Source organism: Dipodomys merriami, unplaced genomic scaffold (genome assembly GCF_024711535.1).
Source record: "Dipodomys merriami isolate MVZ:Mamm:240054 unplaced genomic scaffold, mDipMer1.0.p SCAF_114, whole genome shotgun sequence".
NCBI lineage: Eukaryota > Metazoa > Chordata > Mammalia > Rodentia > Heteromyidae > Dipodomys > Dipodomys merriami.
In genome coordinates, this window is record NW_027202427.1 from 2613603 (window position 1) to 2880057 (window position 266455).

At 56.1% G+C, this 266455-nt stretch overlaps 2 protein-coding genes across 9 annotated transcripts; one reads left to right on the plus strand and one right to left on the minus strand.

The window, feature by feature from the left end:
• Positions 1–19672: 19672 nt before the first annotated feature.
• On the plus strand, positions 19673–86818 carry LOC138822731 (glutamate receptor-interacting protein 2-like). Of its 2 annotated transcripts, none has more exons than XM_070015641.1 (24): positions 19673–19727; positions 65137–65214; positions 65335–65470; positions 65965–66110; positions 66628–66714; positions 68909–68984; positions 69499–69644; positions 70276–70423; positions 70528–70697; positions 71319–71441; positions 72576–72725; positions 72875–73058; positions 73375–73520; positions 73875–73955; positions 75025–75091; positions 75173–75318; positions 76551–76695; positions 78621–78760; positions 79190–79369; positions 80105–80279; positions 81146–81251; positions 82539–82682; positions 84018–84164; positions 85977–86818. In XM_070015641.1, exons 1-24 carry the CDS (start codon positions 19673–19675, stop codon positions 86133–86135), a joined length of 3135 nt encoding a protein of 1044 aa, XP_069871742.1. In that variant the 3' UTR covers positions 86136–86818. The 2 variants fall into 2 exon arrangements, with proteins under 2 accessions (XP_069871742.1, XP_069871741.1); XM_070015640.1 differs by lacking the exon at positions 19673–19727 and adding an exon at positions 59739–59776.
• A 2231-nt stretch (positions 86819–89049) lies between these two features.
• On the minus strand, positions 89050–172478 carry LOC138822732 (sodium- and chloride-dependent taurine transporter). 7 transcript variants are annotated; one of them, XM_070015648.1, is made up of 15 exons: positions 172460–172478; positions 146764–146807; positions 125328–125567; positions 123365–123499; positions 121879–122113; positions 116035–116167; positions 110151–110285; positions 109155–109258; positions 108908–109032; positions 105430–105542; positions 102295–102432; positions 98097–98199; positions 97509–97609; positions 94920–95090; positions 89050–92738 (listed from the first exon to the last, which is right to left on the minus strand). In XM_070015648.1, the coding sequence occupies exons 3-15, from the start codon at positions 125554–125556 to the stop codon at positions 92598–92600; spliced, it is 1863 nt and encodes a 620-aa protein (XP_069871749.1). In that variant the 5' UTR covers positions 125557–125567; positions 146764–146807; positions 172460–172478; the 3' UTR covers positions 89050–92597. The 7 variants fall into 7 exon arrangements, with proteins under 7 accessions (XP_069871749.1, XP_069871747.1, XP_069871748.1 ...); XM_070015646.1 differs by lacking the exon at positions 172460–172478 and adding an exon at positions 160429–160468; XM_070015647.1 differs by lacking the exon at positions 172460–172478 and adding an exon at positions 160162–160453.
• Positions 172479–266455: the final 93977 nt, after the last annotated feature.

A 266455-nucleotide genomic window follows, 5' to 3' on the forward strand; every position in this document is an offset into this window, starting at 1 on the left:
TAACTAGGATTACAGGTGTGTGCCTCTAGCACCTAGCAAATGTTGAACATTATTTAAAAAGCACCTACTATGTGCCAGCCTCTGTCCTAGGCACTCAAGGCCAGCAGCGAGTGAGACAGGCAAGGCTCTGCCTTTGGAGGGCTGCCATCCTAGTGAGGAAGATATCATTGTTCATGGATTCCATAACGACTCACAGTTCACACTGTGGTCCTGCACACTCACAGAGGAAACGTAGCAGATCTACAGCTTGTTTTCAGCATGTTCTTTCTCTTTATGGTACACAGAGTAGGGTCCATCCTGCTGTTGCTAATGTCTGAATTTCATGTGCTATTGGGTTAGTCAGTCTCCTCTTGCTGTGACAAAATCCATCAATCCACTGGTGCAGGAGGAAGTTTCTTTTGCTTGTGCTTTCAGAGGCTGCCTGGCCCCTGGGTCCTGTTGCTTTGTTGAGGCAGCATGGCATGGTAGAAGGAAGGAAACTCAGGCCCCAGGAAGCAAAGAGACAGGAAAGGCTGGCACCCCGTTCTCCCCTTAAGGACATGTTCCCAACAACCTAACCTCCTCCCCCTTCCTAAGGACTTTACCACATCCCAACAGCGCACAGCTGGTGACCGAGGGGACACTTAAGACCCAAGTCATGGCAGCTAGGCCGTAGGCGGGGCAGAGCTGGGCTACAGAGGAAGCCAGTGGTGAAGCAGAAGGTATGGTGGAGGGTGGCTGCATTCTTCAGTCAGAATTCAGGGAGTTTGATAGAATCTGTTCTCTATCTCCTGGGTGGATAGGGGAAAGGGAGAATTTGAGCAACGATTTAAAGGAAGTGAGGGTCCTCTAGAGCCATGTGGCTATCTGAGGGAGTAGCATTTTGGGCACAGGAAACAGCATACACGAAGGCCCCAAGGAAGGTACGTGCTGGGAAGAGTGTTCAGAACATAGCACGGGGGAAACGGGCAGTAGAGGCTCCGTCAGGAGGAAACGAAACCAGATGGCTTAGCTTTTAAGGTCTAATTTTCAAGGACTTTATTACTAAGTGAAATTCAGCAGCAATATTGGCTTCCTGATGCACATCCTGCAGATGAGAAAACTGAATTTCAGGGAAGATTTGTAAATGTCCCAGAGAGACTCAGGAGAGTGCTACAGTCCAGACTAAGCGCCAAGTCTGCCTCTGAAAGGCGGGCTCCCCTAGGACAGGGTAGGAGGGATGACAGTACAGGAAAGGCTCCAGGGGGCGATTCAATGAGCCAGCTTGGGGAAGAGGCCTGTATTCCAGGCTGGCGGGGCATCGCCTGTGACTCTGGTGGAGAGTCCCCTCATGTGTTCAAGCCCCTCAAAACCACAGAGCTCCAGCTTAGAGACAATGACTGTCAGGGCAGCAATGCCACTGGAACCCAACTCCATGTTTATCTCCCCACTGAGAATGGGTAAATGTGTCTCACAATTAGAGGCTGGTTTCTGCTGCAGTGATGCCCTATTAAACCAACTTAGAGAGCTGTGTTGGAGATTTATTAAAAGCATCAGGATGCCTGGAACACGGGGTGTCTAAGCAAATCATTCCCGGCCTGTCGAGGGGCAAGGCAGGGAGAGAATCCAAAGCTATACATGCTGGGCCTTGCTCTGCTTCCTCCTTCTCCCTCTCCTCTGCTCTGAGGTTTTTTTTTTTTTTTTTTTTTGGTTGGTAATGGGCCTGAACTCTGGGCCTGGGCGCTGTCCCTCAGTTCTTCAGCTCAAGACGAGCACCCTACCACTCGAGCCACAGCGCCACTTCCGGGCTTTTTTCTACTTATGTGGTGCTGAGGAATCCAACCCAGGGCCTCATGCATGCAAGGCAAGCGCTCTACCACTGAGCCAACTTCCCAGCCCCTGCTCTGAGGTATTTTGAAGATCACAGACCCTGGTAAGTGGAGGGGGGCCAAGGAAACCATGTGTTGATCCTTCCAACATGTCTGTTACAAGAGATTCCTGAGTGCCCATCACCTGCAACATGAGTGATTGTCTTCCCAGGCACGGGGCACCTGTGTAAGCTAATTAATGCTGCCACTGTAGCAGACTCCCACTCACAGATACGCCTGCACCTGTCACTGCCAAACATCAAGGAGCAGCCAGCCTGAGAAAGACCCCGATAGCCACTGAAACTTCCCGAGCGAGGACTGCAGCCACGGAAAGAGGCAAACAGATGGAGAGACTATCTTATCAAGAAACTCAGTGCATGCTAGGTGCCGGTGGCTCATACCTATAATCCTAGCTACTCAGGAGGCTGATATCTTAGAATCAAGTTTCAAAACCAGCCTGGTCAAAAAAGTCTGCGAGACTCTTTTCTCCAGTTCACCAGCAAAAAACCAGAAGTGGAGGTGTGTTTCAGATGGTAGAGCACCAGATTTGAGTGGAAAACACCTAAAGGATAGCCGTCCGGGCTGTGAGGTAGGCGTTGGGTACTCTCCCCATTTCATACTAAGGGAACTGAGGCTCAGAGAAGTGAGCTGCACAGGGTCGCACAGCTGAGAGAGGCAGGTGGAGCAGAAGCTGCAGTTCCTGCCTCCTTGAGCGAGAAGCAGCTTCTAATGTCTACTTCTCCAGCCAGGGTGGCCCTGGCGGTGACCACTGCAGTAGTTTCTCCTTCTTAGGTCTGAGATATTTTATCCTAATTCTGTTAGAAGCAATGAAAACTAATTAATTGCCAGACACCAATGGCTCACACTTGTAATCCTAGCTACTCAGGAGGCTGAGATATGAGGATTATAGTTCAAAGCCAGCCCAGGCAGAAAAGACCGTGAGTCTCTAACCTCCAACTAACCACAGAAGTGGTGCTGTGGCTCAAGTGGTAAAATGCTAGCCTTGAGCTGAAGAGCTGAGGGACAGCGCCCAGGCCCGGAGCTCAAGCCCCATGACTGACAAAACAAAAAACAAACAAATAAACAAAAACTAAACTGTGTGGTTACCCAAACCAGTTGGCTGTGTGTGTGTGTGTGTGTGTGTGTGTCTGTGTCTGTGTGTGTGTGTGTGTGTGTGTGTGTGTGTGTCTGTGTGTGTGTGTCTGTGTGTTTTATATTTTATTGTCGGTCATTGGGCTTGAACTTGGCCTAGGCACTGTCCCTGAGCTTCTTTTGCTCAAGGCTAGCACTCTACCACTTGAGCCACAGTGCCACTTCCAGCTTGAAGCAAGCAGCCTACCACTGCGCACATCCCCAGCCCCTCCAGTATATTCTTTACAAGCCTGTTGGTACAAGCTCAAAGAAAACAGGAAGGGAGAAGGAAGGGCCGAGGAGAAACAACGCGCATGAGCCGTGGCCCTGCCAGCCACACGTGCGTGCCACAGGGGCTCCCTTGGGCTTTACAAACAGCAGGGGCGCCAAGGAGCCTGCATGGCCCTGCTCCAGTGTGCTGTCCTGCTTTCTACGGAGAGTGGTTCCCAGAAGTCTCTGCCTGCCTTGTGTGAGGCCCCTTTCCCTCTTCAGGCCACAGAGTCCTGTCCATCTGGCAGTGCCCAAGGCCTTTTTCTTGCTGCTGGACTTGCTGGCAAATTATCACCCTCGTGGGTGCAGCTCCAGCCAATAGCTGACAACAGCCAGGGTAGCAACACACCAGCGCCCTCAGCCTGCAAGTAGGCAGCTCTGAGCTGTTCCTCCCTAGCTCCCAGGAGTCTCTAGCATTCTGCTCCAGTTGCCCACAGCGGCTGGCAGGGCTGGAGTGCTCCTCATTGGCTGCTTTCCTTCCGACTCTCCTCTTCACCACGACGACCCCTGGCCCTCCCACCACGCTTCTCTTTCACCCTATCTCAGAGTCCACCTCTGAGGAAGCCCACACGAAGACATAGAACTGTTCCTTCAAAGCCCCAGGTAATTCTGTGTTATTTGGTCTGTCGTGGGGCTCAAACTCAGGGTCTGAGTGCTGTCCCTGAGCTCTTTTGCTCAAGACTAATACTCTACCACTTTGGGCCACAATGCCACTCCCAGTTATTCTGGTGGTGGCTGACTTTGAACCATGATCCTCAGATCTCAGCCTCCTGATATAGATCAGCCTCTGATAGCTAGGATTACAGGTATAAGCCACTTGCACCAGGCTGTTACACAATTCTGTGTTGGTTTTGTTGTTGTTGTTGTTGTTGTTATACTGAGGACTGAACCTAGTGACTTGGCGTTTTTCCTTTTTTTGCTCAAGGCTGGTGCTTTACCACTTAAGCCATACTTCTACTTTTGACTTTTTGCTGGTTAACTGGAGGTAAGAGTCTCAGATTTATCTGTCTGGGCTGGCTTTGAACCACAAGCCTCAGAGCTTGGCCTCCTGAGTATCCAGGATTATAGGGGTGAGCTACCAGTACCCAGGGGATTCTAGATCTTCCCTGCCCCCCTAAACCATCAGAAAGTCACAGAATACCAACCTCTGTGCAAACAAGGCAATGGGAAGCCCACAGCTCCAGGGGCAGCTGTCTGGGACTGGCCCCTAGCCACCCCGCCCACAGGTGTCTCCTCAATTCTCCCTGCTTCCCCCCGTGCTGTGTGGCTCCTTGAGGCACACGGACTCGCCCCGCACTAACACAGAGACCAAGCACAACCTCGGTTTATGATTCAAAAACAGTCAGGAAGCTTTGCTTAATATACATGTCACAGAAACCTGTGACACTCTCTCTTCTGACTGACTGGCTTATGTGACCCACATAGCCAGTCAGTGCCTAAAAAGCACAATTTAATGACCACTTATGAAACTCCTCTCCCCTGGGCTGGAATAATGTTCTAGAATTAGAAACTAGAAGGACTCTTGTTTCTTACCTAGTTGGACAAGAGAAACATCTGCAAGTCAGAGAACAGTGTGAGCAGTCCTCCAAGTGACACGTTTGGTTGGCACCCGTGGGCTCCACCGGGCCTTGGGTACCAGGACCCTCATCTCCCTCCAGACTCTGCCCTCCTCACTCTTTTCCCTCGGGCTCCAGGGGTAGTCATGTGATTCAGGGAGGGCCAGTCAGAGGTGTCAAAACCCTGGCTGGCCACAGAGGCTGGTTCCAGAAGGCACTGTGGAGCAGAAAGCTGGGGATCCTGCCTCCTTGTGTGGGCGGTCAAGTGGCTGGGCTCCTAAGGAGCTAGAACCAGATTATAACGCCTCATTCTCTAGAGTAGAGTGGCTCTGTGTGTATCTACTGCGGTACTACCTCTTTGTGGCTTTGAGATGTGTGTCTAACTCTGTTAGAAGCAATGAAAACCAATTAACCTATGTGGTTACCCAAGCCACACAGGAGGCTGGGGTATATTCAGTATATTCTTCATGAGCCTCTTTGTACAGACTGAAAATTGGTTCCATGATCAGCGTGTGACCCAAGCTGGACCAAAAAGACCCACCTGTGAGGTGTTTGCAGGGTTACTGGGAAAGTGAGGGCTCTGCTAAATTCAAAGCTGAAAGGGTGAGGTGCGGACCACGGGAGGGTGTATGGGGTTCCGGAGAGAAATGCCCACACAAAGGAAGCAGAGCGCATAGAGAGTTGGAAGAGGCCTGTAGCAGCTCAGTTCAATGCTGTGTCTAAACTGTATCCCAAGTTAGCTCTGCCACCTGGACCTAAACATGTCCCTTCCTTGTTTCCATTCTAAGCTAATGGCTACCAAGAACCCCTATCTCCTGTAAGGGGTGAACAAGTACAGGGATGGCACGAGAAGAGGTTAGCCTCTTCTGAAAAAGGGGAAACCTCTGGTCTGGGCTCTGGGGGATGAACAGACGTTTGTTCTTTGATGGACATGACAGGGAACACAGTTGAAGAAGAACAAATAACAAGACAAAGGCTCAGAGGTGGTACCTGGGTGTCTGTTAGTCTGGATGGAGCACTGAAGAGAAAATAGGGGCATTCGCAGGAGTCAGACCCCAGGTAGGCGAATGCCAGCTGCATGGCTGAGTGGGACAAGGCGGACACACGAATCACCTGGCACACCTTGGAGGCAAAAGCTCATTACATGTGCACGCTCGTGCTGCCAGGCCCAGAGCCACTCCACACTCAGCCTTCCACTCCCTCGGGTAAGCCAGCGTCCAGCAGTAACTGACCACACTCTATAGAAGTTACTGGGCCCCCACTCCTTGGAGCACCCTCTGGGACAACTTCCCCCTGGGTCTCACCCCAGCTTCTCCACGTTGTCCTTTCAAGCGCACAGTTCTCTCAGTACCATTATAGCAGTGCTTAGACCCTGAAGCCTCCTGGCTCTAGTCCAGTTGGGGGTTAACAGAGACCCACCCCCTAAGTACTAGGATATGCAGACTGGGACAAAAACGCTCTGTGGGCCATGCAGCCGGGAGCTGGTCTCTGGTCTCTGCTCTACCGCCGTCTGTGGTCCAGAACTGCATGGTATACCCTGCGGCAAACTGGAAATGGAGAATTCTATGTGCAAATGTGACAAGGAGTCTCACTGATGACTAATATACACTAATGAAACAAAAGGAAAAAATGCAGAAACCCAGGCCTGATCGGTCAGTATCTGCATCTTAACAAATAACTGGTGACTTACACACACATTACCGCTTGAAAGATGGTCTATATACTGCACAGAATTTGCAGTAAAAAAAAAAAAAAAAAAAACTAGAAAATACCCCAAATCTAACTTCAGTTGGGCTGAAATGAGGAAATTATAAAGAGTTATTGTTTCTCTCCTGCACATTCCAAAATGTAGTTGTATTAGTTTCATAATTAAAAGAATTGCTTATAACTGAAGAAAGTCCAAAACACAAAATGCTATGATGTTATAAAACCAGTAAATTATAAAGCAGGCCCACTTATAGTATACAATTGCTTTTTGTTTTAACTGTTCTTTCCTTTTCCTTTTTCCCTTCCCCACCCTCCCCCCCTCCCTCATCCTTTCCCCCCTTCCTTCCCCACCCTCCCTTCCTCTCCCCCCCTTCCTTCCCCACCCTCCCTTCCTTCCGTGATAGTACCAGAGCTTGAACTTGGGGCCTTTCATTCTCACTTGATCTTTTCACCCACAGATGGTCCTCTACCACGTAAGCCACACCTTGCCTCCAGCCTGGCATTTTGCTGGCTAATTGGAGGTACAGTCTCACAGTCTTTTCTTCCCAGGCTGGCTTTGAACCTTGATCCTCCAGGTCTCGCTGATGTCTGGCTTCTTTCTTTTCCTCCTTCCTTCCATCCCTCTAGGAATGGCCATAGCAGGGAAGGGCATTTTCATCTCCACAGGGAGCTCCGAGAAGCATAGGTTTTATCATAACTGAATAAACATCCCCTCGTTTACTGAAATGAAACAGAACAAATGACTTAAGCATTAAGAGTGACTGCGGCTAGTCCCCCACTGTGGTGATCTCCATTCCTTAGCTCTGCTTCTGCTCCTCCCCATCCCTGAGTTCCTCAATGCTTTAAGCCCTGAAATGACTGGCTTCGGTCACAGCCTCTTTACCAGGTTCCCTTTTCCCTGGCCTTCCGTACTCACGAGTGTCAAGCCTTACAAGACCCTCCCATGTAAACAAACTAAAGCGATGAGCCAGAAAGTGTGTTGCAGGTAACTGAAAAACCCAAGGGTAGGTATAGCTAGATCTACGGTGTCAAATGAAATTGCCAAGGAGCTGCCTGGTAACAAAACTCTCTTTTACCTGATGGCCCCAGGTTTGGTGAGTTCAGGGCCCTTTGACCTTTTAACCTAAGAAGACCTGGCAGAATGAGAACTTCCTTTTTTCCACTTGTTTCTACACAAGTTCTAAAGTTCAATTTCATTGGCTAGACTTAGGTCACATGTGTAGCTCTGACTAATCATTTAAGTGATTGAAGAGTAGAATGCTCTAATTGGCTGAATCACGTCCCACAAGGACTTTAAATCCATGTCCCTCTATAGACTGAGTCAACATCATCTGAGGGGATGCAGATCTGGGTCCTTAAAAGAACTGGCACTGGTGGCTCATGCCTGCAGTCCCAGCTACTCAGAAGGCTAAGATCTGAGGATCATGATTTGAAGCCAGTCCAGACAAGAAAATCCGTCTTTTTTATTTTTATTTTATTTTTTTTTGCTCAAGGCTAGCAATCTACTACTTGAGCCACAACTCTACTACCATCATGTTGGACTTTCCTGCCCAGGCTAGCTTCAAACTGCAATCCTCAGGACCTCAGCTTCCTGAGTAGCTGGGATGACAGGCATGAGCCATTGGTGCCCAACTTCCATGAGACTCTTCTCTTCAATGAACCAGCAAAAAACTAGAAGTGGAACTGGTGGGGGGGGGGAGGGGGGCAGGGGGGAGGCAAACAGTAGAACATTAACCTTGAGTGAAAAAAGCTAAGGGACAGCACCCAGCCCTGAATTCAAGCCCCAGTACCAACACCAAATAAATAAATAAACAAAAATAACACACAGCAACAACAAAAAAGCCATTAAGAAAATGAGAGCAACAAACAATGCCAACAGCAGCTGTTGTCGCCATTTTCCTATGTGGCTCACAACATTTGCTAGCTTTAAAATCTCCTACCTCCCTATAGACTGAAGCTGCCAGGGCACAAACCCTGCACGCCAATGATGCTGTGCATCACGACTGACATGTAGTAGGTGTTCGTCAAACATGTAGTTAATGGATGAGCTTGCTCCAGCTTCTTTAGCCACAACTTTGCTCACAGCCTTTCCCAGAGGCAATCCTGGAATAAATACTAGCAATCAGGACTCCCACTTTGAATCAGACTGGGCTGTTGACACAGCCAGAACCTCTGCCTAGCTGTGCCCAGGGACAATCTGTGCTGTGCAAAGGCCATTCTGCAGAGAAGGGACATCTGGGCCGGGCCAACAGCAGCTAGAAACCGTGGCCAGAGTACAACCCTAAGCTGGGCTGGCAGCGGTCGTGCTGAGGGAAGGGGAGGTGTGGAATGCACTGCACTGTAGGCTGCGCATGTCCAATGGGATGAGCTCAGGCCTGAGGCTGGTGCAGCACACAGGTCTCCCAGCTCTCACCCAACACAGACAGCACAAGGTAAGCATGTCTAGTCTGAAAATCCAAAATCTGAGTGCTCCAAAACCAACACAAATGGAAAATTCCATACCCTAAATATTGTATAACATTACCTTCATATTGTATGTTTAAGGTATATATGATACAAAAATGAATTTTATGTTTAGAGTTAGGTCTAAACATGAGCTATTCCCACGATATCTTCATTGTGCATATGCAAATTTGTCTTAAAAATCAAAATCTGAAACCCGTCTGGTCTCAAGCCTTCCACAGAAAGGATACTCAATCTGTACTTGAAAACGAACCCAGGTTCCACCACCAGCTGGCTATGTGACTTCCAGCAGGCTTCTGCCTCTGGGAGCCTGCTCTCCTGGTGTGTGAAGGGCCTGGTTATCCTGTCTCAAGGGAGAATCCTGGGTGTGTCCCACAGACTTGCCTGCCCCTAATAGATGTCCATACAGCTAAGGTGCATATTCTCAGTGCCTCCCTCGCTGTAACTACCACCAGGGTTTCTCCGGGTTCACTCCACCTGTCCACAGGACCCGCATCTGTCACTCAGAACACAGCACAGCAAGTGGCTCTGCTCCAGGAGACAAGATTGGCCCCGGGGTTTTCAGTATGAACCTAAAGATTCCTGTATCTCTTGTAATGACAGCGCTGTACGCTCAGCTCCAGGGTGCCTGGGACATAACTGGTCAGGAGAGTCATCCCAGAGGCCTGGTTCCACCAACCAGATAGTGGTCCTATACCTTCCTAAGACAGGTTAGTGTCCTAGCAACTGGAAAAAGGGGATACATAGCCTGTTTTTCTCTGGGAATGGACTGGACAAAAGGCGAGTTCCACCTTCTAGCAAAACCCTAAGGAAGGGGATGCATTTGATGACAAGAGTATTCAGGTGCACACCCCACTTCAGCCCTGCAAGGTAAGCAAGCTGATTTCCTGTTCTGGACACTTGGTGGCGCCCTAGTGTCCTTTGGAGTGAAGAGAATGGCACTCTATTTCATCTACCAGATCTGTTCCTGCCCTTGTCCCCCAACTCTAACTCTTCCTTGTCTGATTTGGGCTGTGGTAGCCACCCACAAACCTCATATGTAACCTAACGGCAGGTCCTGGGCCTCTGCCTTCTAGTCCCCATTTTCTCTCCCTGCGTATCAGTTTAGGTAACTGTGCTGCTGACTAGAACGTAATTACCAACCACGTGGTCTACACAGACATCCTCTACCCCGGGGATCCTCTGGGGGGTTGGCCCTGACCTGGGGACTGTTCTGTGTGGCTTGCGTCCTCTACCAAGTATCCCGGGAGTTGGTCATGGCAGAGGCACAACAGAGAATAGCCCGGAGCGCACCGTAACATTCTGGTCCCTGTGGGTGCTACACCCACCGATCAACCCAGTGAGTCCCCTACCCCAGCCTGCTCTGCAGTTCCACGGCAGCTGCCTGGCCCGGGACTTCCAACAGCTCCCTGCACTCTCCCCACTGTTACCAACTCCTGCCCAGCCACCTTGCAGAGCAGACGCCTGCAGCCCAGCCCACTCAAATGACCGTGCTTCACCTACACCTGAACCCCTGCCATGGCTTCCTCTTGTTCTCAGAATGGAGTCCGAGCTCCTCAGTGGGCCCCATGAGTTTCTGAGAAATGGACCTTGACACTTGTCCAGCAGCATTTCTGTCCTCCCACCTGCCTCTCCCCACCTCCATCCTGGCCCTGCCTGAGGCTGGCTGGGCTGGCTCCGCATGCATGCGCAGGCTGCAGGGCCCAGAGCACGCACCCCGCCCTCTCATGACTGCTTCTCGATGACCGTCCTCAGGGGAGCGCCCCTACCCGACTCTTTTCTTTCCCTTCCCACTAGTATGTCAGCTCCATCTCACACACACACACACACACACACACACACACACACACACACACACACACACACACACACACACACACACACACACACACACGTTTCTTAGTCAGTGGGCACCTAAGCTGCTCCTATAGTTTGGCAACTGTGAACAGTGTCTCTGTGACAACAGCCCTCCTCCCTTCCACAGCCCGGGTGAATGCTACCTCCTCTAGAAACCCTCTTTAGTGGATGCTGCTGGGGGCCCATGGGGAGTGAGGGTGGCTGACAGCTCCTGGCCTCCCCCTTGCTCTCAGGACCTCTAGGAAGTGATGTTCCTCCTGTGACTGGGAGTTCCTCCAGCCTGCTTGAGTCAGGCTGAGTAGACTTTTCCTGAAACCCTATCCTTGCTCAATTCTGCCTGCCTCCTTTCCTTCAGGATGCACTTGCAGAAAGAGTCACAGTCTAAGGCTTTGCCTCCAGGAACCTAATCTAAAGCAACACATTTGAAATTCCTTTCCTTCTAGGCCTGGGCTGTAACACCAGCTGAATGAACATGCATGTGTTAAAATGGTGGCCACAGTACAGAAGCTAGAACCTCCAGTTTGACCCTTAAGGCCTGGGAAGAGGCTATCTATATTCACCTTAAACGAGTCAGTATCCTCTAGGTAGAAACAAAGGAGGAACAGAGCTAGCAAACTGTCAGGCATAGTGCTGTATACCTGTGTTTCCAGCTACTCAGGCGGCAAAGATAGAATTGAGGTTCAAGACCAGCCCAGGGAAGTTAACAAGACCCTATCTCAACAAAAAGCCAGTTGCACACACTGGTGGTCTAACTACTTGGGAGGCAAAGACAGAAGGATTCTAGTTCAAGGACAGTCCAGGCAAAGTTAGCAGGAGACCCTATCTAAAAAATCAAACTAGCAGAGTGCTTAGTTGTCCAGCAATCATCGTGAGTTCAAATCCCAGTACCACTGAGAGAATGAGGGACAACAAGAGAGAGAGAACTATCAAAATATGAAGCAAATAAGCAAAAAGAAATAAATAAGCTTGGGAAATGTTAGTTTAAACTATAAAGAGAGCCGGGCGCTGGTAGTTCATGCCTGTAATACCAGCTACTCAGGAGGCTGAGATCTGAGGATCACAGTTCAAAGCCAGCCCAGGCAGGAAAGTCCGTGAGACTCTTATCGCCAATAAACCACTAGAAAACTGGAAGTGGTGCTGTGGCTCAAGTGGTAGAGCACTAGCCTTGAGCTGAAGACCTGAAGGACAGCACCCAGGCCCAGAGTTCAAGCCCCATAACTGAGAAAACAAAACAAAACAAAACTATGAGATATTAGTCTTATTTGAATGGTTCTAAACAAGAAAGGGAGAAGAAAACATTTTTAAAAACCTTACAAATACCCAGTATGAGAGAACACGGAGCAATTGGGACTCACTGGTTGTTCCAGGGAAGCTATGGGTACAGTACTTCAGAAGCTCACTTGACCATTTCTTATACAGTTAAACTTCACTCACCATGTGAACCATCAGCCCTACTCTGGAGTTGTCTACCCAAGAAATGAAATCTAATGGCCACGTACAAAAGAGCCATGCACGGACATTTATATCAGCTTTACTCCTAATCACTAAACAATGACACAACCCCAATTGTCTTCCAATTGTGAATGGCGTGTCAGGCTGCAGCACAAGCACACAAACATTAGTGCACAGGAATGAGAGGCATCAACAACTTGTAGGACAGCTGGGATGAGTCACACGCAAAGTGCTAAGTGAAACAAGTCAGACTCCAGAGAGTGCATTCTGTGTAATCATCTGCCAGCCGGCCTAGAAGAGACATGCCACGGGCCCACTGAGCACCGCAGAGGAGGAATCTAGGAGGACCGCGGAGAGCAGTTCTACGTCCAACTGCGATTACACACGCCCCACCACGATGGGCCAGGTGCTGCTCACCCTTCCTTCCTTCCTTCCTTCCTTTTCTTTGTTTCTTTCTTTCTTTCCTTCCTTTTCTTTCTGTCATGGGGCCTGAACTCTGGGCCTGGGCACTGTCCCTCAGCTCTTCAGCTCAAGGCTAGCGCTCTACCACTTGAGCCACAGCACCACTTCCAGCTTTTTCTGCTTATGTAGTACTGAGGAATCGAGTCCAGGGCCTGATGCATGCAAGGCAAGCGCTCTACCACTGAGCCGCCTTCCCAACCCAGGTGCTGCTGTTTCTACAAGGAACCTGGGATACCATTGCCCTGGGAAGCACCTGGTGGTAGGAGGACAGGAGAGGGCTAGCATGAGTGCTCTGGCTGACAGTGTAAAGGGCAGACTCTGGGACCAGAGAGCTTGCTTTCTATTTCAGAATATTATGGCTTTCATATCCCGGGCTGGGCTGTATAGAGAGCCTCAGACTCAAAAGCAGGTATCCGAGAGCCCCAGTTCTTGTTCTGTCCCACCTCAGTGAGTGACAGAGTCCCCTCTGTCGTCTGCTGCCAACAGCTGCAGACAATAGGGGTTAGAACAAGGTCCTTCCTAGATCCAGGCAGTTGGGAGTCCTTCTACCAAAATTTCCATCTCGCTAGCTACTTTTAGCATAGCAATACTGCAAGGTTGGGGGTATAAGCCCCACTTTCAAGCTCGGAGAGCTGCAGTAACTTGGCTGCGGTAAGATCCATGAACAAAGGTTTTGTCCAGATGACTGATGTATCCACACAAAGCACAGTGCTTTGCACACAGTAAGTGCTCAGCAAATTGATGAGTGACTTGTGAACTAGGACTTGGATCTGGATGAGTCTGGGGTGACTCTAAAGCTGTTGCTTTTCTAAAGCTCCATCTCCAGATCCAGTATCAAAACTAAATTTAGATTATTTCTTGAAAGAGAAAGGGTATAAAAGATGTAGAATACCAAATTCTGATAGCAATAATAGGAGAAGGAAAGGAGACAAGGTCAAGACAATGAGAGGCCAGGCCTAGAGGCAGAGCTCAGAGTGAGGCCTGCACAGGAGTTTGAATCAGATCACAATGGTTGTTCCCAAGCCTGCTGGGTCCTGCAGTAACTGCAGGGCAATGTTAGTGCAGGATTGCAGGTGAACTCCCCTAGAGGGACAGTTTAGACCATGTAATCAATCACCTTCGCACAGCTTTCTCTGAACTTCAGGGGTATCTCAGCAATAAATGATTCAGGAACACATCCTCCAAAATGTGTCTACTTATATATACAATGTATACCACTGTCGGTCTACTTATTACATACCAGTAAAGCTTCTGGCTTCAACTTTTTAGATTCATAAAGGTAACTGGTAATAGGTCCTTCCTCTATCCCAGTGAGGTGGCTCGGCCCACCACACATCCCACGTGGCCAGACCCAGTTCTGCCTGCTTCCACCAAAGGCTGGTGCACTCCCTGGAAAAGCAGTCCCAGGGCAGAGCTCTAGGGCTCCTGTCCCAGGCTACTGGAGCCACAACTACCCCTCCCTTCCCGAAAGGTCCTGGCTCAGGACCTGGAGGCGTGGTTGGGCCCTTTTGGGGAGGACCCTGAATGTGGTCCTCTCTGGTCTTGGCCCTGCCTGTGGCAGGTCTCACAGCCCTCACTGCAGAGAGGCCTGGCGTGTGTGCAATGGGGGTGGACACCCTGGAGCAGAAATGCCAAGGAGGCGGTAGCAGCGGAGGCGGGCCTCCAGGTACCTATCCCAGTGTTCTTCTAATCAACACAGAGGGGATGCCACACAGCGCTCCTGCACGTCAGACACCAACAGCTTTACTCACACCCAGACACTTGACCCTGACACCAACGACATCGCGGAGGTGTCATTAGCACCGCTCCCAGTTCACAGATGAGAAAACCGAGGTCACAGAGTTTAGAGGTAGATTTGAGGCCAGGCAGCTGGTTGGCCCATTGTTGTTCCTCCTTTGGTTTCTATTCATCTGCTACGACTTATTATTGGTTCTTGCTCTAATAGCTATAACAATTTCCTCTAGTCCTGCTCCAGGGCCCCTCCTGCCATTCCAGCCACTAGCCTCATTAGGTATGTGTCTGTCTTCCAATGGGGCTACGTGCAGATGCACCCAGCACAAGTCAAGAACATCACAACTTGAAAATACACCAGACACATCTGCCACCCGCTACAGCCCAGCAGCAGTCCTGGCGGGGTCTATGTGGTTTCCCTTAGTGATCACAGGGCTGACTGGGGGTTGTGGAAGACAGGATCCTTTGCACACAGAGCCTGGGGAAGGAGCAAATCAACCTCTGAAGTATAGTTGCTGCTGACTGTGCATTTCTCACCTCTAGAAAGCCAAAAAAAGTAGTAACTCAGACCATCCCAGGTTGGGGACTATTTGCATATTATTCTCTGGCTGTCCTTGGCATAGTCAATACCCCTACTCACGTGAAGACAAGACTCAGGTGAAGTAGTAGTCTATTGTTTTAAATAATTTTTTATTTAGATTAAGTGTTTACATAAACTTCACAAAATTCAGTATTGTGAGATAGTGATACTCAGTTAAAGCTACAAACACATTTTAACCTTCACAAGGCAAATTGTCATTATCATGGCCTATGTTTATGAATTCTATGAGCTTTGACAATACAACTATCTCTTCCACATTGGGTGGTATGTACATTTCTTTCCTTTTGCTTACTGTAAGCTGTTCCCTCTTTCCCTCTCATTCCCTCCCTCCTTCCCATCGCTGCCCTTGAGTTGCTTAGTTCATTTTCATCAATGTCTGGTGCAGCTGATGGGCCCCTCTGTTGTATTTTTTCCCATTTCCCTGATTCTGTGTCCTCCTCCTAGCTTCCCTCAAATTGTACATATATATATATATATATACACACACACACACACACACACACACACCCCATCTACATACTATATATACCATACATATAACCATATACATATATACTATATATACCATATATATCATATACATATATATACCATATATGTGATATATATACATATACATACACACACCATATACGTGGTCAAGAACATGAAGTCATTTAGAAATTATACCACAAACTGAATGGAGGTCCTTTGTTTCTCGAGTCCTGTTTACTTTGTTGTATCTCCTTGCATTTTGGACAAATCAAGGAGAGCATGTGCCGTTTGTCTCTCCGCTCTTGGCTTACCTCGCTCAAAATGAGTTGTTCCAAGGCCGGGCGCTGGTGGCTCACGCCTGTAATCCTAGCTACTTAGGAGGCTGAGATCTGAGGATCGCGGTTCAAAGCCAGCCCAGGCAGGAGAGACGGTAAGACTCCAATCTCCAATAAACCACCAGAAAACCGGAAGTGGCGCTGTAGCTCAAGTGGTAGAGCGCTCGCCTTGAGCTGAAGGGCTGCGGGACAGCGCCCAGGCCCAGAGTTCAAGCCCCACGGCCGACAAAAAAAAAAAAAAAAAAAAAAAAGAGTTGTTCCAGTTCCATCCATTTCCTGCAAATGCCATTGTTTTGTCCTTCCTAATGGCTGCATAATACTCCATTTTATATAGGTACCACAATTTTTGGACCCATTCATCTGTAGTGGGACATCTGGGTTGTTTCCATATCCTGGCTATTGTGAACAGTGCTTCAATGGACGTGGAGGTGCATGTGTCCTTGTATCCTGGTTCCTGTTGCTCAGGGTAGATGCCTAGGAGTGGTATGGCTGGGTCATAGGGGAGGTCTGTATTTACCTTTCTGAGGTAGTGAGGTGGTAGTCCTTATGAGGTAGGGCTTAGTGAGAGGTGCTCAGGTCATTGGGGGGTGCCCTTGAAGGGGACAGCGGGGTCCTGGCTCCTCTTTCTTTGTATCTTTCCCTTTCTGGTCATGTGGTAAACAGTTGTTCTCTACTAGACATTCTAACACAGGCCTACAGCAATGGGGCTGATCAATGCAATGATGGATCGGGAGCCCAAGTCAACCTCTTCTTTGTATAAGCTGAAGATCTCTGGTACTTGTTACAGTAACAGAAAGTTGCCTAACACATCCCCCAAATATTGGTCTTCTGTTCCTAACTCTTCCAGATTGTTTCTCCTCATTTATTCCTCCCACTGCTACTACAGCTCTTCCTATTCAGACTATGACTTTATTACTATTCTTTTTTGAGACAGGGTCTCAATTCCATACCCTAGGCTGATCTGGAACTTCTCAGCCACTGAATGCTGAGCCACCACAACTGGCTGGTTACTGTTTTTAGTATTATTGTTCTCATTATTGCTTGTCTTTCTATTACTACTTCTGTTCCTCCTAGTGATTTATTATTTCTCTTCTAGCTCCTCCTCACCCCTGCTTTTGCCCTTTGTCCTCATCAACAATATGTCTTCCGTTGCTTTTCCTCATCCCCTTCCTCTGACTTCCCACCTCTGTGAGTTTCTAAAATAGCTTCAAAACTCCCATGAGAGGTGGGATAGAGGGTGTCAGAAAGTAATATGTCAAGGTTTCCAAAGCCAGGTTACACAAGAGATGTAGCTTTTGAAACACTGGCTCTCATAGCCTCTAGACTGCAGGTATTGGGTCACCCTGTGCCCTACCCCATTCCAAACTTTAAGCCTTCCCAACTAATGCCCCTGGTATCACAGAACTGAGACGTCCTGACCCACAGAATTCACAACCATAACAAAGTGGCTATTAATTTTATGCCACGCAAGTCTACAGTGGCCTGTTCTGCAGTGATAGAGAACCTCGTGCCTGTTGTCCACCTGCTTTCTGTCACTGGAGGGGTCCCGGGCCGCCTTTGCTGGGTGCGTCTTGTCCTCACCACTGGGATCTTTGCCTCTGCCATCAGTAATTCCAGCCCTGTCATCACCGGAGCAGCAGGCATCCTAGCTGGAGAGGCCATCAAACTGGGCACAGCCGGGAGCAACTCAAAATCCCACTGCCTGGGGAGACTGACTTCCTTGTCAGAGGCTCACAGCCATTAAAACAAGTTCTGGAGTCAGCACTGTGCAAGCCTGGGCCTGCAGTCCAAGTGCCCCTCCCACACCCAGCCCCCTGGGCCTGAGCCCTACTGCCCAAAGAGATGAATAATTCAGAACTAATACAGGGCGGAGATGTCACCTATCAAGGGTTGAAGGAACATGAATAAGTGATAAGTATATCTGTTAGACTTTGTGGGTGTTGGCTGAGGGTGCTTCGGAGCTGGGAAGATCTGGACAAGTATCAATTCTGTCATTCTTGGTGTGTGACCTTGTGCAACATATACTCTCTCTGGGCCTTAATGACCTCATTTGCTAAATGTGCTAATTATCCCAACCTTGCAGAATTGTTAGGGATCTGACATTATAGTCTTCCCTACAAAAGTGCTATGTGCTTCTACCAGGCACTGGTTGCTTGTAATCTTAGCTACTCAGGAGGCTGAGATCTGAGGATCATAGTTCAAAGCCAGCCCAGGCAGGAAAGCCCACAGACTCTTATCTCCAATTAAACATCAAGAAAAGCTGGAAGTGGAATTGTGGCTCAAGTAGTAGAGCACTAGCCTTGAGCAAGAAAGCTCAGGGACAGAGCCCAGGCTCTGAGTTCAAACAGTAGGTCTGGCACCAAAAGTGCTACTTCTGAAATACAGATTCCATCACTGAATTCCCTCTTTTGGAATACGAGACCTGGCATCCAGCTCGACACAACTGTTAGGTCATTATTTTGACTTCCGGTTTGCAAGTGGAGTCTGAGGCTCAGAGAGATTGGTGATTTTGCCAAGGACACACAGCTAAACACGGGATCCAGGCATAGGCTTTTTACTTTCCTCCCAACATTCATGGGGGTTCTGTGCTTTGCCCTTCACCACCAGGGTCCTATTTCAGTATTCCTGATCAGCAAAGACACTCCCCTTCGTTAGCCAGAGACAGCAGGGAAGGGGTCCAGTCAGACAGGCTGATGACTAGGCGTGGAGGCAGCCTTCACTGAAGTGTAAATGCTTCTGAATATTGTAGGTTTATTGAAAATCTTTAACATATATTTAGACACATGATCCCCTGTTCAGGGTTCAAGTCACAAAAGGGGAGCCAATGAAAAGCGAGTCTATTCTACCGGGCCTGACCTGTGACTCTGCCTCTTGAGGGGCAATTACCTTCTGGGTAATGTCCGTGTATCTGAGAAAATGGGAATGTACAGCTCCCGCTTCTGCATACACTTCAGCCTGCTCTTCCCTTAGCTCGGGTCACCTAGCAATGCACCCCAGAAATGGCTTCCGGCGGGCACATGAAGAATGCTCCGTGGTCTGGGCTGCACACCCCTTCCACACACCTCCCCTTCTCACACAGAAGGAGCGAATAGGACGGCCCCAGGCTGCTCTTCCTCAGGCCTCTCAGATCTGTTCAGCCAACGCTGGCTGTGTGGAACGGACATCAGGTGCAGTGGTCACAACTTAGCAGACAAACCTCCTCCCTCCATCTATACAGACCAGCCCGGCCCTCCCTGAGCCTCCAGGCCCCACCTGCAGGATGACCCCTGGGCGGCTCCTGGGCAGCCCCAACAGGCCTGAGGCCAGAAGACAAGGACGGTTCGGACTCATTCACATCATCTCCAGACAGCTCCCGCTTTGTTCACCGGCGTTACCCACTGCTCTTTTCCTGAGCTCACTGATTCACGCGCTCCTCGACCCATTCCCATTCATTCACTCGCGATTTCCCGCAGCTCAGGAATCTGGCTGTCAGCTGGCGAGCACGGGGCGAACACATCTCCCGCGCGGGGGTGGCGGCGAGGACAAGCGGCTCAGGCTCCTAGGGGCGCCCGTCCCCGCGCCCGCCCCGCCCCGCCCCGCCGGGAAAGCGCGCGCTCCGCGAGCGGCGCGGCTGCTCAGCCGCGGCTCCGGCTGGCTCGGGAGGCAGAGCCGAGCCGTCGGCCGCGCCGCACCCCACCCAGCGCGGCCGCCCATGCCCGGCGCCCCGGGCCCGCGGCCCTCGCCAGCGCTGCGCCGCGCCGCTCGGCTCGGCGGCGGGGCCGGGGCCGGGCCGGCCAGGCCGGGCCGCGCCGCAGGGCGGCCGCGGGGATGCGGGGCTGGCGGAGGAACCTCGCGCTCTGCCTGCAGCGGCTGCCGGACGAAGGTAGGAAGCGACCCGTGCTCGGGGCCGAGCGGGCCGGGGGCGCACGTGCGAGGCCAGGCCCGGGAGCTGCCCGGGCGCGATCGGGGTCGCCGCGGGACACCGGGACCCGGGCGCGCGCGGTCCGCCCCGGGACCGGCCAGCGGCCACGTGCCGCCTCCCTCGCGGCCACCCGGCCGGCCCGGGGCCCCGTCCCTCGCGGCCAGCTTCCCCCGCGGGCGCTCCCGGCGGCGCCCCTGCGGGCACCCGAAGTTGTGAAGCGCCGGGCCGGCCGGCCTGCCGCAGCGCTGCGGCGCTCCCGGAGCCCAGCTCGGCGTACCTGTTGTCCCGGCCGGGCCGCCTTCGCCAAGTTTGGGACTGGTGCTGATTAGCGGCCGGCCGCGGCCCGCTCAGCTGGGGACCCCCCTCCCCCCGCCCCGCAGGCCTGTAACCTTCACGGGCTCCTGCCGAGCGAGCGAGGGAGGCCGGCCTCCGGGATGAGGCCTCCCTTCCCAAGGTCACTCCGCCAGGAGGCGGGCCGGGGTGCGACCCCGACCCAGGGCACTTTTCTGGCATTTTCCACTCCCCTTCCCTCCAGCCTGGATTGTACCCAGACCCGCGGGAGAGGCTCCACCTCAGCCCAGGCCAGCGCGCACGGGGTGCTGTGTGGTGGTGCGGGGTGAGGGAGGCTGGAGAGCCGGTCTTGTCCCGTCCTCTCCGAGCCCTGGCCACTGAGGGCTGGGAAGCCGAGCAGCCACGGGTCCCGGCTCGGACCCCACCAGGCCTTAGCTGTTACCCCGGAAGGCCTCCGAGCCGAGGCCCTGTGCACAGAGCCGTAGGACACAGGCTCATGCTGGAGTCCAAGGAGGCCGACAGGGGCCGGAACTGGAGTGTGGGCTGCCCCAGGCGCAGAGCAAACTCAGGACCCCCTGCAGGAACAGCTGACCAGCAGCCTCGAGGATGAGTGTGGTGCGGAGCAAGTCACCCCCGGGGCTGACTTCCAGCCTCGGACCCAGCAGCTCACACGGGCTGAGGCAGGCTCTGCTCTCTGAAGTCCCCAGGGCTCACTCTGGCCCCTGACCCTGCCACCCACGCGGAGTGTTTGTGCACACGGGTGCCGTGCATGAGGCACTATGAGAGCACATGAGGGGTTCTGGAGGCACCTGGTGCATGTTTGAGACGCAGGTGGGGCGTACATGTGTGACGCACGAGACGCCGGCCAGCTGTTGGGCCAGGGTTGCCTTCTCAGTCCAGGAGGTACTCGACATTTGAGCTTTCCCTGGGGAATCTCAGTTGGGACCGATCCTTGAGCTCAGAGGACGGCTGCAACAACTGTCTGCACTGGCAGAAAATCACTATTCTGAAAGACAAAAACCTCTCGCTTTCTTTGGGCCACAGGAAAATCGGTGCCTGTGGGATGGGTCTCAAATGAGGGGCCCCGAGATGTGGATCCAGGATCCAGCATCCAGTCTGACAAGAAGCTGGTGGAAAATCAGCCAAGCTGAGGGGGTCAGAGATGGAGAGACAGGGCCACAGACAGGGCCGCTCTCAGAGCAGCGCTTCAATCTGCCAGAGGGATGTTTTGTACAAGACCAGCTCCTCTGGGTACCGTAACATTGGGTAGTTTAAGGCCTTGGGGAAAAAGAGCAGGCTTAAAGACCAGTTCTGGACCCTCTTACAAGTGCCAACTTATGTGACCTTGGGTATGTTTTTTTTAAGCTTTAGCTTTGTGGAGTTTTTTTTTTTTCTTTCTTTCTTTCTACCCATTAAGTGGGTAGGATGGTCATGAACAATCTGTACTGGCATAGCCTAGTGCAAGCACCAGCACCTAGTAGGTGCTCTAGAAACATGAATCCTACCATTCCTTCATTCTATCCAGCTCACCTTCAGGCTTGGGGAAATGATTTGGAGCATGGTCAGGGAGAACTCAGGACCCCAGGGTTATGAATGGTCAACACAAATCTCTACACTGCTAGAGTCTTGGGGAATGCTGCAGGATTTTCCCTACTTGACCTCAACCTGGTCTTGCCAATGAAGCTGACTAGAGCAGTAATCATTGCCTTGAGGAGAGATGCATGCACTCACAAGACTGGGGCCCTGTAGTTCTTGCTCCATTAATGCTCTTGGAGTATGTGTGACTCGTGACTTCCTTGTTCATCTTCCAAGAAACTTCCATTGGACCACTGGAAACATGTTATCTTCCTTTCGTTGTATCAAATACTTTCTGATGACTCTTGGCCCCTAGGACCAGTCAGTGTCCACGAACAGTCAGAAAAATCAAGCAGGTCCTTAGTCTCGAGTTGCCTAGTTCTTCAGACAAGAAGCGGTAAGGTGCCCTGTGCTGGAGGATGTGAATGAGGGCAGCAGCACAATCCTGTCAGGGCAGCTGCTTGGACAGTCCAGCTGAGAAGTCGGATTTCTACCAGGAGCATCTCCCACGGTGTACTGACTAATGCTGTCCCTTATGCCAGTCTAACAGACATCTGGAATGTTAGCCAGAAGGGTTAATAGAAGTCTCTTAATAGAGAGAACGGGACACAAAGCAGCATCAAGGAGATGGCTGTGGGGACTGGGGACTCAGCTGTGAACAAGATGGGAGACTTTCTGAGACAGGGGAGACAAAGAATCAGTAAGTCCAAGAAAGTGAACAGGACAGTTTCAAAGACCTCAGTGATAGGGGACCACCTAGGAACTTAGGTAACTACAGGGGAGAGACCCAGGGTAGGGGTTTCTCTCAATGAGGCCTAGGTCAAGGAAGGTGACTTGAACAGGAACTAGAGAATGAGAAGGTCCAGCCAGACACAAGTACTGAGGACAGTGTTGCTCCGCAGGGTGCTGTACAGATAAGGCAGTCTGACCTGTTGCAGGGAGAGTGGAGGGAGCATAAGGAGGGCTACTGGAGCCCACCTCACAGAAAGCAAGCTCACCGCTGGACCTTGACTGCCAGGGCAAATAATGGGTTGTACTCCGTGATGGGCACCTTGATCAAGGACTTGGGCTGGCACTGAAGATGAGCGAGACTGAGCAAGGTGGAGAGCAGCGGGAGAAGCATCGCAGGCTGAGGAATAGCGAGTAAGGGGGCGGAAGCCGGGAAACTAGGAAAAGAGGCTGCCAAAAGGATGACATTGAATGCTGCTGTGGGAGCTGTCCAAGGTGCTGATGTGTGTTCCTGAGCATAGAACTATGGGCCGGTAGGATGGGTGTGTGTGTGTCCCCTGTGATTCCCTGCTAACTGATGTGTCCCAGTGCCAGTTACCTAGGAGACAACAGGAAGACGACAGAGCAGGATTTGATTGGCTACTCACTGGTGCTGCTCAACTCTCTGTCAGAACCGCATGCAGGGATTACAAATGGTCCTTGTAGCCATGCCAAGTGCCCGAAAAGGAGGTGTGATGTTTACTGCCCTGGGTTGTATGTGTTTGTGTGTGTGTGTGTGTGTGTGTGTGTGTGTGCGTGTGCGCGCGCTCACGCATGTGTGCACCTACTGGTACGTGCATGTGTGCATGCTCAAGACTTAAACAAAGCACATCTGGAGCTAATGAGCTCCCTGCTGTGAAACATCTGCTTGCTGCCTGAAATCAGGTAGTGGGGACCCAGATAAATTTAAGAAGAACCAGCCAGACTTGTGGAGGAATCTTATTGGCTTTAGTAACTGCAATGTCAACAACCAAGCTGATTTGAAACGTCTCCTCATATATCCAAAAATGTAAATAAAGCTTGAACGGCAGAAGTTATTTCTCGTGACGCAGACCATGATGTCAGGGAGCAGAATTCCCTGCCCCACCTCCTGAAGCCAGGGCAAGCCAGGGGGTGGTATGAGATCGTGGCTGACTTTTCCTCCCTTCACCTTTAAAACCACCACATCTCTCCTTCTGTGTGCTAAAAGGACAAGGAGTCCACATTCTGATTTTGTTTGGAAAGGGGAAAGAGGGCACTGAAAGGATTCCTGTGTGGCTGGTTCTTCACAGGGGCAGCCCAGGTAGGCTTGGAACAAAGAAATGTAATTAAAATCAGCTTCGGGGTTGCACAAGATTAGCACTGTCCATCTCTCTCCCTCTGCCTCTGCCTCCTACACTGCAGGGCTAGCGGATTATGCAGTTGGAGGAGAGGCAGCAAGGGTTTCCCTGCTCTTGGCTTCTCCGTCCTAGGCTCCATTTCACATCCCTGTGTGAGCCACCTCAGCCTTTTCCTTGTTTCCTGCTGTCTCCCTCACTACTGGTCAAACGTATTGTCCTGGAAACACATCCAAAAGTGGTTTTCATGTGTTTGCACATTGCCCTTTTTGCTCCACTACTTACTATAGGGCACTAACATTGTACATGCCTACACAGGCAAGGCAAAAGACCCAAAAGATGAGCAAAGACCCAGGGCCTTTGTATTCTTTGTCCTCCCCGTTCCTGCATCTAGATCCCCCTTCATGTATGTCCACCTCTGAGAAACCTTCCTTGACCACCCATCTACAACAGTGGTCCTTTAGCCCTGCAGCTCTTCCCTCTCTTCCACTATACAGCAGTGCCATGAGAGCTGGGTCTCTACTCACTAGAACAGTGCCTGGCCCGTGTGGACTGAGTGCGTGAGCTGGGCCTGAGGGGCAGAGCTAAAGCAGAGAATGTTGGCCTCCTAGGAGCTCTATCTCAACCAACCAGATTTTTTTTCTTTTTTTTGGGGGGGGGGGTCCAGTTGTGGGGCCTCAACTCTGGGCCTGGGTGCTGTCCCTTAGCTCTTCAGCTCAAGGCTAGCACTCTATCACTTGAGCCACAGCGCCACTTCCGGCTTTTTTCCCCCTGCTTATGTGGTGCTGAGGAATCGAACCCAGGGTCTCATGCATGCAAGGCAAACGCTCCACCACTGAGCCACCTTCCCAGCCCCCAACCAGATTTTCTGATAAAACCTAAAAATCTACAGTTTTACCTGTGATCTCTTGACTTTAAACTGTTGACTACCAATTCAAATAAAAGCCAGTGTGGGTCAAATGAAGTCAGCGCAGAGGCTCTGGTTTACTTTTGGCCCTTCCTGGCCACAGTAAACTTTTCTCATCACTTTACCCCGCGGGAAGACTTGTTCTGCCCCAGCTCTGAGCCCTTGCTTTGCTTAGGCTGCTGCGCTGCCTGCAGTGCCTCTTCCTGCCATCTTTGGCACTCAGCTGTGACTGTCCCTAAGGCAAGGCTGTTGGTACCACTTCCTGTTGCCCCTTTCCCAACATAACAGAATTAGACCCCCCCCCCACTTTTCTGTTTTAGCTCTTCACTTGTTGGCACATCACTATGTTTGCTCCTTCCCAATGTGGGAACTTTGTCCTATTTACCTGTAGTCCTCAGGGGCCAGCATAGGTGTTCACTGCTCACTGAGTGACAAAAGAAAACAGAGGAGCCAGGCCTGAGCTGACTGTTCTCACATCCGTCCCCTGTGAGGACCCTGTGAGGATGCTGCAACTGAGACAGGGCAATGACTTGTCCTGACCCCCTCTTAGCAAGGGGAATCCTGAGAAGATAAGCAGCCTCCTCCTAGCTTGTCTGCAGCCCCCACCCTTCCTGATCCTTGATCAACCCTTCAGGCCATACCAAGGGGCTGACTTGTATCCTAGCTCAGCTTTTCCAAGCTGTATAACTAAGTAGGAATGACTTTGTCTCTGAGCCTCCCTTGTCTTCTCTGCAAAATAGGAGCATCCCTGTCTGTAGAGTTATAGTGAGAATCCAGAGATGACAAATACCATAGGTGGCCCGGTTGTTCAGTATCTCTGTCCTGGGGGCACACTCCATGACCACAAAGCTTGAGGGCTGAATGTCAATGGGTATCCCAAAGCATGCCTGAGCCAGAGGGAGGAATGTGGGGTCTGTCTCAATTCTTTGGGCAATTCCCAGGGCTACTTGTCTAACGCATCAGGGTCTCATTTACTTCTCAGGAAAATCACAAAATAACTGTCCCCAAATGGACGCTGTGTCAATCTAGTGAGATTAAATGGAATACGTTCTGAAAAGCACCTGTGAGAATCCTCTAGAAAAATGGTGGTGGGGGTGGGCACGCCCTGACAGGTGATACTGGAGCAGAGACGTGGCCCTGAGTGAACGGGGCTACACTACTAACTACAATCAGCCGTCTGGTTGTACCTTAGTGCTTTATGCATCAACTATATTACTTGTTGTGATAACCCTAGAAGGTAAGTACTATTTTTTTTGTCCACTGTGGGTCTTGAACTCGGGGCCTGGGCACTGTCCCTGATCCTCTTTGTGCTCACAGTGCCACTTCAGGTTTTTGAGTGGTTCACTGGGGATAAGTGAGACTTTTCTGCCCAGGCTGGCTTCAAATTGTATCCCTCAGATCTCAGCCTCCTGAGTAGCAAGGATTATAGGCATGAGCCACTGGCACCTGGCTCTTTTTTTTTTTTTTTTTTTAATGGTAATAGGGATTGAACCCAAGACCTTGCACATACTAAGCAAACATTTTACCACTGAGCTACATCCTCTGTACTTGGTTTTTGAAGACAGGGTCTCATTCTACAGCCCAACTGGCCTCAAACCTGAGATTACAGGTCTGTGCCACCACACCCAGCTGAGGAAGTTACTATTCTTTTTGTTTCCTCTCACATTAAACTTTGTTTTATGCAGGTACTATTCTTTTTCTTTGTTTTTGTTTTGGTAGGTTGTGGGGCTTGAACTCTGTCCCTCAGCCCTTCAGTTCAAGGCTAGTGCTCTATCACTTGAGCCACAGCACCACTTGGAGCTTTTTCTGCTTATGTGGTGCTGAGGAATCGAACCCAGGGCCTCATGCATGCAAGGCAAGTACTCTACCACTGAGCCACCTTCCCCAGCCCTGCAGGTACTATTCTTAACTCCACTTTCAGATGAGGAAACTGAGGCAGAAAGGTTACAGACTTGCCCACAGGCATACAGTAAGGAATGGAGCTAGGATTTGCAGGCAGGCAGTGAACCAGGCAGTTTTAACAATGACTAACAATGCAGAAGTAGATGTTTGTATCTTGGTCTTAAGAGTGAGCTCCTTCCCTCCAAGGACTACATGTGGAGCTCTACCCCAGATCTCTGACGGACATTGCTAATAGAAGATATGGGGAGGGCAGAAATGATTATGTCTGGCTCACAGCCAGGAAAACTTATTTCCTGGTAAGCTTTAAGTGAGAGGAGATTTCAAGCAAAAGCAGAGATTTTTCAGCTTTCTTCAGAAGCTCTGGGAGCCTTGAGCTTGCATTTCTACTGCCAGCTGTGAAACGCATTGCCATGGCCCCCACCCAGCCCTTCTACACACTGACTCACCTAGCCAGCCCCCAGGCCCCTGTGTTCCAGACCTTGTACTCACTAACAAAAGGAATTTGAGCTTCACTCTTTTTTAGGTGGCTGAATGGTTTTCCAGAGAGAGAACGATAGCTTCCAAAAGCTCTGGCTAGCTGCTAGAGGGGACAGGAAGCAAGCTGAAGGAGGGGGAGCACAAAAGTGTCTTTATTAGGAGCATCAGCTCAGCACTTTCAGGGTCTTCTTCATATATGCTCTGCCCTTATCACCTTATCAGATGAGGAAACAGAACCTTCAGATGTAGACTTCATGGAGGAAAGGATTAAAAGATGGGGAAATAGTAAGTACAAAGTCTACAGGATACATTACCTGTATGTCACCTTTATGGTAAATTTAAACTAAAAGAAAAGGTGTATAGGACAAAAGAAACCACCCACAAGACTCAAAGCTAAGACCCAGAAGGGAGCAGAATTTATGAGACACATCACTGATAAAGAATAATATCCTGAATGCATAAAGATCTCCTGCAAGTCAATAAAAAAAGATAAGCAATCTAGGGGATGGCACTAGATCTGAGTAGTCGGTTATTAGAAGGAAAAACATAAATGGCCAGAGAGAAGATGGAAGATGGATAGCCTCGCCATCTTAGGGGACTATTCTATTAGCAGCATGGTATGTTCACAGAAACAACAGTATGATATCAGTTAAGGAGGAAATTTAAAAATTCCTAGCTCCTTGCACTGGTGAGACCCTAGGAGCAGTAGACCCTGAACATAAACTGAGCGAGTAGGACCATGCTGGAGGGGACTGGACAGTTCTCTCAGTGTACAAAGTAAGTGCCTCGGCCAAGTCCTTCCTTCCCTAAGTATCCATTCTAGAGAAACACCTTGTACAGATGCATAAGGCAACGTGGACAAGGATGTCCGCTGCACTGTTAATGAATCTAACTAACACTTTCCACGGGAAATGGCATAAGAACTGTAGGGCCACACAACTCAGTCAAACGCCTTCCAGCTGCAGCATCTCCTCCTTCCCTGGGGTAGTCAAGAGTTACCCAGTTGCATCATCCTCATCATGCAGCTGTACAAAAAGGTTACAATCCCATGGCAGGTTATGAGGACAGTGCGTGATCAACGCCACCCCTTGCATCGTCCCCCCCAACCCCACCCCATTACACCCTCTAACACTTTCTTGAGTTTTCTTCTGTGCCTCTGTAACTCTCTGTGAATGCTTTTCTTTCCCCCTTTTTACACAAATGCTGGTGTACTGTCATATGCTCTGCCCTCTGCTCTTCTATCATGAGATACAGGGCACACAGAGGAAAGTGCTAAGAATGTGTGCTTTCTATAAAAGCAGTATAGGAAGTCCCCACTGCTTCTGTCCCGGGCTCAAGCCACAGAATGTGCCTGGCAAGCTCTCCCAAGGACTGTTCCACTTGTGCTGCCTCTTAAGACTTACGTAATGTCACAAAATAGATGAGCTTAGGGCCTGTCACTAAGCAGGATGGAGACCCTTAGCTGAAAGAAGGGGAGCTGGCAGGGGAATGGGCCAGCCATGAGGTGACGGAGGCGGAGGCTCGGGCGGAGTCTGGGCTTCCAGTCTGGAGACTCCTGGCCCTGGGGGACTCACCCAGGGGAAGGAGCCCTCCAGACAAGCCACTCTGCCTTCAACCAAGTGAACAAATGCTTATGCCCCTCTCTTGTCCAGGGACTTAACTTACTGCAGGGTAAGAAATGAAGTCTCTGATGAAACTTCCCCACCAGACCCCCTGGAGCCTGACAGGTATGACTTGCCTTCTGGACGGCAGACGGGCTTCAAGACTGATATCTGGGATGTTCAGTGGGCTCAGCGCTAGTGGAGTCCTGCAGGGCGGGTGAGCAGAGGTAGTGGTATTTCATGGTGACGGTGGGCCCAGGAGGCTCTAAATCAGCAGCCTCCCTCAGTGGGTGTGAAGGGGCTCAGAGAATCCATAGCCAGCAGGAAGGACAGCAGGAAGGACAGTGATTTCCCATAGAGATCACTTGGTCTGGCCTTCTTGGGTCCTGGGGGTGGAACAATGTCCAGAAAATGGGAGGGGTAACCCAAGGTCCCAACAAAGGACAGGGATCTACAGACCCAAGGAGTTAAGACACTATTTTTGAGTACCTTTGGTCATTCTTTTATTCTAAGAATAAACCAGACCTAACATAACGGACCTTCCTCTGAACAACTCTGGATCGAGTGCCATCAATTTTTGGGGGCTGTAACAGTGGCTAAGAGCTTGGTGAACCTTGACCTCCAAGAACTCAGATTCAGCTAGTGATCTCAGACTCCTGAGAAGGGTGGAAAAAGATGAAGAGCTTCAGTTGACATCTATGTTCTATTACATATTGATTTTTTCACTTTTGCGTAGGTTGTATAATGTGCATGATATACAAATGGAGTGAAATGCCACTAGTCCATAAATAATAGATACATATACATTATATACATATATTCCTGCAGAGTAATGCACAATTTTTATTTTACAGATGGAGGTTCACAGACCATAAAGAATCACCTCTCCACAGGGAATACAGTAGTTGAGAGGACTCTGGGCTGGACTCTTAGATAGCACAGGGTAACCAGTATTTACTAAGCACCTACCAGGTGCTGGGCAGAAACCTAGAGTGGGAGGCAGGATGGGTAATCCCAAGTTTTTTTTGATGTGGTGCCTACCAAACTCAAACTGGAGATTAATCCTCCCAGTGTCTATGTTAATGGTGCTGAGAGGATGAGACACTTCATTCACTGTGCCAATTAGAAGTAAGGCCTTTGGGAAGCCACAAATTTTACATAGGGTCATTGAGTTAGGGCCTCCATGACTGAATACACGCACACAGGCGCACGCACGCATGCACCATCTCCTAGCGTGTTATTCTTTGCATAGGCTGTACTCTGAAAAAATAAACTCTAGCCAAGATAAACCTTCTTTATGCAGTTAGCCTGCCTCGGGTACTTAGATCAACAAAAATGTACCAGTGTTCCTTTTTACAGATAAGGAGACAAACTCAGGAGGAAGATTCATCCAGCTTAGTGCTCAGCTGCACTTAGACTCAGCCTTCTTGGTGCAAAGTTTCCTGGCCAGTTTCATGGTTCTTTTTTCTGTCTCTCTAACTTATGAAAAGCTTTTAAAGATACTGTTGGACACTTAACCTATTTTTAGTAATGCAATGGCAATATCAATAAATAGGCACACATCTTTCTAGCCTCTGGCTATCATTTAAAAAAGTAGTTAGCTTATACTAAGTGACTTTCAGATTCAACATGTAATTGGTAGCACTCTACCAGTTGAGCCACAGCACCAGCACCACTTCTGGCTTTTTTTCACCTGCTTATGTGGTGCTGAGGAATCAAACCCCAGGCTTCATGCATGCTAGGCACCACTCTACCACTGAGCTACCTTCCCAGCCCTGATCCTTTTGCAAGGCAAGCGCTCTACCACTGAGCCACCTTCCCAGCCCCAGCACTGATCCTTTTGATATTAAGATAAAGATCAAGAAGAAAACTATGATCAACTTCAACCAATCCATTTTCCAAGGCACAGTGGTATGCTTCCCTCCACATTTTTTCAGTTTTTGTTGTTTTGTTTCCTGGTTTTTGGTTGTACTCAAGTCCTTGGCAAGTGCTCTACCATTTGAGCCACATCCCAGCTCTTTTTTCCTTTTAGTTATTTCCCAAATAGGGTTTCATGTTTATGCTCAATCTGGCCTATTTCAAATTCCTGTATGGTTGGGATGACAGGCACACACAGCCACACCCAACTTTTATCAGTGGACATAGCATCTGGCAAACCTCTTGTCTAGGCTAGCCTGGAATAGAGATACTCCTGATCTCTGCCTCTGAATAGCTGGCATTATAGGTGTAAGCAACTGTGCCTGGCTCATTGTCTGATCTTTTTTTTTTTTGTCGGTCATGGGGCTTGAACTCTGGGCCTGGGTGCTGTCCCTCAGCTCTTCAGCTCAAGGCGAGCGCTCTACCACTTAAGCCACAGCGTCACTTCCGGTTTTCTGGTTGTTTATTGGAGTCTTACGGACTTTCCTACCCGGGCTGGCTTTGAACCATGATCCTCAGATCTCAGTCTCCTGAGTAGCTAGGATGACAGGTGTGAGCCACCGGCGCCCAGCTTTTCATTGTCTGTTCTTGTTAGTATCATACCACACATTCTTGTCTCTGGCTTTTCACTCACTTGGTTTCCAGGGCCAGCATGTCCTCCTGCTTCATCCTGCCCCAGTAAGTAGCATACTGTGCCCCTATAGTTGGACACCAAGGTTATTTTTAGCTCTTTGCTTTCATAAAAATGCCTCTGTGAGACTCCACCTTCCTGTGGCTGTCATCGGCCTGTGATGCAGCTCTGAAGGCTTTCCCCACAGACGTTATTTCTTACACTTGTCATTCCTAATGGCCACATAATCTGGAGGGTTGCTTGCTATTCCTCACGTTCTAGGCCACTTCTCCCGCTCCATATCCATACTGGCCTCCTGCTTTCCCTCTAGGAATGAGGCTCAGACTCTCCAGCTCCTTTGATTTGGAAATCCGAGCTCTGGAGGGAGAGGTTGCTGTCACTGCAGCTGGACCCCAGGCATTTCCAGCCTCCTCCTGCACCCTGGCACTGCACTCGGGTGCTGTGTCCTTTTCTTCTTCGTGTTCTCATTGTCTAAGGAGCATGAGCCAGTCACTGTCTAGTGTGGCTCGGTGGGGTACAGCAATGAACAAGCCCAAGTCTGTCCTTATGGAAAAGGAGAGGTGGCCCCCACAGCAGGGGACCAATGAAGACGTTCAGAGGGAGAAGTGCTGCTTAGAAGACCGGGAAAGGCACGGAGAGGTAGAGGGTGGTCACGGAGGGGCTTCTGGAGTAGAGGGCAAGCGTGCGCCTGGGTGTCTGAGGAAACCGAGGAGCCTCCGCTCCTCAGAATGACAGCATGCGTGAGGGAGGAGCAGGAACATGGGGTAGAAGATGAGCTGAGGAAGGACTCTAGGTTCCTCCAGGGTCAAGGTTTTACCAAGGCGCTGCTATGTGACCTAATGTGTCACACCTGTCTCTTTTCCTGCTGTCCCTTCTGTCTTAGAACTCTCCATGTCCTCATCTGCAAACAGCCCCTAGGGATGGGGAGGGAGCCAGGGAGGCAGTGGAGACAGCATCATGGGCTCCATGTGCTGGCCGCCATAGTCGTCTCTGCCCACGACAGACACAGGACAAAGATTTCTGCCTCCTTCTAGACTTCCCCTGCAGACCCACGGCCGCTCACATGCTCCCACTGACAGGTGCCCTAGGACAATGTGCCCTACTATCTGCAGTCCCTCCCTCCACTCCTCAGCCCTAGAACTGGGGGCCTATGGACCTGTGTTTGCCTGGGGAACTGTCCTGCTGGAAGGCATGGGCTATTTCTGGCCTCCCAACCCCCACAACTATCAGGAGGCTCCAAGAGTACCTGATGGGGCTCACCAACACCAGCTCGAGATACTGAATCAACTAACCTATCTCCCTTCCTTCCCTCCCTCCCCCCTTCCTTTCCTTCCTGTCTTTCTTTCTTGGTCCAAGACCAGGTCTCAACTTGGTACCTGCTGCTTTCACTCGCTGGCTAGCCACCTACCAACTGAGCCATAGTTCCAACCCCCGAATCAAGCATCTTTAGAAATACTCTTTTACCATGAAATCTCCATCATGATTGTTTTGAGTGGGAGTGCCTTCAGGTGCCCTGGAGGGAGGTGGCAGGCGGTCCCTTGGGGACAATCAAAAGCAATTGCATTGGATTCCTTGCACTTAATTTAATGAAAAGGCCCTGCAGGGAGGCAGACGCAGTGAGGCAGGCAGGGCCTGTGGGCTGCGGGATGGAGTGATTCGGGGAGATTTATAGTGCTTCATAAAAGATTCAGCTCAGGCTGAGCTTGGAGCTGCTGGCCGGGCTCAGTGCCTGGGCTTTGAAGCCTGGGAGCAGGGCCCGGGACTCCCCACCACTCTGAAGGCTTTGTGACTGTGAGCAAGTCCTGAGCCCTGACTCTGCAGCACCACTGGACAGTTTTCTCCCTAGCCCACGGCTCTGAAAAACATGTTTCAAAGCAATGCCACCCCTGTAAGTTCCTCTTCCTTGCAGCCTGCATCCCTCCCTCCTAAGGCACTGAGGCTCCAGGAAGTCCCCTGGAAAGACTGGACTGCTCTTAGGGACGGTGTCGTTGCTTGGAGGCGGGGAGGCAGGCACCCTCATGGAGTCCAAAGCCTCCATGACAAGCGAGGACACTGGGGCCTTGCAAGAAGGGTGATCTAATTCACACAGCCCTGTGGAGCTTTTCAACAGAGAAGGGCCCAGAGAATTACAGAACCATCCTGGACCTACAGCAACTAGTGCCAGAGGCAGGGATGTGACACTGTCCTCTCCTGGTGGTCTTTTCCCCTGCCCATTGTTCAAGGATTTGGTCCTCTCTGTCTGGAGCTCACTTGCTGGGTACCCCTGGGCATGTGACCTGCGCTCTCTGACCCTCAAGAAATGAGGACAACAAAACACCCACCCTTCAGATAGCAGCAAATGGCCTAGATTAGTTCCTGGCATCCGTTCCCTCTCAGAAGGTTCTAATGTAGGACTGCTCACACTGGAGAGGGCATCGTGCTCAGGAGCTCTCCTTGTCGCTGTCCGGGGGTTCCCTGGGGCAGCCTGTGCTCCTGAGGCAGAGGAGGAGGAGGCAACTTGGCACAGGCTGGGGTGCAGATGGCAAGCAGCTCATTTATTTACCTCTCCCTATAGATATGCACGGCACATAAATAAAATATCTCACTTGTCCCACTCTGCCAGGATCCAGACAGCGACAGCCTCTTGGTGTGCATCTGACTGCTCCTGTTTGCACTTCTTGCCACACAACCAAAAGTGCTCTGACGCCCAGGTAGGGGTGCTGGGCTTCCCTCCCTGCTGCAGAAAGCCCAGTGAGACTAGACTGGACTGTCCCAGCATGTAGTGATCCCTGTGATAGAATACCTGAAAAAGTCAACTTGGAGGAGGAGGAAAGCTTTTACTTTGCCTGCCAAGTGCAACCTTCCTGGCACACCTCTGGAGGCCCGCCCCAACTCTATCCACTCATCCACTGGGGGTCAGAGCCCTCAGCATACAATCATTCCCAAAACCAAACCAGCAGGCAACCAAGCCTCTCACACAGAAGCCTTTCAAAAAGTCTGGATTCAAACCATAACATCCCCCCCCAAAGATATTTTGGATTCAAATCCTAATGTCCCCCTCCCATCAAAGCTGTTGCCCCAAGTGTTCCTGTCCTAGGTTGGGGTGGACTGGAGGATTCTTGGGACATTTAGACCATAGGGGGTGGGGGGAGCGCTACGTTTGCAGGCCTAACCTGCTTGAAGTTGATGCATAGGTCTCCTAGAATGGTTCCTGACCTTCACGTTCTGCCCACTGAAGTCAGCCCTCCCCTGCCTCCCCTTTTCCTAGAGTATCTGTTCACAGAATTGTTACCCTAGAGCTGAGAGAGTCAGCTGAGAGAGAGCTGAGAGGAGTCTATGGAGTCAGAAACCTGATTCCACTCCTGCTCAGCCTTGGAGAAGTCACCCATATTCTCTGAGTCCGTGTTCATCTGTGAAATGGGCAGTCTTAATATAGTTGTGTGCCAGGCGCCAGTGGCTCACACCTGTAATCCTAGCTACTCAGGAGGCAGAGATCGGAGGATCACGGTTCAAAGCCAGCCTGGACAGGAAAGTCCATGAGACTCTTATCTCCAATAAACTACTAGAGGGCTGGGAAGGTGGCTCAGTGGTAGAGCACTTGCCTTGCATGCCTGAGGCCCTGGGTTCGATTCCTCAGCACCACATAAGCAAAGAGAAAAAAGAAGCCAGAAGTGGCATTGTGACTCAAGTAGTAGAATGATAGCCTTGAGCTGAAGAGCTGATGAGGGACAGGCCCAGAGTTCAGGCCCCACAACCGGACCAAAAAAAAAAAAAAAAAAAAAAAAAAACCACTAGAAAACCAGAAGTGGCGCTGTGGCTCAAGCGGTAGAGCATTTACCTTGAGCTGAAGAGTGCAGGGACGGCACCCAAACCCAGAGTTCAAGCCTGACAAACGACCAAAAAAATAATAAATAAAAAATATATATAGCTGTGTAAGAAATGTTCATTTATTCACCCTACAAATGTTTACTGAACAGGCACTGCCTATACCCTGGGGAGCCAGTGGTGAAGAGGCAGGCCACGACTCTGCCCCAGTGAATTTGACATCAAGTTAGGTAGGCCAGCCAGACATTCTATGAACAGATGCATGTGCACCAATGACAGGCCACAAAATGAAAGTACATGAATTAGAATATTCCACTGACACTCGGGGAAGGAAGCACCTTTGCCCCAGGTGTCAAAGCAGATCATAACGGAGAGAGACTGCAGACCAGTTCAGCCTGATACCAGAGCTAGGGCCACCTTGGTCTGGGGTGGTAGTCACTGTCTTTGGTAATAATCACAGAAACCACCATAATCCCTCATACCTGTGAACTGCTTTTCAGGTTGAGAGCTTCTGCACATGCTCTTGGTCAGCATCCTGTTACTTTAACAAAATACGGGAAGCACGTAACCTGTAAGAGAAACTGTTTCTTTGCTCACAATTGGGAAGTTCTGGTCTAAGATTGTATAGCCCATTGTTTTGGGCCTATGGATAGGTGCAGAGCACATCATGGTCAGAGCATGTGGAAAAGCAAAACTATTTAGTTCACCAGCCCGGAAACAAAAGGGCAGGGAGAGAGGTGGAGGGAGGAACAGGGTCTTATGGTCTCTTTCAAGGTTATGTCCCTAATGTTCTTAAAACAGCTGGGTGCCAGTGGTTCACACCTGTAATCCTAGCTACTCTGCAGGCTTAGATCTGAGGATTGCAGTTAGAAGCCAGTCTGGGTAGGGAAGTTTGTCATCTACTACCCTGCCAGAAGTGGAGCTGTGGCTCAAGCGGTAGAGCACTAGCCTTGAGCAAAAGAAACTCAGAAAGAGTACACAGGCCCGGAGCTTCAAGTCCCAGGATGGGCACAAAACAAACAAACCAAAACCTCAAAAAGGCCCTAACTCCTAGACATTATGGCGAGCAGTGCCACCCTTGGGACAAGCCTTCCAACACATGGGCCTGTAGGGGACCCTCATCACCCAACCAGAGCAACCATCCTCTTTGATCATGTGGAGTTCACAGGAAGCCTGTTCTCAGGAACATTTTTTTAAGCTTTATTGGGGTGCAACATATACAGTAAAACACACTCATGTCAGGGTAGTATAGTGCCAGTGTAGTCTCTTTTCTTTTTGTGATACTAGGGCCTGTCTCATACTTGCTAGACAAGTACTCTGCCACTTGAGCCACACTCCCAGTCCTTTTTTGCATTTACTTATTTAATTTTTTGTGCTGGTACTGGGGCTTGTACTTGGGTCTCTCACTTGGCTCTTTTGCTTACAGCTGGTGCTCTACCATTTGAGACACAGCTCTAATCCAGCTTCTTGACTTTTCTGTCTTGGTTGGCTTTGAACCATGATCTGTGTTCCTGACTCTGTCTTAGCTTGCTTGCTGGTTTACCTACATATACTTTCTCTGGGTCTCTTTTTGTCTTCTGACTCATAATGTGTCTCAATGTCTCATGGATCTCCTAAGAAATAAACACGGACCAATTTGTCTCTTGTTCAATCCATCATGTATAGCAAATAGCAGAAGTAATCAACATAAAATAAAACTGGCATAGGCTAAAACTATGCACAGGAAAAATAGCCATTGATCTAAAAATTGACAAAAGAATATAATCACCATGCCAACTTTAAGTGCTGCAAACACCTGACCTGAGAGAATGAAGCTGAGAGAAATAATGGCCAGACAGAGAAGCCCAAGGGGCATAAGTTGTCTGTAATCAGTATGTGATTAATGAAGCAAGTCTTCATTATACATTTTAATTAGGAAAGGCTTGATATCAATGAAATTGACCTCAATAAAGCAAAAAAAAATGAGAATGGAAAACCATGGACGTGGCTAGACTGCTGTTTAGAGGATGAATCAACAGTCTAAGTGGAAGTGACAAGATTCATGCTAGAAAGAGTCCTCAGTCATCAAAGTTGCTGAGATGTGGACGTTTGTGCCGGACATGTCCTTGCCATCTGACAGAAGAGCCAAAATGTCCTAATATCTGGAAGGAGAACTTGTGCCTGAAGCATTCTGTAAATGCAGAGTGGAAAAACAGGTGTCTGATGATGGTCCAGTACTGCTCTACCACTGGGCTGTGTGCTGGCACACCACATCTGTTCTTGCTTCCTCTCCACCCTCAGAAGTGGCTCCCGCAGCCCACAGGCCCAGCATGGCTGGCTTCCAGCTACACTGGCATTTCCATTCTTGGGGAACAAGAAACAAATGAGAGGAAGAGTGGCATAATGGGTCCGATTCAGCTTACTTATAAGCTGTAACCTTTGTTTGTGATACCTAACCTGATTCTCCTTCTGGAAGGAGGGTGAACGGTGCCCCCAGTCCTGAGGGTAGTGTGAATCGGTGCAGCAGAGCAGGGGCCATGCCTGCAGCACAACAGTGCTCTCAGGACCCGCACTCCCCCTCATTCTTGGCCTTCACCTGTGTGTTCTCTGCACTGGACCCCGTGCAATCACACTGAGCTTCCAGGTCTCACCCCAAGCCTCCTAGACTTGCTCTACTGTACCCTCACACAGCACCAGTCTTGTCCTGTGAGCACTCATGGCCTTTGATAAGGCGCCTGGCCCCAAGCTCCACAGGTCCTGGTCTGTCCCTCTCCCGCAGTAGAGATGCTGGCATTTAGCAGATAATCTGCTGGGTGAACAGTCTGCTCCCTCTCCCTCAAGTGGTGCTGAGTGCCCAGGCATCATGAAAACCTGTCAGTGTCCTCCTTCCTGATAAGGAGTCGTGGGCTTATACAGCTCACTGCCGCCAGCAGCTTCTCACACTGAGATGGACCTGAATGCTGCTCCTCTCCCTTGCCTGCCTCCCCCTGGCTCTGGGGAGACAGAGCCAGCTTCAGCAGATGCACAAACAGATGCCAGCTGCCTCCCTGATGACAGCTTCTTAATTGCTTTCTCCTCATCCGTTTTGTTTTCCTGGCCCTAGGGCAGGCTCCGGAGGCTGCCACTCCCACTATGGGATTTTAGTGACAAAACGCTAACTCCACCTGCCCTCTTTCCAGTACTCCCCTACATCCAGAGCTGCCCAAGGCTGCTCTTGATTGAAACATCGCATATGCATGTGTGAAACACAGATTAAACCCTTTTGAGAAATTTGATTTGAGTGTAAAACAAGTCCTTTCAGGAATGGGGGTACTGGTGGGAGGAGGGAGAGCAAATGGGAGAGGGAGAAGGAATTATGGCCAAAACACTGTGTGCATGTGTGAAATGAACAAGGAAGCTTGTTGAATGGGTTTGAGAACAGGGGAAACTGGAGAGTAGTGAGGGTAAGTCTGATCAAGGTATACTAAATGCATGTATGAATGCTAAAATGAAATAACCTGTACAACTAATTGATTCTAGTAGAAAACATGGGAGAAAAAATTAGAACATTGCCAGCTCCACAGACTCACCTCAAACTGTGTCCCCTACCCTGCTCCACCCAGAGGCAACCTTAGTTCTGATTGTAGGTATCCTCCTCTTTGGTTTTAGTTACATGAATAAGTTTGGTTTTTGACTGTTGCTTAATTTCCTGTATCTGGAATAACACAATGTATAATCTATGTAGCTCAATGACATGTATCTTATATACATCTATTCTGTTGTATGAAAGAGCAGGGCATTCTTCTTCATTGCTGCATAGTATTCTATTGCACAATCATGACTTCTTGGGGGCTGGGAAGGTGGCTCAGTGGTAGAGCACTTGCCTTGCATGCTTGAAGCCCTGGGTTCGATTCCCCAGCACCACATAAGCAAAAAGAAAAAAGCCGGAAGTGGCGCTGTGGCTCAGGTGGTAGAGTGCTAGCCTTGAGCTGAAGAGCTGAAGGACAGCGCCCAGGCCCAGAGTTCAGGCCCACTACCGGACCCCCCCCCAAAAAAAATCATGACTTCTGGGACCCAAATACATACATTTCTGCGTCTCTGTCAAGTGCAACTACCAGGTCATGGGATATGGACATCCCAACAGTTTTACTTCATTGCATCTATGTAATATTGGGGGGAGGGGTGTTGTTTTTTTGTTTTGCCAGTCCTGGGGCTTGAACTCAGGGCCTGGGCACTGTCCATGAGCTTCTTTTGCTCAAGGCTAGTGTTCTAGCACTTGAGCCACAGGGTCACTTCTGGCTTTTTCTGTTTATGTGGAACTGAACTCAGGGCTTTCATGCATGCTAGGCAAGCATTCTACCACTAATCTACATTCCTAGCCCCTATTTCAAAGTTTTTGATAGATGCTGCTAAATACCTTTCTAAAGTAGGTGGTACCAATTTAGAGTGCTATAGTCAGGGCATGAGACTTCCAGTTGTTCCACATCCTCACCAATACTTGTGCAGATCTTTTTTGTATGAATTTGTTTTATGCTTCCCTAGGGGTTTGGATTCACTCGGAATGAGGCATCAGAATCGTATGCCAAGCTTGAATACAGACCTAAGCTGGGTGTGGTAGCATATGCCTATAACCCAGCACTCTGTAGGCTGAGGCAGGAAAACTGTGTTTGGTATATATCAACGCTCTGAGAAAAAAAGGATGCTAGGGATATAGCTCAGTGATAGAGCTGCCTCCCCAAGAAAAGCTGCAGAAGATGGGGACTTCGAACGCTTTGAGTTCCTGCCCTGTTTTCAGTCTCTGGTTCAGTCCTAGCCTTGCCTCCTTGCTGGGTGATGTGGCACAAGTGTCTGTCTCTGTAAGGGGGGTGCGGGGATGGAGGACAGGAACAAAACATTTTGTCTTGAGCAACAGAACTGAGAGCAAAGAGCGAGAACATGCTTCAGGGTTGGGGAGTCAGAATGGGGCTTTGCAGGTGACAGGTGGGCAGCAGCCTGAGGACTCCTTCATGCAGGCCTCTGGTCTTCTAAATGCCAGATGGGGAATGCACTCACTGACCACCCCAGGAAGGACAGCGCCAGGACATGGCTGCCTCCAGGAATCTCAGCTGCCTTCTGAGGCAGTACTGCAATTTGGGCAGTTTGCAGTCATGCTGAGACCAGAGAAAGTGGGTTCTCTGCAGCCCCTTCTCATCCTTGGCACTGCCTACTGTGTTGGGGGCTTCCCTTCCACATATCCCAGCCTTGGAGGATTTTTGGGGCATATGATCTGATTGGGAGGGGGAAACAGGCAGGGTCCTGAAGCCATAAGGCCCAGCGGGTCCCTGTGGTTGCTTGTTGCCATGTGGAGACCTGAGAAACTCTCCATCTGGGACACCCAGCTTTATTCACACCACAAGGCCCCATGGGCATAGCTGGGTTCCAGCCCCGATAGTGGTTTGTTTTTTTATTTTATTTTTTGTTGTAAAGATACTATACAGAGGGTTACAGTTACATGAGTAAGGTAATGAGTACACTTCCTATTGAGCATTGTTACCCCCTCCATTGTTTTCCCCCTACCATCTCTTCCCTCCCTACCTTCCCCAGGTTCTTTTTTTTTTTTTTTTTGATTGTGATTAAGTGATTACATAATTTCCCAAATTTCACAGTATTGTGGAATAATGATGCTCATTTAAAGTCACAAGTTCATTCTAACTTTCCTGGAGCAAATTGTCTATCACAGTCTATAACATATAATGGTGTACACATGTTATACACCGTACATATGATCAGCAGCGTGGGGATATTTAGTAGTGATTCGACCAGATGAATGGGAGTTCTTTGTTTCTTAAGTCCCGTTAGTTTTGTCATATCACCTAACATTTTGGATTTAGCATCCACTTATCAGGGAGACCATGTACCATTTGTCTCTTTGCTCTTGGCTTACCTCACTCAACACGATTCCTTCCAGCTCCATCCATTTCCCTGCAAATGCCATTATTTTGTCCTTTCTAATGGCTGCATAATATTCCATTGTGTATAGATACCACAATTTTTGGATCCATTCATCTGTGGTGAGGCATCTGGGTTGTTTCCATATCCTAGCTATTGTGAATAGTGCTGCAATAAACATGGAGGTGCACGTGTCCTTGTATATTGGTTCCTGTTGTTCAGGGTAGATGCCTAGAAGTGGTATGACTGGGTTGTAAGGGAGGTCAATCTTTAGCTTTCTAAGGACCCTCCAGACTGCTTTCCAAAGTGGTTGTATAAGTGTACATTCCCACCAGCAGTGTAACAGGGTTCCTCTTTCTCCACATCCCCTCCAGCATTAGCCTGACAGTGGTTTTTAACAGTTTTGTGACCTTGAGCTATTCCTTCCCTTTTATAGACTCCAGTTTCCTTATTTGACAAATTCCCTCACTGACACATCTCCCTAAGAGTGCACTCAACCTCTGTCCCCTCCCTCAATTCTTACTGTGTTTCCTAGACTGGGTCCTCACTGGCTGGTGTCAGGGGAGAGGATGAACTTGTTATCCACTCCCAGCTCTGAGGTGGGGGTTGGTCTTCCTAATGTGAACTGAGAGCTAGAGCCCAAGGATTTACAGCTGCTCAAAGCAATAAAGAACCACCTCTCCCTAGTCTGTCTAAGAGGAGGGCACCTTGGGCACTCCGCCTACACCGCCAGCTAGGAGGTGGAGATCCAGGTCGGAAGGTGCAGGGACCTGGACAGCAGAACCTCAAGGTGCCCGGGTGGGCAGCTATGCCCTAGTGCCCACTGTCTATGTGTGCTGTATTTAATCCCAACAACTGCACTCACACTCAGACACTGCTCAGAGCGGCGGGGCCTTGGCCTGGCTTCCCCTGCCTTGGTCTCCACACCTGCAATACAGAATAAGTCTAGCCCCCCCTTCTCAGGGTGTCTGGATGGGTCATGTGCCTGAAGAGCTGGAAGCTGCCCTTGATGCTGCAAAGTTGACTTAGGCATTTTTTTCCTCCCCGTGTTTCAGATGGAGTCGCTCTGAGAGAAAATGCCACCCCTCACCCAGCACAGCTCTCTGTCTGGGTCAAGGTGGGGAAGGGCGCCGCTGCCCGGCGGGGCTGCAGCAGGGGGTCAGCAGCCTGGCGGGGCAGGGGGTGGGGTGGGTGGGGGAGGTCAGCAGCCTGGCTGGCGGGGCAGGGGGTCGGGTGGGTGGGGGAGGTCAGCAGCCTGGCTGGCGGGGCAGGGGGTGGGGTGGGTGGGGGAGGTCAGCAGCCTGGCGGGGCAGGGGGTGGGGTGGGTGGGGGAGGTCAGCAGCCTGGCTGGCGGGGCAGGGGGTCGGGTGGGTGGGGGAGGTCAGCAGCCTGGCGGGGCCGGGCGCGGGAGCGGGCGGGAGGCCCGTTTCCTGGCCGGTGGCTCTGGGGGTGCCCCTGTCCGACCCGCCTCACCCACAGCGCCCCGACGGGGCGTCGGGAGCCGGCCGGTGCACGGACCTGCGGCCTCTGAGACACCTCCTCCGGCCTCCCCTCCCTGGTGCCCCGCTCCGTCGCCCCCGCTCCCCTCGGCCCCCTCTGCTCTCCCCACACTCACCCCTCGGGCCTCCCCGCGAGGCCGGCGGCGGGGAGGGGCTCCCCCAAGCTCCCACGCCGCACAGAGATAAATAAAAGGCTCCTGGTCACTCACGGTTCGGAGCTCTCGGCCCACGGCCGGCTAGCCGGGGCGGTCTGGGGCCTGTGGCCACGCCGAGCAACATGGCGGCCACGGCCAGGCCCAGGCCGCTGGCTTCTGGCGGGAAGCGGAGGGACAGAGCGGAAGGGGCGGGGCCTGTTAGCATCCAGGGCACGCCCCCGTGACCTCACTTCCGTGTTCTGGGCACCGCCTTTTATAGGCTCCACCCCTCAGCACCGCGCAGGCCAGAGGCGCGATGACAGCCCCTCGCAGCCCCGGCAGCCCCGGCAGCATCTCCTCTCTCGGTAACAGTCCCAGCAGCCCCCGGGCGCTCTTGGCATCCTCTCTCGGGGGTCCTTTCGAAGAGGTTTTCACGTGCAGTCGATTCAAGCTAGGATCTTGCTAAGATGCTGGTACCGCATTGATTGATCCATCTCTGAAGTCTCTTCATCCATAACAATCCCTTCGCCCTCTTTTGCGCCCCCTTCTTGGCTGGGGAGCGGGGTGGTCTGCCCAATGGGATGTTTTCATGGTATTTTGTCATACGCCCGTTTTGCCCCGCCCCATCCGTCACCTGGTCTTTGGGTCTGAGGCTAGGTTTGCTTTAGTCCAGTGGTTCAGGCAGGCCTGCTGACAGAGCGCTGTGGGCTTCCTCCTCCACCCCTCAGGAGGCCCAGAAGGTCAAGTCAATCACTTTGGGTGATGCCCAGCCCCACTCAGGGGCTTGAGAGCTACCTGCTCTCCTTCTCAGAGTCACGAGCCATCTCTTCTTTCCTTAGGACTGTACAGCATGGTTCCCTTCTTTCATCATTTCTTTTGTACTTATTTTCTGTGGTTCTATCAACAATGACTTTCCCTTACTCGGTTCTCCTAAAATACTGCCAGCCTAGAACACAAAGGCAGGTGGGTTGGTGCTTCATTCTTTGCCTTCAATTGTTGGTTTACAGAAAAATGAGTCCATACCTTAACTACCTCCAAAGGGACTGGTAAGGGTTTTTCTCCTTCTTCTTTTGAAAGTCATTATGCACACATGGAATATTACAATGTTACAGTCATTCTTTTTGATGTTCAAGTTGTCCTAGATTTGGCCAGTGGGAGCCTCAGGACAGGTTTCTACATCCTTCCAACCTTCTTCTCTCAGACTTTTAGCACTTCCTTCATTTCTGAGACTAAAGAAAGAGGCCCAGGTCTGGATTTGGGGAGATGGAATGTTCTTGAGTATATGGGTTCTGGGAAGACAACATCAGCTGTGCTCCGGTTATCTGTTAGCTTGTGTTATTATTCCTCCCGTTTTTCACCTCCTAATTTGTGATCCCTCCCCCCCCCCCTTTAAGACCAGGACTTGAACTTGCTGACACTTGCTTTCACTTATTGACTAGCACTCTACCACCTGAGCCTTGCCTCAAACCCAGCATCACACACATATTGCAAATCATTTATCCTCTCTCCTCCATAGAAAATCAAGACCCACAAGGCCTTGCTTTTGTTCATAGCTGTATCTCTGGGCTGACACACAGAAGGTGCTTAATATGAGTAAATAGCCTGTGCTGTACCTCCACCTAACAGGAAATATAACAGTGCCCCCCTCTCCCTCCCCCCTCCCCCTGCAGTCCCCAGTCCTGATCTTCAGAGACAGCCTTGAAAGCCTGGGTCTCATTTAGATCAGTAGCACCGGGCAGCAGAAATGTCATATTGGGCCCGTAGTGGGAAGCAAAGGCCAGGAAGATTAAAGGAAAAGGATCTTTAATGAGATGCTAATTTGTTTCAGGAAGCAGGTGGGGGTAGCAGCAACCCAGAGCCCCTGGAGGCTGCATGAGGCTAAGACAGGAATGGAAGAAAGAGAATCATGGAGGCTTCCCTGGACCTCTTGAGATTGTTTTCCTTGTTTCAACCCATCTTGTAGCTCTGCACAGCTCTTTCGTGTGTGTGTGTGTGTGTGTGTGTGTGTGTGTGTGTGTGTGTGTGTGTGTGTGTGTGTGTGTTTCTGGGCCTCAAACTAAGGGCCTTGTACTTGCTAAACAGGTATTCTATCATTCCAGCCCCTCTTTGTACTGACTGTTTTTGGATAGGATCTCGTTTTATGCCCTGGTTAGCCTGACTGTGAGCCTTTATTTTGGGTTGGTTGTAGGGCTTGAACTCAGTGCCTGGGTGCTGTACCTGAGCCCTTTGGTTAAAGGCTAGCACCCTGCTACTTTGAGCCCCAGCTCCACTTCAGTTTTCTGAAGGTAATTGGAGATGAGTCTCACGGACTTTGCTGCCCAGTCTGGCTTTGAACCATGATCCTCAGATGTCAGCCTCCTGAGAGCTAGAATTACTGGTGGGAGCCATTGGCACTGGGCTGGTGAGTCTTTTATTTGTGGCTGGGATGACAGGCATAGACCAACGGCACAGTCATTGGTTGAGATGGAGTCTTCAGAACTTTTATGCCTGGGCTGGCCTCGAACCATGATCCTCTGATCTCTACCTCCAAGTACGTAGGATTGCAGGCTTGATCCACCATGCTCCACTTGTGGCTCATTTTTAAGGGGAATCACATGGCCCTGTGTTTGAATCCTTATTTGATTGTGTGATCTCAGACAACAGGAAGAGCATCTCTAGGCCTCAGGACACAGGAAGTAAGAATGTGATCGGCATATAAATGCTGCTTAGTGATCTCAGTGTACAGCCATAGCAGCCAGAGAACAGCAAATACTTTCTTGAAACCACACAGCTGGCTAGGCCCTGAACTCCAGCAAGACCGGGCTTATCTGCCCCTGCTTTAGCACAGCCGGTCAGCCTGCAGTATCTCAGGGCCTCATCTCCCTTGAGAGATTCCCTGCTCCCTCCTACGCTCACTGGGGCTGCCTTCTCTGCAGAAAGAAGGCTGCATAAACCTGTGGAGCCTGGGGGCCTGGCGTGGGGGACCAGCGGGCCTGCGATAGCTGGAAAGCAGAGCCCCAAGTCCTCCTCCTGTGCTGACTCTGCTTCTGCAGGATCTGCAGAGTCAGGGCTTCTGCGCCAGCAGCAAATCATTGCGGGCTCTGGCCTCCTCCTACTCAGGTGGAGAAGGAAGGGGTTGTCGAAGGCAGTCTTTGGAGAATATGTTACTCGGAGTGCTGCTTTTCATTCATTCACCCACCTTTCATTCATTCATTCATGCATGCATTCATTCATTTTGTCTTTGCTGAGGTCCCTGCTGTGCACTGAAATCTGGGACTGTGGGACAAGGACAATGCTAGATTTGTACCAAAGAAAGCAACCTGAAGCCAGGAACTGGTGGCACACACCTGTCATTTTGTCTACTCAGGAAGCTGAGATCTAAGGATCAAGACTCTTATCTCCAGTTAGCCACAAAAAGCCAGAAGTAGAGCTCCCTGTGGCTCAAGCAGTAGAGTGCTAGCCTCGAATGAAAAAGCTAAAGGACCACACTCAGGTCCTGATTTCAAAGTCTTGTACCACACAAAAAAGAAAAAGGAAAGAAGGGAGGGAGGGAGGGAGGAAAGAAGGGAGGGAGGGAGGGAGGAAGGAAGGAAGGAAGGGAAGGGAAGGAAGGGAAAGAAAGGAAAGGGAAGAGAAGGCAAGGGAAAACCCAACTTGAACTAAGTTAAGCAAAACAGGGAATGTATTGGTTTGAAAACCTGAAAAGAAAAAAGAAAATGGAGGGACAAAGGGTGAACAAAGGCAGCAGTGGTACTCAGCAGACACTGTGTGGAAAATGAACTGTACAACTTGTGGGTAGGGACAGGAGGGAAAAACTGGAAGAGAGCGAAGGAAGGGGCAACATTGCCCAGAAAGAAATGTACTCATTACCTGACTTAAGAGATTATAACCCAGGCCAGGCACTGTCGGCTCATGCCTGTAATCCTAGCTGCTCAGAAGGCTAAGATCTGAGGATCAAGGTTCAAAGCCACCCAAGGCAAGAAAGCCCATGAGACTCAACCACCAGAAAACTGGAAGTGGTGCTGTGGTTCAAGAGGTAGAGCATTCACCTTGAGCTGAAGAGCTCAGGGACAGCAGCCAGGCCTGGAATTTAAGCCCCACAACTGACAAAAAGAAAGAAAGAGAGAGAGAGAAAGAGAAGAGAGGGAGGGACGGAGGGAGGGAAGGAGGGAGAGAGGAGGGAAGGAAGAAAGGAAGGGAGGGAGGGAGGGAGGAAAAGAAAAGACAGACCCCTGTGTACATCACCTTCATAATAACAATGAAGAATATTTTTAAATAATTAAAAAGGGACGCAGGAATATGTGGTCCCAGCTCTGCCCTTAGTCAGCGGTCACCGTGAACAAGGCAGGCTGTGCTCCGGGCTGAGCTGGCAGAGCACCCGGCACAGGAGGGCATCCACAGGGCTTGCTCCCTTGGGTCAGGTCTGGCCGTGTCTGAGAGACTTTGCTCTGCCGCATTTGAGCTGTGTGGCCCTGGTGGAATCCCGCACCTCTCATTTGTAAAGTGAGGATGCCCGAGGACCACTGGGGACGGCAGGAGGATGCGGTGGGGTCGTCACTGGTGAGGTCATTGTGGAAAGCAGCAGCGTCCTGGTGTTCCAGCCCCTACCTGCCATTCCCATTCACGCATACGGAGTGGGCTTCATGAATGGCCACCGCAGGAGCAGCCGTTACCTGCCTGCCAGGTGCAGGAAGCTCGCTCGCCTTACTCATGGGTAGATTGCACAAGATTTTGACCAAGCATGATCTACAATTTCAGAACAAATTTATGTATGTATTTGGTGCCAGTCCTGGGGCTTGAGCTCAGGACCTGGAAGTCATCCCTGAGCTTTTTGCTTTCGTCTGGTGCTCTACCATTTGAGCCAAAGCTCCATGAATGGCTTCTCTTTTTTTGGTGGTTAATTAGAGATTAAGAGTCTCATGGACTTTCCTACCTGGGCTAAGCTTGAACCGCCATCCTTAGATCTGAGCCTCTTGAGTAGCTAGGATGATAGGCACTTGGCTCAGAACAAATACTCTAAAGTACAGAGTGTGCCTATGTTGCTCAGGTGATGTCAAGAATCTGCCCGTCGGTCGGTCGGTCGGTCCTGCACTGTAATGAGCCGTGTTAAAATGGTGTCATCTGCCCTTCATTTTGTGAAAATACAGCCTGCATCCCCAAAAAGCAAAGGGTGCTCCCCCAAATCAAGGTCAAAGAGGATGTGCTTAATCAAAATGGTAAATGCTGGGCGCCGGTGGTTCACACCTGTAAGCCAGCTACTCAGGAGAGAGAAAATCTGCGCCTGGTTGAAAGGTGGCATGTTAAGATGATGTTAAGACAAAGGTGGATCACACATGCGCACTACAGTGCTGAACTCTGCACCCTGAGCCCCTGCCATATCCCCCACGGCGGCCTCCCTGGGACCACATACCCACAGACCTACAGACCCGCTGTCCTGAGCACCTACTGCGTGCCAGACTCAACCAAGTGCACCACACACCACTCATCCTGCTCTGGCCACGTCACACGCAGGAAGGAACTGCCAGCCCCTCGGGCAGACGAGGAAACTGAGGCTGAGACTAGCCAAACTGAGATTTGAACTCAGGCCTGCCCATCCCCTAAGACCTGTGTTCCGTGATCTGTCCTCTCGAGGCTAAGCCAGTCAAAGCCAGCGGGAGCCCAGAGCCTCTGCTCCTCTGGGGGTGGCCGGGGCGGGGACCGCAGAGCCGCTGCCTGTCCCCACACGTCCAGAGTGAGACGGGCAGTCTGGAGCCAGTGCCCAACTCCAGCCAGGTGGCAAGGCTCTGCCAGCCGCGTATCGCAGAGGAAAGGACAGCATGCCCTGGAGGAGTGAGGATGGAGGGGCTCGCAGCGTGGAGGCCGTGGCTGGATTCCCATAGAAGTCACTGGGGGGTCTCCCTGAACCCCAGAGTCTGCCGCACGTGGCAGACAGATTTCCAAGGACCTATGACAGGAATCCACTTGCCCGGGACCTGCTCTCTTATTGCGTGGCGGGGGTGGGGGTGGGGGATCATAGCCTCAGGAGGCACGAGAGCCAAAGCGAAGCACTGCCTGGGCCGGACGGGCCGGAAGTCCCCTGGGAAGATGGGGGTGTTCCCCCCCCGTTGCTCTGCGCCCCACGGTAGTGGGAATCCCACACCTTGCAGAGCACTGTGTGAGGGCTGGCAGGAGGGCTGCATGCGGGGGACCCCTGGGTGCATTTCCCCCGAGAAGCCCCCTGCTGCTAAAGTCTCATTTCTGGGGCAGCTGTCTGTGACTCCCCGGGGCTGCGGGCCTGGTCTTCCCCGGCGAGCATGTGTTCAGTGCTCAGATCGGGCCCAGGGCTTAGCGGTTTGGGGAGAGGCTGGAAGGAGCAAGGGTCTCAGGCCACAGGCCTGCTCTGCTAGCAGAGAAGGTGGCTGCCCCTCTGCCTCAGGAGTGTGTGTGTGTGTGTGTGTGTGTGTGTGCGCGCGCGCGCGCGCGCACGAAGGTGGCTACCCCTCTGCCTCAGGGGTGTGTGTGTGTGTGTGTGTGTGTGTGTGTGTGTGTGTGATGATTAATGGGTTCTCACTGCGAAGCTGGATCTTACATACAGCCCTGCAGATTCCACCCAGTATCTAAATGTTACAAGCAAGAGCGTTTGTGGAGGTAAGGAATAGAGCTGGGTCTTCCGTGTCATCCTTCTACTTTGCCAACCCCACTAGATAGCCAGCCCTGTGCTATCTGCTTGAGGACACGGGACTAGGGCCTCTGACTTTGTTCCAACAAGTCTTGGGGGCAGTCAGACAATCTCAACTTAGTATGAGCTGCAGTACAGCAGCGCCTTCTCGTCTGTGGTTTGTCACTCCAGAGATTTTCCCCTGTGTGGTCAGCTGTGGTCTGAAATTATTAAATGGAAAGAAATATCATGTATTGATGTTTTCGGGGGAGTTGGAGGCATAGCTCAGGTCATGGAGCACCAGCCAATGAGCAAAAGCAAGATAATGAATTTGAGTCCCAGTGTTGGGCAAAAAAAAACAAAAAAAGAAAGAAAGAAGGAAAGAGAAAAAGAAAAAAATTTCAGGGGTGCCAGTGGCTCATGCCTGCAATCCTAGCTACTCAGAAGGCTGAGATCTGAGAATCAAGGTTTGAAGCCAATCTGGGCTGCCCCCCCCCCCAAAAAAAAAAAAGAGCCAGAAGTTGTGGCTCAACTGATACAGCACTAGCCGTGAGCAAAAAAAAATGTTCAGGATCAGCACTCTGGCCCTGAGGTCAAACCCCAGGACCAGCATTTTGAAAACATTCATACTTGCGTTATCTGTTTATTGTGGAAATAATTTGTAAGTTCTGTAGTGCACTCGGCGTGGCATCGTGGGATCTCATAATGCTTGGTTCCATTCTTCTCAGAGCTGAGATCCAACAGATCCGCTCTGTGTACATGGCGTGCCTGTCCGCAGCTTTGTAGCCGTCTTGGTTATCAGATCCACTGTCTGGGGTTACAGTAACAAAGATGACTGACTAATCAATGCTACATGTCAGGAAATCCCATAGCATGCAAAGTGTGGGACAAGGGGTCCTAGTCTGCCTGGTCATTAGATAAGGTAGGATCCGCAGGCAGATGGGCAGGCGACTCTGAGGGATGAGAAGTTCCCATGGAGCCCATTCCAGGTTGGCCGGGCCTGCTGGCTAGTGCCAAGAGCCAGGGGTCACCTGGCAGGCTTTGGGAGGTGGACTGACGGGAGTTCTTTGTGGGAAAGGAGCTTGCAGGGTAGGGGATGCCCAGTGAAAGCTTGTCACTCCAGGGTGCTGGGGCTGAGCTTTGCCAGTGCTGGTGACGGCTTGCTGCTTCCGTGCCACCACACGCGGGCTCTGGGGAGGATTATCTATTTTAGCAACTCTGGGAGGGAGGGAGGAGGAGGCAGGGAGCGCCCGGCCTCTGCCAGCCAGGCAGCTCTGCGCGGTGGAGAGCGAGCGGGACTCCAGGCTGCGGTTGGGCTGCGCGTCCTGGTGCCCCAGGGTGCGATGCTGGCCGTGTCACTCAAGTGGCGGCTGGGAGTGGTGAGGCGGCGGCCCAAAGGTACCTGCGGGGCGAGGACGCGGGTGGACCGGGTGGGCGCGGGGCGCTGCGCGGAGGAGACGGCCGGGGCTTTCCCTGCTGCGTTTGCAGGGATCTGGGTCTCTTCCCCCAAGTCTACCTGTGCCGGTCCAGTCTCCCTCTGCCCCACCCACCCCTTGCTCCTCTCCCCATCCCTCCCCTCTGCACCCTTCTCTCTCTTTCCATCTCTTGTCTGAGGCTGACACTCTGCCGTCTCCTCTCCATCTCCACCCAGCTCTCTCTTTGTCCGGTCCTCCTCTAGGTCTCCCTGTCTCCCTGCCTGCTGTGTGCCCCAGCTCTGCTCTTCCCTCTCTTCCCATCGTCCTCCTCCAGGGCCTTGTCCCCGTGCAGGTCCCTCCCCCACCTCCCCTCCTCCCCTGGCTCTTCTAGGGTCCCACTGTCTTGGGGCATGTCTCTTTCTCCCTGCTGCTTACCCCCAGGGGCAGGCGAGCGGGTCCCAGGTGTGGAGGCGCTGGGTGGGGAACTTTGGGGTGACAAGCTCACCCAGGACAGGGCTGCTGTGTCTCCTTGGATGGTCCCATCCCTGGGCAAACACCCCACTGCTCAGAAGGACAGAGGAAGGGGCCCAGTGCGGGCAGGGTTGGAGTGGGGGTGGGGAGGGGAGGAGCTGGGCCTTACCCTCCCCCTCCCAGACTTTACCTCTCCATGTGCAACACACGGTCGGACTGCAGCAGACATTAATTCAGTGCCACTGAGTACCAGGGAGTGCATGTGCTCTTTTGTTCTTCACTGTGCCCGCCAACACTGTGCCCATTGCTGTCCAGACTATGCAGAGGGAAACTGAGGCACAGAAAGAGTAAAGCGCTTGCTCAAGGCACACAGCGGCTGTGTGGGAGCTCTGTCCAGCTGGCTCTCCTACCGCTCTGAGCATGTTCTAGCCTCTGAGGGCTCTACAGAAAGGGGAGGGCAAGGAGGGGGGCTCTGTGGGGCAGCAGAGCGCCCCAGGCCCCCCTCCGCTAGCTAGATGGCTGGAGTCTGATGCCCCAGCCATCCCCGGTAGCCCCTTCTTTAGGGCTTGAGTGGCCACCGGTGGGACAGGGGGTCAAAAACAGGGCTTCTCCTGGGGCTGTCCAGGGGTTCCTGTGTTGGGACACACCAGAAGAGATGCCAGCTCCTCCCTGGGGAGCCATGGGACAATCCCCGCTTGGGGAACAGGGGGACGCGTCCTGGGGCTGCTCTAAATTGGAGCTCCCCTGGCAGATGCTGAATGTTGGGTTCTGTGCCTTGGAGCTTCCCGGTGGGCAACCAAACAGGTGCTCCGCGGCGCCCCTTTCTTTGCTGAGGAGTCTCAGGGACTTACGTGCCCAGGCTGGCCTTGCCCCTCTCTGGTAGCTAACATTACCGGTGGGAGCCACCAGCCCCTGGCTCCAGGTACGTTTTGCTTGTGAATGCAGGCTCTCAGAATCTAAAGGATAAACGGACGTTTGTCAGGTAGAGAAGGGCCCTGTTTGTGCAGGTGTCTGAGGCTGGCCAGATGTTCCCTGGAGGACTGGGAGGACCTGGGGAGGGGGGACACGGTGGGGGGGGAGTCAGTGGAGGAGGGGGAGAGAGGAGGGTTGGTTTGGGAGACAGAAGGTTCTGGTGGAGGATGGCTTTGAGTGTGGAAGTAGATTTCGGTCTATAGATCACCAAGTAGGCCGCGGGGAGGGCGCTGAGGTGGGGTCCAGGCGAAAGTGAGGGACCACAGGACACAGCCAGCCGAAGGAGTCCAGGCAGAACCCACCGTGCCGTCCTCTCATTCATAAATGAGTTATTAAATGTTTATTGTGCCGGGCACTGTTCTAGGTCATGGGGTACAACATGGAATAAGACAGACAAAAATCAAACCTCTCCACCCCATCCGGAGCCATGTCTGGCTGTGCCTCTCCTCGCCACCCGTCTTCCTGAGTCACTGTGTCCCTCCCGGTCCTCTGGAGGGAGGCTTCCCCTGAACCCCCCACCCAATTCCAGCTCCAGGCATCTCGCACCCTGGGGGCAGCAGCAGCAGCAGGAGCTGAGCTCTGCCTTTCTCCCTCCAGGGCGTTCAGCGCCCGCTCCTGGGTCTCCCTCTGCCTCCCTGCTCTGGGCACCAGGACTGCAGAGGGAGGAGTCTGCCCAGCCTTCCCAGGGCGGGCTTGAGGCCGGAGGCGCTTCCCTCACCAAAGTGCCCGGGATGGCCGAGCTACACTGGGAAACATCCGGTCCTGGATCCTGAGGCACTGCTCTGGTTTGCTTCTTTGTTCTCCTGAGCAATTCTTGGGCACTGACCACATGCCAGGTGCAATGTAAGGCACTCCACATGCCATCTCCTGTCCTCTTACTGGGCTTCGGAATTGTGAATCAAATGGCTGACTGGGGAAACTGAGACTGGAGAGGAGGAAGTAACTTTTCAAAGCCACACCCCTAGAAGGAAGTGATGGAGCCCTAGCAAGTCCCCTCCCTGGTGGTGGGGAGGACGGACGGTCCTCACTGGTCAGTTTACCCAGCATCCCTTGCTCACAGGGACTTGCACTCTGCTGTGCGTGCTCAGCATGTGCTCCTGGCCTGCCTCCCCCAGCCCTCCCTCCCCTCCCTCCCCCCCATCCTCTGGCATAGCCTGACAGTGACGGCAATGGGCCCCCCAGGAGCCTCTGCTCCAGGCAGAGTGGCCCCCTCAGCCCCTCCACACCCAGCCACCATGGCTGCCCGTGGTCCTTTATCAGAGCAGTTGGAACTGAAGTCCGAGCCGGCAAAGCGGGCAGAGCAGCCCAAGCCCCCTGCTCTTCCGAACACACTGGGTGAACTTCTGACACACTGGGAGTGAGCCTGTGCATCCACTCACCAGAACCTAGGCTGATCTTGTCAGTGCCTTCCCAGTTGTCGGCTTGAATGCCCAGCCTGCAGGACCATCTGCCCACCCTAATTGCCCTGATCATGGTGAAGGCTGCCCGCGCCGCCCAGCTGCCCGCCTGGGAAGACAGCCTGGTGGGGCAGAAAGAACACCCATCCATCAGGCCGGGACCTGGGCTGACCCCGACTCCTGGTGGGCCTCCTGGTGGGAGTAGATCCTACTCCCCCCAGCCTCCGTTTCCCTTCTGTGCCCCAGCCCTGCTTTCCTAGGGCTGAGAACCTCCTATTCACCATTCACCACTCTCTGCCCTTGGAGTGACCTTGTCTCTGCAGCCCCCGCATCTGGCAGTCTTGGCCGAGGTGTTGGTGACTCACGAGCAGATGTGGTGGGCAGGTGGGCGGATGCGACCGGGCCCGGAGCCAGAGCTCTACCCGCCGCATCACTGGCGGCTGGGGCCCTGCGGGGTGACCTTGAGCAAGGTCTCTGCACCAGGCCCCCCAGCCTCAAAGCCCTGCCAGACTGTGTGTGGTGGGGGGCGTTCGGTTCCCTCCCCTAAAAAGGGGGTCTCGGAGCAGCCTCATGGGGTCAGGTGAAGGCTGCTGGAGGTGGGGGCAGTCTGAGATCTGGGGGGCCCTACAGAGGCCAGCTGGGGTGGTCACCCCGCTGGGGTGGTCACCATGACTGGCTGCTCCTACTGTCACAGCGTGGCTTTTCCCCATGGGCCATGAGGCACTGCACAGTAAGCTGCTGTGGTTAGGGAAGATGGTTTGTCCCGGGGAGAGGGTGGCTCCTCAGGAGGAAGCCCCGGACATAGATCAAAGGCCACCCACCCCATCCAGCCACGTACCGGGTCCTCACCAAAGCCACATGTAGGGTCTGAGCCATGGCTTCTCCTGCTCGGGTTCAGAAGTCATGGAGTTGGGGGTGGTGCGTAACCAGGGCTGTGGCATGACACCCCTCGGCGCCGGCTCCTCACAGTTGCTGAGGTACAAGTGTGTTTGCAGCTTGGGGGGCTAGCTCCCCATCTGCAGCGGTGAGCAAGTGGAAGCAGACGGCCGCAGGCGGGACTCCTGCTCCAGCAGGATGAGCGGCTTCCTTCTGATTCAGGAACTTCATCATTTCTCAGTCACTCAGCCAATGCACGGCGGCGCTTGCCATGCACACAGGGCTGCGAGACGTAGTCCCCGCCAAGTGAGAGAGTACAGGGCGACACTTGAAGGAGGGGCTGAGGGTGAGGACGGGTTGCCGGCAGGCAGGGGGAGGAGGAGGAGACAGACTGGGCGCCAAGGGCAAATGGGGACCAAGGGTGAGGATGGAGAGAGGAGCCTGTGCAGAGGATCAGAGGGCTCGCCCGACGCAGCCCGGGACACATCCCTTTCTCTCTCTGGGCAGCAGTTTTTCCTCTTTTGCAAAAGGGGCTACAGTGCCCACCTCCTGAGACTCCTGAAAGAGTCTTCACAAAAAGCACAAGGTGCTGACTAGGTGCTCAGTAAATGGCTATGCCCTCCCTCCGCCTCGGGCATTTGCATTCGGATGGAAGGGAGCACTTGCTCCTGGGTGTGGGAGGTGGGATCCAGGCTGAAATAGGAAGCATTGTCCCGACTCCTCCTGCCCTCCTGTGTGGACCTGCACCTCAGCTGCTCTAACTCCTGCCTGTCCCCTGACTGCCCATCTGCCTAGAACCTCTTCCCTTTTCCTCCTCCTCTTTGTCGCCGCTCAAAGGTCACCTCCTCCCAGGGGCTCTGGCTGCCTCCAGCACTGTCCTTGTGTCTCTTACAGCCCTCCTTCATCTCCAATCTCATATTTGCCTCTGTATGGGTCCCTGGTTTCCTCTCTGCCCTTCTCCTGGATGCGAAGTTGCAGGTGAGCTGGGTCTGTTTGCTTTCTTGGATGCTTAGTTCCTGGCAGGTACTGAGAGAGAATGAGTGACCAGAGAGGGAGTAGGGCCTTGGACCCGCTAACCACATCTGGGTGTCTGTGCTCCATCATTGAGCTTCTCAACACACACCCCACAGGAGCAAACTGCTTCCTGGTGTATATCTTTAAGTTATTATTATTTTTAACTATTATTTTTGTTTTTTCTTTTTTGGTACTGGGTCTGAACTCAGGACTTGCCTAGCAAGTGCTGTGCCACCGAGCCACCTCCCAGCCCTCATTGTGTGTATTTTAGAGGAGGGGCTTGAGGCCTGTGATTGATTGGTTTTTCACAAGTGCACCTGCTCTGGCTGGGGTGGCAATGGCGGCAGGGTCTTCCGGGCGGCCTGCGGTGGGTGGTGGTGGAAAGGGCAGAGCTGAGCTGTTGGAAACGGCCGCGGCTGGGACGGTGCCTTCCAGAGCCCGAGCTGCGCTCTGCAGCGAGCAGCTGTGGCTGCCGCGCAGCCTCCTCGGGGTCTCTGGAGGTTCGGGGAGGCCGGGCCGCGGTGAGGGCATACACCGGTGGGGACGCCGGGCCTCAGTCCTCCGCTGGAGGCAGCAGGAAAGGTCTAACTGCTGTCAGTGAGGGCACAAATCGCTGCCCTCACAGCTCAGCTTCTTTAAAGGAGAAATGAACATTGAAAGGGACGCTGGGCCCTAAGGGCCTTTGAACTATGCGGAACATTAGGAGTAGTTAACTGACTTAACAGTGCCCAGGGAAGGTGGGTCCCTGTCCTCCACCTCAGCCTCCTGAGGCTGAGGCCGAGGCTCTGCCTCTAGTCCTGGAATGGCAGCTCTGTGGGTCTTCAGGTAGCACTGTCCCTGAAGTGATTCCCAGGGGATGGGGAAGACATGGGGTGAGAACTAGACCAACAGCACCACCAGTCGCCTGTGCCTCCCCTGTGACTGGTGGAATCGCAGACGGAGCCTCAGTTTCCCCATCTGCACAGTGAGGATCGGTCACACCAACCATATGGAAATGTTCAACATGGATATACAAGATCTGAGGAGGTCCAAGCGGGAGGGAGCCGTGGTCTAGGCCTGGCCCTTGGGTTGGGGGAGGGGAAGGAGGGAGAAAGGTGGCTCACAGCCCACAGCACGGAGGGGTTTATCTTGCGTTTCCTGAGATCGCCATCTCTGCCCTCCTCCCTGCCAGCCTTCATTTCCGGCTGCCACTCAGCCGGACACAGCTGTCTGGGGCGGTGATGGGCTCCGCTCTAGAGGCCTGGGTCCGGGCCCAGCTCTGTGCTGTCCGGGTCTCTGGCATAGTCTCTCTGAGCCTCAGGCTCCCTCAGGGTATTGTGGGACTGGCTCCCAGCTGCTGCGGTCCCAGTGCAGCCCAGGACACCCCAACCGCAGGGCCAGGCACCCCATCTGCAGCAGGACCCGCCCATCCACAGGGCCTTTCCAAGGTCTCCTCCCACGCGCACCCCACGCAGGTGGGAAGCAGAGGAGACTCCGGGGCCACACAGATCGCGGTGACAGGCCCAACGTGCACTCTCGCGAGAGGCTGCTCCCCTCCTGTGCTCCCACTTCCCTTTTGGAGCCCTTGAACGCCGAGGGCCAAGGCAGTGCTGGAACACAGGCTGGCTCCAGGCGTCTGGGATGCAAACTTGGCTTCACTATCACAGGCTGGGTGACCTCAGGCAAGTTGCTTCACCTCCCTGGGCCCAAGGATGTGTATGTCCTGCATTGTCACAAAATGGACCAACAGCCATTTCAAGCTCACACTTCCATAAAAGCAAGTAAAGATGTGCTTTGTGGGGTTCATGGTGAACCAGAGCTTTAGACCCCAGGCTTCTACAGTCCTGTTTGGTGCCTCTGCCCTGGATGACAAATGACCGATGGCTGTGGTAGAAGCGTGGGAGGATTTATCCTGTGGCTCTGACATCCAGGCCAAGTCGGAGCTTGAGTTCATCCTCGGCTGTCTTCCGGGTACAGACATGAGCTGTAGGTTCAAATAGACAAAGGATCGGTGGCCGTGGTGTGCGGTGTGCAGATTGTTTAGGAGTCCGGGGGAAAACTCGGCTTGCTTGCTCATTATCCCAGTCATTCTTGGTGTTTTGGGGGAAGGGGCTCTGAGGAGGTTGCTTGTCACCCCTGTGTCCTGAGGGGGCGCTTCGGTTCCCTGGGGTCCTTTCCATCCCTTGTCATCAGCCCTGTCCTTCCCGGAACCCAAGGTGACTGCAGAGTGACTGCGGTGAGGATGGTTTACACGAAGACAGAGGCAAAATGGAGACAGGGCTGCCGGCTCTCTCGTTCATCCGTGGGTCCGAGAATTAAGAGTGGGTGCTTCTCAGCAATGGCGTCTTTTAGACCCCTGTTCCCATGGGGGCGGAGGACAGGCGCAAAGCCCCGTTTTCCTCCCAGTCTCGCCCGGGTCCCCCAGGGCCTGGTGGTGCAGGCGTCTGGAGAAAGGCTGAGCGGAAGCCTTGCGGTAATCCACGGCATGACCTTTCCAGGGCTTCGAGTCCACAAAGGTAAATTCCAAAGGCCGAGTGAGAGAGACGGAAATGCGGCCGCTCGCACGCACCTGTGCAGAGCAAATGTTTCCCTAGCAGAAAGGGTGGGTGTCTGGGAGAGAGCGAGGAAAGGAGCGACGTGGTCCAAAAAGAAATGACTTTCGTCACCGGAACCCCTGTGTACATCACCTTTGTAATAACTATTGAACAACCTAAATAAGCAAGGGTGGAGGTGAAGCTGAAGACACACACACACACACATGCACATGCACGCACATGCACACACACACATGTACATACGCACACACACACACGGTCCTCTGGTGGGGTCGCAGGTGGAGGCTGGAGCAGTTGGGCACCCCCCCCTTCCTGTCTGATCTGATGAGCCAGGGCTCTGGGTCCCCCCTCTTCCCTGGCAAAGATCAAAGTCTTCTTTGCCAGCACCGCCCCCCACCCCATGGCCACAGGGAGCCCTCCTCCCCGCCAGCGCTCTCCGGAGAGCCACTGGCTGCACCCGTGCCTGTGGGTCGGGTCTCCATGCCTAGCACCCAGCCCCAGTCCCCCAGGACACACAAGGAAAGAAGGCCGCGGGGAGGGGCCGCCAGGGAGGGGCAGCCCGGGGAGACTTGGACCCGCAGATTCCTCTGAGTGCTGGCCACGCGTGGGAGGCGGGGTGTGGCAGCTGAGGTCCGCGGCGGCCCTCACCGTTCTGGAAGGTCCCTAGCCACAGGCGTGCTCTCTGAGGACCCTCGGGACACGAGGACGTGGGCCTGACTCGCTCACAGGCAGCGCGCCCGCGTCCGGCCTCACCGCATCTGGCTGGGTGCCCTGCACGCGCGCACCGCTTGCGGACACCCCCATTTTCAGCACCTTGTGGCAACTATCACTCTGCCCTTCTCCTTGGCACCCGCCCAGGCGGTGATTGCCCTGGGGTGGCGGGGTGGGATGTGAGTACAGCCGGCGCTCCTCTCATGGACAGATGGCAGGGTGTCCATGAGCACCTGCCTGGTCGGCCCTGAGCCGCCATGGCGGGCGGGGGGGCGGCTGGGGCAGGCAGGGGCAGCCTGCCATCTGTGCCCGGAGCCTGGGACCAGCTGCGCCCGCCCGTCAAGCCCAGGGGTGGGCGGACTCCCTCCTGGCACGGCGCGCCGGCCTTCCCAAAGTACTGGTGAGAGTCCACGCCGCAAACGGGGGCCATGTTCCCCAGTCCTGACGCGAGGGGACAGAGCCTCACTACCGGGGGGGGGGGGGGGGCGGGGGCGCTGCCGTGAGCACATGCTTTACACACAGACTCCGGGTCCCCGGGCCCTGCCTGGCCGGGACCCTGCATTCCGTGCCACCTTGCTGAGATCTGGGATTGTTTAGTGATAGGGGATTTGAACTCAGGGCCTCACTCAGGACAAGGCAGCCACTCTCCTGGGGAACCACACCTCCAGCCCTGTTTTTCCCTGTCTCATTTCCCTCGGGTGTGTGTATCTGGACCGCATTCCACCTATTTTAGACTTCCTGTCCTTGTTGGCATGACGAGCTGCCGCCACTGCGGCCAGCTTCCCTCGGTGGAGACGGAGGCTTGCTGGCTTTTCCGTTTGGGCTGGCCTTGAACTGCCATCCTCCCTTCTCAGCCTCCCAGCTGGGATTCTAGGTGTGAGCCACCGGTGCCAAAGTAACCTTAGACTTAAGCACTATTTCCAGACTGAAACCAAAGGCCTGGGAGGGCGATGGGTCTGAGTCCCAGGGCAGCCAGGAGCAGCCCTGGGTGTAGGCTGTGTGTCTGTAGGCGCCCCGGGGAGGGCTGAGCAGAGCGGCCACCCTCTGAGAGCCCTGTCCAGCCGCAGGCTACGGGGCTGGGGCCTTGGACCTCGCGTGGAGCCAACAGCCAGCGCCAGCTGTGTCTCCTTTAAGTGCAGAGCCCTGGGCAGCACAGGGCGGCGGTGCCGGCCAGTGGGTGGGAGCTCACCTCTGGCTCCTCCCAGGGAGCCAGGCGGGCCGTGGAGTGGCTCCAGTTGGTGGGCAGCCGGCAGGACAGCGGCCACATGCTGTGCGGGCTCAGCCCTGGAGAAGCAGGTACGGCTAGGCTGGGGGCTGTGCCCACTGGACAGAGAGGTGGGGGGCATTGAGGATCAGGACGGCCACGGCATCGCTGTGGGTCTGGGGAGCAGGAGCAGGAAGGGCCAGGGCACCCGGGCCAGGCGGACGCTCTGTGCCCCCGCCTCTGGAAGGTTGTAGCCTGGGCCACAGGGCTTGGGGTTTGCGGGGCTGGGCCGTGCCGGGCTCAGACCGCTCCTCCCTCCGGCATGGACAGGCCAGTCCCGGCCCCACACCGGGCAGGAGGCCGGCCTGGAGATCCAGGAATTCAGCGGAGGGGTGGGGAGCCGCCGCTGCGCTCCTCGGCAGCTGAGGCCGGGCCAGCGCAGAGGCGGTTATTATGGGGTGATTCCCCGCCCTGTGCATCCGTCCATCTGGCTGCTCATCCGTCTGTCCATCTCCCCAGCCTCAGCCTTCTGGAGCGGCCTGCCCGTCTTTGGGAGGGGCTGTTTTCTAAGTTCTCTCTGTGTATTTTTTCACGTTCTCCTTACAATGGCACTGTGTGTGTATGTGGGGGGAGGGAGAACCGAATCCTCATTTTACCGTTGGGGAAACTGAGGCACTGTGCTGGGTGAGCGGCGTGCATGGTTACGCAGCACAGACAGGGACTGCCGCCGTCCCCTCTCCTGTCCGTCCAGCCCGAGTCCAGCGGGGGTCACGGTGGCCGCGTCTGTGGAGCAGGGCCTCCGCCGGGGCTCATGGAGGGAGCGCTCCACACTCCCGGCCCGGCACCCAGGACCTTTCCCCACCCCTCTCTGGGTGCCCCTGCAGCCCCCGGAGTCCCCTCCCTAACACCTGCCTCCGCGGACATCAGTTCCCGAGACTGCTTTTTACTTCAGTCCACACACAGAGCTTGGGGGCCGCAGGACCTGGGTGCTCACCCAGCATGAGGAATCGGGGTCTCCGCTGTGGCTCGCGTCTCCGCCGGCCTTCGTTTCCAGGCGGCTCCTCAGCGCAGGGTGGTCAAGGCCGCCAGCCCTGAGGGAAGAGCTCGGTGCTTACACTTACGGGGGGGGGGGGCTGGCTGCCATTGGCTCGGCGTGAGACACACACCCGTTGCTCACCCATCATTGGCCGGGCCGTGTCCTCCCCTAGGTGCCCACTGCCCACCTCCACGCCACACCAGGAAGACAGGCCGGGAGAAGTGGGCCACTCACGTGCTCCTCCGTGAGGCCTGGGGCTCGGGGGACAGGCGGCCGCGCGCTGTCTTTCTGCCTGGCTGGATGTGGCCAGGCCCCTCCGGGAGCTCACTCACCGCTGCTGCGCCAGGGGCATTGTGGGACAGGACGGTGATCCTCCCGGTTGGCTGGGGCTGGGACCTGCACGGTGGGCAGGAAGTCCCACCCCACCCTCCGCTCTCCCGCCCCTGGTGGGCCGGGCCTCCTCCCACTCCCCAGCCACAAGGCCGCTGAGCCATCACGTGCTGGCAGCGAGGACCTGGGCATGTCCGCCCAACACCGCCCCTCCTCCACCCACAACACCTCACCAATGACTGGGCCGCCCCGGGATCCCTCAGAGGCCACGCGCTCAGGGAGCCCAGGACCAGGGAGGTGTGGGTTCGAATCCAGGCTCTGCCTCTTCCTATTCTTTGGATTTGGGGCACCCCATTCCAGCACCGGATCCCCGTCCCGCTCATCTGTCATGGGAATTGAGTCCAAGAAAGATTTGCTGGGCACTTGCTGTGTGCCACCAGTGTTCTGGGTGCTCACGTCGGTGGGAGCAGACGGACCACTCCGCCCCTCTGACGTCCTAGAAGCACAGGCGGATAGAACATGAGATCAGGGAGTGTGCAGAGGTGTGGGGTGCTGATGGATGGTGAGTCCGTTCACACAGTCACCCCCCGTGCAAAGGCCCCGGGGCAGGCACGTAGAAGGGTCCAGAGTGGAAGTGGAAGCAGGCATCTGGAGTGGCACGGGCGAGGGGAGAGCGCGGAGAGGTGGGATCATGAGGCGCGACGCCGTTCTGTCCCGCGGGGACTTCTGCTCTCCTCCCCCTGCTGCGGGCCGCCACCTTGGAAAATGGCAATTGCCTGTTTTAGGGAGAGGCGAGAGAGCGCGGACCCAGCACGCAGCCTGTCCGGCCTGTGCCCCTCCTGTGAGGTGTGGGCCGCCCTGGCCCTGGCGAGGAGAGGGCTGTTGGTGGGGTGCGGGCTCCGGGCTGCCAGGCAGGCCCCACTGCTGCGGCTGGGGGGAGGGGAGGAGGAGCAGGAGCAGGCCTCCATTTTCCTCAGCCCCCAGAGCCCTGTGTGCTGCTTGGACTGAGGCGGAAGCTGTGTGTCCCTAGGGAGTCCCTTAACCTCTCTGGGCCTCCGTTTCTGCATCTGTCGCATGGGGATGCCGATGGCAGGCGCCACCATAAGGATTAAGTGGTCTAGTATTAGGTTCTTAGAACAACCTCTGCCCCTTACCCTGGGCTGTTACTTCGCCTCTCTGTGTCAGCTTCTTCTGTACCTCTCAGAATGCCAGGTTGTCCTGGCTCCCGTTGCTGATGACCAGTGACAGCTGCCACCCCAGGGGAGGTGGCACGGGCTCCCCTGGGAATCTCAATGCCCACCCATGCCCGGGAAGGGCGGAGTGGGGCTGAGGGCAGGTCAGCACCCGGTCCTGGGCGGCCCTCCCCGCAGGCCAGGGGTCCCATGCAGCCTGTCCACGTTGGGCTGCGGACCCCTGTGAACTCCGTGGGCCCCTCTTCAGTCCCACCCAACGCCCCGCCGCTTCTCCTGGGCTCCCGGCTCAGGCGGGGCCTTGGCAAAGCAGCCTGGCAGGGGACTGACTTCCTTCCTCTTTGTCAAAGCTCCATGGCTTCCCAGGGCTGCTGCAGGAGCCGGGAGGAGGGGACAAGTTAGCGAGAATTTCAAGAGAATTCAGATGGGGAGCGACCCCTCCCCGGCCCAGCCGGCCTGGGCCGCGGTGGTGTGGGTCCTGTCCCCTCCAACCCCGCGTCCTGGCGCTGTCTGGAATGGCTACAGAAGCAAATTCCCCTCTGAAGCGAGTTCTTTCGGCACGGGGTGAATGAAGGCAGAGTGTATCATTGCCCATTACTGGAAGGAGGAGACAAAAAAAAAAAAAAAAAAAAGAACTGGATAAAAATATCTCTGTTTTTTGTGCACGTTTCCAGCTGAAAATTGGGGGGAAAGATGTTTTTGAAAAGCCTTCATCTCTAAGCATGTAATTACTAGGTCCCAGAACAAAAACCGAGAGTGGGAGAGGGCTCATAGGGATTACATACAAGCCAAGTGACCCCCCCCCCCAAGCTCCAGCCACCTGTCCTCAGCGAGAGGAGAGACCCCTCCATCTTACAGAGAGAGGAACAGACGCGGGTCACACAGGCAGCCATGCAACTAGGTGAGGATTGAATGTGGAAAGATGGAGGCCACCGTCCGATGCCCAGGGAAGGGGTGTCGTCCTTCAGCAGCCGTTTGTCAGCCTCAGTGGCCAGCCTTGGGGGTCCCATCGCCTCGGTCTAGGTTTACAGTTCCTTTGTGTTCATTATCGGGAGCAGAGCTCCACCTCCACACGCCTGCCCAGTCACACTGCACTCCGTTCTTTGGGAATCTGCTCTCTGCATTTGGCCAGTGGGGTCCTCAGTTCCTTGACCTTTCCCAGGAAGTTAGCCCCCAAGCCCGCCCCCCCCTTCCCCGCACCCCTTCCGGGGCCCATCCCGGGCCGGTCTGGGGCGGGAGGGATTTGCCTGTGGCAGAAGCTAATTTACATGGTATAAGACATTTAATTTCCGAGTGGCCCTCAGAAACACGGTCACGCAGCCTTTCTCATTTTATTGGCTCAGAATCATCTTGTTGGATCTGGAGGAAGGGCGTATTAAGGAACTGTGATGGGAGCATTATACTTAATAGGGTGTTGCCTGAATTGGCAGCTGATCAGAACCAGGATCTGGAAAAAGTGTGCACGGTGGCGCTGCGGGGACCCTACCCCAGGGGGCCTGGAAAGGATTCTGAGCTCAACTGCTATTTGTTTGGCTGTTTAGCAGCTTAGGACAGGCAAAGGGAGCCAGTGGCTGGCTGTGACAGAGCGGCTGGGGAGCTGGGGGGCTGCAGGCCTTGGTCAAAGGGAAGACGCAGGAAATTCTCAAAGCCCCTGGCTGAGCCATGCCCATTCTCAGGCCAAGCCACGCCCATTTCCCCAGGCCAAACTCTGCCCTTCCTTGCCCAAAAGGAGCCCTTCCCCAGGCAGGCCCTGCCCCTGGCTCACAGTCCAGGCAGTGCTCCCCAGGGAGCACTTGGCAATGTCTGGGGCCACTGGGGATTAGAAGCCAGGGGCACTGCCTAAGTTCCCACCATGAAGAGAACCGCCACCCCCTCAGAGCAAGGAATCGGCTAGCAAAAAACCAACAAAAACCCTCCGTAGCTGGCATTGGTGGCTCACACCTGAGATCCTAGCTACTCAGGAGGCTGAGATCTGAGGATCAAGGTTCAAAGTCAGCCCAGGGCAAGAGAGTCTATGAGACTCTTATCTCCAATTAACCAGGAAAAATAAAAAAGCCAAAGCCAAAGAAGTGGAAGCGCTCAGGGACAGCACCCAGATGCTGCGTTCCAGTTTCAAGTCCAGCAAAAAAGTAAAAATAAAACACAATAATAACTGCACTTGCAGTGGAGGAGCCTGCTGTGGACAGAGCCCGTCCTGATGGTGGCTGAGCCCCAGCGGTGACCCTCAGCCCTAACCGATCCCACCCCTCATGGACAGGCCTGGCTGAGGCCGGCTGCAGGGCCTCTGCCACCTGCCAGCTGGGGCAGTCCTAGCGGCCAGTGGGCCTCGCTCAGGGTTGGGATGGACGGGGCAATGGGCCTGGTTCTAGGCCAGACGGCAGACCTCCACAGCTGGCCCAGCCCACGTGTGGTCCATCTCTGAGCCACAGCCTTGTATCTGTGAAATGCAATGATTAATAATGGTCACACTCACGGCAATGGAGCTGCCCAACCATCAACCGCCGGGCACCGGTGGGCTCACGCCTGTAATCCTAGCTACTGGGGAGGCTGAGGCCTGAGGATCAAGGTTTGAAGGCAGCCTGGGCCAAAAAAATCCATGGGACTGCATCTCAATTAAACAGCCAAAAGCTGGGTAGGAGGCATAACTCTGTTGGTAGAGCCCCAGCCGAGTGAGTGCAAACCCCAGGATCAGCCCAAAACAAAAAGAAAAGAGACCACTGTGTCACACAGCTCTGGCACACGGCGGGCGCCGAACCCGAGCGACTCAGCCCCGAGAGGAAGGGAGGACGCCGGGGCAGAGGACAAGGGTGGGACCAGCCACCCTGCAGAAGCGCCCACACAGAGGGGCGTCAGGGGGAGAGCAGGTGGCTCAGGCCGTGCCCCTCTATCCCCGCAGACGATGGGCCGTACTCCAAAGGAAGCAAGGACGCGGGAGGGGACGCGGCCCCGGCCAGCCGGCGGCAGAGCATTCCAGGTACCCAGGCCCCCTCCTCCCTCTGGCTGTGCGGTCAGGCAGCCGGAGTCCCGTGACCCGCGCGGTCGCGGGTGAGCACGGGGCAGGCGGGGCTGACCGCTGGCCCTCCATCTGCCGCAGAGGAGTTCCGGGGGGTCACCGTGGTGGAGCTGCTCAAGAGGGAAGGCAGCACGCTGGGCCTCACCATCTCGGGGGGCACGGACAAGGACGGCAAGCCCAGAGTCTCCAGCCTGAGGCCCGGGGGGCTGGCCGCCAGGTGAGGCGCGGGGAAGATGGGCGTTAGGTGGTGTCTTCAGGATGCCCTTTCCAGGGCCCGGCCCCTCCCGCCCCCGTAGGCCAAGCGTCTCCCCGCCCACCCCCTCCGGGCTGTCCTTTCCTGAAGATGGCTTGACCCTCTGTGCTGTTCCCTACAGCACCTCCCCCCAGACGCCCGTGCACCCAGAGACCCCCGCCTCGGGGAAGCCCGCGGACGCCCGTCCCAGTCGGCGTGGTGCTGCGTAGCTCTGGGGCCGCCTTCCGCGGCCCCTTTGCCCCCGAGGCCGGGAGCCTGGCTCTGCCCAGCGCGGCCTCTCTGAGCAGCTGAGCCCGGCAGAGGATTTCAGGATGGGGCAGGAATGGCCGGAGGGAAGACCACAGGCCCGGACGGCCGGGCCATGCTCCAGGCTAGCCCCGGGTGCCCAGAGCCGTCACTAGAAAGTGAGGGTCCCCCCCCCACCCCGGTCACCACATGTGCTCCGCCGCTCGCTCCAGGAGCGACCTGCTGAACGTGGGCGACTACATCCGCTCGGTGAACGGGATCCACGTGACCAGGCTGAGCCACGATGACATCATCACCCTGCTCAAGAACGTGGGCGAGCGCGTGGTGCTGGAGGTGGAGTATGAGCTGCCCCCGCCCGGTGGGTGCCCGCGGACGGGGAACCGCCTCCACTGCCCGGTCCTGGGGGGACACAGCGGCCTCCCCACTGGGGTCTGGGTGATGGGACCTCGCCAGCTGGGGTGGGCCGTGCCCGGCGTCCCTTCCCTGCCGAGGGCACCGGCGGGGACCCCCCACCCCGGGCCTCCTGTCGTCTGTGTAGTTAGAAGCCCGTCCCCCGGCCTGGGGCCCCCACACCCTACTCGGAGGACATAGGCTGGGTTACCCTGAGCCCCGAGTTCAAAGTTAGCCTAATGTCAAGCTCTGAGTGACTCTGGAACTGACCTTGGGCCCAAGTCCCCCCCACTCACCCCCCAAGCCACAAGCCCGGCCTGGGCCATCTTCTGTCTGAGTGAGGACCAGGTGGGCCCTGGGGAAGAGGGGCGCTCTGAGCCCCACCACCCGGGCTCGTCCCTCCGCCCTCCTGGAATGAGCTTTGGGTTCCTCTGCGGGCCTGGACAGGCGGCAGGGGCTCAAGGGAGGCCTCCGTCTCTCCACAGCGCCCGAGAACAACCCAAGGATCGTCTCCAAGACCGCGGACGTCGCCCTCCACAAGGAGGGCAGCAGCTTCGGCTTCGTCCTCAGAGGTCAGTGGGGATGCCCGTGGAGCCCAAGGGCGGGAGGGAGGCCAGGAGGGAGGGAGGGGAGGCCGGGGAGGGGGGAGGCGGGGGGGGGGGAGGGCTGGCTTCCTGGGTGCCTGGTTCCCACGCAAATGAGCACAGCGTAGATCTGATCACTTCTGACCTTGAAGGCCCGTGCCAGGCCACGATCGAGGCTGCATGGAGTGAGATGAGAAGGAGCCCCCAGAGCGACGGGGAGGAGCGGAGAGGACGGGGGGGGGGGGGAGGGCGGTTTGTGGATGGCAAAGACAAGTCCTCACACAGGTGTTACTGAGGGAGGCTGCTGGGGCTGTCGGGGGCGGGGGCGGCAGGTAGATGCGCCCCACCATCCCACCATCCCACCATCCCACCATCCCACCATCCCACCATCCCACCCACCATCCCACCACCCCACCACCCCACCACCCCATCCCACCATCCCACCCACCACCCCACCATCCCACCATCCCACCATCCCACCACCCCACCATCCCACCACCCCACCATCCCACCCACCACCCCACCACCCCACCATCCCACCATCCCACCATCCCACCACCCCACCACCCCACCATCCCACCATCCCACCATCCCACCACCCCACCACCCCACCATCCCACCCACCATCCCACCATCCCACCATCCCACCACCCCACCACCCCACCACCCCACCATCCCAACACCCCACCACCCCACCACCCCACCACCCCACCATCCCACCATCCCACCACCCCACCACCCCACCACCCCACCATCCCACCATCCCAACACCCCACCACCCCACCACCCCACCACCCCACCATCCCACCATCCCACCACCCCACCACCCCACCACCCCACCATCCCACCATCCCAACACCCCACCACCCCACCACCCCACCACCCCACCATCCCACCATCCCACCACCCCACCACCCCACCACCCCACCATCCCACCATCCCAACACCCCACCACCCCACCACCCCACCATCCCACCATCCCACCATCCCACCATCCCACCATCCCAACACCCCACCACCCCACCACCCCACCATCCCACCATCCCACCACCCCACCACCCCACCATCCCACCCACCATCCCACCACCCCACCACCCCACCATCCCACCATCCCACCACCCCACCACCCCACCACCCCACCATCCCACCATCCCACCACCCCACCACCCCACCATCCCACCATCCCACCATCCCACCACCCCACCACCCCACCATCCCACCATCCCACCACCCCACCACCCCACCATCCCACCCACCATCCCACCACCCCACCACCCCACCATCCCACCATCCCACCACCCCACCACCCCACCATCCCACCATCCCACCACCCCACCACCCCACCATCCCACCCACCATCCCACCACCCCACCACCCCACCATCCCACCATCCCACCACCCCACCACCCCACCACCCCACCATCCCACCATCCCACCACCCCACCACCCCACCATCCCACCATCCCACCATCCCACCACCCCACCACCCCACCATCCCACCATCCCACCACCCCACCACCCCACCATCCCACCCACCATCCCACCACCCCACCACCCCACCATCCCACCATCCCACCACCCCACCACCCCACCATCCCACCATCCCACCATCCCACCACCCCACCACCCCACCACCCCACCATCCCACCATCCCACCACCCCACCATCCCACCATCCCACCACCCCACCACCCCACCACCCCACCACCCCACCACCCCACCATCCCACCATCCCAACACCCCACCACCCCACCATCCCACCACCCCACCACCCCACCATCCCACCACCCCACCATCCCACCATCCCACCACCCCACCACCCCACCATCCCCACCACCCCACCACCCCACCACCCCACCATCCCACCACCCCACCACCCCACCACCCCACCACCCCACCGCCCCACCATCCCCACCACTCCACCACCCCACCACCCCACCATCCCACCACCCCACCATCCCACCATCCCACCATCCCAACACCCCACCACCCCACCATCCCACCACCCCACCACCCCACCATCCCACCACCCCACCATCCCACCATCCCACCACCCCACCACCCCACCACCCCACCACCCCACCACCCCACCATCCCACCACCCCACCACCCCACCATCCCACCGCCCCACCACCCCACCATCCCACCGCCCCACCGCCCCACCTCTGTTGACTTCCGGCCAGGAGGTGCTCACGAAGATGTGCACAAATCCCGGCCGCTCGTCCTGACCTACGTGCGGCCAGGCGGCCCCGCAGACAGGTGAGCTGACCGCCCCCCTCCCCCGTGGCCAAGCAGCCCCAGGCTGGGAGTGACCCCCTCCCCAGGGCAGCCATGGGCAGAGCCCGGTGAGGCCCGGCCTGTGGGACAGGATGTGGGGAAGGAATGTGTCAGAGTCCCGCCCCTGACCCCTGACCCCCTGACGGGACAGTCCTCCTGGCCCAGGCTTGTCCCAGACCTAAATCTGTCCCTGGGATAGGGCCTGAGTGAGCTATTCCTAGAAGCTTCTAAAATAGCGCTGGCACCTGTCGCTGGCGTTCTGGGGCTGGGCTGGCACACGCGGGGGAGAGGCCAGTGTGTTCCCAGGCCGGTCTCCCGGGCCCGGGAAGCAGGGAGGGGCCGGAGTGCCCTCCACACCCCCCCCCCAGTGCTGTGTGTGGCCCCGCCAGGCCGCCACCCTCTCTGGACCCTGTCCCCTGCTCTGTGCTTGGCGTGAGGTGGGTGGTCCTGAAGGAGCTCTGTCCTCCGTCCCCTGAGCCTGGCCCCTGCCCCACAGGGAAGGCTCCTTGAAGGCGGGCGACAGGCTGCTCGGTGTGGACGGGACCCCCCTGCACGGGGCTAGCCACGCCGCCGCCCTGGCCGCGCTCCGCCAGTGCGGCCACGAGGCCCTCTTCCAGGTGGAGTACGACGTGGTCACCCCGGGTACGTCAGCGCCCGGAGGGGAGGGCCGAGCGGGGTGAGCGGGGGCTGTGCGGCCTTGCCCAGTCGCTCGGCCTTTCTGAGCCTCTCTAAGCCACAGACACTACGTGCTGGGCATTGTTTAAGGCCCTGGGGACCAGAGCAGGCCCCTAGTCTCCTGGAGTGGACACCTGCCCGGGAGAAGATCCGTTAGCAGAATATATGTCCCAGGGCCGCGGGAAAGAGGAAAAAAGGCTGGGGACAGCGGGAGGTAGATGAATGGGGAGCGCAAAGGCCCCGAGGTAGGAGACAGGCTGGCACGCCTGGTGTGCCAGCGAGGAGGCCGGCCGCAGATGGAGCGGTGGGGGAGCGGGCGGTGGAGGAGGTAATTACAGCCGAGGACAGGGCTGGCCGGGCTGCCGCCGCAAGGGCGGAGACGCGGGGTGCCAGGAGCGCAGGAAGGCTGCGGCTGTCAGGGGGCGGAGGGTGATGCCGGCAAGCCCGGGTTCCGCCCCCCACGCCCCCCCACGCCCGGCCCCCCGGGCGTCCCCCGGCTGCCCTGAGGCGTCCGAGCCCCGGGCATGCCCGTGCCCCGGCCTGGGCAGCGGAACCCAGGATGGCTGCCCTCCAACCCTCCTCCTGTCCGCGGTGCCAGACTCGGTGGCCCAGGCTTCGGGGCCCTTGGTGGTGGAGATCGCCAAGACACCGGGGTCCACGCTGGGGCTCTCCCTCACCACCGGCTCCCACCGGAACAAGCCGGTCATCACCGTGGACCGCATCAAGCCGGCCAGCGTGGTGGACAGGTAAGGGGGCTCTGCGTCGCGCAGGCGCACTCCGGGAAACGGCGGCGGCGGCGGCTCGGGCTCCTCAGCCGGCCCCACCCCTGCTCGGTCCCCTGCCCGGCCAGGAGCGGTGCCCTGCACGCCGGAGACCTCATCCTGTCCATCGACGGCGCCAGCACGGAGCACTGCTCGCTGCCCGAGGCCACCAAGCTCCTGGCGGGCGTGTCTGAGAAAGTGAGGCTGGAGATCTTGCCCGCGCCCCACGGCCGGTGGCCCCCGAGGCCCCTGGAGGCAGGTGCGGCCCTCAGCCGGGTCAGGGCCCCAAGCCGAGGCCAAGCGGGCCCGAGGGACTGTCTGTGGCTACCGCTAGCACACTGCATGGAGAAGTGGAGGCAGCAGAGGTCGGGAGGCCGGGAGGAATGGAGTCCATGTGGCCAGAAGCTGGGGCTCCTTAGATGCAAGACCCCAAGGCTGAGGCCCTGCTGTCAGCACATCGTCCTCATCCATTCAACTGGTGTTAAGTCTCGCTTGACCCTGGGAGGCCACTCCTCTCTGGGTCCTATTTATGAATGAGGCACAGAGAGGTCAAGTGACTAGTGCAGGTCACACAGCAGGTCAGCAATGGAGCAGGATCTCTGCCCCAGTTGGCTCCAGAGCTGCCCATGTCCCACAGGACGAGGAGGAGAGGGCAGGGAAGCTGAGTCCCCCCGCTGCTGTCCCAGAATGCCCTGGGCCAGACAGAGAGGAGCAGAACAGGCGGGACAGGCCTGGAGGAGGGGTGTGCAGGTCTGGGCAGGGGGAGAGTAGGGGTCCCCGGAGGGCCCGGAGAGCAGACACGGGGGTGCAGCAGGGGTGCGGGCATGGAGGATGCAGCCCGGCTGGGCCTCCACCCCCTCCCGTTCCCCTGTGCACACAGTGCGGGTGCAGAGGAGCGAGCGGGGCTGGGACCCCGGCCGGCCCTCCTGCCCCAGCCCGAGGCCCGGACCCTGCCGCACACCACCGCCCTGGGCCGCGCCCCTGGGCCAGGACCACAGCCGGTGTAAGTCCCCTGCACCCAGGGGCCCCGCACCCTTCCTGGGGGAGGGGGAGGGGGGAGCTGTGCCTCGGAGGACACCGGGGCTGAAAACCCGCCCTGATACTGCACGGGGCCCGGGGCAGAGGGTCCCGTGGGAGGGCACAGGGCCGGGGGCAGAGGGTCCCGTGGGAGGGCACAGGGCCAGGGGCAGAGGGTCCCGTGGGAGGGCACGGGGCCGGGGGCAGAGGGTCCCGTGGGAGGGCACGGGGCCGGGGGCAGAGGGTCCTGCCGCAGGGCACGGGGCCGGGGACAGAGGGTCCTGCTGCAGGGCACGGGGCCAGGGGCAGAGGGTCCCGTGGGAGGGCACGGGGCCGGGGGCAGAGGGTCCCGCCGCAGGGCACGGGGCCAGGGGCAGAGGGTCCCGTGGGAGGGCATGGGGCCGGGGGCAGAGGGTCCCGTGGGAGGGCACGGGGCCGGGGGCAGAGGGTCCTGCCGCAGGGCACGGGGCCGGGGGCAGAGGGTCCCGTGGGAGGGCACGGGGCCGGGGACAGAGGGTCCTGCCGCAGGGCACGGGGCCAGGGGCAGAGGGTCCCGTGGGAGGGCACGGGGCCGGGGGCAGAGGGTCCCGCCGCAGGGCACGGGGCCAGGGGCAGAGGGTCCCGTGGGAGGGCACGGGGCCAGGAGCAGAGGGTCCCATGGGAGGGCACGGGGCCGGGGGCAGAGGGTCCCGTGGGAGGGCACGGGGCCGGGGGCAGAGGGTCCCGTGGGAGGGCACGGGGCCGGGGGCAGAGGGTCCTGCCGCAGGGCACGGGGCCGGGGGCAGAGGGTCCCGTGGGAGGGCACGGGGCCGGGGGCAGAGGGTCCCGTGGGAGGGCACGGGGCTGGGGGACAGGGTCCCATCGCAGGGCACGGGGCCGGGGGCAGAGGGTCCCGTGGGAGGGCATGGGGCCGGGGGCAGAGGGTCCCGTGGGAGGGCACGGGGCCGGGGGCAGAGGGTCCCGTGGGAGGGCACGGGGCCGGGGGACAGAGAGTCCCGCCGCAGGGCACGGGGCCGGGGGCAGAGGTTCCCGCCGCAGGGCACGGGCACCCGCTCTGTCCCGGGCCCGGGCAGGCTGGAGCTCTGTGGCGTTCACTGGCCGTGCCCCTTCCTCTCCCCAGCCTTGTCTTCCACCCCCTTTTCCTCACCCACCATGAACCACACCTTTCCCTGCGCCAACGCCAGCACCCTGGCCCGTGGGGCCCAGCCCGCCAGCCCCCGGCCTGCGGCTGCGCGGAGGAGGCCGAGGAGGAGGGAGCACAGGAGCTCACGTAAGCCGGCCGCGCCCGCCCGGAACCCAAACCCCATTGTAGAGGTGGGGAAACCGAGGCAGGGAGCGCGGGGGACCCGTCCATCCCCAGGCCGCACGGAGTCAGGACGCTCCAGACCGGGGCGGGCAGCTCTGTCTGTCCGTCCGCAGTGTCGCTGGCCTCCACGGTGGGGCCGGGCGGGCAGATCGTGCATGCCGAGACCACGGAGGTGGTGCTGTGCGGAGACCCCCTCAGCGGCTTCGGCCTGCAGCTGCAAGGCGGCGTCTTCACCACCGAGACCCTGTCCTCGCCACCCCTGGTCCGCTTCATCGAGCCCGACAGCCCGGCCGAGAGGTGAGCCGGCCCCACCCGGCCCGGCCAGGGAAGCGCTCACATCCCCAGCCCGCGCCCTCCCACCGCGTCCACCCCACTGCGATCGCGTCCACCCCGCCGCCAGCCCCTCGGGGCAGCTAAGGCCCTCAGGCTTCAACCCCTTGAAGTCTGTACACCTTGTGAAGTCACCCCCCTCCCCCAGTGGACAGACAGAGAGACTGAGGCAGAGTCACACCCTGGGATAGGTGTCGGGCGGAGCTGGGCCTGCGCTGAGCCCCGCCCTGCTCTGCGGTGCCGCTGGCCTCCTGACGGTGCTGCCCCGGCCTCTCGGGGGCAGGTGTGGGCTGCTGCAGGTGGGGGATCGCGTCCTGTCCATCAATGGCATTGCCACCGAGGACGGGACCATGGAGGAAGCCAACCAGCTGCTCCGGGACGCCGCACTGGCCCGAAAGGTGCTACTGGAGGTGGAGTTCGACGTGGCGGGTGAGTGGAAAGAGCCCTTCCCTGCTGCTGCCCCCTTTCTGCGGGCACCGATTGCTTCCTCCCGCTCCCTCAGTTTCCCCGTCTGTGAAATAGCAGCTAGAATTCCCTACAGCCCTCAGGCCAGGCCTGGCAAACCTGCGCCCAGTTGATTTGGCTGTATCCCTCCCCCCCCACGCTGGGCAGCGCATCTTGGGTCTGGGGTCCAGTGCTGACTCTGCTCTCACCAGAGCCGGTCAGCCCTGTGGGATTCGTCTCCCTCACCTGTTGGGGAGCTGGGCCCGGGGCGGCCGTCCGGGGCCGTCTGGCCGGGCCAGCACCGTCACAGCTGTCCCTCCTCGTCCCCACGGTCTGCAGAGTCTGTCATCCCCAGCAGCGGGACCTTCCATGTGAAGCTGCCCAAGAGGCGCGGGGTGGAGCTGGGCATCACCATCAGCGGTGAGTTCCCGCCCCAGCCCCACAGGGCACTGCCCAGCTCCCAGGCCTTTCCAGGGGCCCCGACACCCCCGTGCTGGGGAGAGGCTCCAGGGAGGGAGTGGCCACCTTTAGTACCAGTCTTTCCACCCGTGGGGCCCTGTGGGATGTGCTCGGGCAAGCCCAGGACTCTTGATGCCTCAGTTTCCCCATTGTGCACTGTGGGGGGGCGGAGAAGAGGGGGTCTCCCGGCCTCACCACCTCCCAGGTGAGTGTAACCGGTTTGTCAGGACCAAACATGGGGCCAGGCTGGGGTTCCTGTCTCCCTGAGTGCCAGAGCCAAAGGACTGACATGAAGATATGCAAAGAAATGGTGAATTCACAAGCTTTCCTACAAAGCGGGGACTGAGGGCACGCTGCGTCCTCACTGGCCAGGAAGGCTGAGGGCCTGGAGCACACCCAGCTCCTTCCTGCCCCGGGGCCTTTGTACCGGCTGCTGGCTCGGCTCTCTCCCCCTTCATTCAAGTCTTTGCTCAGATGCCACCTACAAGTCTGGAGAATAGAGTACACTGCAAGAACACTTGTCTAGTCTCAGGTTTGCACACACGCGCACACACACACACACACACACACACACACACACACACACACACACACACACACACATACACACACCCCTTGATAAGGAATTTGTGCCCTCAGCCCGAGGAAGTGCGGATCGCACTGTGGCTGCTCATGATGCTCCTCCTGCCTGTGTCCTGCCCCGCTGTGTCCTCCATGCCCGGCACACAGCAGGGCTCCGGGGCCTGGGGCCGAGCCACCAGCCCACTCCAGGCCTTGCTGGGACAGCTCGGGGAGCGGCCAGGTGGACAGGAAGGGCTGCTGGTCACCGGCCCAGAGCCCTTGTGGGGCCTGTGATGGCCACAGCCCTGTCTGATGTGATCACCACCTCCATTTTTCAGAAGGGAAACTGAGGCATGGGGAGGCAAGCCGTTGGCTGGCCATCCCCCCACCAGGAGGTAGGGGTCCCCTGTCCCACCCCGGGGCTGAGGCCGTCCGGGATCGGGCTCGCTCATGGCTCCTCTCCCCACAGCGGCCAGCAGGAAGCGGGGGGACCCCCTGATCATCTCGGACATCAAGAAGGGCAGCGTGGCACACAGGTAGGTGTGCCCCAGATCGCTGGCACCCTGCGGCTCGCGGTACCCGCCTACACACGTCTCCTGCCCTGCCCATGCACGCAGGACGGGCACCCTGGAGCCGGGGGACAAGCTGCTGGCCATCGACAACATCCGCCTGGACCACTGCCCCCTGCAGGACGCCATGCAGATCCTGCGGCAGTGCGAGGACCTGGTGAAGCTCAAGATCCAGAAAGATGAGGACAACTCGGGTGCGCCCGCCCCCCCCCCCCGCCCTCCCCTCACCCCCCTCCACGCCACGCCCGTCCCCCCCCCCCCGGTCCAGTGGATGCCCAACATATGGCGGCAGGGCCTCGGGCTCTCCCGAGGTCTCAGGGAGTTTGAGCCGCTGCCTTTGGTCTCCCTGCGTGTCCCAAACCAGCATGGGGCCTGGCGAAAGAGGAGCCGCTGCTGAGTGGGGGTGGGGCTGTGTGTGCTGGTGAGGGCTGAGAACGCCAGCCCCTGCCCCCCCCACTGGCACCCCCCCCACAGGCGCCCCCCCCACAGGCACCCCCCCCACAGGCGCCCCCCCACAGGGGCGCCCCCCCCACAAGCACCCCCCCACTGGCACCCCCCACTGGCACCCCCCCACAGGCGCCCCCCCCACAGGCGCCCCCCCCACAGGCGCCCCCGTAACAGTGGAACAGGGGAGCAAAGCGGGGAACTGCAGAGGCTGGAGAGGGGCGACGCAGGGCAGACCTCAGGTCTGGCAGCAGCCGCTCCCGCCCCCTAGATACCTGGTTTCTTCCTACCACCATCTCCTTGCTCTCAGGGATGATGCACAAAATCAGCCGTTTTAAGCATTTCCCACGCCTGTCATCTAGCTACTCAGGGGGCTGAGATCGGAGGATCTCAGACTGAAGCCGACTCAAGCAGGAAAGTCTGTGACTCTGACCTCCAACGAACCACCAAAAAGCTGGAGGTGGAGGTGTGGCTCAAGTAGTAGAGCTCCAACCTTGAGCAAAAAAAAAAAAAAAAAAAAAAAAGCGCCCAGGGACGGCGCCCGGGGACGGCGCCCGGGGACGGCGCCCGGGGACGGCGCCCAGGGACGGCGCCCAGAGACAGCGCCAGGGACGGCGCCCAGGGACGGCGCCCGGGACGGCGCCAGGGACGGCACCCAGGACGGCGCCCAGGGACGGCGCCAGGGACGGCGCCCAGGGATGGCGCCAGGCCCCGAGTCTCTGCATTTCATCTCTTCTGTGTCTTTTTTTTTCTTGTAATGGCACGCGGGCAGCAGGCTGGGTGGAAGGGAGACTCAGGGCCCCGGGCTGTGCCGTGTGGCGAAGTCTCGGCACAAGCAAGCGGTGGCTGTGTATGGATGGGTGATGAATGCCACGGCTGCGCCAGGACCCCGTGACGGAGCCCCGCTCCTTCCTCTCCTGCTGACCCTCGCCCCTTCCCCCGCTGCTGTCCCCACCCTGACCCTTGCCACGACCCCTTGCAGATGACCAGGAGGGCTCGGGTGCAGTCAGCTACACGGTGGAGCTCAAACGCTATGGCGGCCCCCTGGGCATCACCATCTCTGGTACAGAGGAGCCTTTCGACCCCATTGTCATCTCCGGCCTCACCAAACGTGGCCTGGCCGAGAGGTGAGCCGGGACCCGTGGGGATGGATGGGATGGGGATGGAGGCAGACCCCCGCCCCCACCCGGAACCAGATGACGGCTTCTGGCCCAGCTAGATTCTGACTTCTGTTCCAAGTCCTTGCTGAGTGATACTGAGCAAGGCACTGGCCCTCGGTGAGCAGCAACTCCCCATCTATACAATGAAAACGTCAGTCCAGCCTCCCAGGGGAAGGGACCGGTCGGGCTAGAGGGTGGAGGGGGGCGGCCGGCAGACCCAGTCCAGGAAAGTGCTGGACCACTCTGTCCCCTCCTGAAGTGAGCTTCAATGCCGCTCTGGCAGTGCCTCTGTGCTCCTGAATTTGGGGGTGGGGGTGGCAACGGCACCCCGGTGCTGGGACCAGCCCAGATGGGGAAATCGAGGCCTTGGGGCTTTCTTGTTAGCCTTCCCCTAGGAACTGCCTCCCTGAAGCACTAGGGGGCCGTTAAGAAGGGGGCCCCCACTTTCCCAGAGAGGGTGAGTCTCCAGAGGCTTTCTCCTCTGGCAGCAAGGTGTTAGGTGAGCTTTGGGGCAGGGAGGCCCTGGCTGATAAAGGGACCGCCCTCTGCCGCACCTCCCCCAGGCCCCCCCCCCCCCCGCTCTGGCACAGGCCTCCCCCCCTCCCCCCCGGCCCCCGCTCTGGGACAGGCCTCCCCCCCTCCCCCCCGGCCCCCGCTCTGGCACAGGCCTCCCCCCCTCCCCCCCAGCCCCCCCGCTCTGGGACAGGCCACTCCCTGGAGAAGCCAGCACTTGTCCTTGCTGGGCAATTGAGGGAGGGTGGGATCTGCGGGAAGGCGAGGCATGGCACCCCCTGCTGGGCTCCAGGCAGATTGCACGGCCATCCTCCGGCAGAGGCCGGAGGTCCGCTGGAGCCGTACACCGGGGGTGCCGGCCCCGCACGGATAGGCCAGGATGGACCCTGCCCGTCCAGAGTGAGGCTCCAGCAGGGTCCAGATACAACGCAATGTGTCAGCTTCAAGTGGCTGCATTCTAAAAGGACAAAGAAACCAAAGGAGACTGAAATGGGTTTGATGTCAAACTATTAACCAAGGATCCGAGCCGAGCCATCCTCACAGAACAGCCGCCCAATACGGCGTGGACTTTAGATTATCTGCTACTCTTGGTTGGGACCAGTCAGTAACCCCTTCCTGAAGGAGTTATCCGACCCGCCCCTTCGCCGGCCCCCAGAGCAAGGGCTTTCTGGGCAAGACCAGGGCTCTGCCCTCCTGAGCCCCCACTGAAGGTGTCCAGTGTTCAGTTCTCGCTCCTGGACCCTAGCCCTCCCCCAGCTACCCCTGCCAAAGCTCCTTTCCCACCGCAGCCCCGGGCACTGTACCACTGTACCCCTCCACTCCTCCCCCCTCAGTCCCCCCCCACACACAGATCACAGAACAGGTGGGGCACGTGGCCAGGTTTCTGCATTTTTCAAAAAGCTCTTGGGGGTAATTTGAATCAATGACCCCTTAGAAAACTGCTGGGCCAAACGGGGCCTGCTCTGTCAGCCCTCCACGAGGCTGGCCCGGCCCCTGGGGCTTGTGATCACTCTGCAGCCAGGGAAGAAGAAAGGCTACAGAGACTCTCTTCTGGGGAGAATGAATCCACTCCATATATTTCACCCCTCAATTAGAATTGGAAAATAAGCATCAGGGATCCCCCATGTTAAAGGGGGACCCTGCCCAGGACCCTGTACTTAGTGTTTGGCAGCTAGTGTGGGGGCTCCGTCATTCTCAGAGCGCCTGCTGGACGGTCCCCTCCCGATGGGCTTCGGCCCTCTGTTCTTGGGGCCCTCGATCGTTGGTAGTGGCTCCTCCCGTTCTTTGTCTTCTCTGCGGAAGGAGGTCAGCAGGCCTGGCCCGGGGCGTCCTGCGCCGAGCCGCTGCGTGTCTCACCCCGTGCCCTCGTCCCTCCTCAGGACTGGCGCCATCCACATCGGCGATCGCATCCTGGCCATCAACAGCGTCAGCCTCAAGGGCCGGCCCCTGAGCGAGGCCATCCACCTCCTGCAGATGGCCGGCGAGACAGTCACGCTGAAGATCAAGAAGCAGCCGGACTGTGAGCCTTGCTCCATCCCCGGGGCCATCCCTCCACGCCTGCCCGGCCTCCGGGCCGAGCCGCGTCCTGGCCACCGGCCCTGGGAGTGGGAAAGGGAGGGTCAGACAACGGAACGGGACACTCCCGGGGGGGGGGGGGGCAGAGCGTGCAGCCCCCGAGCCCTGCGGCCCCTGTCCTTAATGCTGTGCGCTTCCGTTTCCCCTGGATTTGGAGGGTCTTCCTTCTAACTGGGGTGCCACGACTGCTCCCTGTTTGACCTTGTGCAAGTTGTTCAGCTTCCTGAGCCTCCGTTTCCCCATCTACGAAAGAGCGTTGCCCCCTTGGCTGCCCCACCCACACGGTAGCAGCCCTGGGAACTGCCAGCCACGCTCGGGTGGGGAAACTGACTGAAGTTTGCTCGAGGTCAGAGATCATGCCCCCTCCTCCTAGGTGCCCCCTCGCCCCGCAAGTCAGGCAGTCTCAGCGAGGCCAGCGATGCGGGCGAGGATACGCCTGACGCCCTGGGTGGGGGCCTGCTGGCCGCCCGCTGCCCACCAGCTGTGCCCGGCGTGGACAGTGCCGTGGAGTCCTGGGGCAGCTCAGCCATGGAGAGGGGCTTCAGGGGTTCAGGTAACACTGGGCTCCTGGACAGGCCTTTGTGGGGGCCGGTTCCCTCCGCTGCCCCCGCCCTGCCCCTCTCCAGCTCTCCTCTTCAGGGTGCAGAGCTGAGCGGGCCCAGCCCCCATCCTGGGCCCATGGCCGCGAGTGTGGAGCGGGGTCTGTTTGGTTCAGATTTCCTCACCATGAGCTCGAGGACTGAGCCGGCTCCTGTTCGCGCCCCTGTGTCTGGACGTAGTAGGTGCTCAGTCAGAGCACTCTGCATCCACAGGAAGACGGGGGGCGGGGAGGGGGGAGAAAGCGCCCTCCCGGCCCATCCTGTAGGACCAGGCCCCCAGGCCACCGCCAGGCCACCCCCTCTGCCCCGCGTGGAGGCCTGTGACCTGCGGTTGAGCCCCTGGAGCTCCCCAGCTCCTCCTCCAGCAGCAAGGCCGGTTCTCCCTGGAGGCCCTCGCCTGCTAGGTGTCTGCTTCCCCAAGCCCAGCGCTAGATGGTTCAAGGCAGGAGCATCAGAGCAGGACCAGCAGAGGCTGAAAGAGGAGGCGTCAGTATAGGGCCTCCCTTCCTGGCTGGGCACAGCCATGCCGTGCCCACTGGGCAGGCAGCATAGCTGTGGAGGATGCTGGGTGACGGGCACAGAGAGCGGCCGCTACGGTCCTGCTTCCTTGCGGTGGCTGGGCATGAGTCGGGGTGGGAGCGTGGCGAGGATGGACGGGACCGACGCGGCTGCCCCTCTCCGCCCGCCAGCGCGCGCCCCGCAGGCAGCAGGCCGGGCTGCGATCCCTCAGGAGTGGCAGCCTGCCAGGCTGAGGAGCCCCCCACCCATCGAGCCCCGCAGGGCCAGCTACCCCCGGGCGTCCCGTGAGTTCCCCGAAGAGGAGGAGGAGGAGGAGGAGGACGGGGCCTGGAATCCTCCAACGAGGTCTGTAGTGGGACACCATGGCCAGGGTGTGGGGCGGGGAGAAGCTGGGCTCTGGGCCAGGGAGGTGGGGATGGGGGGGTGGAGGGGGTGCATGGGCAGATCTGGCAGCCAGGCCAGAGGAAAGGCCCAGGAGAAGGTGAGGGGTGACGGAAGGGACTCAAGGGCAGAGGTGGGGGTGGGGGGTGGCCTGGCCGGCTCTCCTGTTCTGGCAAGTTCCTGTGCTCACGGGAGCCGTGGTAGACCAGAACGCATACTCGCGCCTGGTCCCTGTCAGCCCCAGGCCCCTGGGCTTCAGGCATGTGGCCTACAGAATGGGAAGGGAAGAGCCGGCCTTCGGGCTTAGTGGAGGAGAGCGCTGGCAGGCCACGGTGCCAGGGCCATGGGGGCTTTGCACGTGACCTCCCTGCGGGCTGACCACTTCCTGGGGCAGCCCTCCTGTCCCCTCCATCTGTCTGTGTCCTGACGGACTCCAGCTCTGCCCCACCCCCATCCTACAGCACCCCATGTCTGGGGAGGGGGCAGCCCGCGGCCCTTCCTCTGGGCTGTTCCACAGATCTCCTCTGTCTTTCTGTCCATCTCTCTGTCGGTCTGTCTCTCTTCCCAGGCGTCCTGTGTCAGCGTTCTCCACCCCATCTCATCTGCCCCTGTTCTAATTGGTCACCAACAGTCCTGGTCACCCCTAACTGCGTCCCTCCCATTCTGTGTCACCAACCACTGCCCTGGGGTCCCAGCACTGCCACCAAAGACCCACGCCTGCCCGCCTGCCCACCCCATGGCCCCACGAGCCAGGCCCTGAAGACTGAGGCCCAGCCCGCAGTCCACCCACCGGCCGGCCAGGAGCTGATGCTGTGGTTCCTACGTTACAGCCCAGGCCCCGGCCCTGCCCGAGACGAGGGGCTCTGGAGAGTGCTGGGGGAGGCATTGGAAGACCTCGAGTCCTGCGGCCAGTCAGAGCTGCTCAGGGGACTAGAGGTATGGGGCAGGGGCCGCTGGCCGCAGGCCAGTGCATCTGGGCACACTGGGTGACATGTGTGTGTGTGTGTGTGTGTGTGTGTGTGTGTGTGTGTGTGTGCACACTCTCACATGGGTATCGGGGTCCAATGAGGCCTTAACACAGCCATATATTATACATATATAAAACTGTGCATATACATATATATCTATATATTGCACATATATATATGTATATGCACAGTTTTATATATGTATTTATATAGCCATGCAATATAGCCATGGAATATATATATATATATATATACACACACATATATATAAAACCGTGTAATATATATATGTATAGCCATGCAATATATAGACATATATGTATATGTGTATATGCGTGTATGCGTGTATGCGTGTATGTGTGTATGTGTGTATGTGTTTTGGTACTGGGGATTGAACCCAGGACATTGCACTTGCTAGGCAAGTGCTTTGCCACTGAGCTACATCCCAACCCCTTATTCCATTTTGTTTTTGTGTGCTAGGACTGGGACCTGAACTCAGGGCCTGGGGGCTATCATTTAGCTTTTTTGCTCAGGGCTAGTGCTCCATCACTTGAGCCACACCTCCACTTCAAGTCCTCGATTTTGAGGGCTTCTTTTGGTGGTTAATTGGAGATAAGGATCTCACAGATCTGCCCCCAGGCTGACTTCAAACCAGGATCCTCAGATCTCGGCTTCCCCAGTAGCTAGGATTACAGGCGTGACTCACTGGCTCTCAGACACCTTCTTGTTCTATGAGAGCAATGCCTACACTGCTGTGCGTTTGGCGATGTCTCCTTTACTTTGTCTCTGGTGGGAGGCGGAGGCACCCCTGGGCCTGTGCACAGCTGTCCCCTCTGCCGGGACCCTCTCTTCTGTCTCTTCCCACTGTCCTGGGCGCTTCCTTCTTCTGTCCAGCTCACCATTTTCTTAGTTGTGTTTATGATTAGCAAGAGCATAGGGGTTAGGAGCCCTGACTTTGCAGCAAGACTCTGGGTTCAAATCTTACCTTGCTCATGAATAAAGTGGGAGAAAATGCTAAGGTGTACAGAGGAGAAAACGAGTTCGGTGTGGACGGAGAGATGAACCAGTGGCAGCTGCGGGGCTCTCCTCTGGTTTGATTGGGGAATGACGCTCCACCCCACCTAGGGCTCAGGGCCACCACAGTGACCCCAGAGAACGGTGCCCAGGGCGGGGCGGGGCGGGGCGGGGCGGGGGTGGGGTGCTGACTGGTGGAGCAGGTGAGAGGCACCTGAGAAGTGGCCCTGTCCCCTCACAGAACTCCATCATGACGGGCACTGTGCCCAGCGTGGCCCTGGAGGGCAGACCCGGTCCCCGGCCCTGGCGGAGGGCCCGGGACATCCGAGAGTCCCATGAAGACCTGCAGGAGCTGCTGCTACCAACACCCTTGGAGATGCACAAGGTGGGCACTGAGGGCGGGCACGGGGGGGGGGCTCTGAGGGCCACGAGCGCCGGCCGTGGACTCACAGCCCTGCCCCATGGGCCTCTCCTCCACCACAAAGGAAGGGTGTTACACCAGGCTGGTCTCCTGCAACTCTCATCATGTGGGAGTGAGCACACCTGCACACGCACACGCACACGCCCGTGACACTCACCGGGCCACTACTCACAGGTGGTTTTCTGTAGGCAGCTTGTGAACCCTGCTCGGTGGTGTTTTCCTGTGATCTCAGCACTCCGACGATTATGAATTCCAGGCCAGCCGGGGCTACACAATGAAACCCGGGTTCAGAAAACAGAAGATGGGCACCAAGCTCACACCTGTCACCCTAGCTACTCAGGAGGCTGAGACCTGAAACCAGCCCAGGCAGAAAAGCCCCTGTGCGACTCTTATCTCCAGTTAACCACCAGAAAACTAGAATTGGAACTGTGAATTCAAGTGATAGAGTGGTAGCCTTGAGTAAAAAAGAGCTCAGGAATAGCACCTAGGCCCTGAGTTCAAGCCCCACAACTGACAGAGAGAAGGGGGGGGGGTAGAAGAAGGAGAGAGAGGAATAAAACCTTGTTTTTATTGCTGTGCATGTGTATGTAATCAGCCCTTCTCATCTGCCAATTCTGCAATCAGAGATTAACCAACTACCTATCTAACATACATATAGGGGGAAAAACCTTTTTTGGTGTGCTGGGGCTCGAATCCAGGGCCTGGACGCTGTCCCTGAGCTTTTTTGCATAAGGCCAGCGCTCTACCACTTGAGCCATAGCTCCACCTCTGGCTTTTTTTTTTTTTCTTCTTTTGGTAATTAATTGGAAGTAAGAGTCTCATGGACTTTGCTGCCCCGGTGGGCTTGGAACTGTGGGACAACCAAACATCAGTTTCTCCCACATCTTTCCACAACTACCTGGGGCCAGAAGCTGGCACCTGCCGGCACTTTGGGTCCCCGTGTGGGAACACCACTGACCGGAGACCCCTGCGGGCCACGGCTGCCCACAGCCTGTGGGTGGCAGGCAGCGTTGCCCTTAAGGACCACAGGTGTCCGGGTGGCAGGATGCCCGGGGCCTCTCAGGTTCCACAGGTCCGGAGGAAGCAGGAACGGGGCCTCCAGCTAAGGCCCCAGGGGTGCGGGGTGCTGTGACGTGGGGGGCCGGGGCGCATGGGGGCCTGGCGTGGGCTCAGCAGGCTGCTGTGGGAGTGCAGCTGGCCAACAGCCTGGACCTGGACCCCAGGGGCACCGAATGCCAGCCCAAGGGGTGAGCTGCAGCAGGGCACAGTTCCAGGGCCGGCGTCGCCTCCTGTCCCCAGGTGACGCTGCACAAGGACCCATTGCGGAATGACTTTGGCTTCAGCGTCTCGGACGGTCTCTTGGAGAAGGGCATCTATGTGCACACGGTACGCGCTGACGGGCCGGCCCAGCGTGGGGGCCTGCGGCCCTTCGACAGGATCCTGCAGGTAAGGTGGGCCGTGGCGGTGACGGGGACCAGGCCAGACCTCCGCTTGCGAAAAGTGGGGAGGGCGGGTAGGAGCGATGCCCAGCACCGACACCTCCACCTGCAGCACCGGGCATGGGCACCAAGGAGGCAAGGCCCTGCGCCCACCTCCTGGGGGTCCCCATTTCCCATGCAGCCTACACAGACACCTCCACAGGAGAAATGATTCGGGTTTTTTTGGCAGTACCGGGGATTGAACCCAGGGCCTCATGCTAGCTGAGCAGATGCTCCGACCCCTTTTCCAAGATAGGGTCTGTTTACCACTGCAAGTCTGGGTCCAGACCCTGTGTGCTGCGATGCCAGGCGAGCACCCCTGGGCCCTGCCGTCTGTGGAGACGGAGTCTCCTGAACTTTTCTGTCCCCAGTGGCCTTCCACAGCCACTCCTCGGCTTCTGGAGGAGCCGGGATGACAGGCTTGGCTCCCCCTGAATTCACCTGTCTTCTTTCTTCACAATCTATTGGCCAGAGCCAGTCATGTGACCTACCTTACTTTCCCAAGGGAGCCTGGGCCGTGTGGCCTGGCCATCTAGGCTACCCTGGACCACCCAGAACCACCTCAGAACCACCCTTGCCCCCTCCCCTGCCTTAGCTGATTATGTTCCTTTGTTTTAGCCATTTTTATTTTCAATGTACTCATGTTTTCTCTAAATCGATGAGCCTTCTTCAATTTATGTATTTTTTATATCTTTTTTTTCTCTCTTTTTTTTTTTTTTTGGTCCACAGTGGGGCTTGGTCTCTGCGCCTGGGCGCTGTCCCTCAGCTCTTTAGCTCAAGGCTAGTGCTCTACCACTTGAATCACAGCACCACTCCCAGTTTTCTGGTGGTTAATTGGAGATAAAGAGTCTCACAGACTTTCCTGCCCAGGCTGGCTTTGAGCCACGATCCTCAGATCTCAGCCTCCTGAGTAGCTAGGATGACAGGCGTGAGCCACCGATACCTGGCTAATTACATTTATTTTTGAAAGGGAATTATCTCAAGAATGAAAAATCAGTATCCCTTGTCTAAGATAGACATTCAAGGTAAAATACAAACAAAACAGAAACAAGGACTGTCACCAAACAGTAGGCAAGAGGCTGTGTGTGCGTGTGCGTGTATGTGTGTGTGTGTGTGTGTGTGTGTGTGTGTGTGTGTGTGTGTGTTGCTGATGCTGAGTATGGAACCCAGACCCTTGAGCTCCATCTACCCTGCCTTCCATATACCCTGCCTTTTATGTTGAAAAGAGAGAAAGCTGGCTGCCCAGAGCTCACGCCTGTATTCCTAGCTACTCAGGAGGCTGTGATCTGAAATCTAGATAAATCTGAAATCCAGATAAATCTGAAATCCAGGCAGATAAATTGGAGTAACCCTTAATCTCCAGTTAACCAGCAAAGAGTTGGAGGTGGAGCTATGGCTCAGATGAATAGTGCCAGCCTTGAGCGAAAAAGCTAAGCAAAGGTGTGAGGCCCTGAGTGTAAGTCCTAGTGTCACCCTCCCCACACGCATACATGCACACACATACATACACGCATACACACAACCACACACACACACAAACACACACACAAAAAGAGAGGAGCAAAGTCAGAGGAGCCTGAAAGGTATGCAGGTGTCTCCCTAGAACATTCTCTTTGCTGCCTAACCAGAAGAACTGAGTTAATGACGAGCAACTTCCTCTGTGTGTACAGGAATTTAACCAAGGCTGGGGCAGGCCCCTATTTCGGGAAATCATACAATTCCCACCTCTTCAGCCACTCAACGCATCCCCTGCCCTGTCCCCTGCTTGTGTCCCTTGCAGGTCAACCATGTCCGCACGCGGGACTTCGACTGCTGCCTGGCAGTGCCACTCCTGGCAGAGGCAGGCGACATCTTGGAGCTGGTCATCAGCCGCAACCCCCTGGCCCAGAGCCGCCGGACGCCCCGCACGCCAGCCCCCAGCAGCCCCCAGATGCTCTGAAGGCCTTCTGTGGTCCGGACATGGCAGGGCTGGGCTAGAGAAGGGCACACCTTGCTCATCTGTGTGCCTGGAGGTTCCGAGCCAGGGTTGGGCCTTGGTATCTGTGCCCCACTTCTGTGGTCCCAGGCAGCGAGGTCCCAGCCTTATTTGGAGCTACATCTGGGTCTTGACCAAGTTAGGTCTCTGAGATGCCCAGAGAAGCCCCTTCCGAAGGGGCTGGGATGGCTGCGCAGCCAGGGAGAGAGGCGTAGGTGGGGGGAATGGGAGGATCCCCAGGCCCTGCCGGGAGCGAGCTCCCTGTCAGGAGAGGTAAGCAACGCAGGCTGGGGCCCTCCCTGAGTCAGGGACTGAAGTGCCAGGCGAGCAGGTGATGTTCCGCTTCCTGATGGGCGGAGGCTCAGGAAGGAGCCAGCACCTTCCCTGGGCCCGAATCCAGGTGTTGGGGCTGGCTGGCACAAGGACCTCTAATTCTGCGTACCTTCTTAGGACGCCCCAAGCCGGGCGTTCCAGCCCGGGTGTTCCAGCCACTGAAGGTCAGCGGCTTGTCCGTGGGCAGCCCAGTGTCAGTGGTGGGCGGTCACATGTCCTGGCCATATGCCCCCTTGCAGCGTTTGGAGGACAGAAGGCCCAGGAAGTATGGCTGGCCTGCCACTCCACCGAGAAACCTGGGGGCAGGAGGCAGAGGGGAGGTGGGCGCCTGGCGACATCCCAGCCCTGGAGGGGGAAGAGCTGGGGTGGAGGGGGGGGGAGGCCCGCAGGGACAGCCTCCAGGTCCTGAGGTGGAGTCTGTCTCTCTTGCAACCTGGAAGCCCCGGCGGCCCTGGCGGCCCCACACCATTGCCTCCAGTTTCACAATGCAGCGAGAACCGTTTGGTGTTGAGCACAGCCCAGGTGCGGTCTGGCCGTGGGTTTGGAGGGCCGCTGGGGGTTCAGCCGATCCCTGTTTCCCTCCCACAGGGCTCTGAGGTGGGTTTCAAACCAGGGGCCTCTCCTCCCCCGCCCTGCTGCGTGCTCCACTCCTGGGCCCCCCAGAGGCCAGGAAAAGGCTCTTCCACCCAAGACCAGTTGCAGGAAGGAGCCAGGTTTCTCGGCACAGGTTCCCTGTTGGCTGACCCCTGCGGGCTCGTGCTCCTCTGGGAAGTGGGGTGGACAGTGGGAGCAGGTGCAGGTCTCCTGGCTGAGCCCAGGCCCTGCCCTCAGAGCCTCTGCGGTCACACTAGGGAGAAAGGCACTAGCCCCCCATGCAGGGGCGTCGAGTAAAGGCGGAGCTCCGCTTGGAGGGCTGAGGATAGCAGAGATGGCTCCTGGGCTGCCAGCAGCCACAAGCTGTGTGACCTTGGGCAGGCTTCTTGGCCTCTCGGGGCCTGTTAGATAACATGGCTGGACCGGACACTCTCAGGGTCCCTCCCCTTAGGAAAGCCACAGGACTCCAAGATTCCGGGACTCTAGGCAAGAGAAAGCACATCCAGGCTGGCCTTCCTCGGGTCTCTGCTGTTCTCCCACACATATGCAATTGGGCCTGGCTGGTGGGGGGGGGGCTGGCCAGGCCTGCTCATATGCAATAGTCCCCCTGGCGTCTCCCACACATCCATCCGGACCTGACCTTCGCCAACCCCGGAGTCCCCCCCACCCCTGCATTTTGGGTGACATTCCCCCACCCCTAAAGCTGTATTTTTCTCTGGCTGAAAGCCCATTCTGTGTAAATTATTTTTCTACTGGGAGTTCTTGGGGCTCTCTGGAAGCACAAGCCAGCAGGCCAAAAGCTGCCTGTGATGTTTGGGGCCCGTGTGTAACTGTCCTGCCGGGACTGCAGCCGGGGGTGGGGCGGCAGGCCACTGTTGGGATGAATTTTTAATAAATATTAAAATGCACTTAAGAGTAGGCTATTTGCTTTTTTAAAAAAAAATTCCTGGGCGTACCAGGGCCAGCTTGTGTGATCTCACTTGCTTTCTAGAGCATTCATCCACTCAAAACCTCTGTCATGTCAGGCACTGGTGGCTCACATCTGTCATCCTAGCTATTCAGGAGGCTGAGGGCTGAGGATCATGGTTCAAAAGCCAGCCCAGGCAGGAAAGCCAGTGAGAGTCTTAGCTCCAATTAACTAATGAAAAAAAAAAAAAAAACCCAGAAGGGGAGCTGTAACTCAAGTGGCAGAGCACTAGCCTTGAGCAAAGAAGCTCAGGGACAGTGCCCAGGCCGAGTTAAAGCTTCAAGACACACACACACACACACACACACTCACCCCTCTACCATTTACTGGGCTTCAGGTGGTCTGAGATAGAGTGCACATTCTAGTGACATCAGCAAGCCAGTAAGCAGCACAGAGGACTCATCTCAGGAGGCTACCTTACACCTTAGTTCAGAGTAGCTGAGATGATGGGCTGAGTCACCAGTGCCTGGCAAAAGATCTGAAATGGTGTGTGTATGTGTGTGTGTGTGTGTGTGAATTCTAGGCCGGGGTGCCATCCCTGAGCTGTTTTTGCACAAGGCTAGTGCTCTACTGCTTGAGCTACAGCTTTATTTCCAGCTTTTTGGTGCTTCACTGGAAATTAAAGTCTTGTGGACTTTCCAGGCTGGCTTTGAACAGTGATCCTCAGATCTCAGCCTCCTGAGTAGCTAGGATTACAGGCGTCAGCCATCAGCACCCAGGTGCTGAAACTTTTTGAGCATCAACCCAGCACCACCTCTGCCTGGCTCACGGGCCTACCATCCCCCCTGCTCCTGCATCCCAAGGTCGCAGTCAAATCGTGGGAGCCCTCGAATACTGTATAAAATGGCCTTCAGGCTGTGTGCATTATAAAAAATCCTATCCCGAGGTATCTCATTATGATACGCAGCTATTCCCAACCCTGACGGCCTTCTGCTGGAGAGCAGGCCTGAGCCCGCAAGGTGCTTGCCAAACACACCACACGTGTTGAATTTTAAAAAGGAAATGTTTATTGTCATGTTATAAGGTGATTACAAACTCCTCTAAAAAAAGCAAAGATGAATTTAAAATATTGATATACATATTTATCTAAAAAGCAAAAGAGGGAAAAAAACCCTGCAAAATACAGGGATCCATATCATAAAACATTTATACACAAAAGCTTGTATACTGCGAGACTGGAGACTGACTCACACACCAGGGTCTTGCTCAGATACAAATTCCTCCTCTCGTTGGTTGATTTCAGTTTTTTTGGTTTTTATTTTTTACAAAAGTTTAAAATACCTTAAAAATATTTTGAAGTTTTTTAAAAAATGTCCTGATGAGCCAGACATATTTCTGGAAGGAGGCAAACCCACGTTCTTGGCTTTTTCTTGTGCTAAATACAGAGTCACAGTTTTTAGGGATTGGGAAGATTAATTGGGTAAAAAAAAAAAAAAATAATGGAGTAACCATCTCAGATTGAAGCCAGATATATAACAAGACGCCCCGCGTCCTTGCGGAAGGAGAGCAAGCCTGCGGAGACGGCCCAGAGAACTAGGGCAGCCAGCTTTCTCTGAAGATGCCATGTTTCTGAGGGAAGGCCTGGAGGGGGAGGGGGGCTCTCCCTTCTGCTCCCTGGGTTTAGTCTTGTGGCTTTGCACTGGATGGGGGTTCGCAGACAGAGGTATTTACAGCACCCACGCGACGGGTCTAGGGCTAGGTGAGACCTTGAGGGGCCTTCGCTCTGGGGTGCCTTCCTGGCTTGTGTGTGTCTTGGGGGAGCAGTAGGGGGCTCTGCTCTCGGACCGGCTGCCCAGAGCGCGTCTGGTGGAGAGCTGCAGTGCGGGCGAGGCTGGTGCTGTGCTGGGAGAGCCAGGGGAGGCCGAGGGGTGCCTCCTGCTCTCTCCCGGGGACCAAGGCTCCTCCTAGGAAGCCTTGGGCCTGAGCTGCTTTCCTGCTGTGCGGGGGTCTCAGTCCTCCCCATCTCCTAGCCAGGAGATGGAGGGTCACTGGGGCGGTGGTCAGAGCTCATTTCTCCTCCAGGCTGCGGCCTGGGGTCCACGGGTGGGGGAAGGTGTGTGTTTCCTATGGTGGAAGCCGGCCACGCCCACCTCGCATGCACACCTTGCAGATAGTACAGCAGGCAGTCAAATCCCCCCCCCACCCCCCCGGTCTGCTCAGGGCCTCGGTTTCCCCATGTACAATGAGGACATTAGATCAGGGACCATGGCCCAGGACCACCAATGATGTGTCCCCCGGGGCAGCTCAGCCATTTGTTTCCTTATGGTGTCTCCGCGCTTGCTGTCTGGCCCTGGCAGGCCGGGCGACTTGCGGTCACAATGTCTGACCGTCCCAAGCAGAGAGCTACTTGGCAAGACACAGGTGGACCGGAGTCACGAGCTCTAATGAAAAAATGTCACTCATACGGCGACACGAAGACAATCGTCACTGCACATGGGACAGAGCCCGGGAGCGGGCGCGGGACTGGAACTGGAGACAGGTGCCCGGGAGGCCGGGGACAGGGGGGAGGAGGCGACCTTTCATCCAGGCAGCGCTGGAGACTTGGTCTGCTTGTGTCTTTGGTCTAGGATTTGGTCTGGGAATCTTATGAGAAGAGACCTTCTTCAGGCCTTTCCAGAATGTTGCAATTTGTCTACCAACCCAGAATACTGACGCCTTGCACGCGGGGTACCAGGGAGGGAAGGGAAGACGGAAGTGACCACAAGGCCCGCCCCGCTCTCCCGTCACCTGTCTTCACCCACCAGTGGTTAGTTTACTAAAGTTCCGTAAGACAGAAGAACACAGGTCACATAGCTACTCAGTAAGATGACGACAAAACAACAACACACACTCGATCAGACACCACGGCAACCATAAGTACATAGAAAAATAGGAACATGGTAGAACTGGTTGATGTTTGGAAAGGATTCGGCGTGGTTTGGCAGAGTACATAGCTTTGGAAACAGAGAAATGTATACACTTGTCAGAGACACGAGGTCCAGACTTGCCCCCGGGGGGAGGGGGGGCGGGTGGCGGGGGGAGTCCTGACTCTTGGATTTGAGGAGGACCCCGCTCTCCAAGCTGCCAGCAGCCTTGTGGCTGTGCGTGTGACGATGTGTCCGTTGGGACCATCGCCGGGCAGGCGGAGGTGTGTCTGCCTGTGTGCCCTGCTCCTGGCCCTGGCCTGGTCTGCGAGCTCAGGGGGGCCAGCCCCCTGCAATTCCAACCTTCTGCCAACCTTGCCTTCTCTCCTCCATCCCCACACAGTCTGCCAGGCTTAGCGTGGAAGGCTCAAGGCCAGCCAGCTCACCACCACCAAGCTGCGCCCCCCCCCCCACCGCATCCAAGATCCAGCCTCAAAAGTAGCTCTGGGCTCTACTCAAAGGTAGCCTTTGCTGGCTGGGGTGGCCCTGGGGTGGTGTTCTGAGAGAGAATGTGGCGAGTCTCCCAGCCCAGGGCAGTGAGGTCAGAGCCAAGGGGGCCGGGAGGCCAGGAGGGGCAACTCTGCGTCCTCACGCTGGGGCCACATGGCTTGATCCACTCGCCTCCCCTTTCCTCCTCTCCTGTACCCCTCAACAAATCCATGGGGCCTGGGGAACACCTAGCCCACACTTCTGAGCTGGCTTCAGGCCCGAGCATGGAATGGCCCAGAACTGCCAGCATCGCCAGACACTTGGCCCTCTGCAAGACCCCCTGGCCCAGGGGCTCCCAGGAGCCACTTCATGCTACACCTCTCCCTCTCTCTCCCTCTCTTTCTCTCTCTCTCCCTCTCCCTCTCTCCCCTGCCGAGACTCCTGGTGGCTCTGAGAGTCCTACTGATTGTTCTCCCCATCAACCGTTTCTGCTGGAGGCCTCAGCTCTAACCTCCGTCAGTTGCTCTAGTCTTGAGAGTTGGCTCATTATTTTGGCATCTATCTTCCTAAGACAAACAGCGAAGAGGGTCTCCAAGTCCTCCTGCCCCTGGGCCTCTGCGGCTGGTGGGTCCTTTCCTACCTGAACCAGGCTTCAGAAGGGCTACACGTCTTAGATGTACCTGCCATCCCAGGCAAACTGTAGCCAGTGTGGATCTGTTGTTTCGTGTTGTTTTCTGGGGTGGGGCCGGAGGGAGCAGAACTTTCTGCCAGCTACATAAGCACCGAAGGACTGCTTTTGAGAAATTGAGATGTATTGCTGGCAAGAAAATCAATTCAAGTGGTAAAAGTGTATGACAGTCTCTTAAGTGTCTGTATAGTTACATGTTTAAAAAAATTACAAAGGAAGATTTTACCAAGTTCCCATCTAATTCAGTATGAAAGCTTGGCCTCCCCCGGGACATCTGCCCACAGGTTGTCTTTTTATACAAAATATCCCGAAATCAAAACAAGAGACACACACACACACACAATAAACAGGCACGCACACACACCCACCCACACACACACATACACATTTAACATTAACATTTTCTGTGACAATTAAAAAAAAATCCTAGTGCAAATGTAAAGCTCTGTAAACCTGGTCCTATGAGAATCTAACGTTAGTAAACAGCAGGAAAGCGGCCGGCCGGGGCGAGCTCACATCATGGTCTCCACGATGATGTGTGTTGGCTTCACCAGGGCGCCGTTCATGGTGGTGGTGGTGTTGAAGGGTACGGCCCCCTCCCGCTCCACAGCCCAGCGGTTGGGCTCCCTGGGGGTCAGCAGGTACTTGACTCTCTGCAGAAGCAAGCAGGGGGGGGGGGAGGAAGAGGCCGTGAGCCGGCTGGTTGGCCGACTCACGGATTCACCATTCCTAGGCACTGCTGTGCCTGCAGCTGGGTGGGCCGTGTGGCAGGTCTCTCCCCGTCCCCCCACCTCCTGCTCTTGGTCTCTCTGGGAAGGAAGGAGTGGGGCCATGGAGTTTGCTGGTCCCCTGAGTTGGAAAAGTAGTTTTCCTAGCCAATTCCACGTGCGTGCCACACAGGTCTCCCCGCAGGTGCCCTTCCTGTCTGTGCCCTGGTGCCTTCAGTGTGGCTTGCTGCTGTGTAGCCCTGCAGCTCCGGGGGGAACCGTGGGCACCCCTCAGCCTCCTGAGCTGCCAGCTCCTCCTCACAGGCAGGCCCAAGTCCCTCAGACTCCCCCACAGCTCTGGGTTGGGGGGGGGAGCTCTGGCCATTCTGGGCAGGTGAGTCATCTCATCATAGAAGGGAAGAACCCCAGACAAGCCATGCCAGAGCTGGCCCAGGGCCCGGGACGCCTGTCTCTAAGCCCGTGTCCTGCCAAGTGTCTGCGCAGACCTCGAGAGGCCAGCAGTTACAAAAATAAAAACGTTGACACAACGCAGCACATGCGTGGTAGGTGCGAGCTAGGAAGTCTCATTTAGGGTGCCCCTCTTCCATTTCTTTTCTTTTCTTTTCTTTTTTTTTTTTTGTCAGTCATGGGGCTTGAACTGGGCCTGGGCGCTGTCCCTCAGCTCTTCAGCTCAAGGCAAGCGTTCTACCACTTGAGCCACAGTGCCACTTCTGGTTTTCTGAGTGGTTTATTAGAGAGAAGTCTCATGGACTTTGCTGCCCGGGCTGGCTTTGAACCACAATCCTCAGATCTCAGCCTCCTGAGTAGCTAGGATGACAGGCGTGAGCCACTGGCGCCTGGCCGCCCCCTTCCATTTCTTAAGACCTGGCAGCTCTTGGCCTGTGGCCCGCCTGGCTGCCAGCTGTGGACTTGGTCTTTGCCCGGCTCCAGCCCAGCCGCCTGGCAGCTGCCGGGGCCCACTGCTTCCTGCTGGTTGGGGGGCTGACCACACTATGGGCAGTACACAAGCGCCGCAGGCCACCAGCGGGGGCCCGGTGTGGGGGGGTGCCGGCCAGGCATCCAGAGAACCCTCCTCACACACCCCAGCCATGCTTCTGCCCTCCCTCCTGTGCCAGCCAAACTCTGAGCGCAGGCGGGACCAGTACTTTAAAATCAGGCTTGGAAAGGGCAACAGGTGAGTGACCGCTAGGTGTCCCCACCCTGGCAGTGGGTCTCTAGAGACCCACCCCGCCCCCAGCAACACTGTGCCCACTCGGCACTCTGGGGGGCCTGGGTGTCCAGGGGGGGCCTGGTTTGGCTCAGAGCCATGGCCACCCCAGGCTGGTGTTCCGTATGCACTGTCCAGTACGTCAACTCCTCAGAACCTACACCAGGTCCAACCCTGTGGGATACCCAGGAGGCCTTGCTGCCTCAGACCCGGTGCCTGTCCCCCTCAGCCCCACCTCCGCCCCACACCTCCCCCCCCATCAACAGCCCCTCTGGGCGACTCCGAGCCCAAAGGAAACACAAGCCGCCTGTGGGGGCAGAGCCCCGGGACATCCTGGCTCCAGATATTTTTTTTTTTAAGAGAATAACAATAAAAAAGGTCCCAGAACAAAACAGTGCAGACTTGGAATCAGCCCAGACCCAAAGGTTAAAAGAGATTCTGAGAAGAGAAGTTCTTGGAAAGAGCCCTGGCCCTGCTGGCCTGGAGCACTGTGGGAGGAATCTGTGGGGGAGCTGGGGAAGCGGGCGGGGGGGTCCCAGGCAGAGGGGGGCCCGCCAAGGTCAGGCAGCACAGCCCCAGGTCTGGAACCCGGCTGGGCCGAGCCGGGCCGGGCTTCCCCTGGGCTGGCTCCTGGCCGGGGGTGGGGGGGGTAGGGATTCCTGTCTCCCTCCTGGGATGAGGGATCCGCAGGACCACTGTGTCCCCCACAGCCCGGCTGTCCCCCTCAGTGTCCCATGCGGAGACACCTTCCCCCACCCACAGCCCACAATGCACCTCTGCCCATGGTCAATCTCAACCCAGGACTCATAAAGGGCAGCCATCTTGCCTAAGGCCACCCAGAAAACCGGCAGAGAGCTGTCCTGGGCGCCACCCCCCTAGACCCCCCCCCCCCCACTCACCACGAGGAACGGCCCCTCGGTCTGGCAGAGGCGGATGATGACGACCAGAGGGATGCACACCATGGAGGCCAGGGCCAGGCTCCAGCCCAGCCCGATGGCCCAGGTCGGGTACACGTAGACTTTGTTGTAGGTCAGGGGTACATACTTGACCAGAGAGAAGACGAAACACCCCTGTGGAGAAGCAGACGGGGCGGTCAGAGGGTCCCAGGCTGTGCGGAGGCCGGGCTGCTGGAGCAGGGGCAGGCCTCAGCCCCGGGTGGATCTCTCCTAGGGGCTGGCTCATACCCGCCCTTCAGCCTCACACCCGCCCTGCCTCCTCACACCCGCCCTGGGGCCTCACACCCGCCCTGCCTCCTCACACCCGCCCTGGGGCCTCACACCCGCCCTGGGGTCTCACACCCGCCCTGCCTCCTCACACCCGCCCTGCCTCCTCACACCCGCCCTGCCTCCTCACACCCGCCCTGCCGCCTCACACCCGCCCTGCCTCCTCACACCCACCCTGCCTCCTCACACCCGCCCTTCGGCCTCATACCCGCCCTGGGGCCTCACACCCGCCCTGCCACCTCACACCCGCCCTGCCTCCTCACACCCGCCCTGCCTCCTCACACCCGCCCTGCGGCCTCACACCCGCCCTGCCTCCTCACACCCGCCCTGCGGTCTCACACCTGCCCTGGGTCCTCACACCTGCCCTGGGGTCTCACACCCGCCCTGGGGTCTCACACCCGCCCTGCGGCCTCACACCCACCCTGCCACCTCACACCCGCCCTGCGGCCTCACACCTGCCCTGCGGCCTCACACCCGCCCTGCGGTCTCACACCACCCTACCGCCTCACACCTGCCCTGCGGTCTCACACCTGCCCTGAAGCCTCACACCCGCCCTGCGGTCTCACACCTGCCCTGCAGCCTCACACCTGCCCTGCGGCCTCACACCTGCCCTGCGGTCTCACACCTGCCCTGCAGCCTCACACCTGCCCTGCGGTCTCACACCTGCCCTGCGGCCTCACACCTGCCCTGCGGTCTCACACCTGCCCTGGGGTCTCACACCTGCCCTGGGGCCGCCTGCCCTGGGGTCTCACACCTGCCCTGCAGCCTCACACCTGCCCTGGGGCCGCCTGCCCTGGGTCCTCACAGCCTGCCCTGGGGCTGCCTGCGCTGCCACCTTAAGGGTCTTGCTGGTGCCAGTCTGACAAAGCTTCTGGGTGCCTCCTGGTGCAGGAAGGCTGCACTCTTCAGCGTAGCCGCCCTGGTCAGCCCGTGTATCCCCCCTTACCTCTCCCCTGCCCCCACCTGTGCAATCTGGCCATCCTGGACTCCTCCCAGTTCCTGAGCCACTTATGCCGGAGCCTGAGTATGGGCTGTTCCCTCTGTCCAGCCCTCTTTTCCCTCAACTCACCCCACTCTCTCCAATGCTCCCCACTGCTCACCTAGGGCCATTCAGACTGCACACGGCAGGCGCACAGTAATGTGGGGGCAGGGGTGAATGCCTGGCATCTCCCCTCCCCCTGCCAGCCTCCCCCCCAAGCCAAGCCACGGGCCCAGGCTCCAGGCTGGGATTTGGTCACGAGATTCCAAGTGGGGTGGGGTTGGCCCTGAGGGCCCCAATACTGCGCACCTCAGCCTGGCAAAGAGGCTGGGAGGAGCCCCGCTCCTGAATGAGGTGCTGCATAGGTGGTCATAGGCCATCTACAACTGGGCCCAACTCCATCCTGTGACAAATTCTGCAGGGTAGAGCATGGTGGGAGGGTGCCCGGCCCTGCCCACCTTTCTCACGGTTTCTGCCTGTGGGGCTCTGGCCCTGGGGCGGGGGGTGGGAGCGCAGAGAGGAGTAGACAGGGGTCAGAGTGGTAAGAGGGGCGGGGGGCAAACACAATGGAAGATCAGACCCAGAGAAGCGAGTGTGTGCTGGCCAAGTGTGCCCACTGCTAGTGCTGCTGGTGCTTCCGGCTGCAGGGGGAGGGGCACACCGTCCTGATGGGAGCCCGCTGTCGTGTTAAACAGTGATGGGGAAAAGGTGAAGTTGTCTGGTGCCCCCTGCAGGCCTTGCTTTAGAGGTAAGGAAACTGAGGCTCAGAGAAGTGGTGTGCTTGAGGCTGCGACTTGCAATTGCCGGGGGTAGCAGCAGTTCGGCCCTGCCTGGGAGCACAGGTCACTGGGGGAGGGCCCGTTTATCCCCCAAGCTGATTCCTAAATGCTAGGAGGCCATCCGTGTTCCCTGTGGTGTGACAACGGGGTGCAGACAAGGTTTCCCACAAGCATCTAGGGTCTGGGCTGGTCTTGGACATGGACAGGGCAGCAGCTTTTGTGATAGTGGTTGAAGAACATCACCACGGGCTGAAAGGTACATGCCAAGGTCAAGCCTAAGATGGCGGCAGGGACGGGAGAGCTCAGAACAGCTTGCTGCCACACCCCCTCCTCCGTGGACAACTAACGGGCAGAACTCCCGGCTCACCACGCTGCGGCCTCAGCTTGACCACTCACCCCTCCACGCCCCCCCGCAAGCTCCTCGCCAAACACACCGCAACCAGCGCTGGCAGAATGGAAGACTGGCTAGCCAGTAAACATGCTGAGCCAGAGCCTTGTGGAACTCACCACACACAGGACTGGAGTGATGATAGCCCAGCTGTACTTCATCCAGGGCCCGGGCCGGTAGCCGATCATGTCCTCAATCCCGTCATAGAAGCTGTTACCGCCTGCAAGACACAGCGGAGGACACGGGTGATTCGGGTCCAAGGCCGGCGCCGCCCTGGGGCTGGTGTGGCAGGGCTGGGGTGTGGCCTCTGGGATCATCAGGCCTCTGTCTCCACACAGGTGTGGCATAACCAAAATGGTGTGGAACACAAATAATACAGGGCATCCTGTAGCTTTTGTTCTTGGTCGGTGTTAGGCAGAGCCCAGATCCCATTATGGCAAACTTAAGCCTTAGGAGGTCAGCATGGGCCCTTTGGGGATGCTAGGTGATCACACACAGACCCTCATTCATCCAGGTTCTCTATTGGTCAAAGCACCTCTCACACCCGGCACCTCAGCACGGGGCTGTCTGTGATGTGACTACAGGGCGAGGCTTGCCCTGGAAAGGGCCCGGGAGGGCAAGGCCTTCCAGCCAAAGCCTCTCACACTCCAGTGAAAAGAAGCCCCAGGGAGAAGCCTGAGAAAGGATCTGCACAATCCCGTACTCACCATAGATCCAGGCAATAACAAAACATTCAAAGAATGCAACCCACAAAAGGCATACACCGCTAGCTGCATAGTAGTCAAAGAGTTGAAACACATACATGCCACCCTGTGGAGGAGACAAGAGAGGGGTGATTGATTATTTGGTCTCTTACTGATCATATATAAAACTCTCTGGCAAATAAGCTAGAATACACCAAAGGAAAATGCTTAGCATGCCTAGCAGCATGTGTACATACATGCATATATTTTTTTAAGTGCTCAGCTTGACTCATGTCTGTACTCCTAGCTATTCAGGAGGCTGATGCCCGAAAGATCATGGTTCAAAGCCAACCTGGGCAATTAATCATCAAAAAACTGGATGGGAGGCATGCTTCAAATGGTAGCATGCCAGCCTAGCAAGTTCAAACCCTAGTACTGCTAAAAAAAAAAGTAAAAATGATCCAACTTTAGGTTTGACAAATTTCATTAAAACACAGGAAGAGAAAAACTGGAGGCAAATGACATGTCTTAACAAAAGAGGGGGCCCATCTGAACAATGGGCCGTCTATATCCAAAGGAGACGCCGCTGCTCCCCAGCGGCCCCAGCTGCTCGGTGTGTGGCCCGGGGTGTGGAGCGCCCCCTCGGTGGTGCTGGACGTCCATCTTCTGCTGCATCTCCTGCTGTCGCTCCTGCTCCCTCTACCCCATACAAGATCCCTGCCTGATGCACCCCCACTGTCCAGATGCCCGCACAGTGGAAGACCACTTGCTGAGCATGTGCCTGGCCTGGGGTCTAGCTCAGCATTCAAAAGTAGGGTAGCCAGAAGCTGGTGGCTTAAGCCCATCATCCTGGCTACTTGGGAGGCTGAGATTGGGAGGATCGAGGTTTCAGGCCAGCTCAGGAAGAAAAAGTTCATAAGCCCGATAAGCTGAATGAGGAAGGTGTCACTATTCCAGGAATCCTAAGCTAAGGAGATTGCAGTCTGGGTGCTTGGCCTGGGAGGGAAATGAGATCCAATAAAAAATAAGCATAAAAACAGCTGGAGAGCTGGGCGCTGGTGGCTCACGCCTGTAATCCTAACTACTCAGGAAGCTGAGATCTGAGGATCATGGTTCAAAGCCAGCCAGGGCAGGAAACTCCCTGAGACTCTTATCTCCAATAAACCACCAGAAAACCAGAAGCGGCATTGTGGCTCAAGCGGTAGAGCGCTCACCTTGAGCTGAAGAGCACAGGGACAGTGCCTAGGCCCAGAGTTCAAGCTCCACAACCAGAAAAAAACAAAAAAAAAAAGGCTGGAGAGCTAGACACCAGTGGTTCACACCTGTCGTCCTAGATACTTAGGAATGTGCTTCAAAGCCAGCCTGGACAGTAAAGTCTGTGAGACGCTTATCTCAACACACACACACACACACACACACACACACACACACACACACACACACACACACACACACACACACACACACACACACACACACACACACACACACACACACACACACACACACACACACACACACACACACACACAGAGGTTGGGGGCATGAGTCAAATAGTAGTGTGAGACCCTGAAATCAAACCCAAGTAATCCCTGCCTCCAAGAGCAGGACAGTTTGGCTGTGGAACAGAACAGCTGTGGTCAGCTGTGGTCAGCTGCTGGGGCCTGAATCTCTGCTTGTTGCCCTCACAGGGCCTGGGGCACAGCACACCCAGAAGAGGGCATGAGGGAGGTGAGCTGCACTGGGGTGGGAGGGGGTGGGCGGGGGGGTAGGAGGGGGTGCACTGGGTGAGATGGGGTGGGAGGGGGTGCGCTGGGTGGGAGGGGGTGGGAGGGGGTGCGCTGGGTGGGAGGGGATGGGTGGGGGTGGGAGGGGGTGGGCGGGGGTGGGGGGGTAGGAGGGGGTGCGCTGGGTGGGAGGGGATGGGTGGGGGTGGGAGGTGAGCTGCACTGGGGTAGGAGGGGGTAGGCGGGGGTGGGAGGGGGTGCACTGGGTGGGAGGGGATGGGTGGGGGTGGGAGGGGGTGGGCGGGGGCGGGGGGTAGGAGGGGGTGCGCTGGGTGGGAGGGGGTGGGCGGGGGTGGGAGGGGATGGGTGGGGGTGGGAGGGGGTGCACTGGGTGGGAGGGGATGGGTGGGGGTGGGAGGGGGTGGGCGGGGGTGGGGGGGTAGGAGGGGGTGCGCTGGGTGGGAGGGGATGGGTGGGGGTGGGAGGTGAGCTGCACTGGGGTAGGAGGGAGTGGGCGGGGGTAGGAGGGGGTGCACTGGGTGGGAGGGGGTGGGAGGTGAGCTACACTGGGGTGGGAGGGGGTGGGAGGGGGGTAGGAGGGGGTGTGCTGGGTGGGAGGGGGTGGGTGGGGGTGGGAGGGGGTGGGAGGGGGGTAGGAGGGGGTGCGCTGGGTGGGAGGGGGTGGGCGGGGGTGGGAGGGGGTGGGAGGGGGGTAGGAGGGGGTGCGCTGGGTGGGAGGTGAGCTACACTGGGGTGGAAGGGGGTGGGAGGGGGGTAGGAGGGGGTGTGCTGGGTGGGAGGGGGTGGGTGGGGGTGGGAGGGGTTGGGAGGGGGGTAGGAGGGGGTGCGCTGGGTGGGAGGGGGTGGGTGGGGGTGGGAGGGGGTGGGAGGGGGGTAGGAGGGGGTGCGCTGGGTGGGAGGGGGTGGGTGGGGGTGGGAGGGGGTGGGAGGGGGGTAGGAGGGGGTGCGCTGGGTGGGAGGGGGTGGGCGGGGGTGGGAGGGGGTGGGAGGGGGGTAGGAGGGGGTGCGCTGGGTGGGAGGTGAGCTACACTGGGGTGGAAGGGGGTGGGAGGGGGGTAGGAGGGGGTGTGCTGGGTGGGAGGGGGTGGGTGGGGGTGGGAGGGGTTGGGAGGGGGGTAGGAGGGGGTGCGCTGGGTGGGAGGGGGTGGGTGGGGGTGGGAGGGGGTGGGAGGGGGGTAGGAGGGGGTGCGCTGGGTGGGAGGGGGTGGGTGGGGGTGGGAGGGGGTGGGAGGGGGGTAGGAGGGGGTGCGCTGGGTGGGAGGGGGTGGGCGGGGGTGGGAGGGAGTGGGTGGGGGTGGGCGGGGGTGGGAGGGGGTGGGCGGGGGTGGGGGGGTAGGAGGGGGGTGTGCTGGGTGGGAGGGGGTGGGAGGTGAGCTGCACTGGGGTGGGAGGGGGTGGGCTGGGGTGGGAGAGGGTGGGAGGGAGGTGGGAGGGGGTGTGCTGGGTGGGAGGGGGTGGGTGGGGGTGGGAGGGGGTGGGAGAGGGGTAGGAGGGGGTGCGCTGGGTGGGAGGGGGTGGGAGGTGAGCTGCACTGGGGTGGGAGGGGGTGGGCTGGGGTGGGAGAGGGTGGGAGGGAGGTGGGAGGGGGTGTGCTGGGTGGGAGGGGGTGCACTGGGTGGGAAGGGGTGGGAGGGGGTGGGAGGTGAGCTACACTGGGGTGGGAGGGGGGTGGGAGGGGGTACACTGGGTGGGAGGGGGTGGGTGGGGGTGGGAGGGGGTAGGAGGGGGTGCGCTGGGTAGGAGGGGGTGCGCTGGGTAGGAGGGGGTGCGCTGGGTGGGAGGGGGTGGGTGGGGGTGGGAGGTGAGCTACACTGGGGTGGAAGGGGGGTGGGAGGGGGTATACTGGGTGGGAGGGGGTGCGCTGGGTGGGAGGGGGTGCGCTGGGTGGGAGGGAGTGGGTGGGTGTGGGAGGTGAGCTACACTGGGGTGGGAGGGGGTGGGAGGGGGGTAGGAGGGGGTGCGCTGGGTGGGAGGGGGTGGGTGGGGGTGGGAGGGGGTGGGAGGGGGGTAGGAGGGGGTGCGCTGGGTGGGAGGGGGTGGGTGGGGGTGGGAGGGGGTGGGAGGGGGTAGGAGGGGGTGCGCTGGGTGGGAGGGGGGGGGCGGGGGTGGGAGGGAGTGGGTGGGGGTGGGCGGGGGTGGGAGGGGGTGGGCGGGGGTGGGGGGGTAGGAGGGGGGTGTGCTGGGTGGGAGGGGGTGGGAGGTGAGCTACACTGGGGTGGGAGGGGGTGAGTGGGGGTGGGAGGGGGTAGGAGGGGGTGCGCTGGGTGGGAGGGGGTGGGCGGGGGTGGGAGGGGGTGGGCGGGGGTGGGAGGGGGTGCGCTGGGTGGGAGGGGGTGGGTGGGGGTGGGAGGGGGTGGGCGGGGGTAGGAGGGGGTGGGCGGGGGTGGGAGGTGAGCTACACTGGGGTGGGAGGGGGTGGGTGCGCCTGGTGTCCCGAGCCAGGGTCCCGTGTGCCGCCCGGGGACAGCGCTTACCTCCGTCACCATCGTCAGCCCCAGCAGGTAGCTGATGCTACACACGATGGCGATGAAGATTTCCCGACGATAACCCTTCCTTAGGAAGGACGGGTAAAGATCAACCAAGGACGTGATCTGTCCTTCGACCTCAACAAACTGAGGAGGGAAGGGAGAGAGAGCCAGTGAGGGAGCTGCTGCTGCTGCTGCTGCTGCTGCTGCTTGGGGAGGGGAGGGGAGGGGAGGGGAGGAGAGGGCAGGGAAGAGGAGGGGAGCGGCCCAGGCACACACAAGGCGCCTGCCATTTCCCCGCAGTCAGGCCTTGCATGTGAGCAGGCCACGCTGCTCTATACATACAGCAAATAAGGCCCCAGTCTGGGCATCTTGCTCAGGCTGTTTCTGCTGCCAGAATGCCCTTCTCTCACACAAGACTGAGGGAAAACTGCTTCCCCAGGAAGCCAGTGCCGACCCTGTGTTTTAGTTGTCATGACAACCACTCTCCTGGGGTAAGGGTGGTCCATGCTCTCTGGACCTTCGATACCATGGCAGGCCACACCGGTATGGCTGCTCAGACATGTGATGGATGGGTAGACATCTGTGCCAAGGAGAGGTGACTCAGTTTTCTTATCTGTGAAATGGAGCAGTTCAGGCTGGACTCCTGTGATGGTTTTAACCCTTTCTCTCATAAGCCCAGAGAATGCCCAGGTGTGCGTGGCTGTGTGTGGCAGCTGGACTCCAAGAATCCACCCCAAACGTAAGATTTGACAAGTGCTTCCACAGCTGATGCTCTTGGTCTTTCTGTGCCTGGCTGACCTTGCAGAGCATGGCATATTACCACACAGAGCGCCACCTGGCTGCTTTAAACAGCAGCCTCGAGTGCCGTTCTCAGGACCTGCACCATCACTGATCTAACCGATACCAAGAGATGCTGTCCACCCTTCTGCTCCTCCTGCTGGGGCCCCGCCCCTCCACCTACACTCAGCGGAGTGTGAGCCTTCTACACCAAGTTCCTCGAGGGCAGCCTCTGGGCTTAACAGCCCACAGCAGCATTTAAATCAGGACTGGCCAGGCCAGACGGCTCCACCGGCCCTCACACGCCCCAAAGTGGATCTGGCTCCTTTGCATCTCCAAGTGCCCACAGCTCAGGCAGCAGGAAGGATCAAGGAAAGGGGGCTGCGAACAGTCCAAGAGAAGATGCCCTGCTGCCCAGATCAGGGGAGAGGGCCCTGGCGGGGGAGGGGGTTGGAGGGAGAAGGCGGGGGATCTTCCACCCCCACGGCTGGCTAGCAGGGGAGTCCAAACCTGAGCAGCAGCATGATCTGCAAGGCTGCCATGCTTTGTGACGCTTTAGGAGTAACACCGCTCCTCCCTCCCTGGAGATGCTGGCAGTGCTGCCAGGAATCGGGACCAAGCCTGCCCAAACCCTCATTGTCCAGCTCCCCGCACAGCCTCTTCCAACCTTCCTGGCTCATCGGAGATGGACCTCGGTTTCCCCCTCTGCCAAGTGGCAGGGCCCGGCCGGGATGCTGAGAGAGATCTGACATTGTTAGGAGTCACCCGACAGCTGAGTATGGCTGACTCACCTCTGCAGGGGGAGCTGGGCACTGAGGTCAGCTCCCTCCTCCTGGCACTGCCAGTTTGGGGGCCTCTTGGCTATCTATCAACAGGGACCTGCCTCCCCGGGGCGGGGGGCTCCCAGATTGGCCCACCAAGAACAGCAGTGTGATGGCCCGAGCCTCCGCAGGCCACTCCCCACCACGGCAAGAAGCCCTGGAAGAGCGCAATGGCTACTGCCTAAGTGACCACGTCCGGCACGCGAGGCCCTGCCTGAGGCAGCTGTGCATCCCCACCTCCGGAACTCACAAGGAGAAGGTGACAGAGACAGAGCAACAGCTCGGGGCCAAGCCTCCAGCTAGCCGCAAGGCCCAGGCCTTCGCTTAAGCCTCGGGGCGGAATAAGGAGCCGGTGCTGCAGTGGCTGCGCCTGCCTGCCTCCCCAGGCCGGGGTCCCCTCCCCTGCCCTGCGGGCAGGCCAGGGCAAGGCTGGTGCTTCTCAGGGCAGAGCTGCTGGGTGGGAAGACTGCGTGGCTCCCCCTGCAGCTGGTGTGGGTGACTTTCGTGTACTGTGCCACACAGGGGGGCGTAAAAACTGGCATGGGGCCTGGAACAGGCTAGCACCTAGCATGGTGGCGTTCCTGTCCCCGCTTGGGGACACTTCCCCAAGGGCTCAACCACAGGTGAGCCATGATGACATCAGCAAGCTCCTCCCATCCCGGATCCCGGGGTCTGGGGGCTGAGTGACACTGGCAGTCGCCAACCACCAAGCCTCAAGGTCTGGGCGGACTGCAGCAAAAGGGCAGTGGCGTCCTGGGATGGTGTTGACGAGATTGGCCCCATCCTGGGTGTCCTCCCCCCCCCCCCCCCCCCCGCCCCATCCCTGGTTCCCCCTCCCTATAGGGCAAAACCCTAGTGACTAACCACCTCTATTTGCTTACTCGCAAGTAGGTGCCATTCCCAAGCAGTCCATCTTGGGCCATGGAGATGTTAGCTACTTATTAATCTGCTTTTGTTTTCTTCTTTTACTTCTGGAAGGAGTTCTAAAAGCCATGTGTGTGGGGCCTCTCCAAAGGCCAAGCTCATGAACCCAAGATGATGAAGGCGGCCCCCACTCTTGTTTACACGGCCCGGGTCTGTTTTCTGTCTCTGGGATGTTTTCATTCTTGACCCTGCGCGCTGGCCACCTCCTCTCTGGACTCCTGCTCCCCTGCCTGACCCTGCGAGCCAGCCTGGCCACCCAGGGGGCTGCGGCCCTCGGTGAGAGCGATGCTGGACACGGGCTCTCCTGTGTGCTCTGAACCCAGCACTGTTGCCCCTGCCCACAAGGGCATCATCACAACACTAGCCAAGATAAGGAAAGGACGCTCAGGAGACGGGTGACAGCCTGCAGCTGGGGGCGGACAGGCGTCTTCCAGCTGCCCTGTGTCCGTTCCCACTCCAGGATCCCACAGGACCCTTGGCTGGCCAGAGGCACTAGGAGCATGGTGGGGGTGGGGAGGGTGGTGTTGACGACAGACAATCCCAGAACCCAGAACCGATGGATGTCACCTCTGCACGGCGCCCCAAGCCCTCTCCCAGGGCAGCGCCACCCAGCACTCACCTGGCTATCCAGTCCAAGCAAGAGAAGCATAATAAAGAAAAGAATGGACCAAAACGTAGGGAGCGGCATCATCGTCACAGCCTTGGGGTAGGCGATGAAGGCCAAGCCGGGACCTACGTGGGAGAGAAAACGGGGAGGGGCACAGAGGGAGGCACATCAGCCGCCGGGCCCCCCGGAGCCCCCGGCCTCACATAACGGCACTGGCATCTGAGCTGAGCTGCTGCCTGGGAAAGAGACCAGGCCTGTCTTGCCTCACTCTGGGGTGGGGCCGGGGGTCCCCGTGGCTCAGGAGGGGCCCCGTGTTAGCTTCTGTGCTCCTAGACGGTACACGTGGCCTCCTTGCCGGCACGAATCCGTGGATGTGGGCTACCGGGCTGGGGCAGGATGCGGGAACTGGGCCTGCGGCTCAGGCAACTACCCACTCCAGATGAGGACGACCCAGCCCCTCCCAAAGCAAAGCCATCCTGTCTACACTGGCTGGAAGGAAGCCAAGGGAAAGTTCTCGTAATCTGACCACATCATGAAAAATATAAAGTTTCTATTTTTGAACTGATGGCCAACACACCATGAGTAGAAAGGAAAACAAAAGACACATATTAGAACCACGCCCAGTAGGGCAAACGGCTCTGCAGGGGTCCAGCCATGGTGGCCTCGGACCTCCAGCCTCCAAAGACACCAGGCCAGAGGTGGGCAGAGGTAAGGGGAGGCCAGCCAGGGCCTGGCACAGAGGGAGAGGGTGCAGGCACAGGATCAAGCCTGGGAGACAGGAGCCACACGCAGGTCTTTATCTACTGTTTCCTCTTTGCATCTCCCTAGACCCGCCCAGGCCCCCGGTCTCCCAGCTGACAGGTTGAAGGAGTGGTGACCCCAGGAGCCTTCTTGCATTCAGGTTCTCTGAGACACACCAATGCCCAGAACAGGGGTAAGAGGGTGCTTGGGCCAGACCCGCAGGTGGACTTGGGGAGGGGGCCTGCCAGCTCAGGGAGCCTCTTACTGAGCTCACTGGGATGCAGAGAACCGCTTGGTCCTGTCCCCCGGGGACCGCAGGGGAGGGACGCCAGGGGCTTGCTGGGGAAGTCAGGGATCGCGGGCCTGGGCTGAAAACAAAACCGCCCTACCCCAAAATGGACAAGAAGCAAAAAAGGGTCGGAGTCCAGGAAGCATGTGTTCAAGCAAACGTCAGAAGCCAAATGAATGGTTTAAGAATGAAAAAACCATAGAGTAAAACCCCACAAAAACACACCATTTTTTTTACAAGAAATTGGCATCCGAAGTCACACATTATCTGGCACTGACACTCCCACACGGGGCGGGGAGCGGGGAGAACGGGTCTCCACAACGCAGAGTCCACACAGCCTGAAGTCCCCAGCAACACGATGACCTGGGCGGCGACGGAGGGCAGCTGGGCTGCCCACAGGGAGGACGGGGAGGGGCGGGGACAAGGGCATGCTTCCTGCCTGGGCACCTGCAATCCCTCCCTGGAACAGAAGCCAGAGTCTAAAGCCACGGGCTGTTCACCTAATCTGACCACTCTGGCCAAAGACCAGGACCACGGGAAAGGCCCAGGGTGACGGGCGGGCACCACTGCTGACTCGGGACAGGGGCTGAGCTCCTCTCAAAGCCCAGGGTGAGCTCAGGGTTGGGGGAGAGTCCAGGAAGAAAACCCAGGCGCTCAGATCCGGGTCTGCCTCCTCGAAAGGGAACGCACGTGTGACTCCCGGCCTGCATGCCAGCGCTTGACGCGGTGATTACCTCGTTCAAACGCCCTTCTGCTTAATACGGTGCTCGTTAAAAGCTTATTAGGGAAACAATCACCCTTGATGTGCAGGCTGCTCAGACATCACCGTGGGGAATGAACGACATCTTGGAAGTGGGCAGGAAGAAGAAAACAACTTAGGCTGACCACACATACGGATGCAAAAATACCTAGCTGTCCACAGGGAAAGAATTATGTTCACCTCCTGCTAAGTCCACGGCCAGCTATCGGCGATTAGCAGTCAAGAAACTGGCCTGCAGGCCCTCAGCAAAAACACAACAAAATAAAACAAAAATCCCAAACCCCCTGGGTGGTGGGGAGGGGCTCTGAGCTGCGCTTCCCAGCCCCTCTCCCACCCCACTCTCCAGGTGGCCGTGGGTGTTTCCCGTGTCCTCACTCTGTGGGCTGGCTTTGGGGGCTTCAAGGGGGACCCCCTCCCCCCCAAAAAAAGGGAGCAATGTAGACGGCCGAGTGGTGGATTTGCGAGGATGGTTCTATAGCTCTGAGGCTCACAGGGCCCTGGGGCTGCGAGAGATGAAGGACCCAGGCACATTCTCACGCTGGCAAGCCCATGACTGTGCACGGGATGGGATGGGGAGGTGGGCAGGGCCCGTATTGGAGTGCCCCCCCCGCCAAGGCGCTTGCTGCTCTCAGACTGCTGAGCTCATCCGAGACGCCAGAGGGGTGCTGGGGCAGGAGCTTGGGGTTCAAATACAAGAAGGCAGAAAATATCGGGGCTGAGGAGGAGAGAGGGCACCTGCCCCAGGTCTGCGGAGGTCCCCGCATTACACCTTGCCTTTCCTAACAATCACCCCTTCTGCTGGAGAAGCCAGGCCCTGCGCCCTTCCCTGCCTCTGGTGGGGGGCGGGGGGGGGAATTGGTGTGAACCCACAAACCCTTTCCTGCCGACAGCTGGCCACCGGCCGCCCTCCAAGGCCTTGCGAGGGACTGGGGGAGGGGTCCGTGACCCAAACCACTGTCGTTTGAACACAGCGGGTCCAGGACCTCAAGCAATCAAGGCCAAGTCCTGGAACCCAGTCCCTAGGATCCCAGAAGCATCTTTGCTGGAACTCTGGGCTCCTGGGGTCTTAAGCTCCCAAACTATGCAAGCCTGTGATCCTAGGGCATCGACTCTAATGACTCTAGCTGTTCCCAGGAGCAGCACCTGGCCTGCGGGGGGTACACCCCAGGGGTGATGGGATCCTCGAGTCCCACACCCCGATCAGTTTGGTCACCGCCCCCAAGGGTGGCCTTCCCTGTCCTCAGTCCCCCTTTCCTACTTCCAGCCCCCACTGAGCTCCGAGCCCACAGTGGAGGGGGGTGGAGCCCAACAGGGAAGAGACGGGGCAGAATGGAGGAGCAGGTCTGCCTAGAGGGGGCTCGGGGCGCAAGTACAAAACAGAGCGGTCGGCTGAGAAGGCGGCGACGGGTGCAGGTGGCGGCTGCCTGGGCGGGAGCTGGGGCACGGGAGGGAGGGAACCACCCCACCGCGGCGCTGTCCCCGCTCGAGCCGCCCCGTGGGCCAGGTCGCCGTGGAGACCGTGACGGCTCCTGCATTCCTTGCTACTGGGGGGGAGCATCCTGGTGGGAGTGGGGGGTTGGTACAGAAGCCAGGCTGGCCCCCCATCCCCCTGGGGTCTGGCTTCATGCCTACAGTAGTACTCACTCGGCTTACACACTAGGTGGCAGTGCCCACCACCACTGCCACCAACACCACCGTACCTGACTCAGCCACATCGGCAATGTCCACCCCTTGCTCTTGTGCCATGAAGCCCAGGATGGAAAAAATTGCGAAGCCAGACACAAAACTGGTACCACTGTTGAGGCATCCCAGCAGCATACAGTCCCTAAGTTACACATACGTCAGGGAGCAAGTTAATTCACAACACAGGAAGCCGCGCTCCCTACTTGTCTTCTTTAACATCATCGCGCACGCGCGCCCGCGGCCGGCGGCCGGCGCAGCACTTGCCTGTATGAGTTGTACTTGTACTTGTTGTAGCTCCCCAGCGAGGTCATGGCCCCCAGGCAGATGGCGTAGGAGAAGAATATCTGGGTCCCGGCATCAATCCACACCTGGGGGGAGGGGGGGATCGGCAAGGAGAGGGGGTTGTTAGGGCCGGCTCCCCGGAGACGGCGGTGGCCGAGGATGGGGCTGGCGGGTGGGCGTGGGGGGCAGGCTCCACTGCAGAGGGCAATGCCTGCGGCGGTCTCAGCGCCGCACGGACGCAATGCTGAGTGGCCAGGAACCCCGAGAAGCCGAGGCCACGTCTGCTCCCCGCCTCCTGCACCGGCTGAAGGGCTGGAACGTTTCAGTGACTAGGCCAGCGAGGGTCCCCCTTGGGCCCCTCATCTCTGAAGGGTGTCCCGCACAGCACTCGGGGCTCAGGGTCCAGGTTACGCCCGACCGGGGTGCGGCCGCCGGGGATGGCTACCTCCGGGGACCGGGCTCAGAGGGGAGCAATTCCCTGTGGGGTCTGCAGGCAAGGCGGCTCTCTGGAATCTTCCAGCCCCCAAGGCTGTGAAGCTGCCTTCCCGCTGGCTGCCCCCACCCCACCCTGCCCGGGCACGAGGGAAGGAGGCCTAGAGAACGCCAGTCCCCTGGGAGGTAACCGGAAAGCTGGAGCATTGGGGCCCCCGGGCGCCCAGGCGGCCCAGGGCGGAGGTCCCGGGAGCCCCACCTTCTGTCCCCAGGATGGTGGGGGCAGAAGTCCAGACTTTTGGGAGTGCCCGGGAGTGCCCGGCCCAGAGCCTGAGGCAGCCTGCCCTCCACTGCCGGCTCCAGGAGCCATGTGAGCCGTCAGCTGGACAAGCAACTCTCCAGCCAGGGCCCGTGGAAAAGTACCAGGGGGAGATGCTGGGGTGCAGCTCTGGCCGACGCGCTGCCCACCGCACACCGCTTGCCCGCCCGCCCGCCCGCCCGCCCGCCCGGGCGCTGGGTGGAGGGAAGGCCGTGCACTGGCCATACCTGTGGGTCCTCGAGGCGGGTGATGTCAGGATACAGGTAGAACTTGATGCCTGCACCCGCACCGGGCAGCGTCAGCCCTCGGACCAGCAGCACCAGAAGCATCGCGAACGGGAAAGTGGCTGTGAAGTAGACGACCTGTAGAGGGCACAGAGATCAGCTGGCCCGGGGCACCGCTGGCTGCACCTTTTCCTCCCCAGGCTCTTCCGTCCCCACCCCTCCTGGTTGTGGGGCTCAAACTCAGGGCCTTGTCCCTAAGCCCTTTCACTCCAGGCAAGCGCTCTACCGCTTGAGCCACAGCACCACTTCTGGCTTTCTGGTGGTTCATTGGAGATAAGAGTCTCACAGACTTTCCTGCCCAGGCTGGCTTTGAAATGAGATCCTCAGATCTCAGCCTCCTGAGTAGCTAGGATGGAGCCACCGGTGCCCAGCCCATTGACACAAAGAGAGAGAGAGAGAGAGAGAGAGAGAGAGAGAGAGAGAGAGAGAGAGAGAGAGAGAGAGAGAGAGAGAGAGAGAGAGAGAGAGTGTGTGTGTGTTTTCCTGGGACTTGAACTCAATTCAATTCAGAGCCTTTTGTGCTGGAAGCTAGCTAGCACTTTAGCCATGCCTCCACTCTGGCCTTTTTTTTGGTTAAGAGTCCCACAGACTTTCTGCCTGGGCTGGCTTCAAACCTTACTCCTCAGATCTCAGCCTCCTCAGTAGATACAATTATAAGCACGAGCCAGCATCAGGCCACAGGAATTTTTTTTTTTTTTTTGGTCAGTAGTGGGGCTTGAACTCTGGGCCTGGGCGCTGTCCCCACGCTCTTCAGCTCAAGGCAAGCACTCTACCGCTTGAGCCACAGCACCACTTCTGGTTTTCTAGTGGTTTATTGGAGATAAGAGTCTCAGGGAGTTTCCTGCTGGGCTGGCTTTGAACCACGATCCTCAGATCTCAGCCTCCTGAGTAGCTAGAATGACAGGCATGAGCCACCAGTGCCCAGCTCACAGGAACTTTTTAAATGGAAAAAATCCTATAAAGATTTGTATTTGGACTTGGAATGTGGCTCAAGTGGTAGAGTACCAGCCTTGAGCAAAAGAAGATCAAGGACAATGCCCAGACCCTGAGTTCAAGTCCCAGGTCTGGCAAAAAAGAAAAGGAAAAAAAAATTGTATTTATTGTGCTTTAGGTATCACGTAAGCCAGGAACACAGTGGTGGAGCAAGAAAAACAAATCCTTGCCCTGGGGAGACAGAAAGCACAGAAGAGATTCATGTATGGCTGCAAGAGGCCCAGCCCAGTGACGGTCGCGGGGCACTCGGCAGGGCGGCCCGCGTGGCCCTATGGATAAGCCAGCTGTCCGCTGTGTCCACACCTCCGGCATCACAGTACTGCCAACACATGGCAATAACTGTCTCAAAACAAACAAACTGAAACAAAACAGGAAGGTGAGGGCTCCGGTCCCAGCAGCCCAGTCCCCTCGCTCTCGGGGACACAGGGTCTGTGGCGGAAACGAGACCCCCGAAACCACATTGGACTCTGAGCGGCTGCTCGGGAAACGGATTTAGGGAAAGAACAGCCAGCGAGGGAGGGGCTGCCTCTCCCTGGCCTCTGGGAGGCGCCCGGCCTCCCCTGAGTCATACTTTAAGTCCCGGCCAGGCTGAGGTCAAGTGTGCGGCGGAGCCTAGAAGTGCTGGGCAGGTCCATGGACGCGCCCGCCCACCCGGCCTCCTGCCCCGCCTGCCCGCCACTCCACAGGGCTACAGGAAAGCGTCCACGATGGGCAGTTCCTGAATTGCCCTGAAGACACCCTCATCCCGGGGCTGAAGCAAGACCCTGGCTCTGAACCGGGCTCCTCCCTGGACGCCCCCCACCCCCCCCACCTGGGAGCAAGGGGCCTTTGCACAGGCTCCAGAGTCCCCAACAACGATCCCAGCCAGGGAGGCCTTCTGTCCCTGCCACCCATCCCTGGGTGCTCTTTCTTCCTCTGGCCTCAGGCTCCCCAGAAAGTGGCTCTTCCTTCTGTTCTCTGAGGCTGGGAGCCCTCACAACATTCTTCGGCCAGGAAGGTAGACCAGGAGGGAGAGGGCAGGGAGAGGGAGGGCACAGGGAAGTGTGTGTGTGGGGGGGCGACAGAGGGGTAAAAGAAGGCAAGTTAGCCTGTCCCCTTCCTTCCCTGCCCAGTTCCGGGCTCTGGGGCTGGTGAACAATGGCTGCAGACAGCTGCCGGGCGGGGGTCCCCAGAGGTCCCAGCTTCAAAGCCACCAGGCTGTGGCCAGGCCTGGGGGGTGGGGTGGGGGGTGACGCCCTTGTTTTCCAGACCTCACTGATTTGACCAGTGTCTGCCCGAAGCTAAGCCTCCTTGGCTTCTTACACTCTCTTGAGTTAGCAGGGTCCGGGGCGGGACTCGCTGTAGGACAGGTGTTTTCAGGGTGCGCATCTTGTGTGCGTGTGTGTGCGTGGGGGGGTGTTGGCTTGGCTCACCCCGTCTCTGGACAGGAGTCCCCCAGGCCCGGCTGCGCCCCCCAGGCCCTGTCTGGGAAGTGCTCGCTCTTGTTTTGCAGGCCGGGCTGCCCAGCCCCTGAGGGCTGAGCCGTTCTCTCAGCTTTTCCATGCCACCCCTGGGGTCCCAGGGGAAAGGCTGGTGCCAGCCGCCGTCGCCGGCGGGCCCTGGTGGTGACCCAGCAGGTCTTGCCGTGGGACGCGGTACTTTTCCACTCTAGCTGGAGAAACGCCGTGGCTCCTCTGAGCCCTGGATGCGGGTGGAGCCTTTCCCCAGACCCCTGGGACACGGCGGGGACCTGCCAGGCACAATGGAGCCACCACCATGCCCTTTGGGAAGCGAAGGTCCAGGCAACAGGGGTCACTCCTACATGCACGGAGGGGAACCACTCACACAGGGGAAACCGAGGCTGGGAGGAACAGGAGCAGAACGGAGGCCCAAACCGGGCCTGGCCCTGCCACATTTCTGGGCACTGGACAGAGGAGCCACCCCAGAGGGTGGCGGTGGCACACGTCTGTGGTCTTCCTGTGCCGGCATCTGGCCCTGCCCCTGCCTGGGCTCCGTCCTTCGTGGCAGCAGGGTCCGGCCCGGCTCCCACCTTACAGCTGCACCTCAGCCTGGCCCAGGAGGTGGCAGAAGGGGGCACTCAGGGCAGAAATGGGGGTGCCCAGGGCTAAAATGCAACTTGGCCACTGACAAGCTTGGTGACATGGGCCTCGGTTTCCCTAACTGCCTGTCTGAGAGGTCAGCACGGGAGCTGTGAGCGGCAGCGTGGCCGGGGCACGTGGCGGGCCCTCGGACCAGCAACGGGGGGCAGGTGCTCAGTCTCCCGGGTGGCCTCTCTCCATCCCCAGCCCTGGGCCTGTCCCGGCCTAGCCCCCACAGTGGCAGGGAACTTGGCCCAAAAGCAGGCTGGTGGGTGGCTCACACCCGGCATGGCTGTTTGCCTTGGCTTCCTGGGGCTGGCCTGGCCCTGTATTGTTCTGGGGACCACGCCTGCCCAGCGAGGACAGCACGTCTTCACTCCTAGCCCGCTGCCTGCCACACTCCCTCCTGGCCTCAGTCCTGTTAGCCTGCCTGCCTTGCTGCACTTCAAATGTCGCTCCCAGCACCCGATAGGCATCAGCCTCTTCCATCAGACTGGAGACGCCCCACAGACAGAGGCTGAGCACACCTCAGGGCCTTTGCACTGGCTGTTCTCTCTCCCTGCAATTTCCTGCTTCACTTCCTTCACATCTTTGACTGTAAGTCTCTGGCCTCTTCACTTAAAATGACTCCAATTCTCCCTGCCTTCCTTCTTTCTTCCCGTTATCACAGGATTCCTGCCAGACTCTTCCTGCCCAGCCACCAAAGCCTGCACAATGGGGCTGGACAGCCCCATTCCAACCACAGGCCTGGCACACAATGAGGGTCAGAAGTCACTAGTGAGTAAGAATATGATCAGGTGTCTGGCACTGCTTGGCACCAATGTATCACAGAAAATTCCTAGACTGACTTCTGCATGGGGAAACTGAGGCAGACTGAAAAAGGTGATGAATGTGCAGTCTGAGCAAGCCATGTACTGGGTGTTTAACCTTCATGCCTCTCGTTTCACAGATGGGGAAACTGAGGCTCGGAGCTGTGGGCATAAGCTCGGACACAGGTCACCGTTCCTCTCCAAGCCTTGGGTACCGCGCTGCTTACGCAACAGTGATAAGATGGCGTGCTTTCAAGGCGGAGGTGGGCTTGTGGGATTCTGGGAGCACAGCGTCTCCGACCCCAAGGCGGCTGTGTGAGCCGAAGGCTGGACCACTTCCTCTCCCAACGGGGGTCCAGGGTGACAGAGTGGGCAGAGGGAGAGGAAGCCATGGTCTGGGTCAGGGCCCGAGGCCGACGCTAGAGGCTGCGGCACTTTGGGGAGGTGGTGGAATCATTAGGATTTGGGGGCCTAGCCAGAAGGAAGTGAGGTCATGGGAGGTGTGGCCTTCAAGAGGATGTTAGGGCTGCCTCTTCCTGTCCCTGTCTCTGCTCACTCTCTCAGCCTCCTCAGCTGACACACACCCACTACGATGTATTCAGCTGCCACAGGCCCCAACGCAAAGGGTCCACGCGGCCACGACTGGAATGTCGGATAGCATGCCCCAAATAAACCTTTCCTCAAGTTGATTTCTCCCAGGTATTTGTCACAGTGATGGGAAACTGACTGGTGGGGCCTGGGGGTCTGCACACAGCATGCCCCATTCCGGGACACTCCCCCTTGCTACCTGGCACCCTGCATCTTGAACAGCAGGTGATGGATTTCTGGAACCTTTTCCAGATCCACAATTGTGCCTTTGTCCGGGGCACATGCTTGGCCCTAAGTTCAAGTAAACGTGTCAGCCGCGGACCTTTCTCCAGACCCTGCTGTATTCAGCTTGCTGGTGCCCTCGAGTGCCACCTAGAGAGATGCTTTTATGCCGAGGTGTCTCTAATTAGAGAGATTGTGTCCCACAAAGATACAAATGGCCAGCCAAGTCTGTGTGGCGACCCATGCCTGGGCGTGGGTGAGCCAGTGCCTGAGGTCAGCTCACTGCTGACAACAGCCAGAGCCCTGCCTGACAGGAACCTTAACAGATTAACATCACCACTGCCAACACACACCAGACACAGGTCTGCAACCCTTGACACACATGTGTGCATCAGTGGTCAGCTGACCACTCCTTCATTGCCACCATCAGTGAACGGCATACCCTGCCGTTTGCTCCGGCTAAGGGCGAGCCTTTATTGGCTGTGAGTGGCTTCATTATTAGCTAATGTTTGCAGGAATAGGCAGTATGGAAGTTACGGTGAAACTTTAGTTATAACTCAGTCTGACCCAGCCCTATTGAGACAGTCCAGTGGTTCCCAAACCATCAAAGGCATCTGGTTTACCTGAAGATGGGGCCCGGCCTAACCTGGCTTGGGACATGTGGGCAGCTGGTGCTCTGAGCCCCGGGTGTTGCTGAGGCTGCTGGCCCTGGGCCTGGGCAGAGCCAGGGCCTGTACTCGTCTCAGACACCACATACTGAACCGCAGGGCCGCCCGGCTGGCCTCTGCCTGGCAGCTGACGTTGCTTACAAGGCCCACAGTGCCAGTGTTCCTTTATTGCTAACATCTGCATCTACTACCAACACCTGGGGCAAGGAGGCAGCAGTGAGGGGCCGGTGGCAGAGGGGAGGAGCTCACGGGAGGGGCCTGGCTGCTCAGGCAGGAATTGTGGCAGCTGGTCACTAACACCCACAAAGTGCAGCGTGACAGGGCAGCTCTGCCACTGGGCTCTATTCGTCTCATCTACCGGCTTCCCTCCCTTGGCCGGGGCTGTGTGGGCAGGAGGGCGGGGGGGGGGGGGGTCGGTCTGTGTTAAGTGTTTCTGTTCCCCGAGGCAGGGGACAGGTGTCCAGCTTACCTTCCCCGTGGACCTGACGCCCTTCCAGATGCAGAAGAAACAGATCAGCCAGACTAAGAGAAGGCAGAGAGCGAGGTCCCACTTCAGAGCGCCTGGGTGGTCGATGCCGGGGGACAAGCTCAGCACGTTGCGCCTTCGAGGAAACAGAGGAAGAGGTCAGGGGCCAGCCTGGGGCATCCGCGCAGGTCCCCGCGACCTTGTTTGTCTTGGGACGGAGTCGTGGGCAGTCAGAAGCAGGTGGAGGGCTGCGGATGGGCCTCAGAGGCCCGGGGCATGCGCAGCACACGCACAGGCCTGGCATATGCAAAACCCCTCCTAAGCCAGGTGAACTCTGGGTCATGAAGTCCCCAAACCTCTGATTCCCCATTCGTAAAAGGGGAAGTCACCCTCACCCAGCCTTATGGGCCCTGTCCCTTTTATTCTGCCCAACCCTGACTGTGAGCCAGACCTGGTCGCACATGCCTCTAATCCCAGCACTAGAGAAGCTGAGACGGGAGGATGGCGGGCTTGAGGGCAGTCTGGGCTACTCGGCAAAGCTTTCCCGAAGACCCGCCGAGGTTTGAGCCCCTGTGCCGGGTGTCAGCTCCCCCTTGGAAAGCACACTCCCACGCAGAAGGGGCCCCATGGCCTGTCTGTCCTACAAAAGGGAACGATGGCTGGCCGGGCACTGGTGGCTCATGCCTGTCATCCTAGCTACTCAGGAGGCTGAGATCTGGGGGTTGTAGTTCAAAGCCTGCCTGGGTAGGAAAGTTTGGGAGACTCTCATCACTGATGAACTACTCAGAAAAGGCTGGAAGTGTGACTGTGGCTCAAGTGGTAGAGTACCAGCCTCCAGCACAGCCAGCCAGGTTCAGGGACAGAGCCCAGGCCCTGAGTTCAAGCCCCAGGACTCGCAAAAAATAAATAAATAAATAAAAAGGGGGGCAATAGCTTCCACCCTGCGTGCACCTGGAAGCCACAGCATGAAGACCGTGACAAAACCCCGCAACTCCTGGCCTGGCCTCCGGCCCCTGACCTCCACGGTGGGGCTCATCCACCAGTGGGACAGATCAGCCAGGCGCCCCGGGCGAGGTTCTGGTCCTGAGCACACTGCCCTGACCGCAAGCCTTTGGCCTCCTCTTCCCGACACTGCCCACCCCGCCTGGGACTGTGTGCCCCTCAGACTTCTGCCAGAAAGCAGGAGCTGGCACCCGCTTGCCGGGGAGGCCGGCCCGCGGATCTCAGGATCTAAGCGCGCAGCTCAGCTCAGTGGGGAGGCTCAGGCTGCCGCCTCCAAGCGAGCAGAGCAGCCTGGCCTAGGGGGCCTCCGGACCTTTGCACCGTCCACACGCTTCCGCAGCTCGCCTAGGTCCTTCCCTTCGAGGCCCTGTGCGGATGCTACTGCCCTGAGCAACAGCCATTCCCGCACGCCTTGGGTCAGGGCCGCCTGCCCTGGCTCCTTTCAAACATCCTGACATGTACGTCAGCCTTCTATGGTGTCTGCTTTGGGGGCGGGGCCTGCACCTGGAGCGGAGCACAGGGCGGGAGACACTCAGGATCAGCCAGCAGTAAAAGGGTTAGTTACACCCACTTGGTTGGTGGGGGAAACTGAGGTGCAGAATTCACCTGAACCCACTCAGGAATTAAGGCTGGGTACCAGCCGCCCTCTGTGCGGCTGATGCTGTCCTTGGCAGAAACCCCAGCACCCCAGGCGTCCCTGTCCTGGGTGAGGCCTCATCCCTCGGGGACCTGGAGGTAAGTGACATTCTTTTCTTTTTCTTTTTGGTCAGTTGTGGGGCCTTGAACTCAGGGTCTGGGCGCTGTCCCTCAGCTCTTCATCTCAAGGCTAGTGCTCTACCACTTGAGCCATAGCACCACTTCTGGTTTTCTGGTGGTTTATTGGAGATAGGTGTCTCACGGACGTTCCTGCCCGGGCTGGCTTTGAACTGCGATCCTCAGATCTCAGCCTCCTGAGTAGCTGGGATGACAGGCGGGAGCCACCGGCGCCTGGCAAGGGATGTTCTTATCCAAGAAAAGAAACGCCTCAGTCCAGGGCAGGATCCAAAGAAGAATGGGCTGGCCGTGTGTTTGGAGTCGGCCGCCCTGCTGCCGTCCAGCCGGCACTCAGAGATGTAAATACGTCCTGGAGTGGGCCAAATCGCTTCCTTTTGACTGCAGGCCAGCCATTTATTGGCCTCGGCTCTCCCCTGGAGACCGGCGGAGGCAACAATTATAAAAAGGGCCTTCCGCCTGAGCCCGGGCCTGCGTCCCTGCCCTGTGCGGCCGCCTGACAGCTGCTCGGGGAGATGGGCCGAGCCCACTTGTTTGCAAATATGACTCACGTCTTTGATTCTAATAGAGTCTAATGATCCGTGCTGAGCTCCCAGGGGCTCCGGAGGAGCCAGGGAGGAAGGCCCGGGCTCCAGCCTGATCAGGGCACCCAGCCAGACCTGGCCCCGCCTGTCCTCCAGGGCCTGGGGACAAACGTGACCTCAGACCTCCAGGACTGGCCTCGGGACGGGCTGGCCCTGCTTCCCACCGAAGCCACCTCCCTCACCCCACGAGGCCAGCGTGAAACGCTCCTCTGGGGCCCGCAGTGGCTGAGAAGGGAAATGTCGCGCTGCAGGCGCGGCGGGCGTGTGCGTGGAGTTCAGGCCTCTGGAGACGCACACACGCAGGCACCAACTGATGGGACTTGTGACTGTGGACTTGGCTCCCGGGCCTGCCCTGTGCGCTCCCAAGGTGGCTGTCCACTCCCCACCATCCTCCATCCTGCCCTGTCACCTCTAGCTCCTGGGCTAAACAGTCCTGCCCCAGGGCCTTTGCAGTAGGGGTTCCCGAAGCCATCAATTTCCATAGTTCACACACTGCCTCTTTCTTTCAAGTCTCTGGGACCCAGTTAAAAAGGCTCCACTAGAGAACGTGTCCACTGTCTGGTGCCAGAGCAGATTCACTCACGCTACTCCCTTCTGCCCCGTCCACGACTGGAACAATGCTCAGACTTGGCCCCTTTCCTGTCACTGCCCCACGCAGCTCTTCTCCAGTCCACCTCTTCTGTGCTTCCGGAATACTCTCCCTCTGCCAGAGCTGCTCACACTGCCCAGTGAGCTTCTACTCATCCTGCAGAGCCCAGCTGCTGTGGCTGGCCATTTGCAGGTGGAGAAATGAGGGCAAAGAAGGGTAGTGCCTTGTTGCTGTGGGCTGTGTGGCTGCGTGGGTGCAGACACAGCCAGGACGCTGGGCATCCCGTCATGAGCCCCCCGCAGGCCTCAGCTGGACAACGCCCCTGCCCGGCCGCTCCTGGGCTCAGCCCCCAGCTCGTCATGCATGGGGCGGTCCCGGGACTTCCCTCAAGCCTGTTTTTAGGGCTCCTGCTCATGAGCCCCAACCTTCCCTAGGAGTCAAGACAGGAGGCACGGAGCAGGCAGATGCTGACATGAGGCTCTGCTAGACCCCGGCTGGTGAAGGGCGAGCGTGGGCTGGGGGGAGGGTGCTCGGCTGGCAGCTGTCCAGGCGGGGCAGACCCTGCCGACTGCACCCGGGCCCGGGCGCAGGACTGATCGCTGAACTTCCCAGAGGGGACCACCGCCTCGGGTCTTCCTGGCCAGAAAAGGGAGCCCCGGGGTTCAGAATAGATTCAGGAAGGCAAGGGCCCTGAAAAAAGTATGGGCGAGGACGGACACTGAGTTCTTCCCTGAGACCCCTGGGGCCTCGGACAACAGGAGCCAGGCACACCAGAAGGGGGCTGTGGGCTGTGGACGGGGTCAGGAGTGAGGACCCCAGGGGTGGGGAGCTGGGTGTAGCCGCTATGGGGGCCTGATGTAAACTGTGGCCCGCCCACAGGGCACAGGGCCTCAGCTGCCCCCACGGGAGCGGCTTACCCCGCCACCCTGCAGAGCTGGGACCACCCAGGTCTGGGGAGAGGCGGGGCCCGGCCCGGCCAAGCCAGCAGGGGCAGCCCACCCTCAGCAGGGGCAACAAGGCCGGGTGCACGGTGCTCGGTGACGGGGTGCGGTGCCGGCGTCCAGGCAAGAGCAGCCCGGTCTGCGGCCTCAGGCCCCATCCACCTGAGAAGGTGGGGGCGGACTGTGTGGAAGAGCAAACTACGCACACACAAAGACCCCCAGTCCAGGCGGCCCGGGAACCCGCCCCTGAGCACGGCAAAGACCCATGAGTGACACAGACTGAGTAGGGGCCCCCCCACCCAAGGGAGGGACCCCCGACCCTTCCCTGGAGGGTCTCCAGCTCGACCCCAAAGCATGGCAGGGGCCTGGGAGCAGGCAGCGCCCTCTCCGGCCTGTCCCCAAGCCGGCTCATCAGGTGAGCGGACACCTGGAAAACAGCAGAGCTACAAGTGCGGGAGGGGTGCCCCGTGGTCTCGGATTACGCCCTCCTCCTCCTCCTCCCCCTCCCCCTCCCCCTCTTTCTCCTCCCCCCCTCCCCCTCCTCCTCCTCCTCCTCCTCCTCCTCCTCCTCCTCCTCCTCCTCCTCCTCCTCCTCCGTGCCGGCCCACGCTCAGGCAAGATGACTGGGGCATCTCTGGGGTGAGGTGGACGCCCCCCACCCCGGCCCTGTCGCCCTGTCCTGGGCGTGACATGCATTCCCGTCTGCCTGCCGCCGTCCTCCTCTCACGCAGAGCAGAGATGACCTTCTCACCTCCTGAACTGGGCTTGTCCTGGGTTCCCTTTGGCCCAGGGGGTTTTAACACAAATGACGTGAGCAGAGATTAAAAAAAGCTCACAACCGGGCTTGCCCATCTGTCACTCCTGTGACAAGCTCAGGCCTGCTAGGTGACACACCAGTTGTTCCTGGCCTCCTGACACCCGGCCAGGCCCGGCCAATTCCCAGAAGGGCTGCCCTCGGGACAGCTGCGGGCAGATACACGCAGGCGTCTAACACAGAAGAGCCGAGCTGAGCCAAACGGCCCATGCTGTCAACAAGCAGCCGCTAGCTAAACAAATACCGGGTTTGGGAATGGTTGTTACGCACCAAAAGCTAACTGATACTATTTTTGCTCTACTGACTCACCTTTTCATTTGAGTATTCATGAGTATATGAGTATATATTCTTATATATGCAGTTTCCAATATTTTCCTTTCCCTCTGCACAGACTTTTTTTTTTTTTTTCTCAATCATGGGGCTTGAACTCTGGGCCTGGGCGCTGTCCCTCAGCTCTTCAGCTCAAGACGAGCGCTCTACCACTTGAGCTACAGTGCCACTTCCGGTTTTCTGGTGGTTAATTGGAGATAGTCTCACGGTCTCTCCTGCCCGGGCTGGCTTTGAACCGCGATCCTCAGATCTCAGCCTCCTGAGTAGCTAGGATTACAGGCCTGAGCCACCAGCGCCCGGCCCTCTGCACAGATTTATAAACCCCTTTCTATAGTATATGTTAGAAAACACAAGTTTTCTTCATACATTTTAGTGTGTGTGTGTGTGTGTGTGTGTGTGTGTGTGTGTGTATGTGTGTGTGTGTGTGTGTGTGAATGAAAAAAAGTTATCATTTTCAAACATGTTTCCCTGTCTTAGGAGAAATCTTGGGGGGTTCACTCCTCTCAATTGACAGTTAAAGAAACTGAGGCTCATCAAGGGGGCTGGAGCAACTTTCCTAAATTCAAACAGCCAGTGAATGACAGAACTGGGTTTCCTCCCAGGCCTGTCAGAAACCAAAAGGCATGGATTTGTCTCCAGACAAGCGGCCTCCTTCCCCCCCACCCCGGGAGGAAGGGGAGGTGGCTGTCCTTGCTGCCCGCCCCGCCCCGCCCCTGGCCACGCCCCCGCCCCTGGCCACGCCCCACCCCGCCCCTGGCCACGCCCCGCCCCGCCCCTGGCCACGCCCCACCCCTGACCCCCGCGAGGTGGCCTTACTCCCAGAACTCGATGACGGGGGAGGTGAAGTTGGTGGCGCTGAGGGAGACCCAGAGGCTCTTGTTCTTGCGCAGTGTGTCCTCCATGCACTGGGGCGTGTTCCAGCTGTGGTTGCAGTGGGCCCAGGGCAGCTCCTTTTGGAAGGACTGGAACAGGTAGTAGGTGGCCCAGGCCAGGATGACGATGTAGTACACGTTCAGGAGAGACACGATGACGATGGACGCGTAGCCGATGCCTGCGGCAGGGTGAGCAAGATGAGCAAGGGCCAGAAGGCCACCGCGACCATGACCGCAGCCTCAACTGGAAGGCCTCTGGTCAGAAGCCCTCCACAGTGACCAGCGGCGTTTGTAGGTTGAATGGCTGCCTGGAGGGATGGACCTATGAGAGTGCTCAGAGAAGTGGGATGTGGGATGGCAGGGAGAGGGCAATGAGCATGCTGGCTGGATGGGCGACTGGCCGGCGGGACGGGGGGCAGGTGCGGGGGAAAGTGGCTAGATGGCTGGCTGGAAGGACAGATGGGTAATGGGTGGCTGGATGGATAAACGGGTGAATGGGTAGTAGACAAATGGACGAATGGATGGACAGAATAGGTGGATGAATGGATGGGTTGAGTGGGTAGGTGGACAAATGGGTGGATAACTAGATGGATGGTGGATGGACCGGTGGGTAGGGTGGGTAGATGGAGGCATGGTAAATCTATCAAGCACACTTACTTGTTTGGAAATAGGTACATATGGTGGTTAGTTAGAAAGTTGGGGAGATGAATGGACAATGATGGTCTAATTTTTTTTTTTTTTTGGTTGTGGGGCCTGAACTCTGGGCCTGGGCGCTGTCCCTCAGCTCTTCAGCTCAAGGCTAGCGCTCTACCACTTGAGCCACAGTGCCACTTCTGGCTTTTTCTGCTTAAGTGGTACTGAGGAATCGAACCCAGGGTCTCATGCATGCAAGGCAAGCACTCTACCACTGAGCCACTTTCCCAGCCCATAATGTTCTAATTTTTTAATGGTTTAGTGGAGGAAAGGGTTAAGGTATGGACACGTTTGCCCGAGCGACTGACGTTAGAGACTCTCATACTTGACATTCTAACGTTCTTGCGCACAGTAAGCACTCCGCACAGGACTAGCGAAGCCACCATTCATCCGGTGCTCGCTGAGCACTCGGGCTGCTGGATGTGACTCACACTGTGAAGGTCAGCACGGTATTTTTATTTCAGAAATGAGGAAACTGCTGGAATGTGAGATGCCCAAAGTCACCAAACTGAAGTGGAGGAAATGGGTCTTGAACCGGGACAGAACCTCCTGGCCTGGCTAGACAGCTCTTGGTGTCTGAGGGGCAGGCACAGCGTGGCCATGCAGAGCGAGCGGCCACGTGTGCCCGGCACGTGCCGTGGCCCCTTCTCCGCTCTCAGTGCAGCCTCCCTGTGTGGCAAGGGCCTGACGCCTGGTAGAGGAGACGCCCCAGCCCAGGGGCCCAGCCCCACACTCACCAGAGAACAAGGGGCAGATCTTCTCCCAGCAGGTGATGCCCCCTTCTGAGGTGTACTGGCCTATGATGACCTCCAGGAAAAACACGGGCAGGCCGCTCCCGAACAGGAAGATGAAATACGGTATGAGAAACGCACCTGCGGGGAGCAGAGGGGTGAGGCGAGGTCGGAGTGCCGTGGGAAGGAGGTGAGGGCACTACCTGCTAAGCCCCCAGCCACTGGAGCTGGTTGATGACATTTCCACGGGCTCTGCCCTTCTTCCCCCCCCCCCCCCACCCCACCATCCTCCTGTCAGTGTGCCTGCCTCTGCCCGTATCTCGAAATCTACCAGATCTTGGCAGATGCCTCGTGTAAGCTGGGCCTCCACCTGCCTGCCTTCTCCACGGTGTCCCTCTGAACAGGACAGCTAGGCCCAGGGATCGGGGCTCCTACACCAAAGCCAGCAGCGGGGAGGTGTAGGAGGGGCCCTGGTGAGAAGCCAAGGGGGTGGCCCCGGCGTGGGGCCATGATGCCAGGTGGGGGAGGAGGACACAGATGTCCACTAGTGGCTTCAGCAGGCCCACGGCCCTTAGAAGCTATCTAAGCATGGAAGGTCTGTATGTAGGCTTTGCCCTGGGAGTGTCCAGGACACTCAGAGCCCCAAAGGAACCAGATACCTATGAAAGGGTAAAAGATCAGCTCTAAGACAGAGGTCCCCAAAAGGTGGCTCTCCTAGCCCAGCAGAATGCAGGCCATGTCCACTTCTGCTGCCCTGCAAGGCCCAGGTCACCTCCAACCCCTCAGGGAGCCAGTGCTGCCCGACTGACACCTCCCCTAGGGCCCTTAGCAGGCAGAAATACAAAACCAAAACATCCAAACCTGAACCCACCAACTAACCAGACCCTCTAAGCCGAGACCTTACATTTGATAAATTATCTTCATTGCCAGGCGCCGGTGGCTCACACCTGTAATCTAGCTACTCAGGAGGCTAAGATCTGAAGATCACAGTTCAAAGCCAGCCCAGGGAAGGAAAAATCTGAGACTTTTTTTCATTTTCTTTTTTGCTGGTTCTGGGGTTTGAACTCAGGGCCTGGAGCTGTCCCTGAACCACTTTGTGCTCAAGGCCAGCACTCTGCCACTGAAGCCACAGTGCCACTTTCAGCTTTTTCTGTGTAGTCTGTTAGAGATAAGAGTCTCACAGATTTCCTACTGGGGCTGGCTTCAAACTGATCCTCAGATCTCAGCCTCTGGAGTACCTAGGATTACAGGCCTGAGCCACCAGCACCTGGCTTCGGAGCTCCGTTTTGCTCAAGATTAGAGTTCCACCACTTGAGCCACAATGTCACTTCCAGCTTTTTTCCCCGTGATTATTTGGAGTTAAGAGTCTCACAGACTTTCCTGCCCAGGCTGGTTTTAAACCATGATCCTCAGATCTCAGCCTCCTGAGTAGCTAGGATTATAGGCATGAGCCACAGCAGCCCAGCTATGAGACTTACCGCTAATTAACCAACAAAAAGCTAGAAGTGGAGCTGTGGCTCAAGTGGTACAGTGCTTGCCTTGAGCACAAAAGCTCTGGGACAACACCTAGGCCCTGAGTTCAAGTCCCCAAAAGAACACATACACAGAAAAAAAATATATATATATTTATATTCATTATGTCTTCCTTTCCCTGCATCTCTCTACACTGTGTATGATGGGAACGGGTCACTTGGAAAACCAGAAGCAGGTAAAAAGAGGCACATAAATACGGCACACCAGAGGAATGGGGCTGTGAATGAGGTCTGGGCAACAGGGACCTGACAAGCAAGCTAGAGGATCTGCTTGGCTGCCCAAGGTAACACAGCCGATGCTCAGTGTCACCGCGAGGCTGGCGGGGGCAGCACAGGGGAAAGGCAGGCTGACCCGCACACAGAAGCTGCCCTGCCCTGCCCTGGCCTTCACCTGCAGGGTCACCCCCAGCTCCAGACGCAGCCCATTCCAGACTCACCTCCACCATTTTTGTAGCAGAGATACGGGAAACGCCAGACATTGCCCAAACCCACGAAGCCTCCGGCCACGGACAGCACAAAGTCGATCTTGCTGGCCCACTTCTCTCGCTGGGGGGGCTTGCCCTCGGCCTCATCCTCAGGCCGCGTGCCCGGGCTCTTTCCTGGAGATGGCTTCAGGATGTCCTTGTGGAAGTCTTTGAGACACTGCAGCTTCTCCTTGGTGGCCATGTCCTCGCTCTCTGCACAGGACAGAGCAGGACAATGTAGGGTTACCAAGGCCACCACGGTGCCTGGGGACAGCCTCTTCTGTCTCCCGATGAGCAGCTCCCACCTTCTGGGCTGGGGGGGGGATGCCCTTCCCCCTTCAGTCCACAGGAAGAGCCATTGGGGTCCCTCTAGGGACTGAGAGCTTCACTGCGTTGGGCACACTTGCAAACCAGAGGCAACAGGCTCCAATTCCCGGATACTTGATAAGTAGACGACAAGGGGGAGCATGGAGGCCAGCCCCTGGGCCCCCACCCTAACCCAGCACCACCTTCCACAGGGTAGAACACATCCAGTAACAGGCGGCCTGCCTGCAGTTCCACACAGGACAGATCCTGTCTTCTGACTTGAGATCTGTATAGGAAATGACAACTTGGCAGGGCATAGCAGCTCACACTTGTAATCTCAGCTATTCAGGAGGTGGAGATTAGCAAGATTTTAGTTCAAGGACAGCCTAGGCAAAAAGGCAGCAATGTTCTACCTCAACTAACAGGCTAGATGTGGTGTCCCACATTTGTCACACCATCTATGTGGGAGGGTTAAGTAGGTGCTCCACATCTGGGCCTGGGCAAAATGTGAGACTCCCCTGAAAAATAAATCAAAGAGGGCTACTTGCCTAGCAAGTACAAGGCTTTGAATTCAAACTGTAGCTAAGAGGGGGGAGGGGAATAGAGGGAAAGTGAAAGAGGAAGAGGGAGGGGGAAAGAGGAAGAGGAAAAGGAAGAGGAAGAGGGAAAGAGGAAGAAGAGGAAGAGGAAGGAGGAAGAAGAAGAAGAGGAAGAGGAAGGAGGAAGAAGAAGAAGAAGAAGAAGAAGAAGAAGAAGAAGAAGAAGAAGAAGAAGAAGAAGAAGAAGAAGAAGAAGAAGAAGAAGAAGAAAAGAAGAAGAAGAAGAGGAGGAGGAGGAGGAGGAGGAGGAGGAGGAGGAGGAGAAAAAGGACGAAGAGGAAGAAGAAATAAAATGACAGTTCTTAGCAATGTATGAGCACTGCGCATGACACATGGGAAAAGTCAGTTTGTGGATGCAAAGACGTGGATATTTGGGATGTTGCCAGAGTGCAGACAGTGGGTATCTATGAAATGGATTTGCAACTTATTAATGAGCCCCATATGTGTAGCAGGAAGCTAGGGTATCTTCACTGAGTCCTGCAAGAGTGCTTCCGTGGGCTGAGGATGCGGTTCAGCACATATGAAGAAGGCCTTGGCTCCATCCCCAGCACCAAAGAGAAGGAAAGACTGCTTGCTGGTCATCTCAGCCTGCCTGGTGCCCCTTGCATCAGCTCTCTTGCCCTCTGGCCCCCAGCTGCCTTGGCCAGAGGGAGGACTAGGCCCCTGGGGCTGGTTCATGACCCCAGGCCACAGGTGCTCGGACCCCAGCTCTAGAAAGGTCTGCCAGAGTCAGGGCACAGCCTCCTGCTTCTCAGGTTCCAGGACTCACTCTCCCGGGAGCTCAGGCCTGAGGACCACAGCCAGCCTCATGTCCGTGCGCGAGGAGGACGCACCTGCCACCGGAGGACCGTGCCAGGGCCAGGTTCCCCCACAGGGGTTCACCTGCAGCTCACATCAGGGGTCAGGGTACAGCTGGGAGACCCAGAGCCGGAGGCCTCTCCTGCTTTCCCCTGAGCCTCAGTTTCCCACTCTGGAGGATGGAATGAACCACAGTGAACACGGCCAACTCCAGCCAGGCAGCCTGGGGCACTCGCTCTGTTTTCCTGATCCACATCAGCGGCCGACGCAGAAATACCAGACTTCAGGGAAGAGTAATGATTTCAAGGGTCTCTTGAGAAAATAGGTCAGAACACATGGCCGCAAGCAAGCTGGCGCAAGTGCAGCTGCCCCTTCCACAGACAGCCTGCGAGTCTCCATCCTAGCTCCTTCCCACCACCCCTACCTCGGACGCCACCCCGGGGGGCACCAGGGAATTCCTGCGCGCCTCCCCTCATTTGGCTCTCCCTGAGGTCAGACAGTTGGTTTGCCCCCTCCTAGCTGTCTCCTTGGTGACTCAAACAGAACTCATGGAGACAAAGACCTGGCCGCCGTGCCCGGTCCTTCTCCTGGCACACGCAGGCCGTCAGGAAAGCACAGCTGGGTGGCCGGTTCCCAGCCGAGCCCCGCCAGCAGCCAGCGTCAAATGCAAACCTCAGCTCTGCGGGGCGTGATGAGCCCCGGCCTAGCCCTGGCCTCGGAGCCTGGAGGGCGGCCTAAGGGGACGTGCCGACCTCGCCCAGCAGTCCGGCCTCTGGGGGCTCGAGGAGCAGAGGCACAACAAGCCCGTTTCCCCCACGCCTCTTTCCTCTCCCGGGCTCCCTTGGGGTGGGGGACCCCAATTGTTTCACTATCTGACAGCCAGCAGACCCAGAAAGGCTTCCTGGAGCCACCGGGCAGCCCATGGAGCTCTTCCTCCGTCTGGCGGGGCATCCGCACGGCCTTTCTCTGCCCGGCTCCCTCGGGACCAGGCGCGGGGCTCGGCCGGCCCACGGCCACCGCTGTAAAAATAGCCCGGGAGGCCAGCATTGTTCCAGCATTCATCCTGTGGCCCACGATGGTTATCTAAGCGCTCACGGCGGGCAGGAGGGGGGATAATTGGAGGATGTGGACTCACGCCCACCTTCGCTGCTCAGGGAATGACTCCGTGCAGAGAAGGCCTCGTCCACCCTGCTGCATACTTCTTGGTCCTCTTGGATGGGGGACTGCGGAAGGTCAGCTTGGCCTTTGAATTTAAAGGGGGGAAGCGTGAGGAGGGGACAGGGTATCAGGACCACACAGGCAGAGAGACTCAGCCTCGCTAGGAGCCAAGCTCTGCTTCCCTGGGGTGCCCTGGCCCCATCTGCCACGCCACCTCCTGCGGAATCTGTGTGAGAGATCACGTCAGGCAAAGCATAAGCTCCAAGGAAGCATGCCTGCAGGAAGGGGGTGTTGGTGCAAGGCTTCCTATACACTTGGCTGCACCTTTATTGCCTCTACCTTTATTCTTATTATATTCTTCTCGGCAGTACATTCGTTGCCTTTATTCTCGTTTTGGCTATTTTTCTATTGATCCGCAAACAGAGCATGTTGTTTCTTTCCAGTCCAATAGAGACGGCTTTTCTGAATAATAAAGACTAGGACCAAAGATTAAATGTGGACAATGCCCCAATCAATCTATCATCTGATGTGACGCTGCCTCCAGAAGCTCCTGCAACTTCACAAGCAGTTTTGCAGCTCACTCATAGTAAATATAGAAACTTAAAATTTCCAGATATGTTACAACAGGCAGAATTAATGAATTAAACTAAGTTAGAAGGAGTTATCCCAGAAGCTCAGAGAGTTATAGAAAAAGGGACCCCTGATAATAAAAGGAAAAGAAAGATTCCCCCAACAGTTATGACTAAGTTTGGTCCAGCTTACGTTATAGGGAATAGATGGTGGTTTCCCACAAAATATAAAGTTAGTGACATCACATTTCCTGAGCTGACCGATGAACCATTGCCTTATACAGGAGTTTATAAAGATGAAAATAGATGGATTAATGTAAAAGGAAAAAGAGTATCTTAGTACTCATTAGATTTTATGCAAAGATTAGGTAAGCTCTAGACCATTATGGTGTTTATTATCAAAATAAAACAAGATAGTTTAAAATACAATTAGAGATTTATGTAAACAAATATTGGGATTAAAATAATAGGAAACGGAGAATGCCTGACTCAACCTGGAAGTGGTTTCCAGGATGGTTTCAAAGGGACTTGAAGATATATGGAAAAAATAAAAAGAGTACAGTATTAGTACAGCCCTGTCTTAGGTTTCTTAATTATTAAACATAAAAAGGCTGAATAGATGAGGCATTGTATTAAACAATAGGCTAGACTTGTTTCGCACCACTTAGCTCAAACAGCTGGTGGGACAGTCATCAATTTTCATGTAACCCATTAACACTTTGCTTTTCTTAAAAATTGATTATGTGCTTAAATAAACAAAGAATCTATGTCACAATCACACACTGTATAAAAATGTTAATTCTCCTCAATAAAGATACACTCAGGGGCTGGGAAGGTGGCTCAGTGGTAGAGCACTTGCCTTGCATGCATGAGGCCCTGGGTTCAATTCCTCAGCACCACATAAGCAGGAAAAAAAAAAAGCTGGAAGTGGCTCTGTGGCTCAAGTGGTAGAGCACTAGCCTTGAGCTGAAGAGCTGAGGGACAGCGCCCAGGCCCAGAGTTCAGGCCCCATGACCGGACCTTCCCCCCCCACCCCCCGCCAAAAAAAAAAAAAAAAAAGATACACTCAGATGCAACTCTTTTGAGTCTGTGTCTGTTTGTCACTTGGCCGCCCCTTTGCCCACCTATCCCGAGATCCCTGTCCTGTCAGTCCCAGTGCTCCGGCCGAGCTGGCCCGTCGCACCCATCTCTCATTAGAGAGAATACTCTAGAAATTTGGGGAGTGGCCAGCATCCAGGGTTACCTAAGATCCTGTACTCCAGTCCCAGGTTTCCTATTAAACAAGGCCTCTAGGCCTTTCCACAGTTAGAAGCCTATCATCTGATGAGCCAGCGAGGAATCGTCGGGACAGCACGAGAGGGTGTCCCCGCACCCCACCACCTGAGGACCACTGCCTCCCTCCCCCCCACCCGCCCCGTCTGTGGAGGCACCATCGCAGCCCAGCTGCCGGGGACGGCCGAAGCCCCCCGGTCCTACGCCTCTGCCCCCACCATTCTGGCCACACACCGGACGACCACTGTCCACCGGGGGGCCCGGCCCAAGCCTCAGAGCCACCTACTGTGTCTGATATGGTCCGACATAGACTCAGGCACCCTGCCCCTTCCTGGGGGGCTCACGCCAAGCTTTTTGGGGGGTGTCTGACCAGCCCTGCCCCAGCGAAATACCATTACAGCGAGACCTGCAGCTCTGCTCCTGCATAGTCCTGGCATCCGCCCACAGCTCCCCAGTTGCCATGGCAACTGCAGTTCCAGGCCCAGCATCCCCAGCTCCATCTGCGGCAGTCTCCCCCACGGGTCTCCCCGCTGCTCTGCCCGCCCCCCGCCTATTCTCAATGTGTCAGCTGAAGGCAACTTACAAAACACGATCAGGATGTGAGTCGGCCCCTATCCCAACCCTCCACTCCTCCCAGGGGGGAAACGCAAGCTCCTCCTGGCCCTCTGTGTCCCAGGAAGGCATGGCTGCCCGGTGGGACCGCGTTAGTGCCTCCCGCTCCCCAGGCCCCCGTTGAATGTCTGAGCCTGGACCCAGGAGCTGTGGCCTGGCTGGGAGACCTAGGGCAACTTCGTTAGCCCCTCTGGTCTCCAGTGGCCCCATGTGTGAAGGGTGAGTAAGGAGGTGGTATCCACATCATGGGGTGTTGTAAGAGTAAATGCCGGGGGACTGTTTCTGCTACCATTCATCAGGTGTACCCTAGTCCTGGGAGACGAAAAGTCCCCATCCAACTCAGGATGAACTCAGCAAGGCCCAAACACTCTGAGGTTCCCTAACTGAGCTAGTAGCAGGAGACCATGCTGCGGCCTGGCTTCTGCCTTGGCTGACCCCGACACCCTCTCTGAGCATGCTGTCCATGTCTGTGGACGCTCGGCTAGGCCAAGCGGCCACCCCACAGGGCAATGCGTGCTCAGGCACCAGTCCCCTGGACCCAGCTTCCAGGGACCCGCTTCCCTGCAGACGGGAGCTGTTTTCCTTGGCACTGGGCCCAGGGTTATTTTGTAGCAGCTGAGATGCATAATTCCCCATTTTAAGAGCTTCCTCCTGCTTATGACAGCAGCAGGAGATGCGAATGGACTCCGAGGCAAAGGCTTGAGAGGAAGCCCCTCCTCACCGCCCGGCCCAGGGCTAGCCCTGGGGTGGCGTCTGAGTGCCAACGGCATGCAGACCACCTGGTTAGGTTTTTGCCCACAGCTCCGTGCCATGCCCTGCCTTGCCCAAAGGAGCACTGTCCGCCCATCCTCCTCTAACTGCCACTGCAGACAAGCGTCACGATGAGCTGTGTGGTCCAGGGAAAGGGACAAGTTTCTGTGCTCCAGTTATCACACTTGCTCAAATATGGAGGTAAAAGTAATACACACCTTCCAGGGATTAAATAAGACAATGCCTAGGGCTGGGAAGGTGGCTCAGTGGTAGAGTGCTTGCCCAGCATGCATGAAGCCCTGGGTTCAATTCCTCAGCACCACATACATAGAAAAAGCCAGAAGTGACACTGACTCAAGTGGTAGAGCGCTAGCCTTGAGCAAAAGCATCTCAGGACAAGAGCCCAGACCCTGAGTTCAAGCCTCAGGACTGGCAAACAAAATAAAAATTAAGACAATGCCCGTAAAATGCCACACATGGCCAGGCATGTCAAGTGCTCCATATATGCTGGCTATTATAGAAGTAAAATTACAGCCCACTGAGATTTTATGACGCTCTAGGATAGGCAATGTGTACTCTATTTAAAACAAAGACTCTATTTAAAACAAAGGTGTGAGTGAGGGAGTGCTCACTGGACCTCAAACTACAGTTATATACAAAGGAAAAACATCAAGCTCAAGGGGGTACGGTGGCACACACCTGCAATCTCAGCACTCCGGAGGCAGAGGTAGGAGAGTGGAGAGTTGGAAACCAGGCTATATAGATACCTTGACTCAGAGAAAGTACAAAGAAATTACAAAGCTCAAGAGACCTACTGTACATGGTAACCACATTTTACAACCATATATTGAAATTTGTTAGGACAGATTAGGACAATTCCCAATGGTCTTTTATTTAGTCATTCTGTGTGTTTGCATATATTAAAACATGTAGTGAGCCGAGTACTGGTGGTTCACACCTATAATCCAGCTACTCAGGAGGCTGAGATCTGAGGATTGAGGTTCAAAGCCAGCCTGAGCAGGGAAGCCCATGAGACTCATCTCCACTAAACCACCAAAAAAACCCAGAAGTAGAGCTGTGGTTCAAGTGGTAGATTGCTATCCTTGAGCAAAAGAAGCTCAGGGACAGAGCCCAGGCCCTGAGTTCAAGCCCTAGGACTGGCACAAAAAAAAAAAAAAAAAAACAAAAGGCTAACTGAATTGCTTCCAGCTCTACCTTGGCCTCCAAAGTCCCTGCCGCCACTGCTTGCAGCTGTCACGAGTCATCTGCTACCGCACTTTCACACAGGGAAACAGGCTCTGGTGCCTTTAAGAGCCCAGCTGCAAGCTGACAAATAGGGAACTAAACTCAAGGGCAAATAAGGAAGTGAAGGGTCACATGACCTGACAAGACATGACTGGGCTCAAGAGGCTGGACCTGGGGTGGCTCATGAACTAGCAGGTGGAGCCGGGCACGGGGCGTTTCTCTAGCTGATGTGAACTTTGGGTAGGTCTGAGGGGCTCCTTGGAGCACTGACCCCACAGACTGGGTGGTACAGGCACAGAGGAGGGATGGGATCCATTAGTAATGGGTCCCAGCATGCTTAGGCATCGTTCATGGCCGTAGCAACTGTTTAATCAGTACCATAAAATAAAGGAGAGCTATGTGAAGAGAACTGTTCGAGCCTAGTGCAGTGGTTCATGCCTGTATTCCCATCTACTCAGAAGGCAGAGATGGGGAGCTTCCTGGTTGAGGTCCCGCCCTCATCTCCCAGGGGTAAAAGTCAGTGAGACCCCATCTCAACCAATAAGCTGGCAGTGGTGGCCAGCTCTCGTCATCCCAGCGAGGTGGCAGGTGAAAACAGGAAGATCATGTGGAGGCTGGCCCCAGGCGAAAGCACAAGATTCTATTCCAAAGATCACCAAAGGCAAAATGTCTGGCAACCATGTCACTCACACCCAGTACTGCCAGGAAAAACCCTCTAAGTGAACTTCGTGTGCGTGCGTGTGTGCACATGTGTGTGTGTGTGTGTGTGTGTTTGCACGTGTGTGTGTGTGTGTTTGCTGGTACCTGGGCTTGAACCTATGGCTTTAAACTCGCTTTCTTACTCATGACTGGCAGGCTACAACTGGAGCCATGCCTCTAGTCCTGCATTTTGCTGGTTAAGTGGAGATGGGAGTGAACCAGCACCCAGCTAGCACAGACCATTTTTTAAAATTGGGCTTGGGGGTAGAGCTCATAGGAGACCCTGGGCTTGACTTCCAGCACCAAGCAAATAAAACAAATGCTCCAAAAGGAAATGAATCAAAGGAAGCCTTTCTTTCATAAAAAGTACACCTTGCCAAGTGGCGGTGGCTCACGCCTGTAAGCTCTACACACGCAGCAGCAGGAGAGCTGGCAGAGCACTACTCAGAGCCAGCCTTGGCAGAAAAGCCGTGACACTCCATCTCCAAGACAACAACCCAAGGCTGGGTGGGGGCATGCCTCAAATGCTAAGAGTATCAGCCTAGCAAGTGAGAGACCCTGAGCTTAAACCCTGGAACGGGAAAAAAAACATTTTGTAAGTACACGTTGGAAGGGTTTAATCATTTAATTAAGTCATGTGGACTGTATCCTTTGGCTATCTATTTCTAAGAAAAGACTAACCCAAGCATGACAGCCTGAGATGCCACCAGGGCATGGCGGGCAAAGGACAGCGGGACGGAAGGGGCAGGAGCTGCCCGGGGCCAGGTCCTCTGGGGGCAGAGCCTGCCACACAGCCTCCTGCAATCCCACCTCCTGCACTTTCCAACTTCTCTAATACCATGTGGGCCAAATGCAAAGAAAAAAGCCAGTTTGTCCTCTATGGTCAGATAGTGGCCCAGGTCCCCAAGGTATCCATGACAAAAAGCAGGACCACGATCCTCTGGAGATGCTAACCAGGCCAGCCTCCCACCCCGACGGCTCGTCCTCCCGAGGTCAACCAGGAAGCCGGGCATTGTTTGGCCCAGAACAAAGCCGAAAACAATGAGCAACAATATTCTGGCCTGAGTGAAAGTGAATTCCACTGGGGGAATGGTTTTAGCTGCCCTGTCTGGGCCAGACCCGCTGCCTGCCTGGGGCTCGGCACAGCCCCGCCGGCTCACCCACAGAACTTCCAGCTCTGCCGGCCGCCCGCAGCCTCACCCGCTCAGATCAGGGGATCTCAGGCTCTGGGAAGGGTCCACCACACCTCATGTCCCACGGCTACTGGCCAGTGAGCCAGGATCTGCACTGACCGCATGACACAAGGAGTACCTGGGGCCAGATGAGCCCTTCCAGACTAGACTGTCCTATCTTAAGGTGTATAGAGAGAAAACTGGACAAAGGTAACCAGGCCTGAGGAAGACGTGGTCCCTGGGAAAATGCCAAGGGGGGGGGGGTGCAAGGTGGATCCCCAGCACAAGTATAAACTCAAGGACGGGGGAAGACCCTGATTGCTTTACCAAACCTCCTGGAGGTGGCAGGACTTGACCCAAAGACCCAGAGAGCCAGAGTGGCAGTAGATAAGAAACAGGAAGGAAAGAGCTGGAGCTGGGTAATGGAAGGCCTGCCTAGGATGGAAGGCCCTGGGTTCCATGCCTTGGTCCACAAAGAAGACACCAGGAGGTGAAGGAGGACAAGCTGGCCTCTCTGGGCTGTACCCGGGGGCAGGAGGCCCTGGCACTGCCCAGGTCGGGGGAGCTGAGGCATATCACATGCCCCCAAATAGAGGTAGCCCAAGGTTGGGTCTCAGCAGGCTGTTAAGTTGGAAAAGGACGATAAGAGGGCTGAGAGTCAGAGGGCTAGGTCACGTGGGTCAAGTCAAAGGCCAAATCACTTCCTTCTGCCCCTCAGAGGTCCAGGGGGCGATGGAGAGCAAAGGCAGCAGGCACGGAGTGACAATTGCTGAGAAGCTGCCTAGTGTGTGTCACCCACTGCCCAGCAAGGGAGCACAAACAGGCAATGGTGACCAGCAAGAGGTGGCCCCCAGGGCATCCACCAGACCTGGTGCTAAGCCCTTCCTAGATAGCAAAAGGGACTGGAACTCAGCCACGACAACCCTACTGTCCATTCTCCAACCACAGCAAGACCAGGCTGGACGCTCCCAAGGTCTGAGGAGATGGCGTTCTGAGAGCAGGGGACAGCACATGCATGGACAGTCATACCAGGCAAAGCAAAGACACACTGGGCCCTGAGGCCAGCGCCGGCACCTGGGTGCCCTGAGTTTTGTGACCCTCTCATTCTCCACCCAAGCCATCCCCGCCCCCCCCACCCGCTCTGGGTAGATGTGAAGGGCCCAATACACTGGCGCTACCCAGTGCCACCACAAGCTGGGCGGGCATGGGGTGGGCGGCAGGTGGCTGGCCTCCCCCCTGACCTGGCATTCCTTGTACCAGGGGAGGTAACTGGTGGGGACCAAACCCTGGGCATCATCTGGTTCACACCAGAGAGGCACTGACCACACACTGGCTGGGCTACCAGTCACCCCCTGACCCCAAGTACTAGGTGGAGGGAGAGGGGGTTTCATGAAGGCAACGAGAACTTATTGGAGGATCCGAGGAGACGGGGGCTGGCAGCAGTGAGTGTTGCAGGGTTTAAAAGGCTGCAGAGCGGAGGGTCCTTTGAGGAAGGGCTCCCCTGAGATGGGCCTGAACTGGGGCTCACACAGGAAGGTCAGGACCCCCGGACTCCACATGAGAAGCCAGGTGCTCAAACTCCACGCGACCTCCAGAGAACCCAAGCCTCAGAGGAGAGAGGAGGGAGGAGACCCCTGAGGTGTCTGCCCCGGGCCCGCAGCACGTGTGGGCATGGGCTGAGGCTGGGGTCCCACGGGCCCGCTGGGCACACCCGGTGGCATGGTGAGTCAGCAGGCTGCCAGTTCCTGGCACTGACTCACCTCCCCCACCCAGCCTCAGCTGACTTTGCCGGAAGCGGGGTGCAGTGCGGGCAGCCGTGGTCCTAGGGCAGATGCTACAGGGTCCGGCATTCTTTCTGAAGGCCTCAAAAGAGACCCCAGGAAAAGTCTCCTCAGGCTTCCCCTTTCAAGGTACAAAACCCCAAGGCTGCTGCCCATCTGCCCTGACTCGGCCCCACTGCACCCTGGGAAAATCCAACAGGCAGCCCCCCCTTGCTCGGTGGAGACAGGACAGGGCCTCAGTAACAACTCCAGCCAGGCCCCAGGCCTGCTCAGAGCAAGGCCACTACCCCTGTCGCCAGCGCTCTGCCCGAAGCCACAGCTCCAGGGAATCAGCAGGAGGGTCCCGGAAAGCTACCCTGTTTCCGGGCCTCAGTGCTTGGGTCTGTTCAGTGGGCACAGTACCCCAGGTCATTAAATGCTGGCACACAACCTCCCACCCCATCCCCCTGCTCTGTTCCTCTTTCAAACATGATTCTTTCTCCTCAAACAGGAAGAACATTCTTCTTCCTTCCTAACTAGCTCCACCCTTACCTCCTGTGGCTTACAAATAAATGCCCACCAGCCAGCCTGGGCAGGAAAGTCCATGACACTTTTATCTCCAATTAACCACAAGAAGTAGAGTAGAGCTGTAGCTTCAGTGATAGAGCAGTAGTCTAGAGTAAAAAAGCTAATAAACAGCACCGAGGCCTGAGTTCAAGCCCCAGTACTAGCGTGCCCATGCGCGTGCACACACATATACACACACACGATGTCCATGAAACACTGGTGCCAGAGGAACAACATAGCAAGACAGGCACGCAGCAGGATGGGTGGTAATGAAGGCCCAGCACTGTCTGCCCCCAGCGTCCAGCTGCAGAACGGAGCCTGGACAGCTCGGCGCCCACCCAGGTCCCCAGGGCACCGAGGACAGACCTGCTGCTTCGTCCCCCACACCTTGCTTGTGCTCTGTGGCCTGGACACTTCCCGGTTGGGAACACAGTAGCTGACCCCGGTGAATTTCCCAAGGTCAAACATCTAGGAAGCTTTTCTCTGCTTTTTTTTTGAGAGATGAGCTGGGGCTCTTGGGGAATTAATATCTATGACACATAGTCCCTGAGCATCTTCCCAAAATAACCCTGAGGGAGATTCTCCTTGCCCCTCCCAGATCTGCCCCATGTCAGGGACCCTGCACAAAGTCAGACTCACAGGGGGCCCTCAGAAGGTTCAGTGAGGGCCCTCACGCACGCCGCCCCCCTCCCCCACCTTAGACAAGAGGAAACCGAGGCCCTGGCACCTCAAAGACAAGAGGAAGGTCTGACGCCAGTGTCTTCGACAGGTGACGCAACAGGGTTGCGGGGAGCTGGCTGCCCAGAAAGGAAACTGAGGCATGAGGGGTGCAGGCTCAGCGTGGAAAGCTCTGATTGTAAGCCGGGGAGGACGCGATTCGAACTCATTTTGTTGGGCTGGCCGGTTCTGGTGTGGCTGCGATGGCAGCTTCCAGCGCTCCAGGTGGGTGCCGAACACCAGCTACTGCTCCGCCAGGAGAAACGCTCAGCCGTCAAATCCCGGACCCCGGGCGGCGGAGCGGGGGTGGGGGGAGGTGGCAGGAGGCCCCCACGGGCGCATCTCCCAGGGCATCCCCCACGGCTGCTCCTCAGCCGCACCCTCCTGAGGCAGGTCGGGGACACGCACCGCCTGCCTGTCGCTGTCAGTCACACAATGTCACAGGCCGGGGGCGGTGCAGCACCGCACACCCCCTGGAGACCTGCCCTGACCTCTGTCCCCAGCAGTGTTTCTAGCAAACCCACCAGCCTGCTGAGCCTACCCCAGCTCAAGAACTAGCAGCGGCCTGGAGTCACTCTAAACATCTCGTCCTCAGCTCTGCTCCTTTGTCCCACGGCCTCTTGTTCTCCTGAGGATCGCCCCCCTCTGCACCTGGGCTTCGTGAGGCACAGGCAGGGCCGGCAGGGACCTCAAGCTGCCCAACAGGCTCCCGCTGGGCCCCATGCTCTCGGAGCTGAGCACCCTCTCCAAGGGCACGATGGAGCCATGCGCGGGCCCGGGACCCCACACCAAGCGCTGTTGGCCTTGGGGTGGTGACGGGCAGGGACTGAGGAGCAAGGGGCTCTGCTGGGAAATGGAGAGGGAGGGAACACAGGCCTTGGGCAGCGGGGAATGAGGCCTGGGGACACTGAGGAGGCCTTCCAGGGTGCTGCATATACCAAAATCCCATACGGGGGTCACCAAACCACACGCCTCAGGGTCCTGCTGGGCATCTGGGACCTCTCGCCCAGGCATTACTTAACGACAGGTGAGAAGGAGGGGAAGGGCGGGCCAGCGCTGTGGGGACTCAGCCCGTCTGCGGGCCAGCGCTGTGGGGACTCAGTGCTGTGGGGACTCAGTCTGCCAGGCTGTCCTGCACAGCCTACCTGTGCCCAGCTGGTGAGACATCAACAGCTCAGGGTGGAGGGCGGCCGCTGGCACGAGCCCAGCACATGGAGGTGCTCTGAACAGAGGCAGAGGCGACTGCTGGGTTGGCTCCCAAAGAGCTCTCTGTCCTCGGGTGTCCAGGCTGGGGCATACCCGTGCTGTGAGCTGTCCCCCCCGCCACTGGCATAGATCTCAAGGCCTGGGCTCAAATGGGTAGGGCACCTGCCTCATAAACACAAAGTATGAGAAGAAAAAAACAAAAGCCCTTCCCCCAGGGTTGCTTTGTCGCCCACCATTCCTGGAAGTCCTGGCCTCTAGGCCCTGAAAGACATATCCTGCTCTTCTTTCTCTCCCTAAATACCACCTCCTCCAGGAAGCCTGCCTTGCCCCTCCCACACGTACCCCCAGCAGCTAGGTGCCCATCCTCTGCTGGTGACTGTGTGCCTGTTCCTTCTCTGTGGTCACAGATGGCAGAATGTTCTAGGGCTGGGCTAGGCACCCAGGTTGACCATAGATGTAGCAAGCGTCTGTGCCCCTAATCACAACTGTTCTCCTTCGACCGCAGAATCACGGTGGCTGACATGTGCCTGGCACCCGGCTGGATACTTCCCATTAAACACCAGTTAATAGCAATTTCTTTAATCAGGCTAAATATTTCTCTTCTATCCTTAAATCCTTTTCCACTGCTCACAGCTGCGCACTTATCTCCTAATTAGTCCAAAGGTAAGGAGGGTTTACAGCATGGTAGAGATTGCCAGGATAAAAGGCACACAGACATGCCATATACAAGCGAGGTCCTCCAACGGCACCGTACCAGCCAGTGCCAACTGCCCAGGCTGTGTGAGCCAAGCTCTTGACAGCCAGTACTGTGAGAAATCTTACCTCCCCATGTCCCACAGGTGAACTGAGCCCAGAGATCTTAAGCAACTTGAAGACTGCACAGCCCAGAGAAGAACCTACTCTGGATCCTTAACCACTGCCCTCTGGGGCATCTCCAGGTCATGACCTCTGACACCACGAAGCCCCAACCCTCAACTTGACACTAGAGGAGACAAGGCAGACAGAGAGACAAGGTAACTACAGCAAGGGTTAGAAACCAGGTCTCCCTAGCTGTTCAGGAGGCTGAATTTCAGGACAGTGCTCAAAGCCAGCCTGGGCAGGAAAGTCCATGAGACTCTTGTGGTAAGGGACCACACTCAGGACCTGAGTTCAAGCCCCAGTAGCAGACACCTAAAGAAAAGAATCCAGATCTCTTTGAGTTGACCCAGACCAGTCTTCAGGGACCAGGTGGTGACCAGCAGCAACTGTGGAGGGCACCCCCTCTCCTCACTCTTCCCCCCTCCCCCACAACCCAGGCCTCCTCAGTGCTTTCCCATTTAGCTAAACTCAGAGCAGGTACGAGGGAAGGACATCTACCAAGAAGACCAAACACTGACCTGGCAGGCTAAGGGAAAGGGTTTCTAACCACGGACCTTCAGTTGGGTTAGAGCAGTTAGGGGGCCAAAGTCCAGGACCTGATGAGGGAACAGGAGGGTGCTGCCCCCCAGCCCTCGCTGCTGGGGAAGGCCGTGGCTGCCCCCAGTGGCCTGGCCACCGCTCCGGTCCTCAGAGCTGCCACTGACCCCTGACCCTCCAGCCTCCCAGCCCCCGCAGCCAGAACTTAATCCGCTTACTCCCCACGCACATCACCTGGGCCAAACGCAAAAAGTCTCCTTTTCCTCCTTGGAGGCAAGGCTGGCAGAGATTTAGGCCAAACTATAAATAGACAAGAGCTCCCGCCTTGTTAATTCACTCATCTAGTTCTTTGGTCAACCAGCTCCTCCTGACCCCGGAAGGCTGAGTTTCACCTTCACACTGCCCTGCGGGGAAGGCCTCCGGGCTCTCCAGCTTTGCTCCCCGAAGGCTCGGGGTGATGCCAATACAATCACACCTCCTCCGGGGAGAAACAGAACACCCCCTGCCCTGCCTAGAGAGGGGAGACATCTTTCATTTCACTCCTGGTTCAGCAAACCCTAACCGTGGACGTGGCCCTAGGTGTCCACCCTTGCTCTGGGAGTGACGTCACGCGGGGAAAACACCAGATTCTCAGTTTCTCCACCTGGCGCTCCGTGTCACACCAGCCGGCTGTTTGGGTGGTGTCCCCAGCCCGGGCGCTTCACTCCCCAAACCACGTGAGGGGAGTCGGCAAACTAGGTCAGCCGCCGAGGCCAGACGCCTCATTCAAGTGGGTTTCCTCCTGGGGCTCCAGGCCCAGCTGAGATTCTCCCATAACCGAGGTGGGTGAGCACAGAGCTTATCTGCTTTCCTTCCTGAAGCTTCTTTAGAAGCAGTTGTCAAAACAACCAAACAACAGTTGGCTGCTTTGAGCGGACCTCTGAAACCATGAACTAAGGACGGACAATGGGTCCCGGAGGCTGGACCAGCCCAGGGCCTGTGCCACAAGGTGACCCAGGGAGACCACCTGCCCGGGACACCCAGCCACACCAAGCCGCCCCCTGCTTGGCTTCCGGAAAGATCCCTCCCTGCTTTCACACTCTGCCAAGGCCTTTACATGGGCAACTTCCTGTACTGGTAAGGCCCTTCCTGTGCTCATCCACAGTGGCAAACCACTATCTCTCCAGACCTCTGGGAAAAAAGCCTGTGGAACTTTGTGGATCCAAAGCATCCTCACAGGGGAGAAGGGGCGTGGCTCTGTGACAGTACTGAAAACTCTCTCTCTCTCTCTCTCTCTCTCTCTCTCACACACACACACACCCCAAGTTCCTAGTTTGCACCACCCCCCTACCCCCACCCCATGCTCAAGCCTGGAGCCCTAGGTGGAAGCAGGGGTATCACCTGTGGGTCCCCAGAGCTCCTCAGAGGCTGGTCCACTGGAAAAGTTCACAACTCTGGGGAGCAGGGCAGGAGGACAGGGTCTTGCTATGAAGACCAAACTGGGCCCCAGGGCTGAGGTGACAGGCATGCACCACCATGCCCAGCAAAAGTCCACAACTTTTTGCTGACTGAATGATCACACTTTCAATTCTCAGTTTCCAAATGCTTAAGAGATTTTCCCCAAGCTTCCCCCCTGCCATTAAACCCAGTCCCCGGGGCCTTCCCCCACCTCAGCAGAGCTGGAAGACTGTCAATATAGAATTTCTTTGTGACTGGAAAGGCCAAAGACTCACAGAGTTCTACTCATGGCTTTAAGAAGCTGGAGTAGTAGAGCCTCTGTCTAGCAAACACAAAGTCCTGAGTTCAAACTCCAATACTACCACAAAAGCAAACTGGGGCCACCCTTCTCCCGATGTTCCCTGGCCCTTGGCCATGGGGCTTCTGGGCCCAGGCCACTCCCTGGCTTTGGTTTTTTAGGGTGAGCGATGTCACTGACCTGTGACTAAGTCACTCCTGGTGGTTACTACTACGTCACTCTGACAACAACCAGGGACCAGGCTTTTCTCCTTCCCACGCCTGCTACCCTAGTGGGCACCACACGGTCCCGCGGTCAGAGAACTTGGGCGATGACTTTGCCAGATGGCAGATGCGAGCACACAGGAGAGTGCTGGGGGGGGGGTGCGGAGGCCCAAGTCCCCGGTGCTGTGCGACCTCGGGCAAGTGGCTCCACCTCTCTCAAACCTTGCAAGCCTTTACTTTGTGTGCAAGCTGGGGATGGCAGCACTGGGCAGCAAGCACTACCTCTGAGCCGTTTACCTCTGGAAATGCACAGGAAAATGGAGGCAACAGGCTCAGGAGGTATAGCTTCTCCCGTGGCCAGGCCCCTGACTCGAGGGCTGATGGTCGGGGGGCTTCTGCTATGTCCCCTGCTCCTGGTCTACAACAGGTGCGCAACACCCCCAAGGCAAGAGATGAAGGTATGACATGTAGGCCCAGGCAGAGATGGGCAGGAGCACACAGGATGCAGAGGGCAGAGGGAGACAGACGGAGAGGGGGTGAGGGTGCTGCGCGCAAATATCACAACGAAACTTCCCTGGGCGTATCTAATGTATGCTTATAAAAACATCTTAAGCCAGGCGCCGGTGGCTCACCCCTATCATCCTAGCTACTCAGGAGGCTGAGATCTGAGGATGACGGTTCAAAGCCAGCCTGGGCAGAAAAGTCCGTGAACCGGAAATGGCGCTGTGGCTCAAGTGGTAGAGCGCTTGCCTTGAGCTGAAGGGCTGAGGGACAGCGTCCAGGCCCAGAGTTCAAGCCCCACGACCGACAAAAAAAAAATCTTTAAAAAAAAACATAGTGGGCTGGGAAGGTGGCTCAGTGGTAGAGTGCTTGCCTTGCATGCATGAGGCCTTGGGTTTGATTCCTCACCACCACATAAGCAAAAAAAGCTGGAAGTGGTGCTGTGGCTCAAGTGGTAGAGCATTAGCCTTGAGTTGAAGAGCTGAGAGACAGTGCCCATGCCCAGAGTTCAGACCCACAACCAACAACAACAAAAAATAGTATGGTTGGGCACTGGTGGTTCACACCTGTAAATCCTTGCTACTAGGATGGCTGAAAACTGAGGATCACGGTTTGAGGCAGACCTGAGCAGAAAAGTCTGTGAGACTCTTACCTCCAATAAACCGGAAAACTTTGAGCTGTGGCTGGAAGTGGTAGAGCAGTAGCCTTGAGTGCAAAAGCCCAGGGACAACACCCAGGCCCTGAGTTCAAGCCCCATGACCGATTAAAAAGCAAACAAAAACTTAATACTATGACGACTACTACTACTTAATGCTTTACCCAAAGAGGCTGGCCATGACACCAGTATGGCAATCTGAATCCTGGGCCAATCTCAGCGCTTTGTTTGCATTTTGGTTTTGAGGGAAGATCTCATTGCTTTTGCCCCGGCTGGCCTTGAATGCTTAGCGCCTCCAGAGTGGCTGGAACTACAGGTACAAGCCACCTTGCCCAGCTGGCACTTATATCTACGCACACATTCTCTGACTGATAGAGAGAACAAGGTTTGGTTTTCTTCTTTCAGTTTTTCGATAGTAAGTTTTCTGTGCTGGAAGAGTTTGGCTTTTCTACTGAACATGCATAAGAAATAAGAAATCCTGTGTCGTTGGCTCTCTTGAAGTGTGTGTGGGGGTGAGGGTGTGCACGCATGCATGCTGGGGTGGCACTTTCTGAAGACACTAGGAGTTCCGGGCCTGGTGAGGTAATAGACCAGAGTTTATAGCAGGGGCGAGGCAGGTCGGGGAGGGCCTGGAACAGCCCAGAGCCCTAACCCAGTGGGACAATCCCTTAAATTACCCTCGCCCAGGGCGGCCCTGGTCCTTGGACTCTAGCTGAGGGGGGCCGGGCTTGCTGTGAAGAATCTTTCCTTGGAGAACTGGAGGAGAAACTACATAGGGTGCACGGAGCTGGTTCGAGTCACCCCCATTTATGTCCCCTGTCCCTCCAGCCCTCCTCGGTGTTCCATCTTTCAGGTAAGGGAAGCTGAGGCTCAGAGAGGTTTACTGAGTCTGCTGCAGTCACAGAGTGGTCACGGGCTCCAGCGAGGGCCTGCACCACTGAGTCACACACACCCCAGCCCTGGAGCTAGGGTTTGGGCCCAGAGCTCCCCAGCTCAGCGAGCTCCACCATGTGGGCTGTCACAGCAAATGCTTTCTTAGCTGTCTCATGAACAGGGCAGGCTCCCGAACAACGCAGACACGCACCAGACCACATTGCTCCTTTTCTTGAAAAGGGGACCCCAAGGCCCGGGAGGTAACCTCAGAGGAGGGCGGGCCGGAGGAGCTGGCCAGCAGCAGGTCTGGACGGTGCCTCCCCACAGCCCACCGTGGGTGGCCCAGACTGTCTTTCTAGAAGAGCAAGCTAGGAAGGCTGCCTGGAGCATCCCATGTCTAAGAGCAAATCCAGCTAAAAAATCATCTCTCGGCCTCTCCCGCAAAACGGGCTTCCCAAAAAGGAGGCAGAGTGCTGGCCTCTATCTGCTCGTGACCTATAAAACTGCCAGGCAGAGGGCCCGCCCTTGCACAACTCTTTATCTGGAGGCCGAGCCGCATTCCAGCTTTGGAGCAGAAGGTCCTCCCGGTCTCCCAGGGCCCCTGTTACTCATTAACCAGCAAGAAGTGCTGGGGGAGGGAGGGGCTGGGCTTGGAGTCCATCCAGTGGAGAGGCGGCCTAATAACTAAAGTCATCTCTGAGCCTCAGTTTCCCCCTCTGTACTAGGGACATCATGTCAGCACTGGCCGCTGTGGGTCTGCTCTGGTAACTGACCCTGCCCTTCTCCTGTCACTTGCAGCTACACAATAAGAATGTAGCGGAGAAGGCTGATGGGGAAGGAAGCACCCATGGGGGGGGGGGTAGTTGCTCCAGTCCACCAGCGGCCAGGGGTTACTTCTGCTGCTGAACAATTAAGACCATGGTAGAGCTATCCTCTCCCTCCACACATGCCCATCCATCCGCCGGGCAGTGCTGGGAAGTGTTCGGCACAGGGGTAGGGGGGAGGGAGGGAGGGGGGCTGGGTAGGGCTGCCCCCTTCCGACAAGGGCACACTCAGGCCCAGCAACAGGTGGCAGGCAGCAGACAAGGGGACCCACAAACCAGTTTTTTTTTAGTCTCTCTTCAAAGGTGAGCCCCACATCAACCGCACTCCAGCCCTGGGTTGGCAGGAACGTAACTGACCCCCTTACAGGTGTGTGCTCAGGGGATGGAGGTGCAGCTCAGTGGTGGGTCACAGGCCTGGCCAGGCCAAGGCCTGGGTTTCATCAGAACAAAATGATAGTCACAAAGCAGCAGAAAGGAAAGGGGCGGCTGTGCAGAGCTGGGCACGGTCCACAGGTGGGTGATCCACAGGTAGGTGAGGGATTAGCATAAAGGCCCTTGTTTAGTGAGGGCTGGGAGAGGAGAGCTTCTTCACTCCAAGCCTGGGCTGGAGAAGAGAGCTCCTCTACTCCAAGCCTGGGCTGGAGAAGCCCCGTCTTCAGGATCTGCAGGAAGCAGTACTTCTTGCCGAATGCCAGCACTAAAGGACTTTGAAAGCTAGTGAAGTTTTAAATCAACTAAACCAGCCAGAGGAAGACACTCCTTCCTTCAGCCCCCCAGAAAGATACCCTTGTGATCCCCACACCAAGGAAAGCAAGCCTGCCAGCAGTAAACACATAGACAATCAGCAGAATGTCTTTTTAAGGCTTATAGATTAGATAAGAAAACTGTGTCAATGTTAAATGTCCCGAGTTCTTAATTGTGCTGTGCTTATGTAAGACAATGGCCTGGGTCTTACAAAATAGCTGAAGGACTGGGGTAAAGGGAAGTCCCAATGAATCAGCAGAAGAGAACACTCACGTGCTGATTGGTGGAACAACACGTAGCAAGAAGGAGACAAACCCAGAAACAATAGGAAAATCTGGATGAAGGGTATATCAAGGTCACTATAGCATTCTCTCAATTTCACCGAGAGTTTTCAACTGTGTGTGTGTGTGCGTGCGTGCGTGCGTGTGTGTGTGTGTGTGTGTGTGTGTGTGTCCATACTGGGGCATGAACTCAGGCCTGGGCACCATCCCTGAGCTTTTACACTCAAGGCTAGTGCTTTAGCACTTGAACTACTGCTCTACTTCCAGCTTTTTGGTAATTTATTTGAGGTAAGAATCTTGTGGACTTTTCTGCCCTGGCTGGCTTTAAACTGGGATCTTTAAATCTCAGCCTCCTGAGTAGCTAGAGTTTCAGGTGTGAGCCACCAGTGTCTGGCACAACATGTTTTATTCTGTTTCGTTTTAATAAAAACAAAGCTTAGTGGGGTTGGGGATATAGCTCAATATTAAGACCACCGGGTTCCATCCCCAGTACTGCAGATAGTAAATAATAATAAATGTTCAATATAATCGAGACGATTTGTGACGAAAGCCCCAGTCCCCAGAGCACCCTGTCTGCCGAGGGAGCCCGGGTCACCCCTTGGTGTGGTGCCATCATGAGCCGACTCCGCAAGGTTCCCATTCCTGTGCCATCCCTGCAGAAGGTGAGCACACAGGGGACCAAGCCAGGAGGCCTACTGCAGGGATGGAGGTGCCCAGAATGGCCAACGCCACCCCACGGAGAAAGGAGGGGGAATCAAAGCTACTCACGTTTTAAAGGCTCCTCAGAAGGCGCTGTGTTTCTGGCTCTGGACCTGCGGCCAAGAGAGAGGACAAGTGGTCAGATAGAGCCTATCTGCACCCGGGCCAGCCGTCTTCTGCTCAGGGGTGACAGCAGCATCTCGTGCAGGGGGTGACTGTCTCTACCCAACAGGGCCTGGGAGCAGAAAGGCAGGTGCAGGGATGCACCCGGGGCCGCTGGGCCCGCAGCCCTTGTGCACACACACCCTGTTCTGCATGCTCTTGAGCGGTCTGCAGGTGGCCTGCTGGGCTCAGAGGGGCATGCAAACAGTAACGCCCCCTGAAAGGCCTCCATACCCCCAACCCCACCACACCACAGGCTCTCAGCAAGCCTGTGACTGGTTGGGTATTCCGCACAAACACATCAAAGGTCACAGCAGGGGGGATGGCAAGGCTCTGAGAGACCCCTAGATTTTGAGAATGTGACACCCATCAATTACTACATTGGCGTGCGTGCGTGTGTGTGTGTGTGTGTGTGTGTGTGTGTGTGTGTGTGTGTGTGTGTGTGTGTGTGTGTGTGTGTGTGTGTGTGTGTGTGTGTGTGTGTGTGTGTGTGTGTGTGTGTGTGTGTGTGTGTGTGTGTGTGTGTGTGTGTGTGTGTGTGTGTGTGTGTGTGTGTGTGTGTGTGTGTGTGTGTGTGTGTGTGTGTGTGTTGGGCTTGGGACTTTAACTCAGGGCCTGGGCACTGTCCCTGGTAGCACTCTACCACTTGAGCCACAGCTCTACTTCTGGCTTTTTAGCTGTTACTGGAGACAAGTCTCTCCAACTATCCCACCCTGACTTTGAGCCACAGTCCTCAGCTCTCAGCTTCCTGCGTAGCTGGGATTGCAGGCGTGAGCCCCGTGCTGGGCTGCTGAAGGCTAGCATCATCATGCCAAGCCCACCAGCTTCCCTTTGCTGGGGCCAGCCATCTTCCTGGGGGAACGACTCCAGGGCCATTTTATGGGCCCTACTATGGTTTATTTCGTGTATTTTAATTCATTCACTTTCTGCAGGGCTAAGGGTAGAGCCCAAGGTAAATTCTACCCATTGCCTAGAAGGACTACACCACCGTGCTCAGCCTAAGGCCCTGTGAGGGTTTTTAATAGGAGTCTCTGGTACTTTGGAACGTGGTTTGGGAAACAAGCAAATGGAGGCAGAGTACCTGTGTCTCAGACCACCGGCAGAGCCTCTTACCCAGTGGCAGGAAGGCCCTCCCAGTTTCCTGGAATATAACCCACCCCCCTCAGAAAACCAGGAAATGATTTCTTATCGGGGAGATCTTACATCTCAATGAGCAGTTAAAGTGGGATTAGCAGTGACCGGGATAGGGGGACATGCTCCCCACTATACCCTCCCTCCCTCGCTCCCTCCCAGATGCCCTGCCCTGTGGTCCCTACCCGACTCAAAACACAGGTGTGGCCCCAGCCCCCAAGTCAGACAGGCCCTGGCTACGAAAGATCCCCACTGGTCCAAGGTACAGGGTAGGAACGGCCAACTGTTATTATGTGAGCACCTACTATGTACAGGGACACAGCAGTGAACAAGCCAAGGTCCCCACGTTACTGAAGCTTTCCCTCATGCTCTTGTGAAGCTGGGATGCATCAGTGATGTCTGCCTTGGGTACGATGGTAGAAGTAGCAACCGTCTATGAGGTTTGAATCTGACGGTCTGGGACTATACTAAGGGTAGAGGGCCAAAGGGAAGGAAGGAGTTCACATATTTACAGCACAACCACAGAATGATGCAAAGAAGGGCGGAAGCTTTCTCCCTGAGGTGAATTCTCACCAGCCGGGGGGAGGCCAGCCCGGCCTAGCAGTGGATCTGAGTGGCACTCAATCTTGGGACAGCCTAAATCTACTGGCCTTGGAGTCTCAGCCCACTGAGTGGGCCGACATCACCTCTACTCCTAGGTGGGAACAGAAGCCAGGCTTGGCCAATCTGAAGGGACTGCCGACTCTTGCCTCTAACCATGCCGGAACCTAGGAATGATGATTGAGACACTCCGGCTAAAGACACTGGGACAAAAGAGGGCTTTCTCTACACTGACATGGCTCATCCAGAAAGCGGAAGGGGAGAGTTCTTACTGGAGCAGCTAGGAGTCCCGCTCCACGAGGACAATGGTACAGGCACAGAGGGACACTTAGCCCAGAAATGAATGGAGACAAAAGACCGCCTCTCTCAGCACCTGAGTCTAGCTACACCTGAAGTTCATAAACACAATCAACGTTCTTTACAAAGATTTTGGCCAATTACAACCATAAGAATCCAGACTTATGCCTGGTCTTGAACTGGATGTCCTTTTATAATGGTCTCCTTATCTCTAAGATTCTCAGTCCATCATAACAAATGGGAAAATGCAAACAAACTGACATCTAACACACCTCTCCCCGCCCCCCCCCATGCCTCTGGCAGCCCTGGCATCCAATTACCTGGAACCTGTGGGCAAAGGTTGGACCTGAACCTCCCTGGTCCTCACCCCACCCCTACAAAAACACCTGCTGGGCTCTTCAGAGCCTATCATAAATCCCGCCCTCCATCCCGGGTGGCCTGAGGGCCCCGAGCCCCAGCTGATGCCCAGCTCTGCCATTCCAGGGAGCTCCGCGTTCTCAGGACCCAGTGTGTGTCTGTCAGACTCTTCCCAAGTGGAAACAGAAATGGCTTAACCAGGTGGGGAACCGAAGCCCCTCCCCCTCCCCAAGCCCGGTCCCCAATTCAGGAAAACTGTGTGCACTTGCCAGGTGAAACCAATCTTTTTTTTTTCTTTTTCTTTTCTGCTGGTCCGAGAGCTTGAACTTAGGGCCGGGAGCTGTCCCTGAGCCTCTTTGTGCTCAAGGCTAGTGCTCTCCCACTTGAACCACAGCACCACTTCCGGCCTTTTCTGAGTAGTTTATTGAGGATGAGTCTCAAGGACTTTCCTGCCTGGGCTGGCTCTGAACCCTAATCCTCAGATCTCAGCCTCCAGAGTAACTAGGATTACAGGTGTGAGCCACCAGTGGCCAGCTGAAACCGGTCTTTAAGCAAGGGAAGCATCAGATGAGAGCTCCTGCATGTCCTTGGCTCAGGCCAGCCCACACGGGAATTTACCTAGCTGGTGGGCAGCTTCTCTGAGGGCCGTTTCCAGCAGGCCCCATGCTGGTCTCCCCGGAGCCGAGAGCATCTCCCCAACACTCCTGGAGCGAGCGGGCAGGGCAGGCCGCCAGGCCCCTGCTGTGGACCTGGTCGAGACACAGCGCCTGCAGCCTCGGGCCAGCAGGGCCTGGCTGGCTGGGCTCTGGTCATGTGACCTGGCGCCTGCAAATGCCTTCTGTGGCTTTTGGAGCGGGGACACTGCTCACTAGTAAAAGGCTTCCCTACCTGCATCCTTTCCAAGGCGGCACTGACCCAAAGAACCAGGCAGGGCCGACTCCCAGCCCAGAGAGTGGCCTTGGGCAAGTCACCTGCCTCGGGAGGCCCTGAGTTTTCATAATACAAGACGGAGAATGTGAGGTTCACATGTCGTCATCCTTGTTGGTAGGGTGGGGGCTTTCACTGAGTTGCCAGACCTCCAAGGCTCAGGCCTCCCTCCGCAGCCTCCAAGGAACTGGGACAACAGGTGCCCCACCTTAACTCCAATTGCGGCCCCAGGGCCAGCAGCAAACACGCCAGCTGGTTAGCAATGCACCCACCTTGGCCATCCCCACAGACCAGAGCCGAGCCTGGTGGCTTGAACCTGTAATCCCAGCACTGAGGTGGGGGCTCATCGTTTTGAAAACAGCCTGGGCTACAGACAGCAAAATCTTGCCTCAAAAAGATGGGGGGGGGATCCCCAAGAGGTCTCAAGATTGCACGTGTGGCTGCCTGCGCCGTGTTGCTATCATCGCTGCTTTGTTACAACATCCTGCCACCTCCCGTACCGAACAAGCCACCCTGGGAGCCACTCAGCTCCCGGTCCACCTCCAGGCCCGTGGTGATAGCAAGCTGGAGTCAGTGGCAAAAACATATTGAGAAAGGGAAGAGAATCCTCCCTGCCTCTCAGCCTCCAATCTAATGACCCCATGGGCGGCGGGGAGATGCGCAGCGGCCGGCGGGGCCCTCGGAGAGGCTGGGTGAGCGCTGCCCACTGCCCAGGCCAAGGCAATAAAACACGGCGCTCCAGGTGACAGATTCGGGGCTTTCTCGGAAGAGCCTGGCCACCTTTGTTCCTCTCTGCCTTCCGCAGAGTTTCAAAGAAAGCAAATTACCCTTCTGGCTGGAGCTCACTGCCCGGAACTCAAGGCAGAAGTTGGCGCTGCGGCTGCCCTGGGAGCTGCCGCCCAGCCTGGCAGGGAGGCACCGCGGGCTCCGCGCAGGGCGGTGGCGGCCTGGGTGTCCCCAGAACCCCAGCTCCGTGACAGAGGCCTGCGACTTGCCCCGGCCAGGGGAGGGCGGGGGCTGGACACCGAGTGAGAAGCTGAAGGGTTCCGTAATCACCTTGCCCTCTGCCCCTGCACTGAGTCAGCGCTGGGAATCATCGCAGCCGCAGCCGGAAGCCAGACCCCAGGCAACCTGCAGGCGCCCGCCGGCAAAGTGCGGCCGTGGGGGCTGGGCGGGCCCCGGCTCAAGGAGCATGGGCACACAGGGGCACCTGCGGCAGCGACAGGGAGGGAGGGCACGTCGCCCCCACACTGCACCCCGCACGGCTGTACCCCTGCGTCGCCCCCACACTGCACCCTGCACGGCTGTACCCCCGTGGCACACAGCCAGGGGCATCCATTGCACACATGGTGGCCAAAACTCGGCAGGCCGCGCACGCACCGCAGGTCACCTTTAAAGCCACCACCAGCAAGGAGCCAAGACAGAACAAGGCCCTGCGGTACTGGTGGGACAGGGATGCCATGTGTGGGCTTTCTGGTTTTGCATGCTCTCTCTCTCTTGCTGGTCCCAGGCTTTCATTCTGGGCCTGGGCGCTGTACTGTCCCTGAGTTACTTTTTGCTAGCACTCTACCACTTGAGCCATAGTGACACTTCCAGCTTTTTCTGTGATTAACTGGCAATGAGAGTCTCATGGACTTCCTGCCTGGACTTCAAACCCCGATCCTCAGATCTCAGTCTCCTAAGTAGCTAGGATGACAGGAATGAGCCACCGGCGCCTGGCTTCTTTTTCTTGTTCTCATTTATATTCTTTTACCAAGAGTGGAAGGAAACACATTGTTCCTAGAAGAAATTCTTCTTTCTCGAGGCTGGTGGCTGTGGCTCAGCTGGGTGTCCTCCTGGAACTAAGAGCCTGAACTGGGGTGCCTTCTCTCAGAGTCCCAACACCTTGGGAAACCAACAGGGAGACAACTGCTTCCTTAGAGGGATGCCAGGGATGGGCAGCCCACGTGGTGAATAGAGAGAAGGCTTGTCCCTTTATCCAGCAAATTTACCGCAAATACAAGGCCCAGAGAGGGAAAAGATTCACCTAGGTCATACAGCAAGCCAGGAGCGACATCCAGACTATCACAGGGCCTGGGCTGGGGCTTTGATGTGGTCAGGGCTCCTGTTATGGTTCATGTATATACATGGCATCTTTAAAAAAACAAAAAGTGTCTTACTACATAGCCTAGGCTGACCTTGAACTTACAGCCCTCATGCCTTCACCTCCCTAGGGTTAGGATTACAGGTGTGTACTACCATACCAAGTAGGTGGATGGCAACAGGTCTGTGCTCAGGTGGACAAGTAAGCTGACCGTGGCCAGAGGAAAAGCTACAGGAACTCAGCAGGGTGAATTCATGTCCTTTGAGGGGTTCCTATGGGTCAGTCACTGTTCTGGGATGCAGGATGCTTCTAGAATGACAAGGAGCGGTGGGAGAAAGCTGTGGGCTGAGGGATGGTCATGGGCAGGCTGAAAGAGCCACAAGGAGAAGCAGGAACTGTGGACAGTGAGGGTAAGCACCCGCAACAGTCAGAGCCTGACCAGCCCCCAACACCGGGTTAAGGAGTTTGGACTTGGTGTCACAAGGCGCGGAGAGCCACTGAAGGCTCCTGAGCAGGAGAGCAACATGGTAGGCTCCTGGACAGTGTAGAGGCCCCGGCAGTCCTGGGGACCCGGAGGAGGCCGCGCTGACATCCACCCTGCCACAGACTCAGGTGTCCTCCGGGGATGAGGGGCGGGGAGGGCACAGCCCTCGGTTCCAAACTGCACAGGCAGGGACTGTGCAGAGATGGGGTCTGAGGCACTATTTAACGGGGAAGCGGAGGCTCAGGGAGGGCAGGGAGTTGCCCAGTGAGCACACTGAGAACCAAGCCTGCCGCCCGGGCCTGCCCTTCTCCCAGTCCTCCTGAACCAAGCCAGGGCCAGGGCTGCATATTGCAGACCAGGCTCCATGCATCTCTGAGCCTTCCAGGAGGTCCATCCTGGATTCTGGGGTGTCTCCAGGCAGATGGGTCACACTGAACCTAGCTAGCATGCCTTTCCCCCGGCCGTGCCAACCTGGGGAACAGAGACTCTGCGTATAGCCACCATCACTACTTTGAGGCAGGATTTGGGTGTGGCTCCACGGTAGGGCACGTGCCCCCCGCATGTGCAAGACCCAGGTTCCGGTCCCAGGGAAACACGACCCCACCCCCCAGACACACAAGGGGGAATGAGCACTGCAGGGGAGAGGAAGGAACAAAAGAACAGGGCTCTCTCCTTTTCTTTGCAGTCTTGGGCTTACGTCAGGGCCTGGGTACTGTCTCTGAGCTGCTTTTGCTCAAGGATAGTGTTCTGCCTTTGGAGCCAAAGCTCCACTTCTGGCTTTTTTGGTAATTTATTGGAGATCAGAGTCTCTAGGACTTTCCTGGGCTGGCTTTAAATGGCAATCCTCAGATCTCAGCCTCCTGAGTAGCTGGGATGACAGGTGTGAGCCCCCAGCACCCGCCTATCAGGGCTCTTCAGATGTTGGTGATTGCTCTCACTCAGAGCTCAGCATCCTCACCACAGGGTTGGACAGCGGGTGAGCCCAAGGTCCAAACTCCCACGGCAACACCTGCCACAGGCTCCTGTATGCCGGTCCTCGGTACAAACTACCCAGGATTGCTCATTAACTTCCTGATATACATCTTCTCCTTGCTTCACAGGCAGAGCTCCCCTCCCTCCCACTGTGATACTGTGGGACTGAGCTACCTGCAAACAGGGACTTTTCTACTTATCGCTGCCCTTTTACCCCGGCACCATGCCTGCATAAAATTGCTGCTCGATAAACACTTGTAGTGTGGCCAGCAGACCATGCCTGCAGCCCCAGCCATTCGGGATACTGAGGCTGAGGATCACTTGAGCCCAGGAGTTTGTTGAAGGTTGGCCTGGACATCATTATAAGACCCTCTCTAGGGGGTGGGAATATGGCCAGTGGTAGAGTGCTTGCTTGGCATGCATGATGCCCTGCGTTTGATTTCTCAGTACCACATAAACAGAAAAGGCCAGAAGTGGTGCCTTGGCTCAAGTGGTAAAGTGCTAGCCTTGAACACAGAAAGGCTCAGGGATAGTGCCCAGGCCCTGAGTTCAAGCTCCAGGGCTGGCAAAACAAAAACAACAAAACCCTCTCTGACAGGCTCAGGCTGTTCCTTTGTCCATGAGCAGGGGAAGTTCAAAGTCATCGGTGGTGGGGTGGATCATTCTCTGGGCTAGTGGGTTAGCTGGGACAGAAGAGGTCAAAGGCTCCTGAATGCAAGGCTGGCTATGCACAATGAGCTGGCAATCCTGTGGGTTCTGACTACGTGCGTTAGGTCCACAATGGTCCGTTGTTTGAATAGACCAAGTGGCAGAACCAAGAACATTGTGATGCTATTTTTGTTCAAAGCAAAACAAAACCACTGCAAGCTTACTGAGCGAGTCCCAAACAAAGCTCAAAGAGGAAACTGAAAATAAAATGAAAGTAGATCCAGAAAGTGGTAAAAAGTGTTCTGTATCTGTGACACCTGAGGGGCGTGGCCAAAGCTGCATGTGAAGGGCAATGTATAGCCTTAGGGGCCTTTATTTATTTATTTGCAGTGAAGTTTATTTTTGAGGGAACCCAGGGCCTTGCATGTATGTTCTTGCCAATCATATATTCTGCCAGTTAATTAGCCACACACCTCCACCTATATCCTACTTGCTTTCGTAATGATCTGAAAGTACTACTTTTTATTTTATCCATTTTGTATTTCTTGAAGTATGTTATTTTTGCTTTGATTTAAAAGGAATCTTTGGCAGTTTCTCATAAAGCCAGCACATCTACCTTACGATCCAGCCAGTCATTTCCTATACAAATGAAAATATAGGTTCACAAAGATGGAATGTGAATATTCACAGGAGCTTAGTTCACAAAACTCCACCCTGGGAAAACCAAACTGTACATCCACAGACCAACTGCGGCTGAGTTCCCCTTCCACAGACCCCTGGGGGGCATCTGACACCACACAGTACCAAACCCCGTGGACACTGTTGTTTTTTCCCAGATATACACTCTTAGATAAAGCTTCATCTACAAACTCGCAATACTAGCAATAGCTAGTAATAAAACAGAGCCATTATAAATGAAAGTTATTCACAGATGAACCGCTTCTCTCAGGATCCTTCCACTTAGCTCTTCCAGAAGCAAGTAATCCCGGTAACTGACATCTCAAAAAGGGTAACAGAAGAAGGTGGCCAACTCTGTAGGACGGAGTCCTGCTGGTGCATGCCCCCATCCTGCCTAGATGTCAGGCAGGAAGACACGAAGCAGGGCTGGGGGCCTGGCTCAAGGGGTAGTGCAAGATGCAGAGTTGACACGCATGGTGACAGAAATCGAGAGCGGTTATCGGAGGGCTGTGGATGTGGCTCAGTGGGAGAGCACTCGCCTCTCAGGTGTGAGACTCTAGGTTCAATCTCCAGTGAGAGCGAGAGAGGGAAGGAACACAAGACAACTCTTTTGGGGCTGTAGGAAGGTTCCCTATCCTGATATCGGTGATGGCTACATAGCATATACATTTGTGAAAATTCATTAAACTGTTTAGAAATCTCTATGTTTCAATACATGAGTATTAGGCATCAATTTAAATTTGACTTAATTTTTACTTTGGTTGCTGATCAAAGACACACCCCAAGTCACTTAAAATGCTTTTTTGAACAAAAGAAAAAAATTCTCAGGGAACTATTATATTCGTGATGCAGAAGAGGCTGAGACGGGAGAATGACTTGAGCTCACAAGTTTAAGCCCAGCCTGAGAGACTCTGTCCTAAGCAAACAAAACAAACAAATAAATATCCAAACACTAGTAGCTCACACCTGAATCCTAGCAACTCAGAAGGCTGAGAGCTGAGGAATGTGGTTCCAAACCAGCCTGGGCAGAAAAGTCCCTCTGACACCATTATCTCCAATCATCCTCTCAAAAAACTGCAAGTGGTCCTGTGGCTCAAAGGGTAGAGTGATAGCCTTGAGCAAAAGAACTCACCTAGGCCCTGAGTTCAAGCCCCATGACCAGCAAGAAGTAAATAAGTAAATAACCAGAGAAGAAAACTTAAAATACAGATACCCAGGTAGCTCCACCTCGTGACCATTCTACTTTGGGTGCCCTGGCTGGGCCTGGTAATCTGTTGGGGCTCTACCACTTGAGCCACAGCTCCACTTCTAGCTTTTTGCTGGTTAACTGGAAATACAAGTCTCTCAGATTGGTCTGTCCAGTCAGGCTTCAAATCAAAATCCTCAGATCTCAGCCTCTTGCACAGCTTGGGTTACAGACAGGAGACTCCAGCACCCAGCAGTTTTGGCAGGTTTTTATTGTTTTTATTTGTTTGTTTTGTGGGCATGGGTTCCTGCTAGGTCGGGCAGGCCGGTCTCTGATTCCTAGGCTCAAGCTATCATTCTCAATCAATCCTCCTCCAGCCTCAAGCCTCCCAAGTAGCTGAGACACCCTGTTCCTGCCAAGGACCGTTTAAACACTTGTAACATCGTTGAGGACCATACAAAATGATCGATGCAGGCAGATGGCCACTGGCTGCCGAAGAGAGGAATACATGCCTGTTATTGTCATGCACCAAGTGGCTGCTTGGTCCTTAAGTGTCCTGCAGACTAGACATTCCCCACCCTGCACAGGAGGGCACATGGCACCCCACAACCTGTTCCAGATAATTCTCCCCTTGTTCTGTTGAGGACAGCGGTCTGGCTTTTGGAAGCCTCCCGTGCCCCTGCCCCCCAGCCTTGGCACCAGCCCCAGGCGTGGTGGGAAGGGGAACCCCACAGCCCTGTCCATAATTCACCTGGGCTGCGTGCTCCAGGGAGGTTAATGGCCCGTGTGCCTGTTAAAGCAGCATGTCCAGGCTTCACCCCATGTTTACACAAAGAGCTCAGGGCCAGACTCACTGGCACAGAAACAGCACCGTGCCCTGCCCAACTGTGGCCCCACTGGGGCCTGACCACTCCTGCCTCTTGCACCCCAGCCTCATTCCTCACTCACCACCAGGAGTCTCTTAGGCTTCAGGCTTGACTGGCTTCTGCCCTGCTGTCCCCAAAGCCCATGAGAGCCTCTTTCTATGCTGTCCTCCTGATAAAGTCCATGTGCCCAGCACCCAAGGCCCTGCCACCTGGTCCTGCTAAATCCAACCCTGGCTCCTGGTCCTCTCTCCAGTTGGGACCCTGGGGACAGGTTCCTTTGCACCTGCTACGCCCTAGCCCGAGTGCCAGTCCACCCTGTTTCTACAAGGAGAGAGGAGAGCAGCTCAGATGTCACCTCCACTAAGAGGCTGAAGAACATTCTTCTGCCCCCTTCCCCCCCCCCCCCCCCCCCCCCCGTCACTCCAGTCTTCTTCAGGACACCATGCATGGTGAAGGTCACTGCAACTGCTCCTCCCTCTGAGAGGTGTGAACATCTGGAAAGCCAACAATGTATCCTGTATCTAATGCCTGTTCTAACCTGACCAGAGCCAATGTTTATCAACCAACAGTGTACAGCACATTAAAAATGGACCTCCCTTTTCCCCTGAGCCATGCCGGGTCTTTCCAGATCCACCCACAGCCATGAATGCAAAGAACCAACAGCCTGTGCACGGGAAGGTGGGCAAACACCAACAAGTAAGGCACAGACCCGAAGAACCTGCGTCCCGCTCCAGTCCGTCCGCAGCAGCGGGGATCCGCCGGCTGCCTCTGGCCGTGGCCAGCAGCGTACCAGGGTGTCTCTGTAGCTCACTTCACAGCTCTTTCCTGTGCCCGGGAATGTGCCCGGTGACTCCCAAGTGTCTTATCATTGGGGACCTTTGGAAACTCTCAGAGAACCACAGTCCCCAAATTCCTTGATGGACAGACAAGGGGGGGGTTAGAAAACAGGGAGTCCAGAGCCCACAGTAGCTCCTCCAGCTGGGGAGGGTGAGGAGATGGGGGACGAGGGGGCTGACATCCGCTAACGAACAGCTCCCAGAAAAAAAAAAAAAAAAAGAAAAAAACAGAGGCACCAATGGATCCCTTTAACTCACCCAAGCCTCACCTTTGGCCCTCATCGTCTCCGGCCCCCAGAGGCTCTTCAGCTCCCTGGGAAATCATAACAGAAGCCCCATGGAGCCAAAACTCACGGCTGGCCATGTGCAGTGCAGGCTTTCTGAAGCCTAATCCTGTCACTGTCCAATCCAGGGCCGTCTTCTAGGTGGCTCTCAACCGGTCCATCTGCGACCGGGCCCTGCCAAGCAGGGGTGGTGCAGGCAGCATGGGATGGGCAGAGGAGGGTGAGGTGCCGTGGGCAGGGGGGGCTTGGGTGCAGGAGGCAGGCTCTGGGTGCGCCACGGGCGGGCAGTACAAGGGTGTCCCCAGGGGACAAAGGCTCGGGCTGCGCGGAGGCCCTTGCCACATACCACTGTGACCTGGGACCTCGTGACACTCTAATCGGCAGCTCTGAAGCCCAACCCGGCTTTACAGCTTACCGCAAGCTTATTCAGCCTCATCTCCCTCAACCCCTCAAGGTCGCGGGGAGGCTGGTCCTGTGTCTCTTCTGCCCGGACAGCCCGGGGCTCCAAGAGAAATCACCCAAGGTCACCATGAAGACAGGGTGCACTCAGCTCCCCTAGCTCCCGGCCCCATGGGTACCAGCCCAACGGGCGCCAGGACGCCTTACCCATTTTACAGATGGGGAGACTGAGGCCGGGAACTAATACCCAAGGTCAGCTGAAGGCTGAGTCAGGCCTAAGAACCTCTCTGGCCGCCGGGCCGCTCTGTGGAGTCTCAGCAGGTGGTAGGAGGCCCCTTCTAGCCCCGCACCCCCGACACCGCCGTGATTAAACCCGGGCCCGGGCCTGGGGCCACCCCGCACCCCGGCACGGGTCCCCGGTGGAGGACGAGGCGGTTGCTAAGCGCTCACAGCTCGCTCATAAAAATAAACTCCTTCTGGCGAGGAGACTCAGGACCAGCTCCTCCCTCGCAGCCACCGCATGGAGACTAATTCAATTTCAGCGGAGACCTCGGGTCACACGGATTCCGGTGTGGGCCGCGCACATCAGAGGCCCCAGGAGCCCCCGGATCAGCGTCCGGGGAGCTCTGCCGAGCCGCTGTACGTCCCGGGGCAGGAAGCGGCCCCGGCGCCTTCCCGGGGCTCGGGCTGGCCCTGGGGGAGGCCAGGGTCTGGCAGAGGCTCGGCGGGGACCAAAATAGCCGGGCCGGTGGCCGTGCCCAGCACACGCCTCTCTCGGAGCACCCGAGGCCGGGCGGCCGGGCTGCGTCTCGGGGCTCCCGGAGGCGGAGCCCGCGATCCCCTCCGGGGCTGGGCCGGAGGGGGGAGACCAGGGAGCCGGCCCCAAAGAGGAACCCGAACGAGGAAGGGGAGCAGCCCGCAGGAAGACGCGTCTCCCGGGCCCTGCCCACCGCCTGTCACCCCCAGGCTGGCCCTCGGGGTCCCCCCGTCCCCGGACTCGGGCCCGCGGGGCTGGCACGGCCGCCAGCCGGCCACACGCACACACACGCCGCCCTGCGGGTCCCGGGGGCGCCGTCCCAGGTGCAGCCCCGGGCACCTGGGCGCTCGGCCTCCGGGGGCCGGGGACCCGGGGAGACACGTGCTGTCCACGGCCCGGGCCCGGGCGCCGCGGCCCGCGCCAGGGAGGCGCGGGGGGCGCACGGCAGCGGCGCCGGGGAGGCGCGGGGGGCGCGCGGGGGGCGCACGGCAGCGGCGCCGGGGAGGCGCGGCGACCCCGCGGCGGGCGGCCCGCTCAGGTGCGGCAGCCGTGCACGCCGGGCCCCCGAGCCCCGCGCGCGCCCCGGGACGTGTGCACGTGTGCACGCCGCGGAGCACGCCGCGCCCGGGTCGCCCGCGGGGCTGGCGCTCACACTCACGCTCACACCTGCCGCAGCCCCGGGAGCCCGAGCCCCCTCCGCCGCCGGGAACAATGACGCCGGGTCCCGCCCCGGGAACGGCGACCCCGGGCCGGGGGAGGCCGGGCGCGCGGGTTGCGCGGGCCGGGCCGGCGCTCGGTACCTGGGGCGGCGGCGGGATCGGCCGGCCGGGGGCTGCCCGCCCGCTCGGGGTCCGGCCCGCGGGGGCTGCGCTCCGCGCTGGCCCTCGCTGTCGGCGCGGCGCGGCGCGGCCTCGGGGCGCCCGGGGGCTCGCGGTCCTCGCGGTCCTCGGGGCTCGGCGCGGGCAGCGGGGCGCGGCCGCGGCCGGGGCCCGGAGCTCGGCGCTGGCGGCGGCGGCGGCGGCGGCGGCGCGGAGGAAGCGGTAATTTATAAGCGGCTTCTTCCTGACCTCGCGTGTCTGTTGTCTGAGCAGGCGGCTCTCAGCATCACCCATCCTGCTGGGTGGAAAAATACCAGCTCGGCCGGGCCGGGGGCGGGGCCGGGGCGGGGCCTGGCGGCGGGGGCGGGGCCGGGCGCGACGGCCACGCCCCCGGGCGCGGGGAAGCACTCGCGCGCGCACACACACACACACACACGCACACACACGCGCGCACGCGCTCAGCCACACGTATGCGCGCACGCGCGCGCGCACCGGCTCGGACACACAAAGAGCCCGGGCTCGCCGGGCCGGCGCGCGCTCCTCGGGTGGCGCCGCCCACCTCGCGGCAGAGCCGGGGCGGCCGGGCCCCCGGGGAGGCGGGGTGGAGGGGGCTGACGCGGGCTCCTCCTGCCGGCCGGGCAGCGCCCGAGACCCCGACCCGAGCTCCCGCCACACCCCACCCCTCCCCTGCCCACCTGGGGCTGTGGCGGGGCTGCGCCCCCTGCACTGCGGTGCTCGCGGTCTCCCGGCCTGGATTCCCTGCTCTGGGAAAGGGGCCCCAGAGCCAAGCACCCCCATCACACACGCGCACACGCGCACACGCGCACACACGCGCCAGCCCCAGCCCGGCTTGACCCTGGCTGTGTGACTTGGGGCAAGTTCCTCAGTCTCTCTGTGCCTTCCTCCATCTGTAAAATGAGTAACCACAGTGGCCGATCGTCGGGCTGCTGGCCCCCGGGGGCTCCCGGTTCCTGAGAGGTGCCGCGGCACTGTTTTTAAACGGGGATGGGGAGTGGGCCGTTCTTCTTGCCTTCTCGGATGGAGCAGGTCCTCAGCATCGTCCACAGGCGCATCGGGGCTGGGCCTGGGCATGGGTCACCTCCGCCAGGAGGTCCTCCAGAAACCCAGCTGCCCGGTCTCCGGCTCAGCCCTTCCCCAGCCAGCTCCATCCATGTGTGCCGCACCGGCCCAGGCCTCCGCCAGCCTGGAGCACAGCCACAACTCCAGACGCGACCCTTCTTCACAGCTAGTGCCCTCACCGAGGCCCGCCGCTCGGGGCTTCAACCTGACCTCCCTCCAGAAGCCCACAGGAAAGCCAAACGCCGGCCAAGACACACCAGGGCCACTGCCGCTCGGTGGGTGCTGACCTAGGGGCCGCCAGCAGAGCGCCAGGTCATTAGGACCAAGAGGGCCATCGGCCAGACGGCTTGCTTCTCCTGTTGGTGCAGCGTGATCACACCCATTTAGAGCGAGGAAGCTGAGGCTGAAGGAGAAAAGAAGGCTGAGTCTCCCGATGTGTGTGAGGTTCCTCCTCCCTGAGCTGCGGAGTGCGTAAGGCTGGGCATACCAGTATCCCTGCACTCAGGAGGCAGAGACAGGAAGATAGGAGTTTAAGGACAGGTTCTGCTCCACAGCAAGACACTGTCTCTCCAAAAGAAAGGAAAACTCTCCAGACACCTGTGCCGTGCCATTGCCCACACAGCTCGGGGACTAAGGCAAAGGGGCAGGCCATCACAAATGGAGGAAGTGGCTCCAGGGCTGAGGTTTGAACCCAGAAGGCTTTGAGGAAGCCAAGGGCCACTGCGTGGGGTTGGGGGGGAGGCTCTGGCCCCTCCCTGCAGAGTCCAGCAGTCATTCACAAGCCTGGCATGCTGTGGGCACAAGAGCCTTTCACATATATGCGTGCACTGTATTTTTAGATGAGTTGCCCTGAGCTGGGCTGGGCTGCAGGCCTGAAGCTCTACACCACTGCACCTGGTTTTTATTTTGTTTAATACACCTTTTAATTTTTTTATTTTTGTCAGTTGTGTGGCTTGAACTCTGGGCCTGTCCCAGAGTTCTTCAGCTCAAGGTTAGCACTTTACTGCTTGAGCCACTTCTGGTTTTCTGGTGGTTTTTTGGAGATAAGAGTCTCACAGACTTTCCTGCTCAGTTTGGCTTTGAACCATGATCCTCAGGCTCAGCCTCCTGAGTAGCTAGGATGACAGGAGTGAGCCACTGGCACCTGGCTTTTTAACACACCTTCACGTACCACTTAACTATAAGCTTGGTGCAGGCCAGTGGAACAGCTCGGGGAGGTGAGCACTACCCCAGTCCCCATTGACAAAGGGGAAGCTGGAGTCACAGAGAAATTAAGTGACTTGCCTGCCCACAGTCATTCCTTGGTGAGCAGCTGGGCTGGGGTTCAAACCCAGGCCATCCGGGAGCTTCAGTATATCATTGATTACCAGAGAAAAATCAGCCTGGGGCTGGGGGGGTGGGGTCCCCATTCCAACCTCAGCACCAAAAGAAATAGAGGAACCAAAGAACTCAGACAGACAGACGGAGAATGGAGGGAAGGGTGGGAAATAAAAGGGCAGGAAGGGAGTCACCAACTACTCCAAGGCCATGTCCCAGTGGCTCATATCTGTAATCCTAGCTGCTCAGGAGGCTGAGATCTGAGAATCCAGATTCAAAGCCAGCCTGATCAGGAAATTTTGTGAGATTCTTACCTCCAATTAGTTACCAGAAAAGCCAGAAGTATAGACACAAGTGGTGGTAGCTTTGAATACAAGAAACTCATGAACAGTGCCTAGACCCTGAATTCAAACTCAGGACTGGTACACACACACACACACACACACACACACACACACAATGGAGCAGGCAAGTTCAAGGCCAGCCTGAGCTTCATAATGAGTTTAAGGTCATCTGGGCTACACAAGAAGATCCTCCCTTTAAAAGCAAGCAAACAAACACTCAGGGTGACTGGTGTTTTTACTTGGGGGAATAAAAGGGCAAAATAAGGCTGTAAATGGCCCAATCCCATTTGTCTGCAGTTTCCTTGGTCTGTTCCCCTGCAGTAGGTAGGTGGGTTCCCTGGGTTCCATGATCAGCTGCAGGGGACTGGAGTTAAGACCCACCCCCACACCCACCCTACCCCGGCCAGGGAAAGCTGGGAGGTTCAGGAAGAGCCTGTGGCACCAAGGAAAATGCAAAGGCTGGCAACTAGGAGAGACCTTCAAGGAAAGCCAGGCAGAACTTCCTCTGGACAAGCCAAATAGTAGGCTGCAATTCCACTGGGACTAGCTCTTCTTATTTGAAGTCTGAAAATCGATGAGCTGGCAGCGCTCCTGGGGGCCTTGGAGGAGGTGATGGCCAAGTTTCCTGCTCCAGCTGCAGATACTTGCTCACTCACTCGTTCACGGACAGCCAGTGAGACTTGGAAAAGTAAATTTTGCAGCAGTTTTCAATCGTATCATAACATCAGTCCAACAAGATCTCTCATCCCTGTCGGAAGACTTGGTGTCATCTAGCAGGACACCAACAGCGATGTTGCAATGCTAACAGAGGTATAGCACATGCTGGCCCATCTGGCCAGCTCAGGAAGCCACTTGGCACCAGCCCTGCAGAGGAGAGCCTCGAAACGCCCAACTTCATTCCTGGAAGGATCCTTGACGAGACAGGGGACCTTTGGTGGTGAGAGATGGGTCCTCCTTTTGTCCAGTCACATTCTCCTGGCCACACCCAAATGTCCACAGAGCCAATCAGAGCTTCAGGCTGCTCCTTGCTGCCTGTTCACCCCCCACCCCATCCTGCGAACAAATCCCAGCTTCATCTCTCCCCCAGCAGTGTGACCCAGAACAAAAATATGACTGCTCTAGGCCTCAGTGTCCTGATTCCTACAGCCAGACTAACCATCACCCTGACCCTTGCGGCAGCCTGTTGGGAGAATGGAGTGGAGGTTCTAGGAAGCTCTGAGCATGGTCCCTGGCACACCGCCCACCGTGTGGAACTCAAGCTCCCCCCAGCCCTCCCCCGACAGCCCTCCCTACACCTAGCCCCTGAGTGTTTCCAGTTCTAGGCCCTTTCCTCCCCAGAGCACATTGCTTGCTGCTCTCCTGCAGCCTGGGGCTCAGCCAGACTTACAGCCCCAGATGGAAAGTGCCAGGAGGCAGGCAGGGTCCTTGGCAGTGCCCTGCACCAGCCTGGAGCCCAGAAGAGCTCAAGAAACCATTGCCGGATGTGGTTGTGGGGGATAAGGCCTGGAGGCCATTCCCTTCCCCCTCTCCCCCCTCCTCTCCCTCTCCCTCTCCTTCTCTCCCTTCCTCCCTTTTCCTCCTCCCCTCTCTTCCTCTCTGCCCCAGAGCCAGACTGGGAAGATGTCAGTGGTAGAGACATCTCCAACAGGGGACCCACAACCACATTTAGTTCATAATGCCCCAGGCAGCCACTCTGAAGTTCTACGCTCACCCAGGAGCAGGCAGGCACCACCGGCTCCCTTCCAGGTGAGCGCTGAGGCCTACTTCTTCCTTGGCTCCCTGCCCCCCAGCCTGCCATGTCCACTCCCTGCTGGGAACATAAAACGGCATGGTGAGGGGGGGGATGGGGGGTGGGGGGGGATAGCTCTGTTTCAGATCAGGTTAGACATTTCTTGTAAGGTCAGCAACCCCACACTCAGGTATTGAAAATGAAAGCATGCATCCACACAAAGACTTATACAAGGTGGATGGCCAGGCCATTCAAAATCATCCCCAATGGAAAGAGCTGGGGCTGTACCCACCAGAAGACAGACATGGGGAAGGACTACAGCTGGAGAAAGAAAAGGACACCGGGGTTGCATAAAAGCAGGAGGGGTCTTCAAAACACTGGAGGTGCCATCACAAAGCCAAATGCCAGAGGCCACACCCCTGCAGTTCTATTCGCTTCGAAGTCAGGTAAAGCAAGTGATAGGTTGCAGCCTTCCAAGCTTGGGGGCGGGGGCTTGGGGGAGTGGGCATTCAACAGAAGGCTCCCCGGACCCTTTGGGGAGACAGAAGTAGACAGTACATCTGCAAAACTCCCAGTGCGAATTCACATCAGTGAATTTCCCTGTGTGCCTGGTCCTCTGGTTGATGCAAGCAACCTCAGGCTGAAAATGTTAGCCAAAGAAAATGAATTGCTGCCAGCCTGGCACCTAGGGGCGTTTCGTGCCTGTACCTAGCTACCCAGAAGGCTGAGCTCAGAGGATCTAAGTTTAAAGCCAGCCCAGGCAGAAAAGTCCTTGGAACTCAGTTTCCAATTAACCAGCAAAAAGCCAGGCTGGGGGCATGGCCCAAGTGGTAGGGTACCAGCCAAGCAAGCCTGCCAAGCAAGTGCTGTACTAGAAGAATTGCCTGTGTATTAGCTATGGAGACGATGCAGTATAACAAATGCTATGTAGCATTTACCTTGGACTCTGTGATATAAGTAGTCTTTTTGTGGGGGGGGAAGGAGGGGGGGGGGAATGATGGGGATGTAACCAAGGCCTTACATATGCTAGGCCAGGTCACAAAAGCGACCACTTGTGTGGCTGGGAGCAAAGGGCCAGCCTTAGGACTGTGTGCTCAGCCACACCCAGGATTCTTTCCTCATCTTCCCATGGAGGTAGGGATCCAAGCCCTAAACCAGTGAGCACTACACTCACTCCCCTGAGGCCCTCCAGTCTCTGGCTCAGTTTCCCTGCAAGTGACAAGGGACTGAGCTACATCCTCTTCCAACTGGGGCTGCTGTTTCCATGCAGACTCCAGGCAAGCAGGGGTGGGATGGGCATGGTTCCAACTACAGGACAGGAATTCTCTGTCTGGACCCTAGGCCTCGGTACTAGGGCACCGGAGAGAGAATCAGAAACGGGATGGAGCAGATGTGTGGAACCATTTACCAAGCCCTGCAGGAGTTCCCAGACAGCTCAAGTCTGAGAACCATTGCTCCAGGCTTTCCCTTGCAATCAGTGGGAATCAGCAGGGCTGGGTAGGGGTAGCTGGGTGGTAGAATGCATTCCACAGACCCTGGGTTCCACCCTGATGCCAGGTGCCCCACTCAGAAAGACTAATTTAATTGTGCATAATGCTTTTTTAATTGACTGTTTTCAGGCAATGTGAATGTCCCGTCAGAGCCGGGACCTCTTGGCCAGGGCAAGCTAGGAGCCCAGAGCATCCCGATGCCTGACGCACCCAGGCTGGCCTAATTCCTCCCGTTCTTGCTGGGGTGCCTCTCAGCCGCTGCCTTCTTTTATTTGTCTATTTCCCCCTCCTGTCTGTAGCACAACAATTCAAAATATTCCCAGCTTCCAGACAATAAACAAAGCTGCAGAGGCGAACTCCTTGACTGCTTGTGCCCACTTATGGCCTGATCAGAGACCTGCTTAATTGGACCCTGAAGCCTTGGGATTGGTCTTCTGAGCCTGCACAGGCCGGGCCAAGGTCCACTCCTGGAGTCTCAGAATTCCCTCAGCTCTAGGGGACCCCAGCCATTCCCCAAGGCCATTTCCCTATGGCAACAGGCCCAGGAAGGGTAAGTGATTTGCCCTAGGACACACAGCAAAGCTGAGAAGGCTCCTCCCCATGGAGTTTCAAGCCATTGGGGCAGATGTGTAAGCTCTCAATCTAAAATGACATCTGTTGGATTCTAAGCTCTGCCCCTTATCTGCTAGGACTTTAGACAAGGGTTCGGCCTGACACTGGGCCTCAGTTTCCCTATGAGGGAGGCACTAGAGCCCTGACCAAGGTCAATGTGAAGTTCAGGGCCTCCCAAGGTGACTGCTTGCAAATATTAGTATCCTTCTGATTATTTCTGCCAAGATGACAAAAACAGTCAGAAAGCGGAAGACCAGAAAGGATGGTGGAACAATACAATGGGCAAATCAGAAGGTCATGTCTCGGACACCTCACCTGGGCCAAGGTCCCATCTTGGAGGATGGGAGGGGAAAGAAATGGTTACCAAGAAGATCCCAGAGGTGTCCTGGAAGAGAAGAGGAGCTGATGGCTTCTAGGTGCCACTGGCACAGGGGTGGAGTGGACTGCCATAAGAGAACAAGGACCTGGCCTCGGGGCAGGCACCTGTCTCTGGCTTTGATGTTACCAGCAGCTTTTAAGCTATTATTCTCCACCCCGGGTTGAAAGGCTTGGGCTCTGCACCACCCTGACTGCATGAGTGCGGGGTCCTCTGCACACCACTGCTGGAAAGTTGGGGATGACATCAGACCATCTGGAACACCCCAGGAGACCTCTGCAGCCAAGACAAGGGCGGGAGGTGTCCAGCTCTGGAGATAAGGTGCCTGACCTTTGTCACTGAGTGTGGGCTCTTGTGTGAAGGGAGGTGGAATGGCTCCCAGCATTACTCTATTTTTCCTCATGGCAAAGTACATTGAGAAAGAAAAACAAAAACAAAAACAGCTGGGCTCTGGTGGTTCACTTGGTAATCGTGAGATCTGAGGATCACAGTTCAAAGCCAGCCCAGGCAGAAAGTCTGTGAGGCTCTTATCTCCAATTAACCACCAGTAAATTGGGAGTGGCTCTGTGCTTCAAAGTAGTAGAGTGCTAGCCCTGAGCAAAAAAAAAAAAAAAAAAACAAAACTCAGGGACAGGGCACAGTCCCTGAGTTCAAGTCCCACCTCCGACAAAAAAAGAAAAGCCACAACAACAACAACAAGAAACCTTTTCTGATCTTCAGTGTGCCTATGCCTTTTGTTTTTTTGGGTTTTTTTTGGGTCCGGTTATGGGGCCTGAACTCTGGGCCTGGGCGCTGTCCCTAAGCTCTTCAGCTCAAGGCTAGCACTCTACCACTTGAGCCACAGGGCCACTTCTGGCTTTTTTCTTTTTGCTTATGTGGTGCTGAGGAATTGAACCCAGGGCCTCATGCATGCAAGGCAAGCGCTCTACCACTGAGCCACCTTCCCAGCCCTGCCTATGCCTTTTGTGTGAGCCAAATTTCTCAGGTCTGGAGCATAACTCTACAGTCTACCTGGCTGTGGCCAGGCTGATTGTGACAGGAAGTCTGTATGCATGACCTTCATAGTTTATCACCCCTGCTCTGTGCCCCTGGGTTCACTGCAGGGCCTTCCACACAAGTTCTGGGACCCTGGGACCCTGGATGGGACCAAGTCTGATTTCCTGGAAAGCACAGAGGAGATCTATTCAAGTTTAGACCCTCCTCTGACTTACTGTGTGACCCTGGGCAAATTACTGGGCCTTTCAGGGCCTGATTTTTCTCCTAATACTGGAGACTTCCACAAATGAGACATTTTCAGGTAGAAGGAAGTTTTTCTCTTTTTGCTTATGTGGTGCTGAGGAATCGAACCCAGGGCCTCAGGCATGCAAGGCAAGCGCTCTACCACTGAGCCACCTTCCCAGCCCCAGTTTTTCTCTTTTTGGTCAGAAGGTATGTCAGCAAGCTATGCTTTTGTCTTCAATATCAATTGCTACTTGTTAATTTCTCTTATTCCTTCCTTCCCCTCTCCCTCCCTCCCTCCCTCCCTCCCTCCCTCCTCTCTCTCTGTTAGTGATGGAGACGCAGCTCAGGGCCTCTCACTTGCTCAATATAAGCACTCCATCTCAGGCAACCCCCATCCTCACCTACTTTTTTTTTTTTTTTAACAAAGGTGCCCCCCAAACAGAGCCACCAAGCAATTGCACCCCGCTAAGCTGGCTGGCTTTCATTGTCTTCACTTTTAAGACTCCATCTATTTATGGAAAGGATCATGGACTTCTATTTATAGCTGTAATGGAAGTTTTACTTTTTTAGCAAACCATGTGCAAGTTGTGGAAAACTGAGTGTGTCTGGAAGAAAATTAAATGAGAATTTAGGAGGAGTATTAGTTTCCTGACAAACTGGGAGGCATCAAATAACAGTGACTTATCCCCTCCCAGGGTGCTGCGGGCTGCAAGGCCTAAGTCAAGGCCCTGGCGCCCTCCAAGGCTCTTGCCAGTCCTTCCTGTGTCTCCCTTCCACACTCTGGCTCACAGCAGGATCCCTCCCTGCCTCCAACCTCAGGTGGCATCTTCCCGTGTGTCTCTGTCATCACCTGTCCAACCTCCGTATCTCTCTCCATCCATGTTTCCCTCCTATCAGGCCCCCAGTCCTGCTGGGTTCAGGCCCACCCAGATGGCCCGTCACCTGAACTCCATTACAGCTTCCAATAGGCTATTTCCAAATTAAGTTGCCAGCACAGGTGGCGGGAGAGACGTCCGCATATCTTTCGGGGTCCGACGCTCTTCACATAGCTACATGAAGAGTCCCCCCTGGAAGACCTGACAGAAGCCTGGGCGCTCTGCTCAGATCAGTCCTTTGGGAAGGATGCCGGGGACCAGGCGGTCCCTCAGTGCTGTCCAGGTGGCGAGGACTATGGGCACCACTCGGGCAGTGCTGGCATTTCCCTCTGAGCTGTGGCTCCTTGGGATTGACAGACTTGGCTCCATGGAGTTCCAGGAAAACCTGGGAGATGGGAGTGAAAGTTTGGAGGGGTGGGACCGAAGATTCCCCTATCAGCGGCCCTTTTGCTTCAACCAATGTAGTAACAGCAGGAAATAGACGGCCTGATCAAATGCACTGAAATAATTTCTTTTCTTTTCTTTTCTTTTTTTTTTTTTGCTTATGTGGTGCTGAGGAATCGAACCCAGGGCCTCATGCATGCAAGGCAAGCACTCTACCACTGAGCCACCTTCCCAGCCCCCTGAAATAATTTCTATGGCTGTGGCTGGCACACACAGACCCAGGGCTCCATCCCAGCACTGTGAAGGAGGGGGCTAAATGCACTTCTTTCTTCTCCTCCTCCTTGTCCTCCTTCATCTCTTTCTCTTCCCTCTCATCATGATGATGTTGATGTTGATGATGATGATCATTCTCCAGTGCTGGAGATGAAATACCTCAGGCATGCTGAGCAATCTATAGACTCAGGATTCTTAAAGTATTTTCAAAATTAGATTTTTTTTTTTTTTTTGGTTGGTCGTGGGGCTTGAACTCTGGGCCTGGGCGCTGTCCCTCAGCTCTTCAGCTCAAGGTGAGCGCTCTACCACTTGAGCTACAGTGCCACTTCTGGTTTTCTGGTGGTTTTTTTTATTGGAGATAGGAGTCTCACGGTCTCTCCTGCCCGGGCTGGCTTTGAACCGCGATCCTCAAATCTCAGCCTCCTGAGTAGCTAGGATTACAGGCGTGAGCCACCAGCGCCCGGCTTCAAAATTAGAATTTAAAAATACTAGTTTAGAATCTGGCAGTATATAGCTCCATGGTAGAATATCTTCCCAGCAAGCCTAAGGGCCTGGGATTTCATTCCCAGCACTGAAAAATTAATTCATATATATATATATCACTAATTTATACATGTGACCTGGGTTTGATCTCTTAACACCAGAAAAAAATAAATAAAATTTAAAAACAGAAGCACATGTATTGTCAAAAATCTGAACTCTGTGGTATTACCTAGGGGTTTATTCAGCTCATATTCCATGAATCACTGTGGATTTAGCTATTCTAGCACCAAGTGGACCACCAACCTCACCCCTCAGACCTCAAGAACAATTTGGTTACCAGCTGTGGTGGCACACGCCTGTAGTCCCAACAGTTTCAGGAGGCTGAGACAGGAGCATCTCAAGTTTGAAGCCATCTTGGGCTACATAGCAAGGCTTTTTTTTTTTTTAAAGCTTGTCACTATACTCTGAGGTCCATGGGAGAGGAGGAGGGGGGAGCACGCACTGCCGTGGATTCTTGAGCCCTGGCTGGGGTGAGATGGCCCCTCCTAACCAGCAGACACTCAGGGAGCTGTGTGCGTCAGCTGGTTTGTTTTTATAAAACACACCTGAGCAGATGGAGGCCTGCTGTTTAGAAGGGAAGAAGGAAATATGGATGGCTGGAGAGCGGGAGCAGGCAGGCAGGCAGGCAGGGAAAGGCGACTGGCAGCAGGAATGCTCCAAACACTCAGGGGCCAGCCTCATTCTTAGCTCTTTATTTGCTTTCAAGTCACTTGATCCTCACAATTGCTCAACGAGGCAGGTAGGTGAGATTAGCTTCCAGGCCTTGCCAACAGGAAATAAAGCCACCACCCTCGTGACAGAACCTGGGCAGGAGTGGACACAAGCAAGATTGGACCCCTGCCCACCTGGTTCTAGCTGGCACGGCTGGGGCGCCTGTCTACAGGAACATGGCCTTAGAGTGTGACCCAGGGTTGGCACAGCCTACTACAAGGTCCCTTTCTTTGAACTGCTGTCTCTATTTCTGCTCCTCTCTGGATCCTGAACACCCCTAGGGTGCGGTCAGCTCCAAACTCAGCGCCTGCCGCCAAGCCCGTGGGACATGGAGACACTCTTCCAAAGGGTGGGCCCAAGACTCTAAATCCTGACATAGGCCAGGCTGGCGACTCCCCAGCCTCATGCCGCCATTTGGGGAAAATCCACCTAACCATGTCTCTCCTCTAAGCAATCATCAGTAGTTCCCTATTGTCTTCCAAATGATGGAATCCCTGGAGTTCTCTACAATCTCCTGTAACTGGACTGCCCAGCACCCACTGCAAACCTTCCCACCAGCCCAGGAAAGGATTCGATTCCCTGCAGGGTTCATGTCATTGCCGCATCTACCCCCAAGCGCATGGCTCATCCTTACACAGGAGGCTGAGCTCTGTCAACCAGTCTAGCCTGGGTGCATTTTGCTTGACTGCTCCTGGTCTGGTCCTCCCTATACCTCTACATCAGCACCTCCACACCTGATGTGGGATGGAGGGAGGCCAGTGGGCTGAGCCTCAAGACTGGCCCTCCAGATGCATCAGCGTGACCTTGAGAAGCTGGAGCCCTCTGTCTCCACACCCAAACATCCCACCAGGACACTGAATGCCAGCCTTCAGGCCTATGAATTCCATCTCATCCACCTGCACTCGGCCAAAGGAAGTGTGCCCACACTGACAGGAAAGGGCAGCAAGCTTGAAGCTGGGCACCAGTGGCTCATGCCTGTAATCATCACAGCAAGCTTGAAGCTGAGCACCAGTGGCTCATGCCTGTAATCATCACAGCAACTCAAGAGGCCAAGATCTGAAGATCATCTAAAGTAGCCCAGGCAGGAAAATTTGGGAGACTCTTGTCTCCAATTATTAGAGCTGTGGCTCAAGTGGTAGAGCACCAGCTTTGGGCACCAAAGCTCAGGGATAGCACCCAGGCCCTGAGTTCAAGCTTCTCCTGAAGTCTCCTCCACTCTCCAAGTACCATCCAGTCCCACCTGCTGTCTGCCCTCTTACTGCCTCTCTCAGTCCTATCCTACCTGGATACCCAGGATATTTGGCCCCTGCAGGTTTTCTACTTACAGAGAATTTGGGGTGAGAAGAGCCAAGATGTCTAACTTCCTTCTCTGTGGTTCTCCACTTCCCCACCTGTAAAATGAGGTTGGAGAGCAGCTGCTTCTAGAGTGTGCTGGAAGGATTAAAGAAAGGTACAAGTGTCAGGTGGATTTCTGCCATCTCAGGTGTAGTGGACAGGTACACGCAAGGTGGCTCACACCCGTAATCCTAGCTACTCAGCAGGCGGAGAGTCACATTTCTGGTTTGAAAGGTGGGGGATTCTGGAGACTCATCAATAATTAACCAGCAAAAAGCCTGAAATGGGAGTGGAGGTGTGGCTCAAGTAGTGGAGAACTGTGCCTATAAGTGCCCAGGTGTGTGCATGTGCAGGTGTGTGTGTGTGTGTATGTGTGTGTGTGTGTGTGTGTGTGTGTGTAGCTGAATAAGAGCATAAGGGTCAGAGTTCAAAAATGAAAGAAAGCAATACTCTACATTTGAACAACCCAATTAATAAAATAAAATAAAATAAAATTTCCCAAGAGTCAGTGTTGGAGAAATATATGGGAGACCTAAAGTTCCTTTTTTGGCAAGTGCTCTACCATTGAGCCACCTTCCCAGCCCTTTAAATTTCCTTTTTTGGGAAGGGTAGTGAAGAAGGTGAATTCAAGTGGTTTATTTGCAAGTATAAAAATAAAACAATGTGTCATGTGCCAGTGGCTCACACCTGTAATCCTAGTTCGGGAGGCTGAGATCTGAGGATCATGGTTTGAAGCCAGCCCAGGCAGAAAAGTTCCCACAAGACTCTTCAATTAACTACTCAAAAATGGGAAGTGGTGCTGTGGCTCAAAGTGGCAGAGCACTAGCCTTGAGCAAAAAGAGTTCAAGGACAGTACCCAGGCCCTGAGTTCAAGCCACACTGCTGACAAAGAAATAAAATAAAATAAAATAAAATAAAACAATGAGACAGCACTAGTGCCTCACACATGTAATCCCAGCTCAGGAGGCTGAGACCTGAGGATTCTATTAGAAGCCAGCCTGGGCAGGAAAGTCCTCTAACCACTAAAATGGTGGAAATGGAGCCATGGCTCAATTGGTAGACAGCTCTAGCCTTGAGCACAAAAGCTCAGGGTCCAGCCCTAGGACTGACACAAAAAATAAAGTAAATAAGTGAAACAATGAAACCTTTTTAAATTGTTTTGAGGAGGAGGGGAGAGTTACAGAGTTAAAAGGTTGATCAGGATACATTTTATACATGTGTGGAAATGCCACAATGAAACAACTGAGCTTAAAAAGTGAATCTTTTAAATAGCTTCTAAGTTGAAAGGGTTTAAGATGAATGTGGCAATCGAGCACTAAATGTGCACTTTTATTAGATCCTGGTTCCAGAGATGGAAGAAAGGAAGAGGCAAGGAGGCCCAGCAGCCCAAGGATGTGTAAACATTTGGAGGGTAATTTGAATATGGATTGGGTATTAGGGAAAGATTTTAATTTAATTTTCCCTGGTAATAATGGTAATGTATTTATGTAGAGGAACATCCTTGCTCTTAGGAGACATATAATCAATATTTAGGAGTAGGAGTCATGAAGTCTGCAAGTTAGCTTTAAACAAAGTGGTGTGGTGTGTGTGTGGGGGGGGGCAAGTGAGCCAAAACATTGAGAGGCTGAACCTGAGTCACATATGTGAACGTTACACACGCACACACGCACCACACAGATCTGACCCTTTTACAACGAGAAGGCATAGAATCTGAAGTCCTGACTGTGGCCTGCGGGGTCAGCCAGGCCCGCCGGCTCTGCCCCCCTGCTCGGCCAGGTCCCCGCGGCCCTCTCCACACCAGGGCCCGCACGTCTGTGTGCGCTCACACGCACACGCATGTGCGCACACTCACTGAACCTGAGCTGGGCAACAGGTGCCATCACGAGGCAACAGGTGCTTATTTCCGTGTGGCGCTGCTCAATCCGGGGTCTGGGCATGTGGGGGAGCGCTCTAGCCTCTGACCTCCGCCGGCCCCCTCACTTCCCCGGGAGGAACATCTTTCTCGAAGGCCCTCGTCAGAGTTTCTCGGCCGTCCTAGGCCAGAACCCGGGCCCGGCTCTCTCACGATCCTCTGGGCGCCACAGAGCCCGCAGTGGCTGAACCTCTAAACCAACCTCTGCCCGTCTCTGGGAGGTGGAGGGACCTTTAAGAGGTGGGGCTTGTGGAGGAAGTGAGGTCATGGGGGGCGTGCCTGGGGGGGGGGTGGAGCCGTCAGGGCCCGCCCCACAGCTGTCTTCCGCTTCCGCTTCCGCTTCCGGGCGCCGTGTTGGTCCGCTCCCAGGCTGACGCGCAGGCCCGCCACAGACCCAAGGTCGGTCAGCGGAGTGACGCTGGAGCCCCGAGCCGAAGTGAACCTTTCTCTAGGTCCTTCCCGCGCATGAAGGGCGGCGGGCGCACCGTCTCCTCGCTGTGCGCCGGAGCCGGGCGCCGGGCGCCGCTGGGGGGCGTCGTCCTTCCCGCGCTGGGCGGCCCCTGCGCGTCCCCCTCCCTGCCCCCCCTCCCTGCCCCTCCCCTCCCCTCCCTCCTCCTTCCCCTCCCCCCTCTCCTCCCTTCCCCCTCCCCTCCCTCCTCCCTTCCCCCTCCCCTCCCTCCTTCCCCTCCCCTCCCTCCCTCCTTCCCCTCCCCTCCCTCCTTCCCCTCCCCCCCCTCCTTCCCCCTCCCCTCCCTCCTCCCTTCCCCCTCCCCTCCCTCCTCCCTTCCCCCTCCCCTCCCTCCTTCCCCTCCCCTCCCTCCCTCCTTCCCCTCCCCTCCCTCCCTCCTTCCCCTCCCCCCCCTCCTTCCCCCTCCCCTCCCTCCTCCCTTCCCCCTCCCCTCCCTCCTCCCTTCCCCCTCCCCTCCCTCCTTCCCCTCCCCTCCCTCCCTCCTTCCCCTCCCCTCCCTCCCTCCTTCCCCTCCCCCTTCCTCCACCCTCTCCTCCCTCCCCCCTCCCCGCCACCCCGTTCGCCCGTGTTTCCTTACGTGGCCTACGACTAGCGCGTGCCCGTGTGTGGGCCCTGGGGCTCCAACTCAGGGCTTGGGCGCTGCTCTTGAGCTCTTCGCCCAAAGGCTGCCGTTCTTGCCACCTGAGCCACAGGTTTTTTTTTTGGTGGTTAGTTGGTGGTAAGAGTCTCATGGACTCTTCAGCCTGGCTGGCTTCGAACCACGATCCTCCGATCTCAGCCTCCGGAGGAGCACCTGTGGGGTGGGGAATGACTCTGGGGAACAGTTTAACCTGTGTCCCGCAGGGTGCTTGGCAGCACCCTCTGGCTAAGAACCTTCCAAGGCTGCAGGCTCGCGCACTGCATGTGAAACCCTGCGTTCCACCAGACCCCAGGACTGCAAGCTTCTCAGAACTTAGTCTGCTGAGCCTCCCCAAACATCATGGTTATGGGTGCAGCATTTCTTGACTACAGCCAAGCTTGAGTTGTAACTACCTCCATCAAGCTGAGAAACCCTAGCTGGGCTTTCCTGCCTTGTTTCCCAGCAAACCATAAATAAATAAAACCATTAGAGTTGTTCACAGGCTTAACTATGAGGCCCCAGCTTCAGGGAAGCATCTGACTAGGTAAATGAGAAACATTCCCCCAACTACCCTCTTTCTGACCCAAACAAAAGGGATCCAGCTGCTCTCTGTAAGTCCCCAATAAGTTGCACTGGGTACAATCCTGGGCTCTCTTCTTGGCCTCAGCACTCTGTGGCAGGGAGGTAAGTCTTCATATACCAGGACTGGACTGTTCTAGAAACCATGAATCTCCTGAAAGTCTCAGTTCTCTCACCTGTCTTCAGAAAGCATTTGCACTGCCCCAGAGTGTTAAGCCACGTCAAGAACAGTGAAGTCTGCTTTCTGGGAGTAACCAGGTCTCCAGTTTGGGGCCTGGGTCAGAGTGCTCTCTTCCCCTCCCATGGCTCAGGCTCACTGCACCCCAGCCATACACATCCTGGTCCAGAATATGAGGGTCAGGCCTCTGCTTCTCATGTACTCCTGGAAAGTGGTTCCCTGGCAACCTAGGGGCAGTTTCAGACTGAAATCCTGCTGTCACTCGGGAAGGCAGTGGGAGCTCAGGTTGCCTGTGATGGTGTGTTACCCTCACTGTGTGACAAATCACCGCAGAGGAAGAACTTGAAGCCACCATAATGTTTGTACTGTGGCCAGGAATTTGGGAGAGGCTTAGCTGGATATGTCTGGCTCAGGGTGAGATGGCCAAGGTCTTATGAAGTCACTGTCAAGATGTCAGCTGAGTCTGCTGTCATCAGAAGTCTTGATGGAGCCAGATGGCTTGTCCAGAGGGCTGGCCTGACTGTAGGCGAGCCGAGTCAGTTCTGCACCCGTGGCTGTCCCGTAGTGGTTGGCCGCCCTAGAGGAGTTACTCCCAGAGAGCAGGCGGAAGTGGCAGTGCCAGTGTGACTTAACCATAGAAGTCACACACCATCCTTGCTGTAGTCGCTATGGGCCACAGAGACCCTAGTCACCAGGGAAGGGATCACACAGGCATCTGCAGGCACCTGCAGTGCACAGCAAAGCAGTCCACTGCAGTCTGTTTTGCCCCCATCCAGTCCCTAGGCTCCATCCATGGGAGCAGGCCTGGCTTTGAGGGTTGTTCAGAAAGCACTGGAACATCCGGTGGGTGCACAGAGCCACAGAAGCTGGAGAGAGCCTTCATGCCGAGTTGAGGCACTGCACGCAGCCTGGAGCCCCATCCGGGCTGCCAGTCATGGGGAGATCTGGGCTGGCAGCAGGAGAGGAGAGGGAGAGGTAGTTTCCCAGCCCAGAAGCTCTCAGGGAGGGCTCATGAGGAGATGGTTGTGAATCCAGGAAGGCTTAGGCAGGGAGAGGACAGTATCAGGGCACAGAGTCAGGGCACACAGGGATCTTAGTCCCGTGAAGCATGCTCTAAGATACTCTCCCTCCCATCCCACCCCCTTCCCCCTTCCTGGCTCCTACCTGACATGCTGATCACATACATTGCCCTGTGCTGGGATCCAACAGTGGTTGAGAACCTAGCCCCTGACCCCATAGTGCTTCAAATGACAGTGCTGAGTTTGGGACAGGGCTGATGATAGCCTTGAGACGGAGTGGTGGTGAAGGCAGTTCTGAGCCTGCTGATTGTGCACACACCACCATGCTGCAGTGGGTGCCATCATGCATTCTCTGTTGGACAAATGTGAAAACTGAGGCTTATTGCCCAAAGTAGTGGAGAGGCCAAAGCTAGGCAGAGCCAGAACCAAGCCTATTCCCGGGCCTCACCCCTGGACACCTGGAACCCAGACTGACATGAGTATTTAGCCCTCATCCTGGCTCTTGGGATGCAAAGGCCTCACTTCTGCACTGGCCAGAGAGCTCCCCAGCCCTGGTGGTAGGGGGAGGCGGTGTGGACTCACGTGTGGGTCAGCCTCTGTGCGCGAGCTCACCCAGTGACTGATTAGCTGGGCCTGTGAGTCTCCCGGGGAGGGATTTTCAGGGATTGCTTTGGAGCAAAGCGTCTCAAGGCCTGACCTCTTTCCCTGGGAGGGGGCGGGGAGATGCCCAGCTTGGCATATGAGCAACCACTCATCTTTGGGGTCCCACATCTTGGGACCCCACACAGCTCATCTGCATCCCAAGCCAGCAATGACTTCAGTCACTGTGGCCATGAGTTGCCAGAGGTGCCTTTGGCAGGCCTGGGCTGGCACTGAGGGCTTTCTGGGCATCCTTGACCTTGTTCTCTGAGACTCCATTGTGGGCTGTTTCTCTGTGTCACAGATGAGGAAACAGGCTGGCAAGGTGAAGACCATTGCCTCAATGCATGTGCAATTCAGAATGTTCTTTCAGAACTCAACTTGGATCTGCCACAGCTCTACCTCTGCGCAGTCACTATGCGGCTCCATCCACCATTGTCACTGGACAGCTGGACAGGACAGGCCAACCCCGGCTGAGAAAGGCTAACACCGCTGGGGAGCCTGACCCTGGGCAGGTTTACCTCTGGCATTCTGGTGACTCCACCAAAGGTAACCACTGCCTTGCTTTGGGTGTTTCTCATTCAAAGTGAATTTTTATTCTGTAACTACTATATCTACAAATAATGTACACACAGGTGCCATGTGTGTTTTTCACATTGGTGTATTGTTTTCAGTGCAGGGGATGAAATCTAGGGCCCTTGCCCGTGCGGGCAAGCTCTGTGCCAATGTGCCTCCTCTTCACCTTCATGAAAGACGAATGCTGAATGCATTCATCTGGAACTTGCTTTTCTCTTTCTTCCCTGTATTCCTGAGGCTCATCTGTGCTGGTGCCATATACTCTTCCAGAGAAAGGCGATGACTTGATTGTTCTTATGTTTATTCTTACTTGTTCAGGTAATAGGATTGTTGTTTCCATATTAAGATGGGAAAACGGGTTCAGAGAGTTAAGGAGCTCATATTGGATCAGCCAGCCTCTGAGTGGTGGGAAAACACCAGCGTATTCCCAGATGAAGCAGTTCTCTTGCTTCTTCAGATTGACTGTGAACAAAAGGAGGAAGAGACTTTGTAGCCTGGCTGGTCCTGGGCCAGCTTGGTACACATGGCCGTCCAGGAGTGGGGCTTTGCCATGGGGCTGGCTTGGGGGTGGGGGGTGGCCCTCAATCCCAAATCTATGTACGACCTCTTTCTACCCCAGGAGTAGGTTTAGGACACAGCATGTAGACTCTGGGTAGACTCTGATTCCATAAAACACCCCTTGCTAAGGGCTGTGAGTAGAAGATTCCTGAGCCAGGCTCAACCCCAAGCTTCAAATTCCTTGTTTTAACGTGGGGCTAATCATCTCATCAGCCCAGGACAAGCTGGGAACACTGTTTAGAGCACCTGAGATGCAATGATCTGAGAGGCTCAGTTTCAGTTTTGCCCAGCTAGATCCACCCAGATAGATCAGCGGATTGATTGATTCCTTCTCCTGACATGCACTGGACATGTGTTTGGGGTCAGGTGCTAAAAAGGGCTCTGGAAATCCAGCTGGAGTAGGAGTCAGTAGCCAGAGGTGGCAGAGCACACAGCTTGCAACTACCGCAGTTGGGGCTCTCAGCACAGGTGAGCAATGTGGCCCTGGGGAATCCCGGCCCACTGTCACTCTGCACCTCTTTTCTCTCCAATGAGATGGACTTGGTGGGGGGGGGGAGGGGTACCTGGATCCATGTGTGGCTATGGGGAGTGGGGCTGTCTTCGTTCCCCTCATCTGGACCTCACATTGGCCCCCAGGCCTCGGTAAATGGTGAGCATTGTGGAGCCCCAGAGATGCAGCTGCTGGCTGGGCTCCTGCCTGGGCCGGCCCCGTGCTGTGTGGACAGGGTCTGATTCGGGCTGTCAGCTCCCGGCCCAGACACGCAGGCATGTCACCTTCAGGACAGCTGGTGAAAGCCCCCTCCTGCAGTCCCCATCACCTGCTCCCTCTCCCTGCCTGGGGAGTGGCATCTGCTTCTCTCCGCTTCCTCGGCTGCCTGGCTGGCCCACCCTCCAGAGACCGTCAAGCCTTGGTGCCTGGCACAGGCCCTGCCCGCTCTGCCGGGTTGGCTGCTGGCAAGGAGAGCCTGCTCACCCTCACGCTGCACTGGCACCAGCCTAGAGCAAAGGAAACCCAGCAAGGAAAGCCAACTCAGGACACCCTCAGAAATGACTTGGGGCGCAGACCGCAGGAGACCCCAGGGCAAGCCTCATGTGACCCCTCTCCGGGAGCCAGAACCAGAGGGCCTGCCGGGTCCTTCCGCCCCTGCTGGGGGTCTGCTTCACAAGCCCTCCGGAGAGGCGGAACTGGGGTCTGCCCTAGATACTTGGCCAAGGTTCAAGAGATTGGGGTAGTAGAGCACAAGGCCCCAAGTCCAATCCCTGCCACCAAATTAATTTTTTTAAGGGAAAAGCTTGGGAATTGGGTTAAATGGCCTGGTTATTGATGTTAGTGCTGCTGAGCAACCTTGGGCATGTTTCATGCTCTGAGCTCCAGTGTTCTCACGTACCACTCCTTTGTATGGTAGGATAGGATGGTAGAAAGGGTGCTGTCACCCAGAGAGCCTGCCACCCAGATCCAAGGACAGCGTTTAAGGGTGGGTGTTGAGTGGTGTGTAGTGCTATGTTGGAGGAGGGCAAACCCTGGCAGCAAGAGCAGGAAGCTAGCTGGTGGTAGGCTGGTGTATCCCAGCTGGTACAGCTGGTGAGAACCTGGATAGAGTGGCAAAGGGGAAGCCAGAGCGAGGCAGGGGTAGGGAGGCAGGAACTGCCAGGTGCCAGGGAAGGAGTCAGAGGGTGGCCAGGGGTCAGGGTGAGGAGGCCTGGCGGGGTGGGTCCCCAGAGCCTCTCTCAAAGGAGAGCCGTTGAGGACCCCTGAGGAAGGGCAAGTTTGTGGGGTGGCGGCGTGAGTCACCGGCATCTGTAGTGAACCCGTGTGGGCTGTTTTTCTTGTCACTGTCTCTGACTGACCGCATTCGTGGTTAGAGTAATCTCGAGACCACTTGGAAGTGTCCACAGGCTGTCTCTGCAAACACTGCCATCTTAGGTAAGGGCCGAGCATCTGAAGAGTGTGGTGTCTTGTTGGTATCTACCACAGCGCCGTGTGGCACAAGGAGTGTGATGCCAGGTGCTCTGAAACGCCTTGCCACAGGCCCAGGTGGGCAGTTAGCCTCAGTTTCACATAGAGGACTCCTGAGTTCCCAGGCCTCACGCCTGGAGGTAGAGGCAGGGATGAAACAAGCAGGCCCCAGGAAGCAGCCCAGGCCTGTGGAAACCCCACAGGGCCCTAACCACCCACCCTCCAAGGCCGGCAGGCTCACAGGGAGACCTCTCCCTCCCGCCAGTCATTCATCTCCAAGCAGAATCAGTGGGTGCTTCCTGCCAGCTGGGGGTTTGGTCAGGGACAGAGCCCAGGCCCAGAGTGCAGGCCCCAGGACTGGCAAAAAAAGAAAAAGAAAAAAAGAAAGAGTATCCTCCTTTGGTTGTCTGTGTGTGAATGCCCAGAGTCCTGTATAATTTATCCCGTTCTGGTGTATTTTAGATCTAGCTTCCACCTATGAGAGAAAACAGCCATATGTTCCTCTGAGTTTGGCCTACCTCACTTAACATGATTTGTTTTAGGTCCATCCCATTTCTCAGGTCCCCTTTTCTTTTTGGTGTGTACGTGCAGGTCCCGAAGCTTGAACTCAGAGCCTGTGTGCTGTCCCTCAAGGTTAGCACCCAACCACTCCAACCACAGCTCCGTGTCTGGTTATTATTTGTATTTTTTTGTGGTTAATTGGAGATAAGAGTCTAATGGATTTTCTTTCCCACGCTGGCTTTGAACTCAATCCTCAGATATCAGCCTCCTAAGTATCAAGCATTACAGGTATGAGCTACTAGCGCCTGGCCTTACAGTAGCTTTTCCCCCCAATGCTAAGGCTTGAACTTAGGGCCTGGGCACTATCCCTGAGCTTCTTTTGCTCAAAGCTATTGCTCTACCACTTGAGCCACAACCCCATTTTTAGCTTTTTGGTAGTTTTTATTGGAGATTAGAGTCTCACAGTCATTTTTGCCTGGGCTGGCTTTGAACCATGATCCTCAGATCTCAGCTACTCCAGGTAGGATTACAGGCGTGGCACCCGGCTTTCAGGTCCTTTTTTAAAACAAGGAATCTATGTATGTATGTATCTATCTATCGCCATCATCCTCATCTTCATCATTTTGGATTTTTTGGCAGTGCTGGGAGTTGAATTAGGGTCCTTCCACTTGGTAGGCAGGTGATTTTACCACAGAATCACTCCTCTAGCTCAGTGAGTGTGTCTCATTGTGCATGATGTTACACACCTGTTATTCTTGGTCTTGAGGGGGCTGAGGGGGGAGGAGTGTGTGTTCAAGGCCGGTCTGTGCTGCTTAAGTAAGACCTTGTTTCAAAAAAATTAAAGTAAGGGCTAGGAAGGTGGCTCAGTGGTAGAGTGCTTGTCTAGCGGGCATGAAGCCCTGGGTTCGATTCCTCAGTACCACATACACAGAAAAAGCTGGAAGTGGTGCTGTGGCTCAAGTGGTAGAGTGCTAGCCTTGAGCAAAAGAAGCCTAGGGACAGTGCCCAGGCCCTGAGTTCAAGCCCCAGGACTGGCAAAATAAATAAATAAATAAATAAGGGCATTCCTAGTCATATTATACAATTAATATGTGTGCATGTGTTGGCAATTCTGGTGGTTGTTAGGGTGTGGTGCCTTGTACCTTAGTTTACCTGGATGGCAGGTGGAGATGCCTCTAGGCTGTCTCCCCGAGACAGCACAAGGCACTGGGGAAGCACTGGGCACATTATACCAGACTGGGAAGAAAAGGAGGTCGTTCCGGTGATGGCTGTCCGGGCTCCTGAGGCGTTGGAACTGCTCATATTCTATTTTCTCCATCTCCAATGAGGCCCTGCCTTCCTGGTCAGAGCACTGAGGGTTTGGTAGGACAGGCAGCGTACATAGATGAGGAGGCACAGAGGCAGTAGCAGCTGCGATTTAGAGGCAGACCTCTGTCCCAGGCCCGGCCATGCCCAGGAGGTGGCAAGCCTGACCCTCTGAGTCCTGGGCTTGATGGCAGCGGTAATGAGGTAACATGGGTAACAGGGAAGGGCAAGTCCAAGAGGCCTCTGGGCTGGAAATGAGCCCAGAGACAAGGCAGGGCACCTGTGGGGAAATTACATGTCATGTGTCTGGCCTCGAGGGGCGCCAGGTCTGAGTTCTTACCCCCCCCCCCCCAGCAGCAGGGGAGTGGCTGGGAGGGGCCACCGAAGGCTTCCAGAGGGGAGGAGCTCCTCTGAGGAGGTTCCTGTGACCCTGCCCAGAAACTGGAATGAGTGATTTTTTAAAGTTCAAATCCAGTGCCGGAAACTACCTCATCAAACCAGAACCTGATAGAACCAGAACCTGATAGAACCAGGCCCTAATACCAGGCTGACCCTGTGCCTGGCACTGGCTCATGCCCCCACCATGGTCTCGTGAGGAAGCCATGGGACGCGCATTCCTCCTGCCTCTGCCTGCTCAGGGCAGGGATCGTGACTTGGCGGAGGTGTGGCCTAGCGGCAGGAGCTAGTAAGAGCGAGCCAGGTAGCTGTAGTGGCTTCTGGGTTTCATACCATGGCGTTTGGGCTGCTGTGGCAGCTGGGCCACAGCAAAGACTTGAAGGGGGATTCGGGTGGGAGCCCCATGGAGGGAAAGGCCGAGAGGTAGGAATGGGTGCAGTGGGATCTTCAGGGCCCCTGGTGTAGCAGCAGTCACGTGTTAGAGTAAACGGCATCAACAAGACCTGGGCGCTGCAAAGTCCCCAAAGTCCCCAAAGTCCCCAGTAAGAACCGAGCGTCATCCCAGCTATACAAGAAGCATACGTAGGATAATCACTCTCTGGGCTGGCTCTGGCATAAACATAAAATCGATTCAAAAAAACAACTAAAGCAAAAAATGCTGGGGGCATGTCCCAGGGGGTAGAGTGCCCGTCCAGCCAGCAGAGTCCCTGAGTTCAACCTCAAACCCCACAAAAGAAAGAGTGACATTAGCAGTTCTACTCCACGTAGCTCAGCCAAGCGCCACGAGAGGCCGTTTTTGGAGTGAAAGGCAGGTGTCATTGTCCACACCACAGAGGAGGAGACCGAGTCTCAGCTCAGGGTTTTGGGGACCAAAGGTGGCCAGGAGGTGCTAAGCTGAAAGAGAGGAAGGTCTGGGATGAGTACCCCTGCACGTAGCATGACCTTAGCTGGGAAACATAATCGCGTGTTTACCAGCCTGGAGATTAAGCCGGTGCTGCCTTGGTAGAGGCCGGCAGGTAGCAGCAGGTCTCCCTGGTGGGGGGGGGGGGACCCGGCCAACATTTCTCAGGCTGGGGTGTCTGTGCGTCACCATCCTGCTCCTTTAAACATCTTCACTGCATTGGGCAGCCCTGGCTGTGTCGTGGGCCCAGTTCTGGGCACTGCGTCCATCAATCGTGACAGTAGTTCTCAGGCCCCAGGGGCGCCTGGGGCTGACCTCACCCCACACGGGTGGCACTGAGGCTGCTGCAGTGAAGAGGCGGGGCTGGCGTTTGCAGGGGATGGGAGCGCTGAGCTTCCCAGGTTAGCTTTCTCCTGGTGTATCTGGGAAAACTCTGCTCCAAGAGAAGCTGCAGAATGCAGCTTGAACAGTTTCTCAGGATTCTGTTAGCTGAGAGAGTGCAAAGCCAGAAACCTGTTTCCTGTCTGCCAAAAAACCCCAAAAAAATCCTCCCAGAATAAGCTGAGCACCCATGACTCTGGCCCCCAATCTTACATATTTACGAGGTTGAGATCTGAGGATCACGGTTCGAAGCCAGCCCAGGCAGGAAAGTCTGGGAGACTCATTAACCAGCAAGAAGCCAGGGGCAGAGCTGGTGGAGTGCTAACTTTGAGCAAAAAAGCTAAGGGACAGCACCCAGCTCCGGGACGGGCACCACACAAAAAAGACAGAAGTGCAAGTGTTGGGGGTGGGGCGAGCCCCCTGCGTGGACACCGAGGGGCCTCTCACAGGGAGCCGCAGGGACAGGTGACAACACTGACACTCAAAGTGAGGGGGCCCTGGCGCACGGGGCTGGCTGTGCCGAGCAGCCTGCCCAGGTTGGGTTTAGACCCAAGCAGGCCCGTCCTGAGCCTCTGCTGGAAGGCAGCCCCAGCCTCACGGCAGAGGCCAGGCCCCAGCCCCGCTGCGGTGTGGGAGGAGGGCCGGCCCAGAGGCAAGAAGCGGAGCTGGCCACAGCGTCCAGCACTCCACTCCACTGCCCTGGGAGGGACCCTACCTCCAGCCAGGGCCTGCCTGGGACGTCAGAGTCTGACTGCCTTGGATACATGGGGAAACTGAGGCTCAGGGACTGGTTTGCCTATCCAGAATAGGATAGAGGCCAGATTCATTTGCTATTTTAATTGTACAGACTTAGAGGCATGGTATGATAATTAAATACACGTGTACATGGTATAGTGATCAAACGAGGGTAGTTAGCAACTTATGACGTCAATTTATTTGTTGACTTGTTTATTTATTTGATGGTCTTGGGCTTTAATTCTGGGCTTTGGCACTGCCCCTGTACCTCTGTGCTCAAGGCTAGAGCTCTACCACAAGAGCTACAGCTCCACTTACAGCTTTTTTTGGTAGTTTGGTGGAGTTAAGAGTCTAGCCCTGAACCGGGATCCTCAATCTCAACCTCCCCAGTAGCTAGGATTACAGGCGAGAGCCAAGGGAACCTGGCTATTTTTTTTAAAATTCTTCTTCTTTTTCCGCTTCTTCCTCTTCTGCTTCTGCTTCTGCTTCTGCTTCTGCTTCTGCTTCTGCTTCTGCTTCTGCTTTTTTTTCTTCTTCTTCTTCTTCTTCTTCTTCTTCTTCTTCTTCTTCTTCTTCTTCTTCTTCTTCTTCTTCTTCTTCTTCTTCTTCTTCTTCTTCTTCTTCTTCCTCTTCCTCTTCCTCTGCTTCTGCTGCTTCTGCTTCTCCTCCTCCTCCTCCTCCTCCTCCTCCTCCTCCTCCTCCTCCTCCTCCTCCTCCTCCTCCTCCTCCTCCTCCTACTTCTTGTCAGTTGAGAGGCTTGAACTTAGGGTTTTGTTACTGCTCTTTTGCTCAAGGCTAGTGGTCTACCACTTTGAGCCACAGCTTTACTTCTGGTTTTCTGATGGTTCATTGTGTGTGAGTCTCATGGACTTTCCTGACTGAGCTGGGCTGGCTTTGAACTGCAATCCTCAGATCTCAGCCTCATGAGCTCTCAGCTCATGACAGGCTTGAGCCACCAGCGCCCAGCTCCTACATTTATTTATTTAGATAAACAGAAACAGTGCTCCTGTTCCTGGGACATGGTGGTAATTTAGAGCGCACAGCAAAGCAGACGCATCCTTACTTGGTTGTCTTCTCTGTCCTTTCTCTCTGACAGGTGAGTCTGCATCCTTCCTCCTCAGCTCCTCAGCGCCCCTTCCTCCTTCCCTCCCTCCCTCTCCCCCTTCCTATGGTCCCCTTCAAGTCTGGTATAAAGCTCCGCTTGGGAGTCCACAGCAGGTCCCCCTGTGCCTTCCCCACACGTCCGACATATAGATGAGGACATGGAGGCACAGGGAGAGGGCACTAGAGCTGCCCAAGGTCACACAGCATGGATGTGGCTGGCAGGGATGGCACCTGCCTCCTTCCCTCCTCATCCTCCAAATACCACCCCAGGGGAGCTGGCTGGCACTGTTGCTCACAGACTGACTAGCTCCCTCCCTTGGCACCAGCCCCTGTGGATCTGGGGTCTTGGGAAGGGGCCATAATGGCAGTACTAGGGACGGCTTACTGTCCTGAACTCCAGAGGTGCTGAGCATCTCTGGCAAACTGCCCCACTGCCTAAGACCTTACTTACTCTAAAGAGGACACTCCTGAGAGCTGGGTGCTCCTTTCCACCAGCACAGAGGAAGTGGCCCAAATCTCCACTGCAGGTAAATGGCAGAGGCAGAGTCCAGGCTCAGGACGTGTGGCTCTGTAGGTCACCTGTGCACCTGTGAGTCACAGGCAGTGGAGGCCCTCGGTTCCATCAGAACAGAGATGCGTGAGCAGCACCTCTGATTACATGGAGATCTCCACCGAGGTCGGTTGTGCCAGGCGAGGATGGGCAGCCCCACCTGGAGACGGAGGTAGTTTTCAGGCATGGACAGCAACATGTCTTCAGTTGTTCTTTTCCTTACTAGCTCTTGGCTTCGAGCTTCTGGGCGTGTCAGAGGAGGGACTGACAGCCTTGACTAGCTGGTAGCCCCTAGGTCAGGCAGGGCCAGCCTTCAGCCAGCGCTGCCTCCAACGCGGGCACACGGGCCCTCCACGTCACCCTGGCCTGTGATGGCACGGGGGTTGACAGGTGAGGTTCTGGGATCCGGGTGTGCATTGCCCACACCTGCCTCTCCAGCCTGCTGGAATGTAGAACCTGAGCACGCCGGGGAGACCTGAGGCAGTGGGTGAGGCCGAGCTGAGTGAAGAAGGGTCTCCCTGGGACCTGGGGGCACTGGAGTAAGCAGCCACTGTGTTCGAATCCTGGCTCTCAGCCTCCTCCCTGGGAACACTGTGTGCATCACTGGGCAGAGCTCTGCTTCCTCGTTTGTGATGTGGGCATGCTAGTGCCGGACCCACAGTTGTGTATGGTGAGCCCCAGCAGTGTGTGTGTAATCCTAAACTCAGCCTCCCAGGAGGCTGAGCATTAGAGGTTCACAATCTGTGCATCCTTGTTCTGTGATGCTGCCTGGGACCTGGCATACAGTGGGCGCTCCATAAATGCTCTGTAAACGAAAGCTTTGCTCACCCTTCAAAGCCGAAGAGCTCTTGCCTTCTGACGTGTCTCTTTCGAGGGAGGGACACTTGCGTGTGTCCTAAGCACCCCCAAGACTAGCAGCTCTGAAGCTGCTGCCAAGGGAGCCTCGGGAAGGTGGAGGCCTGTGCTCTGGGCCACACAGCACAGGACACCCAGCGGGTGTAGACACCGGAGATCTTGGCTAGATGCATCTGTGAAAATCAGAACTAACTGTTCCCAACTGACAAGCAGGGGAAAAGGAATCGGGCTGGGGAAAAAAAACACGAGAAGAAGCCAGGATTGGTTCACCCTTGCCAACATCCACCCCTCTCCGCGCAACTCCCCCCTCTTTAGCATCTGCACACAATGTACTCACTCCAGATTCCCTGGAAATATTTTCTAGAATGTTCCAGGTGTTCCTTGAGGCAGATGCTCTTCTCTTGCTAGCCTTCAGGGGTGTGGTCCTCAGGGGCTGGGTGTTCTCTGATAGATCCCTGCTCTGCTGCCCCGCAGTCCAGAAATACCAGGTTGGCCACGCTGAGTACACAGTGCTCAACTTGTGGACCGGAGTGCCCCGGCATCCCTGCCTCTGCCCGCCTAGTGGCAGTCGGGTAAGGCAGCCCTGCCGGATGGGTGCACACAGGGGCACCCCAGGCCTGCCATTCCCCAGCCCCCTCCTTACGCGGCTCGTAGGTTCCCTCCATGAAGGTGTTTTCCAGAGACGCCATGCCTCACCCCAGGGGCCCGTCTCTTCTCTGGTGACTTGGCTCCGGTGGGGCCTGGGATGCGGGGAGAGAGACGCGGTGGGCTTCCGTGCTAAGTCATCAAGGGAACCCCACCACCATGCCCTGAGCAACCTCCACTGAGAAGACCTAAGGCCTGGCACTGAGGCAGAGGGTGAGTCAGTAGTGGGGAGGGGAACGAGGGAACTGCAGGTCACAGGCGGAGGTCAGACAGGGCCTGGCACGTCCCGCCGCTCCAAGCACCAAGTACACAGCCTCGCCGGAGCCTCCTGGTCCCCCACATCTTGGTGCCTTAGATGCTCATCTGCAGGAGGGGAGGCTGTGGTAGGGGCAGTGGTACCCCTCACAGAGCTCTCAGAACAAGCCTGTGGAGCATCACCATTTTATTCTGGGCAGACAGGGGCACAGAGCAGTCCTGCAGCTTGCCTCCCGTCTCAGCCTGTTGTTGCCAGAGCCAGGCCCTGAGCCCAGGCCAGCTGAACCATGCTCTCCACTGTTCTCCATCTCATGTTTGTCACCAGCTTACTCTGCTGGCTGCATTGTCAGGACAGTTGCTTGGCTCCGGTGGGAGAGGAAACAGGTTCAGGAAGCCAAGGTCCTGTGGCCACCCGGCCAGCAAGAGTTAGAGGTAGGGAACTGGCCTGCTTCAGATCTTGTCTTTTTGACAAGATGTGTGCCTCTAGGGTATGGGAATCAAGGTGTTCCTTCATTCACTCCCTTGTTTCTATATTCATGTGTCTCTCTCATCTCTCCAATAAACAATAATTGAGTACTTACTCAATGTTTTGCCTTGTTCTGGTTCCAAGCAGGCTAAGATGAGACAGGTCCTACGTCCCTGAGGCCTTCCTAGCCAGTGGGGTGGACAAGTAACTGACTTGAAGGTCTGGAGGAATGGTTTGCAGTGGATGAATAGGAGCTCACCAAGAAGCATCTAGCAGGCAGGTAGAATGGCCATGCTGAGTGTGGGTACCTTGTGAAGCTGATAGGAGGTAGGAGTGGGGTCATGTGATGCGTTGCTGGAGGCTAAGCTGCTCGCTGTCTGGGAGAGCGAGGGGAGCCAAGCCAGGACTGGGTGATGGGCTGTGGAGGGAAGAGGTTGGACAAAGCAGGCCGAGAGATGGCCCCTGACGTCCCAGGACGAACCTCACCTGAGTGGAGGGTGAGAAACAGACCGTGTTGGCATGCAGTTTGGCAGGGCTGGTGGGAGAAGGTCCAGCAGAGGAGAGGAAGGGGTTGGCCACCTTGGATCAAGTCCCAGCAGGGAGCGTGGCTCTCCTAGGAAATCTGGCCACAGTGGCAGTGCCGGCCGCTCACTCAGCCCATGTGGATGCCACAGGCAGACATGATGCTGGACTGATGGTGGAAAGCCAGCTTCCTCCTCTGCCGCAGTGAGGACCCTCAGCTCATGTCTGCCCGCCACAGCCACTCCCCATCACCCTTTCCTTCGTACCCACTTCAGGATGGCCCTCATGCCAGCTCCCCCCCACCCCCGGCTCCCGGCCCCCATGCTGCTTTCTGTCCATGCAGTTGGTCACTGATGCTCACTGGAGAGCACCTCCTGGGACACATTTCTCACCCTGCTCTACTTGTTCATGAACAATGCAGGACCTTGGCCAAGTATCCGTGGCTCATACCTAGAATCCTGGCTGCCCAGAAGACCGAGGTTCCAAGCCAGCGAGGGCAGAAAAGTCCTTGAGATGTTATCTCCAAAATAAACAGCAAGAGGAAGTGGTGCTGTGGCTCAAGTGGTAGAGCGCTCGCCTTGAGCTGAAGAGCTGAGGGACAGCGCCCAGGCCCAGAGTTCAAGCCCCACGACCGACAAAAAAAAAAAAAAACAGCAAGAAGCTGGGCTAGGGGTGGGCCCAAGTGGTAGACCATCAGCTGACCAAAGCAAGCCCAGCAAGTCTGAGGCTCTGAGTTCAATCCCCATCCCCAGCAATCCCATAAGAACTGCAAGGCCTTGGTGCTCTGGGCCTTTAGGAAGAAGCTGCGTCTCTCCTGCTTCATGGCCTACCCTCACCAGGCAGGAGCTCATGCCCTGGCCATTCACCAAGGAGGTCACAACTATGCTGTTCCTTGACCTGCGATGCTTGTCCTTGCCTCGCGCGATGAACCTCCTGTTGCAGGCTGCCCTCCATGGGGCTGAGATGCGAGGGGTCGGAGGTGAGAGACGCTGGGGTATTGCCAACGCCTCCTGCCCTGAACGAGCTTCTCACCCAAGCTGGAAGGCAGACCCAGGGCTCTGGCAGTGGCCACTAGGCCACCAGGAGGAGGCAAGTGACCAGGCCACCGTGGGGAAGCGAGGTGGCCAGGCAGGACCCACAGTAGAGTTTTCCAAGCTGCCAGGATTCTGGAATGTGCAGTCCTGTCCTGTCTCGTCTGCGGTTGGGGAAATATTCAGCTGGAAATAAACACTCTCATTCCTGATGAAGGGCCATGTCAAGGACCCATGGCCCAGGCGGAGGGGCCCCACCCCGGCACCACGGCCTGGTCCCGTACAATTGCCGGGAGGCCCACCTGGACTGTGCTGTGTGACCCCCGTGGGCCTCTCCCCCTCTCTGTGCTCTTGTATCTATTCTCTTCAGCTCAGGGCAGAGATAGGACCCCATGAGCGGTCCCAGCACATGGAAGGAATTTTTTTATGATCGTGCTGGGAGCCGTTTTCAAGGAGCTGGGAGCGTCTGAAGAAGAAGCCCCTTGGGTACAAAGAATCCGCTTGACTTTGCTTGGAGCTGCATTTGACCACATCCCTCCACTGGCAAGGGCCAGAAATGGCTTTCCCGGGGGAGATGAGGACTCTGGGAAACTCCGACATGTGTGTTTGCCTGGGATCCAACCTGAGCCTGCCCGCTTCCCTGCCGTCCCTCTGCGCGCACGCGTACCTTCTTTGGTTCTCTTGCCCTGGAGGTGTCCTGCAGGGGCGGGCTCCTGGCCGTCGCCCCGCACCCAGACCCGGATCTCCTTGCCGTTTCTTCATCCCAAAGGGCCTGGTGGTTCTCCGCTCTGGCCCAGAGCATCGCCCTGCTTGGCTCAGCAGAGGGAAGCCAGCAGAGTTGGCCAGGGCCGTGGGAAGCAGGAAACAAGTGTTCTGAAGCCAATAGACAGGGGTTCTAACCCAGCCATACCACTTCCTGTCTGTCCTGCTTTGGGCAAGCGACTCAGATTCCCAGACTTGGTTTACTGAACTGTAGGATGGAGCGAGAGGCTCAAGAGGCATGCTGAAGACTGAATTAAGACACACTTCTGTGAAGCTTCTCGCCATGCTGCCTCTACCCTCCCCCGACCGCCGCGCCCCTCGCCCAGTGCAGGGGCCTGGGCCTGGGCCCTGGGCCCTGAGCCTGGCAGTCCCCATCCACGGTGAAGTCAGTCACTCCAGGAGGGCTCGTGTCCATGCCACTACAGGCAAGGCCACTCTCCCCAGCCTGGGCTGCAGACAGGAGAGGTTTTAGGAAGGAAGAACTGGAAATTGGAGCTTGAGATTTTTATCAGTCTGGGTCCCCTGACATCCATGCCTCTCTTTGCCTCTTCTGAGAAATGAGGACAAGAACCAAACTCGCTCCGTGCCTCCCTGTCCCTGTAAGCAGGTGCTGCTTCCAGTACAGCGGTGTTTCCTGAACTCGCCCTGGAGTTCTATAAGTTCCGAATTTTATCTTTCCCTGTAATTATGGCAGGCTCCCGGAGCCTGGGTGAATGGGCCCAGAGCCTGGCTCTCCATTCAGCGCATGCTGGGACACACACAGCAGAATTAATGTGATTACCTCCCGGCCTCCTTCCAGGTGGGCCCTGCCAGAGGCCTCCCCTGGATTTCATGAAGTCTCCTGTCAACATGGACTGCTCCCAATGGGCCCGCGGGCCCGGGGAGGGCTGGGCGCCTGCCCGAGCCCTGCTGATGGATTTTGTTTACCCTGTTCTTCCCACAGATTCCTTCCTTAATGATCTCGGAGCCAGGAGGCTCGGGGCAGGAGGCAGGGGGGCGGGCAGGAGGCAGGGGCCGGGCGGGCGAAGCAGGGCAGCGCCTCCCGCCTGCCCCCCAGTGTGGTGTGAGCCACACGGAGGAGCTCTCACTAGGAAAGGAATGGGAAGAAAATTGAGCTGGCTCCAGGGGTCCAAACTTTGGTTCTAGAAACCACATTTGCTCTGTTGGGCCATTAGGAAACAGTGGCACAGCTTCTAAACACAGGATGAAACTTAAACTCAGCTGACTGGTCACAGATTGAGGCCAGTCCTAGTTAGAGCCCAAGGCCTGAGTGTGTCCCTGGACCCAAACCCTAGCTCTGTTCACAGACTGACCTCTGATCCTAGTCACAGACTGAGCCTTAGTTCTGGCTGTTGACTTATGGCTTGATCCTGGTATTCCACAGAGCGCCGTGGACGAGTGTGTAATTCTGCCATGGAATGAACGCTCGTACGCAGATCTGATCTAGCCCAGGCGGAATGCTCATCAGCATATGCTGGGTCTTGAGCTCTAACTCAATCTGGATAACCCCTGATTATGGATCTAAACTGAGCCCTGAGCTGGGTCACAGACTGAATTTAAACTCCAGTTACCATCGTCTGGGCCCCAATCCCATATGCTGCTTGAGCACACCTCAAGTCCTCCACTTCTGGTTTTTCAAGACCAAAATGTAAGCCTGTCCCCTAAAGGAGGCATTGTGGGAGGACACCTCTGGGCTTTGCGCAGCAGGGAAAAGCAGAGACGATTACTTCCAAACAGAAGACACTGAGCTGTGTCTGAGGTGTACACGGGAGAACGGGAGGAAGAGAAAGTAGAAAAGGAGCCCAGCACCAGTGACTCATGCCTGTCATCCTAGCTACTCAGGCAGCTTGAGATCCGAAGATGCCGCTTCAAAGCCAGCCCAGGCAGGAAAGTCTTAGTCTTAGGGACCACTTCCAGGCCCTGAGTTCAAGCCCCATGACCGACGAAAGAAAAAAAAAAGTAAAAAAGAAGGGAAAGCCGAGCGCCAGTGGCTCACACTATTAACACCGGCTACTCAGGAGGCTGAGATCTGAGGCCCATGGTTCAAGGCCAGCCGGGGCAGGAATGTCCAGCAGCACCAAGCACAGCCAGTGAAGCTGCCTTGCGCCCTCAGGCAGTAAGTGGATATGTGCAGCAAAGCCCCATGCTGTTTGGTGGGCAGAGGGTTTCCCAGGGGGCATTGGTAGGTTATAAATGCCCCCTTCCTCATCAGGTGTACCAGAACACCTTTGAGTGTTCCTGTGACACTGGAGAATGCGCGTGAGAGCTAGGCAGGGGCGGCAGGCCCTCGTTTCTCAGACTCGGTTTCTCCATCTTTAAGTACATTCCCTCATCGCGGCCACCCTTGTTTGTCCCACGGCCGGATTTCAGGGTAACGCCTCCAGAGCTCCCATGTGGGGCGAGGCCAGCCGTCTGGAGGTCGCAGAGTTGCAGAGCAGGATCAGGGCAGAGGCCGAGGAACCTGGCTCATAAACTGTGCCGCAGAGGGCTGCGATGTGCTCGGTCTGAGACGACTTGCCCAGCCTGTCCATGGCCCCGGGACCCAACTCTGGCACTCCAAAAAGAAAGTCTCCCCTGGGCCCCCCTCAGGGGGCCGCAGTTGGCCTCAGCCAACTGGCCTAGAAGTCACCAAGGCCATTACTAGCCTCGACCTGAGTTTAACAAATGGGAGTATGGCTTTAAGGACTCACTGCCCCTCCCCCATGGTGGGCCTCAGTTTCCCCATGCCTCAAGCAAGGCAGAAGGAGCTGATAGTATGGATTTCGCTCTCCCCTGTATGAGCTGGGTGGTTTAGCTAACTTGCCTGTGGTGTCTGGGCCTTGCTCACTCCACTGTTCCCAGCTGCGGATGTAAATGAGAAGGGGAGGGTGACCATAGGCTCAGACAGGCTGTATATACAGCAGGCACACCATCAATGCAGTCTGGCCTCAGCACTCCTGCATCTAGTAGGAACTAACACCCTGTGTGTCATAGGGCATTGAAGTGGAGGACCGGGACTAAGCAGATACGTCTAATCCCATCTCTTCAGCAGCTTTTACCCAGTTGGCTGCTTAGTTAGGTTTCACTTGAAGACGAGACTGGGGCTGAAAGTCTCACCATGAGAAAGTTCAGGCCACTGGTCTGGTGAACATTCATACAGGACTGAAATTATGCGATTGCAAAGGGCCAGTTGCGACAGCAGGTTGGGAGTGATGTGAGGTTCCTTTTCAAACTTTGACTTTGCTTAGAGCCCTTGTGAGTGCACAGATGGGGTCCTTTCAGTTCATGGCAGTGTGCATTTTCCTCTCCACTGATGATCGGGGCCAGTCAGTGCCTCTTTACAAGTATCTGTCTACTGTGAAGCCAACACTAGTGGCTCATGCCTGTAAATCTTAGCTACTCAGGAGGCTGAGATCTGAGGATTGAAGTTCAAAGTCAGCCTGGGCAGGAAAAGTCTGTAAGGCTCTCTCTCTCTCTCTCTCTCTCTCTCTCTCTCTCTCTCTCTCTCTCTCTCTCTCTCTCCTCTCTCTCTCTCTCTCTCTCTCTCTTTGCCAGTCCTGGGGCTTGAACTCTCAGGGCCTAGGCACTGTCTTTGAGTTCCTTTTGCTCAAGGCTAGCACTCTACCACTTGAGCCACAGTGCCACTTCTGGCTTTTTCTGTGTATGTGGTACTGAGGAATCGAACCCAGGGCTTCATGCATGCTAGGCAAGCACTCCCCACTGAGCCACCTTCCCATTACCTCCACTAAACTGCCAAAAAAGCTGGAAGTAGAGCTGTGGCTCAAGTGGTAGAGCGCTAGCCTCCAGCAAAGAAGCTCGGGGACGCGCCGGCCCTGCCCTCAGCTGCTTTTCTCACCTGTGCCACGTGCTCCACGTCCCTAGCAAAGGAGAGTTAGCAGACAGACAGGCATCCTCGGGATGGAGAGGCAGCTGGTGGGTAGAGGTAGCCTGGACTCAGGCAGGGCTGGTGCTCGGGGCCGTAGCGTCTTCCAGCACCCTGACTTCACAGTGAGGTGGGAGGCTCCGGCTGGGTGCCTCTGAGCAGGCACTCCACCTTTCCTGCGCCCAGGGGCCCCAGCCCGGTGGCTTGCGGCGGTGTTGCTCTGCTCCGTGGCCAGCTTTGCCTTGGCTTGAGGAAGAAACGTGTTGAGGAGGAAATCTGTGGCCTGCCTTTGATCTGGGAAGTGGGGGGGGCAGGTGTGAGGGGAGGAAAGGAGGGCGGGGTGAGGCACGTGTGTGCACTGGCGCCTGGCACTGCGCTGGGGGGGATTTTCATTACTTGGAACCCCAACTAGCCTCCGCTCGGGGTGAACGCCACTCGCTGTCTGGTGCTCGGGGCCGGGCTAGTGAGGACCTGGGCTGGAGCATTTCCCAGCCCTTCTTACGCGGCAGCAAGGCCCTTCTGTCCTGTGGCCTGTCGGTGGGAGCTGTAGTACACAGGCCGGGGCTCTAAGCTTGGCTCTTATCACCTGGACAGGAAGTAGAAGATGAATCACAGGCTGGGTCCCCACTGCGGGGTCCAGAGCTCCACCCTGCAGGCCGTGGGCTATGTCTGGTGCTGGGTGCAGAACCACAGAGATGTGGGCCTGTAAGGGGTACCCAAGCTGCGGGGAGGAGGGTCAGCCCTATTCAAGCTGAGGGAGGAGGTGATCTTCCATGTAGACTAAGTGGACAGGCACCCCCTGCATCCTAAGGGGGGGACTCAGGGGTCATCTACCTGCAGGAGTAGACAGGAGTCTACACAGGAAGGCAACCATTCTTTCTACTGCATCGTCCATCCCACTGCAGAACCTGTGGTTCAGAGCACAGGGTGGGCTCCCAATAACATCTGCCATCAATCTCCTGGTACAGATAAAGCACCTACTGTGTGCCAGCCTCATGCCAGGCATGGCTGTATGGCTGAGCTGGTGGCCTTGAGGTTCAGATGGGTGGGACCCTTCCTGAGGTCCAGATGCCAAGATAGAGTTTGGTGATTCCTCGTGGCTGCGAACGTGTGCGAAAGTTCTGGAGCATAACTTTTTACTCCAAGTGTGTCTTCCCACAGTGCTCCTGGGGGTTGAACCCAGGACCTTGTGCATGCTACTGCTTGAGCCACACGAACAGTCCAGCGTTTTCTGGTTAACTGGAGATGGAGTCTCATGGACTTTCCTGGCCAGGCTGACTTCAAATTTTGATCTCAGCCATCTGAATAGCTAGGATGAAAAGTGTGAGCCACTGGCCCTGGCTGTAACTTTTTGTTTTTAGTACTTTTGCTTTTAGCTTGTTTTTCAAATAGGGCCTTGAACGTTTTGCTCAGGTTGGTCTCAGCCAGTGATCTGTCTCCCAAGTAGCTGAGATTGCATGCATGAGCTACCCTGTCCAGTCTACTCTCTTAGCTGTTTTGAAGTGTGCAGTTTAATGGCATTAAGTACATTCATGTTGTGCAAACGATCACCACCATCTATCTCCAGAGGTTCATTTTCCCAAACTGTCACTCACCATTAAACATCCTGTCTCTCTCCTCCCCTGTGCCCTGTGCTGCTTTTACTTTGCTGATACCAAATACCCGACCACTGCTTGTGGTTTCAGAGATTTTAGTTCATGGGGAGGCCGAGGGCGGCAGGAGTGTGTGGAGGAGGCTGCTCACCTGAGGAAAGACAGAAGGCAGAGAGGAGAAGTGCCAGAAGGAGCTAAGGCCAGAGACAGCCCCGAGCTCTACCCTACCCAATCAGGCAGGCAGCCTACTGGCCCCTCCTCCGGTCACAGTGTGAGTCCGTCAGTGGATTAAAGCACTGATTAGGTCTGCGCCTCTGGAGATGCCTCACAGACACCACCCACCTAGGTCCCTTTCAGTCCAAATCCAGGTGGTAGTCAAGATGAATGCTCACGGTGGGCCCACCGTTCTACTTGCCGCCAATTTGACTGCTCTGCGCTGGGTCTCTGCACTTGGGAGAATGAGACAGGAATCTATGGAGTTTGAGGTCAGCTGGGCTACATCTTGAACTTGAGGCTTTCCTAGGATACATAACAAGGTCTTGTGTCAAAAAACCAACCAACCAAAATCTTGACTACTTTGGGAACCTAATATAGATGGAGCCACACAGTATTTGTCCTGAAACTGTCATATTCTTGGTAGCATAATGACCCATTTGTGCTATAGCATGTGTCAGAATTTTCTTCCTTTTTAAGCCTGAATAATACTCCATGTGTGGAGAGACTCCCTTTGATTTAGCCGTTCATCCATCAATGGACACTGGTTGCTTCCATCTTTGGCTGTAGTGAGTCATAGGGCCGTGTGTCTGAGTGAACGACTCTCTTCTAATTCCTGCTTTCAATTAATGGACAACCGTTTCATTATTGAACTGTAGAAAGCTAATCTGTTACTGCTTAGTTTTTCAGCCACCCCTTATTGATCACTTATTTTAGGTAATGGTTTTGGGTGGGGCTAGGACTCCAAAATGCTTTACCACAAAGCTACATTCTTAGCTCCATTTTAGCTTTTTTTTGAGCTAGTTTCTCCCTCTGTAGCCCAGACTGACCTCGCACTCCCAATCCTCCAACCACAGCCTCCCCAGTGTGTGCCACTGTGCCTGGCTCTACCTAGTGTTTACATTCGCAGTGAATACCTTAGCTTTAGAGGAACACCGTGCCTGTCAGTTAACACTGTGGTTATTAACTAACAGTTTCTTTTGCACTGACACCTGGTGTGCATGACTACCCTGCTTAATGAATGTCACCTCGGCCAGGGGAGGGGAGTGGGCTGCTGACTGAGGACCAGGAAGGCACTGCAGTTAGCAAGGGCAGTCTCTGCGGGACTTTCCCTCCCTTGAGCTATAAGCACCAGATTTCTCACTGGGGGTGCTGCGCCCAGTGCAGAGGCCTGATGGAGCCCTGTGTGGCTGGCTTCAGTCTCCTCTGGGCAGATGGGCAGCTCCAGCGTGTGCAAGGTTTCTCCCTGACGGGAGGAGCAGGGGCCCCAGGAGGAGGGAGACACAAACCTGTCTAGCTGAGCAGCTCTTGGTCCACAAAGGACAAGGCAGAGCTGAAGGTAGGGCCGCCAAAGCAGCCACAGGCCTAGGGCCCAGTAAGCTAGTAACATGGCCCGGTCAGTCTATCAGGGCCTCCCCAAAGCCCAGGGATCAAGGGCGCCTCCAGTTCACGCCCTGTTACCCTTCCACACCCACGTGCTGCCGTCTGCCAGCGATGAACTTTGCCCCCGTCCTCCGAGGCCATGTGCTCACTGCCGCAAGCCTCTGCACAGGTGGCTCGTTGCCGTCACTCAGAATGTCACGTCCCTCTTGGTTGTTTTGTTTTTTAAAGAATCTTCACAGCCTCTGATGCTCTGTGGCCACAAATAGGATCTGACTCACTTTGCAATGGAGCCTGAGTTTCCGTTAGTGACCTGAGTGAATGAGCCAGTGCCTATGTTTGGGGGATGAGGTGCGGCGGGGCCCCATGGCTTCACCCCCAGACGGCAGAGCCACTCAGCCCGAGACACTGGCCTGTGCTTTCGTGTCTCGCTGCCACAGATGTGGCCTGTCTGGAACCCCCAGGTATAGCCCTGCCCCTTAGACAGCCTTCTCCTGCCACCTCCGGGGATGTGCGTTCTGCTCCCCGCTAGACGCGGTGAGCACCTGCTCTCCCACCGTGCCAGGCCACGGAGCCCCTTGCCCTGGGTGAGGACCACGCCTCTGACCTGTGGCTTACAGACACCAACCCAGCAGCATCCTCTTCTGCTCTCCTGAGCACTCCATGCTACGCTCAACCCTGGGTCACCTCTCCTGCTCAGTCCCTGTTCTGGCTTCCCTACACTAGCCCTTTGTCCCCTCAGACTGGCCCAGACCCACCAAAGCAAGGCAGCAGGCTGCCAGGGCCTGCTCACACGGCCAGGGGGAGGCCAGGTGAGCAGGCCGGGCATGGGAGCAAGGTCTTCTGAGGGTGGCTGATTTCAATGTTCTACTGTGTCTGCACCCCGCCTCGATGTGAGGGCACAGGTAACTGAGGTGACCATACCCCACCTTGATGTTGGAGCGACCCAACTTGCCCCATTTGTCCATGTCCTTGGTCTGAGCACCCTACAGCCTGTGCCCCTCAGTCCCGGGCCGGACCCCAAAGCCTGTGCCCCTCAGTCCTGGGCCGGACCCCAAAGCCTGTGCCCCTCAGTCCCGGGCCGGACCCCAAAGCCTGTGACCCTCAGTCCCGGGCCGGACCCCAAAGCCTGTGCCCCTCAGTCCCGGGCCGGACCCCAAAGCCTGTGCCCCTCAGTCCCGGGCCGGACCCCAAAGCCTGTGCCCCTCAATCCCGGGCCGGACCCCAAAGCCTGTGCCCCTCAGTCCCGGGCTGGACCCCAAAGCCTGTGACCCTCAATCCCGGGCCGGACCCCAAAGCCTGTGCCCCTCAGTCCTGGTGGGTAAGTTGAGGTAGGGCATGGCCAGTGGACGGGGGAAAGAGTGAGAGAGACTTAGCTCTAGCGGAGGCTGAGGGCGGGGGTGAAGGGCTCTGAGTTGCAGAGGTGGCTGTTGGTCTGGGAGGGCCCCAGCGGGCTTGTGGAGCAGGCCTGAGATGGGGGGCCCTGGCTCCAGGGCCCTTGACTGCTGATCACAAGTGGTAGGGTTTGAACTCAGGGCTTTGGACTTACATGCTAATACTTGAGCCATACCCCAGCCTGGTTTTACATTAGTTATTTTTCAGCTAAAGTCTTGAGTTTTTGTCTGGCGTTGGCCTCAGACAACACTCCTCCTGCCTACCGATTCCTCCTGTGTATCTGGGGCTGCAGGCATCTGCAGTGAGTCTGGCTTATTTGTTGGTACAGGGTGGCCTAGGGTGGCCTTGAACCTCAGTCCTCCCAATGTCTGCCTCCTGAGCATCAGGGATTACAGTGAGTCACCAGGTGGGCCCTTGTGACTTCTTGGTAGCTACTCTGGAGGAAGGAGACCTTAGAAGAAGAAAATACCCACTGGCAGTGTTACCATGGAAAACCTGTTTCCTTCAGCTCTATTGCTCTTAGTTTACTTAAAAAGCACCAATTTGAAGCTGGGCACAATGGCCCATGCCTATAATCTTACCTACTTGGGAGGCAAGAATTGGGGGATTGTGGGGCTGGGAAGGTGGCTCAGTGGTAGAGTGCATGCCTTGCATGCCAGAGGCCCTGGGTTTGATCTCTCAGCATCACATAAGCAAAAAGAAAAAAGCCTGAAGTGGTGCTGTGGCTCAAGTGGTAGAGCGCTAGCCTTGAGCTGAAGAGCTGAGGGACAGCGCCCAGGCTCAGAGTTCAGGCCCCATGACCGGACCCAAAAAAACAAACAAACAAAGAGTTGGGGGATTGTGGTTTGAGGCTAGCCTAGCATGAAAAGTTTGTGAGGGCCAGGAATGTGGCTTAGTGGTAGAGTGCTTGCTTTGCATTCATGAAGCCCTGGATTCCATCCCCCAGTACCTCCCACATAAACACAAAAAGCTGGAAGTGGTGCTGTGGCTCAAGTGGTAGAGTGCTAGCCTTGAGCAAAAAGAAGCTCATGGACAGTGCCCAGGCCCTGAGTTCAAGAACCAGGACTGGCAAAAAAAAAAAAAAAAGTTTGTGAGACTGCATCTCCACCAATGGCTGGGCATGGTCACGTGTGCTGGTCACCCCGGCAACAAAGGGAAGTACCAATAGGAGAACCAAAGTCCAGGCCTGCCTGGGCTTTCAGCAAGATCCGTAGGGGCTGGCAAGTGGTAGAAGGCCTGCTTAGCAAGAAGAAGCCCTGAATTCAGTACTGCCAAAAAACGGTCGGTTTGGAGGTGGTCAGCCTGGCTGTAGGTTATTGGTCTCCTCTGGCGGGGCTGTAGGTTATTAACACCTCTGGCATGGGGCTGATGGCAGCCTTGCCTAGCTTACTTTTCATTTGAAGGCCACTTTGCTGGAGACAGGCCTGCGGATGCGGGCCTGAAGGGGTGACGGGATCTGTCTGTCTGTCTGTCTCCGTGGCTGCCTCCCCCTGCGCACCACATCTTACCGTTATGCGTGTGGACTTGTTGATCGGTGATACACGTTTGGTTCAGAACTATAAATACGAGGTTAACCTGACCTGGACTTGCCCAGCCTCCCTTCCCCTTCAAGGCTAAAGTCACTTGCCAGCCACCATGACTGCAAACGCCGGACCAGGAATGGAGTAGAAAGGGGTGGCGCCGTTTCCTGGAAAAATCTCTGCCTGTTTCCAGAAAGATCATGAGTGTTCTCCCTGAGACAGCCTGTCTGTGCTTCCTTCCCTCCTGTCCTATGGACTGGAGGAGCCTCTTGGAGCAAAGTGCCCTCTGCTTCATTCTGTGGCCCCCGAAGCAAATCTTTCTGTCTCCCAACACTTGTCTCTCTCTCGTCTTTCTCTGGGACGTGGGTTTTTCCATGGGATGAACTTCTGGACCTGGGTTTGGTAACAGAGCTGGTTGTGGGCTCCCCTGCTCCACCCTGGGAGGGAGATGTGGGCTGATTTCTCTTGCTTAGACAGCCCCGGGCTCCTGACACAGTGGGTTCTTTCTTCAGGAAGAATTTGGTAACAAAACACCAACCAGCACCCATGACTCAGGCCTGCCCGAGGGGCTTTGCAGGGGGGGTGGGGAGATAAGCTAGGAACAGCTCCGGCTCTGTGCTGAGGTTTGTTGTTCCTGGAGATGGACCCGGGGGCCTCCTGCAAGCTAGGCAAGAGCTGTCCCAAGCCACACCCTCCCCCCCCCCAATCTAGCCCTTCTGGAATTGATCATCCCCAGCTCATCCCAAGGCCAGCGGCCCGGCCGGCAGTCCAGAGCAGGCTCCATCCCATCGCCTCTGCCGAGCAGAGGCCACACGTGCCTGTGGTTCAGGGAGTGGGAGGCCAAATCCAGCTCGGTTCTTGGCTTCCAGCCATAGAAGCCAGCTCACTGCCTGGGCTGTGGGGAAAAGTCCTAACAAGGGAAATGCTGCCCACATTCCCCAGCAGCAACTTTGTGCCTTACTGACGTCCCACAACCCACTTTGCAGCCCTGGTCACACAGCCACGTCGGAGCCCCGCTGAGGTCCCTGTGCCGACCGGGCCTGGCCCAGTCTGCATTTGTGGCCTGGCGGTGAAGTCGGTGTGTCGGTCAAGAGGGCCAGTCCCGTGTCCTGAACGTGTGGGGACCCCACACGCCCCTCTCAGAGGGATTCGTGTAGGGCTCAGTCCACAGCCCTTCCTCCAGCCTGGTGGTTCCCCAAGGATTGTCCCCAGACCCGAAGCTGGCATAGACCCCCCTGGACCCCCACACTCTGGGTGAGCCCTCAGTCCTGTGTTACCCCCTCCCTGGTTGGGGTACTCCCTTGAGCTGAGAACCTGCAGGAGGGGAAATTGAGGCACAGGGAGGCCTCTCCTGGCCCAGGCAGAGCCCACAGTCCAGCCTGGGTAACCCACAATGTGTTCTCTCCCTCCTCGGCCTCCTCTCAAATCTGCTTTTCTTTGAAGAGAGTGACCTCTTTGTCTTTAGCAGTGATTTACCAAGGAGTTTCTACCCTACAAGACGGAAGCGCTCGAGAGCAGGAGTGCTTGGTCTGTCTTCTGAGGCCCGACATGGCTACTGAACTCAATCTTGAATTCCTTTGCTTGCTGTGCTGGGAATGGAACCCGTACCTCACCGCCTCAGAGCTCTGCCCTCTCAGTGGCCTCCTCCTTTTGAGAGCTCTCCTCTGTACATCTTGTACTGTCTGCCAGGCTCCTCTTCCCGGTTCTGCCCCATTTCCTCACCTGGTCTCTCGGGCACTGCCGAATCGGAGGACAAGATGGTCCGCTGCGCCCCTAGTGGACCTGAGGCCAGCCTCGCATCTTCACACATTCCTCCCTTACCAGGATTTCCTCCTAACCATGTTCCCAAAGCCCAGGAAGGGCTGTGCTGACACCCTCCCACACAGCAGCACCTTTGCCTGTCTAGGAGTCGCTTCGCCTAGGCTCAGGTACTCTCTGCCTATCTCTTTTTACACTGCCGTTTTCAAGTCTCGAAGAATCTTCAATATTCTTAGCCCACGTCCATCTGAAAAAGAGAGGTTTTAAACTCTGAGCTAAATCTGGGTCAGGTGAGAAAGGCTCCACAGGTTCAGAGGTGCCCACACCCCTACGAGAGCCCAGGAAGTTCAGGAGCATTCACTAATCCTGCCGGACAGGGCTCAGCCACCACGTGACTTCTAAGCACCTCATTCTAACTCCTGCCAGAGAAAGGGATTAGGCTACAAGCTACCAGCACAGGGGCAGCTGCTAACCAGCTCTCTTCTTCCTTCCTTGCTGCCCCTACCAGGGCATTTGTACCAGATCCCTATCTCCCAGGGATCTCTGGCTCCAGTGGATCCCTGCCTCCTGCAAATGCCTGCCTCCAGTCTCCTCCCTCACCCATTTTGGCATAGCTGTGACATTACACCCAACTGCTAATAACCCATCCATGGACCCTGTCCAGGGCACAGCCAGAGCCCTCAGCCTAGCGTTGGAGGCTCTTGGCAGTCAGACCATCCTGACACTCCAGCCTCAAGTCCTCTAGCACCTCCCAGGTACCCTTGCAGAGGTCCCAGGCCCTCTGTCCTGCTCTGGGTCTTCAGGGTCTTCGGGTGGTCACCCACCCCTCGGCAGGCCAGCTAGTCTGTCAACTGCGTCTGCGTCGACCCCGCCATTTGGTTTCTGCTCTCATGACATCTTCAGTTGGGTTCTGGTAACTAGGGGGCCACAGTGCACAGACGAGACAGGACAGGGCAAAGCTGTGAGGAGTCTGATCCGGGGAGGGAAGGTGGAGGCTGGACTCGCGGGAGGGAAGGTGGAGGCTGGGCTCGCGGGGGGGGGGGGGGGGGGAGGCTGGGCTCGCGGGGGTGGGGTGGGGGGGGGAAGGTGGAGGCTGGGCTCGCGGGGGGGGGGGGAAGGTGGAGGCTGGGATCCCGGGAGGGAAGGTGGAGGCTGGGCTCGCGGGGGGGGGGGGGGGGAGGCTGGGCTCACGGGGAGGGGGGGTAGGTAGAGGTTGGGGTGCCTCAGGTTTCCTGGGGGAGGGAGAGCTGAGTGGACATGCATCGGGGGAGGGCAGGAGGTCAGCATTCCAGACAGAGGAACAGCACTGGCGAGGCCTTGAGACAGGCCAGAGCAGGACCAAGCTGCCGCCGTGTTGGGTGCCTGGCCAGTGCATGTGCTCAGGAGATCCCAGCGCTAGGGGTCTAAAGCTCCTAGTGGCTGTCTTCAAGTTCACACTAATACTGTCATTGTGTTTTTGTCAGTGAAGCCTCCTGAGACAGCACAGTGTGCCGGGGCACTTGGAGCCTGGCCCATGCCCTGGCACCCTGCGCCCACAGTGACATCCACAATGTCTGCTGTGGTGGAGAGAGGCACAAAGAAGGGAGTGGTGGTCGCTGACCTGGCCCTAAGCTGGTAGCACCAGAAACATGCTGGGGGCTAGTCCAGGATGAGAGCCAGGTAGCCAGCCTGGAGGGCTGGCCAGGCAGGGGGCCTGCAGCTGGAGGCCAGAAGGAACAAGAGTGCCGGGGCTGGGCAGGGCCCCATGCCTCTGTAAGGGTCCTTCACAAGTGCCCTTCTGTGCCCAAGGCTGGGACATTCATTCTACTTACCCAGGTGGTGGGCACTGTGGTGGGCCTGGCCTTTCCTGGGAGTCAGGGACCTCATCCAGCCCAGGGATGCTCTTCGGTTCAGGTCACGGCAAGACAGTGGTACAAGAGAGTGGTACAGAAAGCCTGGGGTCTGGAGCTGCCAAGCCCTGGCTGCCAGCTCTCCCCATGAGGCCTGGCCCCAAACTCCCGGCAGAGCCATTCTGAGCTTTGCCCATCAGATAGGGCGTTCTTACATCATGTCTCCCCCGGCACCCAAGGTGCGTGGCGCCAGCTCTTAGCCAACTTCTGGGGTGCGTTTCCAAACAAGAACAGAAGCAGGAGGATGTTGGAAGCCACCTGCTTTTCCTCTGACTTCCTTTTTAATTTATTTTTTGGTAGGTCATGAGGCTTGAACTCTGGACCTGGGCGCTGTTCCTGCACTCTTCAGCTCAAGGTGAGCGCTCTACCCCTTGACCACAGCTCCACTTCTGGTTTTCTGGTGAGTTCATTGGAGATAAGAGTCTCTCGGGCTTTCCTGCTGGGGCTGGCTTTGAACCGCGATCCTCAGATCTCAGCCTCCCGAGTTGCTGGGAGGACAGACTGGAGCCGCAGGTGCCCTCTAACTTTCTTAAAGCTCCTGGCCACACCTCTGGGCCATATTTTTGCACTAAGGATCGTCTTAGGCAGACACAGCACCTGCCCTCTCAGATGGCTGGGATGAAGGCAAGGTGTCCAATTCAACTGGAATTTCAGATATGAAATAACATTTTAAAAGCATATCCCAGATTCTACCTTATACCAACACACTTACACTAAAAATGAAGGTATTCTAATTACTGGGTAATCTCTTCTGTGTTAATCTTGTAACTCTGATCCCCCTGCCCCCCTCGCCCAGCCTCTGAGCCAGGCAGAAACCCCAAAACGTTACTGATAACCACGACCCGATGGTCATCGGGAAACCACAGCTGGGCTCACTCAGTTCTTGGTAGGACCCAGATGCTTTGAAATCCCTCATCTTCACGAACCCATTTAATTTGCACAGTAGCCGGCTGCGTAGACCCACTTTCCCCCACATTAGGGAGGGAAGGTTGCTTCCCCCACCACCGTGGCACATCGCTGGCTGGTGTCGGAAGCTGCTCCCACCCAACGCCCCTCCTGGGTGCTCGTAGGCGGTGGGCAGGCAGGCAATGGCTGGGAGTAAGGGAAGACGTAAGCCACAGAAGGACTGAGAGCCAATATCATGTGCCAGGATTGAAAATCCAGGCACACCCATTGTGATAGTGGCGGGCTGGGAGAGAAAGACAGGTGAGGCCAGGCCGACAGAACTGGGGACAAACAGCCCGGGTGTACAGCTGGTGGAGGAGAGCGGCCAGGGCAGGTTGGGCAATGAGCAGAGCGTACTGGGACTCCGCACACGTGTGCCGTGCCCAGCCGCCCACTCGGGCTGTTTACCCCGCAGGAATGTGTACTTACAGTCCCCCAAAGACGCCCAAGAGCGTGTGGCCCTGTTTGTGACTGCGCCAGGCTGGAAATAGCTTGTAAATCCAACCGCAGGGAATGGGTAAACACCGGCAGTTCCTCAGGATGGGATGATCCCAGTGACCCAGCCCAGCCCAGCCCAGCGGCCTGCAGGAGCCTCAAAAACCTGGCGCCAGGTGGTCCAGTGCACACTCTGTTCCTGTACGGCTCGAGGACAGCCACCCGTGCTGTGAGGGCCAGAGCTGGATGTGTGTGTGCAGCCGCCTCGGGGGAGGGCATGGACTCACACGCTTCCGCTTGCTTCTTGTTTCTGTCTTTCTGTGGTGCTGGGACAGAACCTGCACACGCTAGACAAGCCCTCCGCTACTGGGCGGCATTGCAGCCTCACGCTGACGGTTTTGATCTGGTGACGCTGGTGCATTCGGGTTGTGGAAATGCAGACCTTGGCACGGCTACTTGCACTCCTTTCTCTGTACCTTACTTTGCAAAGCAGAAAAGTAGAAGCATATACTTTTTGCAAGAATGAGCTTGAAGGGGGCGGATTCCACCCTGCACAGGGATGGGGAAGAGGGTGAGCAGGAATGGAAGAGAGCATCCAGGAGGCAGGATTAGGACTGTGTAGCATGGTGGGGCACAGAGGATGGAGGGGGCAGGGAAGGGCTCTAATTCAGCCTTTAGAGGGACGAACAATTACAGGTACTGGTGGCTCATGCCTGTAATCCTACCTACTCAGGAGGCTGAGATCTAAGGATCATAGTTCAAAGCCAGCCTGAAAAGGAAAATCTGTGACTCTTATCTCCAGTTAATCCACCAAAAAGCCTGAAGTGGAGCTGTGACTCAAGTGGTAGAGAGTGCAAACCTTGATAAAAACAAAACAAAACAAAAAACACCTCAGCTCCCAGACCCTGAATTCAAGCTCCAGGACTGGTACAAAAAAAGAAAAAGAAAAGAAAAAAAAGGGCTGTAGTCAGAGGTAGAGAACTTGTCTAGCCTGCTTAAGGCCAAAGATTCTATCCCCAGCACCAGGAAAAGAAGCTAAGAAAGGCAAAGTGCTCCTAGGCCCAGGCTACCCTTTCTTGCCCAGCATCTACTTCTGGGTCCGAGGTTGTCACGGAGCTGGAAGCTGGTGTGTCAGCACAGTAAGCAAGTGCCACACTAGCCCAGCAGTAACCCTAACTACGAGCCCAAGCACATGGCTGCTTTCCTCTCCCCTTTTCCCTGCCTCCCCATTCCCTCCCCTCTCCCCCTCTCCTTTGTTCTCCCTTTCTGTTTCTCCCTTCCCTCCTCCTTTCTTTCTGTGTGCCAGACCCTAACATGCCTAGTGCTCTGCCGCTGAGCCCATCCCATTCCTGTGTAGTTTTTGGGCAGAAGGCAGGTGGGTAACAGAGCCCAGGGTTTCCGAGCTTGCCGTTCCAACTCTTCCCTGGGCATCTTCTCAGCTGTGCCATGGACAGGTTGCTTGGCAGCAGCCTTTGATTTCTCTTGTATAAACCTGGACAGTGACAGTCTTGGCTGCCCAGTGCTGCCTTGAGGACCACGGGCCAGGAGAACCCCCGGTCTGCCCATGGCATCGCAGGGCTGGGCGTCGTTTCTGCCGCGTGGACAGCAGTGGTTTGTCAAGGGTGTGTCTGTGCCCGTGGCTGCGTGAAGGTGCTGAGGCCAGGCAGGCGTGTCTAGCGCAGCCCCCTCTTCAGGACCCCAGCGACACTGCCCGCCTCACGGGCTCCACGGGGCAGAGTGGCCTGGTTTCAGCCATCTCCTCAGCTCCCTCTGAGGCCCAAGACCCCTGTGTCCCGCCCTGCCCCTGGTGTCTGCCCGCACGGGGCTCTGTGCACGCCGGGAGGCCCGTGGGGAGTGGGGAGTGGACAAGGTCCTGCTCCGCACATCCTCATCCCTCTCCAGGCCCCGCAGAGCGGCTGGCACTGCACTGTGGGGGAGGTCCCCTCGGTGCTGGGGCGGAAGGCCGCAGGAGGGCTCAGGAAGGAGGGGCTGTTTGAGACGGGGGGCCCCTGAGGAGGGCTCACCCGCCAGGTCTGCATGTCTAAACGTTTTGCAGAGTGGGCAGCAGTCTGCTTGTGGCCAGGCATGAGGAAGGGCAGCCTGGGGATTTGAACCCAAAGCTGTCGGAGCGGATTTGAGAAGAGGAGGCAGACCCCACTCCAGGAGCGGGAGCTAGCGCACGGGCCCCAGGCAGAGGTGGCTGGCACACAGTGGGCGGCCAGTCAGTGAACAGGGAGTAAAGAAGGAAGCCAGGGACCAAGGTTAACTCCAGCGTGGCCAGCACCAGGCTTCCCAGCCCCACCGAGTGCCAGGCCCTGCTGGGTCCCTGCAGGGATCCGAAGCCAGGAGATTTGGGGTTTGTCCCAGATTCAGGAGCAACATCAAACGAGAGCCATGTTTTCTGCCTGCTGACTGCTAGGCATCCCTGCTCTCCTAGGGCGTCACTGCTTTCCCTGGGGAGGGCAGGTCTGGGTGGCCTCTAGGGGGGCTAGGAGGCATCTGGACGCTGGGATTGGCACAAGCTGCCCAAGCCTGAGCTGAGCGAGACACAGCAGGGGCCCACACCTCACCTCTCTTCCTCAGTTTCCTGGTTTTTTACAAAGAGAAAGAAAATAGCGTTTGTCTTGAAGGGTGGTGGCAGGGATGAAGGTGGCTCATCCGCGCAGCGCTCTCCACACGGCGCCCGTCCGGAGGAGACAGGATGCAGGGTCAGCCCATCGCTGCTGCTGTGGACATTGCCATCACTCTTCCCGCGGGTATCCACTTAACCCTCCCTGGGCTAATCACTCACCCACACGTGCTGCCGCCGCAAGTGTCAGCACTCTTCAGTTGGCTCTGTGCGGTGACCCGGGGGGCCAGGGCCAGGAGGGGGGGCTCAGGTGTCCCTAGTGTTGCTTGACTCTGCACAGCTCTCCCCGATCCTAGTTGCCTCTTGGCCTGGGCCACAGTCGGTATTCCAGTCATGTCCCTTCCTTGCCGGCCCCCCACCCCCACCCCCCGCGGCCCTGCTGAGCTGTAGACTGTCACCTCATCCGACAGAGCCTCCGTGGGGGGACAGGCTCCGCACACAAGTCCACAGGAGCATGGCAGGACCCCAGCTCCTGGCAGAAGCCCCGCGTGTGTCAGAGGAGAGTATTCAAGTACTGTGAGCTCTCCCTTAGCCTTGCCACACCTCGGGTCCCATCTCCAGCACCCAGAGGGGGTCAGAGGTCAGGAGGACACCCAAAATCTATGGGAGGCTCAGAGAGGCCACTTGGCTCCGAGTCACCCTGTCCCTCAGCCAGGAAGCCTTTCCCCCACCGTCCCCAGGCTCTTCTCAGCCTGTTGGCCTTGCACCGCCTGGCTGGTGGTGTCCCCCGGTGTGCCGCTGTCCGGCCATGGGTGCCGTGGCCCGGACCTCACGTCCTCCTCGGTAGGGAGGCCTCTCCCAAGGCCACACAGCCAGTCCACACACCCAAGTCCTTCTGCTGTGCCTGCCTTTAGTCTCAGCGGTAGCCTGAGCCGGGCGGGGCGAGGAGGAGGTGAGTATGTGGTCAGCCCCAGCAGAGCAGCTGACAGCAGGAGGTGCCAGCTGTCAACAGCCATGGGCATGCTCAGTGTCACCCCTGCCATCTTGCTGTGACCCTAGCGCTGTGACGCATGCCGCTGACTCCTTGTCTGGGCCCTGGCTCATCACAACACCACAGGGCTCTGCACACAGTCGGTGCCCCCTCCCCAGCCCCTGGGCTTTGCACAGTGGTGAGGCACAGCCCCTGTGGGGAGCTGTGGTGTGTTGGGGGAGACCCATGGAGGAGTACCAAATACCCAGGGTCACTGCTCGTGGCGTAGCACCTAGAATCGGTCCCGGGGGCTGTGTGGCAGGGCAGGGCTCCAGGGAGGTGGCATCAGTGCCTGGCCCAGAGGCAGAGATGAACCTCAGGAGATCAGAGGCAAGGAGGACCGGCAGAGGCTGAGCGGGCGGAGCTGGCAGGGCTGCTCCACGCAGGGCGTGCATGGCAAAGCACAGCACGGCTCCTGGTCCAGACTTTGTCTGTGGGAATGCTAGGTCTGTGGATGGGCTTACTGAAGCAAAGAAGTGAAAGCATGGGCTGTAGGTAGAGAGAACGTGGATGATGAGGGAGGTCTGAAATAAGAGGGCAGACTGGAGCAGCACCTCAGTACTCTGTTCCCTGGAGTCCCCCAAACCTGAGCCTTCTGAATCATGAAGCGACAGGAAGCAAGCAGACACACCAGTAAAGAATGGAGCGAAGCAGGGAGGCTGTGAGGACTGAGCCGGTGCAGGTGTCCATTGAAGGGTTCTGAGGATGGAGCTCAGAGCCTCGTGCGTGCTGGGCATGCGCGCCACCACTAAGCCATAACCCCAGCCCCTGAGTTGAATTTGAACAAAATCTGTGTAATAGGATACTTTGGGCTTGGCCTACAGATGGTGTGTTAAGTAAATCTGAGATCGTTGCTGACATTTCAGAATCGGGTTTCATGTAAAGTTTACATTTCTGTCTTCTTCAGACTTGCCCCCAACTGGAGCAGCCCTGAGTCTGTGTTCTCTGCCAGCCCCTGCAGGAGCAGGGCAGAAGCTACCCCCTTCAGATGCCACAGTCCCTGCCACCCCTCACCATGGCCCCCAGTCTGGCCTTAATAGTTACCTTAATGGCCCTAGTGCATCTGAGTGGTGATCACTGTTTTCAAACAGGAAATCTGCTAGTTCTGATCATTCCTAGAGTCAACAACAATGTAGATGCCTAGACTTTTCATATTCTGTAGTGTTGGTTCCAGCTGGGTACTTTGGAACTATCTAGTAGTAATTTGTAGACAAACTGGGATCTTTTAGTAAATTGAAGCTGTGTTTATTTACCATGTTCCAGCCAATATTTTTCTGGGTTTATACCTCTGAGGGACTCGCACCCATGCCCGCTGGAAGACATACACATACACTAGTTGCTGCCCTGTGCAAATCCCCCATATCCATCAACAGGCGAATGAAAAATAAATGATATTATTGCTCCATGTTGCAATATTATGTGGCATTGGAAACTAGGAAGTTGCTGCTATGCACACCAGGAGCAAATGTGAGGGTAGTATCCCCAAGAAGCCTTTATTTGGTCCTCAGCCCCTGGCTCTGTTGAAAGCTAGTAGACCTTTAGGGGAGGAAGTGAGGTCACTAGGGGTGTGTCCTTGAAAGTGCATCTTGCTCTGTTCCTTTCTCTTTCAGTCTTTCACCTGCCCCAAGGCCAGGAGGTGAGCAGCCTTGCTTCTCCCAGCCCGGGGCCATGGATGCCCAGCGTTGGAGCTTCGAGCATTGGAGCTGGGCAGCACCGGAGCCTCTGAAATTGTGAGTAACAGCAACCTTTCCTTACATGAGTTTAGCATCAGCTATCTTGTCACACAAAGGGAAAGCCAACTGATCTCACCTGACGCATCCCAGGACTGGGGTGTGGCTCAAGTGGCTGAGTTCTGCTCTAGTATGTATGAGGATGTATGAGGTCCTGGTTCTGATTCTCGTATAACACCGAATGAGGGGTGCAGGGAGAGAGGGAGCAGGGGCACACATTCTGGGTATAAAGTGCTGTTGGGAGCTGGTTGTGGCCTGGGCTACATAGATAGTGACATTCTGTCTCAAAAATTGAAACAAAAAAAACAACCAACAACAATTTAAAAAAAAGGCACTGGTGGCTCACACCTGTAATCCTAGCGACTCAGGAGGTTGAGATTTGAGGATCAAGGTTTGAAAGCCAGTGAAAGAAAGTCCATGACACTCTTATTTCCAAACCACCGCTGGAAGTTGTGCTGTGGCTCAATGATAGCCTGGTCAGCGGCCATGCCTAGGCCTGAGTTCAAAAACAAAAACCCAATGCGGTGCCAGGTGCAGTGGCTTAGGCCTAGTAATTCTATCCATGTGGGAGTTGGAGATCAGGAGGATTGCATTCCAGGCCAGGCCAGGCCATCCCAGGCCAGGCCAGCTCAGTCCAGGTAAAAAGTATGCAAGACTCCCTCTCAATCAATCAAAGGAGGGTGTGATGCCTGTACACTTATCATCCCGAACTCCTGGAAAGTGTAAATAGGGAGGATTAAGGTCCAGGCCAACCAGGAACAAAAATTCATCGGGCAAAAATGTTAGATGAAAGCAAGAAGGGCTGGGGATGTGGCTCCAGCAAGCACTGGTCCTGAGTTCAAACCCCACTACTGTCAAAACAAACACCCTCCACCTACTGAAGGAGCAAGGTCTGTGTGTGCTTGAAGTGTTTTGCATTTTCTCAGTGGTCAGCAGCTGCCGCTGACCCTGTGTCTGACCCAGACTTGGCTGGTGGCTGCACGTTTTATTGCTGTTGGCCTGAAGTTAGTTATATGTTCTCTTAATAGGTCCTTTGTCACACAGGTGCGCACAGTGAGTATTTTCCCCAGTCTTTCGTTTGCCTATTGGCTCTGTTAATGGTGTTTTCTAATGAGCAGAAAATTGGATTCTGATGAAGTCCAGTTGCTCCATTGCTTTTAGGGTGACTGCTTTTCATGTCCTAGTCAAGAAACCTTTACCTCCTACTGTTTAAAGACATTTCCGTACTTCCGAACCTCAGCTCTACTCCACGCAGTAACTGTCAAAGCTTTGTGTATGGAGCCAGGGAGCGGCTGAGGTATAAACTCTCAATCCTTCCACCTCAGCTTCCTAAGAGCTGGGACTACAGGCAAGTGCCACCAGACCTGGCTAGGTGGGTTTGTTCCTCATACCTCTATCCCATCCTCCAGCTTCATTTGTTAAAAGTACTTTTTGTCATCGACTTACTACAATTTGCCTTGCTGTACTGTTTTAAATTATTGTTTAGTGGTCATAGCGCTCTTCTGTATCTGTGTTTATGAAGGACTGCCCTCCTTACACCTGTGCATGGGTATTGTGCTCCAGGCTGGGGAATCTGACCATCTGGCCGCCTTTCTAGCCAGGAGATGGGAGTCACTGGCTGGTGATGCAGTGCATGTGGTTTCTCACAGATCAGGGAGAAATGGTGAAAGCCTGCCGCTCAGTGCAGGCCTGGAGGCCTTGCTGGTACACGTGCGTGGAATGGGATCTTAAGGTCCCAGTGGACGGCAAGAGCAATCTGCAGCAGTGGTCTGAGGGACCTTTCGCTTGCCTTGACACTTGTATGATTTCTGTTTAGTCTGTTCTGTTTTCAGAAGCGAGGAGAGGGTTCTCCCACCCGAGACCCTCTCTTTGGCTCTGTCTTACTAGGCACCTTTGGCTTGTCTCTGGAGGAGGAATGGAGAAGGGACAATCTGGAGGGGCTATTGGAGCAGAGAGGGAGCCGGGGTCCTGTCCTGTGGAGGGCAGGAGATGGAGTGAGTGTGGGTCCCAAGAGTGGGGCTCCTACATAGAAGCAGAGCACACCTTGGTTCAGGGGAGTTTTGTCCTGGTGCAGCGGTCTGCTGTGTAGCTGGATTTCCAGGTACAGGATTGCACAGAGCCAGGATTCTGTGTGCGTGGTGTATTATTGGAAAACTCCCCGGCTTGGGTCCTGTACCAGGCTCCCCAGACAGCGTAGGCCCTCTTCTTGGTTGCCCGTTCCATGGCTGCTGGCATAATCTGAGGTGGACCCAGCCCCTCAGAGCTGCCCGGTGGCCTCCTGGTGGGTTCCCGGTTGGAGAGCTGGAGGAGTTATGAGTTAGGAGGAAAATACCGCCAGCCCTGGCTCCATCTGGAATTTATCAGGGACATTGTGCAGTCACTAAACTTAGCACAAGGGCCCGTGGTCTCCTCTGGTAGGTTCCTATCAGCCAGAGCTGAGTATGAACCCCGGTTAGGAAAAAAAAATGCAATGGGCTGGGCTCTGAGGACACATGGCACCCTGTGGGGGCTGGGGGACACAAGATACTAGAAGGCAGCCCCTAGATCCCGTGGGACCCCTGGGGCCCTGCTCCCCTCTGCTTACCCTGGGAAAAGCCCTCCGCCGTGAGCTCTGAGGGTGGGTAGGGTTAGGTATTTGGTTATTTTCTCCACAAATATTTACTGAGGGCCTGCCATGTGCCAGGCTTCCTGCCACACCCCAGATGTTGTTCAGGGAGGGCAACAAATGTAGTCTGGTCCTCTGGAGGCTGCACTCTCCTGCGGGAAGCAGGGCTGAGAAGTGGAGAAATGAAGGGGCCTGACTGCAGGAGGTGGCACCTATTGGAGTCTTGGAGGAGGGAGAGGGAGTTGGGGTGGAGAGAGGGAGGGTGGTCGGTGCAGTTCTCTGACGTCCAGCCTCTCGGCATCCACGCCCACTAGATGCCACTTGGACCGTTCACTGGCTTCTTGGAGATTGTGTCACACAGGAGAAAGAGGCCACCTTCTGTGGCTGCACAGGGGTGGTTGGGATCCCAGCTCCGTCTTTCTGCTGCGTGATGCTGACAAGCCAGTGGGCTTCTCTGGGCTTCCATTTTCTCTTCTGGAAGGTGGGAATCGTAGCCCTTGCTCCTGGTGAGGGCTGCAGTGAGCTGATGTGAACCGGCAGCCGCTGTGCCCTGGCCTCAGAGGACCCGGGTGCGAGGGGGCGACTCCCACTCTGCCCCATCTGGCTCTGGCCCCTGCTCGGGCTCAGCAAGGTGGTGGTCCACCCCTCACAGCCCCTGCTGTGTGGCTGAGGAGTGGAGGAAGGGGGCCTGAGGGCCCGTTCACCTACCTGGCTCTGCCCGGCTGCTCGGGGACAAAGCAAAGGTCATCCCCCTTCCGTGGCCGGCAGCTGTCAGTGACTGGGTCCAAGTGCCGCCCTTGGCTTCCCTCTCCTATGCGATGTGGTCCTGGTGGCTGCCAGCCCTTAGATGGCCCACACCCCGGGGACTGGTGTGCACCACTGACCCACATCCGCCAGCCGGTCCCCTGAGCTTGTGCAGGCTGGAGGCAGGGCTCCTCCACCCTGCCCTGTCCTGTCGCTGCTCTCTGACTCTCCAGGGTGGGGGGTGGGGGTGGGAGGCTGTACTCTCTCACACCCCCATCCCCCCAACCTCCTCCTGGGCCGCAAGTCTTCGTAAATCCTAAGTCCTCTCTGTCATACATTCCCTTGGGGAAGCTACATGTTTGTTTTGAGGATTTATTGAGCACCTTCTCTGCGGCCCAGGGTATCTCCTGTCTCCCCTTCCCCTGTGGCCTGGGAGGTCAGGACCAGCCCCTGCGTTATGGATGGGGTCATCACGGGGCTGGAAGGGGTAGAGCGAGGAATGGAATCCAGCCTGCTGGCCTGGCCGCTCACTGATGCCCAACAAAGGACTCAGGAGGCCGGCAGGGAGGACTCAGAGCAGGGAGGACTCAGTCGCTGCTGGGGTGGGACACTAGCCAGCAGTAAGAGCAGAGGCTGTCGCCGGAACCCATGGCACCGGGCTGTCCTGAGCTCCAGGTGAGTGGGCCAGATCCTGCTCTCGGGACCTGCACGACCGTGCCCAGAGGACCCACACTCTAGTGTGGCCCAAACCTCTGTCCCCCATCTGGCGGTGCCCCAAGGGATGTGGCTCACACTGCTGGGCAGGAGGCTCTGTTTCCTGAACAGCCCCTGCCCTGTGGCTGAAGGGCATGGGGAAGTGTGGGAAGGACTCAAACCCAGTGTAGATTCTAGCCATGGACATGACCTTGATAATACCCGTGATCTGCTGTTCAGAAAGCCAGTGTCTAAGTAGGCCCCGCCCACTGTCCTCTGGACGGTTTGATTGGTCCACAGGTTGGCTGATGGGGCCAGTTACAGCTGCTCTTCTGGCCACTGAAGACTGGCACAGGAGTTCCCAACGCAGGAATGCTTTTTTGAACTTGAACTCAGGTTGAGTTTTAAAGTTGTGAAATGTGGGGACTTGGCTCAAGTGGTAGAGTGCCTGCCTAGCAAGTTTGATGTCCTGAGTTCAAACCCCAGTACCATAAAAATGGAAAGGAAAAGACAGCTTTCAGTCGGACGGATGGTGTCACACCTATCCATAACCCTGGCACTCGGGAGGCTGAGGCAGGAGGAGTACAAGTTGACAGTCAGCCTAGGCTAGGTAGGGGAGAATTTTTTTTTTTTAAAGCTTTTATTTATCAGCCCAAACAAATCTGACCAGCCAGGCACCAGTAGCAGCTGCCTGTGAAATCAGCCTGGGCAGAAAAGTCCATGAGACTCTATCTCCAAAAGAACTAGCAAGAAGCTGGGTTGGAGGCCTGGGCCACATGGTAGAGCACTAGCTTTGAGCAAGAAAGCTAAATGAGTGTGAAGCTCCAAGTTTAATAAATGAACTTGTATTTTTCTAAAATGATAAGAAATACAGAGGTGACTCTAGGCATTTCTTTATCACTCAGAGCTCAGAGCTAGAATTTTGTGATTTTTTTGCTTTTCCCTCAAAGCCATAATAGAGCTGTCTCCCCTCCAACCGTCTCATCTACATTCAAGAGAGGACGCAAGGGAGAAAGGCTGGGTCCTCTCTCTTCAGAATGCACCGCAAACTTCTGTTTAGACCTCCTTGACCTAGGCTTGGTCGTGGCTGCAGCTGAGGAGTGTGGGAAGCTGGGGAGGAGCATGCTGCTGCAGAAGACGCTAGGTGTGTATAGTCTGGTGACCATCCGTGGGGATGGCAGGGGCTGGATGTTCCAGTTCCTCTTCCCTTTAGTTCTATGGGCCTTGAACCCCACCACATGGAGGCCGAGCTGGTCCAGATACATCTCCAGATGAAGACCAACTGTTGTGGATGCCAGGTGTGTGGCCACGTCTGAGGAGGTAGCTCCCCGGAGTGTGTGCCCATCAGGGGCCAGGCTTGCCCAGGAGCTCTGGTGACCATGCCAACAGCTGACAACCATCTAGGCCCCAGCCTGGACGCAGTGTGGGTCGGGGTGGAGGTGGCCTCCTGAAGACACAGGGAGAGGGCTCAGAGCGCGTCACTGCGCCAGGCGCAGGCAGAGCGGAGGAGAGTGAGGGACGGAGCCGGGACGCTGAGGAGGAGAGAGGGAAGTGACGGAGATGATGGAACCAGAACTCTGGGCAGAGGGAGAAGGTGGAGGAGCCAGAGGGAGCGAGAGCCGCTTGGTCCCCCGCGAGGTGGCAGGTCCTGCTCAGCCTTGCGGGAGGTGTGCATGCGCGTGCTGATGGCCGCAGTGGTCTTACCCCGGGAAGAAGGCAGGGACACACCCGGTAGTGGAGAAGAGCACCCTGTCTGCCATCTTACGGCACTGCCCTCTGGCAAGCCCAGGACAGTGGCAGAGGAGCCGGCTGCGTGCCCCAGCCCCGCTCCTCTGCGCCCAGCCCTGCCTGGCTGCTCCCTCACTGCTTTCCCGGCAGTCAGATCATGGCTGGTGGGTGGAGGGGGTGGGGGTGGGCCGATACCCCACATTTCACATCCTTATCGGAGTCTCGTAGTTTCCTCAGAGAAGGAGAGAATGCATGCACTTGCACGCTTGGGCACACACACACTTGACAGATGAGGAAGTTGAGGCTCTGAGGCGGGCGCCTCTGCCCAACAGTGCTCCCCTGACTCAGGGCCTCGGCCTCCGCATGGGCCGCCGCCGTCCACGCTGGTGCTGGCGTGGTGCTGAGCGCAGACATGGAGGGAGACTGGGAAGGGACTGCCTCCCACCCCCCCCCCCCCCCCCCCCGCTCTCGCTGCCTGGCTCCGTGGAGGGGCGAGGCCTGGCCCCAAGGAGATGCTGCCTACCTGTTGGCCAGGCTAAAGCGCTGGGCAGCGGCGGGCGGTGGGGCAGGGAGGCCAGGCGCCAGGAGCCACGCAGGACCCAGGACCCCGAGCAGGAGTCTCCTGCCGCGAGGGGTGGGAGGGAGCATCGCAGGGCTTATTCTGGCACTGCCCCTTGTTTATCAGTGTGTGGATAAAGACCTTGGCTCCAGTTGAGACACGGGGGAGCTGCCAACTCGAGGGGCCCCCAGTTAAGCCCTGGAACAATGGCTTCTCAGCGGCTTTTGTGGAGCCAGATTCCTGCTGTCCAAACCACCCCACTTCCTGCCCCAAACCTGCTGGGAGCCGTGGGAGGCGACTTTATCCCCTGGTCCTGAGCCAGGAGAAGAAGTGTTAATTCATCTCCGGGCCATTCCCCAAGCCTCCACCCCGAAACCTGTGCCTGTGCCCCAGGGCCCTGCTCAGGCTAGTGAGCTTGGCAAGCCCAGGCCCCAGGGCTTATTTAGACAAGGGTCCCCCAAAGGCCCCTGCTCCTTAGTCCCTTAAACCTGACATTAGTGCTTTGTTTTCACTTCAAGTTCAAACCAAGTATATGCCAATTCTGAGATGAGCCACAGCGAAGGTCCCAGATTCAGGGAGCAGTCTCCCTGTCCACAGGCAGGCAGGTAACCTCACTAGTATACACAGTGGGCATCAGATTCTAGAGCCCGAGCCCTACTGCCCCAACCTCCCCCCCCATGAAGCCGACTGCCGCAGAGCAGGGGCAGCCTGCACCCCACACACAGACCCACTGAGTGTCAGAAGCCTTGGTGGAGGGGGGAACATTGGGTGAAGAAAGGGTACAGGGACCAGGCTTCCAAAGCTTGTTTTAGGAAAGTAGGGCTGCCTCCGTTGGGTGGTTTTCAGAGTAGGGGAGAGGGAGGAGGAAGGAGGAGGGAGGGGTGAGGGGCCTGGGGATATGCTCTGTGCCTGTAGGGGAGAGGTCACAGTGAAACATTCTAGAAACGTTCTGCTAAGTAAGTAAAGACAAAGAATGTCCTGGAGTTAGTGAGACACAAAGAATTTTAAGAAACGTGCCACTGAGTTCCTAATTCAGAATGATTATTTTTCATTAATCTGGCTTGTTTTAAAGTTACAGGCTTCCAACATCTTGGAAGTTATTATTTTTTTAAAGAGGATAATTGACCTAGGTTCTTTACTCTGATGAAAACTGGTTGGCAGAGGACCTGGAATCTCTACCCCTGGGCCAGGGGGGCCGCATGGGGCTGCTGCCGGGGTGGTGATTGTCAGCCATGGTTGCGCACATGCTCGGAGCGAGCCGCTCCTACCCTGCCCTGGCGCCTGCCTGTGCTGTGCGGGGGTCTGCTCAGTATCCAGACGCTAAGGCCATCTCTTCGTTCAAACTGCAAAGCTCTATCTTTGAACCAAGAAAATCCATCAGGAAAGTCCATGAGACTCTTACAGCCAGTTAATCATCAGAGAGCTGGAAGAGGCTCGATGTGGTAGGGTGCTAGCCTTGAGCATAAAAGCCTAGAGACGGCACCCAGGCCATCACTGAGAGTCAGTGCCCTCTGCTCGGTACAGAAAGGTCCCACAGTACTAGCACGTGATGGGACAATCGTCCCGTGACTCCTTTGGGGCAGATGAGGACCCCACGAAGATTTGAACGTAGATGTTCTTTACATCCTTCCCCACAGCAGCCCCAAGCCTGGGGGGAGCTGACCTGCCCCTGTCCGTCTGCCCCTGAGCGGACGAATATCCATCATTTGGTGTTGGTGGTACTGGAGTTTACGCTAAAGGCATTGCCCTTGCTAGGTGGGGCCGAGCCCCAGCCCCGGTCCACATCTGTCACTCTCCACCCCCAGCGTGGGTCCGCACTGGCTGTGGTGGGGCTGAGGGAGGTACGAGGAAGGTCAGATACTTCGGAAGGGCCAGTTCATGGCCTGGGAACTGCATCCCACTAGAGCGCTTACTTAGAACAGTCCTTGCCGTATGTATTAGTTTGTTTCCTGGGAGAAACCAGGTGGTCTAGAACAATAGGAGCCTGAGCCTCGGGGCCGAAGTTGGGGGTCCAGTGTGCTGGTGGCTGTGGGAGAGCACCACCACCACCACCCCCTCCTCCCACTCCTTCTCCTCCTCCCTCTCCTCTCCCTCCTCCCCCTCCTCTCCCCTCCTCCTCCCCCTCCTCCCCCTCCTCCCCCTCCTCTCCCTCCTCTCCCCTCCTCTCCCCTCCTCCTCCTCCCCCTCTTCCCCTCCTCTCCTTCCTCTCCCCTCCTCCTCCTCCCCCTCCTCCCCCTCCTCTCCCTCCTCTCCCTCCTCTCCCTCTTCTCCCCTCCTCCTCCTCCCCCTCCTCCTCCTCCTCCCCCTCCTCTCCCCTCCTCTCCCCTCCTCCTCCTCCCCCTCCTCCCCTCCTCTCCTTCCTCTCCCCTCCTCCTCCTCCCCCTCCTCCCCCTCCTCTCCCTCCTCTCCCTCCTCTCCCTCCTCTCCCTCTTCTCCCCTCCTCCTCCTCCCCCTCCTCCTCCTCCTCCCCCTCCTCTCCCCTCCTCCTCCTCCCCCTCCTCCCCCTCCTCTCCCTCCTCTCCCCTCCTCCTCCTCCCCCTCCTCTCCTCTCCTCCTCCTCCTCCCCCTCTTCCCTTCCTCTCATTCCTCTCCCCTCCTCCTCCTCCCCCTCCTCTCCCCTCCTCCTTCTCCCACTCCTCCTCACCCTCCTCCCCCTCCTCCTCCCCCTCCTCCCCCTCCTCCTCTTCCTCTTCCCCCTCTTCTCCCCTCCTCCTCCTCCCCCTCCTCCTCCCCCTTCTCTCACTCCTCCTCCCCCTCCTCCTCTTCCTCTTCCCCCTCCTCCCACTCCTCCTCCTCCCCCTCCTCCCCTCCTCCTCTTCCTCTTCCCCCTCCTCCCCCTCCTCCCTCTCCTTCCCCCTTCCTCCTCCTTCTCCTCCTCCTCCTCTTCCTCTTCCTCCTCCTCCTGCAGCATCTGGTGGCTGCTGCTGATCGCCCCTCATCCACAGCCTTCTCCCTGTGTGGCTGGGTCTCTGTTCCAGAGACATAAAATGGATTGGTCTCTCCCCCCACCCCCACCCCAGGGACCTCACCCAGGGACCCACAGAGACCTGCTTCCAAATAGATCACTTCTGCAGATAGCCAGGTGAAGACTTCAGTGTACCTGGGTGTCTTCAGTGGGACACTTTCTCTGCCCAGCTGGGGAGAGAGCCACATGCAGAAGATGTGACACCCTCAGGAGGGGGGCGTTGTGTCCCGGGACTCCAGGGTGGCTTCCAGGAGGCGGCCTTGGAGTCAGACTTCCTGTAGGCTGGCTGGCAGCTACTCTTACAAGCCAGGAAAGCCCTGCAGATCATCCCGTGTGAGCAACCTGTGAACCAGGGCTAGGCTAGTCACTTTGGTCCTTTAAGAGATGGTGAGGATTTTTGAACATGCAGATGTTAAGAGGAAGAGGAAGACTACATCAGATATGGGAGCAGTAGATGCAAAGGCTCAGCGGTGGAGAAGCACAGAAGCATGCTGGGAAGCTCTGAGAGAGAGAGTCTGGGAAGAGCCTCGAATGCCAGTCAAGGAGTTCGTAGCTTTTAGCTGGAGTCTGCTGCGTCTGGCCCCTCTAGAGGAGGGGGCTGCCTTCCTGTTCTGAAGCACGGGGCCATTGTGCCAAGGAGCCCAGCACTCTAGACAGGAGCCAGGACACTGACTAGCAGAGCTGCCCAGAGCACAGAGCCGGCTCTGGAGGGCAGGGCAGGGCCTGACACCCTGCAGATTTCCCTGCCGTGGGAGCTGCAGTCTGCGGGAAGCAGACCTTTCTTGGCTCCATTGATCAGCTCTGATTAGAGTCTCCAAGCCAAGGCGGCAGGGAGCCAGAGTGTCCTCTGGGTTGTTAAAAACTTTGGCAAACATTTTCCTGTTTTGTTGGAAACATTCCTACCTTGGTGGCAACAAACCCCGTGTTGTCTGTTTCTTTTTCTTTCTGTTATTTTTGGAATGGGACGCCTTGAAGAAACCAACTTCTGCATCAAGTAAAAGCAGGGTTTTGTTGTTTTGTTTTATAGTCACCTGATCCCTTGGAAAATTATTGATCATTACTTCTTATTAAAAAATCAAGGGAAGTTCATGCTTTGGGGCAGTGAAACACTGAGGTCTGTATGTGCTATTTCAGCCCTGGCCAGGCCTGCGCTGCGCTCCTCTCCAGTGCAGCCGCCTGCCCAGCGTCTCGGCACCCGCCAGTTCCCCTTCCATTGCTCAGAGAAAAGTCTTGGATTATCGGGTACCAGTGGCTCACTCTTATCCTAGCTACTTAGGAGGCTGAGATCTGAGGATCACAGTTTAAAGCCTGGGCAGAAAAGTCCAAGAGATCCTATCCTAATTAACCAGCAAAAAAGCCAGACTGGCTCAAGTGGTAGAGTGCCAGTCATAAGTGAAAAGGCTGAGCAAGAGCTCATGGCCCTGAGTTCAAGCCCTGGAACATGCACACATGCACGCACGCATTCATGCACACACACACACACACACACACACACACACACACACACACACACACACACACACACACACACACAATTTTAGTCACGTTTATCACCTCTGTCTCTGTAAAAAGCCAGAGGGAGTGCTCCACCTCAGGCTGAAAGGAAATATTTCTAACATTTGTTCATGCTTAGTTCTGATTATGACTTCAGCTTCCTTTTCCTCTTTTCCTCTCCTTCCTCCTTCCCTCTTTTCTATGTGTGTTTTATTCTGACATGGACTATGATTCTAATTCCATCAAGTCTGCAATATGAAATGGATAAAAACAAACTCCTAAGATTTGGAAGGGTCAAATGCTTTAATTTCCACAGAACTCTGGGCCTTGGTTGCACCCAGGCCTTGGTGTCAGGAGAGGCCATCCCCCGGGGTGAAGGCAGGGCAGGCTCAGGGGTCATGTCACCGTCTGACTTCGGCTTGGGCTTGCACTCCTCCCAGGGAGGCTTCTCAGTGCGGCAGCATGGGAAGAGGGTCCTGCGCAAGTCCTCAGGTCCCAGGGGGAGCTGTCATGGGACCCCTGAGCTCCAAAGAGAGCAAGCCCAAGGGCAAGGCCTTCCCCCAGAGAGCCCTGTGCCTTCTCACCTCCAGAACCACCCCCTTTCTTCCACGCAAAAGTCTGTGGTTCTGCCACTAGCTGCCACCAAGCGCTCACCAGAGGCTGGTCACTGGGGCCATCTGGTGTTGGACTTGGAGCCTCCAAAATTTCTCTTTGTAATGTTAGCCTACCTCCAGTGTCTCGTTACAGCAACACGGAATGGACTAGTAGATGTGTTTCCCCAGCAACAGGTACAGTGGTGGTATAGGAAGGGGAGTGAATAACGCTTCAGGAGCTGTGGAGTTCTTCAGCCCAGGGCCCTCACACCTGCGTGATGTGGCATTGTGGGGCACTAATCTGCCAGCTGGTGCTTCCGAGCAGAAGACAGTGGTCTCAGCATTGATTATGAATCCCAGCTATGCAATGCAGGACGCCCATAGCCCGTGCCCTGTTACTGGAAGCAGCCAAACCCAAGGCTGTCCTTCCCCCTCACCACATCCATCTCTAGGTTCAGGGATCCCAAAGACAGAAGGCAAGACAAGTGTTTCTTTTTAAACCCTCTTGGTACGCTGACCATTTTCCGTCTGAGACAGTGCCCAGGGTGGCTACCACAGAGGAACGCTGTCTCCTGTCTCTCCAGGTCCCTAAGCAACGCCACCACACAGGCGCCGAGCATGGAGGTGCGGGCCAAGTGTCAGTCCCCACCTTTGGTTCTGTGCCTGGCACTTCCTGCTGGGCACTCGATGTCCTGTTCTTCTCCACGGCTGCCATTGCCATTCCAGCGTGTGTGTCCAAAGCCCTGGGATACAGGAGACTGGCCAAGAGAGAAGGAGGGACAGGAAGAGCCCGTCATCTGCCAGTCCGCACCCGTCTGAAAACCTGTAAAGAACAGACTTCTGTGTCCCCTGGTGTGGGTCCAGGCCCTGCCTCTGCTGCCCACCAGCTGGGCCTCAGTGCCTTGGCTGTCAAGTGGGCATGCTCTCATTGCCCAGCTTGCAGTGTCTCTGTGAGGGCTGAGCTGTGAGCATAGACCAGAACTGACAGGTTCAAGGTCTGGCTGTGCAGGCTACTCTGTGATGCTGGATGGGTCCCATGACCTCTCTGAATGTCTGGAACTAGTCTTTCCAAAGCTGAAGTCACGCTCCTGGGCTGCAGTTTGTGTGCTTGTGACGAAGTGGTCGGAGTGCTGTGAGGAACAGCTGGGGACTGTCCAGAATGCAAAGACACTGGGCACACGTCAGCCTGAAGGTGTGGCATCGCTGCAGAGCTGGGCTTGTAGCACTCCTAAGTTGTGAGCACTGAGAAGGATCCGGAGAAGACCACAGCCACCTTGAGGAGCCCAAAGCCAAGAGGAGGAGACAGGATAGCTATGTGTCTGCCGCTTCCTGATCCCTCTATAGCCTGGGACTCTGCACAAGGAGGCCGAGGGCCACTGGAACAAAGGCCTCTCTGTGATGTCACTCAGTGAATACGCCAGCTGATTCCTGGGTTGGGTGTGTCCTCGTCCCAACGCAAGCAGACTGGAACTGTGTTTTGATGGGATTTGGATGAAGAAGGTGCAAATGGTGGTGGAGTTGGGGGAAATTCCTCCTCTCAAACCTCAGCTGGGCAAGCTTCGGCCCGCAGGAAGGGTGTGGCTCTGAGCCATGGATGGAAAGCAGCATTAGCTTTATTCCCCAGGGGATGGGGAGCTGAATAATGGTGTTGAATTTAGGATCTTATGGAAAAGTGCTAAATTGATTAGCAATGTCTGCTGGGGAGGAAGGGGTGGCAGGACACAGACACCATCCACCTGCCCTCAGCTTTGCCAGGGCGAAGGGGCTGGGAACAAAGAGTGGAGAGTGCCTGGCTCTCACCCAGGCCTCTGGCAAGGCCTGTACCTTATTGTAAGCCTGCGGCACCCTACTGTCTTGAAAATATTTTGGGGATTTTAGCTGATACTGTGGATTTTTCTTTGGTAGGGGTGATAAATCAAATAAGCTCAGGCAGAGTCTCAGCCAGCTCCGGTCTCCCTCTGACCCTCAGAGGTCTGCCCTGAGCATGTATACGGTGGTCAGTGGACAGTCCTCCTGAGACTGGCAAGGTTGCCTGCACACGGCCTCCCAACTTAACTAGTCAATCACCGTGGTGCTTCCTCATAGCCAGACGTGGCAGCCTGGGGAGCACCCAGACAGTAGATATTGAGACAAACCCACAATGTGTGTGTGTGTGTGTGTGTGTGTGTGTGTGTGTGTGTGTGTCGGGGGGTGGAGTGGGTCATAGGGCTTGGACTTAGGGCCTGAGCACTGTCTCTGAGCTTTTTTGCTCAAGGCTAGCACTCTACCCCCTTTGAACCACAGCTCCACTTGTGGTTTTCTAGTAGTTAATTGGAGATAAGAGTCTCACAGACTTTCCTAAGGCTGTCTTTGAACCACAATCCTCGGATCTCAACTTCCCAAGTAGCTAATTACAGGCATGAGTCACAATGCCCAGCTTGTGCAGAGCCTTTTCTAACTTACAGCTTTGTTCTGCCCTATCTGAGATAAGTCTTGCAAAACAATCACGGTACAGGTACAGGTGTGGACAGCTTCGTTTTTACAGAAACGAGAAGGCAGGCGGGTGAAAAAGCAAATGGTGGTATAATCACAAACTAACTACTGTGTAGCAGCAAGAAGGGGTGAGGCTGGTCCAGAGTCTGTATGAAAGTGTCTCTAGAAACATTGTGTCAGTGATCTGTTAGATACATTGTATCAGCAATCTGCCCAGCAGTGCTTGTTATAAGCCTGCTACACTCTATCAGCAAACCATTCACTTAGCTGTTGAGTGCGTCTGAGGGTCAGCAGGAGCTGGACTGGTCGCTGTTGGACTCTTTTGCACCTGCACAGCCTGCGAGGCCTGGGAACTGGCCCTCTATCAACTCGCTTACCCTAATCACTTCCTCCAGGTTCCTGGCCAACCCTAGAGGTGAGTGACGGTGGGAGAAGCAGAGGCTGCCTCTTGCTGGGAGGGGTGGCCCCTCCTCGCTGCGTGTGTGGAGGCAGACGACGAGACGGCCATCGGCGGTCGGAGCCGGCAGCGGGCAGCTCTCTTGAATCTGTGGGTCCCACATTCAGGGATCCCATTTTGTGCCAGGGACTGGAGCAACTGCAGATCAAGGGGGTCTTGGGATGGGTCCCCCCCAGACAGGGACCACACCTGGAATCTGGGATGGGTGTGACCTCTGCCAGGGAGTAGAATCTGCTGGGTGAGGTCTGCTCTCTACTATAGCTCATGTCCTTTTCTGATGTTTTCACTTTGCTTCAAAAATGAAGTATTGAGATTGAACGGAAACATCTTTATCCCTCAGAGTTGGGATAAAGGGGTCTTCCCCAGTACTGTTTACTCCAGGGAGAAATCTGGCATCCTGGGAACCCAGTGGGTGCTACCTAGGGCCAGGAGGCCCTACTTGATGGAATTCTGTTCTCAAAGATTGCAGGAAACTTAGGAGTGCATGAGGCTAGGTGTGTGGCTCATGCCTGCAATCCAGCTACTTAGGAGGCAGAGATTGGGAAGGTTATAGTTTGAGGCCAGCCCAGGCAAAAAGTAAGAGTGTGAGATCCCACATACAAGCCTCAGTACACACACACACACACACACACACACACACACACACACACACACACACAATTGTGGGACCCTGGCTCCCTTCTCTCTCTCTCTTTTTCCCCTCCCCATCTTTCTCTCCCCTCCCCCTCCCCTCCCACCCCGCCCTGCCATTAAAAACCTAGGTTTGCTCTGCTGTATGCTCCACACTATGATGCACTACCTGGCCAGAAGCCCAAAAGCAATTATAGAGCAGAATCTCTGAACTGTGACCCCAAACCTTCCCTCTTCTAAGTTAACTGTGGGGTTCTTTGAAACAGTAACAGGAAGCTTGTCATGGCTCCCTTATGAAAGGTGGCAGGTCTCTGTGTGCGGAGGACCCCAGCCAGCCCTGGGGACCTCCTGTGATGTCCCAGCAGCCTGGTACTGTGGGGAGGGGTACAGGGGGCTCCTAGCTGACATCAAATATATCCTGGGGAAGGAGAGGCTGGAGTGGGACAGTGCCATCCCTCCTTCCTAGGTGGCAGCAATAGCATCTGCTTCCAGGTGGTGCTGCAGCCTTGTGTGGCCCCTCCGGCCATAGGTCTGGTGGCCCAGAGCCTGGTAAGCCCCAGGCACTTCCAGGCTGGCGCTGGGGTTAGGGGTCCACATGGCATAGGGGTGAAGACAGGGCTTCCCAAGTGGGCTTGGACCAAGACCGGGAGACTTCTCGGTAAGTGAGGCTCTAGGCCTTCCCCCAAAAAACCTTACAGTCTGGCCGCCAGAGCTCGCGAGGGGCCGGACCGCCAGGTCAGGAGGGAGAGGCAGGTTGCCCGCTTGAAGTCTCCACAGGGCGGAAAATTGGGAAGAAATGGCATTTCTGAGGTGAAAGGTTGGTAGGAGTAGTAGAGAACCTGCCTAGTGAGTCTGAAGCCCTGAGACCAAACCACAGTACAGACAAGAACCAAATATCCCCAAACCTAGAGCCAGGAAGCAGGCTCGGGGTGGGTGGGGGCACAGGGAAGGGAAAGGAACCACTGTGGTTATGTCTTCCAGCTTTTCCACCCAAGGGTAGACCAGAGACCAGCAGTGGTCACAACTCAGTGTGTTCAGCAGTCCTGGGGTCCAGTGCAGCTTTGTCACACGACCGGCTGTGTCGTCCTGGAATTGGCTTCACCTGCCCAGGACCCTGTCCTCACATGTAGAAGGGGGAAGATGCGAAGATGGTGCCGGAGAGGTGTGTAGCATGGTGATCTCTGCAGGCCCCTGGGAAGCCTCAGTATTGTCACAGCATTGGCGCTGTCCTGTGAATCCTGGGGATCGTGATGTCACAGAGTCACTTTCCACCTGAGCTTGGGGACAGACTGGGTAGCTGTGGAGGCCAGGGTCATGTGTATGTGAGGAGTGCAGAGCTGGGCCTGGCACAGAGAGAAAGATGGTCAGAGACCGTCATCAACATAGTCCTGAAAATGCTCCCTGAGCCGGCAACGGAGTCTGGGTGGGAGGGGAGCTTAGGGAAGCAGGCCACGCGTGGGTCCCCGCCAGGACACTCCCCCTTCCTCCTCCACGGGGCAGGGGCCTGACATGCATCTGCACGCAACCTTGTCAGCTGGGGTTGCTCCTGGGCCGGAGCTGGAACGCGCCCAGGGGCCTGGCTGGGGGTGGGGGAGTGGGGCGCACGCGGGTCTGCACGTGCCGTGCCTGGGCGGGGCTGGCGCACGTGGCACGCACTGTGGCCGCCCGCAGGCCCAGGCAGCCGGGGCTGGGCTCCCACCAGGGCCCGTGCCTGAGCCAGGGCGCTTCCTGGGCCGCCTCGGGGCCCTGAGGGGACGGCCTGGGGACTGCTGAGGGGCAGGAGGACAAGGGTGTGCAGACCCTGGCCAGCCAGGGTGAGGGGCACTGCCCCCTTCACCCACAGCAACTTTCCCAGAGGCCTACTCTCACAGTCAGAGCTGGCAGAGGGCAGAGCAAGCCAGGGTGGCCAGTGCCAGCTGTGAGGTCACGCTGGATGTCCCCTGTCCTTTCTCCCAGCACCACAAGTCGACACCCTCCAGAGCTGCTTCCCAGCCAGCTGCCCCTCTGTGCTCCCTGGCGCCCCCTCCCCCGCACCGGCAGGTGACCAGTGCCATCCTCTTCCCCAGACCATCACAGTAGTTCCCACCTGACCACCAGGATGACTGTCACCAGCTGCCTTCCAAGCAAAAACCGTAGGAAAACAAGATGACTGTCAGTGCCAGTGTCTGAGCGGTCCTAATGATGTAGAGGTAGGGCCCCAAACTGTGCAGTGGGGGTCCCTGAGGAAAGGGACAGAAAATGAGGTATGGAGATGATACTGGCTGTGAGAGGGGGAGTCGTAGAAAGTTAGCTGACAAAGGTCCCAAATCCAGAAAAATCCACAGGATAGCTTCGCTAGCCAGGTGTCCCCTACCCACATTGGTTACTTTAAGGGGTGAGATGGTAGTTTAGTGAATTCAGTATCTCCTCCATCATGGCCTACTGAATAGAGGTTGTGAAAAGTTGGAAGCTATTCAGGAAAATTTTCTTTCCTTTTAACAATGTGTAAAAGATTTTAGATTTTATTTTCAGAGCATTTTTTTTGTGGTCTTAGGGCTAGAACTCAGGAACTCACATTACTACTTGGCTTTTTTGCTCAAGACTAGTGCTCTACCACTTAAGCCATGCTTCTGCTCTTCCTTTTCACTGGTTCACTGGAGACAATAGACTTCTGAGTTCAGGCTGGCTTCAAACTGTGATCCTCAGATCTCAGCCTCCTGACTAGCTAGGATTATAGCTGGGAGTCACTGGCACCATGCATTTTTCTTCCTTTTGTATTTCTAGGGTTTGAATGCAGGCCCTAGTGCTTCTTAAGCTGGCACTCTACTACCTGAACCATTACTCCAGCTTTATTTTATTTTGTCAGTCATGGGGCTTGAACTCAGGGCCTAGGCACTGTCCTTGAACTTTTTTTTTTTAAAAGCTCAATGCTAGCTCTCTACCACTTTAAGCCACAGCTCCACTTCTGGTTTTCAGGTGGTTCATTGGAGATAAGAGTTTCATGAACTTTCCTGCCAAGGCTGACTTTGAACTGGGGTCTTCAGATATCAGTCTCTAGAGTAGCTAGGATGACAGGCATGAGCCACCAGTGCCTAGTGACCTAGCTTTATTTTCAATTGACTTATTTAAATTTAAGAAGTAGTTTTAGGTAGGAGGATCCTGATCTAAGGCTAGCTGGGCAAAAAAATAGGAGAACCTACCTGAAAAATAACTAAAGCAAAAGAAGGCGGGGGACGTGACTCACATGGTAGAGCACTTGCCTAGTAAGTATGCAGCCTTGAGTTTTTACTCGCCAAAAAGGGGGAGGGCTAAAATTGATCTACAACTGCACACACACACATGGTGAAATGTATCAATTTGACAGAATAATTAGCATTTCTGTTTTTGTTTTTTTGTCAGTAGTAGGGCTTGAACCCAGGGCTTGGGTGCTGTCCTTGAGTTTTTTCACTCAAGACTAGTGCTCTACTATTTTAAACCACAGCTCCACTTCTAGATTTCTAATGGTTAATTGGAGATAAGAGTCTCAGGGACTTTCCTGCCTGGGAGGGCTTTGAACCATGATCCTCAGGTCTTAGCTTCCTGAGCAGCTAGGATGACAGCTGTGAGCCACTGGCACCCAGCAATTTGTCTCCTTAAATGTCTACCATCTTTGTCCTGGGAGCTTTTAAAGTCCTCTCTTTTATAAGATTATAATGAGTTATTGGGGTTACCTGCTGTCGTGTAGCCACATGTAGCCAGAAAGCACTGTCAGCCTCGGGGACAAGGCTTCACAGCCTCTGGGGGCAGCGGCTTCTGTGTCATCAAAAGTCTTCCCAGTGGAGACCTCCATGTTGGCCTGAGCTTGCTTCCCCAGGGTCCTGGAGATGAGGACCCAAATTGACAGACAACAAATTCGAGAAGACGAGAAAGACGGGAGGCTAAAATAGGGAGGCTTGCTGTGCTTGGGAAGAAGACAGTCTCTTCTCCCCTCACAGACATCATTCATTCATTAGCACATGTAAGCTAGTTGCCTGTTGCTACAGTATGAGTCTTCAATGTCCCAAAGGCCCATGAGTTCAAGCTTTGGCCTGCTGCCAGTGGTATTGGAGGTGGTGGGACACTGAGGAGGTGAGGCCCGATGAGAGGAAGTTAGCTATTGGGGTGTGCTGTTGGAGGGTTGCTGGAGCCCTGGCCTCTCTCCTGGCCAGAATGAGGTGACCAGACCTATACCTTGCGCCAAGCCTAAAGCAACAGGGCCAAGTCGTCACAGCTGAAACCCCTGAACTATGACCCGAGGCAAACCTCCTCGTCTCCCAGCTGATCATCTCAGATACGTTGTGACAGAGATAGTGGCCTCAGCTTCCCGCTGTCCATTTGTAAAACTGCCCATTAGTTGCTCAGTGGAGTTACACGGCCGAAATCCTTGAGTACCTCATCCTGTGCTCTGTGCGTGTGCGCATGGCCCTGTGTATGTCATAGTTTAGAGCTAACTGCACATAGGAGAGAAAGTGTGCATGTCTTTCTGAGCGGAGTTAGTTAATTTTTTTCTAGGTCCATCCATTTCCCTCAAATAATACATTATACTTTCTGATAGATGAGTAAAATTTGTGTGTATGTGTGTGGTCTGTCTGCCTGTCTATCTGTCTGTGCCTGTGTGTACCATATTTTCTTGATCTACTCATCCATTGCTGGGGTATCTGGGCTGTTTCCATAACTTGGCAATCATGAATAGTGCAGCAGTGACCATGGTGTATAAGAGTCTTTACTGAATTCTGACTTGTAATATTCCAAGTAAATACCCAAGAACGATATTGCTGGATGATATAGTAGTTCTCTGTTTAGAATTTTGAGGGGCCTCCAAACCATCCTCCTGAATGGTGGCACTAGTTGGCATTCCCACTGACAGTGTAAAGGGTCCCTCATTCCCACATCCCCACCAGCATTTATCACTTGTATTCTTGATGATAGCCAATCTTACTGGGGTGATGTGGAATCTCAGTGTTCTTTTGATTTGCATTTCCTTTTTGGCCAGGGATGTTGAACATTTCCTCATGTGTTTATTGGCCATTCTTGTTTCTTCTAAGAAGTCTCATTATTTATCAATTGAGTTATTAATATTTTTTGGGGGGGTCTCAAGCTCTTTGTACAATCTGGATATTAGGCCCTTGTCAGATGTTTAGCTGGTAAAAATATCTTCTCCAATTCCATAGGCTGCCTTTTTAGTTTAATGTCTATGTCCTTTGCTGTACAGTTAACCTTGATGAAGTTTGGCTTGCTTAAGAGACAGCCAGATGTGGAATGAGCTCATGGAGTGCGGCAGAGATAGGGGTAGATTGGTGGTTAGGGAATTAGGCCCAGGATTTTTTAGCCATGGTAAGGAGTTTGAATTTTGTTTAAGTACATAGCGTTTCAAAGAAAACACCACATTCTAGTGTCCAGACTGACTGGAGACTTTAAAATTAGAATTGAGAGAAATCAGACCTTTATAAAAGAGCTCGCTGTGGGCTAGGCTCTAGATGAGGCTTTCAGTGAGAAATCCCCACTTGATTTAACATGTTGTGGAGCTGGCGGCCGGGCTCGGGTCTGACTACCTCCAGGGCAGCTCTGTGGTCTTCAGAATGGCTGGAGCCGTGTCACACACATCTTCATCCTGTCTCGTAGATGGCAGATCTGCACGCCCCTCTGCGCAGCCCTGCACCTCTGCGGTATCTGGGGGGGGAGGGGCGCGGGGAGGTGGGCTGCCCAGGACAGGTGCCTTCGGGGTCTCCACTCCACAGCTGCTCTTCGTCCTTGGGTTTCAGCTGCTGCTTTGTGACCAGGACCCCGGTGTGTAGGTGTGAAGTCAGAGTTGGAACCATAGACATGACAGGCAGGCTGCTGTTAGCCCCTGTGGTGTCTCTGTGCAAATCAGGAGAAGGCTCCTTTCCTCAGGATGCTGATTTTCAGCTTCTAGACAGGTGTGACAGTGGTTTTACTGGAGTGTCCCCTGCAGCCTCCTCATATTATGTGAATCTGAGTTGGTAAGTGAGATGGGGTCTTGGTATGTCATCCAAACTGGCCTTGAGCACACTGCCGTCCTGCTATAACCTCCTGAGTGCTGGGATTATGGGCGTGCACCACTGTGCCTAGTTCTACATTACTTTCAGTGTGAGAGATGTCCATCTTAGTGGTCTTGTGCAATGCAAATCTGAATGACCTCCATGTTTTGCACAGCCCTGTGCAAAATGTTTAGAGCATCAAAGCTGTGATCCCAAACAGATAGGAAATCCACTTGGATATAGACACCCTTGGCCACACAAGCCATTACCCAGCATGACCACAGCTGTCCAGATTTCCTAGCGCTGCTCAGCTCACAGGAAATCCGCGGTGCCATGCACCCCTGTATGCACCTGCTCTAGAGCGGGAGATGACCTGGGCCATATGAGTTGCCTTGCAAGTCCATCCTGACACTCATGGGCTCCACCACTCTTGGTCCTGAGTCCCTCTGCACAGCCAGCTCCACTCCAAATGACAAGGGCTCATTTATGAAGTCTTCTAGCTCCTAAATTTAGCAGTGTGGATTAAATCCAAATAGATGGATTGTTATGTAACTCCACATCCCTCTTCACTACCCCCTCCCCTTGGAATAATCAGCCTTAATCAGCTAACACGGGCCCTGAATGCAGCCCCAAATCCCCCACGAAGCTATTAAGCTTACGTAAGGAGTGACATTGGCCTGGTATGTTAAGAGGCATTAACTCATGACTGTCTCTGTCATTCTCCTCTTGTTCCTCCTCTACCCCCCTCAAATCTGTCTCCGTCCATCTATTCTAACACAAGCACGCACGCGTGCACACACACGTTTATGCCCTACCCCCAGAACATGTCCATCGAAGGCTGATGTGCTTAGCTAGTCTGGAACTGAGCACAAGCAAGCAGAGAGAAGGCTGTACTCATCAAAAGGTTCAAATTTTATCACCTAAAAATAAATCACCTAAATCTGTAGTGACAGCTAACCCGAGAAGGAAGGGGGCTCTCTGCCACGGAGCAGGGGCCTGTCAGGGAAGACCGGCAGGGAGGGAGTCTCTCCTCAGAGGGACCTCCTGGTCATCAGGACGGTTGGGCAGTAGAGCGGCAAGGGGCACTGAGTGGGATTGCTCTGCTTGGGCCATGGAGTGTTCTGTACGGAGGCTGGGTTCTGGTGGAGGTGGCCAAAAGGCTCATCTCGAAGGCCAGGTGCTACCGACTGGGAGTAACTTGGTAGAGCTCTGATCCTGAAGGGGAGCCTAAGGCTCCATGAGATCTACTAGCAATGTCTGTCAGGGCTGCAGGGAAAGCAATAGAAGGCATGCTGTTTGCCAAGGATGTGTCTTGTCATTTATGAATCCATTCATAACCAAGGGAATGCATTTGTAGGTTCCTAGTTGATAGGTGGGACAAGTGTGATTTGGACCCAGGCAGCTGGGCTTTAGAAATGTTTCTTCTACAGCCATTCAATGCTATTCTGCCTTTCGGTGATGTCAGGACTGTTTCTGGGACGTGTGACCACCAGGCATGGTCCTTCATCTTCAACCGCCGCCATAGACATTTGGATTGGCAGGCTCAGGGTTGCAGGTTAAAGGGAGGTCAGCAGCTGGGTCTGTAGCCTCCCCTAGGGGGAGCTGTGTGGTCCCTGGCTGCGTCTCCCTAGACCTCCACTCCACCCCCATTTCTGGCTGCACACTCTGGGGAGGTGAGGGGGCCGGGCAACCAAGCATGAGCCCACCCTCCTCCTCCAGCTCCGTGCTGTGGCAGATGGAACGCGACATTCTTGGCCAGAGAGCACATTCTACCCTCTGTGCAGGAAGCCAAAGGGACAGAGGGGCAGTGGCCAGGACCCAGAAGACACAAGCCTCTCTTGGCCCCGTGTGCCACAACAGCCAGTGTCTCTGTCCTCCGGCCCTGTGCCAGCTCCCTCCAGCCCCTAGCACCATGCGCGAGGCTTCTGACTCGATTTCAGCCCCCAACTACAGAAGAGAGTCCTTCCCCAACCAGGGACATCCCACACAGACGCTGCACCTTCCGTCCTCAAACTGCTGAGACCAGTGCCTTCTGACCTTCAGCTCCTCTGCCTGCCAGCCACTTTCCAGCCATTGCTCACTCTTCCTGTCAGTCATTCGCCCTTGCTGTCTCAGAGGCCTCTCTCCAGCCCTGTTGTTCAGCTTGTGTCCCTACCACTTCCTCTGGGTGGGGGTGAGGGGGAGACCCTTTGCCCCCTATCCTTGCTAGAGAACAGGAATTTCATAAGATAATTGGGAGTGAAAGGGCCTAAAACAAAAGGGGAATGTGGCCTGAGGCTGGTTGCTGTCCCAGGGGTTCTGGCCTTTTGTGTGGATGGGACAGTAGGATGATAAAAACAAAGCCAGCTCATTAAGGCCACTCGGGACCTTGGCCAGGACCTCAGAGCCAGATGATGCCCAGGGCCAGCCTGCTCTTGTTTTCCATCAGATGGTGTGTGGCAGCATTGTGCAAGGCAGTGTTGGAGACACGGCCGTGGGTGCTGGCACCGAGACGGGGTGTCTCCTTTCTGCTGGAATGGAACCTTGGGTCCTCTTTTAAGTGGGCAACAACTCTACTGATGTTACAGAAGGCCCTCCACCTGTAGAACCCCTCCCCCCCAAGCTCAGCTTTCCACGCCAACAAGTCTGTTGCTGAGCGTGGTTGCCAAAGGTGGGCTCTATCCTGCTGCAGCTCCTGCCGGGGACTCAGGCATTGCTTCACAGCTCATGACCTGGGAGCTGTCCAGAAAATCACAGGCGCCGGCCAGTTCCAAAGCTTTGGTTTCAGATTGTCCAAACAAAACCATTCTGGGGAGGGTTTCTATCCACGGGACACAGGTGGTCTAGGCGGCGGCAGGCCCGTGACCCTCTAAGATGACAGTGGAATTACAGTCTGGGTAACCCCTGTGTGTGGGGGGGGGGGGCGGTCGGTACTTGGGTTTGAACTCAGAGCCTCAGCACTGTCTCTTAGCTTTTTTGCTCAGGGCTGGTGATGTACTTCTGAGCCACAGCTCTATTTCCAGCTTTTGTATTGGCTTTGAACTGTGACCCTCAGATCTCAGCTACTTGAGTAGCTAGGACTGTAGTTGTGAGCCTCTTGATGCCCAGTTTTTCCTGGCTGTCTCGATTTCCCCCAAGAACCTTGCGTCCTGGGAAGGGTTAAGAGGGGCCGGCAGTGCCTGCCGACAGTCCAGGATACTGTGATTGTCACATCTATTTCTGTCACCTGTTTGCCTTTCTAAACGCCGCCGCCGCCGTGTGCAGCTGACATTCAAATGAGTTTGCCTATGCAGAGCCCACACCAGCTGGCACTGTGGGTGCCGTGGGGGTGTGGAGGTGCAGAGGGCCCGGCCCAGCTGCTGGCAGGGGAGTGGCTGACAGAGATGTGCCCCCTCCCCCATTGCCAGGAGTTGTTTGGATGCTTTAAAGTGACAGTGCAAAGTGCTACAGACCCAGGAGAGCTGGGGCATGGGCAGGGCAGCCTGGCTTCCGGCTCCCCCCTCCCCTGCCACGTGCTTTGTAGACCATCTACCACACACGGGATCTCTACTCTCTTCTGCCTCCGAGTGCTCTCTGCTCTTACGAGCCTTGTTTTCGACCATGTCAGCTGTGCTGGGTATCTAAATCACTTTTCACACACTCCTGGGTTACCAGGATCTGGTCTGCAGAGTTTGCCAAGCCCAGAAGATGGAGGGCAGTGAAAACAAATTCTATGTGATTTTAGATATCATTCATTTACAAAAAGAATGTGATGTTCCAGCGGTAACAAATACAGATTTCCCAGAAACTTTGGGCAGCTGTCTGGTCCCCAGAAAGGTGTGTTTCTTCTTATACCTAAAAGGTCTTGGCCCGGGCAGCATCCCAGACTCCCTGTGCTCTGGCATTAGACCCTCTGGGTTCACAGCTTCAGAGTTCCTGTGACTTTGGGATGCTCCTGTGTGAATCCACTGGCCACCCCAGAATGGCTGGTCTAGCTTCAGTCGGAGACCTGGGGCCTCACTGAAGGCTGGAAGGCATCTGCAGGTCTGTTTCCACATACACAAGCGTCAGATGAGTGGCCTGCACTCATCTGAAGCAGGTGAAGCAGCCTTTATGGGTCACTTAATTCAAGAGACAAAGTCCCAGGAGAGCATCTGATTGACCGAACCTTTGACTCTTCTGGCAGAAGGAGACTTCCTGAATTAAAACTAAATTTAAAAATTTTTAAATTTGTTTTTTCTTCAAAAAAGGGATAAAGAACACATGTCCAGTGTGTGGTTTTGCTTCCCAGATCTGTGGCTTTCTCCTCCTCGGAGATGAGCATGGCTAGGCTCCCAGAGGACGGTCTCGGGCAGTAAACATTGTCACACATGTGACCACCTGGCTCTTAGGAGCTGACACTTCATAAACGTCAGCATATTCAAGATTGTTTTTCATTAAGGCACAAAAACAAGCCCCTGTCAGCCAGACAGCCTAATGGAAGCCACATGCTCCTCTAGTTACGTCCACAGACGCCTTCAGGTCGGCAGATGTGGGTTCAAATCCTGGCTCTGGCAGGATTTGAGGCTCCAGACAAGTGACCTCCACCCTCAGCATGGTCCCACTGGGCTGCCAGCTTTGCCTGGGTGCAGAGTCTAGTGTTTAGATGCTAGAGGTGGGCACAGCCAGGCCTTGGGCTTTTGGGAGCAGGTGGGCGTCTTGGCTTTGGGAGGGGCTGCATTCGCATGCCCAGTGAGATGGCTCCTCAGGAGGAGCCTTCACCTGCAGCGCCCAGGGTGCCAGCCAGTTCTGACCGGAACCATGTGCTCTCACCAGGGAGCTGGCTCACAGCTTCAGATACTTAAAGTCAGTGACTAGCCAGGACCACAAGGCTGCCGCCCCGGAGGGCATGGGCTGTAGTGGGAGGGGCTAGGAACGCAGAACTGAGCACCAGACACTGTATCCTCCACACCCCTCCTGTGTCCATGGAGCCAGACCCCTGGGTGATGCGCCCCATAGCCACCGCTCACCACCCATGGGAGCCAGGACAAGTCACATCACTGTGCCCCACTGAGTGTTCTCATGGGTAAAAATGCGGTGTGTGTGTGTGTGTGTGTGTGTGTGTGTGTGTGTGTGTGTGTGTGTGTGTGTGTGTGTGTGTGTGTGTGTGTGTGTGTGTGTGTGTGTGTGTGTGTGATGGTTTCTTCCTCCTGGTATGGATGTGAGGGGTGAATGAGGCACTTAGAAGAGGATCTGGCAGCAAAAGGAAAGACTGCTCAAGCGCTTACCGGCTTCTCCATCATGTCTCCTGTCACCGCACTTCCTGCACCTCTTTCCTGCTGGCTAACGGCCATTTGGGCTTCGGAGATAACCTTCAGGAATGCCAACTTTATGTGTCCTTTGAGCTCCCTGGAGCTTCAGTGTGTGTGTGCTGACCGCATTAATCGAGTGCTTGCTGTGTGCAGTCCTGAGCTAAGTCTGCATCTCACTTCTGTATTAGGAAGTAAATATTGTCGTCATCATTCTCTTGTCTCATGGAAGAAACGGTCAGAGAGAGGTTAGGTTTCCTGTGTACCCAGTCAGGTTCATGACTGGTAACGACAGAGCTGAGCTTGGCCCTCTTAAGATAAGACAAGCTACTGGTAAGATAATTGTGTAGTTCCTGGACTCTTGAATAAGGCTGGAGAGCCAGGATGGAGAAGACAGAGGCACACCCCCATGGGTACGAGCTGTCATTCTGTCACGAGCCGAGTCGCTGCCATTGCTGGACTCTCTAGGCCATCACCGCCACCATCTATAATTGCTTCTGTCACAGAATATGTATCACGTTGTGGGTCAGGGGACTGTGGTTTGTCTGTCTGTTCAAACTCTTGTTTTTTTCGACTTATATAGTGAGACAGGGCTTGCCTTCTACCCAAATTCCTCCGATGAGGAGACAGATTTACCAGGGGAAGTGGGTCTAGGTAAAAGGGAGCCATATATCTAATGAGATCACACTAACCTCCACACATCCATCCATCCAGAGAGGATGCATCGGCCAGCTCTGTCACAACAGTGCTGCGTAAGAAACTACCCTAAAGCTTAATGACTTGGGCCAGGAACCATTCACCCTCCAGGACCTGGAGGTCAGCGGGTACTTGGGCCAGGCTGGGCTCTTCCTGATGGCTCTGTTCCCCCCAAAGGCCCATGGGGAGGCTGTGGTAGCCCGTTTCTGTGCCTCATTCTCCTGGCCTTGGGACCCATGAACGAATGGAATCGTCCCTTGCAGTGGTGAAGGCACAAGCAGGCCAGTGAAGATGACAAGCATCACTTCCAGGCCATTCCAGCGGTCAAGTTCAAAGTCAAGGCTGGGAGGTTAAGAGCCGCTCTCTGAGGCCTTCGCCCCAGGACTGTGGGCTCCGAGGAAGTCGGGTCCATGCCCCTTGGCGGGGGGGGGTCACTCCCGGTCTCCCTAAAGCAGAGACACACACCAGGAGCCAGACTCACCCCAGGGACTTTTGTCTTTGGGGAATTGGCATGGGCAGTCACAGAGGAGTCCCGCAGCTGCCCAGGCTGAGCCCCCGGGAAGCCAGTCTGAAAACCTCAGTGCCGGGGGTTGCGGTGCTACTCCAAGGCTGCTTCGGGCCTCCGAAGCCCTGAGAGCCTGGGGTTGGGGTTCTGACACCCAGGGGCAGAAGATGGTGGCCTACTGCAGGAGGGGCAGTGAGTCACACTTCCTCCCAGGTCCTCGGCTGACAGGTGCTGCCCACCCACTGGTTAATGGACCTCCCTTATTTTATCCACGGATCTCAGTGCCAAGCTCTTGTCGGCTTCCTGTCCCCTCCCCATGCCCAGAAACAGTGTTCCACAGCTCACAGGGCAGCCCCTGCTCCAGGCATGTTGGCTCCTACCCTAGCCATCAGAAACGCCGCTGGCACCTTTTACCCTCCAGCAGTGGGTGCTGAGGACTCCCAGACAGACCGCCAGGGTCCCGTGTGCCTGTCACCACCTCGTGTCGGGCACCTTGAGTACCCAGGAAGACAGAAGCTGAATCCATGAGGAAATTCTTTTAGTTTTTCCCACCATTGGTCGTGGGGCCTGAATGCTGGGCCTGGGCACTGTCCCTCAGCATTTCATCTCAAGCGCTCTACCACTTGAGCCACAGCACCACTTCCAGTTTTTTCTGCTTATGTGGTGCTGAGGAATCGAACCCAGGGCCTCATGCATGTGAGGCAAGCGCTCTACCACGGAGCCACCTTCCCGGCCCCCATGAGGACGTCGTTGGGAGGCTCCTCTGAGTGGCTTAGGTGTCTGCCTGCAGCAGGCAGTAGCTCTGTGGTGTGCTCGGACCACCCGCCTGGGGCGTCAGATGGAAGAAGACAGTGAGAGCGGCCCTCGTGATCAGGGAGATTTTAGGAAGGTCAGGCTTTGACCGGCAGGCCTGCTCTGGAGAAGGGCACTTAGCACAGGGCATATCCCTAAACCACAAGGCCTTTGTGTTCCTCTGAGAGTCAGGGGCACAGGAAGTTGGGATTCTAAAGCCTGTCCTTTCTGACTAAGTGCTCTCTGACAAACCTTGAGATGCAGATGGGCTGGTTTTTGCTAGTGCTCCACGATGAACGCACAGGCTGCCAGAGGCTGTCTGTGGCACTGGGTCTCGGTCGTGACCCGAGTGCCGCGTGAAGTGCTGGCATGGGCCGCATCACGCCAGCACTTGAGCAATGCAGGATGTGCATGCCGGCAGGGAGGATGGCCCAGATGGCACCCAACTGAAGAGCCAGTCTTGATGGCTTTGCTGTCCCAGACGGCCCGTGCTCACAGGTCAGAAGGTCCCCTGGCCATTGGCTAATGTCAGATGGCCTCAACCTGGGCAACTGGAATGGCTCAGCCTGGTGCCGCAGGCCGTGGCCTCCTGCCTACTAGCCCCATGTGTTGTCACAGTGATGGCCAAGGCATACAAGTAACAAGCTACCTCCATTGTGCAAATGCCAATCAAGGTAACCCTGGCTTTGCGATTGCTCGTGTCCTATTGGCTGAGGCAAGTCATGGGACCCTGCCTAGCGACTTCGATTGAGGGGTGGGGTCACCAAGGATGGTCCAACAGCAGCATGTGGTTCTTCACGCAGGGTGAAGAATTGGGACCATTTTTTTGGTGACTTGCAGCTGTTGTCTTTTCCGAAAGCAAGTCCTGGGCAGGGTTTGTGTGAGTGACGTCTTAACGCAGTGTGGGAAGGGGGAGACAGGACCCAAGGTGGGTGTGGCATAAAGAAAAGCCCAGGGACGCGTCCCCAGGTACAGAAGTGAGGGGAATTCTCCCTCTCTGAAAGTCCCAGTCTTTCAGCCCGCTGAAATAAACAACCAACTGCCAGACTGGTGGGAGAAAAGGCATAGATTTATGTATTGCTGCGCAATACATAAGCTAGGGAGGGCCAGGCTGGGGCCCTGCCAGCCCCTTGGTCAGGGCACAGCAAGGAGCCTGGGAGGGAGATCCCCACCCTCTGGGGGTCTGCTTTTTGGTGTCTCCACTTGTGGTAGGAGCTCATTCCCTCTGAGGAGTGACGTTCAAGTAAGAAAACAGAAGGCAGCTGTGTCCCCCTGACAAATCCAGCCTTTCGGCAGATGCGGAAACTTCAGGAAAGCCCTCCTCTTGCTGACGAGCCACCGCTCGCCAGAGCCTGCGTCTGTGTGTCCACACTGGCCCACACGGTCCTGGGGCTTGAACTCAGGGCCTGGGTTCTGTCCCTGAGCCTTTTTGTGCTCAAGGCTATTGCTCTACCACTTGAGCCACAGCACCACTTGCCTGTTTTTTTTTGTTTTTTTGTTTTTTTTTTGCTTATGTGGTGCTGAGGAATCGAACCCAGGGCCTCATGCATGCAAGGCAAGCGCTCTACCACTGAGCCACCTTCCCAGCCCCTTGTTTTTGTTTTTTGTTTTTTCTGAGAAAAGTCTCAAGACTTTCCTGCCCTGACTGGCTTTGAACCTCAGTCCTCAGATGTCAGCCTACTAAGTAGCCAGGATTACAGGGGTGAGCCACTGGCGCCCAGCTTTAGGCCCTGTTCTTGAACCTAGTCTCGGACCCACCAGTGAGTGAGTACTGGCTCTCAGACTCACCAGTGGGTGAGTGCTGGTCCAAGAAGCACCTTTCACCTTGTCGACTCCTGCTAGTGGACAAGGCTGGGCACAGTACACACAGGCTGGGAGTAGAAAGGTCTTCAAGAAAGCTAAAACCATGCCACCCGGAACAAAAAGTCATCTGATAAATAAAGGTCAGAGCTGGTGGGATCTGCTGCTGACATCCTGGGAGGGCGGAGGAGAGAGCATCCGTATTCCACACGCTTGAACTTTGGCCAACGGAGCCCACAGTGAAGGGTGGGTGTGGAGCTGTTCATGGTGGCAAGTTGGGATTGTCATGCCATGGAGCTGGCTGAGTGAATTATGCCTTAGCTGAACTTGAGCATAACCAGGAAGTTCTTCACCTGCAGAGCTGGAGCATCTATAAGATGTTCCACAGAAGAAGAAAGGTGTCTAGACGAGCTGACCCATAAGAGAACAAATAGATCCCTAGAACCTCATGAGAACTGAAGATATTTGCTCTGAAAAATCTCCATTAAAAGCCAGGTACTGGTGGCTACTCAGGGGCTGAGGTCTGAGGATTATGCCTCAAAACCACCCAGGCAGAAAAGTCTGTGAGACTCTTATCTCCAGTTAACCACCAAAAAGCTAGAAGTAGATCTGTGGCTCAAGTGGTAGAGTGCCATTCATGCATGAAAGGCTAAATTTCAGCTTTTAAGAAGCAGGCCCTGAGTTCAAGCCCCAGTACCAGCAGAGACACAAAAATCTTCATTAAGTCCCATATCCAGAGGGATAAATTAGAACATTCTAAACTCAACAGTAAATGCACAAACAATCTAACTAGAAGATGGCCAAGAGATCTGAACTCGGGTCACCAGAGAGGAGAGACTGATGCTAGTAAGCACAGAGGAAGATTCTCTCGCATCATGAGTGACGAGGGAGACGCACATGAATGCTAATTATGTCATGCCAGGTGACACGGGCACTTGGCTGGAATCCTAGCACTTTGGGAGGATGAGACAAGGGGATTGTAAGTTATGTAACAGGAATCTGTTTCCAAAAGACAGAAAAATAAAAATGCTGTGATGTCTCTACAAACCTACTAAAATCACTGAAATAAAAATATCCACTGGGCACCGGTGGCTCACACTTGTAATCCCCGGAGGCTGAGGCCTGAGGACCACAGTTCAAAGCCAGCCTAGGTAGGAAAGTCCATGAGACTCTTACCTCCAATGAACCACCAGAAAACCAGAAGTGGCACTGTGGCTCAAGTGGTAGAGTGCTCGGCTGGGGCTGAAGAGCTGAGGGACAGCGCCTAAGCCGAGTTCAAGCCCCACGACTGACCGAAAAAAAAAAATAGCCGTACATTGTCCAAATGACACAGCTATAAAGCATTACACGTGTATGTTGGGCTTCTAGGGGACAGGGTTGGGAGGGTTTGGCTGTAATGTTAACATCACCTTCGTGGTTCTTGGAACATTCTCAGTCCCCACCTGCATCTATCCATGAGCGAAGATCTTAAAGGCATAGGCAGCAGAAAACAAAATCAAGCACTGGTGGCTCATGTTTGTCATCCTAGATACTCAGGAGACAGATCTGAGGATTGCAGTATGAAGCCAGCCTGGGCAGGAAAGTCTGTGAGACTTAGATTTCAATAAACCACCAAAAAGCCAGAAGTGGGGCTGTGGCTCAAGTGATAGAGAGCCAACCCTGAGAGAAAAGCCAGAAAGCCAAGCAAGAACGAGAGGCCTGTGGTCAAACTCTAGTATCAGCACCAATAATAGAGGGGGGGATGGATGGGGGGAGAGAGAGGAGAGACAGAGAGAGGAGGAGGAGGAGGGGAGGGAGGAAGAGGAGGAGAGGGAGGAGGAGGAGAGGGAGGAGGAGGAGAGGGAGGAGGAGAGGGAGGAGGAGGAGAGGGAGGAGGAAGAGGAGAGGGAGGAGGAGGAGGAGAGGGAGGAGGGGGAGGGGGAGGAGGAGAGGGAGGAGTGGGAGGAGGGAGGAGGAGGAGGGGGAGGGGGAGGAAGAGAGGGAGGAGTGGGAGGAGGAGGAGGAGGAGGCGGAGGAGGAGGAGGCGGAGGAGGAGGAGAGGGAGGAGGAGGAGGAGGAGAGGGAGAGGGAGGAGGAGAGGGAGGAGGAGGAGGAGGCGGAGGAGGAGGAGAGGGAGGAGGAGGAGGAGGAAAGGGAGGAGGAGGAGGAGAGGGAGGAGGAGAGGGAGGAAGAGGAGGAGAGGGAGGAGGAGGAGGAGGAGAGGGAGGAGGAGGAGGAGAGGGAGGAGGAGGAGGAAAAGTAGAAGAAAGGAAAATCTGCCAAAACAGCTATTGCATGCAAAAACCAGAGGAATCCAAACAAGGCCTGCCTTCCTGTTGCTGAGGCTGGGCCTGTGGGTTTCCCTGCCTGACGAGTACCGGTTACATAAGGTGTTGTCACGGAGGACCTGGAGCGGCTGGGTGAAGGGTACATGAGAACTCTGTACTATTTTTGCAACTTCTTGTGGGTCTTAAACTATTTCGAAATTAAAAAAAGAAAAAAACTTAAGTAGCAATAGTTTGGAGCTCCTTTGCTTAATTCATTTTTTTTTTTTTTTGGCTTTAAAAGAGTAATAGCAAGATGAAGACTGTGCTTAAGGAGTCTATGCCAGCAGCTTTCTGGGAACAGTGAGAAGAGTCCAGACTCTGGGAGCTGGGGAGGGGCAGGGCCCCCAGGTGGGGAAGGCCCCTGAGGCTTTGCTAGGCGGCCCCCAGAAGCCTTTGAGCTTTTTACTGCAGACACGGTCACTGTCCTTGTCTATTTTTGGTGCTGTACAAAGTACCATAGACCGGACGGAGGGGTTAGACTTGCAGGTATGTGTGTCTCCCCGCTGTGGGTTGGGGATCCAGGGTCCTGAGGCCGGCAGGGTAGGGTGGGGCGGGAGGCTCTGGGGGTCTGCTTTCTGGGTCACAGATGGTGCCTTTGTGACGTGCCCTCGTGTGGTCCACAGTGAAAGGAGCTCGCTGGCCACTCTTCCAAAAGGGTCTTTTTAAAATCCCAGTCACGAGGGTTACACCCTGTGCTTGCTCAGCTTCCTTGCTAAGCTGGTGCTCCACCACTTAATCCATGCCTCCAGCCTGCTTTTGAGATGGAGTCTCAGACGTTCCTGCCCCCACCACCTCAAATGGTGATTCTTCCAATCTCTGCCTCCTGAGCAGCTGGGATCACAGATGGGAGCCACCACGTCCCCTTCCACCCCTGAAGCTTTCAGTCCGCGTTTGGAGAGCGGCAGTGGGCTGGGAGAGGAGGGGCCACGGGAGGCTGGTCCAGAAAGGACAGGAACAGAATCCTGGGACAGATGCTGTCCAGAAGCTGCTGTTCTACTAAGCTCACGGGAAGCCCAGCACACGCACAGGCCTCCTTGCCCGCCTCCCTCCAGCCATGGGCTGTTGGGGTCGGGCGTGTTGGAGGATGGGCAGGAGAAGCCCAGGGCCCCCCACCACAGCCGCAGCCTTACTCTCCCAGTCAGTCTCCATGGTCCAAGGCCCAGGCATGGGCACAGTCTACTTGGTTCTTTCATGGGGGGGGGGGCTGGTCCCTCATTATCCAACATCTCACTGGACATGAGACTCAGTCTTTTCTAATTGGTTATTTCCTTGCTGGGCTCAGAGTCCCCTAGGGGTTAGTTTTATCTCACAAAGGGAGAAACAAACCAATTCAGAGAGGCATGGCAACTTGCTTGAAGTCACACAGCCAGGAGATGTGGGGGGGGGGGGGGTCAGGGTTTGAATTTTTCTTTTGAATTTAGGATTTTACTAGGTGGGTATTCTACCACTTGAGCCAAGCCCCTGGCCCTTTTGGCTGTGTGTGTGTGTGTGTGTGTGTGTGTGTGTGTGTGTGTGTGTGTGTGTGTGTGTGTGTGTGTGTGTGTGTGTGTGTGTGTGTGTGTGTGTGTGTGTGTGTGTGTGTGTGTGTGTGTGTGTGTGTGTGTGTGTGTGTGTGTGTGTTTAAAGGATCTTGTTTAAACCACAGTCCTTCCACCCATTCCTCTGCATGGCTGAAACTAGACAGAACCCGTCCTCGGCTTGTTTGTGGGGAAGGGATCTTACTCAGACCCTCTTACTCTCCGTTTTCTGAGTAGCCAGTGTTGTAGGTATGAGCCACTGCACTTGCTTAGGATTTGAGTTAGTTCTCCTCTGTACCAATCTGTCTAAAAACGTTTCATCAGGCGAGAGCTGGAGATGGAGTCGGGGCTCAGAACTCAGCCATGTCCTGGGTTTACTGTCCACGTCAGGTGCAGAGACCCAGGCTCGGGCACATGCAGAGCCGGTGTGTGCAGGGCAGCGGAGCCCCCCGGGGCCTGGGCGGCCTCTGAGGACCGGCGTGCCGGCAGCTCGGGACTGGCTGACTCCGACCGCCACAGATGAAATCCCTTCCAACATAGAGCAACGCAATGTGGAGAACACCGGTGCACTGCTCACTGCGCTCTGACTCCCGCAGGCCCTGCTGGGGCAGACCAGCAGTGCCAGCCACCCTCACTGCGTCTGCTGTGAGTCAGAGAGGCTGCGCGTGGCCGCGGCTGCCATCCGTTCACTTGTGATCTATAAATACACCGCGCGTCACCCCAGTGCTGGATGCTAGGCTGTCTCCAGTTGTTTGGCCCTGCTAATCAGCTGCCTGGGTGTCTTTGAACTTGTCTCTCTGGGCACCGGGCATGTGTGCAGATGGCCATCTAGACGTGCAGGGTCGGGGTCCTCAGTGGGCATTTGTGCTCCCCCCCGCTCTGTCGATGGCCCTGCGGGTCCCTCCACATCCACACCTGGGGGCCACCAGCCCCCCTTCAGGCAGAGCCTGGGTTCCGCTGAACCTTAACTGTTGCTATGTAACAAACAGCCCCGTGCTCGGCAGCTCTGTAGGAATCACATGTTCATTCTGCGCATGAATATGCGATGGAGTCGGGGCTTGGGAGGGGAAGGCTTGTGTTGGCCACGGAACACCGTGGCCCTGGAGGGTGTGTCCGAGTTGGCACATGTGGCAAGCCGGGGCTGGCTGTGGCTGGGGTGGGGGCTGCACAGGGGCTGAGGATCCAGAGCGTCTTGGCTCTGCTCCCTGGGGCCTGTGGGAGGCCTGCTTGCGGGGGGTCGCTTCCACGGCTGCTGATGCCTCTGCTCAGGCGGTCAGGGTCCAGCTTCTGGGATGTTGGCTATAATGTATGCTATATTCTGTTTTTTTCTAGAAGATCCCAGGACCTGCTGGGATCTTCCCAGTTACCCAACACCAACCAGATCACTGCCAAATCAGAGTGCAGTGGACTAGGTCCTAAATTGTTATTGGTATGCATGAAATTATACCTAGTAAGTGGTTACATCACGACATCTCCAGAGGTGCAGATATACAATGTGCTTTGATCACCTCTACCCCATAATTACTCTTTCTTATCCTTCCCTCTCCCCTTCTTTTGTTTATTCCCCTTCCCCTTCCCCCTTTTACCTTTACAACTCAGTGATCTGTTTTGATTTCCTTTGGCTCCCACAAATGAAAGAAAGTGATACTTTTCTTTGTGGACTGGCTTATTTTAACAAAACATAACGATCTGCTTTCCAGCAGATGACATGATTTCATTCTTCTTTGGGGCAGAGCAGTACTCTACTGTGTGTACATGCTTTCTCTGTCCACTGCCTCTCCACCTGGGCTGATTCCCTATGCTCGCCACTCTGTAGTCTGCGTCTCTGCGCTGCCCCTTGTCCTTGAAGAGCGGAGTGCCAGGTTCCCAAAACCACACCCCTGGCCCCTACCACAGCCTTTGGTAACACGGGGCTCTGTGGGCGCTAACGGGGGGGGGGTGCTAAGTCCAGCCATCATGCCTGTCAAGAGCCCCGCACTGAGTCTAGAAAGAGGAGGACTTATACATGTTCAGGCCTCCAGAAACTAGTGAGTTTTATCTCTAGGTAGAGTTCTGGACATTGAGATCAAGGAAGTTTCCCTGGAGTCCACTCTGCAGCTCCTGGGCCAGTAACAGTGAGTAGCAACAGTGGAGGCTGCAGGTGGATCTCGATCTGCAGGGCATCCACAGACAGCACGCAGCGGGGATGCTGTCCTTGCACACTGGCTGGGCTGCCTCATGTTCTCCCCGTATGTTCCGGAAGAGGCTCATCAGCCTGGCTGGCTTGGAGGAGCAGCATTGGGAAGCGGACAGGAGCTGGTGTGAGGGAGGCTGGGTGGGGTTGAGGGCCCAGGCAGGCCCCCAGGCAGGATGCTAGTGTGGCTGTAAGAGTGGTGTCTCTAGATCTGATGTCTCTAAATCAAAGCTTTAAAACGTGATTCTGAGCTGGGCTCTGGGAGCTCACCCCTGTAATCCTCACTTCTAGGAGGTTGAGATCTGAATGAAGGCTGAAGCCAGCTTGGGCCAGAAAGTTGATGAGACTCTGTCTCCCGTTAACAACCAGAAAACAAACAAACAAAAAGCTGAAAGCAGGGCTGTGGCTCAAGTGGTAGAGCCTTACCCTTGAGTAAAAGAGCTCAGAGACGGTGCCCAGCCCCTGAGGTCAAGCCCTGGTGCAAAAAACAACAGTCTTTACAGGCCTTCACGAATGCACCAGGGTTTCTGCACTGGGAACTAGAGCTGGAAGACAGCAGTTTACCTTGCAGGCCAGTGGTTCATGTCTGTGCAATCCTGCTGTTGTTTTCCTTTCCACGTGTGATTTACATGGAAATTCTTGTAACCTTCTAAGCAATGAAAGTATGGGAGGTGATGGATTGGAAGGATGAATCCTATTTTTCTAAAAACCTATCGATATCCTTTGGTAACGGGCGTCTGGCACCTCCAGGCACTCTCGGCACTTGGCAGACCCCCAGTGCCAGCCCACGTCCCCCGCTTTCTTCAGGCAGGCAGTGAATCACCCCTAGGGCTGCTCCCTTGGGGGAGGAGGGCTGTGTGGTTATTTCTGGTGGAGGGCAGACCTGGAGGTGGCCTCCCCCCCCATCCCCCCAGGGGATGCTGTGCAGCACTGCCACCTAGTGGCCACAGTGGACAGTGCCCAGAGTGCAGCTCCAGAACTTGGGACAACTTGAAATGGGACAGAGGGACAACAGACCCAGAGCCCAGCAAATCTGGCAGCCAGCCACGGCCCAGGTGTGCCGCACAGAACAGCTCATGGGGCCGCTGTGGGAGCCTGGCTAGACTGCGGACCACATCCCATGGAGTAGTATACAGCACGGCCAAGGACACGGTGGGCTTGTGTTACTGCTGTGGGAAGCTGCTCAGGAGCTGGCGGGGGAGGGGGGATGGGGGAGGGGAGGGGGCAGGCATGCCAGTGCAGTCCATGCGATATACGTCTAGAGAGCCCTCCTCCCCCTCCTCCCCCCTCCTCCCCCCTCCTCCCCCCTCCTCCCCCCTCCTCCCCCTCCTCCCCCCTCCTCCCCCTCCTCCCCCTCTTCCCCCTCCTCCCCCCTCCTCCCCCTCCTCCCCCTGACAGCCAGTGTCACCCCACCACTCTGCAGCTGAACCCATGAACCAGGAGCCACCCAGCCTCAGGGTCCAAGCCGCCCGTCCAGCCTCCATCTTTGGCCAGGCCAGCATGGCGGGTAGCGAGGTGTCCTAGTGACCTGCCAGGCGCCAGCCAGCTGGGCACACTGCTCTCCCAGGCTCCCTAAAGGCCTCACTGGGACCTCCAGGTAGAGTGCGTCCCTTTCCAGGGCCCCTCTGAGCTCCGTGGGGCCTCACACTTGCTGCGCCCCTTCCCTCCCGAGTCCTCCAGTGCGGCTGCCCGCCTGCAGACGCCCGGCCCACTCCTGACCGATACTGCTCCAGCCTGGGAACCGCCGCGGCGCGTGCTGTTGGACTGCATCTCTGCATTTTCTTACTTTTGACCACTTGGTATCATTTGGATACAGTCAGAGGAATTAGCCATGTTCTTCTCATTAAAAAGAACAAATGCATGACCTTTGGCACAGAGGAGCTCACAGCAGCAAGTGGGGGCTGTGCACTGGAAGGCTCGAGGCGTTGAGCTGGGGACAGAGAACATTGCAGAGATGGAAGCGTGCACAAAGGCACATGGTGATCCTGCCTGCCCGACACCCTGGATTCTGCCTCTAACACCCGCTTTTCCTCCTGGACCTGCCCTTCCCACACTGCAGGTCCTGTGTGGCAGTGGACCGAAGCTCCGCCTGGGCCTGAGAACGGAGGCCAGCCGGTCGCGGTCGTTACAGAGACTCTGCCTGTGGAAAAGGGCGGTTGTTGTTCCATGGGAACGGCCCAACCGGACGGGCGGCAGCCCAATCTGTACCACCCCGCAGGCCGAGCTCGCCTGGGAACACAGCCTGTTCCAGAAAACACAGAGTCCAAGAGTCAAGAGGCACCTTCCTGATGATCTGGCTACTCCTGAAGCCATTTTCCTGTAGACTTTTTAGGTTTGTAAATCAGTCTCCTTTCAATGGGCTGGACTAGTTTTCTTTTTTTTTTAATTTAATTTTATTTTATTTGTGAACATACTGTACAGAGGGGTTACAATTACATGGGCAGGATAATGTGTACATTTCTTACCAAGCATTGCACCCTCCTCCTTTGGTTTACCCTTCACATCCCTTCCCAGCCTCCCCCCTCCCCCCATGAGGCTTTAGGAGATTTCTTGTTTTTTTTTGGGGGGGGGGTTCCAGTTGTGGGCCTGAACTCTGGGCCTGGGCGCTGTCCCTCAGCTCTTCAGCTCAAGGCTAGCGCTCTACCACTTGAGCCACAGAGCCACTTCTGGCTTTTTCCCCCCTGCTTACATGGTGCTGAGGAATCGAACCCAGGGCCTCATGCTTGCAAGGCAAGCACTCTACCACTGAGCCACCTTCCCAGCCCCGACTAGTTTTCTGTCAATGTCTGTCCCACGTAAGATGCCTGTCCCCTGAAGACACCTGACACCTTGCGCAGTAGTCGAGCTGGAAGAGAGGCTTGTCATGGACGGGGTGAAGGTGGCTGGACAGACACAGCAGAAACAACCATTGTATGCATTTTTAGGGGGGGTGCAAGGCTTTTATTTCTGTAGACTGAAGCATCCAGTGTGGGAATTGCAACATTTGGATCTTTGAGCCGAGCCTAAAGTCTGAACCGATAGGCCCTTTCCACCGACTGAGCACAAGCCGCAGTCACATCGGCCATCCAGAAATCTTTGAAAGGAGACTCAGGACACAAATAGCCCGGAGCAGCCCCATTCCTGGCTGGCGGGTTCTGGAAGGAAACCTTCCAAGCCTTCCCAGACCGCGCTGGGAAGGCCAAGAATCCACGAGTCAGCAGCCAGAGGCCAACACAGAGAAGGTGGCCACGGTCCGAGGCTGTGTCCCCCGCGTGCTCTCCCTGAATCACTGGTCCCTGGCAGGGGACACAGGGGCCATGGAGGAGACACAGGCTTGCAGGGTCTAGTCCAGAGTCTGGTCCCTCCTAAGCTGTGGGGCCACCAGAAGCCCTGGAAGGGCAGCGTTTGTGCGGCCGATTCTAGGCAAGGCACGCATCTCCATTTAGAAGACAGACCCGTCGCATGCACAGCATCCCAAGCCCACGGGGACCAAGGTCAGCAGGGGCCTCCGGCCTCTTACATCCGCTCCTCCAGCCTCTGCTAGGCCATGGCTGCAGGTGCGGATGGGAGCTGACGTCAGTAGACACGGAAAGATGTTTGTTGAAGTTCAGCACCCACTCGGCTCATGACCAAACTGTCAAGGGATTATGGATGAGAAAGTTCTTTAGTCTGCAGTGCACACACACACACGCAGAGGCACACACACATACACATATGTACACACATTGCTAGCCATAAAATATTTTCCCTAAAAAATAAGATCAAGAAGTGATGTCCAGCTTAAGAATTTCTACTCAGCCTTGTGCGGTAGAGCCTGATCATTTAAACAGGCAAGATATAAGATAACAAAATGCAAAAGGAAAAAGAACACCAAGGGAACACTCCATCATCATTATTCTAAAGATAATATAGAAAAGATCTAACATAATCTATAGGGCATTAGGATGAATGAGTTAAGCAGAGTTGTTGGATATAATCAACTATATATATTGTTGTAGTTATAGTTTACAGACACACATTTATAGAGAGAAGGGGGAGGGAGGGAGAGAGAGATCAGTCAAGTTTCTGGTGAGAACTAGAGAGAAGCCTAATGCTCTCTGCAGTGACTCCTGAACCACCAACTACATGCGAATGAGCCTAGTGACAGAGCATGGGGCTGGAGGTGGGTGCCTAGAGAGGTTGAAGGGTCCGGCGCTGTGCTCACTCACTGCCCAACGGAGGCTGGTTGAAGTGTCGATCTCCCCAAAGGATAGGTAGGTTCTCTATAGCCCCAAAAAGCATCCTGGCACACAGGGACGGTGACCCTGGTACAATGACTGTAAATTTTATATGGATATTCAGACAGCTTGGAAGAGGCAAGTTGATCTCACATGAGACCCAGGCTGAAAAATTGGAAAATCTCACCCTACCAGATGTGCCTTTTTTTGTCGTTTTATTTCGGTTGGTTGTGAGGCATGAACTCAGGGCCTGGGTGCCATCCCTGAGCCTCTTTGTGCTCAAGGCTAGCACACTACCACTTGAGCCACAGAGCCACTTCTGGATTTTGAGTGGTTAATTGGAGGTAAGAGTCTCATGGGGACTTTTCTCTCCAGGCTGGCTTCAAGCCTCCTGAGTAGCTGGGATTATAGGCGTGTGCCACCAGCACCCAGCCAGATGTGCATTTTAAGAGTGTGCAGTGCACAATCCTAGCCAAATGAGTGAGTAGAAGAGAATGGGGAGCCCAGAATCAAGCCCACTGCCTGCGCTGCAGTTGCGTGAGGAAGCCGGGCTCCCCCCTGGGCAGGTGTTAGTGTGGGTGGGAAAGGTGGTCCTGCTTTACACCGTACCCGGGCACCGGTGGCCCGCGCCTGTCATCCCAGCTACTTGAGGCTGAGATCTGAGGATCGCAGTTCAAAGCCAGCCTGGGCAGAAAAGTCTGTGGGACTCTGAGAGCTGTGGATCAGGTGGTAGAGCAGCAGCCTTAAGCGTAAGAGCTAGAGGACAATGCCCAGAACCTGCGTTCAAGCCCCAGCCATAGCAACACACACACCAAGCTTCTTAAACAGAACAGTTTGCAGATGTGTTCACAGAATGCCTGTGGAAATGAATGCATCTGGAATGTATGAGGTCCTTGTATGAATTAATAAGAACAAGATATATCTCCTGATTTTAAAAATGGGCAAAAGACCACCACGGGGCATTGCCAGAGCCGGTACCGGCAGGTGTCCAGCCACCACTTCAGCTTCGCTGACCATCACGGGGGATTCGGTGCAAGCACAGCAGCCATTGTCAGTCGCCCGCCCGCGGGGACAGCCAGTGGAGGAGGTGCCCCGGCCCTCAGCCCCCACCTCTGCTGCTCAGAGCCGCCCAGCCGCCCCCCCCCCCGCACTCCCCCCCCCCCCGCAGTCTGCTTCCTGGTGGCTGAGGACTTAGCTCTGCACGGGTCCCCTGTTCCCCCACGTCCGCTCTGCTGGTAGTTCTTGCCCCGGCACCCTGCTGGGTTGGCCTTGGCCAGTCAGTGCTCCTGTCCGTGGCATCCTGTTCACAGAAGCTGGCTGCACTCACAACCGCGCACACTGGCAGGCCACCAGCTGTCCATCAGCAGAGACACTGGGTAAATACAAAGGCAGGTTCACACAAGAAGTGCTAGGCAGCGAATCAAACAAAAAGAGGTGCTGTTAAACACAAAGATGTGACTTGATCTCTTAGGTGGCGTCGAGCGCGGGTCAGACCCAAGTCCATGAGCTCGCCAGGAGACCAGCATTGCTCAGAGCTAGACGGCAAGGCCAGGGCCAGCGGGGCCTGGGCGCGTCCTCTGTCGTGAGTGGATGACTTGAGCAGAGTCTGCAGTTACAGTGTGCACTTACTGAATGCCATCCCACGGCTAAAAGTGTCAGAGACCCCCGGTGTCAGGGCTTCTGGTGCTCAAGCCCTGTGCCTTGCATGCAGGGGCTTGTTTACTACAGACATCCGGCTGCAGGTCCACGTGTGTGCGTGTGCGTGTGTGTGTGTGTGTGTGCGCGTGCGTGCATGGGTGAGGAAGGGGTAAGACCTCAGGCAGAGCTCTGGAGTGCTGTTACCCGAGCCCTGCTCCCATTGTGTAGGCTCTACATCCTTAGAGCCCTCCTCACCGAGATGTGGTCTCACAACACACCTATCCCGCCCTGTGCTTCCAGCTCTGAGCGCAGGTCCCGTCCTCACGGCTGGGCTCTGCTGAGCTCCGCTCTGCCCGGGACAGAGGAGCCAGGAGCATGTGGTGAGGGGCGGTGGCAGGTGCGGTGTGAGTGTCCGCACCCCTCACTCCAGCCCTTCACGCTGGTTATGGTGTGTCTCCCCTATGGCCTGGGTGTCCCGGGACGCTGAGTTCGCCTAGGAGAAACCCAGGCCCCATTGTTGTGGGAAGGAGGCTGAGGAGGAGAGAAACAATTCATATCACTCTTGTCCTTTGTTTTTGAAAAGCAAGGGAGAGGGCATTTTCCCTATAGGGGTGGCAGGTTTGGAGCCCAGAGGAACCACGGATCACCAAGCTGCAAGGACCTGGGCAGGGACTCCAGGCAAGAGAGCAGCGGTTGGGCCCTGCAGCAGCCTTGCGGTGGGACTAGAACCTGCTCAAGCACAGCGTTATCGGACTTACTAGACAGCCAGCTGATGGGATAGCAGGCAATGGGAAGAAAGGCAAAGAGGGAGAAAGTGAAACCAGCCTGGCTTCTTCCTAGGGTTTCAGAAACCAGCTTCCCTGTCCATCAGGACACAGGCCTGGCCCTTGGCCACCTCTCGTATAAGGTCTACTGAAGATCCAAGCCAGAGCCATGCTCAAGACATCTTCCCAGGGGGATCTCCCCTATAATCCTAGCACCCCAGATCCCCAGCTCAGGAGAATCAGCTATATCTTCAGAAAGATTCACATCCAAGTTTTCCAAAGAGAAGGTAGGTAATGTGCAAGCGATAGGATGAGCGTGTGTGTTCTTCACAGCCTCCAATAGACCCGTCACTGTGAGCCCCGTAAGGTGCCCGTGTCCCATCCTGCCAGCCCCTCACTGGTGTGAATCCTCTCACACTGCGTAGCTGCACAAGGACTTCCCAGTGCACTTTCCTGCACCCCTGGAGTTGGATGCTCCGTGTGTCTCCCCAAGGTTCATTCATCCACACCACTGCACATGCCAGGGGTGTCGGTCCTGGGCCGCCGACAAGTTCCAGCCAGTTTGGTTTCTGGTGAGGGCTCTCTCCTTGGCTTGCCCATAGCACATTCTTGCCATGTCCTTACATGCTCGCTCTGTGTACGCGTGTGCACCGAGGAGAGGGGGAAGGAAAGGGAGATAGAGAACAAGAACTTTCTGGTGTTTCCTCTTAGAATGACACTAATCCCATCAGGTCATAGCCCCATTGGGTTAGGGCCTCGTCAGGTGAATTCAGGGGGGATACAGCCCTCCAGTTTACGATGAGATGTGTGTTCCCTTTATTGATGAGTTGTGGAGTGCTGTTACTATTGTATGGATTTGTGGTGTGGCTATATCTCAATTATTGTACTCATTTCTGGTGATGGACAAATAGGGCACTTCCCATTTGAAGATACTGTGAATAACATGTAAACTTGTATGTAACTGTCTCTGTTTGGATTAACTAACAAAACCTACTATTTGAGACTGAAAATGCTAGGGGTGTGAAGACTTCAGGAATGGCTTGATCCAGAGACGCCAAGTCTTGTCAGCCCTCCATCCATGTCTGTGCTGTTACCTTTCTCCTGCGGTGCGCATGCGCCCGTTCACAGACTGGCTGGCTGCCCCATCCTCAGGCATAGCTTGGCTTTTCTCTTGCTCATGGAGTCAGCAAATGTAGACGGGGACAGTGGTGTGGACAGAACTGAGCTGTGGGGTGGGAAGAGAGAGGCGGGTCAGGATGCCGTGTGGGTGTGCAGGTGGCTGTGCGTGGCAGAGCCCCGTGCACGCCGTGCACGGGGGCTGTGCGGAGAGGGAGCGTGTCAGCCGTTGTCTGTCCGGGCCGGAACAGCTGCGTGAGTTCAGCTGTTTCTTGAGTCTTCGTGCCACCGCCTGATGAAACCTTCCAGACATCCCATGCGCACGCCGGCGCTATTTGTTTGCTTCTGATTGCAGACTTGTTTAAAAAAACATTCCTTGTTCACATAGACATTAAAACCCTGCAGGAGAATTCTGGGTGCTGGAGGCCGGGGGGGGGGGAGGGGGGCTGCGGCTTCCACCTCAGTGTTCTCTGCACAGGGACGCTGCTCGCCGCCAGGCTGCCGGGCGGGCTATTTACTGGACAGATTAAGTGTGTCCCTTGGTTATAAACCAATGCCAGAGACCTGGACCACACTGCTGGGGCCAGTGACCTGTCTGGAGGGAAGAACACCGTGGGGGGGGGGTGCTCTTCCCCCACGTGGTTTTAGGATGAGGGATTCTGGGTAAGCCTGTGTGGCCTGCCCAGAGGCTCTCACTCAGGGTGAGCTTTGGTTTCCCAGCTCTGCCCATCCTGTCTTGGAGGTGAAGGTGCCAGCCAGAGGCTGGCGGCACGGCGCTCCAGACCCCTGCTCGGACCCTCTCCGGCTCCTCTTCCCCTCGGGTCCTCCCTGCTCAGGTTCCTGGAAGCGTGGATGAGTGGTGGTCTTTGAGTGAGTCATCTTACGCCAGGAGCCGCGTGGGACAGAGGTCGCGAGCCAGCTTCACTGTTTGCAGGCGAGGCCTGAGCGTGGCCACCGCTGTCCACCGATCCTCACCGTCTTCGGCTCTATGAGTAGGCCAGGCCCTCGGTGACGTTCACACACCATCGTGGTGACTTAGAACCACGGCTTAAACTTGCCGTTTGGTTGGTTGGCAGCACGGGCCGTGTTCTGCTGGGCGTTCCTCCATGGGCCGTCTCCAGTGGTTACGTGGCTGATGGCAGGCCAGGCCCGCAGCTGAGCGTGTCTCTGACAGCTGGCTGGCTGTTGCTGGGTGGGTGGGAGAAGGGCAGATCAGGTTCCCAGGCCTCCCTCCTGATGCGGGTGGGGAAGAGGCTGTGCCACCCGACAAAGGAACGGGAAAGCGGGTGAGGGAGGGTGAAAACGGGGCCTCATCCTATCCACGGCCTTGCGCATGCCCCATGAGGACTGAACCCTGAGCCACATTTTACTTTGAGACAGGCTCTTGCTATAAAGACCAGGCTCTCTGTGTAGCTCAAACTTACAATCCTCCCGCCTCAGCCTCCGGAGGAGCTGGGATTGCAGGTGTGCACTGCCAGCTCATTGCCATATGCGTTCTTCACTCACGCCCACCCCGCTTACTCTCATCCAGAGGTTAAGGAAGGAGTCCGCAGGTGCCAGGTGTCTTCATCACTGGCATCTCCATACTCATCTCCATACATGTCTGCCATCATGGGCACTGTTAATGCTTCGGTGAGTTCATCCCTAGGAGGTGCGGCCATCCTTGGTTGTGATAAGAGATTGGTTCCAAGACCCCTGAAGACCATAAAAGCCATAAATGTCCAAATAACTCACATAAAATGTCAGTGCATTAGCATAGAACCATGTACCTCCCACTGTACACGGGATCCACTGTACACGGGATCCACTGTACACGGGATCCACTGTACACGGGATCCACACACAACCTACTGTGTGCAGTGCACATAGAGCTGTGCACGTCCCTCTGCAGTGTGTGCTTATAAAACCCTTTCCGCGAAGAGTGCCCCACGGATATGACAGCGGTCCTGCAGGACACCAGCTGGGGTGCTGTAGCCATCTTCATGAACGCACAGCCTGACGTTTGCACAGGTGTGAAAGTGCTCTGCTCAGAGGGTGTCGTGGCCCAGCGCTGCAGGGCTGTGCTTTGGCCAGCCTGCCTGGTGTAGAGGTGGGACCAGCAGTCTCCTCCCTGGCTACACAGGAGCCCCAGCTCCTCTGCTCCAGACACAGGCAGCGCAGCACCCTGCAGTGTCAGGTTGCTTCCCCAGCGGCTGCTGCAAGGGACCACACCGCACCTTTGTGGCAGCTCCGTGGATGGGTGCGGACCAGGGGAAGGTGGGAACCCACGCCCGCCTGGCCTGTCGGAGACCCCACATGGCTGAGTGGCCAAGACACTACCTGGGGCAGCTGTGCCCTTCCCCCTCCCATCAGCTCCCAGGCTCCCATCCCTGCCCTCAACATGGCTATCTGAGCAATAGCGGGGGAGGGGGTGTCCGCCAGGCAGCCTAGGTTAAAATAAAGAGATAAAGCTATCAAACCTCAATCACTCCCAAATCCCCAGGACTGGCTGTGCCCAGGGTTCGCAGCAGTTTGGTGCAATCTGAACCCCACACCCTGCTGTGGGGGTGTGAAGTGGAATAGCCCCTTGGAAAACAATTTCTTAGAAGTTTAACCCACATCCCTTATATGGCCTCGTTGTGTCACTCAAAGAGAAGGAAGTGTCTCCACAGACGCTTGTGCAGGAATGTTCATAGTAGCTTTTGTTCTTTATTATTTTATTTTAACTTTTTTTTTTTTTTTTACCATAACTGGGATTGGAACTCAAGGCCTTGTGTCTTTCTCTTGCTTGGCCTGTAGCTTACAGTGGTAGTGGCATATCACTTGAGTCACACCTCTAGCCACACTTTTTGCTGGTTATTTTTTGGAGATGGAATTTTGTAAGCTTTTTTTCTGCCTGGCCTGGCTTTGAACCACGATGCTCCGGACCTCAGCCTCCTGAGTAGCTGGGATTGCAGCATGAGCCACTGGCACCCGGCTGAGTAGATTAATCTATACTAGAGCCTCACGGCCAACACACGTCTCAGCTGGTAGATGTGCAGACAGACGAATGGTGGTGCTTTGTAAATATAACTTATTTTTGTTACGGTGTTGCACAGTTTTATAAGTCAGGTAAGGAGTACGTTTTCCTTTCTAGACAGTGTTACCTCTTTGCTTTCCCCCACTTGCCCTGTCCCTGCCCACAAGTTGCGTCATTCATTTTCCACATAGTGTCTACTGAAACCATGCCTGCCTTTGTCCCCTTCCTCCTCCATTTCTGCGCCCTCCCTTGCCCCCTCAAGGGAGAACGCTGGCGTTTTAATACTGTGCAGTGTAGCCCAGCAGTGGGGCTGAGTGAACTCTTGGTTCACACAGCACAGTGAGTCCCAGTCATCACCTGCCACATCATGACATCTGGTCACTGGTGAGCCACATAGACAAGCGTGGCTCATAGGATCACAGAATGCCTTGTGAAAACCCCAGGCAGAGCGCACATGATTGCATTGTAAAACATGCAAATAAACCTTAATAGGAAACAGGTCAGGGTGTCTGAGGACTGCGAAGGAGCATGAAGACCCTTACAGTGTTGTAAACCTTGGTAAACACATCAGAAAGAGGGAAAGTCACCAGGCCCCTAAGTAGACCCAGCTGGATCTTTGGGGACTGCTAACCCTGATGCTATTTAAAGCATTTCAGGACTCAGAGAAAGAAGAGAACCTTCAAGGGTAACTTGGAATCAAACACCTGGCAGGCGCGGAGTATGGATGAAGCGCGACCCTGGGTGGCCCACACGGGGACTGGCGCTGACTTAAGTCAGCGCCACAGCGACCCAGATTCAGCATCCCCCCGCCCTTGCTCTCGCTTCCGTTACACCCGTGCCCCTCGTGCTCCTCGGGGTCTCTCGGGTTTATCACATCAGGTGAGCTCTCTCACCTTAGGTCAGCTGAGTCTTCAGTGGCTAATCCTCTTGTTACAAACCGCAGGCGGTGTCAGCCACCTGCCCGCAGCCGCACACCAGGCCACCTGTGCCACGTCGACACTCTCCACTTCTCCTTGACCATCCCCTGTTAGAGGCTGAATTGTGTCCCTGCCCAACCACTGAAATTTATATTTTGAATTCCTAACTTCCAATACCTCACAATGTTTGGAGACAAGGCCTTCAATGGTTTGTGGTCGTGCGTGAATTCAACGTCACTGCCGTGTGCATTGTCTAGGGAATAAAGACAGGAAGGCTATCTGTGTTTAGTTCCGATGGAGCATTGTGTGTGCGTGCGCCTGTCCGGAGGCACTTCCAGTGCTGTAAATTACACTTGTGTTTGGCTGAATATGGACGAAGAGACACTTGTTACGTAGTTACCAACAACTTACCTCTGTTATTGCAGGAAAGATTAAGTATATTTTATGAGAAGTAATAAAGAGTATACCTGCCGAGTGTGGGTGGCTCACGCCTGTAATCCTAGCTGCTCAGGAGGCTGAGATCTGAGAACTGCAGTTCAAAGCTGGCCTAGGCAGGAAAGTCCTTGAAACTCTTTTTTTTTTGGGGGGGGGGGGAGGTGTCCAGTTGTGGGACCTGAACTCTGGGCCTGGGCACTGTCCCTCAGCTCTTCAGCTCAAGGCTAGCGCTCTACCACTTGAGCCACAGTGCTACTTCTGGCTTTTTTTCTTTTTGCTTATGTGGTGCTGAGGAATCAAACCCAGGGCTTCATGCATGCAAGGCAAGCGTTCTACCACTGAAGCCACCTTCCCAGCCTGTCCTTGAAACTCTTATCTCCAATCTACCAAAAAAAAAAAAAGCTAGGAGTGGAGCTGTGGCTCAAGTGGTAGAGCAGTAGCCTAGAGCACAGAAGCTCAGGGACAGCGTTGAGGCCCAGACTTCAAGCCCCAGATCCAGAAAAAGAAGAAAAAAAGATTGACTTGTCTATTGCCATTTTCCATATAGAGCCAATTCAAACCGTCAGCTCCTCCATCCCTGGGTGGAGGAGCGTGAGCTCCTGCCCCAGGCCACACAGACGCTGGCGGGCAGAGCCGGGCCGGCGGGCAGAGCCGGGCCGGCGGGCAGAGCCGGGCCGGCGGGCAGAGCCACGCTGGCGGGCAGAGCCACGCTGGCGGGCAGAGCCGGGCTCTGGCTGGGCTGCAGGCCTGGTGCTTGCCTTCTCAGGGTGCCGCCATCCCCGCCGCAGGTCTTCAGAGACAAGCCTGAAGGTATTTCCCCCCTTGTAGCTGTGTCTAGGGCAGACCTCTGACCAGCTGAGGGCTGGTCCCTATGTATTCACTTCTGGAAGCGTTTCTGGGGTTGAGCCAAGCCATTCCTGGGGGGACGCCGGGCAGGAGAAGCTGGGGAGGATGAGGGGCTTGCCCAGGCCTTTGCCCTCGGCGCCCGGTCCAGGTGGCCCGCAGTCAGAGCTGGCCCACGGCGTCAGCCACCTCCCGCTCCTCCCACCCTGGGCCCTCCTGGATCCCCCCTTTCTTGAGCTATCCCTAGGGCATGGAGCGCCGTTGTGAGGGCTACATGCGGCGAGTAGATAGGAAGATGATTATCTCCGCAGCCCGCATGGCAGCCCCCATGGCAGAGACTGTGATATCCAGTTTTTAGCTGTGGGGCGGGGCGGGGGGCACTGACCCAAGATCCCCTGGAGAGTGACCAGCCACACTCACTGAGCTCCAGTCCACCCTCCTGCCGGCCATTATGAGCGGTGTCACAGTGTTCCACTCAAAGACCTCAAGGAGCCCAGTGCCTTTTTTCCTGAGAAGCTGCATTGGGGGAGTCCAGAAGATGGAAGGGTGAACTGGTCTCTTTCCCGTTGTTCTAACAAAGTAGCTGAGGCTGGGTACTTTATAAAGAAAAGAGGTCTATTTCGGCTGTGGAGGACAGAAGTTCAAGACCAAGCAGCTCCATCTGTTAGGCCTCTGCAAGGCCTCTGGTCTACCGCACCATGGTGATGGCATGTTGAAAGGAGCACTTGTGAAAGGTTGAGGAAGCCAGGCCAGGCCATGTGTAGTGTTGTGTGTGGCACCTGCACATGAGGACTAATGCAGCAACTACACGCATGCCCTCTGAGGCCAATGACCTAAACACCTCCACCAGGCTCTACCTCTCAAAGGTCCCACCACCTTTCACTTCACTATGCTGCGACCAGGCTCCAAGAGGTGGGGACTGACCTCAGTCCGAGTGAGAAGCTTGCATCTCTGTGGCTGCAGAGATTGACTTAGAGATGGGCATGAGAATCAAGACAGGCCAGAGTTGACAGGACTTGAGATGAAACCGCTGGGAAAAGATGTCCTCCTTCTATTGAGACTACAAAGTAGGCCCAGCATTACCCTGGTAGCTGGCTCATGCCATCCATGGGGAAGGGCCTGCTTGATCCTGAAGGCCCAGCAGGAGAGTGAGGATCCAAGACTCGGAGACTTCTGACGGCGCTGTTGGGGGTCTGGATCCACCACCATGTTTTTGCAGTGTCTAGAGCCCCCACCATCCCCTCCTGCTCCTGTGTTAAATCCCACCTGCCTGGGGCTCGCAGCGACTGGTCCTCTGTCCTGCCATCCAGGAGCAGCCAGAAGTTCTGAAGACAAGAAAGCGTTGAGATCAGAATGGTAGCGTCTGCTCTGGAGGTGTGCAGTGCTCGCTTTTGTTTTCCCATCCCAACGCTATTTGTTGCTAACAGACCACGATGCCCAGGCAGCACAGACCCAGACATCCCACCGCTCAGTCGGGGTTGGCACTGAGTAGGTGCCCAGTCATCAACGCTTGTTGAAATATGTGAAGTTCATTCTGACCTCCCAGCTACAGCAAACCGCTTGTTCACCCCAAATCTTCGCATCCCTGCCCTCATCCTCCCTGTTGCTTTATATAACATGGATGGTTTTCCGCCTCTGAAAAAATAGACTAACTCAATTATTGTGTGAATATTTATCAGTTAGAACCAAAGGAATGAAAATGAGCTCCCACAGCAGAGTCTGCAGATGTTTGGGGTTACTTTTCTAACACAGTGTTCAGCTATTTCATGTATTTTGTGTTTTTCTTAAGAAACAAAACAAAACTGATCTGCCCTGCAACTTGGAAATGAGATCCGGTTCTCACAGCGTCTCTCGCTCCCCGCTGGGTGTGGTGTGGGCAGACTTGGCAGTCTCGGCGGGCTGCCGCCGTGGGACAAGCAGGTAATGGGAACCAGCTGCTTGGCCAGCCCCAGAACAGTAATGAGGTGCCACAGACGAAGGACAGGCAGTTTGGGTTTGGGTGGGGGCTTCATGAGCAGCAATCAACGCCTCTCAAAGCAGAGCCCGCCCGCCCGGCCACCATGTGCCGGGCACTTCTGCCCTCAGAAGCACAAGCGAGCACCCAGGAGAGGCCCCCGCGGGCCAGGCTCGGCCTCCTCCATGTCACCATGTCCCCATGGCAGCCGGAGTCCACCCCGGAGAGTATGGTTCAGATCAGGACCCAGCAAACTCGCTTGTAAGGGGCCAGAGAGAGTAGGTCAGGCCTGGTGGGCAGGTGGGTTTTGTCCCAAGTGCTCAGCAGGGCTACAGGTAAACGAGTGCACTAACCGGTCTCAGTAACACTTCAGCTACAGAAGCTGGTGGTGGGCCAGCTGTCACAGCCATGGCGAAGGCTGTCAGCCTCAGCTCAAAACCCCGTTAGGGCTGGACGCTGGTGGCTCACGCCTATAATTCTAGCTACTCAGGAGGCTGAGGTATGAGGATCAAAGTTTGAAGCCAACCTGGGCAGGAAAGCCCATGAGATGCTTTTCTCTATTTAATCAGTAAAAAAAAGGTAGAATGCTGGACTTGAGCAGAAAATTAAGGGACCATGCCCAGAGCCTGAGTTCAAGCCCTGGTACCAGAGCAAATACAACAACAAACCCTGTGAAGGCTTCTCTTCCCCGTGTGTGGAACTGGACGCCCAGCTGCTGGCAGTGAAGAGCTACAGGACCTGTCCCCTCCGCCTTCTCCGCTCACCACGCCTGCCTTGCCGGCTCACAGGCTCGGCCTGCTTCATGCCCTTTGCACATGCTGGTTCCTTTGTCTGCAGTGCCATCGCCACGTTTGCACGGGACTCACATCTTCCCTCCATCTAGGTCTTAGCACCAGTGTTGTTTCCTCAGAAAGGCCATGCAAGCCACCTCTGCAGCGGCCACGGCATCTCTTCCTGTGGCCTAGCAACCATGCCGCCTCCTCCCGTGCCTCCTCCCAACACATCTGCATCACATGTGCCACAGTTGGACACAGGCTCTTGGACCACCGTGTGCTGGGGTCCTGTCTTCCTCCTCGTGTGCTCTGGGCAGTGGGGACCTTATTTCCAGTGCCTCCCGCTTGTAGAGTCTGAGGAGCGCAGACTGGATGATGGACTTGAGCGGCCCTGGAGCCCCTCAGCCTCCAGGTTCCTTTACTCCGTCAGCCATGTTGCTGGCACCCACCCCATTTAAAAATAAATGTCAGAGCTGGGAAGGTGGCTCAGTGGTGGAGTGCTTGCCTTGCATGCATGAGGCCCTGGGTTCGATTCCTCAGCACCACATAAAAAGAAAAAGCCGGAAATGGCGCTGTGGCTCAAGTGGTAGAGCGCTAGCCTTGAGCTGAAGAGCTGAGGGACAGCGCCCAGGCCGTCATGAATGTCAGATCACAGCCTGTCTCACATCACGCTCTCCAATAACAATTCAACTCACACCAAGACTGCTGCGAGGACCCCGCCTCTGTCCCCCGCCCACCTTCCATCCCTCAGAGGCAGCTGTGACCCCAGAGGACAGTCCTTGGCATGGGAGGTGTTTTTGCATTAAGAGAACAGACATCGGGTGATGTTCCAGGAATTCGCTTTGAACAAAAGAATGAGGCCATGAGCACCTGACTCACGAGAGGCTGGGCCGGTGCCCAGTTTCCCCGCCTCACCCCGCCCAGGCCCTGCTTTCTCCTGTGACACGCTCGGGGGGGGGGGCAGAGAGGAAGGATGGGGGTGCACACGGGCGTCAAGGCCCCACAGGGCACCACCCTCAGGACAGAGGGCGTGCTGGGGTACAGCCTCACCGCCCCTCATGGTGGAGAACTGGTGGTTCACACCTATGTAATCGTAGCTACTCAGGAGGCTGAGATCCTGAGGATCAAGGTTTAAAGCCAGCTCAGGCAGGAAAAGTCTGTGAAACTTTTATGTCCAGTTAACCACCAAAGGTAGAGCTGTGGCTCAAGTGGTAGAGCACCAGCCTTGATTGAAAAAGCTTAGGGACAGTGCTCAGACCCTGAGTCTAAGCCCCAGGACTGGCACACACACAAAAGAAAGTTAACAAAGCTCATTTTTCTGGTGTGGGAGAGACTTTTATGTTTGCCTTGGTTTTCATATAAATGAAGGCAGGCACCCCGCAGCAGAGTCTGCAGCAAGATGTGGTGTGCACCCCACTGGGGCCAAACACGATGTGATGTGAGCCCCACGGGCGGCCAGGCAGCCGCCCGGTGCACCGTGCCCGGGCTGCTCTGGGCTCCGGCCCCAGATGGCCTTTCCTTGATCTCTGCTCTCCCTCTGCCTGGTGTCGCGCTCACACCTGCCGCCTGGCGCTCTTTCCTGGGGAGCCCGAGCCCAGCGCACTCACACCACCTCCCCTCAGTTCAGTCTCCCATGCCCTACTCGATGCCCAGGCAGAAAGCCACGCCCGGTGCTGGGCGAGGATGACCCTGGGGTGGAGGGGGCCAGGGGAGGTCGCCCCTCGCCCCTTGCGCAGCCCCTCCCCTCCCAGTGCCTCTCAGGACAGGAAACTTGACTTCCTGGGACCAGCCGTCCTGTTGGTTCTTCAGCAGCTTTTACCGGGAGCGCAGCTGTCAGCTAAGCCTGAGAGGCCTGAAGGAATCTGCTTCTGGGGGCGCCGGGCGTGCGGAGCGCACCCCGGGCAGCTGTCACCACGCATTCTGCCCAGCACTTGCCGGGCCCAGGACTGGGGCCCACATGCGACATAAATTAATCTCTCTACTCTTCAACAGCATGGCTCCCTGTACTTTCTCTGCCTGTAGTCATTCCTGCTCAGCAGATAAGCAATAGCCGTAGCAGCGTCTGGAATGAGGGCAGGATTCCGGGCTGGCCAGATATAGCCCGTTATCACTGCAGTTACAGTGTGCCGGCTCATTGAGAAGTTTCAGGACACTTCATCAATGGGACGGGGGCGGTGCCAGCACCGTGGAGCTGGCTGCTGAATGAAGGCGTGGAGGTGACGGTGAGGACCCTGTCATAGCAGGGCCCGCTTATCTGACATGTTTCTCTCAGTGAGGTCAGACATCAAGGCCACGGCCAGCCCAGGTGCAACACCATAGAACACCACCGTCGAAGACCCAGAGACCTCACAGTTGGAGAAGAGAGGTCACATGGGGTCCTGTGGGGAGGCCATGGCAGAGGCTCAGGTCTCCAGACACGAGAAGGGCCCCCTGTGCCCTTCCTAAGCTGGAACCGGCTTTGTGAGGGAAGAGACGGGTCTCCGAAGGCATACTTCAGTCAGCAGGAGGCGGCAGTGAGCGGCTTCTCTGAAATCCCTTCATGATGCTAATTGTGGTCAGGGTGCCCTGACCACAGCCCCGGGTCGGGTCCCTTCAGCAGGACCTGCCCCAGACCCAGCAGCGCAGGACACTGCTAGTCAGCGTTGTGCTGCAAATTCTTCCCGGGGCAGACAGGCAGGAAAAGGCAGAAAAGGAACCTACCCCCACCATAATCAACAGATTCAGGGCCATCCCCACCAAATTTCCAACTTCCTGCTTTGCAGAAACAGATGGCCGATCCTCAAATTTACCTGGAATTAAAAGGGATCCTGGATAGCCAAAGCGCTTGTTTTATTGAGAAATGTAAGGTTGGACAACTTACAGGTTCCAATTTCAACACTTGGGACAGTATCATAGCAATCAAACTAGGCATCTTAGCCAGCGGTAAGGAAGTGGCCGTCCAGAACCAAATCCATACACGCTTGTGGCCGAGTGATTTTCAACAAGGATGTCAGGACCACTTAAAGGTGATGAGAATTATCTCTTCAACCAACGGCCATGGAACAAGAATGGAACTGGATTCTTGTCTCATGCAACAGCAAAAAATGAACTTACTTACATCAGCTTCCCCACAGCGGGGCTTTGGTGGGGCATGTCTATAGTCCTAGCT

Bases quoted from the DNA above. Each gene is read 5' to 3' on its own strand.
- LOC138822731 (XM_070015641.1), top strand. From the start codon at position 19,673: ATGCGGGGCTGGCGGAGGAACCTCGCGCTCTGCCTGCAGCGGCTGCCG. The intron at 71,442-72,575 runs GTAAGTCCCCTG...TCCTCTCCCCAG, and splicing joins GGGCCAGGACCACAGCCGGT to CCTTGTCTTCCACCCCCTTT. The intron at 73,956-75,024 runs GTGAGTTCCCGC...CTCTCCCCACAG, and splicing joins GCTGGGCATCACCATCAGCG to CGGCCAGCAGGAAGCGGGGG.
- LOC138822732 (XM_070015643.1), bottom strand. From the start codon at position 130,482: ATGCAGGAGCAGAGCTGCAGGTCTCGCTGTAATG. The intron at 116,168-121,878 runs GTAAGGCCACCT...GTTTCCTCGAAG, and splicing joins CCCGTCATCGAGTTCTGGGA to GCGCAACGTGCTGAGCTTGT. The intron at 95,091-97,508 runs GTGAGTTCCACA...GCTTCTCCACAG, and splicing joins TCACTCCAGTCCTGTGTGTG to GGGTGTTTCGTCTTCTCTCT.